This window comes from Callithrix jacchus, chromosome 9 (assembly GCF_049354715.1).
Source record: "Callithrix jacchus isolate 240 chromosome 9, calJac240_pri, whole genome shotgun sequence".
Lineage (NCBI taxonomy): Eukaryota > Metazoa > Chordata > Mammalia > Primates > Cebidae > Callithrix > Callithrix jacchus.
Window position 1 is genome coordinate 66,420,794 of NC_133510.1, and position 280,388 is coordinate 66,701,181.

Consider the following 280,388-nt stretch of genomic DNA (forward strand, 5'->3'; position numbering starts at 1 on the left):
CTGGTTCCAGCCAAAGGAGATCAGACACAGCAGTAAGGACAACCCCAAACGCATAAGGAATAAATTTGTCTTCCTTTATACACTGTACTCTTGTGGCCAGATAGCTATCAAGAGTTCCCTTCCTGCAGTCCAGGAAGTAAAGATCTCATTGCCAAAAGATGCTTTGTCTCAGGGCTGATTTTTCTTTGTGCCACCGAGCATCTATTTCCAACAGTACAATTATCAAATACAGGAAGTTTAACGTGACATGATACAATTCATATTCCACAGTTGTCAATTGTCCCAGTAACACACTTGATGGCATTTCCCCCTCCAGTACAAGGCCCTTCAGGAGTATGGACTGCATTTTGTTGTCCTGCTCCTTGTCTCCTTTAATCTAAAATGATTCCTCAGCCTTTCTTTGTCATTAATGACACTGACATTAAAAAAATCCAGGCCAGCTCTTTTATAGAAAGTTCATCAGTACGTGTTCCCTGGTGTTTCCTCATGACTGGGTTCAGTTTATGCTTCTGACCTGAAATACCACATAAATCGTGTTATGTTCTTTGAAGGGGAAGCCCAACCCAAGCCCTGCAATGTCCACCTGCTCCTTCCTGACGATGTCAGTTTAATCAAGGGCAAACTTGCTCATGATGTTGTCTGGTTTCTCCATGATATACAGTTACTATTTTGAAACGTGTGAACTTGTAACAATTTGTAAACAATCTGTGGTGAGATACTTTGAGATCACGACAACCCTGCCGCCCGCTTCCTACTTTCTCCACCTAGACTTAGTATCCAGGTAAGAGGCGGGACTTGATTCCAGAGGCAGGGCTTGGACACTGGACCAAATTGAAGACTAGCTTAAACAGGGATGGGGCGGAAGCAGCTTTCCATAAGACACACCTCAGGTGTGCCATGTCAGTTGACTGTTACCATGGCAACACCTAGGCTTTACCACCCTTTTCCATGGCAATGACCTGACAACCCAAAAGTTGCTACCAATTTCCTAGAAATTTCTGCATAAACCAATTCTTAATCTACATGGAATTAAAAGTAGGTGTCAATATGACTGCAAAGCTGCGCTGAGCCGCTACTCTCAGCATGGGGTAGCCCTGCTGATGGGGCAGCCACAGAGGTGAAACACTGCCCCTTCAAGAAGGCTGCTTTTCTTCTATCCTACCACCAGCTTGCCCTCTTTGCTGGGTGAAGCCATGAACCCTCATGGGCTAAGCCTCACTGTGGGGCTTGCCTGCCCTGCATTATATCCATTCAGGATTTTGCCCTAGCCAATTATTTATTTTTTTGTTTATTTGTTTATTCATACAGAGTCTCTGTCACCCAGGCTGGAGTGCAGTGGCACAGTCTCAGCTCCCTGCAACCTCTGCGTCCCAGGTGTGAATGATTTTCCTTCTTCAGCCTCCCAAGTAGCTGGGACTACAGGCATCTACCACCATGCCCGGCTATTATTATTATTATTATTTTTGTATTTTTAGTAGAGATAAAGTTTTACCATATTGGCCAGGTTGGTCTCGAACTCTTGACCTCAAGTCATCCGCCCACCTCAGCCTTTCAAAGTGCTGGGATTACTGGTGTGAGCCACTGCACCCGGCCCCTAGCCAATTTTTATCATAAAGTCTGCACAATGGTGATTTTCCAACTCCAGCATTCCTTGCATTTTTATCATTTGTCATTAGACTCTAAAAAAAAAAGCCCTCTCCTCTCCTTATTCATTCACATGTATTATCAATTTGGACCCTGGTTTTATTCAATAGAACATAATTAATTTCTGTTCTTACTTATTTTAATGCTCAAATTATTCCAGTTTTGACCAGAGGGAGCCCCTTTAATCTGGCTTCCATGTCCTTTAAAAAAAATTTTGTGTGTGAAGACAGGATCTCATAATGTTGCCCAGGTCAGTCTCCAATCCTGGCCTTAAGTGATCCTCCCACCTTGGCCTCCCAAAGTGCTGGGACTACAGGCATGAGCCATCCAGCACTTCCATGTCTTTCTTTATAATTTTTTTTTTTTTTTTGAGATGGAGTCTCGCTCTGTCACCTAGGCTGGAGTGCAGTGGGATGATCTTGGCTCACTGCAACCTCTGCCTCCTGGGTTCAAGCGATTCTTCTGCCTCAGCCTCCCAAGTAGCTGGGATTACAGGCACCCACCACCACGCCTGGCTAATTTTTGTACTTTTAGTAGAGACGGGGTTTCCCCATGTTAGCCAGGCTGGTCTTGAACTCCTGACCTCAAGTGATCCACCCGCCTTGGCCTCCCAAAGTGCAGGCATTACAGGAGTGAGCCACCTCACCTGGCCAACATTGCTTCTTTTTTTTTTTTTTCCCAGCACTGCCTTATTTCCTGGCACAACAAGAATGTTTCAGGCTAATCTTTCTCCTTGTCCACCCCAGTCTTGAGTTCAACCCCAGGTCTTCAGAAAGCTCTGGTTCCTTTTAGTGAAGAACAGTATTTCAAAAACACAATCTAGGCACCAGATGTGTACATTGCTATTGGTTATGTTCAGTACCTTTACATTTTAAACTAACATCCTTCTGGAGCTCCCAACCCTTCTTAGCTACGCTCAGGGAAATGCTGGGCCAGAGTCTAAAGAGGAGGAAGTGATGTTCCCCTGGGACTGGAAGAGGAGCAGCAGGGAGCTTGGCTGGTAACAGAGGGGGTGGGGGAAATGAGGCACAGAGTTGTAGTGCCTGATGAACCCACCCTCCTTTCTGGAGAGTTTTTAAACGTTAAGTGGAGGAACATGGAGATTGGGTTTTGTATAAAGATGGCAGAGTTTTCACAACCCCTGATTTAGCGTTAGCATTACAAGTTTCATAGAATGATGGCCCGTGGAGCTGCTCAGCCAGCACAAGTACTCCCTCTGGTACGCTATTGGCCTTTAAGCAAGTTTTCAACCCGTAGTTTACAAGCAAGGCAGCTGAGACTAGACAAAGCTATGGTTCTTGACAAGGTCACAGAAGTGTCCGCTTCTTAAGCAAAAGATATATTTTATTCCAAAGAGGAAAATGATTTGTTTGTATAAGCCACCATACCCTGGCCGGACGCATTGGCTCATGTCTGTAATCCCAGCACTTTGGGAGGCTAAGTGGATCACTTGAAGCCAGGAGTTCGAAACCAGCCTGGCCCACATGGTGAAACTCTGTCTCTACTAAAAATACAAAAATTAGCCTAGATCACGCCACTGTGCTCCATCCTGGATGGCAAAACAAAACAAACCAAGACAAAACACTCAAACACCACCTTTTTTTTTTTTTTTTTTTTTTTTAAGAGAAAAGGTCTTGTTTTGTTACCTGGCTGGAATGCAGTGACATGATCATAGCCCACTGCTGCCTCCAACTCCTGGGCTCAAGCAATTCTCCTGCCTCAGCCTCACAAGTAGCCAGGACTACAGCTGAATGCTACCAGGTGCAGCTAACATTTCTTTATTTCATCCCCACATATACAATAATTGTGTACTTTCTTTTCTAGGCGATTTTGTCAGCTCTTCAGATTCCGTTTCTACATGTTACAGGGGGCCAGTCAGTCTGATGACCCACTTTTGAAAATATTCCTGGAATTTACTTTTAGCAAATTCTCCGGTGCCAACATAATTAGCCTGCGTACTTCCTTAATTTGTAGCATGTTATTTTTAGCTTTTCTTGTAACAACGTACATTTTAAAGTTAGCTCAGGAGTTGAAGTGTTTTTTAATGTCAAATGGAGGTGGTTTGGGTGCTGTTCCTGTCTGCCCATGTAGATAGACGTGAGGGTTATATACACCAGGTAGCAACACTGGGATTTTCTCTGGAGGAAGATTTTAAACTGTAAATTCACATTCTTTAATAAATAATGGCTATTCAGGACTGTTTCTTCTTGAGTAAACTTTGGTAGTTTTTATCTGTTAAGAAATTTGTTTTGGCAGCCAGGCAAGGTGGCTCACGCCTGTAATCTCAGCACTTTGGGAGGCTAAGGTGAGTGGATTTATTTGAGCTCAGGCGTTTGAGATCAGCCTGGGCAACACGGTGAAACAGCATCTCTACAATAAAAAAAAAAAAAAAATTAGCCGGGCTTTGGTGGCTTATGCCTGTAATCCCAGCTACATGAGAGGCCGAGGCTAGAGAATCACTTGAGCCCAGGAAACAGAGGTTGCAGTGAGCTGAAATCATGCCACTGCACTCCAGCCTAGGTGACAGATTGAGAACCTGTTTAAAAAAAAAAAAAAAGAGCCAGGCGCGGTGGCTCACGCCTGTAATCCCAGCACTTTGGGAGGCCGAGGCGGGTGGATCACGAGGTCATCAGATCGAGACCATCCTGGTCAACATGGTGAAACCCCGTCTCTACTAAAAAATACAAAAATTAGCTGGGCATGGTGGTGCGTGCCTGTAATCCCAGCTACTCAGGAGGCTGAGACAGGAGAATTGGCTGAACCCAGGAAGCGGAGGTTGCGGTGAGCCGAGATCGCGCCATTGCACTCCAGCCTGGGTAACAAGAGCGAAACTCCGTCTTAAAAAAAAAAAAAGAAAGAAATTTGTCTTGGGCACACTGCCTATGAAGTAGCCCTGTTCCACAAAAAGCAGTTAAAAAAAAAAAAAGTCTGTTTCTTTTTTTTGAGATAGGGTCTCACTCTGTCTCCCAGGCTGATCTCGAACTCCTGGGCTCAGGCGATCCTTCCACTTCACTTCAGCTTCCTGAGAGTAGCTGAGATTACAAAAGCATGCTGTCATGTCTGGCTAATTTTTTTTTGCTGTTGTTTTTTTTTTGTAGAAATGGGGTCTCACTTTGTTGCCCAGGCTGGTCTCGAACTTCTGGCCCTAAGCAATTCTCCTGCTTCACTGTCCCAAGAGCTAAGATTTTAGGCATGAGCACCAAACCTGGCCAGAAATTTGTCTATTTCATCTACTTTTCAGGATTTATTGACATAAACTTGCTTCCTTAGTATCCTTGTCGTTCTAAAGAATTGGGATTGTCAGTTTTTTCATTCCTGATATTATTTGTGTTTTCTCCCTTGTTTTTCTGTTCATTTTAGTGCAAGGTTTATTGCTGTGATGGTTTTGTTTGTTTGTTTGTTTGTTTTTGAGGGAGTCTTGCTCTGTTGCCCAGGCTGGAATGCAATGGTATGATCTTATCTCACTGCAACCTCTGCCTCCTGGGTTCAAGCAGTTCCCCTGCCTCAGCCTCCCAAGTAGCTGGGACTACAGACATGTGCGACCACACCAGGCTAATTTTTGTATTTTGTTTTAGTAGAGATGGGATTTCACTGTGTTGGCCAAGTCAGTCTCGAACTTCTGACCTCAAGTGATCTGCCCGCCTCAGACTTCCAAAGAGCTGTGATTACAGACATGAGCCAGTGACCCTGGCCTGGAGTGGTGTTTTGCTATGTTGGCCAGGCTGGGCTCAAATGAACCTCCTACCTCAGCTTCGCAAAGTGCTGGAATTAGGGACGTGAGCCCCCATGCCTGGCCTGTGACAGTTGATGTTATATGTCAGCTGGTCTAGGTTAGGGAGCTGGTAGACATTATTTCTGGGTGTTTCTGTGAGGCTGTCTCTGGAAGAGCTTGCATTTGAATTGGTGGACTGAGGAAAGAAGATCCGTCCTCATCAATGGGGACAGGTATTATCCGATCACTGAGGGCTCAATAGAACCGAAAGGTGAAAAAAGGGCACATTCTTTCTCTTCTTTAGCTGGGACATCAATCTTTTGCCTGTGGCACTCACCTGTGGACACTGGATGTCCTGGTTCTCAGGCCTTTGGACTCTGGGATTACACCATTCCCTGCCCTGGTTCTCTTTGGCCTCGGACTGGGAGCTTTGCCACTGCTGCCCTAGTTCTCATGCTCTTGGACTCTGAGTGAATAACACCCCTAGCTTTCCGGATTCTCCAGTTTACAGATGGCGTATCATGGGAATTCTTGACCTCCATAATGTGCAAGCCAATTCCCATGATAATCTCTTACATCTTTACACATATCCTAATGGGCTCTGTTTCTCTGGAGAATCCTGACTAATACAATTGCAACTGATCTCAAAGAACCAGCCTTGGTTGCACTGAGTGTTTTTATTGTTGTCTACGTAATTGATTTCTGCTTTAATCTACTATTTCCTTTATTCTGCTTGAGTGTGATTTCCTCTTCTTTTCTAGTTTGTTAAGGTGGAAGCTGAGCACATTGGTTTTAGATTTTTCTTCTCTTCTTCTATGGGCATTCAGTGCTTTAAATTTCTAAGTATTGCTTCATTTTCTTTCTTCTTCTTTAAACAATTAAAAAAAATTTTGGTAGAAATGGGGTTTCACCATGTTGGCAAGGCTGGTCTTGAACCCCTGGCTTCAAGTGATCCACCTGCCTAGGCCTCCCAAAGTGCTGGAATTACAGATGTGAGCCACCACTCCTGATCCAACTTCAGTCTTTGCCTTTTTTTTTGAGATGGAGTTTCACTCTTGTTGCCCAGGCTGGAGTTTAATGGCTAGATCTTGGTTCACTGCAACCTCTGCCCCCTGGGTTCAAGCAATTCTCCTGCCTCAGCCTCCCAAGTAGCTGGGATTACAGGCATGCGCCACTATGCCCAGCTAATTTTTTAGTAGAGACAGGGTTTCTTCATGTTGGTCAGACTGGTCTCAAACTGCCGACCTCAGGTGATCCACCAGCTTTGGCCTCCTGAAGTGCTGGGATTACATGCGTGGGCACCGCACCTGGCCTTCCAACTTCAGTTTCATCCCATAAATGTTATCCCATACATTTTGATATGTTGTTTTTATTTTCATTTGGTTCAAAATACCTTTTATTTTCCCTTCTAATTTATTTGATTTATGGATTATTTAGAAGTGTGTTCTTCAGATTCCAAATATTTGGGAACTCTCCAGATATCTTTCTGTTATTGTTTGCTTGTTTGTTTTGAGACAGGGTCTCACTCTGTTGCCCAGGCTGGAGTACAGCAGTGTGATTTCAGCTCACTGCGACCTCAACCTCCCGGGCTCAAGCAATCTTCCCACCTCAGCCTCCCAAATAGTTGAGAGTACAGGTGTGGACTACCATTCCCAGCTAATTTTTAAAGAACTCAGCCCTGCCTCTACAAAAAATGCAAACATTAGCCAAGCATGGTGGTGCATACCTGTCAAACTCCTGGGCTCAAGCAATCTGCCTTGGCCTCCCAACATGCTGGAATCACAGGTGCGAGCCACCGTGCCCAACCTCTGTTGTTGATTTATTTTATTTTATTTTTTGAAATGGAGTCTCCCTCTGGCTGGAGTGCAGTGGTGAGATCTCTGCTCACTGCAACCTCCACCTCCCAGGTTCAAGCGATTCTCCTGGCTCAGCCTCCTGAGTAGCTGGGACTACAGGCCTGTGCCACCATGCCCAGCTAATATATTTGTATTTTTTTTGTAGAGACGGGGTTTCACCACGTTGGCCAGGATGGTCTCGATCTCCTGACCTCGAGATCCGCCCACCTCAGCCTCCCAAAGTGCTGGGATTATAGGTGTGAACCACCATGCCCAACTGTTGATTTATAATTTAAACTATTTTGGTCAGAAAACATAATTTGTATCATTTGCATCCTTTTACATTTATTGAGATGTGTCTTATTGCCCAGAATGTGTTACCAAATAGGAATATGACATGAAAATTAGATAAAGACATTTCAAGAAAACTACAGACCAATATCTGCCATGATACAGATACAAAAATCCTTAAAAACAACTGTAGCAAATCGGATCTAACAGTATAGAGAAACATACCTTATAACTAAGTGGAGTTTATCTAGGAATTCAATGTTGGTTTAATTTTCTCTATTTTTTCAAAAATTAATTAATGTAATTCAACATATTGTAAGTCAAAGAAAGTGACCAAGGTGAGTCTCAATTATTTTAAGAGGTTTATTTGTCAAGGTTAAGGACACACCCTGAAAAAAGAATACAGAACCACAGGAAAAATCTGTGGTCTGTCCTTTTTTCTGAAGACAGTCTGGGGAATCTCAGTTTTTTTTTTTTTTGAGATGGAGTCTTGCTCTGTCACCCAGGCTGGAGTGCAGTGGTGTGATCTCTACTCACTGCAACCTCTATCTTCCAGGTTCAAGTGATTCTCCTGCCTCAACCTCCCAACACTCTGGGAGGCAGAAGTGGGTGGATCACTTGACCCCAGGAGTTTAAGACCAGCCTGGGCAGCATAATGAGAGGCTCCCAAGTAGCTGGGGTTACAGGTACGCAGCACCATATCTGGCTAACTTTTTTGTATTTTTAGTAAAGACGGGGTTTCACCATGTTGGCCAGGGTGGTTTCGAATTCCTGACCTCAAGTAATCCACCCGCCTAGGCCTCCCAAAGTGCTAGGATTACAGGCATGAGCCACCCTGCCTGGCCAAGGATCTCAATATTTATTTATTTATTATTATTATTATTTTGAGACAGAGTCTTGCTCTGTCACCCAGGCTGGAGTGCCGTGGCATGATCTCAGCTCACTACAACATCTGCCTTCTGGGTTCAAGCTATTCTCCTACCTCAGCCCCCTGAGTAGCTGGGACGACAGGCGCACACCACCATGCCAGGCTAATTTTTGTCTTACTAGTAGATGAAATAGACAAATTCCTAGAAAACCACAAACTACTGAAATTGATTCAAGAAGAAATATAAATTCTGAATAGACCTATAATAGAAAGAGGAAGAGAAATTGGATTAGTAAATTAAAAGCATTTTACAAAGAAAAGTGAAGGCTTTAATGGTGAATTCTACAAAACATTAAAGACTTAACACCAATTCTTCACAAACTCTTCCAAAAAACAGAAGAGAGAATACTTCTAAATTCATTCTATGAGGGCAATATTAATCCTAATACTAAAACCAGACAAAAACATCAGAAGAAAACTATATACCAATATGTCCTATGAATTTAGATGCAAAAATCCTGAACTAGCAAACCATTTCAGCAACATATAGAAAGGGTTATATACCATGACAAAGTAGGTTTCGTCTCAGAAATGCAAGGTTGGTTTGACATCCAAAATCGATTAATGTATTATGCCATATCAATAGAATAGAGGACAAAACCCACATTTCATTGTGGTCTATTGATGATCTCAATACATATAGAAAAATCATTTGACAAAATCCAACACTCCTTGATTAAAGAAAAGACTCAACAAATTAGTTATTGAAGGGGATTTTTCTCAACCTTATAAAGGGTAGCTGCAAAAACCCCCTGCTAATGTCACACCTAATTGTAAAAGTCTAAATGTTTTCCCTCTGAGATCAGGAACAAGACAAGAATGTCCACTCTTCCTACTTTTATTCAACACTGTACTGCAGGTTCTGTCCAGGGCAATTAGGTAAGAAAATGAAATTTATTTCACATATAGCTGAGCACATGGGCTCCCATCGAGAATTCCAGCACTTTGGGAGGTGGAAGCGGATGAATCACTTGAGCCCAGGAGTTTAAGAACAGCCTGAGCAACATAGTGAGACTTTGTCTCTATTTTTTTTTTTCTCCCAAGATGGAGTCTCACGCTGTCACCTGGGCTGGAGTGCAGTGGCGTGATCTCTGCTCACTGCAACCTCTGCCTCCCAGGTTCAAGCAATTCTTCTGCCTCAGCCTCCTGAGTAGCTGGGATTACAGGTGCCTGCCACTGTACCTGGCTAATTTTTTGTACTTTTAGTAGAGATGGGGTTTCACTATGTTGGCCAGGCTGGTTTTGAACGCCTGACCTCATGATCCACTTGCCTCAGCTTCCCAAAGTGCTGGGATTACAGACCGTTCCTGGCCTGTCTCTATTTTTTAATAAATAAGTAAATAAATAGGCCGGGCCCAGTGGCTCACGCCTGTAATCCTAGCACTTTGGGAGGCCGAGATGAGTGGATCACCTGAGGTCAGGAGTTCAAGACCAGCCTGACCATCATGGTAAAACCCCATCTTTTTAAAAAATAATAATAAATAAATAAATAACAGATCAACAAACAAATCAGCTGTGTTTCTATACATCAAAATGAACAATCTAAGAATGAAATTTATAAAATAATTTTATTTATAAGAACATCAAAAAGAATACAATACTTAGGAACCAGTTTAACAAAACAAGTGTGGAATGTATACTCTGAAAGCTACAACACATTGTGGAAAGAAAGTAAAGAAGATCTAAGTAAATGGAAAGGCATTTCGGGTTAGTGGATCTACAGATTGAAAACTGTCTCTATTCACCCCAGCTGGCTTCTTTGCAAAAATTGACAAGCTAATTCAAAATTCATATGGAAATGCAAGAAACCCATAATAGTCAGAATAATCTTGAAAGAAAATAACAAACTTGAAGAACTCATACTTCCCGATTTCAAAACTTAGTACAAAACTACAGAAGTTTCAAGACAGTATAGTCTACAGGATACACATGTATATCAATGGAATAAAACTGAGAATCTAGAAATAAACCCTCATATTGAGTCAGTTGACTTTCAACAAGAATGTCAGGACAGTCAGGCATGGTGGCTCATGCCTGTAATCCCAACACTTTGGGAGTCCAGACAGGAGGATAGCTTGAGTTCAGGAGTTTGAGACCAGCTTGAGCAACACAGTAAGACCTTGTCTCTACAAAAAAATAAAAAAAATTAGCCAGGCACGGTGGCACATGCCTGTAGTTCTATCTACTTAGGAAGCTGAAGTGGGAGGATCACCTGAGCCCAGGAAGTTCAGGCTGCAGTGAGCCGTGATTGCGCCACTGCGGCCTGGGTGACATAATGAGAGCCCGTCTCTAAAAAAAAAAAATAATAATAAATAAGTAAAATAAAATAAATTTTAAAAAAAGACTCCAAGACAATTCACTGGAGAAAGAATAGTCCTTTTAACAAAAATTGCTGGGACAACTAGATATTTACACGTAAAATAATGTAATTTTTTCTCATATCATACCCCAAAATTAACTCATAATGGATCATAGATGTATACTTAAGAGCTAAAACCATAAAACTCTTAGAAGAAAATATAGGGAAAGATCTTTGTGAGCCTGGGTTAGGTTAGATATGACACCGAAAGCAGAAGCAACGAAAGAAAAAAATAGGTAAACTGGAGATCATCAAAATTAAAAACTTTTACACTTCAAAGGATACCATCAAGAAAGTGAAACAACAATCTATAGAATGAGAAAGAATATTTGTAATTCATGTATCTGATAAGGGACTTACATAAAGAATATATAAATAACTCTTATAACTCAATAATATAAAGATAAATAATCCAATTTAAAAGTTGGCTAAGGATTTGAATAGACATTTCTCCAGAGAAGATATACAAATGGTCGGTCAGCACATGACAAATGCTCAATACCATTAGTCATCAGGGAAATGCAAATCAAAACCACAGGAGACCCCTCTTCACACGGAGACAGCTATAACCAGAAAGAGAGAAGAACCAAGTGTCGGTGAGTGTGTGGGAAGCTGGAACCCTGAAATACTGCGGGCAGGATGATCAACTGCCGCAGCCACTTTGGAAAACAGTCTAGCCGTTCCTCATATGGTTAAATGTAGAGTTATCATATGACCCAGTAATTCTACTTCCAGGTATATAACCAAGAGAAGTAAAAAAAAATTTGTTTTTTGTTTTTCGGTTTTTTTTGAGATGGAGTTTCGCTGGTTACCCAGGCTGGAGTGCAATGGCGCGATCTCGGCTCACCGCAACCTCCGCCTCCTGGGAACAGGCAATTCTCCTGCCTCAGCCTCCTGAGTAGCTGGGATTACAGGCACGCGCCACCATGCCCAGCTAATTTTTTGTATTTTTAGTACAGACGGGGTTTCACCATGTTGACCAGGATGGTCTCGATCTCTTGACCTCGTGATTCATCCGCCTTGGGCTCCCAAAGTGCTGGGATTACAGGCGTGAGCCACTGTGCCTGGCCCTTAAAAAAATTTGTTGATTCAGAGTTGTACACAAACATTCATAGCAGCTTTATTGAGAATAGCCAAAAACGTGGAAAAAACTCAATTCTGTCACTGGGAATGGATATATAAAATGTGGTATATCCATACAATGGAATATAATTTGACAATAAGAAGGAACATTCAAGCACCTGGGAGTTGATTAAAAAAAAGAAATAAAGGACCAGGTGCGGTGGCTCACGCCTGCAGTCCCAACGCTCTGGAAGGTGGAGGCAGCAGATTGCTTGGCTGGGACTACAGGTATGGCCACAACAACTGGCTAATTTTTTTTTCACTTTTAGTAGAGATGAGGTCTTGCTATGTTGGCCAGGGTTATTTATTTTTAAAGAAGTCATAAACGGCTTTATTACCTTGGTATATCATATTGGTCTTGTTGTTGTCGCTTCTCATTTAAGTGGCTGTCCATCTGCCCTCCTTTCTCCCACGGTCTGGCCACATGGTGCATCCTTGAACGGTTAGCCCACAGCGGCAACCTGCTCATTCCATCCACATCCCTAACACCGTGCATACCCAAGGTCAAAGCTCTGGTCCACAACCCTTTCCTATTGCAAGTCCCATGCTTGCAAAAGAATGCAAAGTAAACCCGGCCTCCCAGGATGGCCAGCTCCAGTGGGATGTCGATGGAAAGCAGAAGCTTGTTGGTTGTCATTTTTCTGGACCTCGAAGGGAGAATCTTTTGATTTTTCACACGTTTTCACTTGTGTTTCCCGGTGTACTCTTGGTATGTTCTCACTGGTCCTGTTGTTTCCCCAGCTCTCCTGTGATTTCTGAGCCAATCTGGTCAGTCTTTCTGGTGGCCCGGCTCAGGCTTTTGGTGCCTTGGAGAAGCATTGCCCTTTGAGACCGTAGCCGATTCATATGCTCATTCTCTACAGCATACGTGCCATTTTTCGTGTCTCCTCAGCCCCCAGGCGTGACTGTTAAAGGTGTACTTCTTACCTCCAGATGGAGTTGGGCAAGGTCCTTCTGGTAATCTTGAAGCTTAGACATCACGGGGTTATAGAAACATAGGGGTCCATAACATAGTTCCTCCTCCATCTGGTCCAGCATTTCATTTGCTTCCTGTTGCTTTTCATCAAAATCTCTGATCAACTTCCACACCCAGCAGCCACTAGTGCACTATTTGTAGGTCCTCACGGAGGTGGGATGGTCAAAGTGCTCTGAGGAGGTGGTGGAGAGAGCCTGGCACAGGCCGTGCTTGGGCAGCACCCACCGAGATTCTGGGCACTGGGCCTCCTCCTAGCTTGGCAGTCAGCAACCCCGGCTGACAGCCATCCCCACCACTGACGCCTGATTTCATTTATGCGAAATATCCAGAATGGGCCTCACGCCTGTAATCCCAGCACTTTGGGAGGCTGAGGTGGGCAGATCACTTAAGCCCAGGAGTTCGAGACCAGCCTGGCAACATGGCAAAACCCAATCCTTACAAAAGCATTAAAAAAATCTTTTTTTAATATAAAAACTAACTGGGCGTGGTGGTGCACACCTGTGGTCTCATCTACTCAGGAGGCTGAGGTAGAAAGGTTGCTTGTGTGGGGAGTTCGATGTTGCAGTGAGCTATGATGGTACCACTGCCCCCAGACACCACTGTCTGGGTGGTAGAGTAAGACCCTGTCTCAAAAAAAGGAAAAAAAACAGAAGAAAGAAAAAGAAAAAGAAAAGAAAGTAAGGTAAATCAGTGGTTGCCCAAAACTGGGAGGTTTTCGGGACATGGAGAATGAGCACTAGTGGGTATGAGATTTTGGGGGCCAGTGATGAAAATGTACTAACTGCCGGGTGTGGTGGCTCACACCTGTAATCCCAGCACTTTGGGAGGCTGAGGTGGGTGGATCATGAGGTCAGCATTTCAAGACCAGCCTGACCAACATAGTAAAACTCCGTATCTACTAAAAATACAAAAATTAGCTGGGCGTGATGGCATGTACCTGCAATCCCAGCTACTCGGGAGGCTGAGGCAGGAGAATCGCTTGAACCTGGGAGGCAGAGGTTGTAGTGAGCTGGGATTGCTCCACTGCCCACTGCACTCCATCCTGGGCGACAGAGTGAGGCTCCGTCTCAAAAAAAAAAAAAAGGTCCTCGGCAAAGCATGAGTCCTGTCCTCTCGCTCTCCTCCCCAGGCAGCATGAGCTCACCACTCAATCCATCTTCTCCACCAACTACCGGTCCGTGGGCTCCGTCCAGGTGCCCAGCTATGGCGCCTGGCCAATCAGCAGCATGGCCAGCGTCTATGCAGGTGCTGGGGGCTCTGGTTCCCGTGTCTCCGTGTCCTGCTCCACCAGCTTCCGGGGTGGCATGGGGGATGGGGGCCTGGCTGTGGAGATGGCCGGGGGTCTGGCAGGAATGGGAGGCATCCAGAACAAGGAGACCATGCAAAGCCTGAACAACCTGACCAGGTAGTGGCCTCCTACCTGGACAGAGTGAGGAGCCTGGAGACCGAGAACCAGAAGCTGGAGAGCAAAATCTGGGAGCACCTGGAGAAGAAGGGACCCCAGGTCAGAGACTGGAGCCATTACTTCAAGACCATTGAGGACCTCCTGAGGGCTCAGATCTTCACAAATGCTGTGGACAATGCCTGCATCGTTCTGCAGATCCACAATGCCCATCTTGCTGCTGATGACTTTAGAATCAAGTATGAGACAGAGCTGGCCATGCACCAGTCTGTGGAGAGCGACATTCATGGGCTCCATAAGGTCACTGATGACACCAATATCACTCTGCTCCAGCTGGAGACAGAGATCGAGGCTCTCAAGGAGGAACTGCTCTTCATGAAGAAGAACCACGAAGGGAAGTAAAAGGCCTACAAGCTCGGATTGCTAGCTTAGGGTTGACCATGGAGGTAGATGCCCCAAATCTCAGGACCTCACCAAGATCATGGGAGACATCTGGGCCCAATAGGACGAGCTGGCTCGGAAGAACAGAATAACTGGACAAGTGCTGGTCTCAGCAGATTGAGGAGAGCACCACAGTGATCACCATGCAGTCTGCCAAGCTTGGAGCTGCTGAGATGTTGTTCGCGGAGCTGAGATATACAGTCCATTCCTTGGAGATTGACCTAGACTCCATGAGAAATACGAATATAGCTTGGAGAACAGCCTGAGGGAGGTGGAGGCCTGCTACACCCTGCAGATGGAGCAGCTCAACGGGATCCTGCTGCCAGTCAGAACTGGCACAGACCTGGGCAGGGGGACAGCGCCAGGCCCAGGAGGATGAGGCCCTGCTGAACATCAAGGTCAAGCTGGAGGCTGAGATCACCCCCTACCGCTGCCTGCTGGAGGATGGCGAGGACTTCAGTGTTGGTGTTGCCCTGGACAGCAGCAACTCCATGCAAACCACCCAAAAGACAACCACCCGCAGGAGAGTGGATGGCAAAGTGGTGTACGAGACAAATGACACCAAAGTTCTGAGGCGTTAAGCCAGCAGAAGCAGGGGACCCTCTGGGGAGCAGGAGGCCAATAAAAAATTAAAAAAAACAAAACACCTAACTGTGGCGATGTTTGCACAAATCTGAATACACTAACATTCACTTGCACACTTTAAGTGGACAAATTGTATGATATGTGAATTATATTTGAATAAAGCTGATCCAACCCTTTGTATAAATTTAAAAGGTAGAGTAAAGCACTCTATTTTTGAGAATCCATACAGATTTGTCATGTGCTAGAGTGGGTTCCTCTGATGAGAAGGGAAATGACAGGAAGGCTTATCATTAAAATATGAGAGGCCCCTTTGCAGATCCATGATGAACACTCGAGTGAGTGAGGTGGGAAACCTCAACAGAGGGGACTGGCAGCTGTTTGGAGAGGTGTGGCGGTGATAGGGAGCTGAGAAGTGGGACAGCAGCCTGATACGGCTGTGGGTGAGGGGACAGTTAGACCTGGGGAGAGTGGAGGAGCATAGCTGGCTGCTGTTGGGAGAATGGGGGGTGCAGAGCTGCTGATACGACTGAGCTGCGCGACTGAGCGAGAGGGCTCGAGGAGAGGGAGGGAGGAGGGCGAACTTCTTCAGTTAACAGGAAGGAATTGGGGCAGAGTATAGCTGCTGGGGAGTTCTGTGGACTTGGAGAGGGATGGTGGAAGAAGGGAACAAATGAAATAGTTCCTTTGAAAAATGGAAAGGAAATCCTGGCCAGGTGCGGTGGCTCACGCCTATAATCCCAGCACTTTGGGAGGCCGAGGTGGGTGGATCACCCAAGGTCAGCAGTTCAGGACCAGACTGGCCAACATGGTGAAACCCTGTCTCTACTAAAAATACAAAAATTAGTCAGGCGTGGTGACGCATGCCTGTAGTCCCAGCTACTCGGGAGGCTGAAGCAGGAGAATCGTTTGAATCTGGGAGGCAGAGGTGGCAGTGAGCCAAGATAACACCACTGCATTCTGGCCTGGGCAACAGAGCAAGACTCCATCTGAAAAAAAAAAAAAGAAAATCCTGCATGCAGATAAAGATTAGGGTCATTGGACTTTGCTGAATGCCCATTTGAGGCCTGTTTTGTAGAACGGTGGAGCGTGTGTTATGAAAGAGAGGTTCAGCATGGTAGAGCATGGGAGGAGCATCAATAGTGAGGAGTGGGGTGTCACAGAGGTCACAGACCACCGGCCAGCACAGATTCGGAAGGGGACCATAGGACAGTGGAGTGAGTGCTATAAGGGTCCCAGCACAGGCTAGGCGATTTAGAGAAGGGAAAACACTGGGCAAAATCAAAGTGGTGAAGGTGGCTGGAACAAGCAGTTGGGTGCAGCCTGGGGACACACAGGGGACAACACTCGCAGACTCTAGACAGGAAGAAAGGTGGCTCCCAGAAGGAGAGGACTGGGCAGCAGCCTCATCACCCACTGTCATCCTAGGAACTTTCTGTCCCACAGTCCTCTGACCCCTGAGGATCCTGCAGGGAGGGCCGTGTGGGCACAAAGATAATAATAAAAGGGCATCCAGGCCGGGCGCAGTGGCTCACACCTGTAATCCCAGCACTTTGGGAGGCCAGGGCAGGTGGATCACAAGGTCAGCAGTTCGAGACCAGCCTGGCCAACATGGTGAAATCCTGTCTCTACTAAAAATACAAAGAAAAAAAAATTAGCTGGGCGTGATGGTGCATGCCTCTAGTTCTAGCTACTTGGGAGGCTGAGGCAGAAGAATAACTTGAACCCGAGAGGCAGAAGTTGCAGTGAGCTGAGATTGAGCCACTGCACTCCAGTCTTGGCGACAAAGTGAGACTCCATCTCAAAACAAAACAAAACAAAACAAGAAATGCACATTCTCAGGCTTGACCCTCAACTTACTCAGAAACTCTGTATTAAACCCTGAGGATGGTTCTAATGCACGCTGGAGTTTGAGAACTACAGTTCTAAGGCAATTTCCACTCTTTTCCACCCTCATCTCCAGACACCTGCCTCTACTTAGCCATGTTGCTACTGGGAACCAAATAAAGGTTTGAACACTTAGAGTTAGAGGCGGGAGTCCTGGTGTGGAGACCTGGTGAGGGGCTTCCCTCACTCTAACTGCATGGAGACCAGCTTTGAAGCACCCAGAGCAGAGAGACCAGGACCATGGGAACACTGGAAGAATATGATGAAGACAGCCTTTGCTCCGCAGGGATGTGGTTATCGTAGCTGGGTTCCCTGCCCACCAGAAAGCACAGTAGCCACTGAAAGAGGTATATAACAACTTAAACTATTAGGAGCACTTAAAGAGATTCAGGTAGTGAAAAAAAAAAGAGGAAGAAGAAAAGAGAGAAAAGATAAAGAAAAAACAACTCTCTGAAACTAAAAAACACTATTTTCAACAACAAAAAATTATAGGTATGAAAGAGAGAATAGTCACTGCTGAGACTCAAATTAGTGGCTTGGAAGAATAAGTGGAAATAATATTTCAAAGCATGGAGCAAATAATATGAAGAAATGGAAATAATGAGAAAAATATGATTCTTGGAGAATAGATTCAGTAGTCCTAAAATGCAACCATATTAGTTCCAAAAGGGGGAAAATGATTAGATGGAGAGGCAATCATTAAAGAACAGAAGAATGTTTTGCTAACCTGAAGAAATATCTGAGCTTGAAGATTAAAAGGAAGCAGGAAATACAACAAGAAAGACATACACGCAGGCATGAAACGCCCAAATTTCAAGGTTAAAGAAAAACATTTTTAAGTTTTTAGACTTTAGAGCAAGTTATCTGCAAAAGGAACCAAATCGAATTGGTATAGGACTTTTCGTCTGCGATACTGGAAGTTCAAAGTGAGAAAACTGAGAAAAATAGATGACTACACAAGAATCTTTTATTTATTTTTATTTTTGTGTTTTTGAGACTGAGTCTTGCTCTTTCACCCAGGCTGGAGTGCAGTGGCACAATCTCGGCTCACTGCAAGAGGTTTAAGCGATTCTCCTGCCTCAGCCTCCTGAGTAGCTGGGACTCCAGGTGCCTGCCATGAAGGAAAGAAGAGAGAGAGAGAGAGAGAGAGAGAGAGAGAGAGAGAGAGAGAGAGAGAGAGAGAAACCCATTTTAAATATAAAGACATAAACAGTTTAAACATAAAATGAAATGATGGATGGCTGGTCAGGTGTGGTGGCTCATGCTTATAATCCCAGAATTTTGAGAGGCTGAGGCAGGCAGATCATGAGGTCAGGAGTTTGAGACCAATCTGACCAACATGGTGAAACCCTGTCTCTACTAAAAATACAAAAATTAGCCAGGTGTGGTGGCACATGCCTGTAATCCCAGCTACTCTGGAGGCCGAGGCAGGAGAATCACTTGAACTCAGGAGGCGGTGGTTGCAGTGAGCCAAGATTGCGCCACTGCACTCCAGCCTGGTTGACAGAGCGAGACTCCATATAAAAAAAAAAAAATTTTTTTTTAGACAAAGTAGATTTCAAAGCAAAGTGTCATGCAAGGATAAAGCTGGCTCTTTCAAGCTGGGTGTGATGTTGAGTTCAAGCCTGTAATCCCAGGACTTTGGGAGGACAAGGTGGGAGGATCACCTGAGCACAGGTGTTTGAGACTAACCTGGGCAACATAGTCAGACCTCATCTCTAAAAAAAAATTTTTTTAGGCCAGGCGCGGTGGCTCAAGTCTGTAATCCCAGCACTTTGGGAGGCCGAGGCGGGTGGATCACAAGGTCAACAGATCGAGACCATCCTGGTCAACATGGTGAAACCCCGTCTCTACTAAAAAGTACAAAAAAAAATTAGCTGGGCACGGTGGCGCGTGCCTGTAATCCCAGCTACTCAGGAGGCTGCGGCAGGAGAATTGCCTGAACCCAGGGGGCGGAGGTTGCGGTGGGCCGAGATTGCGCCATTGCACTCCAGCCTGGGTAACAAGAGCGAAACTCCGTCTCAAAAAAAAAAAAAAAAAAAATTTTTTTTAATTAGCTAGGTGTGGTAGTGTATGCCTGTAGTCCCAGCTACCAGGGAGGCTGAGGTGGGAGGATCACTTGAGCCCGGGAGGTGGAGTTTGCAGTGAGCTGTGATTATGCCATTGTACTCCAGCCTGGGGTGAAAGAGTGAGACCCTACCTCAAAAAAAAAAAAAAAAAGTTGGCTGCTTCATAAAGAGGTAAATTCATCAAGAGGACATAACAATCCTAAACAGATGTTTATGGACCTAAAAACAGAGGTTCAAGAATATGTGAAATCAAATCGAATCGAGAAATCCACAATTGTTTCATCATCTCTCAGTAACTGATAGAACACGTAGACAGTAAATCAGTAAAGACAGAAGATTAAACAATTTTATCAAACGACTTGACCTAATTCATATTTAAGAACACTTTGCCCAACAGCAACAGAGTTCACATTCTTCTCGAGTATTCACCTGAATCTTTATTGCAGCCTTATTCATAAGAACTCCAAACTAGAAACAGCCCAAACGCCCATCAAAGGTGAAAAACAGATTGTGATATGTTCATAAATGGAATAGTGCTGAGCAATAAGAAGGTACAAACAATTGACATATGCAAGACTTGGATTGATCTTTAAAATGTTACAGTGAAACGAGGCGTTCATAAAGGAGTAAATGCTGTAGATTTCTATTTATACAAAGTTGTAAAACAGGTAAAGCTAATAGATGAGGGTAGATTAGAAAGTGGTTGTCTTTGATTGGGTAGTTGACTAGAAAAGGGCATGAGAGAACTTCCTGGGGATGTGGTAATGTTCTGTCATGTTTTGATGAGATGATTACATGGGTATGTACGAACCTAATCGACTTAAACAGTTAAGATCTTTACGTTTTATCGTATATAAAAAGAAAGTTAAAATAGGAGATGAGATAGGAATCCATAGATGAAAAGAAATGAAACCACTTCCAAGGGATAGAGTTTATTTGGATCCTGATACAAACCAGCAAATAAAAAATATGCGACAAGGCGGGGAGCAGTAGCTGACGCCTGTAATCCCAGCGTTTTGGGAGGCCAAGGTGAGCCGATCACTTGAGGGCAGGAATTTGAGACCAGTCTGGCCAACATGGTGAAGTCCCACCTCTACTAAAAATACAAAAATTATCTGGGCATGGTGGCAGTTTCCTGAACACCCAGCTACATGGAGGGCTGAGGCAGGAGAACCTGGGAGGCAGAGGTTACAGTGAGCCGAGACCATGCTACTACACTCCATACTGGGTAACAGAGTGAGACTTTGTCTCAAAAATAAATAGATAGTTAGATATAAAATTAGCCAGGTGTGGGCCACCTGCCTGTAGTCCCAGCTACTTGGGAGGCTGAGGTGGGAGGATTGCTCGAGCCCAGGAGGTAGAGGCTGCAGTGAGTCAAAATTGCACTACTGTACTCCAGCCTGGGTGACAGAGCAAGACCCTATCTTAAACAGATAAATAAATAGATAGATATAAATAAATAAACCTTTTAAAAATAATAAAATATTAAATTAAAATGGTAAATGCACACAGGAAAATATATTTAACTTTTTAAAGTAATGATAATGCAATGAAAAATAAAAACAATAGATATAATTTTCTGCTTATCCGATTGCCAAAAATTAAAAATTAGACAAAACCCAGCATTGGCAGGGAGGTGGGGAAATGGGCAATTATCATATAATACAAATTCATGTAAGAGGGAAGTTTGGCCATGTGTACATTTGAAGTAAGCCCATCTAATGTCCCAGTAATTCTGTATTTAGAAAATTCCCTTAGAAAAGTGTACAAAGATGTATATATACATTAGGATGTCCTTCTTGTCATTGAAGGCACCCTGAGTTGTTTATAAGAGCAAAATATTGGAAACAATTGAAATATATGTAATTAAATTATAGTACACACACACACACACACACACACACAATGTGATACTATTAAAAATGACAAGGCCAGGTACAGTGGCTGACAACTGTAATCCCAACACTTTGAGAGGCCGAGATGGGAGGATTGCTTGGCACCAGGAGTTTGAGACCAGTCTGGTCTACATAGAAACACCCCATCACTATTTAATTTAATTTAATTTAAAAAATGAAAATAAATAAAAGTGACAAAATAGATCTATATTTATTGACATAAAAAGACGTCTTACATATACTGTTGAAATGTTAAAAAAAGAAAAGCAATACCCCATCTCTTTTTCTTAGGACCCTGGGTTTTTTGGTTCTTCTCCTGGGTCTGCTAAAGGAAAGGGCACGTTTTGTTCTCTCAAAATGTGCTAGGTGTTGCCAGGAGCAGAAGGATTAAAGGGGCTAGAAAATTCAGTGTGAGCTGGAGAAGAGGTGGAAGAGGGGTTGAGGTCAGGTTTCTGGGAGATGGGGGTGGCATAGAGAAGGTAAGACAGGGGGCCTCCAAGAGTCTCACCCATCCTACCACAAAGTCTTGCCTCTGCAGACACAACTCTACAAAAATCCAAGTGAGCCTTCAACAAATGATGAATGAATGAATGGATAAAAAGGCAGACGAAGTTTATTGCTGTATTGGAAGATATACAAAGTCAAGAACCAAACCCTTTTCAAGCCTTGGTGGCCCTAGTTCCTCTGAGTTCTTTCACATTCATCAAATCCGTACAGTCCCCCAAGTCTCCTCAAGACAGTCATGGGGTGGGAGGGTCTGCTGTACCCAGTCCATGGGGATAGGGCCTGAAGAGTCGCCCCTATTACCCATATGCTGAGGTCTGTGCTCAGCTACCTACAGGTCTGCAGATCTCAGCCCTTGCAGTTCCCTGGTGGGGTCTTGTGTGCCGGTCGCCTTGACTTAGAGCCAAGTTTGGGAATTCAGAGAGGAGTCCTGGTCCCAGGCTTTGCAGGCAGAGAACTTGGTGGTGTCATCTGGGCAAGAAGGGTGCCCTGACTTCTAGATATGGCAGGACCAAGATCGAGGTGTCACCAGCCCCCAGAAGGTTGTCTGAGCCAGAGAAGAATAAGTTATAAATGAGATCATTGCTGGTGACCCACCCTGTACATCCAAGACGTGAGAGTCCATCACCCCCAAGCCAGGCCCTGGTGCCTGACCGTGGCTGGTGAATTGGGGAACAAGGAGGGACTGGCTGTTGGGCTGTGTGTTCTCATGGATGGAGAGCTAGGTGAGCATTGTGGTCTCTTACCTGGGTTAAGGGGCAGTGCCGACGTGCATACCACTCCTGGCAGTACAGGCTGACCTGGATTCCCTGGCCCAGAAACAGCATGGTCCACATCAGCACGTTCCACGCTGGGCCGGTGCACTGGTCGTGCATCATGAAGTTCAACATTCCTGGTACAGGAGGAAAGGTTTTCACTCCAGCTCCAGATATCTGTGCCTTGTCTTTCTGGCTTCCCTCCTATCCCAGGGTATTGAGAAGAGATGGAACAGGAAGGCCCCACTGGAGAAGATCTTGAACCCAGGTGCAGAAATTCGTGGAGGTCTCAAGTAGCCCATGTAAAACCAGGATTCTTCAGTTTGCATTTCAATATCGTGAATCTCATACTGAGCCAGTGTCCTCCTCTTTTTCCTCCATGAGTGCCCTGTTCAAATGTTCTCCAACCAGAAGCCTCTTCCCGCTTGCCCCAGGATACGCCTTGGCTCCTCCCAATGCTGCCTCCCTCCCTGCTTTCCAAGTCCCTCCCCACTCCACCTCTCAGGCCCAGCAGCCTCGTCTTCCCACCATCAGACTGGGATCTCCAGGAGCAGGACCCAGGCCTCCCTCTGGATGGCTCCCCTCCAGTGGCACAGAGGCCAGCTCACCTCCAAAGACAAGGAATAGTATCAGCATGACGGGGTAGAAGAACCCCAGGACGAAGCAGAAGATATACTCATGGGCCACTGCGGAGACCAGGAACACACCCAGCATGGCTGCCCGTCGGGCCCGGCCACCGAGGAGCTGGCAGGGTGAGGGAAGGAGTGAGGGGTGGGTCTCCCTGAGCTTCTCCACAAAGAGCCCCCACTTTAAGGAAGCCAGGGGGAGTGTGGTGTGCTGGAAAGCATATGGGATCTGAGGTCAGAAGGGGTGACGTCCATCTTATTTAAGAGCATGCTACTATCCCATTGGACCTTTGCTGCCATTTTAAAATGAGGTCGGTATACACGGTTCGGTACAGCCTTGACCTGCTGGGCTAGAGCGACCCGCCCATCTCGGCCCCCTGAGTAACTGGGACTGCAGCTGTAGACCACCTTGCCTGCTTATTAAAAAAATTTTTTTTTGAGACGGGATCTTCCTATGTTGCTTAGGCTGGTCTTGAAATCCTGGGCTCGGGTGGTCCTCCTGCCTTGTCCTTCCGGGGTGCTGGGATTATAGGCGTGAGCCACTGCACTCAGCCTGTCATGTATATTTTATCACAATAAAAAAATAAGTGAGAGGAAAAAAAATAAAATGAGGATATAATAATACTGGCTTCTCAGGGTTACTGTGCTGGTTAAGCATACCTACACAGCCTTGGTAGCTGGGAAATTGCCATGTTCCTTAGAAGGCTAAGGTGGGGAGCAACGCCCCGTGGGGAGGGTGGAATTAAGGATAAAGATGGAAGAAAATTAAGATTGCAAGGACTTTCTACCCAATGGGTTGGGTAAAATGAAGGCAGATGAAATCAAAAGGGCTCTTAGGCCTGGAAAAGGTGAGTGGTGTAGACTCCACATTGTAGCTGGAGGGACAGAGAGCCTCCATTAACTGGGAGCTGAAGGGGGGTCTGCAGGGCCGTACCCGCAGCCCATCCTGATACACGTAGCTGTACAGCCAGTCGTGGACCACCACGTTCCAAGTGCGGTAGTAGTTGGAGAAGGACGTTGAGTTCCACCAGTCCTGGAGAAGGGGTCAGAGTGGTGAAAAGGAGGTAAGCCAGCATCTGGGTTCCTGCTCCTCCCCACTGCTCCCTCTGCCTGCGACCGACCCCAGTGTTCCAGAAGGGCTGGTTCCTGGCAGAACAGGTACAGCAGACACCCTCTCAGCTCCCTCCTCAGGACCTGGAGGCCCCGTCCTCCCTCCTACTCCCTCTCTTAGGAGGAGAAGATTCCGTAGTACCATGCACACAAAAGCAGTTAGCTCTGGCTTGCCAGGAGGTGGAGGGGTGGCATTATAACCGCATCTAGAGGACTGCTTATTATGGGAGGTGAACAGTGTGGCTGAAGTGACACCCATTCCTGACCACCATCTTCCCCAGATCCCTCCCCAGCCCTCCCTGCCTCCAGCTTCCAGCTGGCCTAGATCCAGGCCCCACCCGGTAGAACATCCTGTCTCCAAATCGTAGCATCTCGGCAAAGGCGTTGAGCCAGCAATGGAGGAAGGCAAAGAAGATGAGTAGCAGCATGAAGATGCCTGGTGGATGGGGACAAGGGGCTGCAGGTCAGACTGGCCCACCTGGACCTGCAGGCAGCCCTCATCCGGGCTCTGAGGAGCCCCTGCCCAGAAACCAGGGCCCCAACATTCATCTATTGGTAATTCACGAATTTATGCATTCCTTTTTTTTTTTTTGAGACAGGCTAGAGTGCAGTGGGGTGATGCACTCACTGCAGCCTCAAACTCCTGGACTCAAGCGATCCTCCCACCTCAACCTCCCAAGTAGCTGTAACTACAGACATGAGCCACCACTCCCAGCTAATTTTTACTTTTAAATATTTTTGTAGAGATGAGATCTCACTATATTGTCCAGTCTAGTCTCGACTTCCTGGCCTCAAGCAGTCCTCCTCCTTCGGCCTCCCAAAGTGTTGGGATTACAGGATCAAGCCACTGTGCCTGTCTTCATACATTCATTTATTCATCCATTTCCTCATGTACGTTTACTTGGTGTCTACTTCGTGCCAGATGTTGGGGATAAATATAAATCTCAAAGTCCCTGGCCATCGGGAGGTCACAGAGTGATTGAAGTGAGACACACACAGACAGAGACAGAAAGACATGCCCAACCACATTTCCAGGGCAAATGTAATAGGAGCTAAGTATGGTGGCACTGATGTGTCTAGGAGTGCAGAGAAATGGGTAGTCTCTCAATTAGCCATCATGGTAATTGATGGCTATAAAAGGAAGGCTTCCCAGAGGAGGGGGCATCTTAGCCATGGGCCTCCAAGAAGAAACTAGATTCCGTTGCTGAAAATGGGGAAAGGGCATTCAAGCTGAGGGGCCAGTATGAGCAAAGGCCTGGAGGCACGTAAATACATGTCTTTCAGGGGCGTGGCAGGATGAGAAGATAGGCTGGGGCTGCATGCAAAGGGGCCTCGGACGGACGCCACACCAAGGGTTCAAATCTGATCTGAAAGTGCCAGCACTGGCTTATCATCAGAGTTTTTGAAGGTGGGTAGGGAATGATTAGTTGTAGTAGGAAAGTTCACCTGTGCAGCAGTGTCAGGGATAGATGGGTGAGGAAAGATCTGGGTGTCAGGGATATGGGTTAGGAGGCTGGTGCAGAGCTGGAGTGGATGGTCTGAACTGAGACCATGGCAATGTGCCCTGATAGGAGGGGACAGACATGAGGGGAGACTCAGAAGGAGAACGTGTTGAAATGGAGGGAAGGTAACTACAAGTTCTTCCCTGATGAGCCTTCCCCGGGGCACAGCCTGCTCCAGCCCCACCTTAGTTGGCTCACCTGGCAACGTGGCATGCAGAATAGAGAGCACCAGGGCACGGGTGCTGAAGGGCTCTCGGCTCATGTTGGCAAAGACAGGAACACAGAGGCGGCCCAGGATGAAGCAGGCATAGAGCACACAGCCCAGGGCCTGGAGGAGGTGTGGGGACACGTAATTGGAGAGGGATGCTGGCAGCTGCTGGTGGCATTGGACCTCTGGCGCAGCACTGGCCTTCTCTTCCCTTGGTACCACCCTTCTATTGCCTCTCCAGGCCTCCCAGAAATGTCCCCTCTCCGCCACCATGAGTCACAGGTCCACCCTTCTACCCTATCTCCTCACCTGGGCAAAGTTCTTGGCCACATAATTCCACCTGACGTAGGGCGTCCTGCAGCGGCAGTGGAGACAATAGCTTGCTCATTTTTTCATGTTGTTCTCTGCTCAGCCTGGGTGCAGACTGGGGACAGTTTGCACTCCTCTCTCCACAGTTCCCTGAATTTTGCTCAGGCCTGGGAGGATTATCTAGGGTGGTGGGGTCTAGGATACTTTGAACTTTCCATAACAGAGATGACAAGTGGATTTTAAACATGGACGTCAACAAAGGTGTGTAGGATGGGTAGAATTTTCAGTACTCAAATCAGGACAGTCCTGGGTAAATCAGGAAAGTGGGTCACCCTAGCATCATCACAGCCTGGGCAAGGAGACAGGGTAGTCTGCCAGCCACGTATTTCCCATCTTTATTACGAGATGCTTCCCGAGAAAGTGGCCAGTGCCTGAGGCAATACTGAGGACGTCAGGGAGGGGAGGGTAGAAGGGTAGGGTTCCTGATGGGCCTGGGCATTTGGGGAAGGGGTGCAGGGTCTTACCTGGGGTAAGTCTCCCTATAGATGAGAGTTGGGCAGAAGAGGAAGTAGAGGTAGCTGGAGAAACTGGGGGCCTGGATCCCCTCACCTGGGAGGGATGAGAGGGGTAGATTAGTAAGGGGAAGGGCAGAGGGCAGAGGTGAGGGGGCTGCTGGGGAAGGGTGGTGGGATTGATGAATGGAGAAATGGATAGGGTAGGGGTGGGGGACAGGCAAGGAGCTGGACGTAGAACCTGGATTCGGGCTGGGGGAGCTAAACTGGGCAGGAGCGGAACTGGTTCTTGAACACCGTCTCTTCTGTTTTCATTTCAGGCACCCTATTTTCCAGTGCAGGGCCTGCTGTGGCCAGAGCTGCATTTGGTACCCACACGTTCCACAACCCATTCTCCTTCCCCTGCTGTCTGGACCTCTTAATACAGGCACATCTTGTTTCACTGCACTTCCCAGGTATTGCATTTTTCACAAATTGGAAGTTCGTGGCGACCCTGCCTGGGACAAGTCTATCATCACCACTTTTTCCAATGGCAAGAGCTCGCTTCATGTCTCTGTGTCACATTTTGGCAATTCTTGAAATATTTCAAACTTCCTTCTTCTTCTTATATGTGGTTTGGTGATCTAGGATCAGTGATTTTTAATGTTACTATTGTAACTGTCTTAGGGCATCATCAAACACACCCAAATGCAAGAGCAAACTTAACTGATAAATTCTGTGTGTTCTGACTACTCCACTGACCAGCCATTCTCCCCTCTCTCCTGCTCTCCTTCAGCCTTCTATGCTCTGAGACATAACGATATTGGAATTCGGGGCCAGGCTCACTCCTGTAATGTCAACACTTTGGGACGCCAAGGCAGGAGGATTGCTTAAGCCTAGAAGTTCAAGACCAGCCTGGGCAACATAGCAAGACCCTGTCTCTAAAAAAAAAAAACAAAATTGGCCCAGCATGGTGGCTCATGCCTGTAATCCCAACGCTTTGGGAGGCCAAGGTGGGTGGATCACTGGAGGTCAGGAGTTGGAGACCAGCCTGGCCAACATGGTGAAACCCCGTCTCTACTAAACATGCAAAAAAATTAGCCCGGCATGGTGATGCACACCTTGCAATCCCAGCTACTTGGGAGGCTGAGGCAGGAGAATCGCTTGAACCCAAGAGGTAGAGGTTGCAGTGAGCCAAGATCATGTCACAGCACTCTAGCCTGGGAGACAGAGCAAGACTCTGTCTCAAAAAAAAAAAAAAATTGAAATTAGGCCAATTAATAACCTCGAAATGGTCTTCAAGTGTTCAAGTGAAAGCAAAAGTTGCACGTCTCTCATTCTTTTTGTTTCGTTTTGAGATGGGATCTCACTCCATTGCCCAGGCTGGAGTGCAGTGACGCAGTCATGGCTCACTGCAGCCTCAACGTCTCGGACTTGAGTAATCTTTCTACCTCAGCCTTCCACACAGCTGGGACCACAGGCATGAGCCACCACACCTGGCTAATTTAAAAATGTTTTCTGAAGTGAGACCCCATCTCACTATGTTGCTCAGGCTGGTCTTGAACTCCTGTGCTTAAACGAGCCTCCTGTCTCGGTGTCCCAAAGTGCTGGGATTACAGGTGTGAGCCACTGCCCAGCCTGACTCTCTTGTTAAGGTCTAATGCAGCTGGTGACTGTAATTTGGACCCAGTGCCAACTTGTCATTCTAAAAAGTCTAGGGCCTTAACAATGATACTAAATGTACTCCGCCTGTGCTCTACAAATGAAACAACAAAGCCTAGATGAGAGGCTGGGGCTGGAATAGGAAACAGGAAAGCGCCAGAAGTCCTGGGTAACAGAGGTGCTGCCTGTCAGAGGCAGGAGCTGAGAATGCCAGCTGGAGGCCAGTGTTGTGCCTGGTGGGCAACCCGGGCTTAGGAAGGCAGGGCTTTTTATCAGGATCCTGCACCTGTTGGCTTCATTCAATCAGCCAAGAGGACTGAGTTCACAACTGAGCAAGATGAAGGCCTCACCTCCTCTGGAACGAAGGGTCCCAGGCACAGCTTCTCTCAGGAAGGAGTAGCTTTTCATCAGGAACCTAACCTGTGGCAGAGTGGAAGGGAGGCCAAGTTGCTGTGTGGCTTTAAGCAAATCGCTTAACTTCTTTGTGCTCTGGGTTACCTCTGAGAGGCAGGCAGAGTGTAAGATCTGTCTGGTCAGAGCCCATACTCTTTCTCTGTTGAATGGCCGTACAGCCGAACATATGCTGGGATGAGTAAAGGCTGCTGGGATGAGAGGCCCGAGCAGAGTCTTCCTCCTGCCAAACCTCCTATGATGGCGGTGTCACATTGTTTGCCTTCCAGCTTTCAGGTTCCCCAAATCTTTCTTAACGGACTCCGCCCCTGGTAACTAGCTCCGCCCCTGCCAGTACCCTCTCCAACGCCCTCCCTCTCGTGGGCCCCGCTCCCTCTTTGGGGCTCTCCCCCTCTGCTGAGAGGGCCCCCCCCCCCCCCGCCCATTACCTCCGGTTCCCCAGCGTGGCTCAGCCCTCACCTGCTCAAAGACCAGGACACAGCGGGAGGCCGGCGGGAGCTGATGCTCCACAGCCACGTGGACCGGCAGCGCGCAGAGGACCACGGCGTGGACAGCCAGCAGCGCGCAGCCCAGGCCCGCCCCCAGCACCCAGGTGCCCCCAGCCCCCGGCCTGGCCCACAGCCGCAGCGCCTGGTACGGCACCAGCAGGGTGGACAGAAACATGGGCACCCAGGTCACCAGCGCCACCGGCAGCTGTCCGAAGCTGAAGATCAGTAGGTCAAACTCCAGCAGCAGCCTTGGAGTGGGGAAGGAGAGACAAAGTAGACAAGTGAAGCCCGTTCTTGTCCCCTTCCTCTTCAGCCCGAGCCCCTGGAAGATAAACTGAGGTATGTTGATCAGGTTGTGAGCTCCCCATCTCTGGAGGTGTTCCAGATGGCACCTCTGTGGTACAGGGCGTTGCTCCAGGAGACTAAGTCGGGGCATGAGTTTGATTCTAAATGACCTTGAGAGCCCTCTCTGATTTCATGGTGTTGCTAAGGGCTCATTACTCTATATGCAATGCGTGTTAGGGTATGAGGTAACTATTCTGACTTTCCTTAGTTTTGTTCCTTTGGAGCTAATAGGATGCAGGTTGTTTGGTGTTTTGTTAGCCTCGGTTAAGAGCGTATGGTTTGTTGAGGGGAAAAGCTGAAAATGACCTACATGTCCATTAGTAAAGGACTAAGTGAACAAATCTGCACCTCCATCCTCTGCAGTCCTTCAAACCAATGGACTGACATGAAATGATCCCTAAAATAGGTTGTTAGGGAGTAAAAGCAAATTGCAAAATAATAGGTACAGTTTCTTCTTTATGTAAAATCTCCACAACGTGCATATCTTTGGTACTGAATATCAATGCATTAAAAAAATGCTCTGAAGGGAAACTCAGAAAAAAATTGTTTTTTGAGATGAAGTCTTGCTCTGTCACCCAGGCTGGAGTGCAGTGGGTCATCTCTTCTCACTGCAACCTCAGCCTCCCAGGTTCAAGCAATTCTCCTGCCTCACCCTCCTGTATAGCTGGGACCACAGGTGTGCACCACCACACCTGGCTACTTTTGTATTTTTATTTTTTAGTAGAGACAGGGTTTCACCATATTGGCCAGGCTGGTCTCAAATTCTGACCTCAAGTGACCCACCTGCCGTGGCCTTCCAAAGTGCTGGGATTACAGGCATGAGCCACCGCGCCTGGCCAGAAACTCTTTAAACAAAGCTTCTGAAAGCAGTGTGGGATTGAGGCGGGTGGTCAAGAAGGACTCCGTTTACAGGAAAACATGTATTTGAGCTTTCTACTGAAATTTTATCATTTTTTAATTTTTGAAAATGTTTTTCTTACACACACCTGATGGTATTTTTATCCTTTTAATGCTTGTCTAACTAACAACAAAATGTTTACCAAAAGCGGTGCAGTTGCTGAACCTGTGGATCCTTGGTCCTGTTCTTTTTGCTACTTCTCAAGCCTGATTTAGGGTGAGGGGTGTGGCAGTTCAGGTCTCACTAACACAGGCCTCCGTAACAACTGTTTCAGTACTGACTGGGAAGTTAAGTTAACTATTAAAAGTCAGTGCTCTTATACAAAGGCTGGGATGTAGCAAAAGCCCACCAAGGGTTTTGCCTAGGCCTTTCCTGAACCTCAAAGCATCATTAAACAGGTTTTATTGGGGGTCTGAAGAAACTCCCCAGACCTCCATGATTTAGCAGGAGACAAGACAAGGGTAATCACCCCAGCACCTGGACCCATTTAGATTAAGTAAACTTACTGAGGCTCCAGAGGCAGGTCTTCAGGACTCAGCCCTTAGTTATAGACTTGCATTTTTAGATGAATGCACACTTACATGTAGACACTTACACTTAGAAGGTAAATAAGCTCTGGAAAATGTTGTAATTTGGCGTTGGTCTGGTGATAATTTCCAGTCCTTCTCCCTGTAACTGGTTATAGAAATAACTCTCTTTCTCCCCTGTTCATCTGCATCTCATTATTGGGCCACAAGAAATAGCAGCCCCAACCCTCAGTTTTATCCAGGGACAAAATTTGGCAAGCCAGCCAGGAGAGACCGGGATGATGCCACACTTTGCATTTTCATTGAGATCAGGTTTTGAGTTGGTTTTGAGTCTGTTTTGCCTGAGTGCACTTCCCCTTGTGTTGTTCAGAATTTGTCTCCACTTATTTGTGTGTCTTTTTCCCTTTGATAGCATGTAAACTTGAAAAGGAGAGGTATTTGGTGGGCATGGTGGCTCACGCCTATAATCCTAGCATTTTGGGAGCCTAAGGCACGTGGATCACGAGGTCAGGAGTTTGAGATCAGCCTGGCTGACATGGTGAAACCTCATCTCTACTAAAAATACAAAAATTAGCAGGGCATGGTGGCACACACCTGTAGTCCCAGCTACTCAGGAGGCTGAGGCAGGAGTATCGCTTGAACCCAGGAGGCAGAAGGTGCAATGAGCTGAGATCGTGCCACTGCACTCCAGCCTGGTCAACAGAGCAAGACTCCATCTCAAAAACAAAAGAAAAAGAAAATGGGAGGTATTGGGTCCACTCCTGCTAAGAGGCCACCAGGAAAGAAAAATAGTTTTTAGAAGCTCAGTGGATAAGAATCAGCTTAATTAAAAGCTGACATCCAAGATGTGTATATGTATGTGTGCATGTTTGTATTTAAAAGGGCTTCATGTTTTTGTTTTTATTTCTCTCCTAGGACCTTGTCTTTTTGAGTGAAGGTTTTTTTCTTCTCAAATGACCAAATTCTGTTTTCTTGATTAATCACTATTGCAACAGAAGCTACTCTTGGGTTTTTAAGAAAAAGTGTAATTTAGACACTTAGAAATGTCTTCGTTTCAGAAAAAAAATTCTGTTTTTCGAGACAGAGTCTCACTCTGTCATCTAGGCTGGAGTGCAATGGCATGGTCTTCGCTCACTGCAACCTCTGCCACCTGGGTTCAAGCAATTCTGCTGCCTCAGCCTCCCGAGTAGCTGGGACTACAGGTGTGCGCCACCACACCCTGCTAATTTTTGTATTTTTAGTGGAGACAGGGTTTCATCATGTTGGCCAGGCTGGTCTCGAACTCCTGACCTTGTGATCCACTTGCCTTGGCCTCCCAAAGTGCTGGGATTACAGGCATGAGCCACCGTGCCTGGCCAGGGAAAAAAGAATTTTTAAATGCACTGTAAAAGCCTCACATGGTCTACCTTCGTAATAATTCTTCCTTTTTGAAAACCCAGGATTCAGTGTGAGCTCTGCCCAGAGCACAAAGATCCAGTTAAAAGAAAGGGAAAAGGAGGTCTTATGAATCTATAAAGTGTTCTTCTATTGGCATGCCTAATACATCTGTGTATTTATGTCTTGTGTACACCATGTTTTGATACTGAAAATATATAGAAGAGTTCTAATTAATTGGCTCAAAGAAAAATAAAAGTGCTTAAATACTTTAACAGAAAAAAGGAAAGACTAGTCAAATGCTTTTTCAAGTTTATGTGACTTAAATAAAATCTTTAACACATTAAGCTAGCTTTAAAAGTTATTGGTAAAGTAATATTAGAAATGTCTTAAGAGTTGCCAGCATACATTTTTGTTTGGATTTATTGAGTGAGCAATTTCATACTTATCTCTGCCAAATACTATAAGGTGTCAAAATTTGGCAAAGAGGCTACAAAACTGTAACTCAGCCCCAAACAGAATAATCTTTGCTTGTGTAATTTTTAATAAGTAAAACATTAATATTGATTTAATGAAGGTAGCTACATCTTGAATTATTTAGTAAAATACCCAACTTCCACTCTTGTGGCTTTAGGCAGTCTAGTCCGCAGACATGAAGGAAGTTTGTTCTGGGAAAGAACTGTTATCATCTCTGTTTTAAAGCTATACTATAAATTAAGTTAATGAACAAGAACAGCTTGGAGGTTAGAAGGAAGATGGTGGGGAATGATCCAAGATGGCCGATCACTAACATCCCGGGATTGCAGCTCTCAGGGAAGGCGCGGAGAACTAGAGGACGCCACACTTTCAGACAAATTCTGGTCGCTCACGGAGCAGAAGATCCCCCAGTGGAGGAAACACACCGGTGGCCAGCGCGACTCTCGTGGCCGGTGCAGCGGTTCCACGGGCACCTCGGCGCGGCAGCTCTCGGAGCAGAGTAAACAGGTTCGGAGGACCCACAAGGGCCCCCAGCACGACACCAGAGCCCAGCTCAGCGGCTGTGATGGCACGTCGGTGCGGCAGCACTCGGCTCAGAGTAAATGGGACCGGTTCCCCTTCTGACCGAGGTTTGGAGCCTGGGGAAGGCAGAGTCGCCTACTACCGACACAAGAAGGAAGCCAGACAGGAGAATCCTGGGCAGAAAAGCACCATCAGTTTTAACGCTGCTGCTCTGGCCCTGGGAACTAACAACCTGGACGCCCGCTCAAGAGACCTAATCTGAAAGTTGGTAAATTCAAAGACGGCAGGAGGATAAATTTACAATGACGGGAAGAAACCAGCGTAAAAAAGCTGAGAACACTCAAAATCAGAACGCCTCTCCCTCTAAAGATGATCATAGTTCCACATCAACAATGGAACAAGGCTTGATGGAGAACGAGTGCATCCTGATGACAGAATCACTCTTCAAGGAATGGATAATAAGAAACTTCGGTGAGTTAAAAGAACACGTTGTAGCCCAACATAAAGAAACTAGGAACTTTGAAAAAAGGTTTGATGAAATCCTATTGAGAATAGATAACTTAGAGAGGAGTATGAGTGAATTAATGGAACTGAAGAATACAATACAGGAACTCCGAGAAGTATGCACACGTTTAAACACTCGAATTGTTCAAGCAGAAGAAAGGATATCAGAGGTCAAAGTCCAACTCAATGAAATAAAACGTGAAGAAAAGATTAGAGAAAAAAGGATAAAAAGGAATGAGCAAAGTCTCCAAGAAATGTGGGACTATGTGAAAAGACCAAATTTACGTTTGATAGGTGTACCTGAATGCGACGGAGAGAATGAATCCAAGCTGGAAAATACCCTTCAGGATATTATTCAGGAAACTTTTCCTAAACTAGCAAAGCAGGTCAACATTCAACCCCAGGTAATAGAGAGAACACCACAAAGATATTCCTCAAGAAGAGCAACCCCAAGGCACATAATCGTTAGATTCACCAGGGTTGAAACGAAGGAGAGGATACTAAGGGCAGCCAGAGAGAAAGGTCATGTTACCCATCAGACTTACAGCAGATCTCTCAGCAGAAACTCTACAAGCCAGAAGAGAGTGGGGGCCAATATTCAACATCCTCAAAGAACAGAACCTTCAGCCCAGAATTTCATATCCAGCCAAACTAAGCTTCACAACTGAAGGAAAATAAAATCTTTTATGAACAAGCAAGAACTCAGAGATTTTATTACCACCAGGCCTGCTTTACAAGAGCTTCTGAAAGAAGCATTACACACAGAAAGAAACAACCAGTATTAGCCTTTCCAAAAATACACCAAAAAGTAAAGAGCACCAATATAAAGAAGAATTTACACCAACGAATGGATAAAACAGCCAGTCAACATCAAATGGCAGTAACCCTAAATTTAAATTGACTAAATCCCCCAATCAAAAGACACAGCCAAAACCCAATGGCATGTTACATCCAGACCTGTTTCATATGCAAGGATACACAAAGACTCAAAACAAAGGGATGGAGAAAGATTTACCAACCAAATAGAGAGCAAAAATAAATAATAAATAAATAAAAAGCAGGAGTTGCAAATCTCGTAGCGGATAAAATAGATTTTAAAGCAACAAAGATACAGTGGTAAAAGGATCAATGCAACAACAAGAGCTAACGATCCTAACACCCAGATACATAGAGACTTAGACTCAATGAGACAGAAAATTAATAAGGATATCAAGGACTCGAACTCAGATCCGAAACAAGTAAACTTAATAAATATTTATAGAGCTCTCCACTTCAAATACACAAATATACATTCTTGTCAATACCACATCACACCTACCCATAAGTTTAAATGAAACATTGATTGGCCATTAATAATACCCAATTTTTTTCAAAATAAAGCAATATTTCCATTTACTCTCCCTCTTTCTCTTCCTCTTTCTTCCTCTCCTTTACTTATTTTTTTTTTTCTTTCCTTCTCTCAAAAAAAAAAGAAATCAACTTGTAAACCTCTAGATCCTGGTCGGCAATGTCTCTCTCATTGCTTGATTTTCTTCCTTCCCTTCCCTCCCTCCTTCGCCGCTTCCTCCCTTCCTTCCTTCCTTCATCCCTTCCTTCCTCCCTACCGTCCTTCTTCCCTCCCTTCCTGCCTTCCTCCCCCAACCCAAGGAAAAAAAAAAAAAAAAAGAAGGAAGATGGTAAATGATTAAAATAAATAATTAGATAAATGTAATGGGATAAATACTCATAAACAAATGTCATAATTTAGAATCTAAAGTTAAATTAAACAACAGATATTTCATTATTTGGGTATTTTCCAATAAAAATATATTGTAGAAAAACATGCTTTCTAAAAATTGTGTCCTTTGTAAAGGGTAACTAATTTTTGTCTAATTCAAACCTTATAAAACAAGGTAAAAAAAAAAAAACAGGAAATAAGAGAGACATAAAGAAAGTTAAAAAAATAAGGAGAGTTTTAAAGATTAGTGGTAAAATAAAAATATCTTCAAAAATATAAATATTTGGTCTAAAATATGCAGGTCAAGTATTAGGTTTGCTAAATGCTCTAGGTCATAAAAACTGCTTCTTTGACTTAAAAATTGTTCAATTCAGGCCAGACATGGTGGCTCACACCTGTAATCCCAGCACTTTGGGAGGCTGAGGCAGGTGGATCACGAGATCAAGAGATGGAGACCATCCTGGTCAACATGGTGAAACCCCGTCTGTACTAAAAATACAAAAAATTAGCTGGGCATGGTGGCACGTGCCTGTAATCCCAGCTACTCAGGAGGCTGAGGCAGAAGAATTGGCTGAACCCAGGAGGCGGAGGTTGTGGTGAGCCGAGATTGCACTCCAGCCTGGGTAACAAGAGCGAAATTCCGTCTCAAAAAAAAAAAAAAAATTGTTCAATTTATTTTGGAGCATTAGATTCTAGTCAAGGTATGTCAGCGATTGTCTGTGTAAGTCATGAATGAATTTATGAAAGGGAATTTATACAAGAAATGTTGTGCAACTTAAAGGTGATTAGGCCTCCTAAATGCTTTATGACTCTTGGCTGTACAGGTTGCCTGCTTTACAGCTAGGTCAGTCCTAGGACACATGGAGTTAGACGCTTGAATAAGTCAGACCTTATCTGCACTTCTCTCTAGGTCCTAGGCTCCACACCTAGTACATAATTAAAATTCCAAACTTACCAAAGTTTTCACCAAAAGTAAAGTTTGCTAGGAGTTAACAGTGTAATATGTATTTAACACTATTGAAGAAAGAATTTACATGCAAGGCATATAAGGAAAGTAAAATATACTTTTGGTAAAAAGATTGTTAGGAGGCATGAGAATGTGGATTTTGCCTAGATTAAAAGATTTAAGGATTGTTTTAAGTTGGATAAGATAAAGATGAATGTTTAAGCAAGCTGTGGAAGGTTGATTGTAAAGGAAATACTGTGTGTAAACATATTGGCTAAAGTTAAAGGGGCATCATCCAGTTTTTTCTGTAAATTGAGCATTAAAATAAAAGCACAATGGGTTTCCCTTAGAGCACTAATCTGCACTTTAGCAAAAATTGTAAAGGGTTATAAAAAGTCTATAAAAATCTTACCTTATAATCAAAGATTAAAATTGGGTAAGCATGCCCAAAAGGTTTTATTAAGAATTAGGTTTAAGGCCGGGCACAGTGGCTCATGCCTGTACTCCCAGCACTTCTAATGCCAAGGTGGGTGGATTGCTTGTGGTCAGGAGTCTGAGACCAGCCTGGCCAACATGGTGAAACCCCATCTCTACTAAGAATACACACAAAAAAATTAGCTGAGTGTGGTGGCACATGCCTTTAATTCCAGCTATTTGGGAGGCTGAGGCAAAAGAATCACTTGAATTCAGGATGCAGAGGTTGCAGTGAGCCAAGATTGCACCACTGCACTCCAGCCTGGGTGACAGAGTGAGACTCTGTCTCAAAACATAAAATAAAATAATAAATAAATAATTGGGTTTAACATTAATAGTACACTAATGTAAAGGTGAAATTTGGCTCATTTTGGTACCAAAAATCATGCAGGAAGCATTGCCAAATATAAAATGGAGTTTGGCTTTCTTTGGGCTATATTTGTATAAATATGTTATTGGTATGTGTTACAAAGTTATGGGAGACTACTATAATTCTGGTATATCTTGGTGTATGTTATCAATAATAATTATATATATATATTTTTTGAGACAGAGTCTTGCTCTGTCCCCCAGGCTGAAGTGCAGTGATGAGATCTCAGCTCACTGCAACCTCTGCCTCCTGGGTTCCAGCAATTCTTCTGCCTCAGCCTCCCAAGTAGTTGGGACTACAGGCATGTGACCACACCTGGCTAATTTTTCTACTTTTAGTAGAGATGGCATTTCATCATATTGGCCAGGCTGGTCTCAAACTACTGACCTCGTGATCCACCTGCCTCAACCTCCCAAAGTGTTGGGATTACAGGCATGAGCCACTGCACCTGGCCATTGTTATGTTAAATTGTTGTGTGCCACAGAGGTAACAGATTTCTTTGTCAATTGGGTCTTTATGACTACCCTAAAACTTTTTGTTGTCCATAAACAATTGTTGTCTTGTTTTGGTACTCTTTAGAAGGTGGTTTTATAATTAGCTATAAAGCTCTAACAGGTGCTCTTGAATGCAGGTTTCTGACAACTTTAGAAATTATCAGAATAGAGGAATAGAGGAAAAATGTTCAAGACCCTTTAAGAGCTAAAATATTCATTAATATCAATCAGGACAGGAATTAACTGCTTGAACTGAACTAATAGGAGACTGAAGTGATCTTTTTGACTTTTTGCTTAAAATGTTGCTAATCCTTTGTTTTGCTTTTCAGAGTGAAGAAAACTTTTCTTTTGAGCTATTAACAGCTTGTAACAATTAAGTAAAATATACTCCTATGAACAAAATTTGGAGCATATTTGTTTCTCTCTACCTGATTTCTCCAGAATTTGGAAACTATTTGTAATACAGTTATTTGCCTAAGTGCAATAAGAATCTGTTTTCTTTTGTAACAGGATGCAATTGGAAAAGCTGGCTATTTTGCCAAGGCTTTGACTGGAATGGTGTGTTCTCCTTTAAGGAATCAAACTTTACTTATGAGGCCAATAAAGCCCTTGGAAACTGGCCTCATATTTTGTATACACAGTCCCTGCACAGGGTTTCTGCTCTGTGGTAGGTAAAGAATGTCATTTTCTGACAGGCCAGGAACCCCAAATTATCTTGGAACCTCAAGAGGAGAGGAATTCACCCAACTCATAAGTATTTATTGGTACAAATCCATGGCTGGGCTTGGCTTTAAAAAGTCTTATCTCAGATTCCTTCTATGGAACAAAGTTGCATTAAAGCCAATTTAAAAGCCCTATATGAAAACTAATTATTCTTGCTGCACCTTATACAAATAATTAAGCCAAGTATAATAAAGCAAACCAGTCCTACCATGATCAGTCTTTTAATAAAAATAGGAAACTGCAGAAAGAAAAATTATGTTTCAAAAACTATGGCTGGGTGCAGTGGCTTGCACCTGTAATGCCAGCACTTTGGGAGGCCTAGGCAGGCTGATCATCTGAGGTCAGGAGTTCGAGACCAGCTTGGCCGACGTTGTGAAACCCTGACTCTACTAAAAATACAAAAATTAGCCAAATGTGGTGGCACATGCCTATAATCCCGGCTACTCAGGAGGTTGAGGCTGGTGAATTGCTTTAACGTAGAAGGCAGTGGTTGCAGTGAGCCAAAATCATGCCCATTGCACTTCAGCCTGTGCAACGGAGTAAGACTCTATCTCAAAAAAAAAAAAAAAAAAAAAAAAAGCACACCTTTTGGTTTTTTTTTGTTTTTCAGTTTTTATTATTTTCTACAGTTTGGATTAAATTCTAACTTTTCTGGGTACAGATCTCCAAAATAATGTTTTCAGTTTTTTCCTCCTTCTTTTCCTTTTTCCCCATTCTTTCTAATTGGTAATCACTGAAACCTAAGCCATGGTTTCTTAAAGCCCTGCAAACTGAAGACTAGACGACTTAAACTTCAGAAGAAAAGAGCAGTAGCCTATTTATATGTGTTGTTGTGTGCTATTATGTTTCAGCAGGCGCTGCCTCTAAGGCCCCAAAACAGAGAGTGCTACTGGGAACAAATCGACCTCTTCCACTCCAGTGCTGCCTTTGGCGCCCCATAATGATGACCCCCTCTCAGCAGGAAGCAGCCAGAAAGATTATGACTCCTCATCTCCCTGTGATTCTCGTGATACATGAATATACAAGCGGCCGGGCACGGTGGCTCATGCCTGTAATCCTAGCATTTTGGGAGGTCCAGGTGGGTGGATCACCTGAGGTCAGGAGTTCAAGACCAGCCTGGCCATCGTGGTGAAATCCTATCTTTTTTTAAAAAAGAAAAAAAATTAATATATAAGCATGATAGGAATCATGTGCAAATTGACAGTGGAAATGGCAGGCAGGTATCCCTAATTCAGACCTCCCTAACGACTGTTTCAGAACTGACTGAGTGGTTAAGTTAAATATCAAAAACCAGTGCCCTTGCTGGGCACAGTTGCTCATACCTGTAATCCCAGCACTTTGGGAAGCTGAGGCATGTGGATCACGAGGTCAGGAGAGCGAGACCATCTTGACCAACATGGTGCGACCCCATCTCTACTAAAAATACAAAAATTAGCTAAGCATGGCAGCATGTGCCTGTAATCCCAGCTATTTAGGAGCCTGAGGCAGGAGAATTGCTTAACAAGGGAGTTGGAGGTTGCAGTGAGCCAAGGTTGCGCCACTGCACTCCAGCCTGGTGACAGAACGAGACTCCGTCTCAAAAACAAAACAAAACAAAACAAAACAAAACCCCAGTGCCCTTGTAAAAAGGCTGGGATGTGACAAAAGCCCACCAAGGGTTTTGCTAGGCCTTTCCTGAACCTCAAAGCATCATTAAACAAGTTTTATCGGGGTCTGAAAACCCAACTCCCCAAACCTCCACAATTTAGGAGACAAGATAAGGGTAATCACCCCAGCACCTGGACCCATTTAGATTAAGTAAAGTTACTGAGGCTCCAGAAGAAGGTCTTCAAGGCTCAGACCTTAGTTATAGATTAAAAGAAGTTAATCGCTCATGTCTTTAGATGAATGCACACTTACGTATAGACATAGAGCTTAGAAGGTATATAAGCTCTGGAAAACTTTGTGATTTTGAGTTGGCCTGGTGATAATTTCCAGGCCTTCTCCCTGTAACTGGTCACAGAAATAAAAAACTTCCTCCTCAGTTCAACTGCATCTCATTATCAGGCCTTGAAAAATAGCAGCCCTAACCCTCAGTTTGATCCAGGAACAGTGGGAAGCATGAAAATACAGACCCCCAGGGGTATGCAGCTCTCTGAGGCTCATCCTCACAGTTGGGTTGGGTGCTCTGTGGGGGAAATGACCCACCCGGGCATGTGGGTGCATGTCTGTCTCCCCGACAAGATTGGGAGTGCCTCACAGACAGGGGTGGAGCCTGCCCTCCCTCATTTCTCCAGCCTCTAGGACTGGTACTCAGGAGGTGTTCAATGGAGGTTACTTGACTAGAAGTGACTTGGGAAGGAGTGTGTGTAGGTGTGCATGTGTGCACACACACATCTGCTTCAGGGCAAGGTGTCATTGAGAAGCATTTGAGGCTGGCCCTGGGAGAACAGACCAAGGGCCAACCAAGGCTGGGGAAGGAAGGGGTCCCAGAGAGAGTTTCAGGTGAGAAGGTTGTTGGCAGCAATGTTGGTGCATGTCCACTAATCAAAGGGGGGACCTGCGTCCTCTTGTGCCAAGGGCAGGTGGGAGGCACTGAGGACCCAGAGGGTCTGATCAGATAGGTGTACTTATCCCAGGTGGGAGGGGGACCTACCTGCCCTCATCAATGAGGTCGATGGCCAGGGTGCTGATGATGAAGACACACAGGCCAGCGATGAACATGTGGTAGATGGTGCGGAAATGCTGCACCTCCATCAGCTCACTGGAGGGACAGGGGCCTGAAGGTCAGTGTGGGATGGTCCTCAGGGTCGTGTGAACTAGCTGACACTGTACACACGAGGCATGGGGACTAGCGATCCAGAACCTCCAGCTAAAGGCCTTTCTTCTACAGCCATGCCCAGGGCGAATGGGGGACCCGCAGCTTAGAAACCCCTTCCAAGTCCTCCCCACAAACCACCTAGAGCCTAGGGATGAGAAATGAGGTGATCTTGACCCCCAGCCCAAGCCCTTTCTTTTCCTCCCATTACCTGTCTTCACCCCGACTTACTCAAGCAGGGACTTGCGGATGATGAAAACTTTCTGTTTTCCCAGGGATGGCTCCTGGGTCCTGAATTGAGACGTTTGTTCAGGGTCAGGAAGAAGTCAGTGGGCAGAGGGCAGGGCCATGCAGAAGGTCAATACTTGGGAGCCAAGGGGAGTGGTAGGGGAAGGTCAGAGCCAGGGCTAGTAGGCAGGACCTGGTGGAAGGTCACAGCCAGGGCAGAGTGCAGCCCAGTAGGTGGAGGCCAGTGTTAGGAAGACAAGATAAAGGGGAAAGAGGGAAGGCTGGAGTCCTAGTCCTGCCAAGGCTTGTGAGGGTGCATAATGTGATGTTTATAGCTCATGATCCTTGCTACAGAGGAGCCCACGAAGCTGTTCGCCAGACTCACCTGCTCAAGGAGTCTGGGGGAGCAGGGGGCAGAGGTTTGTGCTGTGATGGGTAGGATTGTATGGCCTCCCACATGGCCTGATCCAGCAGCTCCTTCAGCTGTCCCTGCACTTGCTCCAGCAATTGTGCCTTCACAGCCTACGGGACAAAGCCAGGGCAGAGCCCACTGTCCCTCCAGTCAGCCATCCTTTCATTCACCAGACATCCACTGCGTTTCTACCTATGCCAGGCACAGTGCTTTTTAAAAGAAAAAACTAGGGATGGAGGGTCAGCAGGGATGGAGGATCAGCAGGGGTGGGCCTGTGGGGAGAAGGGCAGGCATCCGTGGGGAGATCCATGATGATGGGTCTGCCGGTGGGGAAGGAGCCCACAGTACTAAGTGCTGCGAAAGATGAAGCCGTGATTCCTGCCCAGATCTGATCTCCTTCTGGCTTCCCAGGGCAGCAGTGAGGATCAGGGAGTGACAGCAGGAGCAAGGCTTCCACTCCCTGGGTCTGACTTCCAGCCTGGTCACCTCTGATCTTCACTCCTCACCCCGACCTCCAGCCGCACTAACAGGAAGACTCTATCTGCTGGCTTTTGTTCCCTGCCCTCAGGACTTGTGCTTCAAACCCCTCCATCTTAACCCTAATTCTCTTTTTTTTTTTTTTTGAGACAGAGTCTTGCTCTGTTGCTCAGGCTGGAGTGCAATGGAGTGATCTTAGCTCACTGAAACCTCCACCTCCCAGGTTCAAGCAATTCCCCTGCCTCAGCCTCCCAAGTAGCTGGGACCACAGGCGCCCACCACAATGCCCAGCTAATTTTTGTATTTTTAGTGGGGACAGGGTTTCACCATGTTGGCCAGGATGGTCTCGATCTCTTGATTTTGTGATCCGCCCATCTTGGCCTCCCAAAGTGCTGGGATTACAGATGTGGGCCATGGCACCAGGCCTTAACACTTAATTCTAACCTGATGTTTGCACTCAGGAACAAGTCATCAGCTGGGCACGGTGGCTCATGCCTGTAATCTCAGCACTTTGGGAGGCCGAGGCGGGCAGATCACGAGGTCAGGAGATTGGGACCATCCTGGCCAACATGGTGAAACTCTGTCTCTACTAAAATTACAAAAAATTAGCTGGGCGTGGTGGGATGCACCTGTAGTCCCAGGTACTTGGGAGGCTGAGGCAGGAGAATCATTTGAACCTGGGAGGTGGAGATTGCAGTGATCATGCCACTGCACTCCAGCCTGGCAACAGAGGGATACTCCCTTAAAAAAAAAAAAAAAAAAGAACGAGAACAAATCTTCAGGCTGGGTGCCGTGGGTCACACTTGTAATCCCAACACTTTGGGAGGCCAAGGTGAGAGGATCACTTGAGGTCAGGAGTTCAAGACCAGCCTGGCCAACATGTTAAAACCTCCATCTCTACTAAAAATAAAAAATTAGCCACACCTGGTGGCGCTCACAAGCTACTTGCTTGAACCTGGGAGGCAGAGGTTGCAGTGAGCTGAGATTGTGCCAATGCACTCCAGCCTAGGAGACAGAGCAAGCCTCTGTCTTAAAAAAAAAAAAGAAATCATCTTTATCACCAAGCCTCACTCCTGCTTCCTGCTGCTGTGGATTTGTCCACTTGACCTCTGACCTCTGACGTCCCTCACCTCCACGTGTCGGGTCCATTGCACCAAGTCCGGGGCTTTGTGCGTCTCAGTGTTTCCTGGGAGGAGGGATCAAAGGCACAGTCAATGGTAGGGGTTGGGGTTCTGCAGACCCAGAGGCATCTGGTTTTCAGGAAACACTTTCTGTGTGCTCAGCAGTCGCCCTGCACCCAAACCAGCCAATATCTACTATCATGGGTGGGGCTACCAGAAGGGGAAGTTGCTGTTGCCAGTGGTGAGGAGGCCATAGGCAAGCAGGGGGCCTGGGGACATTACTGGAAACAGGGCACTCAGGGAACGGGAAGCTACTCTATTCACCCTCTGGGGTTAAAGTGTCAGAAAGATAAGGCCAGGCCGCAGCTCTGAATAGCTCCTTCTGTTCCATCTCCCAGCTGGGTGGCACAGCGTGGGGGCCAGGGTCTGGCTTCCTTGGCCTTTCAGGACAGCAGGAAGGATTGACATTAGGCTGTCAGGCAGTTGGAGCCTCCTCTCCACAGCGCTGTCTCCCCCCCACTACGTCCCACCCCGCCCTGCCCCGCCCCGCTGGTGCCTTCTGCACCCCCCAAGGGCGGCTCACCATCTCTGTCTCCACAGGGTCGCCACTCCCCATCGCTGTTTCCACAGGGTCGCTGCTCCTGCTCCCCTCCCAGCCCTTCTGTCCTCTGCAGACGCTGACGGGTCGCGCCTGGCTCCATGGTGGGGTCTCCGGCGGGCAGCAGGCAGCCCTGGCCTGGGTTTCCTCCTTCCTTCACTTCGTGGCCCGGCAGAGCTCTTGTCCTGCTCAGCTCAGGTGACAGCTCCAAAGACTAAAGTCCTTTCAGGAGGAGGGGGCCTCTGGGAGTGCGATATGTTATCTGATCCGGAGGGCAGAGCTTCTCAGATTCGGGCCGCTCTGCTGCCTGTTGCAGGGATGGCCATATCCCTAACACCTCCACCATCATCCAGATACTCAGCTCCCAGGGTGCTACCCCCCCAACAGGAATGGTGGCTGGGTATGTCACTGTCACAGGGAGGGGAACTTCACCTCTCAGAAGCTTGTCACCTAGCATGGCTGGCCTTCCAGTCTCTCCCCTAGCAGGCTGAAGGTCAGGGAGGAGTCAGAAATTTATCAGTGCATTCAGCTCCCTTTCACCACAAGGTGTGTGATTGATGCATGTGGTAATATTCTGATGGGGTTGGCACGTGATACTCAGGGCTGAGTGCCAGGGCCCCTGAACATCTGCGCTTCCTGACACCTGCGTGGGTGAGCCTGTAGGCAGAAAGGAGGCTCAACATTTTTTCAGCACCTAAGGAAGAAGTCACATACAGAAGAAGCAGATGCAAACCTCCCTTTGTCATTTACCAGCTGTATAATTTCAGGCAAGTAACCCAAAATGTTAAGCCACAGTTTCCTCCTCTAAAAATGTGGGCAAAAATCCTTGTATCACAAGGTTATCATAAGCTCAGAATGAGTTAGTCCAGGTAAAATCACACAGTTCAGGGCCATGCGATGAGCTCATATCTTAGCAATAATGTGCTGCTTTTTTTAGTAGGAAGTGACAGAAGGCTACGTGCTTTGAGAGTTCCTCTCTGCTGGGTTCCTGCTGGGATTAACTATTAATCCTTCCCCTCCCCTTGGGTCCAAAGATCAGTGTTAGAAACAAGGTCACAATTTCCGACTAAGGCCATGATCTCAGTGTCTCCCCTTCCCACTCCCACCTCCCGGCGGGCAGCTCTGTGAGGCTTGATGGCTCGAAGCCTCTGCCAGTGGCTGCTGCAGGAAGGACTGGAGGTATCCATGGGAAAGGAGGAATGTGTGGGTGAGCCTTAGGGCAGAGAAAGGGTCAGGGGCTCCAGAACTGTGAAAGGCAGACACAGAGACACAAGCCAGCAACCCCAAACACAGCTTTATTGACACCAACACTTTCCAACCACATGTGTACAGGCCCAGTGTGAGGGGTCCAGGGGCAGGGCCCGCAGGGGGCCATGGGGCTCGGGTTATTTGTCGAGTGATGAAAGCTCCATGTTCCTGCCAGTAGCCCTGCAGTCCCCCACTCCTCAGCTTTATCGCCTACTCCCAATGGGGCAGGAGGAGCTTCCGTTGCCATCTGGAGACCCTGGCAGGGGCTGGCCCATCCGATCCACACACCAGCAGGGACCTCGGCGCTGGCCCTGGGAGGAGCGGCACTGAAAAGAGAGGCACACAGGTCAGGGGTGAGGCCAGAGGCTTCCAGAAGGAGAATGGGAGGGGACGCCCGAGTCTGAGGATGCAGAAACAACTGAGGGTCCCCTTGGGACAGCGAGGCCCACTGGGTTCTGTCTCCTTAGTTCCCTCTCTTCAACCTATAAATTGTGTGCATCCTGCTAGCCTGGAACAGTAGTTTTCAAAGTGGCATTCTCAAATCTGCATCACCTGGGAGCATGTTAGAAATGCATATTCTCAGGCCCCACCCCACACCTCCCGAATCGGGAATGCTGCGGGTGGCGCTCAGCTATCCGCTGTGCATAAGTCTTCCAGAGGACTCTGATGCCTCAAGCCTGAGAGCCACAACTTTAGACCAGTCCTTAAGTAGTTTCAGTTCAGTTCTCTACGTCAGTGCGTGCTTGATTACTCTGTATGTTTATATAACAAATTACATTATTCTCTATGCTCTCCTAAAGTTGGAAGATCCTTAAAGATGGGGCAGTGTCTTAGTTATGCAGCTATGGAAGCCCCACTGCCCCCACTCCCTGGCAGGAGCCTTCTACTGGAGCAGGGGGAGGGGAGGAATAGTCTCACCTGCCGCTTCCGATAGAAGCCGCGATGGTCACAATTGGGCACGTAGAGGGTTTGAGTCCCCCGGTAGACCGCAGTATGGAGCTGCTGCAGCACTGAGTCCAGGTGTCTGCGGCATGGGCCCTGGCGGAGGGGGAGCAGGCAGCTTAGAACCGCTCCAGCCCAGCTTTCAGCTCCAACCCACTGGCCCACCAGGGAAGCACCCAGGACCGACAATGGAGACATCTCCAAGCCCAAGGGACCAGCCTCAGATGGAAGTCTCCAGGGCTCCCCACCCCTCCTGCTCCCTACCAGCCCCAAACACACCATCTCAGTGTCTTGGACACCTGCAGAACTGGGCTGGGAGGGCGTGGTAGAGGTGCCTGGATTCCTCTGTCGGTCTCTGCGGTTCACATCCTGAGGGCGGGCAGTATCTGCTTGGGATTTACTCTCCTTAGGATTCTTCTCTGCAACTACAGAAGGAAAGGAGGAGAGGCCAGAAATCAGCCAGAGCCATGAGGAAGAAGGGCCTTGCCCACATCACCTACTGAAATAAGGAAGAGTGGGCCTTATGCCCCGTTGTTGCATGATGCTGGCCCTAGCTTCTTTCTCTGACAAATAGTTACATTACTTTTCCTGACAATATTTCCCAGAGTGCTTTTAAGGCTTATAAGGGAGATGTATTTTGAAAAAAAAAAAAAAAAAGGAGAACAAGGATGGGTGCAATGGTTTATGCCTGTAATTCCAGTACTTTGAGAGGCGGAGGTGGGAGGATCACTCGAGCCCAGACGTTTGAGACCAGTCTGGGCAACATAATGTGACCCTCATCTCTACAAGAAATTTAAAAAATTACCAAGGTGTGGTGGTGTGCAGCTGTAGCCCCAGCTACTTGGAAGGCTGAGGCAGGAGGATCTCTTGAGCCCCAGAAGCCAAGACTGCAGTGAGCCATGATTATGCCACTGCACTCCAGCCTGGACAACTGAGAACCTGTCTCAAAAATAAATAAATTATTGGCCAGGCGCAGTGGCTCATGCCTGTCATCTCAGCACTTTGGGAGGCCGAGGCGGGCAGATCACCTGAGGTCAGGGGTTCAAGACCAGCCTGGTCAATATGATGAAACTCTTTCTCTACTAAAAATACAAAAATTAGTCAGGCGAGGTGGTGGTGCCTGTAATCCCAGCGACTCCAGAGGCTGAGACAGGAGAATCACTTGAACCCAGGAGGTGGAAGTTGCAGTGAGCCAAGATTGTGCCACTGCACTCCAGCCGGGTGACAGAGTGAGACTCCGTCTCTAAATAAATAAATAAATAAATATTATATAAATGAATATAATTTTAAAATAAATAATAAATGAAAAATGGAGAACAAATTCACAGGACTATTTGGGGCTTTGAGCTTTGAATGAAAAGACCTGGCTGTTCCATCAGAGGCCAGAAGGGGGCGCACGAAGTCCGGGAGATGGGGCAGAAGAGCAACGGATGTAGGGTGGGGCCAACATGGCCCCAAATGGAATGTGTGTCCCTGTTGTGACCTTGCTGTGACTCAACCCACCCCTCCCAGGCTTGAGATGTGGCTACTTCTTGAGTACTGCAGTGGGAACCTCTCCCTTCTGGTACCCTGTGGCTCAGGCCAGCTCAACCCTACTGGTCCCAGGAGTATATGGATTCAACTCTTAAACAAGACAGGCTGAGGACAGGTTAAGATGGTGCAGAAAAAGAGGGGCTTCCAACCTGCAGGTCGTTCCTGGCTCTGGAGAAAGTTTCCAGAGGGTTTGGGGAGAGCTCAGGACTGGGAAGTGGTGAGGAAATAAGTCAGGGCTAGGAAAAGGCAGGAAGGGGAGCATGTACTGCTTGGAATTTGCCTAATATCAAATCAGATATCAGAACCCCTAAAGGGATCCTCTCTCTCCCTCTGTGGCTAAAGACAAGCTCCCAGCTAACTACCACTCATAACCCAGAAGACATTTCCCCTGCCATCCTGAGTCTGACCCTTCTTCCTCAGGATGCCCACCCTCCCCAAAACTTGTCCTTCATTCCCTACATTTAGCACCCAACCATTTAGCTTCAAACTGCCTCCCCTCATCCACCCAGCCCACTTCTAGGAGGACGCCCGGAAGCCTGCAGTCACGCATTTGGGACGGAAAGAACCTCCGCATTCTTCCATCTCTTCCCGTGGAAGGCACTCAGAGCCTCTGGGATGCGCAGTTCGAATTCCCTGCCCTCCCTGTCTCCCCGCTGCCCCCCATGTTTTCAGTGCTGATTCACTTCTGTCCCACCCACCCAGTGACTCAGCTTCTGCTCTCCTCCCTGAAGCAGGGTGGGGTAGGATGGGTGAACGGTTCTGAGCAGGTTTAAATCATAACCCCGATTTGGCAGATTCCCTCTCCCCGCCCCCCACTCTTTCTCCCCTCTCCCCCACCCTACGCCCTAGCCTGTCCTTAGTCGAGTTTAATACAACTCTGGACTGGAGACCTCTTCGGTTCTAGACCCCTCCTGTTCAGGTACTTCGAACACCGGTATTAGGAGAAAAGGAGTCATTTCTCAGCGTGTGCAGAAATTCGAAGTCTCAGGTTCCCTTCCCTCTTTCTCCAAGTGTAAGCTGAGAACAACATTTGGGTCCTTTCCCCAGCTAGGTCGTCTAGGGTTGTAGGAGGTGGGCCTACTGGGGCGCATGGGATGGCCCTAAAACCCTCCATTTCTCCCTCGGTTGCCCCCAAGTTCCCACCTGCAAGGGTACTCCCTCAGGGTAAATCCAGGGAGCAAAAAAGAAGGCCGGATGCGGACACCTTCTGCTGTATCCCCAGGTCCCCTGGCCGCACCCCAGCTTCCTGAACGGACCCCTTCTCCCCCACACAAATGTGCCCCCCCAAGACAGGAAGCGTCAAGGCCCAGGGTGCAGAGGCTTGCAGGGTCGTCCACTCCCGTCTCCCCAGGACCCTGCCTGGAGGACGCGGGTCTCACGTGGGCGGGGCAGGGGCGGGGCGCGGACTCACCCGCAGGAGCGCGGGCCGGGAGGCAGCGGCCTCGGCCTAGCAGCAGCGCCCGCAGAGGCGCCTCGTCGTTCTCCGGCGGGTGGCATCGCAGTCCTGGGGCGCAGTTAGGGGTATAGACCCCGCACTTCTGCCCCTCCCTCCTGAGACAGCCCTCAGCGTCCGAGCAGATCTCCGCTGGCGGCCCCCCATCCTCCTCCTCCACGCAGCCCCCTGGACAACCTGCCTGCACCCCCTGCCCGCAGCCTGGGCACCTCGCCAAGGTGCCTCCTGGGTTGGCAGCGAGCAGCAGAGCTAGCAGCAGCAGCGGCGGCAGCAGCCTGTGGGGGGTCATGGTCAGGGTTTGTGCCCGGTCCTCTCCTGTCAGAGCAGTCGCAGCTCTGCTGCTGCCCGCCGCCGCCCCTCTGTCTTAAGTAGCCACCGGCCAGGGGCCGGGCCCTTTAAGAGCCAGGTGAAGGGGGGTGGGGGAGAGGGCCGGGGCATTCCCTAAACTGGATGGGACTGGGGAGGCCCCCCCAACCTGGGTCCTCCCACTCTTCTTTCCCCCTCCCTTTCCAGTTTCTGTTTACTTCCCAAATTGCTCTGATTTTTCTTGCTTTGTTCCCGGGAATCTCGCCCGGAATTTGGGAGCTGTTCAGCTGGCTGGAGGGACTGGAGGGTGGAGAGGAGGGGAAGAGGGGGAGGACGGGAGTGAATCCACTTAGTGTGTGTGTAGGAAGACTCGGGGCGTGCAGGGACGTGGGGAGGGAGAAGATGGGGGCTGAGAGCGAACTGAGAAGAGATGGTGTGTGGATCACGAGAGGAGTGGGTCAATGTGTAGGGACAGAGAAAAGATGGAGAGGGTGGATAACGGGGTCTTGGGAAATTCCACTGCTGATGGGAGAAGTAGACCAGGGCAGAGGAGGAGAGGAAGGGCAAAACTGGGAAAAGGGCAGGAGACGGCACCCCTGATATGTGACTATGGAGAAAAAGGGCCTGAGGGGAGCCAGAATGGGGGGAATACACCTTGAATGAACCGTGGGAGACCCTAGCATTGTGGGTGCCTGTGGAGTCTGGAAGGATTGGAGAGGGCTGTGTGCAGGGTGAGAACTGGCTGGGAGACAGGAAAAGGGGGAAATTGGCCGGTTGAAACTAGAGAGGGACAGAGTGAGAAGAACTCATATTCGGGATGCTCTTGGGGACAATGGCCAGAGAGCAGACTCCATCCCCCTTCCCATCTCCCTTCTTCAGGTAAGCTCACTTCTCCATTCCTCTCCTCTCCCAGAATCTGTACCTTCCCTCCCAGTCGTCCATTGACTTCTCTAGATACATCAGGCTGTTTTGTGCCCAAGGGGCTTTGGCTTTGGAGAAGGACTGGTCTCTGAGCGTCTTTGCCTGCCTGCTTGTCCGCCTGAACTCCAAGGGTCAGCTTCCACTGCTCCCCACCCACCTCTCCCAGGCAGTGTCCCGCCCACCCAAACACCTCTAGCCCAGCCTCACAAGAGAGAGGAAGCGGGACTGTTTCATCCAGAAACCCACACCCACCCAGCTCTGGGTTATGCAACAGGGGCCATCTCATTCTTTCCTAAAACAAGGGCTCTGGGCAGTGACTTAAGTTTAAATTCTGGGCCCCAAGCAAGAATGTCAGCAAGGGCTTCTTAGGTAAATACCAAATAAAATGAACCTCATTATCAGCACTGCGCCTTCCCTACGGACCTGTGTTTGGGGAATGGTGTTTTCCTCTGGCCCTGAGACACTGATGCAGACTGGAGAGGCCGGGAGGAGAGGGGCGTGGGGCAGCTTTCTTCGACCAAGCCTCTTCCACTCCTGGCCCCAAGCTCTGACCGAGCTCCCTGACACCAAGGCTGGTCAGAGATGGGTTCTGGGGTATTGGAGCCCTGCCCCACACCCTTTATCACGATTTCTTTTGTCCTGCACATGGTTCTGGCTAGGGTCTTAGGGTCTTTCTCCTGGACTTTGCCTTGATGCTCTTGAATAAGAGGGAAAGCTGGTGGAAAGCTGGGAAGGCGGAGGAGATGGCTGTGCTTCGCAGGATCCCAGTGTGGATTTTTTTTTTTTTTTTTAGATGGAATCTCGCTCTTTTGCCCAGGCTGGAGTGCAGATGGCAAATGGAGAGCTCACCACAACCTCCGCCTCCCAGGTTCAAGTGATTCTCCTGCCTCAGCCTCCTGAATAGCTGGGATTACAGGCCTCCACCACCATGCCCAGGTAATTTTTGTATTTTTTGTAGAGACAGGGTTTCTCCATGTTTGTCAGGCCGGTCTCAAACTCCTGACCTCATGATTTGCCCTCCTCAGCCTCCCAAAATGCTGGGATTACAGGTGTGAGCCACGCCCAGCTGGCTCTTTTTTTTAATTGAAATTTTATTTTATTTTTATTTTAAGTTCCAGGATACAGGTGCAGAATGTGCAGGTTTGTTGCATACGTAGACGCTTGCTATGGTGGTTTGCTCCCTGTCAACCCAACACGTAGGTATTAAAGACTGCATGCCTTAGCTATCCTACCTGATGCTCTCCCTCACCTCACCACCCCCGACAACAGGCCCCAGTGTGTTGTTCCCCTCCCTGTGTCCATGTGTTCTCATTGTTTTCAGCTCCCACTTATGAGTGAGAACACATAGTGTTTGGTTTTCTGTTCCTGTGTTAGTTTGTGAGAATGATGGCTTCCAGCTTCACCCACATCCCTGGAGAGGAGATGATCTCATTCCTTTTTATGGCTGCATAGTATTCCATGCATTTAGGTTGGTTCCATGTCTTTGGCATTGTGAATAGTGCTGTAATAAACATACATGTGCATGTATTTTTATAATAAAATGATTTGTAATCCTTTGGATATATACCCAGCAATGGGATTGCTGGGTCGAATGGTATTTCTGGTTCTAGATTTTTTTTTTTTTTTTTTAGGCAGGGTCTCATTCTATTGCCCAGGCTGGAGTGCAGTGGCTCAATCACAACTCACTGTAACCTTGACCTCCCGGGCTCAGTGAATCCTCCCACCTTTACCTCCCAGGTAGCTGGGACTATCAGCACACACCACCACGCCCGGCTAATTGTATTTTTAGTAGAGCGGGAGTTTTGACATGTTGCCCAGGATGTTCTGGAACTCCTAGGCTCAAGTGATCCTCCCACTTTGGCCTCCCAGCATGTTGGGATTATAGGTGTGAGCCGCTACACCCAGCTCGATGTGACTCTTTAAAGATGTTTGTCAGGCTGGGCATGGTGGCTCATGCCTGTAATCCCAGTATTCTGGGAGGCCAAAGTGGGTTGAGCCCAGGAGTTTGAGACCAGCATGGGCAACATGACCAAACCCCATCTCTACCAAAAATACAAAATATCAGCTGGTGATATTTTGTCCCAGCTACTAGGAGGAGGCTAAGGTGGGAGAGGCGAGCTGCAATGGCAGCACTGCACTCCAGCCTGGAACAACCAGAGTGAGACTCTGCCTCAAAAAAAAAGTTTGTGCTCGTCCTTTGTAGGTTATCTTGCAGAGAAAGCCCAACACTTTGCCAGCTTCTAACATCCACTGCTCCCTCCCCAACCCTCCTCAATTCGCCCCATCCCCATTCCCACACTGCTACCGCTCCCTGCCTGCCGCTCCCACCTGCCCAGCTCCATTGCCAGAGTGCACAGTCCAGTTCCACCCACCACCCCAGCATTACACTTCCCTGTTTCCCCCGCCCAGCATGATCCCCAATTGTATGGCCATCAGTGCTGAGGGTCTAACCAGTCTCCTTGCAGGCTGAGACCCTTGAACTCTGCCTTCCTCCCACTGGGATGCCTGCTGCCTCAGTACCCAGGGCAGAAATCTGAAGCACATGCTTAACACTCAGACCAAGAGTGAGGGCCAAGGTGCAAAACCCTGGGATTCTGTCTGGCCTTTGTGTGAGAAGGGTTTGCTGAGAAGTTTCGTCCAGGTTGAGGAAAGGCTAAATAGCTTGGAGTATCACTTAGCTTTTCCATAAATAAACTCTGCTGGAAATTCCTCCTCATCATCGATATTATACCCTGGTCTTCTGGTCCCTCATGCTGTGTCTGTCATACTCAGTTTGTCCGTCTAAAATTGGTTCCCCAAGTGCTGACTTCCTTCTGAGAACAAGGAGTATTCAGCTTTAAGTTTGAGACGAGAAGTAGTGGCACAGTCCACAGACGAAAAGTCCCAGAGAGGAGGGTCAATGGCCACATTGTGACATGGCCTAAGGCTAACATGGGCTGATGGGAACTGCTGTGTAAACCTCAGCTGACCTGCAGCCTCTGTTTTCTGCCATCTCTCCCACATGTACCATCCAAACTGGTCCTGCTGAAATGTGCTCCTGATCCCATGATTCTCTTATCCTCAAGCCTTCGGGGGCCCTTTACTTATTTATTTCTTTCTTAAATTTAACTTAAGTTCCAGGATGTATATGCAGAACCTGCAGGCTTGTTTCATAGGTAAACATGTGCCATGGTGGTTTGCTGCACCTATCAACCTGTCAGTTATGTATTTATGTTTTTTCTTTTTGTTTTTTTTTTTGAGACAAAGTCTCACTCTGTTGCCCAGGCTGGAGTGCAATGACGTGATCTCGGCTCACTGCAACCTCTGCCTCCCAGGTTCAAGCTACTGTCCTGCTTCAGCCTCCTGAGTAGCTGGGATTACAGGCATGCACCACCATGCCCGGCCAATTTTGTACTTTTAGTAGTATGGGGTTTCACCATGTTGATCAGAGGAATGAGAGTTGGGAAGGGAACAAGGGAACAGGACTTTTCTTTTCTTTTCTTTTTTTTTTTTTTTGAGACAGAGTTTCGCTCTTGTTGCCCAGGCTGGTCTCGAACTCCTGACCTCGTGATCCACCCACCTTGGCCTCCCAGAGTGCTAGCATTATAAGCGTGAGCCACCATGCCTGGCCCACGTATTTACTTACGACTTAAGCCCCACATGCTTTAGCTATTTGACCGGCTTCTCTCCCTCCCCTCGCTTCCCGACCCCACAGCCGCCCTCCCCATCCTGACACGGAGCCTGTGCTCCATCTGACATTCACAGCCCCATGGACAAGTCTCTGAAACACATCCTGCTTTGGCCAGCTGACTGAATTTCCTTCCCCAAAAACCCCTGATGGTTTCTCATCTTGGGGATGGAAATGGGATAAGGGGAAGTGAGGATAAGGCATCATTGTGCTCAGAATCATTTATTCCCCTGAACTCCAAGCTTTCAGCTTACAAGGATCCTCCCTTCACTCCCCTCATCACTAGCCACATTCTTGTTTTTTTTTTTTTTTTGAAACAGAGTCTTGCTCTGTCACCTAGGCTGGAGTGTGGTGGCTCAGTCATACCTCACTGCAGCCTCAACCTCGTGGGCTCAAGTGATCCTTCCACCTTAGCCTCCAGAGTAGTTGGGACCACAGTCACGTACCACCACATCTGGCCAATTTTTAAATTCCTTAGGCTGAGCTTGGTGGCTCAGAATCCCAGAACTTTGGGAGGCCGAGGTGAGGTCAGGAGTTCAAAACCAGCCTTGCCAAAATGGTGAAACCTCATCTCTACTAAAAATACAAAAAAATTAGCTGGGTGTGGTGACATATGCCTGTAATCCCAGATACTTGGGAGGCTGAGGCAGGAGAATTGATTAAACCTGGGAGGTAGAGGCTGCAGTGAGCCGAGATTGTGACATTGCTCTCCAGCCTGGGCAACAAGAGTGAAACTCTGCCTCAAAAAAACACTTTTTTTTTGGTTTTTATATAGAGACAGGATCTTATTATATTGTCCAGGCTGGTCTTGAACTCATAGACTCAAGTGATCTTCCCACCTCAGCCTCCCAAAATATTGGGATTACAGGCGCAAGACACCACACTAGCCTATCACTAACCAAATTCTGGCACCTCTTCCTCACCTTCTTGGCCAGTTGTGACCTTGCCTTCCTTTGAATTCATCCACATTATTTTGTTGCTATTTTATATTTTTGCTACTCTTTTCCTATGTCATGTTTCCAGTTAGATTGTGGGTGTTTTGAGAATGGGGCCCCCATCTTTATCTCTGGACCTCCACCGAAATATCAGTGTTTTTGGTGGGAGCAAAGGCAGTCCTGGGGGAGGAACGGAGAGGTGACAGAGATGCTGTAACTCTTCTGGAGGCTCCACCATCCTCCTGGACCTTGGCCCTAGCCCAGCCTACTCCAGGGGCTCTCTTGGCTCTCCCACCCCTTCAGTGCCTCCCTTCTCTTCTTCATCCTCTCCCTGCTCTCAGGTAAAGGCCAAATAGTCTGAGAGGCCCGGAGTGCTGTCAGGGGTCAATAGCAGAGGGAAAGCTGCCCCCGGGGTAAATCAAACAGGGCTTCCCAGGGAATAGGGCTTTACAAGAGACTCTGGGAGAAGAGATGAATGGGGCTGAAGAGAGGAGATGGCAAAGGCATCCCAAAGAGGAAAACACATCTTTGTGTTACGGTTGTAAAGGTAAAGGGGCAGGGGAGGAACACAGCATATGTGTGTGCATGCATGTGTGTGCCACCTGGGCCTCAGTGTCTCAGTATATCAGAGGAACGAGAGTTGGGAAGGGAACAAGGGAACAGGACTTTTCTTTTCTTTTGAGACAGAGTTTCGCTCTTGTTGCCCAGACTGGGTGCAATGGCGCTATCTCGGCTCACCGAAACCTCCACCTCCTGGGGACAAGTGATTCTCCTGCCTCAGCCTCCCAAGTAGTTGGGATTACAAACATGTGCCACCACACCTGGCTAATTTTGTATTTTTAGTAAAGACAGGGTTTCTCCATGTTGGTCAAGCTGGTCTCGAACTCCTGATCTCAGGTGATCCACCTGCCTCAGCCTCCCAAAGTGCTGGGATTACAGGAGTGAGCCACTGTGCCCGGCCAGAACAGAACTTTTCTAGACTGGGCTGGAGCCAGCCTGATGGCTGGGAGTTCGGAATCACTAGTGAACAAAAAGGAGCAACTGAGGATCTGCTTCTTGCTTTTTTGTAATTAAATGAATAAAAGTATATTTAATCATTCAGTGGATTTGCAGGGCAGGGCACCTATTTATGTAGATGTAACTGGGACATATGAAGATATACAGGACTTGTGCTCCCTGGGAGCTTAGTGCTAATATCTGTTTATTCAACATATGATAAACAACTGAGAAAATCAGCCAGGATGCCAGGGTATTCTGGGATAGAATACAGACTGTGACAAATGAATCTAATTATATTACACATTGATGATACACACACACTGCGGAGGGTAAGAAGAAAAGGAGCTGACCTAAGTACCTTTAGAAACAGTGCTTTCACTGGAAACTCTCAAAGGCTAAAGACAAAAGACGGATGCACGCTACGGAACACTACTGTAACTGGTACATCTGTTTTTCACTGGGGCATGGGTTAACATTTCAAAACTGTTTTACATATATATTGGGGTTGAGCAAATCAGTGATGGATGTTGGGAGCCAGGTTTCTCGCTGGCAGAGGGAGAAGTCACAGAGCCACTGGGGAAAGGCTATGAGGAACTCTGTGGTACTATGTTTGAATGGGAGACAGCAGTGTGAACTTGTATTTAGCTTAATATATAGCCAGATGAATAGATACAGAAATGATGATAGATACCTATATCCACATGGTTAGTATACATACATGTATTACCTAGCTCCGTTGCTCCAGAGGGCCTAGGAGCAATGACACTACAATAACAGTAGCATACCTTGAAGCTAGATCCAGGTTTCTAAATACCATTCTCTAACAAAAGGAAGAACGTTTCTCCATTTCTTGGATAAATAGTTGATTCTGGGGCCAGGACAGGAAAAATGGAAGATCTAGAGCATCGTGCAGTACTAGAAATTATGGCTGGGCACAATGGCTCATGCCTGTAATCCCAGCACTTAAGGAGTCTGAGGAGGGCAGATCACAAGGTCAGGAGATTGAGACCATCCTGGCCAACATGGTAAAACTCTGTCTCTACTAAAAATACAAAAAATTAGCTGGGCGTGGTGGCACACATCTGTAGTCCCAGGTACTTGGGAGGCGGAGGCAGGAGAATCGCTTGAACCCAGGAGTCTGAGATTGCAGCGAGCCAAGCCGAGATCTTCCAAGGTACAGATTTCCAACTGTAAACGAAACAGTTTTGAAACAGGATATCCTCATTCATTCAACAAATACTGACTACCTTTGTATGAGCCAGAAACTGAGCTAGACACTTCATTCATTTATTACAGAAAAAAAATCACTGAGTGTCTGACATGTATGTTACATAAATTATCTATAACACTCCTAACAATCCTGTTAAGTAAATGCTGCTACCCGCATTTAACAGAGGGTAGATACAGGACATGGCCCCTGTCCTAAAGGAGTTGATAGGCCGGTTAAAAGCTGCTGGAAATACAAGACAAACTACAAGAGATGTTAAGAAGGGACACGTGATTGTTAGAGACAGATGTGCCCCCTCTGCCTGGAAGCCTTTCCCTCAATTCCTTCCCTCACAAATTCCTGTTCCTCCAAGATTCAACCAAAGTGTTATCTCCTCTGTGAAGCCTTCTGTGATTCTTCTAGGCGAGCTTAAGTCTCTCTCCTCGTGATCCTTTTTATCTTTATGTGGTGTCATCATTGATTCACCAGTCTGTTTTCTTGATAGACTATCAGCTCCTTGGGATTAGGATAGATTTACTCAATTTCACCACACCTTGATAATAAAAATCAAAGGACCCATGGTTAGAGAAGAAGCAAAAGGTTAGAAGTGTGATCATGAGTAAAAGTTTGCAGGTGTGAATTCAAAAGTTTGCAGGTGAGTATATTTGGTCAAGATGGAATGGTTTTTGTAAGGTAGTAATAGGGCTATAGAACTAGTGGCTTTAAACCCAAGAATTTGGACTTGACACTGGAGTAAATAGGGAGTCATTGAAGGTTTCTGAGCAGAGGAGTTATTTGCTGTATTTTCATTTCAGAAAGAATAGTTTGTGTATAGAGTAGATAGTGTCTGAAAACTGAGCAGTCCATAGGAAATGATTGCCATGGCCCAGGTGAAAGACGATGAGAACCAAACCTTCATGATGGCTTTGAAATGAAAAAACTGGCCGGTGCGGTGGCTCACACCTGTAATCCCAGCACTTTGGGAGGCCGAGGCAGGCAGGTTGCCTGAGGTCAGGAGTTTGAGACCAGCCTGGCCAACATGGCAAAACCTCATCTCTTCTAAAAAATACAAAAAATTAGCCATGCATGGTGGCGTGTGCCTGTAATCCCAGCTACTCGGGAGGCTGAGGCAGGGAGACTGAATTGACACGGTTGCAAGTCAAGAAATGCCAGCTACCACTAGCAGCTGGAAGAAACAAGAATTCTGCCCTGAGTCTCAGTGAGAGCAGGGCCCTGCTGACACCTTGATTTTGGACCTCTAGCCCCCAGTACGCTGAGGCAATGTATACCTGTCTTTGCCACCCAATTTATGGCTGTTTGTTACGGTAGCCCTAGCAAACTAATACAATCAGTGTGCATTCATGTATCTTTATTTTATACCTTGAGTTATAATCCAATACTATATAATCTATTTCGTTGCTCAAATTGTTTCAGCCTCCGTCATTGAGAGCTCTTTCATGTGCGTTCCCTCAATCCCTTATGAAATGTGCCGATCCTTTTGTTTTTGTGGGCACTTTTTTAGTTTCTTTCTTTCTTTTTCTTTTTTTAAACAGTCTTGCTCAGTCCCCGAGGCTGGAGTGCAGTGGTACGATCTATTCGTTCAACCTGAATTTCTAGAAAAACAAAACTCTATGTGTCCATGCCCCCAAACTGAGGATTTAGAAGTAAAAAAAGGCATGCCCACTGTCTTCTTTCTTTCTTTTTTTTTTTTGAGACAGAGCCTCACTCTGTGGCTACCTGGGCTGGAGTGCAATGGTGAGATCTCGGCTCACTGCAACCTCTGCCTCCTGGGTTCAAGCAATTCTCCTGCCTCAGCCTCCCAAGTAGCTGGGATTACAGGTGCCCACCACCATTCCCGGGTAATTTTTGTATTTTTTGTAGCTTTTTCACAATTCCTGAAATATTTCAAACTTTCTTCTTCTTCTTATATGTGGTTTGGTGATCTAGGATCAGTGATTTTTAATGTTACTATTGTAACTGTCTTAGGGCATCATGAAACACACCCAAATGCGAGAGCAAACTTAACTGATAAATTCTGTGTGTTCTGACTACTCCACTGACCAGCCATTCTCCCCTCTCTCCTGCTCTCCTCTGGCCTTCCTATACTCTGAGACATAATGATATTGGAATTAGGGGCCAGGCTCAATGGTTCACTCCTGTAACCCGAACACTTTGGGAGGCCAAGGCGGGAGGATTGCTTAAGCCTAGACGTTCAAGACCAGCCCGGGCAACATAGCAAGACCCTGTCTCTAAAAAAAAAAAAAAAAATTGGCCGCTGTGTCCATGTTGGCAAGGCTGGTCTTGAGCTCCTGACCTCAAGTGATCTGCCCATCTCAGCATTCCAAAGTGTTCTGGTTACAGGCATCAAGCACCTTGCTCATCTTCTCCCTGCTTGCAAGATCACAGTTCAGTAGGGGATATAACAATAGCTTACTTTTTTTTTTTTTGAGACAGAGTCAAAAAAGACAGCCACCATGCCTGGCTGCTTACATTTAAAAATATAAATCTATATGCCAAGTGCAATATATGTTACCTTTTTTTGAAGTCCAGGACAGTGTCAATGTGTGTGTGTGTTTTGTTTTTAAGTCCAGGTGATATGGTTTGGCTCTGTGTTCCCACCCAAATCTCATCTTGTAGCTCCCATAATTTCCATGTGTTGTGGGAAGGACCTAATGGGAGGTAATTGAATCATGGGGGCAGGTCTTTCCCCGGGCTGTTCCTGTGACGGTGAATAAGTCTCATCAGATCTGATGGTTTTAAAAATGGGAGTTTAGCTGCACAAGCTCTCTCTTCTCTTGTCTGCCACCCTGTGAGATGTGCCTTTCACCTTCTGCCATGATTGTGAGGCCTCCCCAAGCCATGTGGAACTGTAAGCCCAGTAAAACTCTTTTGTAAGTTGCCCAGACCCGGGTATGTCTTTGTCAGTAGCATGAAAATGGACTAATACACCAGGACAGCGCCACATTTTACATTTAATCTTCACTGTAAGTTTATAAGGTGGGTGCTGTTATTATTTCTATTATTCTTCCCATAGGAGTACACGGAGGCTTCAAAGAGATAACTGATGGAATAGGGATTTGAACCCAGAACTTGAGCTTTCTGTGACCCTCTCTCCTGTCCCAATATTATCTTCTCTACCTCAGTGGCCTCTGACTCATCTTTGGAAATGTTGCTGGAGATCTTTGTAAGAAGCATCTGCTGGGCAGGCCCAACTCCAGAGGCCTCTTCATGGGTTGTGAGTTGCCACTCTCAAAGGTTTAAACATGATCACCTGGACTATGAGAAGGGCCGTTCCATAGGCCATCTACAGTTAAATTCTGGGGCCTTAATGTGTCGTCACGGCCAACAGGGCTATCAGAATGTTAGGCATTCAAAGGAAGAAAATGGGAAATAAACCAGAATACATTTGCTAAGGTCCTATTGGAACTTTCTGCCTGTTATTATTTCAAACTCAACACATCTAAAACCTTACTTATCCTCTCCCACAAACCATTCCTTAGCTTTCCCATTTTTATCAGTGGTTTCATCATTCTCTCAGTCTCCCCAGTCTTCCACCACTCTTTCCTCTTTTCTCATGAAATTACCTATTCTTTTTCATCAGTCCTTCTAATGATTCCCTTATCTGGCCTTAAAGTTTTTTCATTCATTTTTTACTAGGTTTTTTTTTTTTTGAGATGGAGTCTCTCTCTGTTGCCCAGACTGGAGTGTAGTGGTGCCATCTCAGCTCACTGCAACCTCTGTCTCCCGAGTAGATGAGTTCAAGAGATTCTCCTGCCTCAGCCTCCTGAGTAGATGGGATTACAGGTGCAGGCCACAATGCCTGGCTAACTTTTTGTGTTTTTTAGTAGAGATGGGGTTTTGCCATGTTGGCCATGCTGGTCTTCAATTTCAAACCTCAGATGATCTGCCTGTCTCGGCCTCCTAAAGTGCTGGGATTATAGTAATGAGCCATTCTGCCCTGCCAGTTTTTTCTTTTTCTTTTTTTTTTTTAGATGGAGTCCTGCTTTGTTGGCCAGTCTGGAGTACAGTGACACAATCTCAGCTCACTGCAACCTCTGCTTCCCTGGTTCAAGTGATTCTCATTCCCCAGCCTTCGAGTAGCTGGGATTACAGGCGCCCGCCACCATGCATGGCTAATTTTTTGTATTTTTTAAAAGAGATGAGGTTTTGCCATGTTGGCCAGGCTGGTCTCAAACTCCTGACCTCAGGCAACCTGCCTGCCTCGGCCTCCCAAAGTGCTGGGATTACAGGTGTGAGCCACCGCACCGGCCAGTTTTTTCATTTCAAAGCCATCATGAAGGTTTGGTTCTCATCGTCTTTCACCTGGGCCATGGCAATCATTTCCTATGGACTGCTCAGTTTTCAGACACTATCTACTCTATACACAAACTATTCTTTCTGAAATGAAAATACAGCAAATAACTCCTCTGCTCAGAAACCTTCAATGACTCCCTATTTACTCCAGTGTCAAGTCCAAATTCTTGGGTTTAAAGCCACTAGTTCTATAGCCCTATTACTACCTTACAAAAACCATTTCATCTTGACCAAATATACTCACCTGCAAACTTTTGAATTCACACCTGCAAACTTTTACTCATGATCACACTTCTAACCTTTTGCTTCTTCTCTAACCATGGGTCCTTTGATTTTTATTATCAAGGTGTGGTGAAATTGAGTAAGTCTATTTATCGTAATCCCAAGGAGCTCATAGTCTATCAGGAAAACAGGTAAATCAAGAGGAGAGAGACTTAAGCTCACCTAGAAGAATCACAGAAGGCTTCACAGAGGAGATAACACTTTGGTTGAATCTTGGAGGAACAGGAATTTGTGAGGGAAGGAATTGAGGGAAAGGCTTCCAGGCAGAGGGGGCACATCTGTCTCTAACAATCACGTGTCCCTTCTTAACATCTCTTGTAGTTTGTCTTGTATTTCCAGCAGCTTTTAACCGGCCTATCAACCCCTTTAGGACAGGGGCCATGTCCTGTATCTACCCTCTGTTAAATGCGGGTAGCAGCATTTACTTAACAGGATTGTTAGGAGTGTTAGCGATAATTCATGTAACATACGTGTCCCACACTCTGATTTTTTGCTGTAATAAATGAAGTGTCTAGCTCAGTTTCTGGCTCATATGAAAGTAGTCAGTATTTGTTGAATGAATGAGGATACCCTGTTTCAAAACTGTTTTGTTTACAGCTGGAAATCTGTGCCTTGGAAGACCTCACTGGACTGGAAAAGATCCTGAGAAAGGCAATGTTTCAGCAGGCTGGGAAAACAGCCTGTGAGAGCCAACCAAACACAAGGCTTTTCCATCTCAAGAGGGGGAAGATCTATTCAGATTCAACTCAAATTCACTAAATGCTTATCTATCTTTTGTACAAGTCTCATGATGTTCCATTACCATCTCCACTTTGTAGATAAGAAGACATATCCAAAGGAGTTAAATATCTTGCCAGAAGCCAAAAGCTAAATGGTGGAATCCACTAGATTCCAAGTTCAAAATGCTTTTCACTAAAACACAAAAACCTTCCTTTTTCTTTTTTTTTCTTCCAACTTTTAAGTTCAGGGGTAGATGTGCAAGATGTGCAGGTTTGTTACATAGGTAGATGTGTGCCATGGTGGTTTGCTGCCCAGATCATCCCATCATCGAAGTATTAAGGCCAGCATCCATTAGCTATTCTTCCTGATACTCTCCCTCCCTCCAACCCTACAAAAAATTTCATAATGTAGAGAAACATCAAGGGTGTGGATAACTTAAATACAGACTTGTTTGCTAAATTCTCCAAATCTCAATCCGTGTGCAATTTCCAGAGCAAGAGAAAGATTGCTTTCAGGCAAATAAAAAGAATGATTGCCTTATGCTGGGGATGGGGTAGGGAATAAAAACAAGAAATATATTATTATAATAAACAGCATAAACTGGGGAAAAAAAGTTAGAAACAAATCAATAAAATAATAGGTAAAAGATTTCTGGTGGCCAGGCATGGTGGCTCATGCCTGTAATCCCAGCACTTTGGGAGGCCGAGGCAGGTAGATCACAAGGTCAGGAGTTCGAGACCAGCCTGGCCAACATAGTGAAACCCTGTCTCTACTAAAAATACAAAAATTAGCTGGGCATGGTGGTGGGTACCTGTAATCCCAGCTACTCAGGAGGCTGAGGTAAAAGGATCACTTCTACCGGGAGGTGGAAGTTGCAGTGAACCGAGATCACACCACTGCACTCCAGCCTTGGTAACAGAGCTAGACTCTGTCTCAAAAAAAAAAGAAGATGAAATATGTCCATACAAAGACTTGTACATGAATATTCACTGTAGCTTTATTTGTAATACAAAACTGGAAAACTCCAAATATCCATCAACAAGTGAAGAAATACATTGTAATATATTCAAACAATAGCATATTACTCAGCAATAAAAAGGAAGGATCGAGAGGCCAAGGTGGGAGGATCACTTGAGGCCAGGAGTTTGAGGTTGCAGTAAGCTTGATAACCACCGCTCTCCAGCCTGGGCAACAGAGCAAGACCCTGCCCCTAAATAAATAAACAAATAAACTATTAATACAAAGAACAACATGGATGAATCCCTCAAGGTAATTATGCTGAACAAAAGAAGCCAGATACACCCCACCCCAAAGAGCATTTACTGTATGATTTCTTATATAAAATTCTAGAAAATGCCAACTAAGCTAGTAACCAAAAAGCAGATTAGTGGGTTGGGTGTGGTGGCTCATGCCTGTAATTCTAGCACATTGGGAAGGTGAGGTAGGCAGATCACCTGAGGTCAGGAGTTCGAGACCAGCCTGGCCAACATGGTGAAACCCCATCTCTACTAAAAATATAAAAATTAGCCAGGAGTTGTGGCATGAGCCTGTAATCCCAGCTACTCAGGAGGCTGAGGCAGGAGAATCCCTTCAATCCAGGAGGTGGATTGAGTGAGCCAAGATTGTCCCATTGCATTCCAGCCTGGACAACAGAGAGAAACTCTGTCTCAAAAAAAAAAAAAAGTTTTAAAAAGCAGATTAGTGGTTCCTAGGGATAAAAGAGTGGGAGGAAGGGATTATAAAGGAGCATGAGGAAATTTTTAGGGATGATAATGATACGGTCACAATCTTGGATGTGGTGACATTTTCAGGGATGTTTATGTAGCTTCTCAAATTGTATACCTTGGCCGGGTGCAGTGGCTCATATCTGTAATTCTTGCACTTTGTGGGGCTGAGGTGGGAGGATTGCTTGAGGTCAGGAGTTTGAGACTAGCCTGGGTAACACAGTGAGACTTTGTCTCTAATTGAAAAAAGAAAGGAATAAATTGTACACCTTAAATATATATGGTTTATTGTATGTCAGTTATATGGCAATAAAGTTGTTTATTCAAATACATGTAGACACCAAGCACAAATTACCAACTGGGTCCTGGGCCTGCCAATGGATGCAGCATTTGCCAAAAAGGCCAGCCCCATACCTGGAACTTAAAGATGAGGAAATTCCGAGTGGAATCATCAACCATCAGTAACAGTTTGGAGACACTTTCTTCTGCCATTTCTCTCCATGTCTGACCCTAGCCAGCTAGCTAGTTTCTGGAAGGAGCCCTAGTCTGGGATGAACATGATTCTGGCAGCCTCCTGAGAGAGTCTCTCTCTGCTGGCTTTGGGAAGAGCTGAGCTCAGGGTTGAGGTATTTTCATAACACAAGAAGAAGAGCAGAGGAGAAGCAATGGAGGAATCAGAAGGAGGCAGAGAGGAGTTGGAAGAGTAGCTATTCAGAACTGAGTCATCCAGGGCCTGGAAGGGAGCAAAGAGAATACAGACTTCAGCAATTCTTGTTTAGGGATGAGAACAACAAGACCTTGACCTTTTAGTCACATAGAATTGGGGCTCTAATCCAGGTTTCCCTGTTTCCCATCTACATCTATTCCCATCACCCATTTCCATTATGCTGAGTGGACACTATTTACTGTATGCGAGATTATGGCTTTGCTTGAACTCAACACTTTAGAGTACCTAGTGTGCTAAGACTCGGGGGTCTGAAGGAGCTCAGAGTCTAGCAGAGACGGGTCTACACACACAAGTGACTCCAATAATAAAAGCAAGAGGTAATAATGTGTTATAAATGAGGTGCTTCCAAACCACAGTGCTTAAAAAACAAATAAATAAAGAAAATAAATAAATGGGGTGCTACAGAGGAGGGGAATCTTTCTTTCTTTCTTTTGTTTAAAGACAGGGTTTCACCATGTTGGTCAGGCTGGTCTTGAACTCCCTACCTCAGGTGATCCGCCCGCCTTAGCCTCCAAAGTGCTTGGATTACAGGCATGAGCCACCACGCCCAGCCGGAGGGGAATCTTTCTGTCCTGAAAAGAGAGATATGGCGATGAGAGGGGAGCAAGGAAGTCCTTATCTAGGAGCCCAATCTCCCGGAACGGCAGTAGACACCCCTTAGTAGAGGTGAGAATGGGAATCCCGTCCATTTTGTTCCCAGCTTAGTAGGTGTTCAATAATGTTAGTGTCTTCGTCCCTTTACATTCTGACCCCAGTCTAACTTTCCTTCAGTCTACCAAACCCCTGTGTTCCTCCACAGCACGCCGCTTGGTGCCACTGTGCCTTCTGCATCCCAAGTTTTCTCCTGTAATGGAACGTTCTTGCCTTAATGAGAGAGCGGTGCCATGAAACGGAGCTCGGGAGGGTATACAGCACACGGTAACAGTTAAGCGCACAAGCTATCGAGGCCAGCCTCCGGCTCATCTGTAAAAGGGAGATAATGAGATTTATTTCATAAGACTGCAGAGTGGATTAAATGGACATTCTGGTAGAGCTTTTAGCACCAAGTCTGGCGCGGAACGAGGGCACAAGTAATACACGCAAGGTTTGTGCGAGCGTGGCCACCTCCTCCGCATGTCCAGTCCCGCCTGGCGCCGCTCAGGAGCCGCCCCCAGTCCGCCTCAGTGGCGCCCAGTCACCCAGCAGCGTCCGCGCCGCCACGTCGCATCTGCTCACCCCATCGACAGCCAGGCTTACTAGACCCGGCCCCGCACTAGGTACCCGGGGCACCGGGCAGCGCCCCACACCCTGCCTCCGCCCTCCGACTGGCTCCTGCAGCTGCCCGTCGTCAGAGGCCGTTGCTGATTGGTTTAGGTGGGAGGGCGGGGCGGGCCTCGAGGGGCGAAGGAAAGGCGGGGACCCGGATGTGTGTGGTGGCGGCGGCCGAAGAGCTTGTGTGCGGAGCTGAGAGGCCTATGGATGAGGAGGACGCGGCGGCCCCGGTAGGCGGGGATCGGGGCGGGGTCCCAGAGGCCTCGGATCTCCCCGGAGCCCGAAGTGGGAGGTGGGGGTCCTGGGCGGGGGCTCTGGGGCCAGGGGCGGGGCCCTGCGCTCTTGGTCAGTAGGCTTCCTCCGTCGGCGCACCCTCGGCCCAGTGCAGGGCCTGGGGAGACTGGGCATAGGCACATGGATAGGCTGGGGCCCCGCTGCTCCCGGGTCTCATCTCAGTGATCAGGCTGTGCCCAGGGAGGAGACAGGGCCCAGTAGGGCCGCCACTCGCCGGTGCCAAGACTGTGGGGTCTGGGCAACCAGCATGTACCTGGGATCGAACCCTGGCTGAGTGCCCTGGAGTAGAATCTTAGGGTTGTCTTTCGCACAGGTGCCCACTCTTCTGGGCCACGTGGTGGGTTGTAGCTACTGCATTAGAGTCTTATGTTGCGCACCGGGATCAAATTAAGCCGAGCCAAGGCTTCCTAAGCACCTGCGGTGTTCAAGGCACTGTGAGGCCTTGAGAAAACCCCTCTCCCAGGGTTTGGGGAATGGGAAGATAAGAGTGTTTCACCTGTTTCTCACTTTTGGCTCCCAGGAAAAATAATCCGTTCATTTATGTGTTGGCACTGATGGTTATTTAAATACCTGCATCCTCCCACTTCCATCTATCTGCGCTGCTACCTAATCTCAGTGGATGTCATTTCTCATCCGAACTGCTGCAACAACCTCTGAATTGTTTGCCCACATCTGTTCTTGATCCTCTTGTGATCAGTTCTCCAGACAGCAGCTGGAATGATCTTTAGGAACTGATTAAGCTCATGGCATTTTTTTTTGAGATAGGGTCTTGATCTGTCAGCCAGGCTGGCGTGCAATGGCGCAATCAGAGCTCACTGCAGCCTTAACCTGCCAGACTCAAGCCATCCTCAGCCTCCTTAGTAGCTGGGACTACAGATGTACACCACCACTCCTGGCTCATTGTTTTGATTTTTAGTAGGGATAAGGTCTCACCATGTTGCCCAGGCTGGTCTCGAAGTCCTGACCTCAAGTGATCCTCCTGCCTCAGCCTCCCAATTTGCTGGGATTGCAGGTATAAGCCATCATATCTGGCCAGTCATGGCATTTCCTTGCTTGCAACCCTCCAGAGGTTTCCATCTTGGAATAAAATCCAAACTCCTTACCACTGTCAATATAGCCTTGATCTGACTCCTGCCTTATTCTCATCTTGTACATTCTCCTTCACATTCCCTATACACCAGCTTTCCAGGCATTTTTTTTTCTGTTTCTCTACCATGCCAGCTCTCTTCCACCCAAGGACCTGCAGTTGTCCTTAGTGCCTGGAATATGCCTGTCTTGTCATATGCCTAGTTCCTTTACAACTGAAATGTCACTTTCTCAGAGACTGCCTCTGTCCACTCTGTCCACTGCCTCCAGATTTTTTTTTTTCTTTTTTTTGAGACGGAGTCTTGCTCTGTCTCCCAGGCTGGAGTACAGTGATGAGATCTCGGTTCACTGCAATCTGCACCTCCTGGGTTCAAGTGATTCTCCTGCCTCAGCCTCCGAAGTATCTGGGACTAAAGGCATGTGCCACCATGCCCAGCTAAGATTTTTATTTTTTACTGATAGAGATGGGGTTTCACCATGTTGGCCAGGATGGTCTCAATCTCTTAACCTCGTGATCCACCCACCTCAGCCTCCCAAAGTACTGGGATTATAGGCATGAGCCACTGTACCCAGCCCTCCAGATTCTTTGTCATATCACCCTGTTCTTTTCTCCGATGCCTGAAGTTATGTCTGTTTATTGCCTGTCATGTCTACCTCCCAGCCTGTGCAAATGGGAATCCTGTCTATTTTGTTCACAGCTCTATACCTAGCACTGAAAAGAGTGTGCATAGTAGGAGCTCAGTAAATGTTTGTTGAATGGAAGGATGAAGATGGGGATTGTTAAGGTTAATCTGGGCAGCTGGCCTCCAGGACAGTGCCTTCTCTACATTCTGGGTCACATAGGCTGAGACGTTTTACTTAGGGCCCTGCTTCCTCCTCAATCCCCTTCTCCCCTTGGCAGATTTGTTCTCATGAACAAGATGGATGACCTCAACCTGCACTACCGGTTTCTGAATTGGCGCCGTAGGATTCGGGAGATTCGAGAGGTCCGGGCTTTCCGATATCAGGAGAGGTTCAAACATATCCTTGTAGATGGAGATACTTTAAGGTGAGTTCAGGGGAATGCTTCCACATTTTCTTTTCTGTTCCAGATCTTAGAGATGAAAGGGATTTTGTTCAGAAGAAGGGGACTGTGTACACTGCACTGGGAAGGGGGGATGCTCTTGACTCCACAGGCCTTTCTTTTTTCTTTTCAAGACAGAGTCTTGCTCTGTCACCCAGGCTGGAGTTCAGTGGCATGATCTCAGCTCACTGCAACCTCCGCCTCCTGGGTTCAAGCGATTCTCCTGCGTCAGCCTCCCAAGTAGCTGGGATTACAGGTATGCACCACCACATACAGCTAATTTTTTAGATTTTTGGTAGAGACAGGGTTTCACCATGTTGGCCAGGCAGATCTCGAACTCCTGACCTCAAGTGATCTGCCCACCCAGAGGCCTTTCTGAGTGGAGCAGTGCATGTTGCCCATCCCTGCACTCACCTCTGCCTCTGTCACTGGATGGCTCTGTCCTCATCCAGCAAGGGTCTGTCCTAGCTGGGTCAGACACAGGAGGCTGCTGGGGTCTCAGGAGCTTCCCAGGTGCTTTGTTGAGAAGACTCTAGTGGGGTACCTGAGTCTCCTGCCTCTATCTCAGGCATTGGGTCCAGTGAAGAGTGGCTGTTTCAAAGGCAGTGGATTTTCTGTTTGGGAAGGGCTGTTCAGTCATGTACCCTGTCTACCACCTCCTGTGTCTTTCCAGTCCCTTGGTTTGTGTGTGTGTTTCCTCCCCCTTTTCTGGCTTGAACCCCTTCCCTGACTCCTTCTGAGCCCATGCTTTCACAAAGTTCCACTGAAGGAGGAAGGAAGTAACTGTTTAGCTGGAGGCAAGAAAGCTGAGGAGTGGGAACTGAATCACTGTCTTCCAATCTATGAAGGGCTTTGGTACAGAGGATAGAGACCAGCATTCTCCAGCTCCACTGAGGACAGAGCCAGAGGAAAAGGGCCGAAGCTGCAGCATGAGAGATTGTGGTTAGACAGGGTTGTGAGACCTTTCTCATAGGCAAGTAAGGGAGACTCTACATTCTTTTCCTCTTGGAAATGAAGAAACCAGGTTTGCACTGGTCTGGTATGGGTTGGCTTCCAGCTGGAGGCTGCAACAGGAGTAGGGTGAGGTGACCTTACCTTGCAGGGTAAGGGTGGGAGATGCTGGGTCTCTCCCCCTACTCTTAGGCTAGGCTGCTAACAGAACTCCCCCCTCATTCCTCCTTCAGTTACCATGGAAACTCTGGTGAAGTTGGCTGCTACGTGGCTTCTCGACCCCTGACCAAGGACAGCAATTATTTTGAGGTGATGAAGGCAGTGGGTGGGCAGAGCAGGGAGTGAGCTTGGGGGTGAGGTAATTAAGCCCCAAAGAGCTCCTTTACTAGGTGCATGACCTGGGCCTTTTAATTTTCCATTAGGCTGTCCTGTTGCTGGGAAAAAGGTGCAGGATAGCATGACCCCTCATCTGAGAGATAGGTGCCCTGGAGACCTGTCACCCTGTCCCTTCTGCTCTCCTGCCCCTTACCTAGGTAGACTTTGACCCATATCCCAGACCTTGACTTACATCCCCTAACCCAAAGCCACCATATACTACGATCTCCTATCTTTCTCCAAAGCTTGGAAGTAATTTTCTAAGTGAAATAGGCATGCACTCTCCCCAGTTCCCCTGCTGAGTATCCTTTTTTTTCTGATTCCCTGTCCTTTGTCTCTTTGAGCCTCAGCCCCCTTTAATCTCTTAAGTCCCCTTCCCCCATCCCCAGCAATTCATCCCATTTCCTAGCCCTGCTGACTGTGCCCTGCTCTCTTTTCTCCAGGTGTCTATTGTGGACAGTGGAGTTCGGGGCACCATTGCTGTGGGGCTGGTCCCTCAGTACTACAGCTTGGATCACCAGCCTGGCTGGTTGCCTGACTCTGTAGCCTACCATGCTGATGATGGCAAGTGAGTTGCCTCCTGTGCAACCTGGCCCTTTTCCTATGGATTTGGGAACCTCAGATCTGAAGAACTACCCCAGGGTGGCTTTTCCCATTGGGTGTTTGATAGACTTTTCTGGTCAGGACAGGGAGGTGGCCTGGCAGCCACCCTTACAGATTGGAGCGGAGGGTGATGCTTATACCAGGACATAAGTGGGTACCATCACAGAGTGACCAGGAGCAGCAAGATGAGGACAAGGCCTCTGCTGTCAGTACTGGGGGGAGTTTGGGAGGCTAGGCTCGGGTCCTGTGTCTCTACTACTCTGTCTGCAGGCTGTACAATGGTCGAGCCAAGGGCCGCCAGTTTGGGTCAAAGTGCAACTCTGGGGACCGGATTGGTTGTGGCATTGAGCCTGTGTCCTTTGATGTGCAGACTGCCCAGATCTTCTTCACCAAAAATGGGAAGCGGGTGAGTGGGAAATCCTGGGTCGGATTTACGTGGCTAAAATCTGCCCAAGGATTTGTGGGCAGTGATTAGGAAGAGTCTGCTGGCTGGCGCTTGCCCAGGGACCCTTGCACTGAGTTCCCATCTCCTCCAGTCCAGCCTCAGATTCTCCTGAAGTCTCCTGGGTGTAGGAGAAGACACTTCCCATGGCCAGAGGAAGCTGGGACATTGCCCAGATGACAGGCAGAGAGAGGCAAGTTAGTGGAGCAGAGAATGAGCAGGAATTGTGGGGAACAGAACTGGGTGATTTGGGGGAAGGTTTTGAGTAGATAAAAGAGAGGGGAAGAAAATGACCTGGCTGTGTAAGCTGGAGGTCCTCTTTGGGTTTTGACTTGAGTACTCTTGGGGCTATGTCCTTTCTGTGTCCTGTTTTCCTTGTTTCACATCTTTCCCTATCCTCTTCAGAGAGAGACTAGGCATGGTGAGGAGATGGGACAGGAGCCAATAGAAGAGGGAGACAGGCGGCTCTCTTCCTTCTATCCCACTCCATCTCCCCGCTTGGAAACTCATTCTCAGGCCTTGGCCGGGGGTCCTGCTGCCTTAGTATCTGCGTCTCAGCACTCTCCTGTCCAGCACACATACTGAATGTATTTGGCAGCAAGTCAGGAGATGTGCTTGTCTTCTAGCTCCGTAGATACCTTGCTTGGCCAGGAGTATTTAGCACATTTGTGAACTTTTCTGCACCTCTGGGTTGTTTTGCTTTTAAATCTGTCAGTGCGTGTGTGATCATCTTAAAAGTACCCTTGTGAGAATTAGATGGGCTATGGAAAAGCGAGCCAGGTGGCAGCTCCCTCTCTCCCTCTGCTGCAGGTGGGCTCTACCATCATGCCCATGTCTCCAGATGGGCTGTTCCCAGCAGTGGGCATGCACTCCCTGGGTGAGGAGGTGCGGCTGCACCTCAACGCTGAGCTGGGCCGCGAGGATGACAGTATCATGATGGTGGACAGTTACGAGGATGAATGGGGCCGGCTACATGATGTCAGAGTCTGTGGGACTGTAAGTAGCGAGTGGGAGGGTGGGAGGGGCTGGGACAGAGGAGGCTGGGCAGAACACCTGTGGGTACATGGTCATGTCTGAATTGCTGGGAATGGGGAGTCGGGACAGTGTCCATGTGGGGTTCAGTAGGATAGCCTGAGCTCTTGATGTGAGTCCTGGAGTCCAGATCTAGGTTTTCTTTAGCATGGGTTCCCTTTTCTTCACTTCCCCCTTATTAGGGAACTCAGGTTAGTGGTTTGACCTTGGGAATGAGTAGTTCTGCTTCACCTTATTTTGGTTCCTTCAGCTTTTGGTGTCTTCTGTGGCCTTGCATACCTGCCTTTGAGGGGCTGGGGGCTGATCTGCAGGCAAAATGCCTGAATTGCCCTTTTAGCTTGATCCCAGCTCAGCTGGCCCAGGCTTTTCATTCAAAGTGCTGTGGGGCAGGTGTGGTCAGAAGCCCCACACATGTGGTAGAAGGTTCTCAGCCATCTTTTTTGAGGAAGCGTCAATGTCAGTCTCTGTTGTCTTATCCCTGCATTTTATAGAGGATGAGAATGGAGGCAGATGAAGATTCAGTGAGCATCCTTGCACCTCCAAAGCTTGCTTCATTTATCTTTTCCTCATATCTGCTTTAGTATGGATTTTAAACTTCTTTGGGAAGTATATGGACCTTGAGAAAGGGAAATTCTTCTGGGATTTTAAGTTTTGTTGGGAAACAGGTGAACCTTGAGAAAGGGAAATTCTTCTTATCTGCCCCAATACACTGTGCTGCATTGCTAGTGAATGGATGCCAAGTCCAGGATCTGGCCCTGACCTCCAGTGGCTGCTCAGCCCTCCCACCTCGAATTGTCCCTCTGCTACCCCCTTGACCCTGGGCTGGCCTTTTTCTCTACTCTCTGGCCTTTCCACCCCAACCCAGGCTGTTTTCAACTCAGTTTTTGATAACAAAACAGAAGCAGTAGGGGGTAGGAGTGGATTAGGAGCCAGGCCTCCTTGGGTAGAGTGGAGTTCAGGGAAAATGGCAGAAAGTGTGCTGTCCTGCTGCCTCTGATACTCTGCACTCTTTCTGGCATTGGGGTCCCAGGCTGCAGCAGCCGAGGGCCAGGAGGCCTCAGATGCCCACTCCGTGACTTTCACATCTTTCCTTTTATTCCCTCCGTCTACCATCATTCTGATGGTATCTACAGAGTTAAACTTGGGGCTGAGGTTCCAGCTCTCATCTCTGACCTCTCCTCAAGAGTTTTTTCCTGGCATCCTTTCTCTGCCTGGACCTGTCCCCAGTCTGCTCCCAGCTCCTCCCAGGCAATCTTTTCTAATTGATGCAGAATCCTGTAGACATTTATAAATAGCCTTCCTTCCTCTCCACCCTCCCCCACAACACCTTCAGGCCACTTATTTAAGAGTATTTTTCTTTTTTAGACATTAGCTGTTGAATTGGGCCCTTCTCTCTGACCCTCACCCCAGCTCGGGCCGAGTGGCTGGGTGGGAGTACTCTTCCTGGGTCACTCATTCCTCTGGGGCCAACTTGGGAATGAGTCTCCTGAGGGACATGTGCCTTCTTCCACTCATGCCAACTTTTCATTTTTGTTTTTGGGGTGTTTTTTTTGAGGCAGGCTCTCACTCTGCCACCCAGACTGGAGTGCTGGCTCACTTCAGCCAATTGCTGGGATTAGAGGCATGAGCCACTGCACCAGATCGCAACACTTGTTAGATTTGAGTCTCTGGATATAGACAGACCTGGCTCTTTCTTGAATGGAATTCTTCCCCTGCCTTCTGTGGCCTGTTTCCCCTCCTTAAAGAGTCCACCTCCCCAGAGTTTTGAGGAGGTTGAGGAATTGCTTGGGCACTTGCTCAGGGATGGGAGTGTTGCCTTTGGCCTCGTCCCTGCCCTGAGGCCTCGCAAAGTGAGGTAATATGGGAGGGGGACTGGGGGGTGGTAGGTCCAGCTAGGGGATTCGACTCATTCTGTGTTTGTGCCCTGTTCACAGCTCCTCTGATAACTCCTTAGTGACAGGGACAACAGCTTTGGCACACACAGGGTGGTGAATGAGGCCCCACTCTACCAGGGGTCCTCCCCAGACCCAGCCCAGAAGGAGGCCGTGTTGGGGCCTGAGCTGGACAGAGGAGAGTGTGTACTTGGTTCCTGTTTCAGTTGCTTCTGGGCTCTCAGGGCACTGAGACCTTCCTTGTTCCTGTCAAGAGAGATTAGGGTCTCTGCTGGCAAGGGGAGGCGGGGGGGATACCAGTAGGGGAGAAGAGGCTGGGAAGGCGCTGGTAGAGGGATGGTGTGGAGTACAGGAAGCTGTCCACACTCTGATCTCCAGCCTCCACTCTGTGGCACTGAGTCACCTCTTTGGTGTCTTGGGGCTTTGGTGGTGTGTTTGTGTTGGGGGAGAGACCCAAAGAAAGGGCTCCCTCTTCCCCCACCAAAATGCAGAGGCACATTTCTGTTGATTGGACATTGTTTGAGAGGCAGACACCTAGGGTAGAGTCATCTGGGCAGTGGTCATCATCCTGGTTGGCCTAAGGGACTATTGTAGTTGGAAGTAAGAGCTAAGATGAAAGATCATTTCCTTGTTTGTGACTGGCAGCTCCTGTATAACCCCATTTCTGGATTTAGGGAGAGGCAGCAATGTGTATTGGTCACTTCATTGAGTCTCTCCACCATGTTTTTGGAAATGCAGGTAAATTTATCCTGATTGTACTGTTGAAGAAACCAAGACTTAAAGAGGTGAATGCCATTTGCCTGAGGTTAGTGGCTATTAAGTAATAGGAGTTAGAATTTGAACCCAGGTCTGTTGGATTCTGAGGCACAGATTGAGGGACCAGCATCAGAATCCTAACAGCTCAGACTCTAGGGGTTAACCTTCATTCCTCCTCCAGGTTTCTAACAGCTGTAGGCCAAGGAGGCAGAGAAATGTATTCAAGAAAGAATCTGTCAGGGAGGCCAAATACTCCCTCCACTCCCACCCCTCTGAGTTCTTTGGGAAGGCTCAGGAGGCATTGGGGAATCTTTGTCCAGAAGCAGGAGAATGGATGGCTTTTACTGTGAGGACTGGGTGGTCCCCTCTGAAGAGGGCACACTGTGCAAGGCTCACCTGTACACTGTACAGGTACCTAGTTGTCCAGGATATCAGCATTCTATCTGAAGTGTTCTACAGATGGCAGGTGGAGAGTGGGTTTCAGAGACCCAGCTTGGGGCAGTCTGTTCTGGCTTTTAGTATGGGAAAGCACCCCCATCCCATCTGGAGACAGAAGTGCAACAGCTCTCATCTTCTGGGCTGAGGCAAAGGAAAGGGCTGGGCGGGTATTTCCCAAGGATCAGATCTGGATCGGCTGTCTTTTGGCTGTGGAAATGAACACAGTGTTTCCTATACTGAGGCCAGTTGGATAGAATGGGTCAAGGGCAGCTGTGGGGTCCCCCACCCAGTTCTGCAGTGCTGGGTGGAGAGGGTGGGCTGGGGGCTGCTCTGCCTGGGTGGAGTCTAAACTAGTTAATGTGCATCCAGACACACCCCTCCTAGCTTGCTGAGGAGAGATGCAGGGAAGGAACCCAGACTGGGCAGAGAATACACCATGAACAGAATTCAAACAGTGTGGCCTTGGGGATGGATGGGCTTAGGTGGTCTCCCATGCATGCTGGCTTTCCCCTCATCCATCCCCAGTTATCTTTGGAGAGGAGGGATGGATGGACTTGAGGTGGCAGGGCTTTGGGAATCCAGGGCGAGAAGGGCACCAAGCCCCTCTGGTCCTACTCTCAGAAGGGGTTAGTGGCACCCCGCTCTAAGCACCTGAGCCAAGCGGCTGGCCATTTGAAGTGGGGAGTGGGGGTGTGGGAGCAGCCTCTGCTGGAGACACGCACAGGCTTCTGTGCTAGTGCAGGCGGGCCTCATTCCTTTCCTGTTCAGGCAGGAGTCTGTGAGAGGTGAGAGGCTGCTGTCCCAAAGCTTGTCAGGGAGACATGGAGGAGGTCCCCAGGCAGCATGTTTTCTTCAGGGCCGCAGGGGTGGGAGGGTAGAAGAAAGTCTTGAGGGGCAGTTGGGCTAATTAAAAGGGGATTAAGGAATCCCAGGTGATGCTGAGGGTGGGAAAAAGAGGGGATGGGGTTGATTCATCATTATTACCATGACAACTGATAAATAAATCCTCCCAGATTGGGGGTTGCCACCCCATCGTGCCCAGGCAGGACCACTATGGGACTGAAGAGCCCTAAGAACCCATCAGTCATCTCCTGTCTTCTACCTCCATGCCCTTACTCCAGCCTGAATGAGCAATGAGGGGCGAGAACAGCTAAGCCTGCCTGTCTTCATTTTGACCTCTTCCCTCCTCACATGAAGTGAGGGAGTACAGCTGGGCGTTCTGGGTCCCTGGGCTCCCCTCAGCACCTCCCTGACCCAGCTAAGAACTGCTGTGTTCACAGCCAAATAAAACAAGGACCTTGAGGAATTATGAGAGGCCCATCCCAGGCAGAACTGGCTTCTGAGCTCACCCCCTTGCCCTCAATGTCTGGGCTTGGCACCTAACTTCTGCATCTTCCCTGTCCCCATTAGGCCCCCAAGAAAGTCGTCAAGTTTCCTCTCAGCCTGGTCTTGCTTCTTCTTTCCCCTGTTTCAGGACTGCGGGCGGACCTTTCCCAGCAGGAAAGGCTGCAGGGTTCTTCAGCAGGGCAAGGATGCAGCTAGAACCCTCTGGTGCGCCACTCCCCTTGCTGTGCCACTTTCCCTGGCCTCCCAGAAAGTGTTGGGGGTGGTGCATTCAGCAAGGGGCTCCCCCTGCTTATGCGCTCCCCTTTGCCTCCCCCCACATCCTGCTCTTTCATGCTGGCCTAGAACTTTGGGGCCACATCGTGCCTCTTGGATTCTTTCTCTTTCAGCCAGGAGTTTTTGTCAGACCTGGGAAAGTGGGACCCAGACTGCCTTGGGCCCAGGTTTCCAGGGTGGTGTCAGCCTGTCTCCTGACCCCCATCTGGCTCTTCCCCCACAGCTGCTGGAGTACTTAGGGAAGGGCAAAAGCATCGTGGATGTGGGGCTGGCCCAGGCGCGGCACCCACTCAGTACCCGCAGCCATTACTTCGAGGTGGAGATCGTGGACCCTGGAGAGAAATGCTACATCGCCCTGGGGCTGGCACGGAAGGTGGGCACAAGGGCTGAGCTTTTTTGCCCATGGAGCTGCTCAGGTCTGGGGCTGTTGGGGCAGTGCCTGGAAGCTCCTGGGGGAAGCCAGGCTTTGGAGGGAGGGTGCTAAGCTGAGACAGAACACAGTTGTATGTATCTGCTGTGTAAGAGTACAGACCCCGTGTGACTGAGGACCTGAGACAGGTTGTGACTGCACCACACACTGAGGCCTAGGGGGTGAGGGTGGGGCATGCGGTGGTTCTGGCCTTAAATGCTTAACTAATAATTTCCTCACTCTCCCTGGTTTCCCTGAAGCCGCAGTGCCTGCAGGGCACTGTCTGGGTTGTGACCTGTGCCAGAGATTCAGATGCCGCTCGCCACTCTCCTGTCCTCTTGTTTTTGCATGGGACTCTAGATTTTCTTTTTACTTCTTGGTGCAGGACTATCCCAAGAACAGGCACCCTGGCTGGAGCAGAGGGTCTGTGGCTTATCATGCAGGTGAATATTGGACTGCCTGGGAAAGGTGGGATGGTGGGAGAATGGAGGCATAGGGACATCCACTTTCCCCTCTCTTGGCCCCTCACAAATGGCCTCGCTCCTTGCCCTGCTGCTGGCTGACTGGCCCCCCGCCCCATTCCCAAATCGCTAGTGCTTCCTCATCTGTGTTTTCCTCCCAGCTCTGGAAACCAGGGGAGCAGGACAGGCGAGGAGATCTGGGCACAGATGGGACATTCCAGGCCTCTGCGCTGGCCCCCTCTGTGCCTTTCCTGCAGATCCTGCAGATTCCTCATTCTCTTTTTTTTTTCCACTGCTCGGTTTCATTTAGGGCTTTCTTTTTTTTCCCCACTATTGTTGCCCAGGCTGGAGTGCAATGGTGTGATCTCGGCTCACCAAAACCTCTGCCTCCCATGTTCAAGCTATTCTCCCGCCTTGGTCTCCCAAGTAGCTGGGACTTCCAGACATGAGCTACCACACGCCAGGCTTATTTTGTATTTTTAGTAGAGACGGGGTTTCTCCCTGTTGGTCAGGCTGGCCTCAAACTCCTGACCTTGAGTGATCTGCCCACCTTGGCCTCCTGAAGTTCTGGGATTATAGGCGTGAGCCTAGGGCTTTCTTTAGAAGAAAATGAGCCCAGAGTTTCCCAGCCCACCTCCCCCAGGCTGCCCTCCCCGTGTGCTCATTCCTTCCTTAGGGCCCTCTCCTCTGACTCCTTTCCTGAGGGAGTTTCGCCCTTACCCCCTTGAGCACATGGACTTTACATCTCTTTATTTTATCTGATGCCCCCTTCCCACATCTCTCTCCGTCTTTTTTTTTTTGAGACCAAGTCTCGCTTTGTTACCTAGACTGGAGTGCAGTGGCGCAATGTCGGCTCACTGCAACCTCTGCCTCCCAGGTTCAAGTGATTCTCCTGTCTCAGCCTCCCCGATATCTTAGATTACAGGCGTGTACCACCATGCCCAGCTAGTTTTTGTATTTTTAGTGGAGATGTTTCACCTGTTGGCCAGGGTGGTCTCGAACTCCTGACTTCAGGTGATCTACTCACCTCGGCCTCCAAAGTCCTGGGATTCCAGGCATGAGCCACCGCCCCAGCCTCTCTCTCCATCTTTGTTCCATCCTGACCGTTTCCTTCCTCTGAGGGCCGCTCTAGGGATATAGCGTCAGCCCTCCTTCCTCAAGTGTGTGTCCTCTCCCCCCCTCCAACAGATGATGGGAAGATCTTCCATGGCAGCGGTGTGGGAGACCCCTTTGGGCCACGCTGTTACAAAGGGGACATCATGGGCTGTGGAATCATGTTCCCCCGGGACTACATTTTGGACAGTGAGGGTGAGTGGGGTGGGGGTGGCCAGCCAGGATGCTTGGGGCAGAGGGTGGAAGGGCACCACAGGAACTCAGGTTTCCCGGTCTCCTAGGGGACAGTGATGACAGTTGTGACACAGTGATCCTGTCTCCAACTGCCCGGGCCGTCCGGAACGTCCGGAATGTCATGTACCTGCACCAGGAAGGAGAAGAGGAGGAGGAGGAAGAGGAAGAGGATGGAGAAGAGATAGAGCCAGAGCATGAGGGCAGGAAGGTGGTGGTGAGTAGGCAGAGTTTGCGGTGGGTTCAGGGTTCTGAGTCTGGGCAAAGGCTGGGTATTAGTGGGGAATAGAACGCAGAGCCAGGGTGGGAAAGATGGGAAGCTCTGACGCTGCCCAGGAGGTGTTCTGAGCACCAGCTTAGGGAGTCGGTCTTGGGACGCTGTTTTCCAGCCTCAGCACGCCCTCTGGTGGTCACTTCCCATATCCCCCTAACTGCCCCTCTCCAGCCCCTCTGGAAGTTGGGGTGATTGGGTTCAGACCTGTGGAGCTCCAGCATCCTCAGAGAAGAGGCCAGAGCCTGTTCCATTCTTCTCCTCCCCACCTCCTCCCCAGGTTTTCTTCACTCGAAATGGCAAGATCATTGGGAAGAAGGATGCTGTTGTTCCTTCTGGAGGCTTCTTCCCCACCATTGGAATGCTAAGCTGCGGGGAGAAAGTCAAAGTAGATCTGCACCCCTTGAGTGGCTAGGGCTTCCCCTCCAGACCTGCCCCTTCTCCCTACTTTCCTCTGCTGGAGCAGGCACCCACTTCCTGACTCCCAGAGGATTGGTTTACCCAGCAGGCACCTGGAGGTGTATGGTCACTCTGCCCCTACTGGCTCAGGCCCCGTCATGCTTCTCTGTGCCCACGTTTCTGACCTGGTGTTGCCACTGTTGTCAGTCCCTGGGCCTGAGTCCCTGGTTGGACAGGAATGGACCCAAAGAATGATGTTGGTATGTGGGTGGTCCCACTCGCTTTAGTCAGTGGGCTTCTGGGTCTGCCTTTCCCTTACTGGCCCCATGTGGGTGGAGAGGTGTAAGCACCTTCTCTCAGCTGCTATTTGGGCATGATGCTTTGTAGAGGGTGGAGTAGACAGCCCCCTCCCCTACTCACTGCGGTATTTCTCCTTGAATTCCTCTTTTTTGTTTTCTGTTCTGGTTGTGTGAACCAGTTGCTGCTGTCATACCCCTGGCAGGGCTAGGGGCCGCTCTTTGCTCCTCTCTGTCCTTTCACTAGCTGCTGCCCCAAGAAGACTCCTCCAGGTTCTCCATTCTTTCCCTCGAGAGCTGGCTCCCCACCCCAGCCTGCTCAGGCACCCACAGAGAATCTGCGTCTCTGGCTCCCCATACCTGAACCCACATGGGTGGGTGGCTGTTGCATGTTTAAGAGAGAGGGGCTGCGAGGTGACAGGGCCCTGGGGCCTTCGCTCCTTTCTCCCCTTTCATCCTTTCCTTACCTATGCCACCCATGTCCCCAGCTCCTGGGAATTGGGGCTGAGGCTCTGGGGCCTGTCTCCCCCGCCAGGGTGAGGACAAGACTCCAGAGCCTTAGCCGGGGCAGCGTGGCTACTCCCTCCCCTTTTCCTGCCCTGTCCCATGCCCCAGCTTGCTGCTTGTGCCAGTTGCCTGTTTTGCTTCAGTGGTTGATTCTAGCACTTACATGTGTCCTCTCCACCAAGCCCTCTATCTCCTTCTAACCCCTCGACCCTTGACCCCCTCCCCATAACAGTGACTTCTCCAGGGAGGAAGAGGGAGTAGGAGCTGTTGGCCTTGGTTTGCACAGAGTGGATAGGGCTGTGGGGAAAGCAGGTGAGCTGTTTGCTGCTGGGCCTCCCTTTGGCCCTCGCTTCAGGCCCCACCCTATGATGTATGAAATGTATGTACAGACCAGAGATGTTTATACAGCCAATAAAGATGGAGTTTCCATATTTATCAGTATGGCTGGAACCACGAGCCTTTCCGATCCACAGGGCTAGGAACAGGACTGCCAGATGGGGGCAGCCGAGGGCAGCTTGCTTGTGGGGAGATGGGAATCATATGTTCCATGGACCTGGCTAGAGGCCTGGGCCCTGGGATGCCCCAGGAAGTACAGATATGTCCCCTGGGAGATGAGGGTTTGACCCTCCTGTAAATAAGGGCTGACTCCAATTTCAGTTAAAGTTTATAGAAATTCTTTATTATTAGACAAAAATAGACTCTCTTTTTTCCCCCTATTCATGTGATCCTACTCTGAATCTCTGCTTAGAGGGGGAGGCAGTGACTTGCTCCCCACCCCTCTCCCCTCTCCCTGCCGTGCTGGGGCCTGCAGCCTGGTGGAACTGGCAGGGCCTGATCCCCCTGGAAGGCTGATGTTCTCCTGCAGGTGGGGCTGTCCTGATCTCCTTCTGGGCTCAACTGCTAATGCCTCCTCACCCCTCACACACCCGTCTCTGCCATCTGTGCACATGCAACGTCATCTTGTGGGCCCATCTACTTCACTTAGCAGGCTGGGGGTGGGGAAGGAGAACAAGTCCCAGGCCTGATGCTCACTCCTCATTCCTAAGGGAGGGTGCTGGCTCCTGGGGCTCCTGGGGCTCCTGGGTCCAGGCCAGGGGAAGTGAGGGCTGTGGGGTGCTGGGAGTGGTGCAGTGTTGATGTGGGCTCTGAGCTTGTGGCCTTCCTTCATTTTCTCTGGCCCAGTAGAACTTTGGTGATGAAAGTGACAATGGCACCAGCAGGCTGATCTGGGTCAAGCTCTGCAAAGAGGTGACACACATTCTCCCAGGGACTTCCCGGCTTCTTGGCCACGAAACCAAAGATCCTAGGGTGACAAAGGGTGGGGAGGGGGCTTAACATTCCTTTCACATGGGAGTGTAACTGGCCTTGGTGAGATGAATCAAATGCCAGCGTTGAAGGACGGAGGTGCCTTGGGCCCTTGGAGGGAAGAGGCTGAATTCGCGGGGAGGCTTACTTGGAGGTGGTCCCATCTGTGTTGGTCCATCTGCAGAAGGAGAAGAACTGTGAAGATGCACATCCCAGGGGACAGCTGTTGAAGGGGGGCTGAGGCTGGGACCTGGTGGGACCAGGGGGCTTTGGGGCAAAGGGTTTAGAGGGAGGGTCACCTCCGGTCCTGAGGGTCAGTGCTGGAGAAGGTGATGCTGTTCACTGGATAATGGCGGCGAAAGAATAGCCTGCAAGGAGGAGGGTGGGGAAGGTCACACTCAGCAACGGGGGCCCCCAGGGGCCTTCAGCATGGGCTTCCACAGGGGCTGAGTACACATACTTCCTTTGGTTGTCCGTCAGTGTAATGCCCTGGGCTGACACCTTGAAGTGGACAACAGCTGGTGTTGGGCGGGGGCTGCAGCTCAGAGCTGCAGAGCTGGCCCGGGCCACGGCTTGGGGGCCCGTCAGTGACTCTGTCTCCACTGAGGTCAGGTAGAGCACGCTGCAGGCTATAGGGGCAGGGAGTGGGTCGGGAGGGAGTGCCCATCCCCTAGCCACCCCCACCAACTCTTGCACATTCCCCAGCTACTGCTGTCACATGCTTTACAGTCACATAGGTGACTTGTTAAAAAGGCAGATTCCACAACTCTACCAGATCTACAGTCAGAAGCAAGGCAGCAAAGCCTGAGAATCTGCATTCTAACAAGTTTCTTCCTTCCACTACCCATGATCCTCTTGTTCATGAGACTTTCAAAACCTAGGCTGAGGACCCAATTCCTCGTCCCTACCAGTATGGGGCTTCCCTGCCTTCCTGGGTTGGCCAGGGCCTACCCACCTCAAGGCCTTTCAGTGCCCCAATGGTGCCCAGGGAGAGGGAGGGGAGCGGAGGGGAAGTCTCTACCAGCACCCTGACGAAGGAGGTCTGCCGCTGTGCTCATGTTGGTGGGCACTGGAGCCTCTGGGGTCTCTTCCAGAGGATCTGAGGGCAGTGAGAACCAACAGAGAGGCTCAGAAGGCAGAGCATTCCCCAGGCTGGAACACTCCCTCTGCCACCCCAAGGGTAGGTGAGGAGCCAGGACCTCTGGATTCTGCTTTGGCTGCAGGGGTTGGGGAGAGGTGGAGAGGACAGATGACCAGACACCCACCTTTGCTGGGGATGCGCAGGCAGCAGGGCAGGGAGATGGGGGAGATGGAGTGCTGGGAGACCAAGGCGGACAGGCTGCCTGTGGGGGAGGAGGCGGGAAAGTCCTGAGGTGCCCAGGGTGCCCCAGCTTTCCCTTCCATCCTCCTGAGATCCCTTGGTGTCGCCCTAAACCAACCCAGTGTAGCTTTCCCCAGGCTCCTGCTTCTCACCAAAGTAGGGCTCACTGGGACAGCCCTTGATCTTCACCCCTTTGGGCCCAGTCTCAATGAGGAAATGGCGGACCAGCTGTTCCAAGGGGTCCCCTGAGGGGAGGGGAGGGGAGGGGAGGGGAGGGAAAGATTGTGGCATCAGGATTCCAGGTTCCAACTTCTTCCCTAATGGGATTCTTTCCCAAGCAACTGAGGTCTTTTCCACCTCTCCCCTCTCCCCTCCACAGCAGCAAGACCGGCACACCACCCCACAGTTACCTTGCCTCTGGCACCTCCCCCATACTTCTCCACCCCACTCAGGTTTCGGCATTCTGTACCTTTCCAGGGCTGGGCGCTGGGGGGCGGTGTGGCCACCTTGAGGGCCAGCCCATAAGCTCCTTGGAATGAATGACTGTCCCTTATCAGGAAGGCCCCAGGGTCCTTGTCCTTCAGCAGGGCAATGGCTGTAGGGTGAGGAGTATTGGGGAGAAGTTTTCACAGGGGTGGGCTGAGCCCCATGCAGCTCTGCTCCTCTGCTGACAAGCTCCATGGGTCTCTTTTGCCCGACAGCTGTGGTAGTGGTAGGAGTCTGGGGACAGGGCTTTAGAGTTCACAGGGGCTTTGACACTGTTGGGTCTCACTGCCTTGACCCAAAGCCCAGAGTCACCTGCTGGTAAAGTCTCAGCCAAGAGTAAACACAGCTGAGACAGGAGGAGCCAAGGGCTTCAACAGGATGGGACTTAAAGCCAAGACAGATGCCCTGGAGGGTGGGATGAAGGGTAGTGGGGCTGGGGGAGTTGGCTTCTCACCTTGGTCACGGGACAGGTGTGGCTTGTACCAGAACTTGGATGTATCCTGGACAAACTTGACATTGCTTTGGCTCTCTTGCGTAGGAGGCTCTAGGACAGGGAGGGAGTGAGTTCAGACCCCAGGGTGGCCAGGTCCCCATCCATGCTCCATCTGGAAGAAGGGATTCTCTCAAGGTAACCCCAACCCCCTCAAAGCCTTTATACCTGGGGGTTGGGGGACATTATCCGGGAGCAGAGGTGCAAAGGTGACATGGTGACTAGTGCCTCTGGCTGGTGATGATGCCTGCTCTGGGCCCCAGTGTCCTGGCTGTTGCCCTGGCCCAGGCAGGTGGCGTTTCTCAGGAAGTGGGGGCTGGTTAAGGCCATTGGTCTCATAGGAGGCAGCCAGGGGGAAAGCAGGTGTGGGTGAGCTCTGAGGTGGCTCTGGGCTGGCCACAAGCCAGGGCATCTGGGAAGGCACAGGAGTGAGGGGGGACCCATCTGGGCTGTCTGGGGGGCCTCGAGGGCCCTGCCAGGGGGTGTGGCGGAGGCCAGGCAGTGTGGTGGGCACAGGACTCCGAGGACTGGCACTGTCTGAGTGGCCCCCTGAGCTCCTTTCCTGAGGCCAGTCACTGGGCGAGCTGGGAGGGGAGGTCGGAGAGAAGGGGCTAGGGGCTGGAGGCTCAGGCCCACTTCTTGATGGCAGCTCAGGGGCCTTTCCAGTACCCCCCTGGGAAACAGGGGGCAAGACCTCGCCAGGACTGAGTCTCTGAGTGGGCGCTGAGGTGGGGGACCTAGTGTCCTGTCGCCGGGTGCTGTAGGGTGGAAGGGCAGATGGTCAGCAGAGCCCCCGCTGTGGCTGCTCCTACCCCACCCGCCTTTATCAACTGCTTGGACAAGGAAGTGCCCGAGCACCCCGCCCCTCTGCATACCTTTCCTTGCCCTGGACTGGGCTGCTGGTGTGCAGAGGCGTAGAGGGACCAGACAACTCTGATGAGGCACTGCATGGGGCATCTCGGGGAGACCGAGGCAGTGTGCTGTGCCCACTGGGGCCCTCCCTCCAGGACACCAGCTCTGGCGACTCTGCAGTGAAGGGGAGGTGGGCTGTGAGCAGGATGGGGCTCTTCTGTCTGGCTTAGTTGTTTCTCACCGTTTTCCCTTGTCTTCCCCACCATCTTCCAGAACCCTCCTCTGCCCTGGGCACTTCACACTCTGGTGCCCCTCACCTGCAGATGCCAAGGGTCCTGCTGAGGCCAGGTGCCCAGGCAGTGGGTACCTGTCCCCTCCCTCCTCCGTAGGGATCTCGTAGCTCAGCTTCCTAGATTGTGGATAGGGCGGGCTGCCCGGGGAAATGGAGCCAGCCCGTGGGGAGTGGGCACCAGGGCTGGGATACCCTCTGCCCTCTCCTGGAGAGCCACAGCTATGAGGCACGCGGCCATATGCTGGGCAGTAACTGGGAACTGCTCCTCCATAGCTGTATGTCACCAAGGCAGGGTACCCTGGATGCCCATACCTGCCTTCGGGGAACATGGCGTAGGAGCAGCCCTCGTGCCCTTCCTCGCCTGCCTTGGGTGGCTTCAGGCAGCTGTAGTCAGGCATTGGGGCATGGTGATGCCCACAGGCAGGCAAGAGCAGAGGCAGCGGGTGCCCAGGCCGCACTGGGTGCAGAAGGGACTTTCCAGACTCACTCGCCCACCCTTCTCCAGCCTCCCTCTCTAGCCGCAGTCCATACAAGGCTGCTGTAGGAAGCGCCAGCTTTTCCTCACAGGCTGGGCATGGGTATAGGGTGGGCAATGCAGGGTCCTCCAGGATGACCACCTCCCGGTAGCCTGGGGCACGGTAGCCAAAGTCCCCCGTGGCTGGTTTTCCCAGCTCAGGTGAGTAGGGGTATGGCCCCTCTGACAGCGATCGGCAGAGGCGCCTCTTCTCCATCGAGGCCTCGGCGTAGCCCTGGGGGGATCCCTCGTAGCCTCCATAGGCCAGCCGCCTCCTCTCCAGGGTTCCCTCTGGCCGGTAATAGCCCCCATTGGGGACCCCGCAGGGCTCCCGGTAGCCCTGGCGGCAGGAGCAGTGGCGGCTGAGGCCAGGCCTGGGGGCTGGATACACTCCGAGGTGGGGACCTCCGCCCATGGGGGGCTGCTCTTCATCATCTAGGATAGCCGTCTCACGCCCAGCCCCTCGGCCCCCACTGGCCACTCCGCAACCTCCTAGGAGGCGATCCAGCTCCTGCTGTTCAGCAGCTGTAGGGGGTGGCCGGCCAGGGGACTCAGCAGCTGGCTCTGTGGTCAGCGTGGAGGAATGGCCCGAGTCGCTGCTGACAGAGAGCATGGGGGGTGGGGGAGGCTCTGGAGAGGGTGCCAGTGGGGTCTGACGGGGGGGCCGCTGCACCTGGGCATAAGGACTGCCATCCAAGGGACCCCGGGTATGGGTCAGGGAGCCTGAGTGGGGAAGAGGATCAGGGAGGGAGGGCAAGTGGGGAAAAGGGAAGGAGAGAGAGAGTTCATGAAGGGGGATGGCGCTGGAGATACCTCCCCACATCCTCCTCCTCCCACCCCCTCCCAAGGGTGTCTCTCAGGAGTAGGCTATGCCTGGGGAGGAGGGAGTGTGCTTCTCCCTGGCACTGGCCCCCAGGCTCCCGCCACAATCCTGGACCTCCCACCCTGCAGGCTGCCCCACATACTGTCCACACTGTCCTCGTGGTGCTGGTTGAAGTTCTCATAGGAGTCCCAGCGCACAGCCGGCTCAGTGGTGTTGTAGTCGACAGAGACCGAGGGGTCATTCCGTGGAGTGCTGCCTGTGGAGGGCCACACGAGTGTTAGGGGGCAGGGGGGAGGGAGCCCTCAGTCCCCAGCCCATGCCCCTGCTCTTACCTTTGGTCTTCTCGGGGCTGGAGGAGAAGACAAACTCCACAGAGGCTTGGAAGGGGAACCTCTCATCTATGGGGAGTGGACAGTGAAGAGCTGGCCTCTGGCCCATACCACACTCTGCTGCCTGCCTGCCACCTGCCCACCTGCCACCTGGGCTCCAGCCCCAGGCCACTTGTTTCGGACTCACCAGTCCAGGCCTCATCCAGCTGGTCCTTGGGGAAAGTGAGCTGTGGTCCGTGGATGGTGCAGGTGTGGAACTGGACTCGGAACACAAGGGTCCGGTCTGTGCCCCGGCCACCCTTGTGATAGCATGTTACCTGGGGAAAGGCGGGAGGCTGGGGGTCAGGCCTCATGTCTTCTTCTGTGCTTCCACCCTGGGGACTGCCTGGTCAGAGCTTCTGCCCTGCCTCGATCTCAAGGTGATCTCCCCAATCGCTCTCCAATCTGTCTTGAATTGGTGACTGCGCAGCTGCACCACCACCACCTGCCCCCTCTCCAGGACTCTCCTTGTTGCCAGGACTCTCTCACCATGACATCGCCTTTGAGGAGGAGGGCTGGCTCCAGGCTGATGCAAAGCTGCTGGGGACCAGGGCCTGCAATGTGACTGTGGGGAGAGAGGAGAAGGCAGAGATGCAGAGGCTCCTGTGTGCAGAGGCGGCTATGCACACTCAGGAGGAGCCAGGAGACCAGAGACTGAGCCCTGCCCAGGTGTCTGGGGAGGCTGGAGAAGCAGGAATCCAGGGAGCAAGAGGTGCCCTGGCCATGAGATGTCAGGGGCCTGGGAAGAGAGCACTCACTAGACTCCAGATGTGTAGACAAGCTGCATGGACTGGTAGATTTTCAGGAAGGGCTGGAAGCCTGGAGGGGCAGAGGAGAAGGCCCATGAGGGGTGCTGAGTGCAAAGGCAGGGAAGGTGGCTTTCCCTAGGGAGTACATCTCAGGTGGACTCACCTGTGCCTGGTTCAAAGGCTGGCAGCATGGGGATGAGCACATAGTGCAGGAAGAGAGGGCTGCTGTTCATTCTGATGGAGCCGGATAGCAGCCCACTGAAGTAGCTGATGTATCTGGTGGAGGGTGTGTTGAGGAGAACATAAGCCCCTCACTCTGGGGGGTCACCTCGTATCATTTCAGCCATCCACCCTTAGAAGGCTGGCCCTTCTCCTTAGCACTGCCTTCCCATCTTCCAGTTCGGTGGAAAGTTCTTCTTTGCATCTAACCTCAATCCCTTTTGCTCCTCTGCCTCTAAACCTCTTCCCCCAGATCTCTGCTTCACTCTCTAATGGCAGGACCTGACTGTCCTTCAGGTTCTTTATGACGGAGCTCCTCGTCTATTTATTCCCAGGTTTATGGCCTTCCACCCTACTAGCTTGTAAGCTCCATGAGAGCAGGGGCTTTATCCACTTTCAACTCTCAGCACCTGGCACAGCACCTGGCACACTCAGTTAAGGTGTGCTGCATGAATAGGAGAGTCTTGGCCTTGGTAGCCATGGAGGGAGCTGCTTCTGTGGCTCATCCCCACCCACTGCTCACCGACGCTGGGAGGGCTGCAGTTCTGTGGCCACCTTGTCCTCGCAGAACTTCCGCATGGTAAGAGTAGCCAGTGCCTGGTCCGCCCTGAGGACAGCAAGGCCGGGGTAGGGTATTAGGGACTAGTCTTCATCCTGGCCTCCCATCCCTATGCCCCAGGGGAGGGAAGAGAGATATGATCCCATAAGTCTAGAGGAAGCCCAGAGTGGTGGTAAAGAGAACTCGAAGCACCATATACAGTCACTTTACTAATTGTTGGGCCTCAGGCAATTGTTCCCTGAACTTTAGTTTTCTCATCTATAAAGTGGGGCGATAAGACCATCTTATCGGTTGAATTATATCCCTCCAAAAGACATGTACCTCAGAATGTGACCTTATTTGCAAATAGGGCCGCTGCAGACATAATTAGTTAAGATGAGATCATACTGAAGGAAGGTGGACCCTCAATCCAATATGATTGGTGTCCTTATAAGAAGAGAGGAAGAGACACAGACAGAGACGCACAGGGAGAACAGTGATAATGGAGGCAGAGATGAGAGTGATGTGTCTGCAAGCCAAGGAATGCTAAGGCTTGCTGGCCACCACCAGAAGCTGGAAAGAGAGAAGGAGGGATTCTATCCTGAGTCTCAGAGGGAGCAAGGCCCTGCTGACGGCTTGGTTTGGGGCTTCTGGCCTCCAGAACTGTGAGACAATACATTTCCACTGTTTTACACCACCCTGTTTGTGGCACTTTGTTATGGCTACCCCAGGAAACTTTACAGACCATCTGCTGCAGACTGTGTTGCAGGACAAGTGATCAAAGGGAGGTGGAAATGCTAAGTTGACAGCAAAGAGCTCTCTCAATGAAGAGGTGGGCTCCAGGGGAGGGGGTTCCTAAGGGGTCAGCTGGAGAAAGGGCCATTAGGGAAGGGGCTACTCGGGCACCGGGAGCCTCACCCCGCAGAGATCTTGCTGTAGTGCATGTAGGCAGAAACGATGACCCCAAGCTTGCCCTTGCTTCCCTGAGAGAGAGAGAGACAGGGATGAGGGTCTGCTGGGGCTCCATGCTGACAGACCCTGGAGACTCGGGCACCTGGGAACCTGAGGTCCTGGCCCACCTTGCAGTGGGGTTGGCCCATCCCCAACCCCAACCCTAACCCTAACCCCACCTTGCAGTATAGCACGACCACGTGCTGTGGGTCAGCACTGAGCCATGTCTCCATGGCTTTGCAGATGGAGCATAGCTTGTCCAGGGGTGGAGCATGCAGCTCAGGCCAGCCAAAGTCTTGAACCTGGGGAGAGTGCAGGGGTGCAACTGCGGCTGGGAGCCACCAACAGAGAGAGATGGGTGGGGTGGAAAGGGGGCAGGGCATAGGTGTCCCAGGGCAAGGTTGGGGGTCTGCTGGTTGTCCATGATAGCCTCAGCACTTTCCTTATCCATACAATGGGCTGATACCTGCTGCACCACGTTTTGGGGTGTCTCCAGTAATATGTCATGGGAGAGTGGGAAAGTGCTTAAGAGTGAAGGAGAAGCCAATTGCTACTATTAATAACTAGGGAGCTGGGGGCTTCTGGGGTGGGGATGGCTTGTTTTAATGGCTGGGCAGACCGTTTCCTTCATACCTTGGGGTTTAAGCGGGTCAGGTCATGCCTTTTCTCTGAAAGGTTGAAGAGCTGAAATAAAGGGGGAGGGCTTTAGACAGAGTCACCTGAGGGAAACGAGGCAGAAGGTGGAGGTGGATCCTAAGTAAAAATCTTCCTCTAAAATAAGGTGCAGCCTGGGCGCAGTGGCTCACGCCTTTAATCCCAGCACTTTGGGAGACCAAGGCGGGCAGATCACCTGAGGTCAGGAGTTCAATACTAGCCTGGCCAAGATGGTGAAACCTCATCGCTACTAAAAATACAAAAATTAGCCAGATGTGGATCCCTTGAGCCCTGGAGTCCAAGACCAGTCTGGCCAACATGGTAAAACCCCGTCTTTACAAAAGATACCAAAAAAAAAAAAAAAAAAATAGGTGGGCGTGGTGGCGTGCGCCTGAAGTCCTAGCTACTGAGGCTGAGGTGGAATAAATGCTTGAACCGGGGAGGCGGAGGTTGCAGTGAGGTGAGATCGTGCCACTGGACTCCACCCTGGGCGACAAAGTGAGACCCCGTAAAAAAAAAAAAAAAAAAAAAAGGTAAATAAATAAATAAAATAAGAAGGTGGCTAAGGCCGGTCTAGCCAGTCACAGCCAAGCCGTCAGCGTTCCAGGATTCTCTGTCCCGGCCCCGCCCCCACCACTTTGGCCCCTCCCCCTCGAGGCCGCGCCTCCTCTGGTGACGTCAGTGTGTAGCCTCGCCCATCTGGACCTCACAGCCCTCTCATTGGCTGACTCCCTGTGGCCCCGCCCCTCACCAGGTACTTGTCGCGGTGCTTGGATTGCAGCACGTGGGCCAGCTCGCGCAGGTGGCCCCGGTGCCGCTGTTCATCCGGCCGCGCGGGGAAGGCAGCGGCCAAGATGCGTTCCGTCACGTAGGTGAGGTCTAAGTCCCAGCGCCGCTCCATGAGCGGGTCCAGGCTGAAGCTCCTGGGGAGGGGGAGCCTACGCATGAACTCAGGGGCGGGGCACCCGGAGGTGGCTAGTGTGATGGGAAGGCTGTCTCTTGGGCAGCAGGTGAGGCCTGCTGGGTCCTGAGGGTGGGTGGGTCCGGAGGGAGAATACTGTTTTGGGGGTGGGGGGGACTGTCCTGGGGAGCTTTGTTGGGGGACAGTGCCCTGGGCTGAGGTGTGGGGCCGACGGAAAGGGGTCACATGGGACCACCCCAGCACCCTCACTTACCTGGGCAGAGTGCTGCGCTGCTTTGAGTGGTTCAGAGATTTGGTGGATCCCTGGTGGATAACAGAGAGTGTTTGGACATCTCTTTGGGTGCCCCCCTACTCTAGACCGCCCACTCCAAAGCCGTGCACTTTTGTCTTCAGGAAATCTAGATCTTTACTCCCAAAGCTACGTGCTTCCTCCCCCTCCTCCACCTTCACCTTACCAGGTGCTCTATGCGCCTGACTGGGGCCGTGTTCCGCCGCTAGAGGGAGTTGGGGGAGGAAAAGGGAGTGGTTAGGGCAGGGGCAAGGACCAGTGTGGGCCTGGGGACAGTGGAAGGGAATGTCAGTGTCCTCATGAAGGCTGTATTGGGCAAGGGGAGAGGAGTCCTACCCCCAGCAGGCCCAAGGGCACAAGATCGGAAGAGGACTGTTTTTTCCTTCCGTGTAGGATGAGCAGTACCCACAGTACTCAGTTCAAGGTCATCTCCTGGGGGCCCTCTCTGGAGCCACTAGACCTCTGGACACCATGGCCAGTTTCCTTGCCCTCCCCATCCCATCCTGGAGTGCACTCACCAGCTCCGCGGGAGGCAAGGCCTGACAGGCTGAAGTCACCTGGAAGGGGACCGAGTAAGGAACTGAGCTCTTGGTGAAGGGCTCTCCTGGGCTTGAGGGGCGGCCCCTCAGCTTCAGGGGGAAGGTGGAGGGGCCTTCAGCGGATGGGCACAGGCTCCAGCTGAGGTTGCGCTATTTAAGGGCACCTCCCCTATGGCCTCTCAGTCCCCCACCCCCCAGGCCCCCCACTTGTTGCTCTTGGCGCTCAGCCCCCTGCCCACACAGACCCCCATTCATCCAGCTGCAGGGCAGGAGTTATATATAGAGCCACACAGGCAGGCCATGGCCAGGGACGGACACTGGCCTCTTTCACCGGGAGACCCCGCCCCTGGGCACACAGATCCCCCAAGCCAGCTCCAGGGCCCTGGGACCCTCCTCCCTCTGCCCTGCAGGAAGAGGACCAGGGAACCTCCTCAGAGATAGGGTTGTCTCGGGTCCCCAGTGGACAGTGGGTGCTATCTACAGCTTATACCTGGAAAGGCCCAGTTTTTCCAGGGCCCAGGGCAAGACCCGCCCAGGCATTTTGAGGACCCTTCCCCAGAGGGAAGACACAGCCCATCCGGCTGCCCAGTCTCTGAAATCCTGCTCCCCCCGACAACCCACCCCACCCTTCCTCCTCCTCATTCTCCTCTTCTTCCCCACCCCCATTCTCTCGCCAGCTGCAGCCTGGGCACAGCACCAAGACAAACGCTGTCTTGCTGTCCACCCTCCTGGGCTGGCCAGCCCTCCAGAAGGCGGAGTAGGGTGGTTCTTAAAGGGCCCAGTACAATACCCCCTCCCACCCAGGAGGGGTTCCCCAGTGGTGAGAGGAGTGGAGGTGGAGGGTTGATGCCAGTGTGGTTGGAGAAGCCTGTTTGGGAGAAGGCAGGGACTCCAGACCCCTCTTCCCCTATCAGATAGAATCAGATACCCACCTTTGCTTCACATTTTCTGTGCGTCGCCACCTTGCAGACTGGGGGAGGCACAGGGGGAGAGGGGTTAGCAGGGGCCTGTGGGACAGTGGAAGGAATGGCCTTCCCACATCTCCCAGACTCTGGTACCAGACCCTGTGGCCTTCCCACATCTCCCAGACCCTGGAACCAGACCCTGGGACTGGGCTGGCTGGGGCAGAGGAGCAGGGCTAGGGTTTGAGGGAAGAGTGTGGCAGTGGGATACACTGCCCAGGCCAGGGGTAATGTTCCGTGGTGGGGGTGGAGGCGAGGAGGAAGAGAGGGAAGGAAGACACCGTCACAAGCCAGGATCGGAAGGTGGTAGAGAGGACAGGTTGTGGTGGGTATCTATCATGGGGATGCAGGGCCATCTGAAGCAGGAGATAGCTGCCTCTTAGCTGCCATTGTGCGTAATCCATCAAGCAGCATATTACTTTTGAGATTGTGTGAGTTGGCCTGCTGGAGTTGTGCAACACAGTGGCACTGAGTGGAGGGTCAGAGTCACAGGACAGTGCCTCACCTCTGCACGAAACGCCTGTCCCATCGATGGTCACCTTACATACTGCACAGACTGGAGGTTTCTTCCGGAAAAGCTTCTCCCGAAAGCTGTGAGGCTCAGATTTCCTAGGCTGAGGGAGGAGGGACAAACAGAGGTGTTAGTTCCCAGTGGGCCCATCCCCATCTCCAGAACTGGCAGGAGCCTCGCCTTAGCACTGCACTGCTTTCCTCCATCCAGATCAAGCTCTCAAACTTGCAGGACGCACTTGACCACAGCTGCTGCAGGGTGGCCATGGGGCCTGTCCTCAACTGTGCATGGAATCTGACCCCTTGCGTCACCTTTGCTGGGTCAGATCCTCCCCAGGGGATCACTTGGGCCCCTCACGTGGCCCTGGTGTGTGATGCCCCTGCAGAAGGCCCACGTGCTCAGGCTTTCCCCCGGTGCGGTAGGGGTACTCCCTTACTCTTCCTGTCTTGTCCTCCCCGCATGGAGACCTGTGTGCAGAGTGAGCAGGGGGGTTCCAGACATACGTGTTATATATCAGTCCTGCAGCACCAGACTGAGCCAGCAGGAGTGGCCTGAGCCAGTCCTGCTCCCCTAGCTCCTGCTGTCCCCACGCTGCAGGCAGCTGACATACCCTCCTCCCCCACGGTCAGAACAACATGTTTACTCATTGTGCATTGAGGCAGCAGACAGCAATTGTGTAAGGCGGGTTATAATGCTGGAGGGAGAGACAGATAGAGGCCTGTCACTGGGGAGAGATGTTTAGCTGCCTTTAGATGCTGTGAGCTTCCCCCCAACCCCCTGCTCCCTGGCACTTGGGATTCAAGGCATTGAATGAGAAAAGAATGGACCAGATTCCCTTTTCAGCCCCTCCTGACCCAGAGGTGCAGTGAGGCAGGAGCCTGGGATGCCCCTTATGGCCCAGGCCTATGTCAGTGCCTTCCCCTCCCCCTGTGGGTTCACTCCTCCCAACCTCTGTCTGGGGACAGCTTGTCTCCTTGCCACCTCTGTGTTTTACCCATATTCCCCTCCACTGGAGTTCAGACTCCTGCTGTCCTCCTCCCCGGGACCCATCACAGTAGTATCTCAGGTTGTCCTGAGCTGCTGCTTCTGGGGCAAGGCTGGGAAGTTGGGAAAGAGAGTGATCAGGATGTGGGCAGCACCTATGGTTTCTTGACTGTCCCTGCAACTCTTCTGGACTGGACCAACTTTGTGAGACCCACTAGGACACTTAGGAGCATGTTGGCATAAGCAGCATATATGGCTGTTCTCAGTGGAAAGCAAACCTCCAGTTCCAGAGCACTTTGGACTCCCTCTTCTCTCTTTCGCCACCCTTCCACCCCATTTCCATCAAACTTCCCCGGGCCGGCCAGGGAAGGTGCCTGAAGATCCCTTAGCCTGCTCTAGGACTCCAGGATAGTGCATGAAGTCCTACAGTGAGGCACCTGAAGCTTAGGTTTGGGGGGCCAGGACCCCCAGGGTTGGCCCAAGCTAGAGTAGGGAAGGTGAGAGAAGAGTCAAAACAGACAGGGGGACCCACTCTAACCCAAACACTCACACTACAGCCCTGGCCACTCCGGAGGGGCTGCTGGGCCGGGGAGATGGCTGCGGAAGCTGAAATTGGGAAGAGGGCCTGGCCTGATTCCTGGTCCCCTCCCCCACTGCCCGCACCTCCACCCCTGCCCATCTTTTGCCCAGCTGGTGGGCACTCCTACCCTGCTTGTGGCCCGGCTGCTGTCCCTTCTCCCCAGGGCTCTGAGCAGCCTCTCCACGGGGCCGCTGGACTTCATGGTGTTCGGCTGGCCAGGGTGCTGGCCCCAGGGCCTGAACAATGTTGGGGCCTGGCCCGGGGCTTCCTGGAAGCGGCCTGGCGGAGGCAGCCGCTTCCCCTGGGCGGAGGGTAGGCTGTCTGGCTGGTGTGAGGAGAAGCCCGGCCCTGGAAGTGGAGGGAAGTGCAGGCGGGAAGGGGGCAGGTCGCTGCTCCAGGAAGTGGAGGGGGAGGATGTGGGGGAGGCCAGGAGATCAGATTCCCAGGATCTACCCTGCTGGGAGTGTCAGCCTATGATCTTTTACTCCCCCCACCCCCCAACTCTGGAGTTGTCCCACACCTGGGACACTATACTCTCCAGAGATCTGCAGGGATCCATGGTCTTGAGATCCAGCCCCTGGTGGGGCCGGGTGAGAATTTTGGTCTCAGGGCAGGGCTAAAGGACAAGTGGGGAACACTGTGTCCCAGCCAGGCTCCAGCCTGAACTCTCAAGCTCTCGAGGGACTTCCGCTGGGGAGGGAGTGCAGCTGGGAACTACTATAGGCAGGCCAGCCCAGGCTCCTGAGTGCATCCTGAGGGTCAGGTAAAAACAGATCTGGGGGCCAGCTTCCTGCCTCAGCTTCACTGGTTATGAAGTACAAAAAGGAAAGCAGGTGCCGCCGCCTTTGCTCTCAATACACCTTGCAAGGCCAAGTTCCAGCCACAAGACTGTTTTGCTCAGGTTTGGGGAGTAATCCATTCTTCTGCTGCAGCTGAAGGCATCTGAGGCCTTTCTCCTGAGAGCTCCCAGGTCTCTGCTCCTGACACAGTGCCCCCCACTCATCCATTCCCTGGCTTTGTTTCAGACATGACCTCGCAGGCCCCTAGCCCTCTTTCCAGCCCTGAAACTCGGGCTCTCCACCCAAGGGCTGCACCCTGTCCCCACCGCAACCCTGAAGCCTGGGTACTACCTTCATGGCTCTCCCAGGTCTGCCCTCCTTCCTCAGCAGCTGTCCCAGGGCCTGAGGACTGGACAGGAGGCTCTCCTCCCAATACACACTCCACCCCCATCCATGGGCCTCCTGCCTCCCTCCTGGGAACAACGCCAACTTCCTGTCCTGGGAGTCAAGGGAGGGAGGTGGATGCGGCCTTGGAAAAAGGGGAATAATCTTCCTAAAAGTTAAGGGGTTAATGGCCTGGGAGTCTTCAGCCCCAAGCCCTGGACAGCAGCTCCTGGGACTGGCTGTAGCTGTCACTTGAAAGAATGTGCAAATATGCCCCTCTCATTTGCCTGGTATTTACTGAATGTCCCAGTACTCAGGCAACTCCCGCAGCCCTGGCATCTCCCATGGGGTCCCTTCAACTTGCCTCCCGCTCCTTCATACCTGTCAGGATGAGTTATCTAGGATGGAGAATCCTGCATTCTCTGGGGTGAAGCCTGCTGTGCATCCCCATTTGAAACCCTTTTGAGGACCTGACCGGGCTGGGCCTAGCCTGAGACCTTTCCCTTGAAGCTCAAACTCTCCAGGCCAAGAAGTCTGTCCCCAGGATACCTTGGCCAGAAGGTGGCATTTGTGTGGCAGGCCTGGGCCCCCAGCCTGTAACTGGAGAGGAGCACAGGCTCTGCACCCCACCCCTATCCTGCCAGCCTGGCTGTGGCCCAGGACATTCCAGGCCCTTGGCCAGTGTGGGCAACCGGGCCTGGCCTGGTCCAGCCCCCAGCCCTGCTTGGGGGAGATGGGGCAGTGTGACAAGGTGATCCGTGGGGTGGTTTATTTCTGTCCAGTCCCTGATTCTGCTCCTATGGCACATGGCCCTGACTAGGATTCCTCCAGCAGGCTTCTCTCACCTGCTGCCTCCAGAGGGGCTGAAAGTCCCCTCACCTGGAACAGGTCCCCAGGCATCCTCAGACCTTCACTGGTCTCACACTCCCCACCCAAACCCAGCAAGGAGGTGCAGAAGCAGTGAGTGCGGTGAGGGGTGGGGTGGTCCAGCTCCACTGTGCCTGTGAGTCCTCCCATCCTGTGGCACACGCACCTCGGAAGGGAGGCAGGGATGGCGTCCCTATGAGCCAGTCCGCAGGGAAGAAGTAGCTCACTCTGGGAGGGTTGGGAAGGCATCACCAGACCCTCTTAGACCTCCTCCCGCCTGGAACATTTCAGAGCCTGTCAACCTCTCCCCCAGGCGGGCCCCCTCTTTCTCCGAAGTCGTGGGTTTGTTTGGAGAAACCCCTCCACCCACACCCCTCTTCCTGGAAATAGCTGTGGTTGGAAGGGAGGCTGGGCCTCATCCCTCCTCTGGCTGCCGCGGAGGAGGGGTGAGGCCCGGGAAGGAGCGAGGGAGGGCGGTGGCTCTGGGGGTGCGCCCACAGGGGTCTGGAGGATGGCGGCCGCAGAACGGGGCTGGCGAGTCGAATTAGCCTCCTCTGTGCCCGCTTACGGCCTCAGTGTCCCACATGTGAAGTAGGAAAGGAAAATGCTCGCCCGCACCCAGCCAGGCCGGGGCCCGAGCGCCGCTGCCAGCTACTGCCGGGTCCCGGGCCTGTGTGTGTGGCTCGGCGTGCGGCCCCGTGCGCCCGGGGCGCTGGCAGGCGTGGCGGCACGACCGAGTAGGTCCGAGGCGGCGCCCCGCCCCCTGATCACTGCCCCGACCTCCCGCCGCTCCCAGCTTGCCGCGGCCTGCCAGAGCCCCCAGCCCCAGCCCTGAATCGCGCCCCGCGCCCCCTCGACCTCCGGCGCCCCCTGGCGCCCGCCCCTCGCACTGCCAGCGCGGCCGTGACGCAGAGGCCGCCGTCCGCCCAGCGCGGCGCGGCCACTCACCTGCGGGGGGCGCCCGGCGGGGCGGGGGCGCGGCGGGGCGGGGCAGCAGCAGGGGGAGCCCCCGGGCCAGCCCATCCCGTCCGGGCCCGCGCGGAGCAGATGCGAAGGAGGCAGCGGCGGGAGCCGGCGGCCGCGCTCGGCTGCGCTCCCTACCGCCCCCACCGCGCCCCGCGCCCGCCGCCGCCGCCCGCTCCTCCTCCTCCTCCTCCTCCTCCTCCTCCTCCCCCCTCCCGGCTCCAATCCCCACGTTCCGCCGGCTCCCCGCCCCTCGGCTTCCTTTTCTCCCCACCTTCTCCCGCGAACCCTCACTCACAAAGAGCCGAGGGGAGAGAGGGTGCACAGACTGCCAGCGGGGCAGCGCCGGGGACACACTGGAGACAGGAGGAGGCTAAGAGAGGGGGAGAGAATTGGAGAGAAACGGCCGCGGAGGACACGGGGACGGGAAAGTCTCAGAGACGGGGAGAGCCTGACCCGGCGGGACACAGGCAAAAAGAAACACGCGAGCCAGACAGACGCACAAGAAACGGTGTGCATAGGTCCAGAAGGGACTAGGAAACAGGGGACAGGGGACTGCCAGCCTCTCACCCTCCCCACAGGAGTGTGTCTGGGCTTGGGCCTGACCTGAGAGGACCACCCGCGGCCTGGCCTGGTGGTGCTAGCGTCCCCTACCCAGGCGGGCACGTGAATCAGGTGAAGCCACCTGGTGTTACTTTTGGCTTAAGTCGCTGGACACCCTTCCCTCTTCCCAAAGGATTCACAGCTGAGGACCTCTCCATCAGGCTCAAGCCCCCATCTCCACCTGCAAGCAGCTTCAGCCATCCCATCCACTGCCCTGCTTTATTCATTCATTGAGACAAGAGTCTCTCTCTGTCTCCCAGGCCGGAGTGCAGTGACGTGCGATCTCCGCTCACTGCCTCCAAGGCTCAAGCGATCCTCCCACCTCAGTCTCCCTAGTAGTTGGGACTACAAACGGGCGCCATCATGCACAACTAGTTTTTGTAGAGCCGGGGTTTCGCCATGCCCAGGCTGGTCTCCAACTCTTGAACTCAAGCAATTACCCCGCCTTGGCCTCCCAAAGTGCTGGGATTACAGACGTGAGCCACCGTGCCCAGCCCTTGCCCTGTTTTGAAAGAGCTGGACCATCATTTTTACTCCATAGACCTCTGAGAAGGTCTTCCTTACATTTAACTTGAATCCAGTCTTTCCAAGTGGATATGGAAGTTCTTTCTGTGGTCTAACCTCATTCCCTGCTTTTGCAGTGCCTGGTACTTGATAGGAACTTCATGTAATGGAGTGAATGGGCTCTAGGGCAGGTTTGAGTGGTGCCACCCTGGAAGGGAAGGTAGGGACAGAGTAGGGGACATCTTCCTAGAAGCTCTGAACCTATTGCCATTCCTGCATTCTCCTACATCCTTTAGCAGTGAGCACTTCCTGAAACTTTCTCCCTCCTTCACCCTCCCCGCTGGATTTTCCATGATGAAAAGGGGCGGGGGAAAGGATGTTGGGATTCTGAGAACCTAGTGCCCAGGGCTCAATGCCCAGTGCCTGCTCAAAGCAGCCAGTACCACTGGCTCTAAGACCTCCTTTCCCTCCTTGTCTCATCTCAACTGGGTCCTTTCTGTGCTCATCTTGTCTTTGGCAAAGGCTGGGAAGTCTGGTTCTCATTTCCGGGGGGTGGGGCACCTGACAGGGAAGAAGAGTCTGTGAAACAGTGCATGATGACAGTATGTGTCCCCCGATATCCAGAGATTGGCATTTGGGCGGGTGGATATGGTTGGGACTGGGGAGCGTTGATCTTACTGATCTTGGTTGAGTTGGTGTCCAGTAGGCAGTTTCAGAGGTTAGGGCAGTGGGAGTCACTGGGGACTGGGGACAGGAGAGGTGGGGGTGGGGGAATACCGAGGAGAGTGGCAGGGATTGGAGGCTCCCGGAGAAAGGGCAGGGCTGGAGGTTGTCCTATGTATTTTGGCAAGATATGTAATTGAGATACGTAAGATAATGAAATGTGTTCATGTCTTTGGAGCTGTCAACCAGCTCTTTTAACATCTTGCTCTTCCCAGCATTCCTTAGGCTCTTTGGCTGGGTGGGCCCTGGGATGGGTGCCGTGGGGTACCTTTACCTAAGCTCTAAAGTTACCAGTAGAGAGACTGGGACTCAGAGGAATTTGATGGGACCCCAGAGAGGTGAGGGGTAAGGGCTAGAACCTCACACTCATGCTGGTTTTGCTGCCTTCCTGGGAGGAACTTTTGAGGTTCCAAGGAACTGGAAAAGGGTCACAAGATGGGTGGCTGAACTCCCAGCTCAGGCTGGATTCCTACTCCCAGCATGGGGATACAGGGGAAGGGGACTGCAGGAAGGAGGCTGATGAGAAAGGCTGAGAATGAGAAGTTATGCAGGAGGTAGCTCTGTGGGCGTGAAACAAAAATGAGTGGTTCGCAGAACCAGCCACGCATCCTGATTTCCAGCTCACAGCAGCAGGAGCTTCAGGGAGGAAGAAGAAGGGATGGAGGAAGCCAGGTTGGTGTTAATAAAGGTCAAACAATTTCAGGAACACCCCTGACCTCCCTCCACACAGGTTTTCTTACCTTGACTATGCAGAGGGTGGTCCATCTTGGCATTGAAGGTGGAACCCCCTCTTCCACGGTCTGGGGTGACCCCATGCCTGCAACCAAGTGTGCTCAGATCCTTGGGGTGCAGGGGATTATATAGGGCGTGGATTTAAAGGTGTGGGGCTGTCCTGGCTGGAGACCACTGGGTCAGGAGAACTCTAGTAGAGGGTTTGGGTGCTGGGAACCAGGAAGAGCAGGGGAAGGGGCAGAGCCAACTCCAGAGGCGGATCTCCTGGCTGAGGACAGAGGCTTTATTGTCCAAGCTGGAGGTTGCTGCAGCTGGGCGGGGAGCAGCAGAGCTCCGTCTCTTCCAAATTTCTTTTGGGGGAGGGTAAGGGAAGGCAAGCCGCCCCCCCTTCGCTTGTGGCCCTTGGGGCTACCATGGTTGCTGAGAAACGAGGCTTATTTGACAAATAATGCTTCCCAGGAGCAGATGTGTAGCTCTCTCACTTCCTGAGAAACCAGATGCTGTGAGCTTGCTTAGCACTTGAGGTGACGCCCTCAGCACAAACTGGGACCCTCAGTGCCTTGGGATCCAGCGTATAGTGCTTGATTCTGTTTAGAAGAAACTAGGCTAATGTGGACTCAGATACAAACGGGACCTAACCAGCCTAAAGTTGGGCCTTGTGAAGTAGGATACTGCATCTGCACTTTCCTACTTGTCCAGTAGTTCAGGATTTACAAGATTGGCAATGAGTCCTGAGTCCATTTCTGCAGCTGCGCTTCTGGGTGGATCCATACTTTTTTTTTTTTCTTTTTTGACAGAGTCCTACTCTGTTGCCCAGGCTGGAGTGCAGTGGTGCGATAACAGCTCACTGCAGCCTTGACCTTCTAGGTTCAAGCGATCCTTCCTCCCAAGAGGCTGGGACTATAACACCGTGCCTGGCTAATTTTTCTATTTTTTGTAGAGACAGGGTTTCACCGTATTGCCTTGACTGGTCTCAAACGACCCTCCTGCCTCATCCTCCCGAAGTGCCGGGATTACAGACATGAGCAACCATGCACACGGGACACACATTTTTTTTTTGAGATGGAGTCTCGCTCTGTCACCTAGGCCGGAGTGCAGTGATCTCGGCTCACTGCAACCTCTGCCTCCAGGGTTCAAGCGATTCTTCAGCCTCAGCCTCCCAAGTAACTGGGTCTCTAGGTGCGCACCACCACACCTGGCTAATTTTTCTATGTTGTACACACTGAGTTTCACCATATTGGCCAGGCTGGTCTTGAACTCCTGACCTCATAATCTGCCTGCTTCAGCCTCCTAAAGTGCTGGGATTACAGGTGTGAGCCACTGTGCCTGGCCATACTCATCTTTTTAAATGAGGATGTGGTCATATTAGAGGCCAGGTTTTCTCTGATTTTAAAGTACCTTTTGGGACACAGGGCCTTCCTCTACCCTTTCTGTACACAACCATCATAAATCTCTTTCAACAAGTCTTTCCTATTTTTATGTTCCTTCTTTCCCATCATTTACCTAGACCTCAGTACTGCACAGCTAAGAAACGAAGACTTGGAGAATGTGAGTGAAACTGATTCCTGTGGAGATGCAGTGAACAAGCATTACCTTGTAGGTTCCCCAGGCACCCTGGGCAACAGGGGCATCTAAAGCCACATTGAAAAGCCTTTACATTATCACAGCTCACTGAGTCTCATATCCCTCAACTTTGCCAATTTTGGAGAACAGAGATAAATTCACTGGCCAGAAAATAGAAAAGCAGCTGCTCCAATTGGCTGGGAAATGCCATTTGTGTTAACTCCTTCCTCCTCTTGGCTCTTAAATCCCCAAATTGTTGACTGAGGTTTCCCAGCCTCCTTTCTAAGTTCCACCTCCTTGTGACCTTAGTAGGGATTCTCTCACTGTCCTAACCCCTTTCCTGCCTTGCAACAATGACCAGTCTGTCCCTAGCTGTTTGGAAAATTCCCACTGAATCTAAAGTATGACTAAGAGAAAGTGGCCTCTGTTCTGGTAACCTAGACCAGCCTGTCACCAGAATCTCTGGTCCACCAGTGCCGTGTGACTCAAGGGAGCAGCACCTCTCCAGACTGCTGAAGGGAGGATTATGAGGGAACCACCCTAAGGACATGAAGATTGAGTTCCCACATCTTAATTAAACAGTATAGGAAATAGACTGCAGGCATATCCAGCTATTAAAAAATTAACACCAGGACAAAGAGGGGGAAAAAAAGCCAGAGGGGAGCTAGGATGCAAACTGTTATTGGGCCTTGATAAAACACTGAAGTAGATTCCCTTGTACCCCCACCCTCTGATGTTGGACAATATGGTATCCAATGCTGAATGAAAACTTCAGAGATGGTGGAAGGAGGAGCAAGTGGACTCCAGTAAAAACCACGGGGAGTGCAGAGTATGTAAATCAACTTCAGCATTACAATGAACTTTAAAGATCAGATTTATTTGGAGAAAACAAAAAACCCACAACCCAAAGGATGGGATTTTACATCTCAAGACATCTCCCAGGTAATAAGTCTACAGATTACAAATCATTTTCATAGAAGATATTTTTGTACAAATTTTACATGTATTCAGGAGAGGGACATTAACCAATCCCTGTTTATATTTTAATGGGGCAAGGTAGGCGAGAGGGAAAAAGCATTTTGGATACAACTATTTGGAAGGTGAGTAGACCTGAAGAGGGCAAACCCTAGCTTTTCATTATCTACAATCAATGGTTTTTCTTTAAAAAAAAAAAAAAAAAACCTTTCAATCTTCAGTATCTCTTTAAAAGCCCACTTCTTAGCCACTGGCAAATCCACACCAATTATTTAAATTCACTTGGTACACATCTTTGTCCACCGGATAAATGATATTCATTATGCCCACTGCTGCAGCACGTAAAAACCAACATCCCCGAATGGCTGAACAGGACCTAATCTAGGGCTGATGGGAGAAGGGCTTGCAAACCAAGATCAAGGTGTCATTTCTCCGCTAATACTGTTTACCAAGCTGATCCCTACAAAACTGCACATAAAAGCAGGCAAGTTTAGCTACTGTGTTGCAAGAGAAACCAGGACCTTGTTAAATAGTTCTCTCCATTACCATTTATTCTCTCAAGGGAAGCTTTAAAAAAAAAAAAAAAGAAAGAAAGAAAAAGAAACACACATTGGTCTGGCCACCTCATAAATCCAACAAGCACTGGTGTGGCATTTCAGTGGAGAAGGAAACTTGGGGCAGGGAAAAAACTCAAGGTTGTAAGAAATGCTCCCGATTTAACTGTCCCTGTTCCTATTTATCCACCTTTATTTACCACCCAAGATCATCCATTATTCTAGAGCACTCTGATCTATAAAAGGGGTCAAAGCATCAGGAGCAGACAAGGAGTGAGAACCAAAAGACATCAAGATTTGCTTGAGAAAAGCAGCGATTCTTCCTTTCACAGCTCTCCATGGCTGAGAGAAAATGCCCAAGAAGTTTTCTATGTGACTTACAGCTTTTTGGGAGGCTGAGAGCAGCATGAAGAACTTTGTGACAAGAGTCTAAATTTTTAGTTTCAAGGTTTCAACAGAATGTGGATATAGTCAAACTTTCAAAAAGGACAGTGCTTAGAAAGGGTAAAACCAGGACACAAAGAATACTGGGAATTACGACCCCTAAGTGCTTCCGGCTCCAGGAAATAACCATGTTTGCTAGAGGTCACAATTTTCCCCTATTACCTGGTGCAAAATGACTCATCACCTCCCCAAAGCTTTTCAAACCATGATTTTCCCATCTATTTTGGTCCAATGCAGTCCTATGCTTTATGATCTATAGACTCACTCCCAACTACCTCCTTGGGGGTTTAAAAAAAAAAAAAAAAAGGAATTTCCCCTAGGCTGGCCCCCAAAACTCAGAATTAAGTATGAGGAGGGGCTGGCAGCCTCCTGGAGACTGTAACAACTTGAGGCTAAATCTACCTTTCCTAGAGTGGAAAATTTATTCAGATAATGTTTGAGAATTCATATATGCCACAACAGAATAAAAACAGAAAGGTAGAAATCTCACTCTTTTCCTTATACCTCCCTCCCCTACTGCCCAACCAGATTCCAGACATTTTGTCACTGTCATTACCATTTCTGCTCAATGGAGGCCCTTAGGCACTAATCACACTGGCAAGTGCATGGTGACATAATGCACCACAACTTGTCCACAAAAAGCTGTAGTCTCTTTCTCTCTGGCTATATTGGCGATTCTCCAGTTACTTCAATACTTTTAACGGCTGCAGCAGCATGCAAAAGAATTCCATTTTAAAAAAAAAGGGGAAGAAAGGTCTCCAGGAGATGGTGAGTTTTATTTTGTCTTGTCTGGATAGAGGCTTGATTTGCTCTCGAATGTTCCAGGGTGGAGAGAAATTAGGAGAAAGCACAGGATGTTGAGGTCTATTCGGCATAATCTTCTCCCTCGTTTTCATCTTCACCATCAACGGAGAGAGCAGCATACTTGCTCGCAGAACTGAACATCTGTAAAATGAGAATCGCAGGATAATGAAGGCCTTGAATTAACACATCAAAACCCAAGACAAAAGATGCTGATCCTTTGGCCATGGGGGATGACAGATGACACCCACTTGCTTACTCATCAGCACTGTCCACTGGAGAGGAGCTAGGGAAAGAGGATCAGAGGCAAATGTGATCTCACTGTAGTCTCACACCACCTCTATACCTTGCAGAAGGATGAGAACAGAGGAAGGCAGAAACCAGAAAAAGGCTAAACTTTTTTCACTATTTCCGATAAAGACCAATGCCTTATTTCCAACCACTTTGTATTTCCAAATGTAAATAAGTCCAATGGCAAAAAGTATTCTAAGAAATTGGGAGCAGCCTTTAATACTTACGGAAGCTGGATTTTCCTCAGGTTTCTTTGGCTCAGGTGCAGATCTGGAGTCTTGATCCTTTTTGCCATCTTTCCTGCAGAGACATAAGCATAAAACCACGTCTTTAGGAGAAGACTCGCCTAATACAAACATGTATTACAAGCATGCAGTTTCAAGGCACTCAACAGGCATCTCTAGTCAATAGTCCTCGTTATCTAGATGATGTATTACTTCTAGATTCTCAGAAGCTTAACTGTCTAGGCTGGCTGACTCCAGTTTGCTCACAATGAGAGATCTGGCAGTGCTTTGAGAACCAAGAACTTAACTTCTTAATTACAAAAGCATGTGGGTCAGAGGAAGGATGATAATGAGAACGAGAACACACATACCGATCTGACTCCTTCCAGTGGTCTTTGTTCACTCCGTCTCCTGGACCACGGCTGGAGTTCCCAGTTTGGCCTTTCGGGACATTCATCCCATCTATTTTATTTTCATCTGCTAGAGCAGTAATGCAAAAAATAAAAGGCAAGTAAAATGATCAACGTCCCTCTCCTAAGATTTCTCTTAAGCTGAAGAAAACTGCCTGCAAGTACTGAGGGAAACTACCTTGGCCCCATTCCAGACTTCCTTCCTGAAGCCCTTCTTCCCACGTCCTCTATAGCACATAAAACTACAAAAACCAAACAAAATCAACTAAAAAGTTCCATGCAGGGATATGCCATCCTGAAAAGCAGGCTGGAAATAAAGACTGTGACGCTCGGCAGTGACCTTGGCTCTGCTGATGGTGACATTTCTAATCTGGACTGAATGTCTTAGTTTCCGATTTTTTTCTCCTCCTTTCAAGGAAATGTTCTACCAGGAAAGGGCACTTTCTCCAAAGAGGCCACTACTCCCTCTACCACTGCAACCTCCGCCTCCCAGATTCAAGCAATTCTCCTGCCTCAGCCTCCCGAGTAGCTGGGAGTGTGCCACCATATTCGGCTAAATTTTTGTATTTTTAGTAGAGATGGGGTATTTGCCATGTTGGCCAAGCTGGTCTCGAATTGCTGACCTCAGGTGATCCTCCCACCTCGGCCTCCCAAAGTGCTGGAATTACAGGTGTGAGCCACCACACCCAGCCAACCCCAGAACTTTTAACACAGTATCAGGTGCAAGACACATGCTCTTCAAAATCTAATTTTAGAGGCCTTTTTATTAGGCCTCTAGGTGAAAAACCCATTTCCCACACTATGAGCTCACCTTTCCTGGCTGGTCCTTCCTCAGATGGTTGAGCTGGAGCCACTTTGCCCCCACCACTAGAAGGAAAACACAAAATCACATTCATCAGTTGTTTCAGGAAGAAGGAAGTCAAGAAACTTATAATCATCCTCCAAATGCAGTAAGCTTTACAGAAAACAAAATCATACTCAATGTTATGAACATTAAAATATGGGAAAGAAAACAATGAAAGCAGTAATTTAAACACTAAATGCCATATGCGTTCTAGTCATCACATCATGCAGGATTAGTATTGCTATTTTCTTTTTTTGAGACGGAGACTCACTCTTGTTGCCCAGGCTGGAGTGCAATGGCGCATCTCGGCTCTCTGCAACCTCTGCCTCCGAGGTTGAAGCGATTCTCCCTGCCTCAGCCTTCCAAGCAGCTGGGATTACAGGTGCCTGCCACCATACCCGGCTAATAGTATTGCTATTTTCTTTACAAATGAGACTTAGAGAAATTAAGGCAAGTTACCCCCTACCACACTGCCAAGATGTGGCAAAAGGGAAGCCTCTGACTTGATCTGGGTGGCATTAGTACTCCCATCATAGCTGAATTCAAGCTACCAAAGTGATGTCAACTGCCTATCAAAACTCCAGAAAATGGAACATGTGGGTCTTAAGACATGCCAGTTCCGGCACACTAAGAGAACAAATCCAGCATAACTTATACGATGCTATATAATGCTGGTATCCTGTTAAGGCATCTTCCATCATTACATCACATTATTTAAGAATGTGCACAGCTAACCAACTACTGCTTCCAAGCTGACTCACCTTGTAGGGGATTGCTGCTCTGTGTCTGAGCTCTGAGATCGAGCAGGAGGGTTAGAACTTCGCTTCACCCAAGCATTCTCCTTTGGTGGAGGGGCTGGCATTACCTTTAGGGGCTGATCAGGTTTGGGAGGTTTAGAAGTTGGAGAGTGACAATCTTCCTCCTTACTGAGTGTTTCATTTTCTAGAGACTTCTCACTCTCTCTCCTTCGTGCATCTGTGAAGCCAGAGTGAAAAGAACAAATTATCAGGATGCAGATGCTCATGCATCTACCAGAATCTCAACAGTGTGGAAAACGGTGCACATCAGTTTTGGCTCGCAAAGACGGATTTATCCCTAAACCAGTGGTTTCCAAATATTTCCGAGAACAAGGTTTACTGATGCACAGAGAAATAGGAAAAATAATAACCATGTATACATCTTAAGGGATACCCAGCCATTTGACCTTTTGAGGAATGAGTATCTTTTACAGCCTGTCTGCATTCTCAATGTTAAAAGTGTCTTGATGTGGAGAATATACATATACAAAGAGGACCTATGATGAAACCCCAAATTCTAGTAACCATCGCTCAACTTCAACTTAAAACTCATCACAATAGACAATGATACAATTGCATTTATGAAAAACCACCTACTGGCTGGGTGCAGTGGCTCACACCTGTAATCTTAGGACACTGGGAGGCCAACTTGGGGTGGATTGTTTGAGCCTAGGAGTTTCAGACCAGCCTGGACAACATGGTGAAACCCCAGATTCAAAATAAATAGAAAAATTAGCTGGGTAGTCCCAGCTACTAGGGAAGATGAGGTGAGCTGTGATCATGTCGCTGCACTCCAACCTGGTTGATAGTGTGAGACCCCATTTCAAAAAAACAAAACAAAACAAAAAACAACCTACACTTTTTTTTTTTTTAAGGCAATAAGTATCTTCTTAAAACGAGAAGCCTCCTTTTAGAGTCTGAAGCGGGACTGCTTGAGGCCAGGAGTTTGAGACCAGCCTGGGCAATGTAGCAAGACCCCATCTCTACAAAAATTAAAAAAATTTAGCCAGGCATGGTGGCATACACCTGTCATAACAGCTACTTAGGATGCTGGGGCAAGGGAACTGCTTTAGGCCAGGAGTTCAAGGCTGCAGTGAGCTATGATGATACCACTGCACTCCAGCCTGGGTGTAAGATCCTGTTTTAAAAATAAAAAACTAGAAGGTTGTTTCATCAGATTCTATCTTTTTTTTTTTTTTTTTTGAGATGGAGTCTTGCTCTGTTGCCCAGGCTGGACTGCCGTGGCACAATCTTGGCAGGTTCAAGCGATTTTCCTGCCTCAGCCTCTTGAGTAGCAGGATTACAGGCGGCTGCCACCACACCCAGCTAATTTTTGTATTTTTAGTAGAGATGGGGTTTCCCCACGTTGGTCAAGCCGGTCTCGAACTCCTGACCTTGTGATCCATCCGCCTTGACCTCCCAAAGTGCTGGGATTATAGGCATAAGCCATCCCACCCAACCTTCTTTCTACATTTTACACGTAAGTTCTACAGAAATAGGTATATATCAACTCAAAAAAAGTATATATTATACTTTTACTTTGCCACAAAAAGGGGCATAAAAACATGTTAGTAATTTCCAGAAAACTCCTACAACACCTGAGTGAATTTCCAAATCACTTCAGTCTTGAGCTATGTTTTGAAATGCTCAAGTACATGGCTGGGTGTGGTGGCTCATTCCTATTATCCTACCACTTTGGGAGGCTGAGGCGGATCACTTGAGCCCAGGAGTTCGAGACCGGTCTGGATAACAGTCAGACCTCATCTTTATTTAAACAAACAAACAAACAAACAAACAAAAAACCACGCAAGTACAAATCAGTTTAGAGGAGGAAAGACCTTAAAAAAACATCACAGTGACCAGCCTGGGCAACATGGGGAAACTACCTTTACAAAAATTAGAAAAATGCAGCTGGGTGTGGTGGTTTATGCCTACAGTCCTAGGCACTAGGGAGGCTGAAGTGGGAGGATCACTTGAGAGTCCAAGAGTGAGGGTACAGTGAGCCATCAACATGCCACTGCACTCCAGCCTGTGTGACAGAGTAAGACCATGTCTCAAAACAAAACACACAGCATGGAAAGAGAAGGGAGGTATTACAATTGAACCAGTTAGCTTTCCAAACACTAAAAAGCTTGATCAACCAGTAACTAGTGAGGAAGAATAAAGACCCAGAACAACACAGCTTGAGAACGTGACGTTATCTGGTGATATCGTCAAAAAAGGCTGGTCCTGGAGACAGCTCACCCAGAACCCCCAGCCTATGACTGTTCTGAATAAACAAAACTCTATGATATCAAGACATAAAATAAAAATATATGAAATTAAAAAAGACATAAAATGAAGAGACAAACCTAACAGTTAAGTATTCGCTTCAGTGGTAGATTATTAAGCACATCATCTAGGTCTATTCTGGTACCTATTCCTCAGATTCTTTGGAGCACCAGATATGAAACTCCAATCAGCTCATGCAACCCAAATTAAGAATTTATGACTGAATTTAAACACTGCAAAGTCTCTGCATAATTTGGTTAAGGACAGTTTATGGAAAACAGCAATAACACGATACCCACCCTGGTCTGACTTACTTCTGCCAGATGTGGCGGAAGTCCCAGTCTGCGACGACTCACTTCCTGTCCTTGACCGTTCCCGTTCCTGAGTTTCTTCACTCCGCCAGCTTGGGTGTCTGTACAAAAAGTTTCACAAAATACACATTATGCCTGGCTCGATGAAGGCCATCTTAGATCCATGCTGTCCCCTTAAGAACCATCACTTTTTTTTTTTAGACGGAGTTTCACTGTTGTTACCCAAACTGGACTGCAATGGCACGATCTCGGCTCACTGCAACCTCCGCCTTCTGGGTTCAAGCAATTCTCCTGCCTCAGCCTCCCGAGTAGCCGGGACTACAGGCGCGCACCACCATGCCCAGCTAATTTTTGTATTTTTAGTAGAGATGGGGTTTCACCTTGTTGACCAGGATGATCTTGATCTCTTGACCTTGTGATCCACCCACCTCGGCCTCCCAAAGTGCTGGGATTATAGGCGTAAGCCACCGTGCCCGGCCAAACCATCACTTATTAATATTTTACCACAATTGCTTCATCTATAGGTGTATATGCATATAAATTTATTTTTTCCTCAAACTATTTGAAAGCTACAGACAATAAGACACACTTTGGCTCTAAATACTTCAGCAAGAATCAATACAGTTAATAACATTCTCCTACATAATCTTCAATACTGTCCTTTTTAAATATTAACACAGTTCTACAAGCCATTCATTACCAGGCTTAGTTTTTCAGGACAATTACTTATAGGAGTTCTCTAAGTCTTTTAGATACAATACCAGCTTTGAATAGTAAACACTTTTGTAATGGATAGGAAACAACTCTTCATTATGTAAAACTGTCCCCAACACTGCATACTGCCTAACAGCTCTGGCCCCAGCCCACTAAAAATGCTCATCAGTGACAACCACTGATGTAATAATGACAAAAATTTCCCAAGTGCTCCTGGGGATGTAATGCCCCATTAAGATCCATTGGATTGGGATATCCATCATGAAGACAACCTACCTCTCCCGAGGCCGTCTTTCTAGTTTTGGCTCGTCCAGCTGACGCTGCAACTTCTCTTGTTCCTTCTGTAGTCGTTCTTCTACTTCTCTTTCTCTAGCAGCTGTGTCAACGGGTTTTGCCCCTCCAAAGATAGAAGCAGCTCGACTGGACTGGGAGGTACTAGCAGAGGAATCATCTTCCTTAGGAGTACTCCGAGGCTTTAGATTCAGTTTGGGTCTTTGGGGCGGACCTAAGTTAAATGAAACTCTAAGTAGTAGTTTTCCAAATTACCAGAAGCCAATGGCTGAAAGCCACATTCACAGATACAACTCTTATGAAATGCTATATGAGATTCAAGTTAGTGGCCTAACCAATCCACAGAAGGCAAATGGGAGATCATTAGAAAATAGGTAGCTTAGGCTAGGTGCTATTGCTCGTGCCTATAATATCCCAGCACTTTGGGAGGCTGAGGCAGGTGGATCACCTGAGGTTGGGAGTTCAAGACCTGCCTGACCAATATTGAGAAACCCTGTCTCTATAAAAATACAAACTTAGCTGGGCGTGGTGGCATATGCCTGTAATCCCAGCTACTCGGGAGGCTGAGGCAGGATAATCGCTTGAACCCGGGAGGCGGAGGTTGCACTGAGCCAAGATCACGCCATTGCACAATCCAGCCTGGGGAACAAGAGCGAAACTCTGCCAAAAAGAAAAAAAAAAAAGAAAGAAAGAATATAGGTAGCTTGAATAATCAAGTTCAATTACTTTTCTATCACATCCATAATGTAGTACCAGACCACAGGAAAGACTAAAACTTGTTAATATTTAAATGATAAATTAATAATCTATTAAGATTTCTTTTATATGGGAACAAATTTTTGACCACGATTAAACTACTGGACGAAAGTATCTTGCTCCAAAATCTGGGTGTTAAGAACTTAGACAATGATAGCAAGACTCTAGTTCTTTATGTTTTTTTGAGACAGAGTCTGGCTCTGTCACCCAGGCTGGAGTGCAGTGGTGTAGTTTCGTCTCACTGCAACCTCTGCCTCCCTGATTCTGCTGCCTCAGCCTCCTGAGTAGCTGGGAGTACAAGCACATGGCACCACATCCAGCTAATTTTTATATTTTCAGTAGAGACAGGGTTTCACCCCGTTGGCCAGGCTGGTCTTGAACTCCCAAACTCAAGTGATCCACCCACCTTGGCCAAGAAGACTCTAGATCTTATACCCTTGTCTCTGTGTATAATATAAATTTGGCAGGTGGTTCATGGGGCAAAGCATGTAACACTGAACAAATAAACTCTTAAGGCAGTCTGATTTTTTTCCATGATTCAAGTTGTGGGAATTATTTCAAGAGAAACCTAAGTGTTTCAAGTAAGTTAAAATTTCTAAAAATCATTGTTTATCCTCAATATTTTAGATATACAAAAGATACAGAGATTATAAAGAAAGCCTATGTATATAATCACATGGCTTAAGTAATGATACCTTAACAAAAAGCTAAAACCTCCTCATGACATGACCAGCTGCACCCTGTCCTCTAAATAACCACTAGAAGGTGACTTTATCATGCCCACACTTGACTTTATACTTTTACTATAAATGCATATAGTACCTACAGACAGAGGGTATTGTTTAACAAGATCTAAATTTTCTATGAGGGCTTTAAGCTGACAGTTTATATGGGCTCCTAGACATATTTTACATCTGTATTATGGCCCCTCCATTTTACTAAGATAAAACTGGGGCTCAGACAAAGTGGCTCACTTAAGATATTAATAAAAGAAAACAAGGCCAGGCATGGTGTCTCATGCCTGTAATCCCAACACTTTGGGAGGCCAAGGTGGGTGGATCACCTGAGGTCAGGAGTTCGAGACCAGCCTGGCCAACATTGGTGAAACCCAGCCTCTACTAAAAATACAAAAATTAGCTGGGCATGTTGGCACACGCCTGTAATCCCAGCCACTCGGGAGGCTGAGGCAGAAGAATCTCTTGAACCTGGAAGGTGGAAGTCACAGTGAGCTGAGATCGCCCCACTGCACTTCAGCCTGGGTGACAGAGCAAGAGTCTCAAAAAACAACAACAACAAAAAACAACACAGAAAAACAAAGAACAAAAAAAGGAATACAACTGGACACGAAGGTTCATGCTATAATTCCAGCAATTTGGGAGGCCAAGGGAAGTGGATAACTTGAACTTGGGAGTTCAAGACCAGCCTGGGCAATGTGGAGAAACCCAATCTCTATAAAAAACATCAAAATTAGCCAGGCATATGGCATGCACCTGTAGTCCCAGCTACTGGGGAGGATGAGGTAGAAGGATCACTTGAGCTCAGAAGGCTTAGGCTGCAGTTAGCCATGATTATGCCACTGCACTTCTAGCCTGGGTGACAGGGTGAGATCCTGTCTCAAGAAGGAAAAAAAGAAAATGTAAATGGTGGGCAAACAGTGAAGACCCATGTATGTCAGAGAAATGGAGAGAGGACTATCTTCCAGGCCATGGGAAATGAGAAAGGTCTAAAAGGAGGAGAATAAGGTTATTAAAGCTTACGCCGGAAAGACAACTGACAACGGGGCCAATATGAAGAATGGAGCAAGGCAGGGAACTCTGTTAGGAGGCAATGGCCAGTAATGAGGGTGCAGCAATAGGTCTCAACAAAGGTAGCAGCAGTGACTTGAGACAAGAGGGCAGATCTTAAGAGAGAATGGGGGTAAGAGCAAGAAAAGAGCAAGAGAAAAAATCAGCTGTGCAGCTACTGGTGGAGAGGTAAGGAACAGTGTGAGAAGAAAAGGTCAAGGATAGGGGCTGGGCATGGTTGCTCACGCCTGTAATCCCAGCACTTTGGGAGGCTGAGGCGGGTGGATCACCAGGTCAAGAGTTAGAGACCAGCCTGGCCAACATGGTGAAACCTCATCTCTACTAAAAATACAAAAATTAGCCGGGCGTGGTGGCTCACACCTTTACTCCCAGCTACTCAGGAGGCTGAGGCAGGAAAATCACTTGAACCTGGAAGGTGGAGGTTGCAGTGAGCCAGGACTGTGCCACTGAACTCCAGCCTGGGTAAAAGAGCAAAAAAAAAAAAAAACTCTGTCTCAAAATAAATAAATAAATAGGGCCAAGGAGAACACAAGGCCCACATCTGAGCCTCCATTTGTCTAACTTGTAATTTTACCTATACCACATAGAAATCTAAGAATTAAACGATACTTGTACGAGCACTAAGCTCACTACTGGAATAGAGTAAATGCTTACTAAATGTTAGCTATTATTTTTAGGCTTCTTGCTTGAGGAAATAGCTTTTAAGAATGCAGTTTTTTAAAAACTTATTTTATTATTTTTTAGATGAGGTCTCACTATGTTGCCCTGGCTGAAGTGCAGTGGTATGACCTTGACTCACTGCAGCCTTGTCCTCCTAGGCGCAAGCATTCCTCAGCCTCCTAAGACGCTGGGCCTACAGGTAAATGCTATCACCATGCTCAGTTGAACTTTTATATTTCTTGTAGACATGGGGTCTCACTATATTTCCAAGGCTGGTCTCGAACTCCTGGGCTCAAGTGATCCTCCTGCCTTGGCCTCCCAAAGTGCTGGGATTACAAATGTGAGTCACCATGCTGGGACTAAGTTTTTTATTTATTTAAAAATAAACATTGAATTATTTTTTGAGGGAATAAAGACTTCACCACAATAGAACTGTCATATGGCTCTCATGAATTTTGTCATCTCACTGTGTTTTATTAGTTGTCTAGATGGATTTTCTTTTCTTGGGGAACCACAGAAGATGATGAATATAAAGCCATTGGCACAAAGTTTAGGACTAACACAAAGATGTTAAAGATAGAAAAAAATAGGCCAGCTGCAGTGGCTCATGCCTGTAATCCCTGCACTTTGGGAGGTCAAGGCAGGCTGATCATGGGGACAAGAGATCAAGACCATCCTGGGCAACATGGGGAAACCCCCATCTCTACTAAAAATACAAAAATTAGCTCAGTGTGGTCGTGGCTACCTATAATCCCAGCTACTCGGGAAGCAGAGGCTGGAGAATCGCTTAAACCTGAGAGGCAGAGGCTGCAATGAGCCAAGATCCACCACTGCAATCAGCCTGGCGATGGAGCCAGACTCTGTCTCAGAAAAAAAAAAAAAAAATTCTAGGCCAGATACCATAACCTTTCATATAACATCAGTAAAGTTAGAACAGAAATGGTGGCCATTTATGAGTATTTTCTAACAGTTTAGGTTTATAGCAGTTAACGTTGTTTATGTTACAGTATTAGGGGATAATTTTAGAATAGGTGTACCAAAATCCCACCTTTATAATTAACGAACATCACTTATTGTGGTATAAAGGTATTGAAATCAGCAATGCTTTTCTGTTTGTTTTGTGAGACAGTTTTACTCTGTTGCCCAGGCTGGAGTGCAGTGGCGCGATCTCAGCTCACGTTGTGCAACCTCTGCCTCTGGGCTCAAGCAATTCTCCTGACTTAGCCTTCCCAGTAGCTGGGACGACATGTGTACGCCACTACGGCCACCTAATTTTTGTATTTTTAGTAGAGATGGGGTTTCACCATGTTGGCCAGGCTGGTCTCAAACTCTTGACCTCAAATGATCTGCCCACCTCAGCCTCCCTAAGTGCTGAGATTATAGGTGTGAGCTATTACACCTGGCCTTAATATGTGGTTTTTAACCACATAGGAACAATTAAGCAGTCCTCCAGCCTTGGGCTCCCAAAGTGGTGGGATAGTAACAATTATGGGCTATAGGACTATGTTTAGTCCCAGTTTCATTTCTGTCACTTGAAAAATGGAGCTAAAATCAGTTTTAAGTATAATTTATTGAGATCACAACGTAACAGTATCTGGCAATTTTTTTTTCCATTTCTACTGTTTATTCAGTAAATTTTAACTGAAAAATCTATAACATAACAGTATCTGGCAATTTTTTTTTCCATTTCTACTGTTTACTCAGTAAATTTTAACTGAAAAATCTATCTGTGAAGGCATAAGATGAAAAGAATTCGACTTCTTTACTTCTACTGATGTCATCCTTAGCCAAAGCTCTTTCTACTATGCTTTGCTGCTTCCTGTACAATGTGCAAATTATATTTGTGCCTGACTCAGTTAACACAATCCGAAAATTTCCAGTTTTCTGAGTTTCTGCTCCATGAAGTAAGCAAAATAAAACTATTACCTCTATCATCACGCCTATAATCATCCCGAGAGTAATCATCTCTGGAGCTCCATGACCGATCATCCCGTCTGTCATATCGGTCTTCATAGCGGTCCCCGCCTCCTCTGTAGTCATCATCCCTGCGGTATCCACTGCCAAATGCTCTTCTGCCGCTGCCTATCCGGGAGTCATAGCCTGAAAATATATTCCAAATTATAATCATCACAGCAAAGACCAAAAAAAAAAAAAAAAAAAAAAAAGGCAAAAAGTTGCTGAAAGAGAGCAATTACCTCTATCATAGTCTCTGCTCCCTCGGTCATCATAGCGATCCCGGCCGCCATATCGATCCATATCCCGGCGAGGGCCATCCCGGTACCCATCCCGATACCCATCGCGATACCGGTCTGAATCATAACGATCTCGATACTCTAGAGAAAAGAGAAGAGTAACACCATCCCCTTTCTCTGACACCATTAATAAAAACATGGTAAGCTATCAGATCAGTTTGGAAGAATTTGTATTTCAATTTTCTGTTTCCCTGGTGAAATAAATGTTGCTTAGTTAATCATGTGGGAAGGGTGGGCTGGAAATAAAAATCTCTAAATATTCCATAATGAATTTCCAGAAGGAGAAAAGATGTATATGCACATAAAAAGAAAGTAAGCACAAGACACTAAAAGAACACAGCTGGAATCTTCCATGTGTGGCACCAAAGACCACTTATTTTTTAATTAAAAAAATTGTTCTTGTGAGACAGTCTCTCTATGTTGCCCAGGCTGGTCTTAGACTCCAGGTCTTAAGCAGTCCTCCAGCCTTGGGCTCCCAAAGTGCTGGGATTACAGGCATGAGCCATAGCACCCAGCCTCAAAGACCACTTTACAAGGCAAACAAAATGAGCAACAATGATGTATGCAACATATGACTAATAGGACATCATTTTCTACCATGAAAATGTCAAAGATTAAAATAAATAACATCTAGTGTTGGCGAAGTTTAGGAGCTTAAATCAATTTCTGCCCTGCTGATCATAATTTAAAACAGTAAAAATACACTTTGGGAAGCTGAGTATGGTGGATCATCTGAGCTCAGGAATTCGAAACCAGCCTGGGCAACATGGTGAAACCATGATTCTATCAAAAATACAAAAAATTAGCCAGGTATGGTGGCGCACGTGTGGTCCCAGCTGCTTGGAAGGCTGAGGTGGGAGGATTACTTGAGCCAGGGAGGCCGAGGTTGCAGTGAGCCAAGCCAAGTCATCTGGGTGATAGAGACTTCCTTTCTAAATAAATAAGTACAAATGCTGAAAGTAGTATTAGAACTATGCACCAAAAAATCTGAAGTAATGTATACCCTTCTTGGCCAACAATTTCTATGAATTTATCCTGAGGAAATAACTGGATGTGTGATAAAGATACACGTACAAAGACATTCACTGCAATGTTGTTTATATCATAAAGTATATTTTGCTGGGCGCAGTGGCTCAAGCCTGTAATCCCAGCACTTTGGGAGGCCGAGGCAGGTGGATCATGAGGTCAAGAGATCGAGACCATCTTGGTCAACATGGTGAAACCCCATCTCTACTAAAAATACAAAAAAAATTAGCTGGGCATGGTGGCGCGTGCCTGTAATCCCAGCTACTCAGGAGGCTGAGGCAAGAGAATTGCCTGAACCCGGGAGGCGGAGGTTGCGGTGAGCAGAGATGGCGCCATTGCACTCCAGCCTGGGTAACAAGAGCGAAACTCCGTCTCAAAAAAAAAAAAAATAATAAAATTAAATATATTTTACATACACATGTGCATTTCAGTATCAGAGGACCCTAAATACTAGAAATTGTATAAAGAAATGTAGTAGCTCAAGCCAGCAAACTGTGGGTAGCGTTAAGTTGTTTATGAAAGGGATAGCTGCTATTTAGCTCCAGCTGACTGTTGCTAGGATCTTCTAGTTTTCTGAGAGAAGCTGGCAACACAGATTTTTATGTTTTTTTAGATCTGAATTTCTAAATATAAATCAACTAAAAAAAAAAAAAAAAAACCTCACAAATGGTTTCAGGGCTGATAATTTATGTGTGGGGGCCAAACAGGGATCTTTTTCTTGTGGCTGCTGTCTTTTAAATGATTCCATTTTGGAAACCACATAATTTTTACTGACCAGATACAACATATCCCACTATTATAAACTTTATATATTGAAGAACATGCTGATATTAGTAAAATCATCATAGAAATGATCTAAAACAGGACAAACACAAGAAAATCAGCCCAGTGTTTATTTTGAAATGGGTTTTTAATTTCTGGAGATGCAAATTTACACTTTATTTGGATAATACTGAAATTATGATAAGCTTGTATTTCCTGAGAAAGCACAGATCCATATTGAAGAAAAGCGGCATATGCTATTACTGACATTTCATAGGAATACCTGGTATAATACACCCCCAACACCCCTTGGGGTTCTGTTTTTTGCCTTAATGCTTGGGATAGGAGTCTCTGGATCTTTAACTCAGGTTCACTACTTTGGGGCAGCTTTGGATAACAACGGCACACTCACTCGTTATCCATCCTGCTTGCTCTAAATTCAAGGTTTCAGGTGAGAAAAGTCATGCCTGGACTCAAAACAGGACTCTTGGTCTGAATGTCTTTTTCTTTCAAGAGCCATTTCTTCCTGTTAACAATAGAATCTCTTGCATAAATGCTGAAGAGTTAATCACCTCAGGCAGTTCTTCCCAAGGCTTTGTTGTGTCACAAAGACACGTAAAAAGTCAGATATAAACTTGCTGATTTATTTTTCAAGCCTATGCCCCGTTCTTCTTCCTTCTACATCTTACAAGGTTAAGAACTCTCCTCTAATAGGAATTACATCCTTTACTGCTTCCCAATTATATTTGGTACAAACCTCAAAAGGCACTTCACAAAATTAAAATGCTTGTGGCGGGAGTGCTGGCTTACATCTGTAATCCCAGCATTTTGGGAGGCCGAGGTGGGCAGATCACCTGAGCTCAGTTCAAGATCAGTCTGACCAACATGGTGAAAACCCATCTCTACTAAAAGTACAAAACTAGCTGGGCACAGTGGCTCATGCCTGTAATCCCAGCTACTCGGGAGGCTGAGGAAGAAGAATCGGTCGAACCTGGGAGGCGGAGGCTGTGATGAGCCGAGATAGTGCCATTGCACTCCAGCCTAAGCAATAAGAGTGAAACTCCGTCTCAAAAAAAAAAAAAAAAAAGCCAGATGTGGTGGCGCACATCAGAATTCCCAGCTACTCAGGAGGCTGAGGAACAAGGAACACCAAACTTGGGAGCAGTGGTTGCAGTGAGCCAATATTGCCACTGCACTCTAATCTGGGCAACAGAGTGAGACTATATCTCAAAAAAAAAAAGAAAAAACAAAAACCAACAAAGAGCTTGTAAATTTAACTTTTTCTATCTGTTTTTACTTAAGCTATTTCAAACATATAGACAAGAAAAGAAGCCATAAAAAAAAAAAGTACATAGTTAAAAACTTACATTTGTATTAAAAAAAAGTAAAGAAGCCATTATAACAAACTTATGAACCTATTACTTAGGTTTAGTGAGTGTCATATTTTGTCCTGTTTGTTTTTTGTTTAAAAGAAATATGTTAACAGATGTAATAACAGAATTCTCCCTACTCCTACCAGCAATCACAAGGGTGGTTAAATTACCATGCATAGCTTTATAGTTTTACAACTTACACATCAATACTACATGGTATTGTTTTCAAATTTACACAGGTTTTTTCCCCCTTAATGTGACAGGTTTTGAATTTTATCCCTATTGTTATGCCACAAAGTATTTCATTACAGACAAACCACTACTTATTTTTATTGGGTAGTAGCTTCTTTCCATTTTAAAAATAATTAGTGTTGTCTATTTTTGCATATTTTAATACAGTTGCATAATTTTTCCCATAAAGGTTTTTGTTAGATTTAAGTGGTGGATGTAATTAATCTCTACTCCTACCCCACAATATTTCCCATTCCTCTTTCTGTCCCTGAACCATTTAATTATTCACACACTGTCTCTTCCCTCCACTATAACGTATGCCCAATAAAGATAGGATTTTGTTTTTGTTCACTGCTATATGTTTGTTCACTGCTGTATCTTGAGTATTTTAAAGTGAATCAATATTTTTATTAAAAAAAATTACATTTTAATTATTTGCTATAAGGATATAATAATGCAACTGATCTTTGTATGCTGCTCACCCAGCAACCATGGTGAACTCTTCTGAGATGGAGTTTGCTCTTGTTGCCCAGGCTGGAGTGCAATGGTACAATCTTGGCTCACTGCAACCTCTGCCTCCTGAGTTTAAGCAATACTGTCTCAGCCTCCCAGGTAGCTGGGATTACAGGAATGAGCCACCATGCTCAGTTAATTTTGTATTTTTAGTAGAGATGGGGTTTCTCCATGTTGGTCAGGCTTGTCTCGAACTCGTGACCTCAGGTGATTCACCTGCTTCTGTCTCCCAAAGTGCTGGAATTACAGGCGTGAGCCACTGTGCCCAGCATGATCTCTTTATTTCAAATAGCTCGCTTTGTGTAATCTGTTGGTTTTTTGGGTTTTTTTTTTGAGATAGGGTCTCGATCTGTCACCCAGTGTAGACCTCCTGGCTCAAGCAGTCCTCTTTGCTCAGGTGCACACCACCACATCTTTTTTTTTTGGTAGATAGGATCTTGTTTTGTTGGTCAGGCTGGTCTGACTCCTGGCCTCAAGCAATCTGCCTGCCTTGGCCTCCCAAAGTGTTGGGAGTATAGGTGTGAGCCACCACACCCAGCTAGGTTTCTTTATAAACAATTGTTTACAAAAAAAGAGAAATGTCTGTCCCTTTGTTTACATTTCTTAAACTATTAATTTATCAAATTTGTTTTCTGCATCTATCAATTCTTTTGGATATTATCAAAAATTTTCCTTCACCTGCTTTCCCCCTTCTGTTAATGTGATAATCTGTAATACATCTGTCCTACTACTAAATAGCCTCCCAGGGTACAGAACAAACTAACTTCATAAACACAAACTTACTGTCTCCAAAGCTATCATCACCTCTTCTAGGCGGGTAGTCATCAAAGCTATCTGTGGCAGGACGAGCCCTCCAGTCTGTATCTGTTTTGTCAGAATCCCGATTTCTATCACGGCCAAAAGAACGATCGTCCCTGTCTAGATACATTAAAACAAAAACCGTAAGTTAGCTCATAAAAACTTGGCCCAATATTTCTCACACACAGAAAACCCCATTTTTACCCTATTTTGCACTTTTATATCACACTGTCATCCCAGTTACCTCAGGCCCCATAAGTACATGCTCCAATTCAACAGGAGTAATTCTTTTCCTCCCATTCTTTCCTACTGGTTTAATGCTTAGCTATATCAAATTCTGTGTAGGACAGGAGTTCCTGAAACATATACAAATTAGGTCCCTTTAGTGCCCAATGTGCTGTTAGACAGCTAACCTACTTATCATATATTTAATGTTCATCTAGTTCAATCAGGGCTTCTCAATCTTGACACGCATTTTGGGCTGTATAATTCTTTATTGATGGGGGTTGTCCTATCCACTACAGAATTAACCCCTGGACTTTATTGTGACAACCTATAATGTCTTCAGACATTGGCAAAAGTCCCCTTTGGGGCAAAACTGGTTGAAAACTGTTACTATAGACTCAGGCAGGCCCACCACTACCCCTATTCAAATTTTCTGGGAAAGGATGCCTTGGTGTCATCCTACCATTACCAAACAGAAATCTCTACCACTTTCCTTACCTTTATCCTGTGCTTGATCAGCAACGTCCACTCGAATTCTCCTGTTACCTAGAGACTGAGAGCATAGGACCATATTAACCAACCTTTTGCCCCATTATGCACAAATCCCTTGAGTGACCTTGAACGTCTGGGCATAGCAGAAGCACTAGGGGAAGGAAGATAAAGGAAAACACTGTAATCTAGCTAACACTCCAATTTGCGGGCTAAAGAGTCCTTTATAAAGACTTAAAAATTCAACAAATTTAAGTTGGCCTTAAATATCAGGTCAACAAACATGCTATTTTTACAAATCTGAATTTTACAGAACAGAATCAACTTTTTAACTATCCAAGGTAATTTGTCAAGTATAGTAAATTAAAAATAATTCTCACATAACTAGCTAAATAAAAGGCATATTTGGTGTCACAGCAATTTTTTTTAATCCAAAATTTATAGAAGCCAGATGTAGTGGCATGTACCTGCAGTCTCAGCTATTTGGGAGACTGAGGCAAGAGGATCACTTGAGCCTAGGAGTTCAAGTCTAGCCTGGGCAATACAGCAAGACCCTGTCTCTTAAAAACAAAAACACCCAACACATTTATAGAGCCCCTCCTAATACTATATTCTAGCAAAATTGCATAAAGCATGCTTTGTCTACAATCTTAGGTTCTTTCACTCAGTATTACCTTTGGATAAGTAAGTTCTTCCAGAGCTACCCTCTGACTGCCCTTTCCCACATCACTTTGAACCCTATTAATTCTATTGCTGATTTTTCCTCATTTCATAGTAGAATCTACAGTTGAAGAAGGATAACAATGATTTTTAGTTAAAAATACCCAAAACTATATTAAACACCACCATAATGAAATCTCTAGTAAAAAAGTAACTCCTAAATATGAACCACAACAATATATTAAGTAATAGTTAATCTAGTAAACTTCAAATAGTAACAATTGCATGGTATTCTTTTTCTTAACCAGACTGAGTAAAGACCGATAATGTTTATAAAATCTAAAAATAATCGAATAAGAGTAACTCTGGAACAAGCTTAGACCTTCATATGCGTTTAAATTTAACTAAGTACATTAATTTTTCGTCTCCATTTCACGCTGACTACAGACTGTCATGACGATACTCAATTATCAGGCAACAAAACTATTCCTAAGAGGTGTTCATTTTAATCATGTCACGTGGCAAATTTGGACTACAGAATTATGGCACAAATGGCACTAGAAATTGCCTTATCGAAAAGCAGTAAGGGGTTCTCAGAATTAAAGGAGGAAGTGTTTTCTCTTCCCAGATATAAGCCTCTCAAGTCCTGGGATGGGAAAACATTTGTGGGCAGTGTTAACAAGCAGAAGGACATGTTTACTGTCACTCTCTATAAAATATTCCTTTGTAGGAAATGTTTCCAAATCCTCTTACACGAACAAAAATACCATGACAACACTTCCTGAAAATGAGACATGCCTTTCAATACTAAACAAACTTTGATTTTTCTGTTTGCCTTTATTAGGTCAGATTACTGTGAAAAAGCAAAGCCATAATTGTTGAGGCAACACTGAGCAAATCAATGTGAGACTTAGAGACCTGGTGTGTGGTGGGTTTCTCCAATTTTCCACCTGAGCACCTCTTTAAATTACTGGGGCCTACTGAATTTGCTTCAGTGTGACTTGCTAGATGTTGAATGTTAAGTGATATAATGTTAAATAATGCAGGCCTTTATTTGCAGAGATGGGAATCTGTGAAGTGAGCCACTCACTCAACCTAAAAAAAATCAGTTGGATAAACATGAGATTTGTGAACTTACACCCCTCATATGCCCACTCTTGTTTTCTTTACCTCTTCATTGAGACTCAGGGCACTAAGCAGGGAATCCAGGTCCTCAAATTCAGCATAACCAAAACCTTTCAACCTCTCTGGATTGCTGGGTTCACGTGGTAAACGCACCGCACTGATCTGAAGGAACAAGAAACAACAACAAAGTTTCCAACATTCTTCTTCATTTGCCATTTTTTGAGGGTACTAAAAAGCATTACGGTATGGGCATGAATTTTTCTGAATACACAAGAACATGGTTGTCTCAGAAGAAAAACTGATGCAGACGTATGGTAGAGACTTTACTAAACGCCCTACTATACCTTCTATATTTTGAATGATACGAATTTAACCCTTAAAAAAAGATATTCGGGCTGGGTGTGGTGGCCCATGCTTGTAATCCCAGCACTCTGGGTGGTTGAAGAGGGTGAATCGTCTGAGGTAAGGAGTTCAAGACCAACCTGACCAACATGATGAAACCCTGTCTCTACTAAATACAAAAACTTAGCCAGACATGGTGGCACATGCCTATAATCCCAGCTACTCAGGAGGCTAAGGGAGAATTGCTTGAACCTGGAAGACAGGGGTTGCAGTGGGCCGAGATTGCACCATTGCACTCCAGCCTGGGCAACTAGAGTGAAACTCCATCTCAAAAAAGAAAAAAAATCCTAAATTCTATTTCCTTTTTTATTTTTGGAAACAGAGTTTCATTCTGTCATCCAGGCTAGAGTACAGTGGTACAATCTCACCTCACTACAACCTCAGCCTCCTAAATAGCTGGAATGATAGGCATGTACCACAACACCCAGCTAATTTTTGTATTTTCAGTAGAGATGGGGTTTCACCATATTAGCCAGGCTGGTCTCAAACTCCTGACTTCAAATGACCAACCCGCCTCGGCCTCCCGAAGTGCTGGATTACAGGTGTGAGCCACTGAGCCTAGCCTTAAATTATATTTCTAATTGTTTTTTTGATGAAGAGGAACTGCCCATTCCACAACTAGTCTTTTTCAGACAATATCCAGTTAAATATTATAACTTTACACTTACATTTAATCCTCTGAAGAATTCCTTAATTGACTCTTCTGTCACATCATAGGGTAGGTTCCCTAGAAAAGCAGTGTAGGGTGGTGATTTGGGAAGACGGCTCCGGTCGATATTGGGTTCCCGAGCAGCCCGTGGAGCAGTGGGAAGGATGGAACGGTCAATTGGAGGCGCCCTATACACATCGTCGTCATTACTGTGCCAAGTTGTTGAAACTAGGATAGAGGAATGAATGTAAGAAATTAGAAGAAACTTCTCTCATTGCTGTCATAGAACAAGAGGACGCATGTTAACTGCAAAGTATTAAACATGCTATATTGGGAAACAGACAAAAAAAGAGTGAGAGTTCAATAATAAGGGCATTTTTAAAAAGATGCTTCTGAGATGAATTATGACACTTTAATCCTTATGTAGCAAAGAAATACTATTCCGTAAATACAACTCTTTATGGAATATTACTGTGTGCCAGGTACTTTATATTCATTATAGCCCATCTTACCTTTTTTTTTCTTTTTGAGACGGAGTTTTGCTGTTGCCCAGACTGGAGTACAGTGGTGAGATCTCTGCTGACTGCAACCTCCACCTACTGGGTAAGCAATTCTCCTGCCTCAGCCTCCCGAATAGCTAGACTATAGGTACACGCCACCACACCCAGCTAATTTTTTGTATTTTTAGTAGAGACAGAATTTCACCATGTTAGCCAGGATGGTCTCCATCTCCTGACCTTGTGATCCACCCACTTTGGCCTCCCAAAGTGCTGGGATTAATTACAGGTGTGAGACACTATGCCTGGCCTGAAACATCACTTTATGAGGACCCCACAGAATTTTAGACCTAGAAGAACTTTTAAAAGATAATCTAGTTCCTACTTTCAAAATGAAGAAAATGAGGCCAAAAAGAATAGTAACTGAAGAAATCTGTTAATTCAAGAACAAGAACTAGCAAAGCTCTCTTAAAATGACCACTTCAGTCTTCACTGCAAAGTCTGATAGCCCAAACCTCTGACCTTAGATTCTATAAACTATGTAAGATTTCAGGTGGTACAGAATGAGTAAGCTCTTTGCAGATTACAAATGGTGTGAATTGTTATGAAACAGGTTTTGTGTAGAAAATAATAAATATTCCAAACATGAGGACAAAAGAAAAATTACCATCTCCTTCCAGGTCATCTGTTTCATCAGCCCAGCTGACTGGTTTGGAAACATAGGTGCTTCCTCCACCAGTTCCCCCATCCTCAGCCAGAAAGTCTGTAAGGGAGATAGTCTTCCCCTTCTTATTCTTCTTTTTTGCTGTTTTAAAAGGCAAGAGAAAGATTATTCACCAACACTCAGGTATTTACAGAATTGTACAATGCAATGTTGTAAAACATATTGAGAAAAAAAGCAACACAGACACTCCCCATAATTTCTTCATAGAAATTATGGCATTTCTATGAAGGGGTACTATGCAGACATAAATAAGGAGAAAGCACAGTATAGTGGCACAAAAAGAAAAAGCAAGCAATAAGTAATTTAAAAGTTATAGAATACTTATGCATAAACACACATTTACATATGGAAAGGGTCCAGTGTCTGAGATACCTCCTAGAAAGTATGACTGGCCTGTGGGGGCAACCTTTTATCTTCTACTATATTCACTCATTTACGATCTTTTAATTTTATAACTACTTCTATTCAGTTACTACCTTCCCTGTTTCTTGGATAAAAAAGATCAATATAAATCCATCTCACATAACACATTCTGTACAGTACTTTTGAGGATTGACACCTGTAAAAAAAAAAAAACCACGTGAGGAAGAAATCACAACCATCGTTTTTTTTTTTTTTTTTGGAGACGGAATCTTGCTCTTGTCGCTCAGGCTGGAGTGCAGTGGCACGATCTCAGCTCACTGCCACCTCTGCCTCATGGGTTCAAGCAGTTCTCCTGCCTTAGCCTCCCAAGTAGCTGGGATCACAGGTACCCACCACCACCCCTGCTTTCTTTTTTAGTAGTGACGGGGTTTCACCATGTCGGCCAGACTGGTCTTGGACTCCTGACCTCAGGTGATCTGCCTGCCTTGGCCCTCCCAAAGTGCTGGGATTACAGGTGTGAGCTGCCATACCTGGCCCGTTTTTTTTCTTTTTGGAGACAGGGTCTTGCTCTGTTGTTCAGGCTGTAGTGTAGTGGTGTGGCCATGGCTATCTGCAGCCTCAACCCTCCCAGGCTCATGTGATCCTCCCACCTCAACCTCCTGAGCAGCTGGGACCACAGGTGTACACCACCATGCTCAGCTAATTAAAAAAATTTTTTTGTATTCCCTATGTTGCCCAGGCTGGTCTCCTAGGCTCAAGTGATCTTCTGCCTCAGTCTCCCAAAATGCTGGGCTGAGACATGGTACATGGCCACAACTATCAATTTACAGGGAAGGAAACCAAGTCTCAGAGAGGTTAAGTGAAACATTAGATGTTTGTAAAGTTACAGAGACATTAGCTGGCTAAGCTGGAGATAAAACCCAAGTGTTTTTCATACAAAGTCCAGGGCTCTTTCTATATACCAAGGGATCCCTGCCTCTCAGCAGCTTATTATTAGTTCCATGGCAGGTTATCAAAACCATGGTAAAATGTACTGTTACTTGAAAGTGTTCAAATGGTAAGACTCATATACCCCAGATGTCTCTGCCTTCTAGAAAAAATTTCCTTCTCTACCTTAACACGGAATATGAGGATATAATACTAAAAGGAAAATACGACCAGATGTGGTGGCTCACGCCTGTAATCCCAGCACTTTGGGAGGCTGAGGCAGGTGGATCATGAGGTCAGATGTTCGAGATCAATCTGGCCAACACAGTGAAACCCTGTCTCTATTAAAAATACAAAAAATTAGGCCGGGTTCGGTGGCTCACGTCTATAATCCCAGCACTTTGGGAGGCCAAGGCGGGTGGATCACAAGGTCAAGAGATCGAGACCATCCTGGTCAACAAGGTGAAACCCTGTCTCTACTAAAAATACAAAAATTAGCTGGGCATGGTGGTACACACCTGTAGTCCCAGCTACTTGGGAGGCTGAGGCAGGAGAATTGCTTGAACCCAGAAGGCGGAGGTTGTGGTGAGCTGAGATCGTGCCATTGCACTCCAGCCTGGGTAACAACAGCGAAACTCCGTCTCAAAAAAAAAAAAAAAAAAATACAAAAAATTAGCCGGGTGTGGTGGTGTGTGCCTGTAATTCCAGCTACACAGGAGACTGAAGCAGGAGAATCCTGTCAACTGGGAGGCGGAAGTTGCAGCGATCTGAGAACCTGCCATTGCATTCCAGCCCGGGGCCACAGAGAGAAATTCCATCTCAAAAAAAAAAAAAAAAGGCCCAACTTAGTGAACTGACACTGCTTTCTTTGTGGTCCTCAGAACTTCTGAGATGTCACCACCAATCAAGAACTAATTCAGAAGAGCAGAAGGGACTAAGGAAAGTTCCAGAACTGGCCTGAGAGCAGTCACTAGATGATTAAGAAAAAGCAAGCAGCTTTGTTGTAAAAAAAGATCGGTTTCATGGTTTTTATAATCATAAATTTCTCCAACATGTTCTGACTGTCACCTGATTTTTAATTGTTTAACTCAAGGTTGTGTTCTCACTTGGTATCTGATTTTCTTTTAAAATTCAACTCTCAGAAAATAAAGGTAACCAAGTTTGCTATCAATGTTAACACACAGCCTTGTGGACACAATTAGAACCTGATGTATTAAGGTCTGAATATGCAAACTAGATGAATCTGATTAAATAAAAAAAGTTGACCATGAACATGGTAATTTCCATCTCTCTCAAGTGACCTAATTAATCCAGCTCCGAAAGTGTCATTTATAATCAACAAGAACACATTTTGAATCCATCCTACATGCCTCTCCCCCTTTTTTTGCAGTGTTGCAAACGTGGCTCACTGCAGCTTTGACCTTTTGGGCTCAGGCAATCCTCCCACCTTAACCTCCTCTGAGTTGCTGGGTCTATAGGCATTTACCACCACGCCCAGCTAATTTGAAAATTTTTTGTAGAGGCGGGTGTCTTGCTAAAATGCCTAGGCTGGTCTTGAACTCCTTGGCCTCAAGCGGTTCTACTGTCTCGGCCTCCCAAAGTGCTGGGATTATAAATGTGAGCCACTGCACCTGGCATTCTATAGCTTTCAAAGAATATAGTTATGGAGATGTTGGGTCTCATAGCATTTATACTGCTGCAGCTCATATGCAAAATTTTTTTTTGAGACAGAGTCTCACTCTGTTGCCCAGGCTGGAGTGCAGTGGTATGATCTTGGCTCACTGCCACCTCCGCCTCCCAGGTTCAAGTGATTCTCCTGACTCAACCTCCGGAGTAGCTGGGATTACAGGCATGTGCCATCACACCTGGCTAATTTTTATATTTTTAGTAGAGATGGGGTTTCACCATGTTGGCCAGGCTGGTCTTGAATTCCTGACCTCAAATCATTCGCCCACCTCGGCCTCCCAAGGTGTTGGCGTTACAGGTATGAGCCACCATGCCCAGTCTCATATGCAAAGATCTATGGGAGGTTTTAATAAGCTAACATGATTAAGACATGAGGCAAACCACTTACAGTGCATGGACTTAGACTTTTTCATATCCTTTAATTCAAAAATAGTATCTGGAATTTATATGATGCTAGCTAGAGATCCTTACCCTCATGGGGCTTAATCTAGTATCATCATCTAATATCCAATTATTAACCTGTCCTTCCACTAGAAGGATAAAAATAGACCTGGTGGTCAGTACAAACAATGAGGTCAAGTTCAACATAAGAACAGAAGAACCTGAATAAGATAACCTTTTCCTACTTGTTCTATATATGTATCTTATACCCAAACAGCAGAATCTGGAATTAATCTGCCCTTTAGTCTGATCTGGCTTAAATCAACTTTGTAGATCAGCTTCTCAACTCTTACCCCTTGACTCCTTGGACAAACAAGTCTCTTCTTTAATGTTATTTGAAATTTCCAAACAAATTAATTATCATGACTAAAAAATATTAAAACATTGTTAAATCTTAGAATGTCTTTTCAAATCATACATCTCCCCCTCCAGTGACTGCCACCCCTCCCAAGCCCTCTGGTTAAGAAATTACTGTTGGATGAGTCTTAAAAAAAACAGGCTAAAATTCCTTTACAAGATGTTTAGCTTCTTTAACTCTAGCAGCAGCATTGCCTCAGTCATAATATAAGCAGCAGGTTTAAAGGAATTAGCCCTTGAAAAGCAAAATCAATAAATCTAAAGTGGGTGCCTGTGTTTGGTTCCACTCGATTTAATTCCAATAACTGAGAAAAGAAGTTATCTAAATCCTCCATGCCCTTTGCTCCCTCAATACCTAGGCTCATTACATGTTTAGATTTCAACAGTGTTCCCTCTGCTTTATAAGTAAAGCACTGTTTAATGCTCTAGGTTTATCAATCCTTTGCAATTCAATAATGAACAGGTCTAATTCTTTAATTTTCTCTAAATCTTATGTGAACTGGTTAAAACGTTAACAAATCAATCACCTCACGAAACAAAACGCGTCCCAACTATTTATATATGGACTACAGTGGAGAAAACAGACCTCCAGCTCTTTATATACCCCAACAGGTTTAATAAAAGATCTTAAAAACAGAAATATTGGTAAGTCCAGAAGTCCTTAAACAAGAGACAACACATTTGTGATTTTGTTAATAAATAAACAGGATTTGTTATAATAGATACTAAAATAAATGCAGCCTGTTTCTTAAATCAGAGTTTCTCTATTTAGCACTACTGACATTTAAGCTTAGGTAATTTCCTGTCATGGGGGGATCTTTAGCGGTATCTCTCACTCTCCTCATTAGATCCCAACAGCAACTCCCAACCACCATCCCACTGTAACAACCAAAAGTGTCTCTGGACACTGCCAAATACTCTGGAGTGGGTTGGGGGTTTAGGATGAAAAGATTTTCCCTCAGGGGCCAGGTGAGGTGGCTCATGCACTTTGGGAGGCGGGTGGATCACGAGGTCAAGAGCTCAAGACCATCCTGGCCAACATGGTGAAACCCTGTCTCTACTAAAAATACAAAAAATTAGCTGGGCGTAGTGGCGGGTGCCTGTAGTCCCAGCTGCTTGGGAGGCTGAGGTGGAAGAATCACTTGAACCCGGGAGATGGAGGTTGCAATGAGCGGAGATTGTACCACTGCACTTCAGCCTGGTGACAGAGTGAGACTCCATCAAAAAAAAAGAAAGAAAAGACTGTCCCTCAGTTCAGAACCATGTTCTAAGTGATGTTTTCACTTCAATAAATAAAAAGATAAATGAAAAGGAAATGTTTGTCCTATATAAAAGACTTTTCTTTGGGGGTGATGAAAAGGTTCTGAAATTAGATAATGATGACGGATGAACATCTCTGAATATACAAAACCCCACCAAATCCTATAGGGTCTTGCTGTCGCCCAGGCTGGAGTGCAGTAGTGACATCATGGCTCACTGCAGCCTTGACCTCCAGGGTTAAGCAATACTCCCACCACAGCCTCCCAAGTAGCTGGGACCACAGGTGCATGCCACCATCCCTGGATAATTTTTAAAAATTTTTTTGTAGAGACGTGCTCTCGCCATGTTGCTTAGGCTGGTCTTGAACTCCTGGGCTCAAGTGATCCTCCTGTCTTGGTGTCCCAAAGTGCTGGGATTACAGGCATGAGCCACTGGCCATGGTCCAAACTGTATACTTTAAAAGGGTAAATTTTATGGTATATGAATTACATTAAATAAAGCTGTAATTAAAGTAGTTCTAGTTGGGCAAGGTGGCTCACGCCTGTAATCCCAACACTTTGGGAGGTCACGGCAGGTGGATCATCTGAGGTCAGGAGCTCAAGACCAGCCTAACCAATATGGAGAAACCCTGTCTCTACTAAAAATACAAAAAATTAGCCGGGTGTGGTGGCGCATGCCTGTAATCCCAGCTACACAAGAAGCTGAGGCAGAATAGCTTGAACCTAAGAGGCAGAGGTTGCAGTGACCTGAGATTGTGCGATTGCACTCCAGGCTGGGCAACAAGAGTGAAATTCCATCTCAAAAAAAAAAAAAAAAAAAAAAAAAAAGTTTGAGTTCTTCCAAGTTCTCCATAATTAAAAGCTACTTTAGCCCTGGTGAGGTGGCTCATGCCTATAATCCCAGCACTTTGGAAGGCCAAGGTGGGAGGATTACCTGAGGTTGGGAGTTCGAGACCAGCCTGGCCAACATGGTGAAACCCTGTCTCTACAAGCATTGCTTGAACCCAGGAGGGGGAGACTGCAATAGCCCAGACCGTGCCACTGCACTCCAACCTGGGCTACAGAGTGAGACGCTGTCTCAAAAAAAAAAAAAAACCAAAAAAAACACAAAAAGCCACTTTAAATAATGAATTAATGATTAACAAATGTTTCCCTAAACTGCAATCAACCCACCCAAATAACAGAGTGCCTAGAATTAAATTAATTAGTGTTTAGAGCCCAGCCATGAAAAGACATTTCATGCAATGTAATATCAACATCTTTCAGCTTCACCTTTACTGCACTATATAGACGCTTCTTGACTTATGATGAGATTGTCAGGATAAACCCATCTTAAGTAAAAAAAAAAAAAAAAATACATTTACCATCTGGATAAACCCATTGTAAAGTCGAAAAGATCCCAATGCAAACCACCCTTTGATTTAGTTGGGACTGTCTGTGTAAGTTTAGCATAGCAGAGACAGACTAAGTTAGAACTCATAAGCTCCATCATCTTGACCCCTGTGTTCAGTTGACCCCTGTGTTCAGTTAGATGGCCTCTCTGTGCCCAATTACTTCCTTTTGACACTAGAAGATAGATGCCATACTACCTAGGGATACTCAATTTGATCATTTACATAATCAAACAAAATAAGTGCCCCTCGTACACCATGCTAACCATTACACAAAATAGGAGACAGGAGCTACACAAATTCAAGTTAAACTTCTTGATTTGGGTACTTTCCCACCAATAGCACCATAGCAATATCTACTATAAATCTAAGAAACTGACTTCAGTGTGGTACTTATACATGTACAGAATGCAAACCTAATTACAAATAAAGCACTTAAAACAAAATACTGTACTCAATTCTTTCCACTATCATCATGAAAAGAGAATTCCAGAATGTTTTGACATGAAAACATACCTCTTTTTTCAATGACGTTACTTAGAAACACTACTTTATCTTAATTGACACTATTCTGTATTTGTATTTAGACTTTCTTTTTTTCTTTTTGAGACAGAGTTTCACTCTTGTTGCCCAGGCTAGAGTGCAATGGCACGATCTCGACTCACCACAACCTCCACCTCCCAGGTTCAAGCGATTCTCCTGCCTCAGCCTCCTGAATACCTAAGATTACAGGCATGCGTCACCACACCCGGCTAGTTTTTTGTATTTTTAGTAGAGATGGGGTTTCTCCATGTTGGTTAGGCTGGTCTCGAACTCCTGACCTGAGGTGACCTGCCCATCTTGACCTCCCAAAGTGCCTGGATTGCAAGCATGAACCACTGCGCCCACAAGAGCAAAACTTGGGTCTCAAAGACAAAACAAAATGAAAAACAAAAAAACATCAAATGAGATGTCACACGACGGCATTTTGAAGCGTTATGCAAACGAAAGGCCTATGCATGCACGTATATATGTTATTTCCAATTTTAAAGATTTTTTTTTTGAGACACAGTCTTGCTCTGTGGCCAGGCAGGAGTGCAATGGTGCAATCTCGGCTCACTGTAACTTCCACCTCTCAGGTTCAAGCGATTCTCCTGCCTCAGCCTTCTGAGTTGCTGGGATTACAGGTGTGCACCACGAAGCCCAGCTGATTTTTCTATTTTTAGTAGAGACGGGGCTTCACCATGTTGGTCAGGCTGGTCTCGAACTCCTGACCTCATGATCTGCCTCTCAAAGTGCTATCTTGGCCTCTCAAAGTGCTAGGATTATAGGAATGAGCCACCGTACCTGGCCATTATGTTTTCCTTTTTTGAGACGGAGTCTTGCTCTGTGACCTAGGTTGGAGTGCAGTGGCGCGATCTTGGCTCACTGCAACTTCCAACTCCCAGGTTCAAGTGATTCTCCTGCCTCAGCCTCCTGAGTAGCTGAGACTACAGGCACCCAGCACCACGCCCAGCTAATTTTTGTATTTTTAGTAGAGACAGGGTTTCACCACTGGTTGGCCAGCTGATCTCGGAACTCCTGACCTCAGCCTCCTGGGATTACAGGTGTAAGCCACAGCACCCAGCCTTTAATAATTCTTTTTAAGAAGGAAAAACAAGGAATTAAGTGTACTGGCTCAATGCAACAAGTTTCTATGAATTCAAACTATCCTCATTCTGTAGTCAGTTCTGACACCTACCTTAGTTCCTGAAGGTCAATGGGTCACAGTGGAAACTGGTATTGCTGCAAAGAATTTTTTGGTCTCATTTAACAGTTAAAGAGGGATATGAAGTTGTTTTATGTATTTTCACAGAGAATACACAAGATCCACTTCCCACATCAGGGAATACCGGTTACTTCACAAAGCTAATGTGATTGGAGAAGAGGAGAGGGGAAACAAATCTGATAAACCCCAGATTCCTCAAGAGCAGACTGAAAGATGTGACTTGTGCTTAGATACCAGTAATACCAGTACCAGCTAAAAAGATTCACTAAAATGAATTAAAGCAGATGAGGGTTTTCAAATACAAAAAGCAGACGTCTGTAATCCCATCTAGTCAGGAGGCAGGAGAATCCCTTGAACCCGGGAGGTAGAAGTGGCAGTGAACCGAGATCGAGTCACTGCAGTCCAGCCTGGGCGACAGAGTGAGACTGTCTAAAAAAAATTAAGAAAGAAAGAAAGAACACGAGGGTTTTCAAGGGGGTAAATATGGAAGAACAAGAGAATGGGACGTCACTGAGTAAATCCCTGTAATCAGTCTGAATTTCATTCAACTCAGTAAAAAGAAGGGCATGAATTGCTGTCATGTCGTCTTCTGCCTCTAAAGGCTCCACAAAAGTTAAGAAAACACAGATTTTCTTCACTAAATTACGATACTAAACTGTTAAGGTGGCAAATCCAGACCAAATAGGTACTTTATGCAAAGGTTAGTTTAAAATATATTTAGGACTTTACTAGCTCACTGGAGAAAAAATATGAACTTTTGTAAACTTCAGACACTTTCGGGCAGCGCCCAAAACTGAAGATGACACCTTGGTACTTCTAAGTTGCTAAGGAGTCTCAAAGGTTTTGACCTTGCTCTGCCAGCTGAGAGCAGTGTGGCCTTAAATAATGTTCCTCAGCTGGGAACCACCACCATCTCTCTACATTACCTCAAGATCAAAGGAGACAACATGCACAAAAGTGCTTGGTTAACTGTCAAGTGTTACACCAATGAAAGATGTTCAAATGCACCTCAATTTTCTCAACGTTTTCCAAAGCCAGCCATAACCCTTATCTCCTTTGTAATAGAGAAAATGAATTACTGGGTAAGAAATGAGCACCCAAAGATAGGTTCAAATAATGTTTTGAAGAATGCAAGGTCATGCCAGAGAAAACAAACTATATTCCCCAAACTAAAATCAATGCTACAAGATGTTAGGTCATCAATGCTCTTATAAGCCCATTAGAAATGTAACTAGGCTTGCATGGCACTGATATTCCCCTCCAAAGATGTCTAAAGAAGTAAGCAACTCCAGCCACTAGTAAGCATTATTTTAAAAGTACCTGCTGGTGGTTGTACAGTTATCAAAAAAAAAAAAAAAAAAAAAGGCTGAAATCTTGAAACCTACCACTGGAACTATCCAAATTCAACCAATATGGAAGCGCCAGAAGAAAACCTCATCTTGGCATATAGCTGCGCTGAGTAAAAATGCGTCCAACTGAGTAAGAGAAAAAAACCTAGAAAGAAATCTAGGTGCACACCCGTGCTTCTCCAACACGTGGGCGCACCATACTGGGTTCCCCACCCCCATCTAACTCCAATAGCACCAACCTCCAAGCCTAACAGACGTACCCTCGGAAAAGTACAGGCACGGGGCCACACCCTAGAAAGGGAAGAGCACAACCTAAAAGGACATAAGAAGAGCTCAACACCAGGGCGTAAAAGCTTCCTATCTGGGTTCTAGCGCACGCATAGAAGGCGCGCCCGTCTCCACTACCCTCGCATCTCCTACGGCGCACGCGCACCGCTGCCTTCCCCCGCCCCTCCACCGACTCGCACTGGCGTTCTAACTGCTGCCCCCCCCTTTTCCCCTGCCCCCGACTCCGGTCCGCTACGCCTCGCGCATCGTAGACGTAGTCTAATGTGCACTCGTCCGCGCACCAACCGCCTCCTTCCTTTCTCCACGCCTTCACGCGAGCACGGTGCTTCACGTCTATGAAAACGCCTCGCACCACCCGCACACCTTTCTGCGCCTTCTTCTTCAATTCAAGCCTGAGTCCACCATTACTGCCTATTCCAATCTCGCGCAGAAAGTGTGAAAAGAGTGTGAGGGGGAGGGGAAAGTGTCCTTCCCCTCCCCCCAAACATCCCGAAGCAGCAACCTAACATGGCCACGCCGCCAGCCTGCCGCAGCCCTCAAGTCGGGAAGGAACCGGTGCTGGCAGTTCCCCGACTCCAGGAAATAAGTGGATCAGGCTCGGAGGAGGGTTTCAGAGCCCAGTCCTTGGCCGCGCTCGGCTGCTCGCTCACCTGAGGCCGCCATGTTGGGAGAGGGAAAGAGAACGCAAAGGACCCGGATGAGGCAATCACGTGATTCTAGTGGGCGCGTCGGGCTAGGAGACTCTAAGCTGGGAGGGGGCGGGGAGGTGAGGACGGAGACAGGAGGCGGGGCGGCGCTGCTCTAGGTTCGTAAAGTTGCGCGGCGAGGTGGCACAGTGTCCAACGGGGAGACATGCGCGACATGTGGCCAAAGGGGTGGGTCCTGGGCTGTCGCGAAACCCCTCACGCTTTACGTAGGGCTACACGCGGACGCGGGCCCGGAGCTAAGCCCCTGCCGGCCTCGTGACGCGCAGACTTCCTGCCAGAGCAGGGGGTGGCAAGGGCGGGGCTTCGCTGCTGGTTCCGCTTACTCTGCTCTGAGACGCGTCTTGATGGATTCGGAATGGGTGTCCATAAGTGGATGTTAAGAAAGGGAAGATTCTGAGTTTAATGGTGTTTTTTTTTTTTTGAGACGGAGTTTCGCTTTTGTTGCCCAGGCTGCTGGAGTGCAATGGCGCGACCTCGGCTCACTGCAACCCCCGCCTCTCGGGTTCAAGAGATTCTCCTGCTTCAGCCTCCGGATCAGCTGGGATTACAGGCGCCCGCCACCATTACCCGCTAGTTTTTTGTATTTTTAGTAGAAGCGGTGTTTCACCATGTTGGCCAGGCTTGTCTCGACTCCTGACCTCAGACGATCCACCCGCCTCGCCCTCTCGAAGTGCTGGGATTACAGGCGTGAGCCACCACGCCCGGTCTAGTTTTTAAAGGCCACATCAGAAATTACTGAGTTGGTTTTATTTATTTTTATTTCTTGAGACGGGGTCTCGCCTTGTCGCCCAGGCTGGAGTGCAGTGGCGCAGTCTCCGCTCACCGCATCCTCAACCTCTGGCACTCAAGCAGTCCTTCTACCTCAGTCTCTTGAGTAGCTGCAATCAAGTATTTGTGTGGACACGGAGTGGGGCGGGGTGGGGGTCTCCCTATGTCGCCCAGACTGGTCTCGAACTCCTGGGCTCAAGTATTACCTCCCTCTGTGGCCTCCCACAGTGCCGGGATTACAGGCGGGAGCCCCCGGCCTGAGTTTGTTTTCAAATTACTTTTTGTAAAGGCAAAACAAATCTAACATCTGTAAGAATGGTTTTAATGAGACATGTTTAGACAGAATGACAAGGTAACAAATGGTGAACACTTAATTGCCATGGCTTTTACCTCCCTTAATTCTCCAGTTTACTGACTAGGTTTGGTAAAACTCAGGCCTTTAGGATTTCAGAGCCCAGGGCTATCCGTGCTTCACCTAGCTAATGTTCCATTTCATTCGTTCAATGAAATTTTGTGTTGTCCACCATGTGCCAGGCACTGCCATAGACATTGTGGGTACAACACGAAATAGAACTGTCCCAAAAGAGGTTATATTCTAGTGGGGGAAGGACAGATAATAAGGAGGTAATAAATAAAATATTACCAACAACGATCATTCTGTGAGTAATTAAAGTGGTGTCATAAAAAGTGATTGGGTGCAGGTCGAGGTGGCTCACGCTTGTAATCCCAGCACTTTGGGAGGCCGAGGCTGGTGGATCACCTGAGGTCGGGGGTTGGAGACCAGCCTGACCAACATGGAGAAACCCTGTCTCTACTAAAAATACAAAATTAGCCGGGCATGGTGATGCATGCCTGTAATCCCAACTACTCGGGAGGCTAGGGCTGGAGAATTACTTTAACCCGGGTGGCGGAGGTTGCAGGTTGCAGTGAGCCAAGATGGATTGCACTCCAGCCTGGGCAAAAAGACCAAACTCTATCTCAAAAAAAAAAAAAAAGCGGGTGTAACTTTAGATTGTTTGTCAAAGAAGGTCTCCGAGGGAAGTGACATTCAGATGGAGATCTAAATTACAAGCAGCCAGACCTGGGAATGTCTTCTGAAGAGGTTTAGGAGAAGACAGGATGTACAGATGGGATTGCTGCAATGTGATGAGGGCAAGGGAAGTAGTGGTACAAGATGAAGCTTGACAGATAGGGCTGGATCTTGTGAGGCTGTATAACCAGGTTTAGGACATGTTTGGATTTTATCTCCAGGGGATTGGGAAAGTATGGAATGATTTAAAACAGAGAAATGTCATGACTTGAAATAAAATGTTAAAAAGGATTCCGTAGTATCCAGATGTGAGTGCTAGTTACATGGGTGCATATCTAGTAAGAATTAATCAGATTGTATAGAATTAATCAGATTGTATACTTAAGATTTGTGTACTTTATGTAAGTCATTCGTTAATTAGCAAAAAAAAAGAGGTTACTCAGGCTACTGAATGGAGAGTGCAATTGTCAGAGGCGTTTGAACCAGAGCAATCCTTGAATAGGGCTTGGTAAAATAACTCTGAGACCTACTGGGCTGCATTCCCAGAAGGTTAGGCATTCTTACTCACAGGATGAGATAGGAGGTCAGTACAAGTTGTAGGTCGAAAAGACCTTGCTGATAAAATAACATGCAGGCCGGGCGCTGTGGCTCACGCTTGTAATCCCAGCACTTCAGGAGGCTTCGGAGGGGGATCACCTGAGGTCAAGAGTTCGAGACCAGCCTGGCCAATATGGAGAAACCCGTCTCTACTAAAAATACAGAACTTAGCCTGCCATGCTGGTGGGTGCCTGTAGTCCCGGCTACTCAGGAGGCTGAGGCAGGAGAATCACTTGAACACCAAAGGTGGAGATTTCAGTGAGCCAAGATCGAGCCTCTGCACTCCAGCCTGGGTGACAGCGAGACTGGTAGGGCCACATCACTTTTCATGGGCTGTAAGCACTTTTGCCTAAATAACTATAACAGTTATCAAAGATAACTCCCCAGATTTTGGCATGAGCTGCCTGGCAGTGCCTTTTACTTAGATGGCAAAACCTGTGTGGAACAGGTTTGGAGAGCGTGTGTGGGCTCTGTTTTGGCCCTGCTGTGTTTGAGATATGTACTAGTCCAGCGCTTCTCAGACTTTAATGTTTACCAATCACCTGCGGAGTTGAACTTCAGATTCCAATTTAGTAGGACTGAGGTAAAGCTTGAGATTTTGTATTTCTTCTGGTTTGGATCATTAAAATGGAATGAAATCTGATAATTAAGACCATTAATTTAAGAAGTAAATTGACCGCTGGGCAAGGTGGCTCATGCCTGTAATCCCAGCACTTTGGGAGGCAGGCAGATCACCTGACATTGGGAGTTTGAGACGGACCTGACGAACATGGAGAAACCCTGTCTCTACTAAAAATACAAAATCAGCCAGGTGTGGTGACACGTGCCTGTAATCCCAGCTACTCGGGAGGCTGAGGCAGGAGAATCGCTTGAACCCAGGAGGCGGAGTTTGCGGTGAGCCAAGATCACACGGTTGTACTTCAGCCTGGGCAACAGAGCAAGACTCCATCTTGAAAAAAAAAAAAAAAGAATTAAGTTGACCATTGGAGGCAATAGATTTCAGAAGGTTCAGAGAAAAGCCAAATAAAATAGGGATGCATGGGATAGGGAGAGACTTCTATTTGCTGATCACCTACAATATCCCAATGTTATGGCAAACACTTAATGAACTAGCTTATTTTGTCTTTACAGTGGCCCTACAAGGTTGATGAGATTAATCTCATTTTTAAGTAATGACAGCAAGGTTCAGAAACAAGTACCAGCCAGGCCCAGTGGCTCGTACCTGTAATCCCAGCACTTTGGGAGGCCGAGACAGGCGGATCACTTGAGGTCGAAGTTCAAGACCAGCCTGGCCAACATGGTGAAACCCTGTCTCTACTAAAAACAAAACAAAACAAAAATACCCCCAAAATTAGCCAGGTGTGGTGGCGGGCACCTGTAATCCCAACTTCTTGGGAGGGTAAGGCAGGAGAATTGCTTAAACCCAGTTGGGAGAGGTTGCAGTGAACTGAGATCAAGCCACTGTACTCCAGCCTGGGCGACAGTGTGAGACTCTGTCTCAAAAAAAGAAAAAAAGAATCCTGCCATTTTTGTCAGCATGGATGAACCTGGAGGTCATTATGCTGGGTGAAATCCAATAAACACAAAAATAACAAAACTAGGCCAGGTGCGATGGCTCACACCTGTAATCCCAGCACTTTGGGAGGCTGAGATGGGTGGATCATGAGGTCAGGAGATTGAGACCATCCTGGCCAACATGGTGAAATCCAGTCTCTACTAAAATACAAAAAAATTTAGGTGGGCGTGGTGGTGCGTGCCTGTAATCCCAGCTACTTGGGAGGCTGAGGCAGGGGGGTCCCTTGAACCTGGGAGGCGGAGGTGGCAGTGAGCTGAGATTGTGCCACTGTACTCCAGCTGGTGATAGAGCAAAACTCCGTCTCAAAAAAATAATAAAATAAAATAAAATGCCACTCACTTCTATTTTGTTAAGTTAGGTAGCTAAAATGATTTATTATTGTTTCCTGTGTCTCTCCTCACAATGCAGGCAAAATGTATCACTGCTTTAAAGATGTGTATTTCTCCAGAATAAAATATTTTTATTGCTGAGTTTCAAATGTGTATGGTTAATTTTAAATATATATGAAGATTGTATATGGGTTCTGTTTCTGGTTTGGTAAATAAGTTCCCAGCAGATCAATCCTCGCATAGATAATGATAATCTCTGGACAAAACTAAAAAACTGCACAATTATCTGAAAGCTGTAGAGAATGCACAAAGGCAAGCAGTTTTGGAGGGGAGTTGAAACTTGCAAGCAGGTACTGAAGTGGAGTGGAATAGCAGGGTGTCGGGGGCTGAAGTCTGTGTCACATTTGTGTCATTAGGAAGGCATTACCCAGGATATCCTCAATTACCAGAAAGTGAGTGTGGAATCTTGTACAGAAGAGAGCCAGAGTTCCGTGTGCAGACTCTGTCCAAATCTCCAGCTGGTCCTTGAACCATGCATGCAGGGAGCAGGCTGCAAACAGTTCAGCTAAGGAAAACAATAATAAAGACAAACTGAGATCCAAGCTGCTGTCTACTGCAGTGGGTGAGTTTATACTTTGAGTCTAGTTAATTTAATAGCCTGCTAAAATAAAATAACATCTTCAGAAGGCATATTAGTTTCCTGTTCTTGAGGTAATAAATTAACGGATATTTGGCTGGGCTCGGTGTCTCATGCCTGTAATCCCAGTACTTTGGGAGCCAAGGCGGGTGGATCACAAGGTCAGGAGTTTGAGACCACCCTGACCATCATGGTGAAACCCTGTCTCTACTAAAAATACAAAAATTAGCCAGGAGTGGTGGCGTGCGTCTATAATCCCAGCTACTAAGGAGGCTGAGGCAGAAGAACTTCAATCAGGGAGACAGAGGTTGCAATGAGCCAAGATTGCACCACTGCATTCCTGCCTGGGTGACAGAGAGAGACTCTGTCTCAAAAAAATACAAATACAAATAAAAAAATAAGCTGAGCATAGTGGTGCACACCCGTAGTCCCAGCTACTTAAGAGGCTGAGGCACGAGAATCACTTCAACCTGGGAGGTTGAGCTGAGATCATGCCACTACACTCCAGCCTGGGGGACAGAATGAGACTCTGTCTCAAAAATTTAAAAAAATTAAAAAAGAAAAAAGAAAGGACTGTATTACAGCCACACTAAGGGAAGTTCTTCAAACTGAGGGTAAAAGATACCAGAGGGAAACACATATCTATGGGAAGGAATAAAGAGTACTTACGTAGTGGGGTTACTGGGTAAGTGTGAAAGGCATGTTTTTGTCTCAATTTCTTTTTTGAAATTATTTTTATTTATTATTGATTTATTAAAAATACTATAATATGGCAGGCGCAGTGGCTCACGCCTGTAATCCCAGCACTTTGGGAGGCCAAGGTAGGTGGATCCGAGGTCAGGAGATCGAGACCATCCTGGCCAACATGGTGAAACCCCATCTCTATTAAAAATACAAAAATTAGCCGATATGGTGGCATGCTCCTGTAGTCTCAGCTACTCGGGAGGCTGAGGCAGGAGAATCGCTTGAACCAGGGATGTGGAGGTTGCAGTGAGCCAAGATCGCCTCACTGTACTCCAGCCTAGCAACAGAGATTCTGCATCAAAAACAAAACAAAACAACTGGGTGCGGTGGCTCACATCTATAATCCCAGCACTTTGGGAGGCCGAGGCTAGTGGATCACGAGGTCAAGAGATCGAGACCATCCTGGTCAACATGGTGAAACCCTGTTTCTACTAAAAATACAAAAAATTAGCTGGGCATGGTGGCATGCTCCTGTAGTCCCAGCTACTCGGGAGGCTGAGGCAGGAGAACTGCTTGAACCCAGGAGGCAGAAGTTGCAGTGAGCCGAGATCATGCCATTGCACTCCAGCCTGGGTAACAAGAGCGAAACTCCGTCTCAAAACAAAAAACAACAGCATGTTTGCTTGTGGGTCTCTCTTTTATTTATTTATTTATTTTGAGGCAGAATCTCACTCTGTTGCTAGGCTGGAGTACAGTGGTATGATCTCAGCTCAATGCAACTTTTGCCTCCCAGGTTCAAGCAATTCTCCTGCCTCAGGCCCCTGAGTAGCTGGGACTATAGGTGCACCACCACGCCCAACTAATTTTTGTGTTTTTAGTAGAAATGGGGTTTCACCCTGTTGGCCAGGCTGGTCACGAACTCCTGACCTCAAGTGATCTGCCACCTTAGCCTCCCAAACTGCTGGAATTATAGGTGTGAGCTATTGCACCTGGCCCTGTGTGTCTTTTTTTAAGAAACAAGGTCTCTCTCTGTGATCCAGGCTGGAATGTAGTGGCCTTCAATCCCTGTGGTCAAGCAATCCTCCCACCTCAGCCTCCCAAGCAGCTGAGACTACAGGTGTGTGCCACTACACTCAGCTTATTTTTATTTTTTATATTTTTTGGTAGAGACCAGGGTCTTACTATGTTGCCTAGGCTGGTCTTGAACTCCTGGCCTCAAGCAGTCCTCCTGTCTCAGCCTCCCAAAGTGCTGGGGTTACAGAGGCCTGAGCCACTGTGCCCTGTTCCTCTTAATTTATTGAAAATCCACCTGACTGCCAAAAGCAAATATTAGAACATGATACTGTGGAATTATAATGTATTTAGATGTAAAACATAAAACTGTAGCATAAAACATGGGAATTGGGCCAGGCATGGTGGCTCATGCTTGTAATCCCAGCACTTTGGGAGGCCTAAGTGGGCTGATTCCTTGAGCCCAGGAGCTGGAGACCAGCCATGGGCAACATGGTGAAACCCCATCTCTACCAAAAAAAAAAAAAAAAAAATACAAAGGCAGGCAGGTTGCTCTTGCCTGTAATCCCAGCACTTTGGGAGGCTGAGGCAGGCAGATCAAAGGTCAATAGGTGGAGACCATCCTGGCCAACATGGTGAAACCTCATCTCTACTACAAAAATACAAAAAATTAGCTGGGCGTGGTGGTACGCACCTGTAGTCCCAGCTACTCGGGAGGCTGAGTCAGGAGAATTGCTTGAACCCGGGAGGCAGAGGTTGCAGTGAGCCAAGATCATGCCATTGCACTCCAAATTGGGAGACAGAGCGAGATTCTGTTTCAAAAACAAAAAAAGAAATAGTGTGAGTTGGTGATAAATGGACCTAAAATAGTTGTAAGGTTTTCATATTCCACATGAAGAAGTAGAATATTAACCCTAGGCTGTGAAAAGTAAAAGATGTGTTTTCTTTTTTTTTTTGAGACGGAGTTTCGCTCTTGTTACCCAGACTGGAGTGCAATGGCGCAATCTCGGCTCACCGCAACCTCTGCCTCCTGGGTTCAAGCGATTCTCCTGCCTCAGCCTCCCGAGTAGCTGGGACTACAGGCGTGCACCACCATGCCCAGCTAATTTTTGTATGGGGTTTCACCTTGTTGACCAGGATGGTCTCAATCTCTTGACCTCGTGATGCACTAGCCTCGGCCTCCCAAAGTGCTGGGATTATAGGCATGAGCCACCGCGCCCGGCTAAGGATGTGTTTTCTAAGCCCTAGAGCAAGAATTTAAAAAGTAACGTATGTCAGGCACAGTGGCTCATGCCTGAAATCCCAGCACTTTGGGAGGCATAAGTGGGCAAATCACCTGAGGTCAGGAGTTTGAGAACAGCCTGAACGACATGGAGAAACCTTGTCTCTACTAAAAGTACAAAAGCAGATGGATGTGGGGGCACATGCCTGTAATCCCAGCTACTAGGGAGGCTGAGACAGGAGAATTGCTTGAACCTGGGAGGTGGAGGTTGCGGTTAGCTGAGATTGCATTATTGCACTCCAGCATGGGAAACGAGCAAAACTCTGTCTCAAAAAAATAAAAAAAATTTAAAATTAAAAAAAAAAAAGGCCTGGTGTGGTGGCTTACGTCTATAATCCCAGGACTTTGGGAGGCCAAAGCAGGCAAATCACGAGGTCAGGAGTTCAAGATCAGCTGACCAACATGGTGAAACCCCATCTCTACTAAAAATACAAAAATTAGCCAGGTGTGGTGGCGCACGCCTGTAATCCTAGCTCCTCAGGAGGTTGACGCACAAGAATTGCTTGAACCTGAAAGGTGGAGGTTTCAGTGAGCTGAGATTGTGCCACTGCACTCCAGCCTGGGTGACAGAGTGAGACTCTGTCTTAAAAAAATAATAATAATAAATGATAAATAAAATAAAAATAAGGCCAGGTGCAGTGGCTCATGCCTGTAATCCCAGCACTTTGGGAGGCTGAGGCAGGTAGATCACGAGGTGAGGAGTTGGAGACCAGCCTGAGCAACATAGAGAAACCCTGTCTACTAAAAATACAAAAAATTAGCCAGGCGTTGTGGCATGTGCCTATAATCCTAGCTACTCAGGGAGGCTGAGGCAGGAGAACCGTTTGAACCCTGGAGGCGGAGGTTGAGGTGAGCTGAGATTGTGCCATTGTACTCCAGCCTAGGCAACAAGAGCAAAACTCCATCTCAAAAAAAAAAAAAAAAAAAAAAGAAAAGAAAAAACAGTAAACAGTGGGACAAAGAAAATTATGTGAAACAAGCACTATTCAGGAAAAACACATAAATTCGTCTTCCTGAACATTTTACATGGGAACCGGTACTATCCAGAGCAGGTTCTTGCTCAGTTCAGTCTTTAGGCAACACTGCAGAACAAGAGCAAAGAGGAGAAATGCAATGTAGGGGGAAGGAAAGTAGGTAGAATTCAGGAGAGTCTGCTTAACTATAAGGAATTTGAAATATGCAAAGGTTGTAACACAAGAACATTTTGAATCTTCATCTATGGAGAAGAAGCAGGCACCCCCTCAGCAGTGTGACCAGGAGATATGAAAGATATGGCCAGGTCACCTCCCAGGGGTAGGTTGTGTTTTCTGGCAGGAAACGCCCGGCTAGTGTAGGGGCCTATTGTGACGGCTGCTTCCTGGTAGCATTCCACAAGGTTCTCTCCTCAGCACTCCCCACTTTTTGTACCAAAGGCTGCAAATGCCAGTGTCTCCAGGAGCCAGGCAGATCATGTGAATGATTTAAGCAGCCTGGCAGGCATGTGGCAAACTGCAGAGCACATGTTCCATATGGCAGAGACATTTACTGCTCATTCAATATCCATGAGCTGCCCCACATTTCTCAGGCCCCTGATGAGTGCCCTGGGACTAGTTTTGGCAAATAAATGGTTAGTTCAAGTACCATTTTGCTTCGTGTTGGAAGCATATAAGCACCACAAAGCAGCCTTCCAGCTCTGGCTCCCCGATGGGATCATCTAGAGTATAAGTTGGAAAAGCAGAGTCATACAGCATACACAGCCTGGATCCCTGAGTCATTGCAAGGAAGAAAACTACCCTGGAGAGTTGCCTGATTCACCCTGGACTTTGCTTGGACAATAAACAAATCTTCATTGTGTTAAGTCCCTGACATTTTCTTACAATGGGCTAGCCTACCTATGTGCTTTCTTTAAAGGTGACAGGCCTGGCATGGTAGCTCGCACCTGTAATCCCAGCACTTTGGGAGGCAGAGGTGGGCAGATCACCTGAGGTCAGGAGTTTGAGATCAGTCTGGCCAACATGGTGAAACCATGTCTCTACTAAAAATACAAAAATTAGCTGGGCAAAGTGGAAGGTGCCTGTAATCCCAGCTACTTGGGAGGCTGAGGCAGGAGAATCGTTTGAACCCGGGAGGCGGAGGTTGCTGTGAGCCAAGATTGCACCATTGTACTCCAGCCTGAGCAACAGAGCAGTCTCAAAAAAAAAAAAGGTGACAGTCACTTTTCAACCCTGACTCTCACTGTCAAGTGAAATCGGCCCCAGCATTACCAGATCTTCCAGTTTTAAAGATAAACTAGATATACAGATTTTTTTGTGTGTGAAATATTCCAACATTTAAAAGTGGATGGTTAATTCAAAAAATTACAACTCTGTGTAGCCCAAATAAAGTGCAGCTGGGGCCCCTTTAGCCCATGGGCCACCAGTTGCAACTTGTGCTCTGCATTTTTTTCCTTAGTGACTCATCAGTTCCCAAAGATTCTGTTGTCACTTCTGTTCAGATGGGCGCAAAGACCATATCTTTGTGTCACAGCTCCTGATGAGCTCCTGGTGAGCTCAGTGGATGCCTTCAACCCTGTATTTCTAGCTTTAGCTTAAATGCTGGAGGGGAGCCCCAGCATTTTTTTCTTTTCTTTTTTTTTGAGATAGAGTCTTGCTCTGTCATACAGGCTGGAGTGCAGTGGTGAGATCTCATTGCAACCTCCGCCTCCTGGGTTCAAGTGATTCTCCTGCCTCAGCCTCACCCAAGCAGCTGGCATTACAGGCTCGTGCCACCGCGCCCAGCTAATTTTTATATTTTTAGTAGAAACAGGGTTTTGCCATGTTGACCAGGCTGCTCTCGAACTCATGACCTCAGGTAATCTACCCTCCTCTGCCTCCCAAAGTACTGGGATTACAGGCATGAGCCACCTTGCCTGGCTTCAGAATGTTCTTTAGGTTCTCAGTCCTACCGGCCCCCAACAGCCAGCATAAGTGCACACTGTTAGGGGCCTAATGGTTCTTTCTTTTTTTTTTTTTTTTTTTAAAGAGATGGGTTTTGCTATGTTGCCCGGGCTGGAGCTTTTGGGCTCAAGTAATCTTCTAGCCTCAGCCCTCCAAGTAGCTGGAACCATAGGCATGTGCCACCATGCTCTGCCCTAGTGATTCTTTCTCATGGCTTGACTCTTACCTCCTTTTCTTCATACATTTCTTATTCAACATTGACATTTCTTTTTTTTTTTTTTTTGGGGGGGGAGGAAGGCAGGAAGGAAGGGAAGAAGGATGGGAGGGAGGAAGGAAGGAAGGGAGGAAGCGGGGAGGGAGGGAGGGAGGGAGGGAGGGAGGGAAGGGAAGAAAGGAAATCAAGAAATGAAAGAGACATTGCCGACCTGGATCTAGAGGTTTACAAGTTGATTTCTTTTTTTTGAGAGAAGGAAAGAAAAAAAAAAATAAGTAAAGGAGAGGAAGAAAGAGGAAGAGAAAGAGGGAGAGTAAATGGAAATATTGCTTTATTTTGAAACAAATTGGGTATTAATAACGGCCAATCAATGTTTCATTTAAACTAATGGGTAGGTGTGATGTGGTATTGACAAGAATGTATATTTTGTATATTTGAAGTGGAGAGCTCTATAAATATTTATTAAGTTTACTTGTTCTGGATCTGAGTTCGAGTCCATGATATCCTTATTAATTTTCTGTCTCATTGAATCTAAGTCTCCTATCTGGGTGTTAGGATCCTTAGCTCTTGTTGTTGCATTGATCCTTTTACCACTATATCTTTGTTGCTTTAAAATCTATTTTATCCGATACAAGAATTGCAACTCCTGCTTTTTATTTATTTATTATTTATTTTTGCTCTCCATTTGGTTGGTAAATCTTTCTCCATCCCTTTGTTTTGAGTCTTTGTGTATCCTTGCATGTGAAACAGGTCTGGATGTAACATGCCGTTGGGTTTTGGCTGTGTCTTTTGATTGGGAATTTAGTCAATTTAAATTTAGGGTTACTGCCATTTGATGTTGACTGGCTGTTTTATCCATTTGTTGGTGTAAATTCTTCTTTATGTTGGTGCTCTTTACTTTTTGGTGTATTTTTAGAAAGGCTAATACTGGTTGTTTCTTTCTGTGTGTAATGCTTCTTTCAGAAGCTCTTGTAAAGCAGGCCTGGTGGTAATAAAATCTCTGAGTTCTTGCTTGTTCATAAAAGATTTTATTTTTCCTTCAGTTGTGAAGCTTAGTTTGGCTGGATATGAAATTCTGGGCCGAAGGTTCTGTTCTTTGAGGATGTTGAATATTGGCCCCCACTCTCTTCTGGCCTGTAGAGTTTCTGCCGAGAGATCTGCTGTAAGTCTGATAGGCTTGCCTTTGTGGGTAATCTGACCTTTCTCTCTGGCTGTCCTTAGTATCCTCTCCTTCGTTTCAACCCTGGTGAATCTAACGATTATGTGCCTTGGGGTTGCTCTTCTTGAGGAATATCTTTGTGGTGTTCTCTGTATTACCTGGGGTTGAATGTTGACCTGCTTTGCTAGTTTAGGAAAATTTTTCTGAATAATATCCTGAAGGGTATTTTCCAGCTTGGATTCATTCTCTCCATCGCATTCAGGTAAACCTATCCAACGTAAATTTGGTCTTTTCACATAGTCCCACATTTCTTGGAGACTTTGCTCATTCCTTTTTATCCTTTTTTCTCTAATCTTTTCTTCACGTTTTATTTCATTAAGTTGGACTTTGACCTCTGATATCCCTTCTTCTGCTTGAACAATTCGAGTGTTTAAACCTGTGCATACTTCTCGGAGTTCCTGTATTGTATTCTTCAGTTCCATTAATTCACTCATACTCCTCTCTAAGTTGTCTATTCTCAATAGGATTTCATCAAACCTTTTTTCAAAGTTCCTAGTTTCTTTACGTTGGGCTACAACATGTTCTTTTAACTCACCGAAGTTTGTTATTATCCATTCCTTGAAGAGTGATTCTGTCATCAGGATGCGCTCGTTGTCCATCAAGCCTTGTTCCATTGTTGATGTGGAACTATGATCATCTTTAGAGGGAGAGGCGTTCTGACTTTGAGTATTCTCAGCTTTTTTACGCTGGTTTCTTCCCGTCATTGTAAATTTATCCTCCTGTCGTCTTTGAAATTACCAACTTTCAGATTAGGTCTCTTGAGTGGACGTCCAGGTTGTTAGTTCCCAGGACCAGAGCAGCGGCGTTAAAACTGATGGTGCTTTTCTGCCCAGGATTCTCCTGTCGGGCTTCCTTCTTGTTTCCATAGTAGGCGACTCTGCCTTCCCGGGGCTCCAAACGTCCGTCAGAAGGGGAACCGGTCCCGTTTACTCTGCGCCGAGCGCTGCGGCGCCGAGGTGCCGGCGGAACCGCTGCGCTGACCATGAGAGTCGCGCTGGCGACTCGTGTGTTTCCACCACTGGGGGATCTTCTGCTCCGTGAGCGACCAGACTTTGTCTGAAAGTGTGGTGTCCTCTAGTTCTCCGTGCCTTCCCTGAGAGCTGCAATCCCGGGATGTTAGCGATCGGCCATCTTGGATCGTTCTCCGACATTTCTTTATTAGCTTCTGACCCAGTGATTTGCTTTCCCAATTATGGCCTAACATTTCTCTTTGGACCTCACGCTCAGTCTTGCTCTTCTGATTAAAATTTTGTTTTCCTCAGTTTTTTACTCTTTGGAGATTTGGATTCTGCCTTCCACTGCCCTGTGAGTTTGTCCTGGACTAGTCCTGAATTTTTCAGTTCGTCTCTTAGAGACATCTAAGATAACTAAGCCTCCCTACTTGGGAGGCTGAGGCAGGAGAATAGCTTGAACCCGGGAGGCAGAAGTTGCAGTGAGCCGAGATCGCACCACCGCACTCCAGCCAGGTGACAGAGTGAGACTCCGTCCAAAAAAAACCCAAAAAAACAAAAAGTAGAGTCTATGTAACCTACTTTTTGAATTTGGCATTGCCTTGTGACTTGCTTTGGCTAACAAATGTGTCAGAAGTGACAATATGTGACTTCTGGAGCCTAGACTGTGGAAAATCTTGTGGCTTCCACTTTCACTCTCTTGGGACCTGCTGATGCCAGGCCAGGAGCCAAGGCTATTCTGCTGGAGAGCCACACGCAGGAGAACTGAGGTCCTTTGGCTGTCAATCCCAGGTAACTGCCAGATATGTGATGAGGCCATCATAGACCATCCTGTCCATATGAATGCAGCCATTCAAGCAACTCTAAGTGAGATGAACAGAACTGCTCAGCTGAGTCCAGCTAAAATTGCAGAGTTGTGAGCTAATTATTGCTTTAAGTCTCTAACTCTTGGGGTGGTTTGTTATGTAGTAATTGCTAAACTGACACAGTGCTGTCTGTGCAGTCACAGAATGTCAGCTAGAGGCAGAAGACAAGGGTTTCTTCTTTGGAGAGATAGGCTGTCTACTATGATTGAATTTTCTGGCTCAGCTGTCCTGCATCCCAACAGGGTTGGGAGCTCTGTGCTGCTCCCTGAAGGAAGTGTCACTAGTTGGATATGTGACTTAGCCCCAAACCTTCTAGGTGCCTGTGCAGCCAATTTGATGGGCTTGTTATCTGTACTGGGCTTGGAGCTTATAGAGAAATGGAAGCCAACTGTCTTCCAAAGAAGAGAGGCAGAATGGCCGGGTGCAGTGGCTCACGCCTGTAATCCCAGTACTTTGGAAGCCGAGGCAGGTGGATCACCTGAGGTCAGGAGTTTGAGACCAGTCTAGCCAACATGGTGAAATCCTGTCTCTACTTTTTTTTTTTTTTTTTAGACGGAGTTTCGCTCTTGTTACCCAGGCTGGAGTGCAATGGCGCAATCTCGGCTCACTGCAACCTCCGCCTCCTGGGTTCAGGCAATTCTCCCGCCTCAGCCTCCTGAGTAGCTGGGATTACAGGCACGCGCCACCATGCCCAGCTAAGTTTTTGTATTTTTAGTAGAGACAGCGTTTCACCATGTTGACCAGGATGGTCTCGATCTCTTGACCTCGTGATCCACCCGCCTCGGCCTCCCAAAGTGCTGGGATTACAGGCTTGAGCCACCGTGCCCGGCCTACTTTTTTTTTTTGAGACGGAGTTTCGCTCTTGTTACCCAGGCTGGAGTGCAATAGTGCAATCTCGGCTCATCGCAACCTCCGCCTCCTGGGTTCAGGCAATTCTCCTGCCTCAGCCTCCTGAGTAGCCAGGATTACAGGCACACGCCACCATGCCCAGCTAATTTTTTGTATTTTTAGTAGAGATGGGGTTTCACCATGTTGACCAGGATGGTCTTGATCTCTTGACTTCGTGATCCACCCGCCTCGGCCTCCCAAAGTGCTGGGATTACAGGAGTGAGCCACCGAGCCCAGCCTTCTACTTTTTAAAAAATTTATATTTTTAAATTATTATTTCACCTTTAATTGTTTTTTATTTTTTAAAGACAGGTATTTTTTAAAAACAAGATGTTTCACCATCTTGGCCAGGCTGGTCTTGAACTCCTGACCTGAGGTGATCTGCCAGCCTCGGCCTCCCAAAGTGCTGAGATTACAGGTTTGAGCCACTGCGCCTGGCCCTGTCTCTACTTAAAATACAAAATTAGCCGAGCGTGGTGGCATATGCCTGTAATCACAGCCACTTGGAAGACTGAGGCAGGAGAATTGCTTGAACCTGGGAGGCGAGGTTGCAGTAAGCTGAGATCATACCATTGCACTCTGGCCTCGGCAACAAGAGCAAAACTCTGTCTCAAAAAAAAAAGAGAGAGAGAGGCAGAAGGCTGGGCATAGTGGTTCATGCCTGTAGCCCCAGTGCTTTGGGGAGGGGGGGTGCCAAAGCAGGAAGATGGTTTGAACTCAGAAATTTGAGACCAGCTTGGGCAACATAGTGAGACCCCAATCTCTACAGAAACCAGCGAACAAACAAAAACAAATTAGCTCGGCATGGTGGCATGTGCCTGCGGTCCCGGTGCTTTGGGAGGCCCGGCGGCGAGGATCCCTTGAGCCCAGGAGTTTGAGACCAGCCTGGGAAATATGGTGAGACCCCATGTCTACAAAAAATAAAAAATTAGTTTGGTGTGGTGGTGCATGCATGTAGTCCCAACTACTCAGGAGGCTGAGGTGGGAGGATCACTTGAGCCTGGGATGTCAAGGCTGCAGTGAGTGGTGATTGTGTCACTGCCCTCCAGCCTGGGTGACAGAGCAAGACTTTACCTCAAAAAATAAAATAAAATAGTGCTCGCCTCTATAGCACATATACTAAAACTGGAACAATACAGAGAAGATTAGTATGGCCCCTGCGCAATGATGACACACAAATCTGTGAAGCGTTCCATATTTGAAATAATAAAATAACATAAAATAAATTATAAAATAACTAATTATGGACTAAACATCCCGTTCTTGCCTAACTCAGGGTGGAATTCTCCTACTCTCCTACCTTTGTTATGCTGCTGCCCTCCTTACAAAGCCCTTGATAAAGATCAAATGGAATAATATTTTCAAATTTACGTACTGTCAGGGTTCAGGTAGGCAAGTGTGCAAAGTGGTGTAAGTCACTGGGAGTGGTGCAAACTGTGGAAGACTGAGGAGTGCACGCCCTGGCTAGAGGTGTTCACATCCGATTTTTATCCATGGAGTGAACTGACAATTTGTGATACTCACAGCAAATAAATAATTCAAGCTTGGGTCTGGTCCGACTTCAGAGCTTTTTCTACTACGTCATTTGGTCTTGTCCTAAACCCCAGTTTCCTTTTTCTTTTTCTTTTTTTGAGATGGAGTCTCACTCTGTCACCCAGGCTAAAGTGCAATGGTGCAATCACGGCTCACTACAACCTCCGGTTCCCGGGTTCAAACAATTCTCCTGCCTCAGGCTCTGGAGAAGCTGGGATTACAGGTGTCTGCCACCATGCCTGACTAAGTTTTGTATTTTTTTTTTTGAGACTGAGTTTCGCTCTTGTTACCCAGGCTGGAGTGCAATGGCACAATCTCAGCTCACCGCAACCTCCGCCCCCTGGGTTCAGGCAATTCTCCTGCCTCAGCCTCCAGAGTAGCTGGGATTACAGGCACGCGCCACCGTGCCCAGCTAATTTTTTGTATTTTGAGTAGAGACGGGGTTTCACCATGTTGACCAGGATGGTCTTGATCTCTTGACCTCGTGATCCACCCGCCTCGGCCTCCCAAAGTGCTGGGATTACAGGCTTGAGCCACCGCGCCCGGCCAAGTTTTGTATTTTTTTTAGTAGGGCCATGTTGCCCAGGCTGGTCTCAAACTCCTGATCTCAGGTGATCTGCCCACCTCAGCCTCCTAAAGTGGTGGGATTACAGGTGTGAGCCACCGCACCCAGCAGTTTCCTTTTTCATGACACGGGACCGCTTATACTTACCTATCTTGGAAAGCTTAGGGATCATTTATTTCAAATTCTTAGCACAGTACCTGGCACACAGTAAGCACTCAAAGAGTGGTAGCTCTGTATAAAATAGTTAATAAACTTCAAAGCATTGTACAATATTAGGTATTATTATAAAGATGTAAACACCAGGGTAAAAATATCATTCATTTCTGAACAAATACATTGATGGATACTAACTTAGATGCTAGGTAAGAAGAGAGTAAGGGGCTGGGCACTGTGGCTCAAGTCTATAATCCCAGCACTGTGTGAGGCAGAGGCAGGACAATTGCCCGATGCCAAGAGTTTGAGACTAGTCTGGGCAACATAGCTAGACGCTGTCTCAAAAAAAAAAAAAAAAAAAAGTCAGTGAGACCTTGTCTCTATAAAAAAGTAAAACATAAAATTAAAGGAGAGAAAAGAGTAAGGACCTTGGGAGTCCCGGAGAAGTTGAGAGCTGAGGTGGGTGGGATTTAGATAAATATCCACTGTGCTGATCAGGGGGAGGGGGCAGGACTGCTGACTGGAGTCTGCAAGTGTGCCTCTGCATGAGGGGAGGGGGCACTGGGCAGTTACTACCAAGTCCTCACAGTTTAATGAACGAAGCATGCCATTTATGGGAACATTCACAATACAAAATTACTTTTCAAATGACCAGAGGGATGCTTGTTGCAGTTCAGTTTATGATAGCAGAAAACTAAAAACAAAGCAGAAATCCTAAACTAGGGGAATGGATAAAGAAATTTTTTTTGAGACAGAGTTTTGCTCATGTCACCCAGACTGGAGTGCAGTGGCATGATCTTAGTTCACTGCAACTTCTGCCTCCCGAGTTCAAGCGATTCTCCTGCCTCAGCCTCTCGAGTAACAAGGATTACAGGCACCCACCACCACATCCAGCTAATTTTTTGCATTTTTAGTAGAGATGGGGTTTCACTGTGTAGACCAGGCTGGTCTTGAACTCTTGATGTCAAGTGATTCCCCTGCCTCAGCCTCCCAAAGTGCTGGTATTACAGGCCTGAGCCACTGTACCTGGCATGGTTAAAGAAATTATGCTATATCCAGGCTGCGCACAGTGGCTCACGCCTGTAATCCCAGCACTTTGACAGGCAGAAGGATCAAAAGGTCAAGAGATCAAGACCATCCCGGCCAATATGGTAAAACTCCGTCTCTACTAAAAATGCAAAAATTAGTTGGGCGTGGTGTTGCGCGCCTATAGTACCAGCTACTCAGAAGGCCGAGGCAGGAGAATCCATTGAACCCAGGAGGTGGAGGTTGCAGTGAGTTGAGATCATATCACTGCATTCCAGCCTGGTGACAGAGCGAGACTACCTAAAAAAAAAAAAAAGAAAGAAATTATGTTATATCCATTCATTGAGGGGACACTATTCAATCCTTGAAAATAGTATTATTAGAATCTGTGTAAGATGAGTACCTATTTATTTCGAGATGGAGTTTCGCTCTTATTGCCCAGATTGGAGTGCAATGGTATGATCTTGGCTCACTGCAGCCTCTGCCTCCTGGGTTCAAGTGATTCTCCTGCCTCAGCCTCCCAAGTAGCTGGGACTATAGGCATGCGCCACCATGCCTGGCTAATTTTGCATTTTTAGTAGAGTTGGAAGTTCTCCATGTTAGTCAGGCTGGTCTTGAACTCCTGGCCTCAGGTGATCCACCTGCCTCGACCTTCCAAAGTGCTGGGATTACAGGTTTGAGCCATGCACCTGGCTGTAAGATGAGTATTTACTGACAGGAAAAGATGTTCCCGTTATATATGCTATGTGTGAAGAGGAGATTGCAAAACAGTGAACACAAGTTAATTCACTTTTGTGAAATGAAAGAAAAACCCACTACCCTGATGGGCGAGTCTCAGGCCAGGCCAAAAAAAAAAAAAAGTCATATGTTAAAAGATATTGAAGGATGCATATCAAGATATTAACAATAGTTTTCCCTAGGTGGTAGTATTCTTATGGTTTTAAAATTTTCTTATTTTTGCCAATCTATGTTTTCTAATTTTTTTTTAGATGGAGTCTTGCTCTGTCACCCAGTCTGGAGTGCAGTGGCATGATATCAGCTCAGTGCCCACCTCCCAGTTCAAGCAATTCTCGTGTCTCAGGTTCCTTAGTAGCTGGGACTTCAAGTGCACGCCACCAGGCCCAACTAATTTTTGTATTTTTAGTAGAGATGAGGTTTTACGATATTGGTCAGGCTAGTCTCAAACTCCTGACCTCAGGTGATCCACCTGCCTCAGCCTCCCAAAGTGTTGGGATTAGAGGTGTGAGCCACTGAGCCTGGTCCGTTTTCTAATTTCCTTTCTTTCTTTCTTTTTTGAGAGAGTCTCGCTCTGTTGCCCAGGCTGGAGTGCAGTGGTATGATCTCAGCTCACTACAACCTCTGCCTCCTAGGTTCAAGTGATTCTCTGTCTCAGCATCCCAAGTAGCGGGGATTATAGGCACCCACCACCATGCCAGGCTAATTTTTTGTATTTTTAGTAGAGATGTGGTTTCATCATATTGGCTAGGATGATCTTGAATTCCTGACCCCGTGATCCACCTGCTTCAGCCTCCCAAAGTGCTGGAATTACAGGCCTGAGCCACTGTGCCTGGCCTCTAATTTTCTACTATAAATAAGGAAAAATGAAAACATTTATTTTTTAAAGTGTGGTGAGAATCAGAAAGGCAGAGATCAAAGACTGTAAATAGGACTGAGCCAATCTAGAGAAACGTTGTGTAGGAAGCAGCGTGAAGGAGGATGAGGGTGTCAGGGCAGGGGAACACATGCCTGACATTCACAGGGCCAGTTCCTTGACTCCTGCACCATGGTCACTGCCATTCTGTCTACACCTCTAGCATGGCCCTCCAGAATGAACTGCAAGCTTGGATGAGGCTCTGGAGAGCACTTACATCCATTGTTTAAGCTCCAAGAGGCTCGGATTCCATGAACTTTGCCAATGAGAAGGTTGAAAAATTGGAGGTGAGTGTGGATGGAGCAGCTGCCTATTAGCAAATTTGGCCAAATGGTGGTGCTATAAGCCAGAAAATCAAAGCACATTCTAGTAGCCAGGGTTAGACTGGAACAATGGTCTCTGCACCTACAAGGCCACCAGGGGGCAGAGGGAGGTAATACTGCTTTTCTCAGGGGCCAGCTGGAGTCACCAGTCAACAATGTGCTCGATGCCGTGGCTTTGAGAGGCTGAGGTTTGAGGTCACGAGTTCAAGACCAGCCTGGGCAACATGGTGAAACCCTGTCTCTACTAAAAATACAAGAAATTAGCTGGGCGTGGTGGTGTGAACCTCAGGAGGCTGAGGCAGGAAAATCTCTTGAACCCGAGAGGCAATGGTTGCAGTGAGCTGAGATCATGCCATTGCATTACAGCCTGGGTGACAGAGTGAGACTCTATCTCAGAAAAACAAAACGAAAAAGGCATCAGCGTCATTCGATAAAACCGATGGCTATAATGATGCAGTGCCAGAAATAAAACAGAATAACTCAAACAGGTGCAGGTCTTGCTATAAAACACTTAAAGGGATAGGATTCATTACAGAATGCTTCAAGGAATAGTTCAAGGGAGCTCTGAAGCCTCATCCCTCAACCTGCCCCTGCCCTCACCATACAACTCCTTGCTGTAAGCATCACCCTCTCACCATGGCTTTTCCTTCCCTTCCTCTGTCCTGGTCCCTTCCTCATACTCATCAAGCTCCTTCTGTATACCAGAGCATTTAGACAGAGTCTGGGAAGGTAAGGGAGAAATGGCTGAAGAGGAGGTGGGAGGGAGCTAAGGCAAGAGTGTGTGTGTGTGGAGTGGATGGTGTGGCTGGAGGCTGGTGAGCAGGGGAGACTGCAAAAGGGGGAGCTGGAGGGAGACAGGGTGCTGACCATGGAGTCTGGATGCTTCCTAGGTCACTGAAGGGTTTTAAGTATGTGAGAGATATGATGAGATCTAGTTTTATTTATTTACTTATTTATTATATCGTTATGTATTTTTTAGATGTGGTCTTGCTATGTTGCCCAGGGGGCTCTCAAACTTCTGGGCTCAAGTGATTCTTCCACCTCAGCTGCCCAAGTAGCTGGGACTACAAGTCTGCACCACTGGCAGAGATTTTTATTCATTTATTTGTTTTATTTATTTAATTTTGAGAGAGAGTCTTGCACTGTCACCCAGGCTGGAGTGCAATGGCATGATCAGCTCACTGCAACCTCCACCTCCTGGGTTCAAGTGACTCTCCTGCTTCAGCTTCCTGAGTAGCTGGGATTACAGGCACCTTCCACCATGCCTGGCTAATTTTTTATATTTTTAGTAGAGATAGGGTTTTTCACTATGTTGGCCAAGCTGGTCTTGAACTCCTGATCTCATGATCTGCCTGCCTCGGCCCCTCAAAGTGCTGGGATTACAGGCATGAGTCACCATGCCTGGCCTTTTATTTATTTATTTTTTCTTTTTTCGGAGTCTTGCTCTGTCACCAGGCTGGAGTGCAGTAGCACCAATTCGGCTCACTATGACCTCTGCCTCTTGGGTTCAAGTGATTCTCTTGCCTCAGCCTCCTGTGTAGCTGGGATGATAGGCACCTGCCACACGCCCAGCTAATTTTTTTTTTTTTTTTTTTTTGGTAGAGATGAGGTTTTGCCATGTTGGCCAGGCTGGTTTTGAACTCCTGACTTCAGGTGATCTGCCCACTTTGGCCTCCCAAAATGCTGGGATCACAGGCGTGAGTCACTGTGCCCACCCGAGATTTATTTTTAAAGAAGACCATGTTGGCTGGTGTGTGGAGGAAGGCTGGGTGGTTACTGGTGGCTGTGAGACCAGCTGTTAGGAAGGTGTTGCAGTGGTATTACAGAGGGCAGATGCCTACAGGCTGGATACTGGGTGCAAATGGAGGGAAAGGAATAGATTTGGACATATTTTGGAAGTAGGGTTATTAATTATTTTTTTGAGACAGAGTCTTGCTCTGTCACCCAGGCTAGAGTGCAATGGTGCAATCTCAGCTCACTGAACCCTCCGCCTCTGGAGTTCAAGTGATTCTCCTGCCTGCCTCAGCCTCCCAAGTAGCTGGGATTACAGGTGTGCTCCACCACGCCCGGCTAATTTTTGCATTTTTAGTAGAGTCAGGGTTTCACTATGTTGGTCAGGTTGTTCTCAAACTCCTGACCTGTGATCTGCTTGCCTCAGCTTCCCAAAGTGCTGGGATTACAGGCGTGAGCCACCAAGCCTGGCTGGGTTATTAATTTATTAGATCCATAGGGTGGAGTAAGAAAGAAGGAAGTGTCAAATGTAATTCCCAGGTTTCTGGAACAAGCAATTGGATGGTGTTTCATTTACTACGATGAACAAGAATTATGAAACAGCTGTTAGGAGCTAAGATCTACAATCCAGTTTTGAACATGTTAAATTTGAGATGCCTAACAGATATCCAAAAGGAGGCATTGAGTAGAACATCCATAGGCTGCTCTGGAGCTCACAAAAAGGTCTGGTTGGACATTGCCATCTGGAAGCCTTTGATGTATAGAAGATGCCATTAAAACCAGGGGGAAGGTATGAGATGACCCAAGAAAATAGTCCCCAGTAATCAGAGAGGAGGGGCACGACACAGCCCTGAGGAACATCAACTTTATATCAGGTCAATTTATAGATCAGAAACATCAAGTTACAGACCAGGTCAAGGAGGATGAGTTGGGAAAAGGAGCTGGGAAGTTATAACTAGAGAAAAGCTGGACAAGGTGTCTGGGAGACCAGGAAGGAGAGTGCTTCAAGAAGGGGGAGCGTGCAGCTGCTACAAGCTAAGTGGTCAAGGAACAAAAGGAATGTCAAGTGTCCACTGATTTCAACAACGGGGAGGTCTCTGGGAACCTTGGCTAGTGCCGCTTCTGAGGAGCCACAGGAGCTGGGCCAGCCTCGAGGGGCTGAAGAGTGAACTGGGTGAGGAAGGGGAGAGCTTGTGTATAGACCTATTTTGAGAATAATATAAGGCCAGACACAGTGGCTCACACCTGTAATCCCAGCACTTTGGGAGGCTGAGGCTGGTGGATCACCTGTCAGGAATTTGAGACCAGCCTTACCAACATGATAAAACCCTGTCTCTACTAAAAACACAAAATTAGCTGGCCATGGTGGTGCATGCCTGTAATCCCAACTACTTGGGATGCTGAGGCAGGTAAATCGCTGGAACCCAGGAGGTGGAGGTTGCAGTGAGCCAAAATCACACCATTGTACTCCAGCCCAGGCAACAAGAGCAAAAATCCTCTCAAAAAAAAAAAAAAAAGAGAAAGAGAGAGAATAATTTAAGATATTTAAGATGCCTAGCTGTGAGAAGGAACAGAGAGATGCAGGGAAATGTTGTCCAGGGAGCTTGTTTTCAGGTGGGCAAGACTGGAATTGTTGAGGGAGAGAAGAGACAGGAGAGGGAGAGAAATCTGATGTGGGGGAGAGGGGAAAGGGTCAGCAGGTAGTGTGAAGCGGGGCTGGGTTCCAGGCCTCTGCCCGTGCTTTTTCTTCTGCCTGTGAAGCCCTTCCTGACCTCACTGCCTGCTCACCTTACAAGACTTTGTCACTATCCACTCACAGCGTGTTTATAGGTGGATCCTAGCTCTTGGCATATACTACTGAGGACAGAGACTATCACAGAAGTGTCAGTCCCCCAGCATAGGTGGAGGACGGGGGTGGGTGCTGAATGGTGCTGTGTCAGCGCCCTGACTGGACGATATGGTGGTGGGGTGAGGGCGATGGTGTGTGTGGGGCGGGGAGTGGGGGGGCGGAGGATGGCAGACTGACTGGGAGAATTGGCTGTTTCTCTAAGTGGCTCTTTCTGATACTTTTATTTTTTCCTGCAGTAGCGGAGCCCTGACAGTTCCCAGACCCTCTCACATAATCTCTCAAGGAATCCAGCTTAATGCATCAGCCCACTGCAGACAAAATAACATAAAACAGAAAAGGGATCCAGAACCAGGCTCCCAAGAGTCTGACCACACAGCCAGCAGGAGGTCAGAGGTGAGGGGCAGCCTGGGTGGGGGAAGGGAAGGGCCTGCATTCCTTTCTCCCTGCAGGGTGCAGGGCTTCTCAGGTATTCTCTAATTAAGATGGGAAGCAGAAGCAGGGGCCCTCTGGAATGTAAAGAGCAGATAAGACCAGGCACCCTCCTCCCCCAGGAAAGCTTCCATTTTCCTTCTTTTAGGATGGACACTGCATTCTTTCCCTGCTGGCTCCCCAGCAGGGGTTTGGCTCCCCAGTTCCTTCCATCCCCCCTCCCTCAGCCCTTGTTTCTGCCGTTGGGTGTCTCTGCATCCCTTATGGCTTCCTCATCTGGTACCAGGCCTGTGCATCAGAACCCGGAGGAGGATCTCTCATTTCATCAGTATATGGACGTCTCCCAGGTTCAGGCTGGGACTTTTTGACCCTTGCTCTGGGCTTCTCTCTCCTGTCTCTTCTAGGAGTAAGAGCAGGCTCCGTCATCTTACCAAGGCAATGTTCATTCAAATAAACAATACCAGCCAACATGTGGGGTCAGGCACACCAAGTACTAAAGGGACAGTCTTGATGAGTGGTGCTCATAAGAGGTGTCAGAGGAGGAGACAGCATTGGCAGGCAGCTAGAGGGTGGCCGCCAAGTTACAGGGAAGGCTTCAGGGAGGAGGTGTGATTTGCATTGAGCCTTGAGGAAGGCATGGGATGCAGGACATGGAGGGGTGGGGAGAACTCCTGGCAGGAGGCAGTTTGGGAAACGTTTGAGATCAGTGCAGGTGGAACAGTAGGTTTAGCGAGGGGGAGGCGGGGCATTAGAGCAGGGAGGCTGATATAAGAAATGGAATGCAGAGGGAGATCAGATTTTATGCTTTCAACAATGAGAGGCCCTCACAGGTGTTTCAGGGGGAGTAGTGATAGAGGAATAATGTAGATTTAAAGATAATTCTGGAAGCAAATTAGTGAGGTTCAGGGTAGAGAGATGAAGGGCTCATGATCTCTTACCACCTGACTCCTCACCCTTAGCTGTTGCCACTGTCGCAAGGGGCCCAGAAGTACCTTGATGAGGATTCAGGACAAGTGGGATAGGGGGAGCCATGAGACACCCTCCCTCATCTCCCAGGCCTGGGATGCTTGGGGCCCTGTGTCTATGCTTGGCCAGGGGCTCTGTCCCACAGTGGTGCTTGGACCTCAGTCCCTCCCTGCCTCCCAAGTAGCACAGGACAAGATGAACAACTCTGGGCCAGAGGGCCTGGCAGAGTCCGGGGGAGGATTCCGTATACGAGTGCCATGTGGCTTCTCCATGCCCTTACCTCAGCCCAACCCAGGACAGTGGGTGTGGGGAATGGAGAAGCAGGTGGGTGGAAATTCAAAAGCAAGGGGGCTGGTCTGAAGCTTATGGGCCCTGGGGACATCCCAGAGGTTCAGTCTACCCACAGCGGTTCCCCAGAGTGTCCTTTCTCTCCTGTGACCCCCAGTCCCAAGCCTCAGTGACTCGGCCCCTCTTCTCCACAGAAGTCATGTCCTGAGAAAATAAAAGCACCAGAGTGAAGCCCTGAACTGATTCCTGGGGCTCTCAGAGAATGTAGAGACAGAAGGATGGAGGCCATGGCCTCTCTGGGGTTGTTCCGTTGTGGCTGTTTGATCTCTGCCCAGGGATACCTGTCTGTGCAGCTGGGATGGGGCCATTGGAGCGGCCATTACAGGAGGGGAGATCCAATTCAGCAGGAGTGTTAGGATCCCAGCCCCTGGATCGTTCTTCACCCCTCTCTGCCCCCAGGCAGGCTATGTGCCTTTCTTCGTGTCCCCCAGGCAGGCTACGTGCCTTTCTTTGCGTCCTGGCTCCCCACCCGCTCCATTTCTTCTGGACAGGACTGGGAGGGTGGAGGATGCTGGATGTGTCTCTGAGCCTGCTGCGGGAGCACTACCTGAAGCCCTTCAGTCTGGAGGGGGCCACCTGGCCCCTCTTCCAAAGGAACATTCCATTCATTCTTGTCTGCTGTCAGTGTGAAGCCCACCCCTCCAGGAAGCCCCTCTCCCTGCTCCTCCTCCTCCCAGCCAGCCAGCCTGGCTCCTTCTCTCTAATCCCTGGAACAATCCTTTGTCTCTGGTGCCAAAACAGAGGACTCGCCTGGGCCTTGGCCCCCAGGGGTTTCCTGTGGCTGGGTCGACCTGGTGTTTGCCCAGCTATACCTTACACCTTTCAAGGACACCTCCATGTCCTGTGGTTAAGGAGGGTGGGAGCCAGTGTGAGGTGTGAGGAGTGAGGAAGAGGGAGAGAGAGAGAGAGAGAGAGAGAGAGAGAGAGAAACACACACACAGAGAGAGAGAGAGAAACACACACACACACAGAGAAACACACACACACAGAGAAACACACACACACACACACACACAGAAACAGAAAGACAGGGAACAGGGACAGAGGCAGAAATGCCCAGTTGGAGAGGGAAGGGCAGAGTGAGACACAAACTCCTCCCACAGACCCTGCCAGACCTTGTTGCCACTAACCCCATACTGATTATATTCTGCTATTTGGTGTATAATTTGTATTTTGTGTATTATATACATAGATGACTATGAGCTTCCTGCCCCCCTTTTTTTTGAGATAGAGTCTTCCTCTGTCACCCAGGCTGGAGTGCAGTGGTGCAATCTTGGCTCACTGCAACCTCTGCCTCTCGGGTTCCAACAATTCTCCTGCCTCAGCCTCCTGAGAAGCTGGGATTACAGGCACCCACCACCACATCCAGAAATTTTTTGTGTGTTTTTAGTAGAGATGGGGTTTTACCATGTTGGCCAGGATAGTCTTAAACTCCTGACTTCAGGTGATCCCGCCACCTTGGCCTCCCAAAATGCTGGAATTACAGGCATGAGCCACTGCACCCAGCCTAGAGATGGGGTTTCACCATGTTGGCCAGGCTGAACCCCTGACCTCAGGTGATCTGCCCACCTAGGCCTCCCAAAGTGCTGGGATTGCAGGCATGAGCCACTGTGCCTGGCCAATTTTTAAAATGTTGTATTTTGTGGAGATGGGAGTCTCACTACATTGCCAAGGCTGGTCTCTAATTCCTGATCTCAAGTGATCCTCCTGCCTCAGCCTCCCAAAGTGCTGGGATTACAGGTGTGAGCCAACATCTCCTTTAAAGTGTAACTCACATCATATCCAGGTGCTCTTCCCTCGCCCATCCCCAGGGTCCTCATCCCACGTGCCTCCTTGAAGACTGGGACCTGAGTCCCTGCCCTGCTGTCTTTTAGATCTGCTGCCAGGATGAAATTAGACTTGCTTGGTAATTGGCAGATGCTCTGCAAACCCAAAGCTGTTTGTGAGATTGAGTTTATGGACTTGTGGAGGGAGCGGACCATGTGGCCCCCCCATTCTGACTCTCTACCTAATTTACAAACCCCAGGCTGCTGCACTGGGATGAGGAGGAGGTGACCTCCTGAGAGCAGGAGAGCACCTCAGAAAGTCCTTCACTCGAGCAAGCCTGCCTCTTTTGGCTTCCACACTTCAGTCTGGTTGTACCCCTGGGAATCATGGAGAGCAGGTGTAATTTTTCTCCTAAATGAGAGACCTTCTGATATTTAGCATCATGGAAAGTGGAAGGGAGGCTGTGTGTAGTGGCTCATGCCTGTAATTCCAGCACTTTGAGAACCCAAGACAGGAGGATCGCTTGAGCTCAGGAGTTTGAGACCAGCCTAGGCAACACGGTGAAACCTAGTCTCTACTGAAAAACAAAAAACAAAAAAATTAGCCAGGTGTGGTGGTGCATTTCTGTAGTTCCAGCTACTTGGGAGGTTGAGGCAGGAGACTGCTTGAGCCTGGGACGTCAAGGTTGTAGTGAGCCATGATCAAGCCACTGCACTCCAGCCTGGGCAGCAGAACAAGACTCTGTCTCAAAAAAAAAAAGAAAGGAAGAAAGTGAGAGAGAGAGAAAGAAGGGAGGGAGGGAGGAGGGGAGGGAGGAAGGAAGGGAGGAAGGGAAAGGAAGAAAGTGAGAGAGAGAGAGAAAGAAGGAAGGGAGGGAGGAGGGGAGGGAGGAAGGAAGGGAGGGAGGGAAAGGAAGAAAGTGAGAGAGAGAGAGAAAGAAGGAAGGGAGGGAGGAGGGGAGGGAGGAAGGAAGGGAGGGAGGGAAAGGAAGAAAGTGAGAGAGAGAGAAAGAAGGGAGGGAGGAAGGAAGGGAGGGAGGGAAAGGAAGAAAGTGAGAGAGAGAGAGAGAAAGAAGGAAGGGAGGGAGGAGGGGAGGGAGGAAGGAAGGGAGGGAGGGAAAGAAAGAAAGAAAGAGAGAAAGCAAGCAAGCAAGCAAGCTAGGCGCAGTGGCTCACGCCAGTAATCAGCACTTTGGGAGGCTGAGGCGGGCGGATCGGCTGAGATCAGGAGTTCAAGACCAGCCTGACCAACATGGTGAAACCCCATCTCTACTAAAAATACAAAAATCGTGGGGGCCAATATTCAATATACTTAATCAACAGAACTTTCAGCCCAGAATTTCATATCCTGCCAATTTAAGCTTTACATTTGAAGGAAAAATAAAATCTTTTAGGAACAAGCAAACACTCAGAGATTTTATTACCACCAGGCCTGCTTTACAAGAACTTCTAAAAGAAGCATCATACACAGAAAGGAACAACCAGTATGACCCTTTCTAAAAATACACCAAAAAGTAAAGAGCATTAACATAAAGAAGAATTTTTATCAACGAAAGGACAAAATAGCCAGTTAATATCAAATGGCAGCAACCCTAAATTTAAATTGACCAAATCTCCCAATCAAAAGATACAGACAAAATGTAACGGTATATCCAAAGATATACATAGACTCAAAATAAAGGGTTGGAAAAAAAAAAACGTACCAACCAAATGGAGAGCAAAAATAAATAAATAAAAAGCAGGAGTTGCAATTTTCACATTTGACAAAATAGATTTCAAAGCTACAAGGATGCAAGGGTAAAAGGATTAATGTAATAATAAGAGATCTTAACACCCAGATACATAAGACCCATAATGAGATTTAGATTCAACGAGACAGAAAATTGATAAGGATATCCGGGACTGGAACTAAGATCCAGAACAAATAAACTCAATAGAGCTCTCCATTTTAAACACACAAAATATACATTATCCACAAAATCTAACGATATATCTAAGATATACAAAGACTCAAAACAAGGGGATCGAAAAAAACTCACCAACCAAATGGAGAGCAAAAATAAATAAATAAAAAGCAGGAGTTGCAATTCTCACACTTAATAAAATAGATTTCAGAGCTACAAGGATGCAAGGGTAAAAGGATTAATGCAACAATAAGAGATCTTAACACCCAGATACATAAGACACATAATGAGATTTAGATTCAACGAGACAACAAATTGATAATGATATCCAGGACTTGAACTCAGAGCCAGAACAAATACACAATAGAGGTCTCCATTTTAAACACATAAAATATGCATTAACCACTTTAAACACTCAAAATATTGATCGGCCATTATTGAAACCCATTTTAGGAATGAAGTAATATTCCTTTTTCCCTCTTTTTCTTTCTTTCCCCTTCATTTTCTCTTTTTCCCTCAAAAAAAAAAAAAAAATACAAAAATTAGCCAGACATGGTAGTGCATGCCTGTAATCCCAGTTACTCAAGAGGCTGAGGCAGGAGAATTGCTCAAACCCAGGAGGCGGAGGTTGCAGTGAGCCGAGATCATATCATTGTACTCCAGCCTAGGCAACAAGAGCGAAACTCCATCTCAAAAAAAAAGAAAGGAAATGGAAGGAATCTTAGAGGGGATCTAAGGCTACATCTATATTTGGCTGATGAGGAAAACAGCCCAGAGAAGAAAGACATTGTGAAAGTCACCTAATGAGTCAGCCTGACTTGACCCAGGGCTCCTGACGCCCTGGGCAGAATTCTTACCTCCCAAGCATCTTTTCTCCAGGCCCAACTCTCTTCTGAAATCTCTTCAATGTTGCTTTTAATTATTTGTGTACTTTGTCTGTCCCTGAGTTCACAGGGTAATTTATATGCTGTCTAGCCCACAGGGCCTATCATGGTGCAGGGTGGTCAAGAAACACTGAATAAAGGAACGATCAAAGTAGCTGGCCCACTGAGCTCCTTAAGCTGCATGCCTCAGTTCCTTCCTTTGGTCCCCATCCAAAGCAGCTGACCCCACTGAGTTCCTTAAGCTGCATGCCTCAGTTCCTTCCTTTCGTCCCCATCCAAAGCAGCTGGCCCACTGAGTTCCTTAAGCTGCATGCCTCAGTTCCTTTCGTCCCCATCCAAAGCAGCTGGCCCACTGAGTTCCTTAAGCTGCATGCCTCAGTTCCTTTCGTCCCCATCCAAAGCAGCTGACCCCACTGAGTTCCTTAAGCTGCATGCCTCAGTTCCTTTCGTCCCCATCCAAAGCAGCTGGCCCACTGAGTTCCTTAAGCTGCATGCCTCAGTTCCTTTCGTCCCCATCCAAAGCAGCTGACCCACTGAGTTCCTTAAGCGTGCTGCATGCCTCAGTTCCTTTCGTCCCCATCCAGGGCTCCCAGGTGGGTTCCTTGCAATGATGAAGAAACCCAGGTGGGGAGATAAGTTGTTGCTCAAGCTCTAGCTGCAGGGAAGAGGTGGAGTCACCCCTGTGAGCACTAGGCTCATCCTGGGCTGCTGTGTGTCTATGAATGCCTAGAAAGGCTGCAGTTGTCCCCCAGCTGGTGAAGAGACACTGCCCTGAGCCATCCAATCCCCTACCCTGCCTTGTCTTTCTGGAGCCCTCCCACCATCAGCTCTGAGGCCCTGTCTGTCTGTCCTGCCTGTCAGGAGCCTGCATCTCTCGGGGAGTAGACATGTAAGCTTGGAATCCTTTCACTCTGAACTTGGACTTATGCTGCAGGTCCACAATCACTGAACCTAACCGGTAGGTCCAGATGACTCTCAGGATTCAGAATCTGTCAGATTTCACAAAGGAAATATGGTGCATAAAATGTATAATAAGGAAAACCACAGTGGGGGGTATGGTCTGTGGCACCTGTCATCATGCACTCAAGTCATATTAGTATTGCTGCAGTGAAACGTCTGAATATTCACACTAAACGAAACATATAAAAAGTATAAATAACTTCATGTTAGGTTTTGCATGTAAGTGAACTATGAAGAACTTTTGGTTTCCAGAGCTTTCTGGGATTTGAATTTATTAGATAAGGAATTGAACAGTACTATAGAGCCTTTTAAGGGTGATTTTGTATTACTTGACAGGAGCTTGGAGAAGCCAGAGAACTTGTGTGTAAGGGCTGGGTTAGAGTGACAGAGGCCTGAAAGTGGTGGCAGATGAGCGACAGCTCCAGGGAGCCCCAAGAAGGCTTTGATTTGAGCACAGCTGTGACCATGCGGCCAACAGAAGGATGCCGTAGTCCTGAGGAGCTCCTTGTGGCTGGGCCTGGTGCTAGACGGGGCCCAAGGTAGCACCAAAGTGGGCAGTAGGCCTTTGAGACCCTGGCTGGACAGAGCCATGCTCTTCAGGCAGGATGCCACCTCCTTATCGAGGCTTGGGGTCTTGGGGCAGCTGGAGGGTTGGCATCCCTGATAATAGCTACAGGGACAAGACCTTTTTATTTTGTGCTTTGACTCAGCTCAGCCCCACTGCACGCCTGGCTGCTCCTGCCAGCTCAAGGTTATCTCCCTGGGGACATGCTGCCTGGGGCTTGGCATGTACCCACTCCTGCAATCTTGCCCCTGCTGCAGCCACCAGCAACGGTTCAGAGTCTCTGGGACCCCAGCCACTCAACTCAAGGAAAGCCAATGAACTTGTATTTATAAAGTACCCATTATCTGCTGGGCATGCAGCTGAGCCTTGGGGACTTTGTTCTCACTATTTTCTCACTTCTCCCCCTGCACAAGTCTTAGCATCCCTCACGTTTCACTTCTGCCACAAATCATAGTCATTGTCCTCCCTGTGAACACCTGCAGCATTTACTGCCCTGACATTCCTTGGCTCTGAATTACTTACTCGTGACCTTTCTTGTATCTTTATGTTTTGTTGCTTCAATTGCTATTTGAATGCTCTGTGTTTTGAACCAGTTAGGGCTGAAATTGAGGGTCTGGATCTGGGTCCAAGCTGTCCCACAGGTGGGCACCTGCCCTTCTTTCCTGAACATTTTTGGAATGTAGGAGTGACCCCAGAGGAGGACTACAAGGCCCTTCTTCAAAGGAGAGGTTGAAAGTGGTACCTGGGATCTCTAAACATTTGCACTGAGCATTCCTAAATGACAGGGAAATTTACAGTTTGAGTGTTTCCCATTACAAAGACTGTTAAAGTGACTTGGGAAAGTTTCTCTCTCTTCTCTTTCTTTCTTTCTTTCTTTCTTTCTTTCTTTCTTTCTTTCTTTCTTTCTTTCTTTCTTTTCCTTCCTTTCTCTTTCATCTCTCTCTTTCTTTCTCCCTTCCCTTCCCTCCCTCCCTCCCTTCCTTCCTTCCTTCCATCTTTCTTTCTTTTGATGGAGTCTCACTCTGTCGCCCAGGCTGGAGTGCACTGACACGATCTCAGCTCACTGCAACCTCCACCTCCCACCTTCAAGCAATTCTCTGCCTTAGCCTCCTGAGTAGTTGGGATTACAGGTGCCAGCCACTGTGCCTGGCTAATTTTTGTGTTTTTAGTAGAGACAGAGTTTTACCATCTTGGCCAGGCTGGTTTTGAACTCATGACCTTGTGATCCACCCACCTCAGCCTCCCAAAGTGCTGGGATTGCAGTTGTGAGCCACTGCACCTGGCTGGGAGTTTCTTTAAAAAGAAAAAAATTAAGCTGAGATTTTTTTCTTGTTTTCCTTAAAAAGAAAAAAAAAAAGGCTAGGTGAGGTGGCTCACACCTATAATCCAAGCACGTTGGGAAACCGAGGCAGGTGGATCGTTTGAGGTCAGGCAGTCCAGACCAGCCTGGCCAACGTGGTGAAATTCTACTAAAAATATGAAAATTAGCTGGACCAGGTGGTGCCTGCCAGCAATCCCAGATGCCTGAGTGGCTGAGGCAGGAGAATAGCTTGAATCTGGAAGGTGGAGTTGCAGTGAGCTGAGACGCCAAGATCACACCACTGCACTCCAGCCTGGGTGACAGAGCGAGACACTGCTGTCTCAAAAAACAAAAAAAAATTCTGGGCTTTCTCAAAGCTAGAGGTGTGTATGAAGCAAGGTTGAGGAGGTTCAATCATTCATTCTCCCATTAGGTTCTGTTTCCTGGGACAAGGAGGACCTGCAAAAGGAGTGAAAGGACTGCTGACATCTTGAAATATTCTTCTACTGTCCTTAGTCCTCTTTTCCTTGGGTGGGGCATGCAGAGGCTCATCTTGGTCAGTTATTTGCTCATTTATTTGTTCATTCATTTGCTCATCCATTCAAAAGCTAGTAAGAGAAGACTGTTTTCATTATTTTTATTTTATTTATTTATTTTAGAGACAGAGTTTTACCATGTTGGCCAGGCTCATCTCGAACTCCCGACCTCAGGTGATCTGCCCATCTCGGCTTCCCAAAGTGCTGGGATTACAGCATGAGCCACCATGCCTGGCTGAGAAGATTGTTAAATTTGAAAATTCTGCTTGCCAGAATTAAACCATTTTAAATCAACCATGGTGGCAGTATTTACACCTCGGATATTGACAAACACTATAGGTCATTAAATAAAATGTTATTTTACTTAATAAAAATTACATTAAAAAATTTTTGTCTTTAAAAAATAACAACCTGCTGTTTATGTGTTGGAATTGTGTTATGTACCAGGGAACAAGAGTGAACAAGATAGTCCAGTCTCTGCCCAAAGGAAGTGTACAGTCTAGTGCTGCTCTGTCCTGTCCAATCTGGTAGCCATTAACTACTAGCTACTACTGTGGTTATTTATTTATTATGTTTTTTGAGACAGAGTCTCCCTCTGTCGCCCAGGCTGGAGTGTAGTGGCTTGATGTTGGCTCACTGCAACCTCCACCTCCCAGGTTCAAGCAGTTCTCCTGCCTCAGCCTCCTGAGTAGCTGGGATTACAGGTGTGTGCCTCCATGCCCAGCTACTTTTTGTATTTTTAGTAAAGACAGGGTTTTACCATGTTGGTCAGGCTGGTCTCGAACTTCTGAATTCGTGACCTGCCACCTCAGCCTCCCAAAGTGCTGGGATTACAGGTGTGAGCCACTGCATTTGGCTCTATTATTTTTAAAAGTTTTTAATTTTTGTGGGTACATAATGTGTGCGTATATTTTAGGGTACATGAGATATTTTGATATAGGCATTCCATGCTTAATGATCTCATCAGGACATCTATCACCTCAAGCATTTATCGTTGATATTACAAACAATCCAATTTTTGTATTTTTAGTAGAGATGGGGTTTCACCGTGTTAGCCAATCTGGTCTTGAACTCCTGACCTCGTGATCCACCCACCTTGGTCTCTGAAGTGCTGGGATTACAGGCATGAGCCACAGAGCCCAGCCTGATTTCCTTTCTTTGGTTATATACCTAGGAGTGGGATTGCTGGATCATATCGTAGCTCTGTTTTTAGTTTTTTGAGGACCCTCCAAACTGTTCTCCATAGTGGTTGTACTAATTTACATTCCCACCAACAGTGTACAAGGGTTCCCTGTTCTCCACATCCTCACCAGCATTTGTTACTGCCTGTGTTTTGGATAAAAGCCATTTTAACTGGGGTAAGATGATATCTCATTGTAGATTTGATTTGCATTTCTCTGATGATCAGTGATGTTGAACCCCTTTTCATATGCCTGTTTGTCATTTGTATGTCTTCTTTTGAGAAATGCCTTTTCAGATCTTTTGCCAGTTTTAAAATCAGATTGTTGGATTTTTTTCCTGTAGAGTTGTTTAAGCTCCTTGTATATACTGAAGTTATTTAAATTAAAATTGAAATTAAATCTGTTTATTACTTCAAAACATATTTATTGACCATCTGTTATGTGCCAGGTACTGCACTAGGTGCTGGGGTCACATCTGAGGACAAAACAAAGTCCCTAATCTCCTGGACATGAGCAGTGGGTGGCAGGGGTGGGAAGACAGGCATCTGGCAGCCTGAGGGCCTCCTAGAATTCCAGGATTGCAAAATATGGGGAACTTTATAGGGCTCCATGACTTACTTCTACCTGCAAAATTTCAGGTAATCTTCACACCGTCTCTTAAAATAGGTAGGGCAGACCAGCCCAGTGTCTTACATACTAATAAATGCTTTGGGAAAGAATATCTTGGCCTGGTAGGGTGGCTCACGCCTGTAATCCCAACACTTTGGGAGGCTGAGGGGATAGATACCTTGAGCCCAGAAGTTCCAGACAGCCTGAGCAACATGGTGAAACCCTGCCTCTAGCAAAAATACAAAATTTAGCTATAGTCCCAGCTACTTGGGAGGCTGAAGTGGGAGAACTGCTTGAGCTCAGGATGTTGAGGCTGCAGTGAGCCATGATCATGCCACTGCACTTCAGCCTAGGTGACAGAGCAAGAGTCCATCTCAAAAAAAAAAAAAAAGTATCTTTAATGTACAACTATTATGTACCCATAAAAATATCTTTAGGCTGGGCCCAGTGGCTCATGCCTGTAATCCTAGCACTTTGGAAGGCCGAGGCGGGTGGATCAAAAGGTCAGGAGTTCAAGACCAGCCTGGCCAAGATGGTGAAACCCTGTCCCTACTAAACATACAAAACTTAACCAGTCATGGTGGTGCGTGCCTGTTGTTCCAGCTACTCAGGAGGCTGAGGGAGGAGAATCGCTTGAATCTGGAAGGTGGAGGTTGCAGTGAACCGAGATCACACCACTGCAGTCCAGCTTGGGTGACAGTGAGACTCTGTCTCAAAATATATATAATGTTTATATATAAATAAATTTATATATAATATATTTATTTATTTATTTTACTCATGCAAAAACCAGGCCCAGAGGGTAACTGACCCAGGGTCACAGAGAGTGATGTGCTGGGACAAGGATTCAGACTAGAGCTTCTTAGCTTTCCTTACTCTGGTGGGTGACCCAGACCAGGTATGGCAGAAATGTTCTGACTTCACCTTCCTTCACCAAGGGTTACTGGGGCTTCCCCAAAGGCAGGGAGTGGAGAGAGGCCGCAGGCCAGGGGGCCAGAGACTGGCTGGGTGGGGCTGGGAGTGGGTGTCTGTGCCCCACCCTTCTCATCTCTGATGACTGGTGGGCATAACCCGATTGGGACAGGCCTTCAGAGAAGGAAGGGGCAGAGGTACTCGTGGCACATGGGAAGAGAACACTGGAATTCTGTGCTCAACTTACAATAATATAGCACTTATCGTGGGCCAGATATGGTCCTAAAAGCTAGACATATATTAATTCATTTACTCTTCCCGTCAATCCCAAGAATGCACTCTCTTTAGTCCTAGTGTAGGAGCGAGGAAGTGAAAGCGGTTAAGGGACTTGCCCAGGAACTCCAGTTCGCCAGTGGCTGGCCAGGGATTTGAGCCTCGACTCGAATCCAGCAGACCCTCCCAGGCCTGACTCCTGGCTGGGCGGGGCTGAGGGGTGAGGAGAGCTCGGAGAGAAATCCCCTTTATGTCGCGGTGGGATTCCCCTTAAAGCCACTGCCAAGGTGGAACAGGATGGTGGGCAAAGAGGGACGGGGGGAAGGCGCCAAAGCCCGGGCCGAGGGGGAGCCGGGAGGAGCTAGACTCTACTCCAGGGAGGAACCGAGAACCGACAGGCGGGACCCTCCTCCTTAAAGAACTCGCAGTGCGGTTGGGGAGCTGCTCCCCGGCTCCAGGAAGCCGCGTACGATCCTTTCTCTCCTCTGCTGCCCCCGCCCCGCTTCCGCGCTTTCCCAATGGGTGGCGCCTGGGTGTTCCCGGCTCTGCAGCTGCGGCTGCTCCCCAGGCCCAGAGTCTCAGGGCCGTCCCGCCAGTCCCAGGGCACTGCACCTGTGCCCCCCGCCGCCGCTTCACAGGAAGCCCGCTGGCCGCAGGAGTCTCCTGGTTGCCGGCTTGTCCTGGGACTCCTGGGAGAGCAGAGCGTGAGGGCTGGGGCACCTGCAACCTCCCTGGTCTCCTAAGAGGATGGGGGAGGCCGGGCGCAGTGGCTCACGCCTGTAATCCCAGCACTTTGGGAGGCCGAGGCTGGTGATCACGGGGTCAGGAGTTCGTGACTAGCCTGACCGACATGGTGAAACCCAGTCCCTGCTAAAAATACAAAAATTAGCCGGGCTTGGTGCCGCGCACCTGTAATCTCGGCTACTCGGGAGACTGAGGCAGGAGAATTGCTTGAACCCGGGAGGCTGAGGTTGCGGTGAGCCAAGAGTTAGCCATTGCACTCCAGCCTGGGTGACAGAACGAGGCGCAGTCTCAAAAAAAGAAAAAAGAGAGTGGAGAGTTCTTTTCTAAACATCATAACCCTCAAGGGGAAAAACCAAGGGGTGTATGTATGGACGTTTGAGGTAAGATTTGAGTATTAAAAAACAACCTTCCTACCAAAAAAAAAAAAAAATAGCCTGGCTTGGGGTGCCCACCTGTTATCCCAGCAACTTGGGAAGCTGAGATGGGAGGATTGCTTGAGACCAGGAGTTGAAGAACAGGTGGGGCAACAAAGTGAGACTCCATCTCTGCAAAAAAAATTTTAAATTAACCTGACATGGTGGCACATGGCTGTGGTCCCAGCCTCACAGGAGGCTCAGACTGGAGGATTGCCCAGACTGGAGGATTGCCTGAGCCCAGGAGGTTGAAGCTGCAGTGAGCCATGTTTGCACCATTGTACTCCAGCCTGGATGACAGAGTGAGACCCTGTCACAAACTTAAATAAATAAGTAGAATGCAGAGCATTGAAATATTCATATGTTGCTTGTGGGAATGCAAAATGTGCACAACTACTTTGGTAAGCAAGAAAACAGTTGGGCCATTTTTTCTAATTTTAAAAATACACTTAACTGGCTGGGTGCGGTAGTTCACTCTTGTAATCCCAGCACTTTGGGAAGCTGAGGAGAGAGGATCACCTGAAGTCAGGAGTTTGAGACCAGCTTGGCCAACATAGTGACACCCTGTCTCTACTGAAAATACAAAAATTAGCCAGTTGTGGTGGCACATGCCTGTAATCCCAGCTACTTGGGAAGCTGAGGCAGGAGAATTGCTTGAACCTGGAGGCGGAGGTTGCAGTGAGCTGAGATCATGCCACTGTACTCCAGCCTGGGTGACAGAGCAAGACTCCATCTCAAAAGAAAAAAAAACTTACCACATGACCTAGTAATCTCACTCCTAGGTACCCAAGAGAAATAAAAACAACTCAAGAAAAATGAAATGAAAACACAAAAATCCACACATCGAGTGTTTATGGCAACTTTATTAATAAATGCCCCAAATGGAAACAGTATAAACATTTTTCAGCTGGTGAGTAGATAAATGGTGGTATTGCACAGGATGGAATATAACTCAACAAAAAGGAAGGAACTATTGCTACATGCAACAATACAGATGAATCTTTGTTCACTTATTAATGTACTTTTGGAGATAGGATCTCACTCTGTCACCCAGGCTGGAGTGCAATGGCACCATCTCTGCTCACTGTAACCTCTGCCTCCCAAGTTCAACCAATTTTCCTGCCTCAGCCTCGTAAGTAGCTGGACTTACAGGGGTGTGCCACCTCTCCCAGCTCATTTATTGTATTCTTAGGAGTGATGGTGTTTTGCCATGTTGGCCAGGCTGGTCTTGAACTTCTGGCCTCAAGTGATCTGCCTGCCTCAGCCACCCAAAGTCTTGGGACTGTGGGTGTGAGCCACTGTGCCCAGTCTTTTTTTTTCTTTTCATATGGAGTCTTACTCTGTCGCCAGGCTGGAGTGCTATGGCACAATCTTGGCTTACGGCAACCTCTGCCTCCCGGGTTCAAGCGATTCTCATGCCTCAGCCTTCCAAGTAGCTGGGACTACAGGTACACACCACCACGCCCAGCTAAATTTTCTGATTTTTAGTAAAGATGGGGTTTCACCACGTTGGTCAGGATGATCTCAATCTCCTGATCTAGTGATCCACCCGCTTTAGCCTCTTAAGGTGCTGGGATTATAGTCGTGAGCCACGGTGCCCAACCAAAAGGCTACATTTTCTAGGATTCTGTTTATTTGACATTCTGACAAAAGTAAAACTATAGAGACAGAGAACAGATCAGTGGTTGCCATGAGGTAGGAGTAGGAGGAGGATTTGACTACCCGGGGTCAGGGCGAGGAAATTGTTCTGTGGATCTGGATTGTGGTGGTAGTTACATGACTATATGCATTCATCAAAACTCAGAACTCTACACCAAAAAGAGTGAATTTACTGTATGTAAATTTAAAACATTTCTAGAAGTCACATTTATAAGAGAAAAAAAACAGATGACTTTAACAGACTACTTATTTATTTCAGATCAGGAGGTCATTACTGACAAAGATTCCTGTGGGTCAGAGCATTCTGACTGTGCAGACCCAGTTGCCTTTCAGAGTAATCATACCCACCCTCACTGGCCTTCACACACTGGGATCCTATCATTGCTACTGAAACCAGGAAGCCCATTTATTTCTATGGTGGTCCTCCCATCTTCATTCCTAAGCAAGCAGAGAAAAATTAGCCAATTATTTATTTATTTATTTATTTATTTATTTTTGAGATAGGGTCTCACTTTGTCACCCAGGCTGGAGTGCACTGGTGCGATCTCAGCTCACTGCAATCTCTGCTTCCCAGGGTCAAATGATTCTCCTGCCTCAGCTTCCCAAGTAGCTGGGACTACAGGTGTGTGCCATCACACCCAGCTAATTTTTATATTTTTAGTAGAGACAGGGTTTCACCATGTTGAACTCCTGATCTCAAGTGATTCGCCCACATCAGCCTCCCAAAGTGCTGGAATTACAGGCGTAAGCCAGCACACCTGGTCTAGCTGAACATTTTTTTTTTTACTTTTTAAAAATCTTTTTATTATACTTTTTAAGAAATGCAACAAGTGCCTTAGAAACTGTCCATCTGAAGAGCAAGCACAAAGACGACTAGCTGAGCATTTTTAAAGAATGCTATGCTTCTCTCACCAGGATATTTCTCTGCTTCAGAGAAGGGAATATCCTCGAGGCTCTCTTGGGGGAATTATTTAGGGGTGAGAGAGTGGATTGTACATGATAGATCCACTCCAACATTCTTCTCTCCCTAAGTCTTTGGATTCCTTCCTCTGCCTTATACAGTAGAATTAATTCCTAGTGTCTCAGCTTCATTCATTGTAAGCCATGACTGAGTCCAGGTTTTAGTCAATCACCTAAAGAAAGAGATAAAGTCCTTCCCAGCTTCCCGAGCCAGCACACTGAGTTTGGAATCTCTGAACCTATATCAAGTAAATAAACTCAGTTCAATTTTAAACTGTATTCCTTCCTCTCTAATTCAGCACCCTTAGGGATCCAACTCCACACCTATTCCCCAAGCTTATGTCTATATAAACTAGTAAAATCTCTGCAAATTTTTTCATTTGTAAATCTTTTTCCTTAGGATTAGATTTTGTTCTTGTCACCCTAGTTATACCTCTGAGTCATCCATTGCACATTAGTGATCTCAAGTGAGGCCAGTACAGAGTCTCATGAAGCAAGACAGGACCAGCCTCATTAGAGAAGAGGCTGTCTCTGCTAGCGAGTGAGACTTAGTGGGGTCTGGTTATTCAGCATCCTCAAATATGTCCTAAAGCCTCTGTTGCCATTCTTAGGACATCTCTCCTCCATCAGTGCCTTGGGATTTCACATGAGATCTGGCAAGCTTGTAATTTCAACTAATGATGTAATTCAACAACCTGTATGGGCCAGGCTTCAGCTACATCAGCCCTGTGGCTACAGGAGTTAAGAGGTTCATTTAGGAAGTTGTAGAGGCACCTCGGTCCTCTTGAGACAAGAATGTAAAATTTCAAGCTTGCCACTTTTTTTTCTTCTTCCTCTTCTGCCTCCTCCTCCTCCACTGCTGCTGCTGCTACTGCTTCCTCTTCCGCCGCCTCCTCCTCCTTCTTATCCTTATCCTTCTCCTTCTTCTTTCTTCTTTCTTCTTCTTCGACGGAGTCTTGCTCTTATCAGCCAGGCTGGAGTGCAGTGCTACAATCTCAGCTCACTGCAACTCTGCCTCCTGGGTTCAAGCGATTCTCCTGCCTTAGTCTCCTGAGTAGCTGGGATTATAGACACCCACTACCATGCCCGGCTATTTTTTATATTTTTAGTAGAGATAGGGTTTCACCATGTTGGCCAGGTTGGTCTCAAACTCCTGCCTTCGAAAGTGCTAGGATTACAGGTGTGGGCTACCACCTGGCCACAATTTAATCTCAACAGCATGTAGCCTGCCAAAGCCTTCCCTTCAATAGGCCAGTCATCCTGGTGGCCCCAGGTGGTAAATTAAGTTACTCATTTTGTCATTATATGTGATAACTGGGACTTCAGATAACCACTCTCAGATCCTTCCTTGAAGGTGTCATACTGAGTTCTAGCTGTAGGAAACAAACCACTCTAGCTGGTGGTGATCCTGAAGCCGACTGACCCCATAAACACACAATTGCAGCTGAGATCCATGGATCAAGAAAACACTACTGCTCCTCGTGGTTCAACTGCCTCCTAGTACTCAATACCTGCAAAGCGAATGACTGGACACAGGACACTGCTCCAGAAAAATCTCACAGCCCCATGGCCAGATGTGCCAGCAGGAACAATCAAAGCAACAGAGGAGGGTCTTCACCTCACTTCCACTTTCCAATTCGTGTTCATCTGCATCTAATGAGTGCAACATAATTCACTTCCTCCAGGGGATCTGGGAAATACACCTTTGAGTTCCTTGGTTTCTAGAGCAGAAAGGTACCAATTTGGAATGGAGCTGAATGCCAGTCCATTCCAACTACTGCCTTTTGGATTTTGCAGCCAGACTGCCTGGGTTTGAATTCTGGCTTTACCATTTAGCTGTGAGACCTTAAGGAAGTTAGTTTACCTTTGTGAGTCTCTGTTTCTTCACCTGTAAAATGAGGATTGTAATACTATCCATCTCACAGGGTTCTTGTCAGGATTAAGTAAATGAATGTCTGTAATGTGCCTGACACATAGAAAGTGCTCAGTAAATACTGGTTTTTATGATGATAATTGCCATTGTTATATGACCAATCCAGGATGACACCAGGATGAATAAAACAGGGGTTGCCTGGACACGGTGGCTCATGCCTATAATCCTAACACTTTCTGAGGCTGAAGTGGGCAGCTCACCTGAGGTCAGGAGTTCAAGACCAGCCTGGCCAACATGGTGAAACCCCATCTCTACTAAAAATACAAAACTAGCTGGGCGTGGTGGTGCATGCTTGTAATCCCAGCTACTCGGGAGGCTGAGACAGGAGAATCACTTGAACCTGGGAGGTGGAGGTTGCAGTGTGCCGAGATTGCTCCACTGCACTCCAGTCTGGATGACAGAGCAAGACTCTGTCTCAAAAATGACTTACTAACTAACTAAATAAATAAAACAGGCACAACCGTGACCTAAATCAGGAAGGCATGCTGTGTTGCAAACCCCAGGTAGAGCTTGGGTCTGGCCTCCAAACTTGACTGCCTGTTAGCGTCACCTAGGGAGCTTTTCAAACAGTTGCCCTGAGTCCTGCCCTCCAAATACCTGAGTCGGAATCTCTGGCACTGAGACCTGGGCCTCAGTATTGCTTGTAAAGCTCCCCAGGGATTCTAATGTGCAGCCGGCTCAGTTATAGCACACAGAGGAGAGACCTTCAGACTGGGAACCTGGAGATATGGTTCCTGCTTTAAGCTTCTGTGACCTCAGACAAGTCACATGATGCCTATGGACCTCAGTGTTCAACCCTCAGAGCCAGAGCCAATAATAACCACGGCCTTGCATACCTCACAGGATTGTAATGAGGATCAAATGCATAAGCGCCCTGGGAACTGTGAGACATTGTCTAATGGGAGGGCTAATCGTATCAGGTGCATCGTCTTGGATTACACCGATCAGCTTGACTCAGCTGCAAGTACTGCTCAGGCTCCCCAGGGACATCCTGTTTTACCTTCAGTCAGCTGTGCATCCTATAATGTTGGCTGGGGTCTGTTTTTTTGCAAAAACGAAACTACTAAAGATCAAGACATCATCACTTGAAGACCTAGGTTAGGCTAATTAACTTGTACTCCACACAATAGAGTACTAAGTGGCTACTCAAATGAATGAGGCAGGTCTGTACATACTGATTCAGAAAGATGTGCAAGACAAATAGTTTTTTTTTTTTTTGAGACGGAGTTTCGCTCTTGTTACCCAGGCTGGAGTGCAATGGTGCGATCTCCGCTCACCACAACCTCCCCCTCCTGGGTTCAAGGAATTCTCCTGCCTCAGCCTCCCGACTAGCTGGGACTACAGGCGCGCACCACCATGCCCAGCTAATTTTTGTATTTTTAGTAGAGACAGGGTTTCACCTTGTTGACCAGGATGGTCTCGATCTCTTGACCTTGTGATCCACCCGCCTCAGCCTCCCACAGTGCTGGGATTATAGGCGTGAGCCACCGCGCCCGGCCGACAAATTGTTAAATGAAGAAAGAGTTTACAAAATCAAGGCTGGGGCTGGGCATGGTGGCTGACGCCTGTAATCCCAGCACTTTGGGAGGCCGAGGTGAGTGGATCACTTGAGGTCAGGAGTTTGAGACCATCCTGGACAACATGGTGAAAAAAAGAAATGAAATATGGTTGTATATGTCTAATTTTCTTTTTTTGAGGCAGAGTCTTGCTCTGTCACCCAGGCTGGAGTGCAAAGGCATGGTCTCAGTTCACTGCAAGCCCCGCCTCCTGGGTTCAAGTGATTCTCTTGCCTCAGCCTCCCAAGTGGCTGGGATTACAGGTATGCGCCACCATGCCCGGCTAATTTTTGTATTTTTAGTAGAGATGGGCTTTCCCCATGTTGGCCAGGCTGGTCTCAAACTCCTGACCTTGTGATCTGCTTGCCTCATCCTCCCAAAGTGCTGGGATTACAGGCGTGAGCACCATGCCAAGCCATATATGTCTAATTTTAAAAAGTATTTAACGGTGGTTACCTCTGGGGAGTGGAGAGTGGAGATTTTAAATTTTATTTCATTTTTACCTTTTTTTTTTTTGAGATGGAGTTTTGTTTTTGTTGCCCAGGCTGGAGTGCAATGATGCGATCTCAGCTCACTGCAACCTCTTCCTCCTGGGTTCAAGCAATTCTGCCTCAGTCTCCCAAGTAGCTGGGATTACAGGCATGTGCCACTATGCTTGGCTAATTTTGTATTTTTAGTAGAAATGGGATTTCACCAGGTTGGTCAGGCTGGTCTCAAACTCCTGACCTCAAGTGATCCAACCACCTTGGCCTCCCAAAGTGCTGGGATTACAGGTTTGAGCCACTGCGCCCGGCTGATACAGATAGATGTTTCTGTAAAAGAAGATACGTTATCCCTGCAGTCAAAGCATGTCACCAGTTTTAGACGCCCATTGTTTTCACCACTACATGACACAATTCCAATGGAAAACACAGAACGATAACATTTTAGTTAGCTTTTTTTTTGAGACAGGGTCTCACTCTGTTACCTAGGTTGAAATGCAGTGGCACAGTCACAGCTCACTGCAGCCTTGACTTCCTGGAATCAAGCAATCCTTCGAACTTAGCCTCCTGAGTAAGTGGGGCTACAGGTACATGCCACCACACCTGGCTAATTTTTAAATTTAAAAATATTTTTTCTGCCTTAACCCAACATTTAAAATATTGACCTAACTTAGGTCTTCGAGTGATGGATGTCTTGATCTTTAGTAGTTTTATTTTGGCAGAAATGCTGCATCTACATGTAATCATGTTGGGTTAGGGCATTTGCACATGAGTATGAAAACAGCCAAAGACACAAAGTGACATCCAATCACCCCCAAAGAATACAAGCGGGAAGATCACTTGAGGCCAGGAGTTCCAGACCACCCTGGGAAACATAGTGAGATCTTAACTCTATGAAAAATTAAAAAATTAGCCGGGTGTGGTGGCACCGTTGAGATTATAGGCTTGAGCCACCGTGCTGTGCTCAGCCTCAGGTAGCTTTAAGATGCCTATCCTAAGGCCAGGCGCAGTGGCTCATGCCTGTAATCCCATTACTTTGGGAGGCCGAAGCAGGCAGATCATGACATTAGGAGTTAGACCAGCCTGACCAACATGATGAAAACTCATCTCTACTAAAAATACAAAAATTAGCTGGGTGTGGTGGTGTGCACCTGTAATCCCAGCTACTCAGGAGGCTGAGACAGGAGAATCACTTGAATCTGGGAGGCAGAGGTTATGGTGAGCCTAGATTGTGTCGCTGCACTCCAGCCTGGGTGACAGAGTAAGATTCCATCTCAAAAAAACAAAAAAAAGATGCCCATTTGGCTGATCATGGTGGCTCACGCCTGTAATCCCAGCACTTTGGGAGGCTGAAGCGGGCAGGTCACCTGAGGTCGGAAATTTGAGTCCAACCTGACCAACATGGAGAAACCCAGTTTCTACTAAAAATACAAGATTAGCTGGGCGTGGTGGTGCATTTGCACATTTGCACGAGTATGAAAACAGCCAAAAGAACACACAAAGTAACACTGAATGACCTCTGAACTTTTTATTGGCCTCCTGCTCCCCCAAGGGTCCCCTGCTTCTGCTGGCCTAATGTCTCAGAACTTTGGTGGTGTTGGTCTCAGACACCACTTTGCCATCCAGAGTAGTCCCAGCTACTCTGGAGGCTGAGGCAGAAGAATGGCTTGAACCTGGGAGTCAGAGATTGCAGTGAGCCAAGATCACTCCATTGCACTCCAGCCTGGGTAACGAGCGAAATTGCATCTCACAGAAAAAAAAAAAAGGTGCTCATCCTTACCTATATGAGTGCTTACTCAGGGGCACCTCTTTCCTGGATGGGAACTTCAATGATCACTTACTCAACTTCTAGCCAGACCTCTAGCACCCTAAAAATCATATCTCCATTGAGTGAATGAACACAGCTTAGAGCACCGTAGGTTCGGGGGATGAGTTATGGGCTGGGGTTGTAGGAAAAAGCTGTGGGTGGAAGGCCCTGGGCCGTGGGCCAAGAGCGCAGAGCGGCAGGGTTGGGGAGGGCCAGGCGTGCCTCCCTCTCTCCTCTGTCCTCTGTCTTTGGCCTAATTTCCTCCTCTGGTTCAGGTTTCTGCTAAAGATCAGTCAGGGATTTTATGATCACAAGATGACTTCAAGGCAAAGATTCTACTTGTAGGGGGGCACTGCCTGTGACCCATCACATCTACTGCTCCTTCCTCTGTCTCTTGGAAGTGTTTCTAAGAATACAGGCCCCTCTTCCTTCTACACTTCAATCTATATGAAACCCTCAGGGGTCAGAGGTAGTTTCTGTTGGATCAGCGTTGGGACTGTCGGGTTAGGGCATTTGCATATTTGCACGAGTATGAAAACAGCCAAAAGAACACACAAAGTAACACTGAATGACCTCTGAACTTTTTATTGGCCTCCTGCTCCCCCAAGGGTCCCCTGCTTCTGCTGGCCTAATGTCTCAGAACTTTGGTGTCGTTGGTCTCAGACACCACTTTGCCATCCACTATCCGGCGGGTGGTCGTCTTTTGGATGGTTTGCATGGAGTTGCTGCTGCTGTTCAAGGCATCACTGAGACTGTAACAGAAGACCAAGTCCCAGTTATAAACAGCCCCGCAGAGCAGAAGGGAAACAAGAAAGGTAGAGGGAAAAAGCCTTTTGACCTCTACCTTTATCTCCAAATCCCCTTCAGCCCCTTAGAAAACGGAAACCCAAGGCCAGACTTCATTTGCACACTAAGTATAGCTACAGACAATAGTTTGTTTTCTTCAAGGATGAAACCTCTGTAATTGTTACTCTCTTGAAGACACAGGTGGGCCCACAGAGCAATGGTCCAGGGCTCAGTGACTACCAATGAACAGACACATCGGGTGCTTCTCAAAGTTCAGGCTTTGGGGAGAAGTGATCCCAGCATGTGTGGGTAGGAGAGCCCCACTCACCTGAAGTCCTCCCCATCTTCCAGCAGGCGACGGTAGGTGGCGATCTCAGCCTCCAGCTTGACCTTGATGTTCAACAGAGCCTCGTACTCCTGGGCCTGGCGCTGTCCCTCTGCCCGGGTCTGTGCCAGCTCTGACTCCAGGTGCAGCAGGATCCCGTTGAGCTGCTCCATCTGCAGGGCATAGCGGGCCTCCACCTCCCTCAGGCTGTTCTCCAAGCTGATCTTCTGCAGGGGCACAGGGAGGAGGGGCAGGGTGAGCCCAGAGTCCCAGGACTGCTCATCCCTTCACTTTTGGAAACTTTTTTGGGTACCTGCTGTGTGCCAAGTACTGGGGTAAGGGACAGGAGTAGTGGGAAATGCAAAGAGGAAACAACTCTCTGAGATAAAGGAACTCATGATGAGAGGGGTAGGATTTGGGTTGAGACAGGGTTGGGCCTGAAGCCAGGTGAAGGAGATCAGGGGTCCAGAGGAGCTGAGCAGGTGATGCAAAGGCACTCACTGTATTTCTCATGGAGTCCAGGTCAATCTCCAAGGACTGGACTGTACGTCTCAGCTCTGTGAGTGTCATCCCAGCAGTTTCAACCTCAGTGGACTGTGTGGTGACTATTGTGGTACTCTCCTCAATCTGCAGGGTGGGGACAGTCCATCAGGCCCCTCCTTCCCTGTCTGCCTCCCTCCCACACCCTGGCAGCCATCCCTTCTTCCCCTCACGTACCAGCTGAGTCCAGTACTTGTCCAGCTCCTCTCGGTTCTTCCGAGCCAGCTCGTCATACTGAGCCCGGATTTCTGCCATGATCTTAGCAAGGTCCTGAGATTTGGGGGTATCTACCTCCACGGTCAATCCAGAGCTGGCAATCTGGGCTTGTAGGCCATTTACTTCCTAAAGGTGACAGGGGCAAAAGTGCAGAGGTCTCAGGGTCAGGGCTCCAATAAGGCCTTTCCTCTGTGACTGCCTCTTCTAGAAGGCCCATAGGATCAGCTGGAGAAGAGACCGGGAGAAGCCCTGGGCTTGTACTCAGAGCAATACTAGTTCTGGCCTTTCTGCTCCAGTGCATAGAAATGCCACTGGGTAGAAATGGTTTCTCCAGTGGGTAGAAATGATGGTTTCTCACTGTCCCTTCATCCACCCTCCCCTTCACAAACCTGCTCCTTCTACCATCTTTTAGGAAGCCCTGCCAAGTCCACCTGCTCTCATTCCTCCATCACCCCCAGCTCCTGGTGATGAGTAGCTGCTTCTATGTTTGTTCTCATCTCCTCTCATCCATATTATTTTGACCTGTAATTCAGGTAAGCCACAGAGTTTATTTGACCCCCTGAGAATGCTCTTTATCAGAACAGTCTTGTTAAGAAGAGCCCAGGCTGCTATTTCTAAGCTTCTTGGCAAGGCCACTTGGAAGTGGCTTGTCCTGTCTATTCTCCCACCTAGACTGACTTGTCTTGGCCCCTCGGTTCCTGGCTTGGCCAGTGGCCCCCGCTTGCCTCTTCATGGTTCTTCTTCATGAAGAGCAGCTCCTCCTTGAGAGCCTCGATCTCTGTCTCCAGCTGCAGCCGAGTGACATTGGTGTCATCGATGACCTTTCGGAGACCATGGATGTCGCTCTCCACAGACTGGCGCATGGCCAGCTCTGTCTCATACCTGTAGGAGTACAGGTGATCAGAGGGGCCCCTATCTCTGACCTTCTTAACACACACCACCTATTAAGAGCAGTTCTGTGCCCACTGCAAACCAGCAACTTGAGTCAGCAATCAGGTGGTAGTGCCTTGAGCACCATTCTTGGCACTTGGAGGACAATGTTCTTAAACAGGGTTATACAAATGATTAGTTAGGCTGGGCATGGTGGCTCTTCCCTGTAATTCCAGCACTTTGGGAGGCTGAGGCGGGTGGATCACCTGAGGTCAGGAGTTTGAGACCAGCCTAGCCAACATAGTGAAACCGTCTCTACTAAAAATATAAAAATTACCTCGGTGTAGTAGCACGTGCCTGTAGCCCCAGCTACTCAGGAGGTTGAGGCAGGAGAATCACTTAAACTTGGGAGGCAGAGGTTGCCATGAGCCAAGTTAACACCACTGCACTCCAGCCTGGGAGACAGAGTAAGACTCTGTCTTGAAAAACAAAAACAAAAACAAAGAAACTACACACACACACACACACACAATTCAATAGTTAAATGAATACACTGATTGACTCTCATCCACCCACATCTGAACAGGATCCCACTGTGAGCCCCTACCTGACCTAGCCAGGGGAGCATACCCTTCTTAGCTCCATCCCCAGACCCCCAGCTCCCTAGCCCCTCAACTTACTTGACTCTAAAGTCATCAGCAGCAAGACGAGCATTGTCAATCTGCAGAACGATGCGGGCATTGTCCACAGTATTTGAGAAGATCTGGGGGAATTGTTGAGAGAGATTGCTCCATGAATGCAAAGTCAGTGATGGGTGGGCTGAGTGTGTGAAAAGTGTTATGTGTCCTAGTGAAAACTTCCTAGTGCCAGGAATCGCCAGAGGCTCTCTTTGAACACCTGTCCATTTTCATCTTAGCCCCACCCCATTCCCTCCTTTCCTGGACTCCTTTCCTAGATCCCAACACTCTGCCCCTCTTGGGAAGACTCAGCAGTCTGGCTAGATGGCTGGCCCGCCTGCCCGGAAGTGAGCCACTACTAAAAAGTCCTATCCCTGGCCCTCTCCTGGCATTTTTTCCCTAGTGCACCTGCTCACTCTGGGCCCCCTACACCCTGGATCGGCCCCACCCAAAGAAAGGCCCCATGTTTACTCTTAGATGATTCAGCCATAGCCACATCCGCTTAACCCTCCAATAGTCCCCACGCGGCCAGAAGCCAGTGTCTCCTCCTGTTTACAGGCCTTTCCTCACCTCCCTCCATGCTGTCCACTTCTCCGTAAAGCTCAGCCCTGTCCCCTTCCCCCGCTCTCCTGGGGAAGAGCCCTCCCATGCCTAGCTTCTGCTCCTGGGGAGCCTGTGGCTAGGAGCCTGGTTGGAAATCCTGGAATTTCCCGGTGGAGTAGGGGCTGGGGTGGACATGGAATGAGGGAAAGAGGCAGAGGAGTGTATAACTGGAGGATCAGACATGGCTGGGAGTTGAGGTCTCTCCCACCACTCCCCTTACCTGAGCCCTCAGGTCCTCGATGGTCTTGAAGTAATGGCCCCAGTCTCTGACTTGGGGTCCCTTCTTCTCCAGGTGCTCCCGGATTTTGATCTCCAGCTTCCGGTTCTCGGTCTCCAGGCTCCTGACTCTGTCCAGGTAGGAGGCCAGGCGGTCGTTCAGGATTTGCATGGTCTCCTTCTCGTTCTGGATGCCTCCCATTCCTGCCAGACCCCTGGCCATCCCCGCGGCCAGGCCCCCGACCCCCATGCCGCTCCGGACGCTGGTGGAGCGCGTCACGGAGACGCGGGAACCAGAGCCCCCGGCGCCTGCATAGACGCTGGCCGCGCTGCTGACCGGCCGGGCGCCATAGCTGGGCACCCGGACGGAGCCCACGGACCGGTAGTTGGTGGAAAAGGAGGAGCGGGTGGTGAAGCTCATGCTGCCCGGGGAAGAGAGCGAGAGGACAGGACTCAGGCTTCGCAGACGAAGGTGGCGGCCGGCGCGACCCGAGTTATATCCAGAGTGAGGCCCCGCCCCCGCCCCGCCGCTTGGGAGCCCGAGCCACAGGTGGACGGTGCAGGAGCCGTGCTCTCCGCCCCGGGCCACTCCCCCGCGCTGCCCTGCCAAGCCCCCCCCTCCACCCCCCAGAGACGGGGTGGCCAACCGGGTGCTGACTGGGACAGCAGGTGTTGTTGGCCCTCGAGGCTGCTTTCGGGGCAGGAAATGACGCTATTATGCCCTTCTCCCCCACGTGGAGGAGGTGCTGGCGGGTTTGAAATTTGGGGGTCTGGTGGTGTGCGGGTGGAATGGCCTGTGAGTCCCTCTAGCTGTCCTCAGCCTGCAGCCCAAGTTATCCACCTGTGGAGGGGATCTTAGGGGGCATCCTGGAGCCCCAGGAGTCGCGGGAAAGAAAGGCTGGGAGGAGGAGAAGAGGAGGAGAAGCAGTGCGGAGCCTCACAGCTGCTGGTTAACGCACACCCCAGCGGCACCTGGCTCCCAAACACTCCCGCCTGCCCATGTTTCGTCGCACACACTCACACCCGAATCATACAGAGGTGTGCTCTCAAATGCGCGCGCGCACACGTTCACTCACCAGATAGGTGCAGACTGCCTGAAACAACCCCAGTCTCTGAGCCCCCTCCGCCGACCTCACTCCCTTGCCTCGCCTCAGTGGAACGGGTCCTCACTTCTGCACACCTGTATATCACCTTTCCTGCATCCTTGGTCAAACAAATCCTGAGCATTTACAATTTGACAAGTATGTATTCAGAACCTACTGTACACCAGGCCCAGTTCTAGGAGCTGGGAGAGGAAAGGGTGGTGACAGAAGAGATGAAAATCTCTCATGGAGGTGGTAATGTGTCCCATCTTGCATGGGACCTGAGAGGCACTCCTAGGACGTTCTTAGCAGCAACCCAGCCCTGGGGGCCAGTGCCCCTCACCTCTTTACTAGGACTTTTCTGCAGGCTGGTCCTTGCCCTGTCCCCGCTTGTAAGGCTATCTGGATTCCAAGCCTGTCCCCAGGGGACTGCATCCTCCAGGAAGCTCTCCCTAGAATCTGCATGAGAAGGACAGAGGTAGGGAGGCTCTCATGCTGCCTGCTCCATGAAGTGGAATGACGTCCCTATTGAATGAAGTTGGAGGGGAACCCCTAGGTGTTGGGCCTTCAAGTCTGTCAGCACCAGCAGCTCGTTTTTTCAGACAGGGACTGGTGTGACACGTTTGGCTGTGATCTTTGCTCTGGAGTGGAACTATCGATTCTTATAGAGTGGCTGAGGGGGAAGGGGAGGACAAACAGAAGGGTAGGCCTGGGAGAGAAGGGACTCTGGCAGAGCCTGGCCAGTGGATCTGCCAGATGGGAACAGCACAGATGCAGAGCCTCACCCTGGATTGTTCGTGATCTGTCACCTAATGGTGGGGAGAGCCCCACAGTGCTGAGTGGGAGCCAGCTTGGGGATGGTCAGGGTGGAAGCTGACCAGGGGAGGAGGGTCAGGGCCTGCTGAAGCCTGGGAGGCAAACAGGATGCAAAATATCTTACAAATGAATGCCCACTGGTTTTACATACAAGGCCTCTGGGAGGTAAGAGGTGCCAGTCCAGGGGTCTCCCCTCCTTTCACCTTCACATTCCCCCACTGGATTCCAGAATCATCACACTGTGCAGATTTTTATAATAAAGTATGTGGATTCAACAAGCAGCATATTGCTTTTTGCTGTGATTGCTAAGCTTTAAGTCAGCCAGCCTGGGTACTTTGCTAGCTGTGTAACCTTGGGGAAGTCACCTCACTCTGAGCTTCAGTTTCTTCATTTGTGCAGGGAAAATCATAAGACCCATCCAGTCCATCTCCTCTGGCGGCAGTGGATATGAATGTGAATTATCACTCACTCATTCATCAAACAAATACTCATTATTTGTATTGGAGCCTTCCTTAGAAGTAAGGAAGTCTTCAGTACATCCAGGAGGGCAGTTATAGGGGTCAATTTAATTTGAAAGACGGGCTTGAGGGGTTTGAAGTCTGTCTCTCTGAGTCACTTAAAACCCCTGGGGCATTTTGAAATCTACCAGCAATCAAACCTAGATGCTGGAATTTTCCTCCAAGCTCATTCTCAGGTTCTTGTCTAATCCCTGCCCCACCCCAACTGCTAGGAACCTTCTGGGACCTGGGGAAGTGCAGCGTGGGGGCTGGAGAGGGAGAGCTGCCAGCTAGACCTTATCTCTCCTAGCCAATGTCGATGGCTGCATTCCTGACTTCTTGCAGCATGGGGCAAATACCAACCTCGGGCTTCCAGCACCAGCCTGACCCTTCCCACCACTTTCAGATTCCTCTGTGGCTCAGGGCTTTTTCACTTTGTCAGAGAGCCTCTCGGAGAAGGCTCAGCCCCCAGATTCCCAGCACTAGGGTTCTGGGGTGGGGGTGGGGAGCAAGGTGGAAAGGGGAATGGCTTGATTGTGAGGACAGTCCCGGGAGAGGGTGGAGCTTAGGGCCCTTGGTGAGAAGATCCCAGAACAAAGCCTCGGCAGAGGGGGAGTCCGGAAGGAGGGGAAATGTTTCTCCACCCACCATCGGCCCTGCATTCCAGAGTCCAGCAGAAGGGGAGTGGGAACCTGCGAGGCAGGTTTAACTTCAGAGTAGACTGATGACCCGATAGGATGGGTCAGCTCTTCCTGCACCCTTCACATTCTCCCATAAAGGGCTAGAGCTGATGGCTTTGGGGAAACTAGGTGGTGGGGAGATGAGAGGATTGGAAGTTGGGGGGTTGGAAGGTCTGCAGTCCTTCCGCCTTTGCTTTATCGTTTAGGCTGGAAATTCCTTGCTCAGTGTGGAAGAGGGAGTTGTTTGGAACTGTAACTGAGGTGTTTGGATGGCTCTATACACAAAACAGGAAGACACTGATTTCCATCCTCTTCTTCAAAGGGTGACTCCTGTGTGTTGGAGACAGTGAGAAGGCCCTGCAGTGGGGCTGGCTGGAGGGAGGAGGGGATCGCCTGGGAGGCTCCCCTGGGCTCCCTTCAGCTACTCTCAGTGGAGGGTGCACCCATGCAGCGGGGCCTCCCGAAGGAGAAATCCCAGGGCTACTGAGTTAAGGGCAGAGCTGTTGAGACAGATGGACAGCTGGGGTGGAACTCAAAGGAAAAGGAATCTGGGGCAGAATGGGAATCCTCGTGCCCAGCCCTGCATTTGGCACCTAGGGGGAGCTCCATAAATAATTTGGGTTTAAGTAATTAATGAACACGGGGTGCTAGGAGAGGTCGATGGGGGTGGTCAGAAAGTGCAGTCAGGTAGACTGCAGAGAGCCAGGAGGTGGGGGCAAGGGTACAGTCTTCAGAGGCAGCTGTGGAGCAGGAGGAGGATGCAGGTGGCAGCTGGGCTGGGTGGACCCAGTCTGATCTCAAGACTTCTGGAATTTCAGCACCTTATTTTCAGTCCCTGGCACTGCCTGTGGAGGTGGGGAGGGGTACTCAGGGCTTGGGCCAGGCCCTCTCACTCTGGGGTAGGAGAGTCGAAGAATGATCTGACATTTAGTATAATTGCTTCAGTTGGGTTTGTGCCCAACAGGTTATTCTCCAAGGATAAAGAAAGAGGCTAAGGGTCAGAGCTGAGCAGTGTGTGGCTGCCCAGGAACCTCCAGGTGCTGAAGCTCAGAAGAGTTGGGGAACCTGCCCCTTCTAGGGGCCCCTCAGCTTCCTGGCCCAGCTCCCACCAGGGATGGCCTTGCCCGTGCTCATGTCCTCTACCCCTTCTGATCCTGGTGCTGTTGGCTTCTCTTCGGGTGCAACCCCAGTATCCAAATGCTATACCCCCCAGCCTATCACCTCACTCAAATCTGCCCAGAGATTAGGGGAGGGCAAAGGGATGAACAGGGAACTTGATGTCAAAAGACCCGGATTTGGCCAGGTGGCTCATGCCTGTAATCGCAGCACTTTGGGAGGTGGAGGTGGGAGAATCGCTTAAGGCCAGGAATTTGAGACCAGCCTGGGCAGTATAACAAGACCCTGTCTCTATGAAATAATCAGATACTTTGCTGGTATTTCACAGTATTTACCTCCACTGCTGGCTTAGTGATCTTGAGCAGGCTTCACTTGCTTGGTCTTTCCTCAGCTGTAGAATGCGGGTAATAGTAACATCCACTTAGAGAATTTTCATGAGGACCAAATGAGAAAACATGCCTCATGCAGGTGAGAAGCCAGCTGAACCCCCTCCTGTCTGCTTTGCCCCATTTGCTCCTTTTCTTCCCAGCCCCCTTGTTCTTTTGCCCTCACTACTCTCCAGCCTGCTTACTGCTCTCCACTATTTTTTTTCCTTCTAACCTGTGCTCAGGGCAGGGTGCTAAGACTGAGTCTTTGGTTTTCTTGGTTTGTTTATTTGTTTAATTTTTTAATTATTGTTATTTTTTTTGAGATGGAGTATCCCTCTGTTGCCCAGGCTGGAGTGCAGTGACACGATCCTGGCTCACTGCACCCTCCACCTTCTGGGTTCAAGCCATTCTCCTGCCTCAGCTTCCTGAGTAACTGGGATTACAGGCACATACCACTGTGCCCAGCTAACTTTTGTATTTTTAGTAGACACAGGGTTTCACCATGTTGGCCATACTGATCTCAAACTCCTGACCTTGTGATCCACCCACCTCAGCCTCCCAAAGTGCTGGGTTTACAGGCATGGGCCACGGTCCCTGGCCAAGACTGAGTCTTTGAAAAGGGGGCTGGAATGGAAGAGCAGAATGGCCAAGAATCTGTCTCCAGATCATTCAGTCAACCGGCCCTGTCTCTGTCAGCCTCTTGCCTCGTCTAGGCTGGGCAGGTCTGCCAGCATTGTTTAGGGAACTATCCTGTGAGCAGCTAGGGCTGCAGGGCTGGAGCCTGGGAGAGGTATGGGGCAGGAGGTACGGATTGCAGGGCCACAGCTAACCTGTGGGGCCTCTACACAAATTGCAGAGAGGCAGCCTCCTCTTTGTCTCCTGGCAGGGTGTGCCTGTGTACTGAACACCCTGCAGGCCACAAGCAGCAGACCCACGTGGAGCATCCCCTTCGAGGGTTTGGGTGGAACCCAGTTGCAGGTGAGGTGGCCTAAGGAAAAGGATAGGGAAAAAGAAGGGGCAGAGTCGGCACAGAGGGACTTGAGGCAAGAAGAGGAAGAGACAGAGGGAGAAGAGGAGAAAGAAGAGAATGCCTAGATCTCTAAGTTCCCAGGAAGAGACCAACAGAGAGGGGGTCATGAAAGCCAAGGAGAATGAGGTTCAAGGAAGAGTGGTCCACAGGGCCAGGTGCACAAAGAGATCAAGCAGGCTGAGGACAACAAGAGCCCCTTCCTTCCTTCCTTCCTTCCTTCCTTCCTTCCTTCCTTCCTTCCTTCCTTCCTTCCTTCCTTCCTTCCCTCTTTACTCTCTTTCTCTTTCTTTCTTTCTTTCTTTCTTTCTTTCTTTCTTTCTTTCTTTCTTTCTTTCTTTCTTTCATTCTTTCTTTCTCTCTCTCTCATTCTTTCTTTTCTCTCTCTTTCTCTCTCTTTCTTTCTGATGGAGTTTTGCTCTGTCACCCAGGCTGGAGTGCAGTGGCATGATCTCTGCTCACTGCAACCTCCACCTCCCGGGTTCAAGCAATTGTCCTGCCTCAGCCTCCTGAGTAGCTGGGATTACAGATGCCCACCACCATGCCCGGCTAATTTTTTGTATTTTTAGTAGAGATGAGTTTAGTAGACCATGTTGGTCAGGCTGGTCTTGAACTTCTGACCTGATGATCTGCCGGCCTTGGCCTCCCAAAGTGCTGGGATTACAGGCCTGAGCCGCTATGCCCAGCCAAGAAGAGCACTTTCAGTAGAGCAATGGAGCCCAGCGCTAAGGGTGTGAAGGATGAGAGGGAGGAGTGGTCAGTGACCAAGTGGAGGCAGAATGTAGACTTTTCTTTTAAGCGGTTTATCAGAGAAGCACAGGAGAAATCGGGAGACCATCCTTTGTTTAAAGGTTGCCTTAGGATAAAACATTTTTTGTTTGTTTTGTTGAGATGGAGTCTTGCTTCGTTGCCCAGGCTGGAGTGCAATGGCGTGATCTCTGCTCACCACAATCTCCACCTCCTGGGTCCAAGCGATCCTCCTGCCTCAGCCTCCAGAGCAGCTGGGATTATAGGCACATGCCACCAAGCCCAGCTAACTTTTTGCGTTTTTAGTAGAGATGGGGTTTCACCATGTTGGCCAGGTTGGTCTCGAACTCCTGACCTTGTGATCCGCCCGTGTCGGCCTCCCAAAGTGCTGGGATTACAGGTGTGAGCCATCTTGCCCAGCCAGGATAGGACAGTTTGTAAGGCTGATCAACAATTAAACATGCAGTAGCAGTGAAGTGTGGTTGGTGCTATGCCAGGGTGAGTTTGGGGAGCAATGGAAGCTCAAAGCAGTAAACATTAATCCTGCTTGAGATTCTGGGGTAGTGGAGTGAATTTAAGTTGCAAGCTGAAAAGTGATATCCTAGTAGGTGACAGAGCTGGGATGTGTTGAGTGTAACCTACCTAGGCTCTTGCCTCTCCAATCAAAAATGTGGGGCAGAGGCAGGAGGAGACCGTGGCACATGAGGTGAGCTCTGTGGTCTAACCATGAGGCATAAGAGGTGAGTCAATGGTCTTGAGATCCCAGCAGAGGTTACACAGCATAGCTTCATAATGTGACCAGCCACACAAGAAACACTGTGTATCCTGGAGGGGGAGAGAAAAAATGGTGGGCTTCACTAAGGGATGAGAAGAGGAGGAGTGGGGAAGGTCAGGGGCAAAGAAGTCTAGGTTTAAAACAAGACTGAGGCCGGGTGCGGTGGCTCAATCCTGTAATTTCAGCACTTTGGGAGGCAAAGGCTGGTGGATCACGAGGTCAAGAGATTGAGACCATCCTGGTCAACATGGTGAAACCACGTCTCTACTAAAAATACAAAAAATTAGCTGGGCATTGTGGCCGGTGCCTGTAATCCCAGCTACTCAGGAGGCTGAGGCAGGAGAATTGCCTGAACCCAGGAGGCAGAGGTTGCGGTGAGCCGAGATCGCACCATTGCACTCCAGCCTGGGTAACAAGAGCGAAACTGTGCCTCAAAAACAAACAAACAAACAAAAAACATGGCTGAAAGGGCCGGGCCCTGGGTGGGGAAGCAAAGGCAAACAGAAGAGTTAACTGAAAAAGGAGGAGCCCTGGGACTGAGGTGACATGGAGGTTAGCAGCTGCAGAGAGAGCACAGGAGCATGCGATGGGGAAGGTGAGAGGGGGTGTCAGAATCTGGGGTCAGAGCAGCAGGTGATGTCATTTCAGGGTAAATTTGTGGGGTTAAGAATCTTTGGGAAAAGTGAGGATGGATAAACAAGATTTTGGAGTTGGACAGATCTCAGTTTGAATCCCAGCTCTGCTTGTTTCCTTGCTAGGTGACCTTGGCCAAGTTGGGTGCCGGTCGGCGACCTTCTCTGATCTCCAGCTTCCTTATTGGTTTGTGGAAGGGATTACGAGTGAAAGATAGGGGCTGGGGCAGAGCATGTGCTTGTCATGCATGCTCCCTGCCTCCTCCTTCTGGGATAATCATCAACACAGAGGTTTAAATCTCTCTGTTCAGTTCATTTCCACCAACAGGGACCTGGGAACACAAAAATTAATACAACTAGACAACAATAATCAAGGAGATTATTATTAAAGAGGACAGATCATCGGGCAAACAAAATACAGTGTGATTGGTGTTGTGAAAAGCTCCAGAGGACGGTCAGAGAAAGGAATAATTCATTATTCATTCATCAGCTCTTTGTAAGGCACCTAATGCCAGCCATGGTCTAGGATCTGAGAATATAGCACAGAAAAGCCACACGGTTGCTGCTTTTGTGGAGCTCACATTCTAGGTGCTGAAGGATTGGGGTCATGGAGAACCTCATGGAGGCTGAATGAATGCTCAGGCAGTGCTTCAAAAAATGAGTCAAAACTTGCTAGGGGACCCTGGGGGCCAAGGGTAAGCCTTTTCCAAATAGAATGCTTGGCACTGTGGCTCTTTTTTTTTTTTTCCAGACAGAGTTTGGCTCTTGTTGCTCAGGCTGGAGTGCAATGGCGTGATCTCAGCTCACCGCAACCTTCACTTCCCAGGTTCAGGTGATTCTCCTGCCTCAGCCTCCCGAGTAGCTGGAATTACAGTCATGTGCCACCACACCCAGCTAATTTTTGTATTTTTAGTAGAGACGGAGTTTTACCATGTTGATCAGGCTGGATGGTCTTGAACTCCTGACCTTGGCTGATCCATCCACCTGGGTCTTCCAAAGTGCTGGGATTACAGGTGTGAGCCACCACACCTGGCTGGCACTTGGCTTATGATAGCATCCAACAGAATTCCCTCCTCTGAGATTCAGAACCATATCTTCTGCTGGTCACTGGATGTTATCCCTAATTGGAGGTTTCAAAGAAACCTTAAGCTTTTCACAAATAAGGCTGAGCCTATGATGTTCCTGCATCTGTGGGGTTTTTTTATTGTTTAAAAAAATTTAGATTTATGAAGCACAATTTGCCTACAGTAACATTCACCCTTCTTAGGTATACAGTTTTTTGTTTTTTCTTTTTGAGACCAACTCTCATTCTGTTTCCCAGGCTGCAGTGCAGTGGTGTGATCTCAGTTCACTGCAACCTCCACTTCCTGGGTTCAAGTGATTCTCCTGCCTCAGCCTCTTGAGTAGTGAGGATTACAGGCACTTGCCACCATGCCCAGCTAATTTTTATATTTTTAGTAGAGATACCGTTTTGGGCTGGTTTCCAACTCCTGACCTCAGGTGATCTGCCTGCCTCAGCCTCCCAAAGTGCTGGGATTACAGGTGTGAGCCACTGCGCCCAGCAGGTAAACAGTTTGATGGGTTCTGACAAATGGATGCAGCTGTGGAACTGCCACCATAATCAAAATAATTTTTATCTCCTCAAAAACTTCCACTGTGTTCTTTTATAGTCAAGCTCATTGCTCATCCTCACCTCCCCCCACACACCCCCAGCTATAGTTATCACTGATCTTTTCTCTGTCCTTACAGCTTTTTCTTTCCCAGGATGTTGTATAAACTAAACCATACAGTGTATAGCTTTTTTCTTTCTTTCCATTTTTTTTTTTTTTTGAGACAGTCTTGCTCTGTCACCCAGCCTGGAGAGCAGTGGTATAGTCTCGGTTCACTGCAACCTCCACCTCCCAGGTTCAAGCAATTCTTCCTCCTCGGCCTCCCGAGTAGCTGGGACTACAGGCGCAAGCTACCATGTCTGGCTAAGTTTTTGTATTTTTAGTAGAGATGGAGTTTCACCATGTTGGTCAGGCTGGTCTCGAACTCTGAACTTGGTAATTCTTCCACCTACACCTCCCAAAGTGCTGGAATTACAGGCATGAACCACCATGCCCCTGCCAGTGTGTAGCTTTTTGTTTCTGGCTTCTTTCACTTAACATGATACTTTTGTGATTCATCTATGTTGTTGCAGGTATCAGGATTTTTTCCTTCCTTCTAATTGTAGCATACTATTCCATTGCATAGAGTTACCATAGTTTGTTCATCCATTCACCAGTTGATGAATATTTATGTTGTTCCTAGTGTCTGTCTCTCTCTTTATTTCTTCCCCTCCTTCCTTCCTTCTTTTTTCTTTCTCCGCTTCCTTCCTTCCTTCCTTCCTTCCTATCTTCCTTCCTTCCTTCCTTCCTTTCTTCCTTCCTTTCCTTCCTCCCTCCCCCCTTTCTTTCTTTCTTTCTTTTCTTTTCCTTCTTTCCGATGAAGTTCTCAATATGTTTCCCAGGCTGGTCTTGAATTCCTGGCCTGAGCTCCTGACCTGTAGTCATCCTCCCACCTAGGCCTTCCAAAGTGCAGGAACTACAGGCGTGAGTCACAGTGCTCAGCTCATTTTTAGCAATTATGAATAAAGCTGATTGTCTTTGTTTTGATATGTTTACTTCCTTTATTGATTGATTGATTGTGAGATGGAGGCTTGCTCTTTCACCCAGGCTGGAGTGCAATGGCACGATCTCTGCTCACCTCAACCTCTGCCTCCTGGGTTCAAGCAATTCTCCTGCCTCAGCCTCCTGAGTAGCTGGGATTACAAGTGGTGCCACCATGCCTGGCTAATTTTTTGTATTTTTAGTAGAGACAGGGTTTCATCATGTTGGCCAGGCTTGAACTCCTAACCTTGTGATCCGCCTGCTTCTGCCTTCCAAAGTTCTAGGATTACACGTGTGAGCCACTGTGCCCGGCCCTTTTCTTTTTTTTTGAGATGTAGTCTCCCTCTGTGGCTCAGGCTGGAGTTCCATGGCCTGATCTTGGCTCACTGCAACCTCTGCCTCCAGGGTTCAAGCTATTCTTGTGTATCAGCCTCCCAAGTAGCTGGAATTGCAGGTGTACGCCACCATACCTGGCTAATTTTTATATTTTTTAGTAGAGTCAGGGTTTTACCATGTTGGCCACGCTGGCCTCAAACTCCTGGGTTCAAGCGATCCGCCTGCCTTAGCCTCCCAAAGTGTGGGATTATAGGCGTGAGCCATGGCACCTGGCTGGATATATGTTTTCATTTGGGTAAAATACCCAAGAATGGGATGCTGGGCTGTATGATACGTATAAGTTTATCTGTTTTTTTTGAGATGGAGTCTCACTCTGTTGCCCAGGCTAGAGTGCAGTGGCGTTATCTCGGCTCACTGCAACCTCCACCTCCCAGATTCAAGTGATTCTCCTGCCTCAGCCTCCCAAGTATCTGGGATAACAGGCACGAGCCACCACACCTGGCTAATTTTTGTATTTTTAGTAGAGCAGGGTTTTACCATGTTGGCCAGGCTGGTCTCCAACTCCCGACCTCAAGTGATCTGCCCGCCTCAGCCTCCCAAAGTGCTGGAATTACAGGTCTGAGCCACCATGCCTGGCCAAGTTTATCCTTCTAAGAAACTGCTAAATTGTTCTCCAAAGCAGCCGGGCCATGTTGCACCTCCTCCTGAGTAACATGGTGCTCTGCATCCTCATCAGCACTCTGTTGTCTGTCCTTTTTTTTAACTTTTTTTTAGAGATAGGGTCTTGCTCTGTCACCCAGGTTGGAGTGTAGTGGTTCCGTCATAGCTTACTATAGCCTGGAACTCCTGCACTCAAGTGATACTCCTACCTCAGCCTCCTCAGGAGCTAGGACTACAGGCCCCTACTACTACACCTGGCTAATTTTTTGTTATTTTGTAGAGAGGGGAGTCTTCCTTTGTTGCCTAGGCTTGTCTAGAACTACTGGGCTCAAGTGATCCTTCTGCTTCAGCCCCCCAAAATGCTGGGTTACAGGCATAAGCCACTGTGCTTGGCCTGTAATTAAAAAAAAAAAAAAATTAGGCTTGGTGCAGTGGCTCATGACTGTAATCCTAGCACTTTGGTTGTGTACTGGTATCTTGTGGTTTTAGTTTGTATTATCCTAATGACTAATGATATTGGGCATCTTTTCATGTGCTTATTTGCCATCTGTATCTCTTTATTTTTTGCAACTTTCTTTTTCTTTCTTTTTTTTGAGATGGAGTTTTGCTCTTTTTGCTCAGTCTGGAGTGCAATGGTGTGATCTCAGTTCACTGCAACCTCCGCCTCCTGGACTTAAGCAGTTCTCATGCCTCAGCCTCCCAAGTAGCGGGGATTACAGGCCGGCGACAACCACACTCAGCTAATTTTTTTGTGTGTTTTTAATAGAGACAGGGTTTCACCATCTTGGCCAGGCTGGTCTCGAACTTCTGACCTCAGGTGATCTGCCCACCTTGGCCTCCCAAAGTGCTGGGATTACAGGCATGAGACACTGTGCTCTGCCTTTTTTCTTCTGAGACAGAGTTTCACTCCTTCACCCAGCCTGGAGTACAGTGGTGCGATCTTGGCTCACTGTAACCTCTGCTTCCCAGGTTCAAGTGACTCTCATGCCTCAGTCTCCAGAGTAGCTGGAATTATAGGCACATGCCACCATGCCTGGCTAATTTTCAGATATTTTGTAGAGACAGGGTTTGCCATGTTGCCCAGGCTGTTCTTGAACCCCGAAGCTCAAGCAATACTCCTGCCTCAGCCTCCTGAAGTGCTGGAATTACAGGCGTGAGTCACCACACCTGGCCCCATCTGTATCACTTTTTTGATGAAGTATCTGTTCAGATCTTTTGTCCATTTAAAAAATTGGGTTGTTTTCTTTTTATTATTGAATGTTGAGAGTTTTGAAAATATATTTGGATTCAAGTTCTTACTCATGTAATTTGCAACAGTTTTCTCCCAGTCTATGGCTATCTTTTCATTCTCTTAATGTCTTTTGAAGAGAAGTTCTTAATTGTGACAAAGCTGTTTTATCAAGTTTTTATTTTATGGATTATGCTTTGATGCTGTATTTAAAAAATCTAGCTCTGCAACATAGTGAGACTCCCACTTCTACAAAACACAAAATGATAGCTTGGTGTGATGGTGTGTACATGTACTCTCAGCTTCAAAGGTGCTAGGATTACAGGCATGGGAGACTGAGGCAGGGGGATTCCTTGAGCCCAGAAGAGCAAGGCTGCAATGATCAAGAGAAGTCTTTGCCTATCTCAAGTTTACAAAGATTTTCTGTTTTTATCTAGAATTCTTATGGTTTTCGGTTTCACATTTTGGCCTATGGTTCATTTGAATTCATGTGTTTTGCAAATATTTTTGCCCAATCTGTGGCTTATCTTTGTATTTTCTTAACAATGTTGTTAGAAGCGATGAAGCTTTTAATTTTGCTAAAATTCCATTATGGGGTGGGGGTGGTGACTCACACCTGTAATTCCAGCTGTTGGGAGGCACAGGCAGAAGGATTGCTTGAGGCCAGGAATTGAAGGTTACATGGAGCTGTGATCACACCACTGTACTCCAGCCTGGGTGACAGAACAAGAATGTGTCTCTAAAAGAAAAAAGAAAAAAAAAAAAAGGCTGGGCGTGGTGACTCATGCCTGAAATCCCAGCACTTTGGGAGGCCAAGGTGGGCTGATCACGAGGTCAGCGGTTCAAGACCAGCCTGACCAACATAGTGGAAGCCTGTCTCTATTAAAAATACAAAAATGAGCCAGGTGTGGTGACAGGTGCCTGTAATTCCAGCTACTTGGGAGGCTGAGGCAGGAAAATCGCTTGAACCTGGGAGATGAAGGTTGTGGTGGGCTGAGATTGAGTCACCGCACTCCAGCCTGGGAGACAAAGCAAGTCTCTGTCTCAAAAAAAAAAAACCAACAAATTAATTATGAAAGTTTTTGTATGGTTTGCATTTTTTGTGTTCTATTTCAGAAATCTCAAGGTCACTAAGGGTTTTCCTTTTTGTTTGTTTTTGAGATGGAGTCTTGCTCTGTCGCCCAGACTGGAGTACAGTGGCACGATCTCCACTCACTGCAACCTATGCCTCCCAGGTTCAAACAATTCTTCTGCCTCAGCCTTCCAAGTAGCTGGGACTTCAGGGTGCCCGCCACCATGCCTGGCTAATTTTTGTATTTTTAGTAGAGATGGGGCTTCACCACATTGGCCAGGCTGGTCTCCAACTCTTGACCTTGTGATGACCTTGCGATCCACCTGTCTTGGCCTCCCCAAGTGTTGGGATTACAGGTGTGAGACACTGTGTCCGGCCTTTTGTTGTTGTTGGGACAGAATCTTGCTCTCTCGCCCAGGCTGGAGTGCAATGGCACGAACTCAGCTCACTGCAATCTCTGCCTCTCAGGTTCAAGCAATTCTCCTGCCTCAGCCTCTTGAGTAGCTGGTATTACAGGCACCTGCCCTGCCCAGCTAATTTTTTTGTATTTTTAGTAGAAACAGGGTTTTACCATGTTGGGCAGGCTGGTCTTGAACTCCTAACCTCAGGTGATTCACCTGCCTCGGCCTCCCAAAATGTTGGGATTACAAGCGTGAGCCACCAGGCCTGGCAAGGGTTTTTGTTTCTTATGTTTTCTTCTAGAAGTTATATAGTTTTAGGTTTTACATTTGGCTTGATTCTAATCTCTGATGTGAGAAGTTGAGGTTATTTGTTTATTTTGCTTATGGATGTCCAATTGTTCTAGCACTATTTGTTGAAAAGTCTATCCTTTCTTCAGTGATTTGCTTTTGCACCACTGTGTGATTCTATTTCTGGACTCTTTTTTTTTTTAGATGGAGTTTTGCTCTTGTTGCCTAGGCAGAAGTGCAATGGCACAATCTTGGCTCACTGCAACCTCCGCCTCCTAGGTTCTAGTGATTCTCCTGCCTCAGCCTTTCAAGTAGCTGGGATTACAGGTATACGCCACCACACCTGGCTAATTTTTGTGTATTTAGTAAAGATGGGGTTTCTCCATGTTTGCCAGGCTAGTCTCGAACTCCTGACCTCAGGTGATCTTCCTGTCTCGGCCTCCCAAAGTGCTGGGATTACAGGCATGAGCCACCGTGCCCGGTCTTCTGGATTCTATTATGTTCCATAGATGTATCTATCTACCTTTATACTGATACTTCACTGTCTTGATTACTGCAGCTTTATGGCAAGTTTTGAAACCAGATAATGGCAGTTCTCTAACTTTATTCTTTTTGTTTTTCTTTTAATTTATTATTATTTTTGAGACTGATGCTGTGTCACCAGATTGGAGTGCGATGGTGTGATCTCAGTTCACTGCAAACTCTGCCTCCTGGGTTCAAGTGATTTTCCTGCCTCAGCCTTCCGAGTAGCTGGGACTGCAGGTGTGTGCCACCATCCTGGCTAATTTTTGTATTTTTAGTAGAGACGGGGTTTCACCATGTTAAACAGGATGGTCTCCATCTCTTGACCTGGTGATCCACCTGCCTCAGTCTCCCAAACTGTTGGGATTACAGGCGTGAGCCACTGAGCCCGGCCCTATTTTTTTTTTGAGACAGAGTCTTGCTCTGTCACTAGGCTGGAGTGCAGTGGCACGATCTCAGCTCGCTGCAATCTCCACCACCCCGGGTCAAGCAATTCTCCTGCCTCAGTCTCCCAGATAGCTGGAACTACAGGCGCATGCCACCACACCCAGCTAATTTTTGTATTTTTAGTAGAGATGAGGTTTCACCATGTTGGCCAGGATTGTCTTGATCTCCTGACCTCGTGATCTGCCTGCCTCAGGTTCCCAAAGTGCTGGGATTACAGGCATGAGTCTCTGCATCCAGCCTGATATTTTATGTTTTAAATTTGATTGTAAATAATATTGCTTTTTCAGTTTCAATTTTCAATTGTTCATTGCTAGTATATAGAAATGTAATTTTGTGAGGCTGGGTGCTCTGAAAAAAAAAAAGAAATGTAATTTTGTAAATATTTATGATCATTTATCATTTATCCTGCAATCCTGCTAAATTCTCTTATTAGTTCTATTGGCTTTTTGCCTGTAGTCCCAGCTACTCGGGAGGCTGAGGCAGGAGAATTGCCTGAACCCAGGAGGCGGAGGTTGCGGTGAGCCGAGATCGCGCCATTGCACTCCAGCCTGGGTAACAAGAGCGAAACTCCGTCTCACAAAAAAAAAAAAAAAAGATAGAATTGCTAGTTCTTAGTGTCTAATCAGATATAAGGGGAAAGAAGCAGCAATAACAGTAATAACAATAACTAACACTTAGCGTCTATGAGGTATCAGTAAGCCATTCTATGTGCTTTACACATAACACATTATTTAACATAGCAACCCTGTGAGAGAGGTTCTAGTACCATCCTTAGCACTTTAGCTGATTCCAGGCTTCTTGCTTTGGAGGCAGTGATGTCCACCAGGCAGGAATTAAGAGAGGAAGTGAGGCCTGGAGGATGGCATTGGATGATGACTTGAGTTTGGAAACTGTGAGTTTGAGGCTTGGGCGGGACATCCAGGCAGCAATTGGAAACGTGGGTCTGTAGCTCTGAAGAGTCTGGAGATGCTGATCTGGGAGTCTTCATCCCTAAGCGTGGATGGGAATTGGTCAGAAGAGGTGGAGGCAGGGAGGTGGGATCCTAACACTCAAGGCCAAGGCTCTTAATCTGGTTTCTGTGGGTGGTTTTCATGAGCCCATGTGCCGCTTGAGCTGTAGGGGAGATGCCAGCAATCTGTGATTCTGCATTAGAGTCTCAAAGGGTTGCACAGCCCACGAAGAAGATTAAGGACTACAGGTATAACTGGTGAGTACATAAAAGGATTCAAGAAACAAGACTGGAAAGGAGTGGCCAGAGAGATAGCAAGACATGCAGAAGGCAAAGTCAGGAGGCCAAGGGAATGGCCTTTTAAGAAAGGAGGAGGCGCCGGGTGTGGTGGCTCACACCTGTAATCTCAGCACTTTGGGAGGCTGGGGTCGGCAGATCATGAGGTCAGGAGATCGAGACCATCCTGGCTAACACTGTGAAACCTTGTCTCTACTAAAAACACATTAAAAATTTTGCCTGGTATGGAGGCATGTGCCTGTAGTCCCAGCTACTTGGGAGGCTGAGGCAGGAGAATCTGCTTGAACCTGGGAGGTGGAGGTTTCAGTAAGCCAAGATTGCATCACTGTACTCCAGCCTGGGTGACAGAATGAGACTCCATCTCGAAAAAGAAAAAAAAAAGAGAGAGGAAAAAAAAAAAAAAGAAAGGGGGAGTAGTCAATGGTATCCACTATCACAGGGAGGTAGGGAAGAAAAGGTTTGGAAAGGGTCCATCAGATTTGGCTAGGAGTTGATCATTGGTCTAGTCATTTCTGTGGATGGTGGCTGGGGCTGGGGTGTAGGAGGAGGGGAAAATTTCGAATGAGTATGGCTTCCCCTCTTGGGAAACTTGGCTGTAGAGGCAAAGAGAGAGGGCTGTAGTGGGTGCATGACATGGGTCAAGGATGGTTCTCTTTCTTTTTTTGTTTTTGCTTTATTTTTGAGATGAAGTTTCGCTCTTGTTGCCCAGGCTGGAGTGCAATGGCGTGACCTCAGCTCACTGGAATCTCTGTCTCGAGGGTTCAAGTGATTCTCTTGCCTCAGCCTTCCAAGTAGCTGGGATTACAGGCACCTGCCACCAAGCCCAGCTAATTTTTTGTGTTTTTAGTAGAGATGGGGTTTCACCATGTTGGCCAGGCTGGTCTCGAACTCCTGACCTCAGGTGATTGCCCACCTTGGCTTCCCAAAGTGCTGGGATGACAGGTGTGAGCCACCGTGCTGGTTGAGCACAGCCTGTTCTAGAATCTGCCTGTCTCTTGTCACAGTTGAGAAGACACGGGGAGGGAGGCGGGGAAGACGAGAACATGTGTATCTGTAAAGTGGGTGGCTTCTCCCTCAGGACTACCCTTCCCCAGATTTCAGGTTCAGCTCTGCCCACAAGGGGGTGCTCCGTCAGAGAAGGCCTGAGTGGCATGGTGTGGCCAGTGACCCAGTTGGGAGGAGGGCAGCAGGGCCCTCCGGTCGGGCACTCACGACTCCGCCCCTGGCCAGGACCTTTGCTCCCAGCCCCGATGGCTCTGGCCTTGTTGCCATGGCCACCCCTTCGTTTGGGACAAACAGAGCTTGTCCTCCTCCTGTTCAGCCTCCTAACACCTAAGTGTCTCCCTAGGGACAGGCAGAAATTCCAAATGTCCAGTCTCCCCACCCCTTCCCTGGGGAGGCCCGAGGGTGGTGAGTCACTGAATCTGGGCCCCTCTTCACTCTGTCACTGTTCTCTGGCTTGTCCTGCTCTTCCCTCAGGCCCACCTACGTCCTTTTGGAGTTGGGGAGGGGTGGAGATAAGGGTTGGGACTCTCCTGGGTCTATCTAACTGAGTGGTGGCGAAGGGGAAGGGACTTTCCTGTCCTGAATAGCCTCCCTGGGCTGTGCCCAGGATGTGGATGCCCTCCTGAGACTTAGCACCCTTCCCTGGTATCCATGAAACAATCACAGCTCCTTTCCTCCCTTGGGGGAATCCTTAGGGTCCAGGGTAAGGGACAGAAGATAGGCAAAAGGCAATGTGGGAGAGAGGAGAAAGGGTGACAGTAGAGAAGAGGACTCGTGGAATATAATTGAATAATTCATTCATTCACTCATTCATTCAGTGAATCAAACAAGTTCCTGTGCTGGGTGTAGAGGAAAGCAGAAACATGTGTAAGACATGCCCCCACTGTTTTTTTCTTTTTCTTTTTCTTTTTCTTTTTTTTTTTTCTCTCCTCTTGCCAGGCTGGAGGGCAATGGCATGGTCTTGGCTCACCGAAACCTCCATCTCCCAGATTCAAGTGATTCTCCCGCCTCAGTCTCCTACGTAACTGGGATTACAGGTGCCCACCACTACGCCTGGCTAATTTTTGTGTTTTTAGTAGAAACAGGGTTTCTCCGTGTTGGTCAGGCTGGTCTTGAACTCCCGACCTCAGGTGATCCGCCCTTCTCAGCCTCTCAAAGTGCTGGCATTACAGGCGTGAGCCACCATGACTTGCTGACATGCCCCTACTGTTGAGGAAGATGCCTTGGGGCTGATGTCTGGGCCCTGAACTTAGGGTCCAGGACCCTGGTTTGAGCCCTGACTACAACTTGCTGGGCATATTTCTTCTCAGAGCCTTGGATTCCTCATCTGTAAATAAGGATGAGAATACTGAATTCCCAAAGTCCTTGTGAGGGTCAAATGAGACAAATATGGAGAATGCCTCATTAATCGTGAATGTTCAATGCCTGCTAAATGACCGTGGATCCGGTTTACAATCAGGGAGGGGCGCTCAGACGTGCCCACAGCAAGTGTAACCCAGCCCAGGGGCGTAACAAAGCCCTGTTCTTGGGGTCTCTATAGGAGTGGCCACTTCTGGCAGAGGTGATTGGGGCAGGCTTTGTGGGGAGGTGCCTGATGCATGATTTTCATTCAGCAAATGTTTGGAGAATGAATGGGGTGAGCTGGAGCCAGGGCTTGCAGGAAGGGTAAGGTTTCAGCAGGTGCAGATGACAAGGAGGTGCTTCAGGAGAGGAGGGCACAGCCCTGGGGGTGGGGTGGGGAGGGAAGCTAGTTCCAGGTGGGGAAGGGTAAGCCTCAGCCACCAGGTGAGGAATTTGACCTTTATTCTGAAGGCAACGGGAAACACAGGATCAAAGCAGTGTTTGTAAAAGATCAATCTGGCTGGGCAGTGGAGAGGATACCTGAACTAGCAGGAGAGGCAGTGGGGGGCAGGGGCACACCAGGCAGAGGGAGAGTGTGTACGTGTCTAGGAGGCTCAGGGCAGGCAATGATGTCACCCCCTTCCACTCTGCAGAGGGGGCCTCTCACACCAGCCTGTCTCCAGGGCAGCTCTCACTGGCCTGCTCGGAGGGAGCTTGCCAGGGAGGTGGGGAATTTCTCAGGGACACAGAGAACAAGAGAACACTGCCTTCTTTCTCCTCCTTCCTCCCCTACCTGGGGCCCAGCTCAGAGTCCTGGGCCAGGAGTGGGAGAGGAAGGCAGCCCTGGAACTGGAACCTGGGTCCCTTTCTGGTTTGGTTCCACCTCCTGTGCTCTAAGATAGAGGGCTGGAAGACAGAAAGAAACTGTTGGACCCCATTAAGAACTGTGCATAGACCCTAGAGCTCGGGAACAGAGGGATGACTGAGGTAATAGCATTGCCAGCCCTGGGGCCCAACTTTCCTGGAAGGGGAAGTTTCTGGCCTGGGGCTGGCTGGTAGGAATCTGAGGCCCTTAGTTTTTGTAAAGATAAATCATCCTGATCTATCTCTTTGAACCCACCTCCCCCAAAGAGATCCCCTTTGCTCCAACGTCATTCCTGGATGTGCCACACTTCAGGCCTCAATGCAGTAAGGCCAGGATGATGGAGGGGGATACCTCACCTTTGGGGGAGGTGTCGAGCCAGTTTCTGAGAACGGTGCGCCATTTCTGACCCTAAATGGCGCCATTCATTCCTAAATGCTGAATGGCCCCACGGGCTTAGGTATGCTTCCCCGCCCACAATCTCTCCCAACCTGCAGCCCTGACTCAGGCTGAGCCCCTGGGAGCCAGAGATAACTATCCCGGCTCTGCAGAGGAGGGAGATAAGGTTTATGGCTCTGGATAGGCTCTCTCAGGGGAGATTGTTGCATATACGCCTCCTCCAGCTGCATTCCTGCTGGGCCTGACCTTGTCTTGCTCAGTCTTTTCCAGGAATTACTACAGGAAATAGTGAGCTGTCTGAGTGCATCATTTTCAGAAACCTGCTCAGCACCTCCTTCCCTGAAGGTATCCCCTCCATCATCCTGGCCTTGCCCCAGTGAGGTCTACATGCCATCTTTTTCTTGGCTTCTGGGCAGGCCTGATCAGGTCTAGGACCAGTGAGAAGGGGGCCTAGCTCCGTTCCTTTTCCGCAGAAGCATCCTCCCCATCCCTAGTCACTCATTTCTGCTCCAGCGTCTCCTTGAATTAGTAAGTCCTTCCTTCAGTCTACCCTTTCCCTTCCTTTCAGTGCTTAGTTAAGGAGCGGATGCTCCTCTGTTTGGTGGCTGTTGCCGCAGACTACGGAGTCCAGCTGAGGGTACTTCACTCAGGAGCCCTTTAGCCGAGGGGAGGGAGATAAAAGTGAGAAGAAAGGTAAATTCTTGGAGAAGAGCACATGGTCTTTTCCTATCACAGTAGACATAATATAAGCAAATATCTTTACAAACATTATTATCATATAATTTATTTTATTTTAAAATTTTTATCTATTTTTTTGAGACAGGGTCTGGGTCTGTTACCCAGGCTGGAATGCAGTGACCTGTCACAGTTCACTGCAGCCTTGATCTAATTTATTTTACATATGAGAAACAAAAGCTGAGAGCCCAAATCAAGTATGATTTTAAGTATAATACTTTTGGCTGGGTGTGGTGGCTCAGCCTGAGACAAGGCGTGAGCCACCCACCACACCCAGCCCCCATTTGCTTCTTTCTTTTTTAGAGACAGGGTCTCACTCTGTCACCCAGTGCTATTGTTATTCACGGGTGCAATCATGGTACACTACAGCCTCAAACTCTTGGGCTCCAGTTATCCTCCTGCCTCAGCCTCCCAAGTAGCCGGAACTACAGGTGTGCACCACTCTGCTGGATAATTAGAATAATTTTTCTTTTTTTGGTAGAGACAGGATCTTGCTATGTTGTCCAGGCTGGTCTTAAACTCCTGGCCTCAAGCCAGCCATTCTCCCACTTTGACCTTCCAAAGTGCTGCGATTGCAGGTGTGAGCCACAGTGCCCAGGAGTGCACATTGCTTTTAACCCTGAGGCTCAGTTTCCTCCACTCTAAAATGCAGATAATGCTTATCGTATAGTTTCTGTATGAATTAAAAGCTTTAATTACCACCTTAAGGAAACTCTTAGGCCATTGGGGATAGCTGAACTCATGCCCACCTCTCAGAGATCAGGCCAGAGCTGGGGACGTACAATCAGAGGCTCCAGGCTGGAGGGAGAAGCCTGGGAGGAATAGTCCATCTAGGAGGGCTTCCCGAAGGAAGTCCTTGTGGGTAGAGCCAGGCTGGAGGGACACACAGAGAGAGGGAGGAGGGGCCCTGGGCCTGCCCACTGCATAGCCGGAGAGGGAGTTTGTGCAGCCAAGCAGGATAGGGTCAGGCCACGAGGGCCTGTGGGTGGAGGGTTGGTGTGGCGGCATGTGGGAGCCAAGGAAGCCATGGGTGTGTGGGTCTAGGGAGTTTGCCTTTTGCAGCTGGACAATTGTGAGCAAGAAATACTGGTCCTCTCCCTCGGGGAGGCTTTCCTACTTCTGCCTTCCATGTTCTGGAGGCTACTTTTGCTACTCAAGCTTCTGTTAATGCTGTCTGGATGGTCACCCAGGAAACCTGGGGAGGCAAGGAAGGAGAGAGAAGGTAGAGTGTGGCCTTGGGGAATAGAGGCCTCTGCCTGGAGTTCTGTAGGGAATGCATAAACACACAATAAGTTGTGTTGCCATGGGAGCTTGACAAACAGGTCCTTGAGGCTAAACTGGCCCGGGCTGGCCCAGGCTTAGCCTATTCCCACCATCCAGGTCAGCAGATTTTCCCTGAAGCCTATGAATGGGTCATTGTATCGGATTGGGGTTATCTTAGTCCTTAGAGACCAGGGAATGGGGTGCAGGCAGGTTGGGTATGGAGTGGTGGGTGGCAGATCTTTCAGCTGAGCTGCGTGCTCTCTAGTCTCTGTCTCACTTTCTCTGTTACAGATATATATGCACACATGACAGGGTCTTGCTATGTTGCTGTGTTGTCCAGGTTGGTCTTGAACTCCTGGCCTCAAGTGATCCTCCCTTGGCCTTCTAAAATACTGGGATTACAGGTGTGAGCGACTGTGCCTATGTGACATGGTAAAAGCCCCATAAAACTGCATACCTCAACCATACCTCAGCTTTCCATTGAAACTGCTTTCTGTAACCCTAATGTGACAGGCAAGCAGCCCAAACCCACGCCATCTTGGCCCCTGCGACTTGTAATAAGTAACTAAGGTCTGTAGTTTCCACCCTACCTATGTGTAAACTAACACTTATCTTGACTTCTGTGAACTGCTTAAGTAACAATTGGAATGTCCGCAGCCCCTTATCCTCGTCTCCGACCAGGAGGTGATTTACAGAATGTCCAAAGTCCACTGGCCCTCGGAATATCTGAAGCCCCTCACTCTCATCCCCGAGGTGGTTCACAGGCATAAAAGGTCTTGACACCCTCCTTTTGGGGCCACGGGTTGGTGAGATGGGAGTCCTCCGTGGCCACCGGCAATAAAGACCCCGCAACTTGGCATACTTTTATCTTGCTGTTGACTTTCTATGCTCGCTCCAGTACAACACCTAGATGGGCACAGGCTGACCTGGCAGGCTGGGTCTGCCATTTGTGAATTCATTCATCCTATTTTGGTGGAGTGCCTGTGAGATGCCTTTCTAATTCTGTGGATGAGACAATCAACAGCGTAGTCAAGGTCTCTGCCCTCATGGGGCTGTCCATTTTGATGCGGAGAGGTCCCCCAAGTCTGTCAGAATCCTTACTGTAGGAGAGGTAGTATAGATGCTCAGCAAATAAATAAAATATAGCTCTTTTGGATTGCTGAATAAAATAATAAACATATTTTGAATCTTTCCTTTTGAGTTATTGACATTATTGCATCTCTTAGTGGAGATAATTGGATCCTGACTATAGCACAGCATAATTGAAAAAGAATGGTCAGGCTTCGAAATGACCCCATGCTTGAGTTCAGTTCCTGACTCTTCACACTAACTGAAGGATCTTGGGCTTTAGTTTCCATGTCTGTAAGATGGGAACAATGTTACCTTCCTCATGGATTAGTTTAGGATTATAAATAATATATGTAGCCGGGCACAGTAGCTCACACCTGTAATCTCAGCACTTTGGGAGGCCAAGGTGGGCAGATCACCTGAGGTCAGGAGTTCACAACCAGCCTGGCCAACATGATGAAATCCCGTCTCTACTAAAAATCCTAAAATTAGCTGGGCATGGTTGTGTGTGTCTGTAGTCCCAGCTACTTGGGAAGCTGAGGCAGGAGAATTGCTTGAGAACCTGGGAGGCGAAGGTTGCAGTGAGCCAAGATCATGCCACTGCATTGCAGCTTAGGGGACAGATCAAGATCCCGTCTTAAAATAAAATAAAATAGGCCGGGGTGGTGGCTAATCCCAGAACTTTGGGAGGCTAGGTGGGCAGATCATTTGAGGTCAGGAGTTCGAGACCAACTTGACCTCCATAGTGAAACCCTGTCTCTACTAAAATACAAAAATTAGCCCCGCATGATGGCAGGCACCTGTAATCCCAGCTACTTAGGAGGCTGAGGCAGGAGAATCACTTGAACCCAGGAGGCAGAGGTTGTAGTGAGCAGAGATCACACCACTGCACTCCAGCCTGGGCAACAGAGCAAGACTCCCTCTCCAAAATAATAATAATGATAAAATTTAAAAAATAACATATGTGGCCAGGAACAATGGTTCATGCCTATAACCCCAGCATTTTGGGAGGCTGAGGCAGGCGAATCACCTGAGGTCAGGAGATCAAGATAATCCTGGCCAACATGGTGAAACCCTGTCTCTACTAAAAATAAAACATTAGATGGGTGTGGTGGTGTGTGCCTGTAATCCCAGCTACTCAGGAGGCTGAGACAGGAGAATCACTTGAACTCAGGAAGCAGATGTTGCAGTGAGCTGAGATTGTGCCACTGCATTCAACACTGGGTGACAAAACAAGACTCCATCTCAAAGAAAAAAAAAAGGCTTGGCACGGTGGCTCATGTCTGTAATCTCAGCACTTTGGGAGGCTGAGACGGGCAGATCACAAGGTCAGGAGCTCGAGACCAGCCTGGCCAATATGGCGACACCCCATCTCTACTAAAAATACAAAAATTTGCCAGGCGTGGTAGCTCATGCCTGTAATCCCAGCACATTGGGAGGCTGAGGTAGGTGGATCACCTGAGGGAGTTCCAGACCAGCCTGATCAACATGGCAAAACCCTGTCTCTACAAAAAATACAAAAATTAGTCAAGCATGTTAGCAGGCACCTGTAATCCCAGCTACTCAGGAGGCTGAGGCAGGAGAATTGCTTGAACCTGGGAGGCAGAGGTTGCAGTGAGCCAAGATTGTGCCATTGCACTCCAGCCTGGTGGACAAGAGTGAGACTTTGTCTCAAACCCCCGCTCCCCCCCAAAAAACAAAAACATTATTTGGGCATGATGGCTAATGCCTGTAGTCCCAGCTACTTGGGAGGCTGAGGCAGAAGAATAGCTTGAACCTGAGAAGCGGAGGTTGCAGTGAGCCGAGATTGTGCCACTGCACTCCAGCCTGGGTAACAGAGCAAGACTCAGTGAGACTCTGTCTAAAATATATATATATGTGTTGTGTGTGTTGTGTGTGTGTGTGTGTGTGTGTGTGTGTAGGTGATCTGACACTTTGACACGTGGTAGGAACCCAGTAAATGAAAGCCATCATGATCACCATTGTTCCCAACCCCAATCACTATTACTGCTCTGGGTTGAGAATTGGGGAAAGCAAGTGGGCCTCAGCAGGCAGGGCTCCGTTTGCATGGCTAGCTCTCTAGGAGTAGGATTTGCAAACTTCTGTTTTGCATAATGGCAGATGTTTACATGCCATTTCTTTATTACTATCCTATAAGCTCCTCCTTATAGGCCCAATTGCCACCTCCCTCTAGTTACCCTCGACCCTGCTGAGCTAGCACTTTCTCCCACCTGACCACTTAGCCTGGGCAGAGACATGAGACACTGCTCCGTTCTGCAAGGAGGTTCTTTCATGCAGGGAAACACAAGCTTAAACTCTCACAAGGCAAATGTATCAAAGTGAAGTGAACACAAGTTCCATGGGGGATGGTGGTCTGAGGTGGGGAGGGGATGGGGAAAGTGTGGAGAAAGGCTTTGGGAAAGGCTGGGGGACAAGCAGGGAAGGTTGGTGAGTGTCAAACTAACATGTCTTGGAAACCTGCTGTTCTAGGCCCTGTTCTCTTACCTGATGATCATATCAGTCTTCTGAGGTAGTTGTTACTATCTGCATTTTCAGCTGGTGAAGTAACTCTTTACACCATTAGAAAGTGGCTGCGAAATTCTTTTGGTTGCACCCACTGTCCTTTGGGTTTTGGTCACACATGGCTGTGGAGCAGCAGAAAGTGCATGGGCAGGCTCGGCGCAGTCCCACCTGCGTGGCATCTGGCAGGGCTCAGATGTCAGTTCTTCCCTTCACAGCTGTGTGAACGAGGAAGACACATCTCTGCCCCGCAGGATCTTTATGAATTTAAATAAGGTGACGCAAGCAGTGCATACACTAGGCCCATATGTTTCCGAGTTGATAGAGTAGAGCCCCCTTGACCTTCTGCCTGAACCCTCCTTGTGAACTTCCCAGTTGACACAGACTCTATTTTCTTTTTCTTTTCTTTTCTTTTTTTGAGACTGAGTCTCCCTCTGTTGCCCAGGCTGGAGTGCAGTGATATGATCTTGGCTCACTGAAACCTCTGCCTCCCAGGTTCAAGTGATTCTCCTGCTTCAGCCTCCCAAGTAGCTGGGATTACAGGCATGTGCCACCTCACCCAGCTAATTTTTTTTTTTTTGAGATGGAGTCTCACTCTGTTGCCCAGGCTGGTGTGCAGTGGCACAATCTTGGCTCACTGCAACCTCCGCCTCCCAGGTTCAAGTGATTCTCCTGCCTCAGCCTTCTGAGTAGCTAGGGTTACAGGCATTGCACCACCACGCCTGGCTAGTTTATTATATTTTTAGTAGAGACATGGTCTCACCAGGTTGGCCAGCTTGGTCTCGAATTCCTAACCTCAGGTGATCTGCCTGCCTCAGCCTCCTAAAGTGTTGGGTTTATAGGTGTGAGCCACTGCGCCCAGCTAATTTTTTATATTTTTAGTAGAGATGGGGTTTCACCATGTTGGCCAAGCTGGTCTTGAACTCCTGAGCTCAGGCAATCTACCCGCCTTGGCCTCCCAAAGTGCTGGAATTGCAGGCATGAGCCACTGTGCCTGGCCTTTTCTTTTTTTTTTTGAGTGGAGTTTTGCTCTTGTTGCCCAGGCTGGAGTGACATGGCACAAGCTCACCTCACTGCCACCTTTACCTCCTGGGTTCAAGCAATTCTTCTGCCTCAGCATCCCAAGTAGTTGGGATTACAGGCATGTACCACCATGCCTGGCTAATTTTTTTTTTTTTTTTTACTAGAAATGGGGTTTCACCATGTTGGTCAGGCTGGTCTTGAACTAACCTCAAGTGATTCACCAGCCTCAGCCTCTCAAAGTGCTGGGATTATAAGTGTGAGCCACCGTGCCTGGCCGCAGACTCTTATTTTCAGAGTTTTGGCTGCAGACTTTCAGGCCACAGACTTTTGGGAAGTCCTTGCTTACAAGAGCAGAAGTCTCTCTCTAGGGGAATCCTTCCTACCGGTGCTGTTTGTATCCCTTGGGCAACACAGATGAATGTGCCCTCTTCCTCCGGGCAGTCCTCAGCTTCCACACACATTGGGAACCTCTTCTCCAGGGCTCGAATTGCCAGCTCCTGCACTGTGTCTCGCTGGAATGTGGTGCCCATTCTCCTCTCTATCCCAGGCACCTCCTTGCATAGGTCAGTCCTAAGAGTCAGGCAAGAGCCAGACCCTGCTCCAGCATGGTCTGCATGTGAGAAGCCAGGCTTGCCCACACTTGCTTCTGCTGCCGAGGACGGTGATGGGTTTTGAGACAGCCTCATTGTGCTGTTACTGGAGTGTAGGGATGTGTGTGTGATGAACCAAGCTAAGGAGGCAAGAGTAAACCACATGTTCAGGGGAGGGTCTACACATTTACGCCGCAGCATCTACTTTAGGCTAGTGCCCTGCCAGGCAGAGGTTGGCGCTGAGATAAGAACCAGACACAGACACCGGAGGAACCTGATCTGTCTCCAAGAAGCTGTGTCTGAAACTGATTGGATGAAACGATGCTAAGCCCAGTGGCTCATGGCAAGTGCATGGGCCAGTCTAGCTGGAACAGAAGATGTTAGGGTCCAGCAGGGAGCTGCTGGAAGTGCACTGAGTCATCTTAGACTCAAGCCCATGCAGTCAACTGCCACATCCTGGTGATTCCAGCTTGTGTTCATTCCTATCTTCCAGCCTACTGCTCCTGCCACACTGCAGGCCTCCCAACCCGCTTTCTACAGTAGCCCCCCTTCTAATCCCCTGCTCCCAGTTTCTACAGTAGCCCCCCTTCTAATCCCCTGCTCCCAGTTTCTGCCCCTGCCGTCTACCCTAACACCCCAGCCAACTTAATTTTCCTGAAGCACTGCTTTCAGCCCATCCTCCTGCCCCTCCCTTCCTGCAGCCTACAGAAGGAGCTCTGTCTGGCCTCTGAAACCCCCAGTCCCACCCTCCTCCCCACCACCTAGCCTTTATACTCTTCCGTAGAAATCCTGTTCTTGTCCGATGACTCATCGAATTTCCAGATCTTTCCATCTAGGTCTTACTTTTCTAAGCTCAGCTTGCTAAGGGCCCTCTCCTTCCTCTGAAGTCCTGTAGCATACGTCTGAATCCTTTATTGGTCTGAAATCAATATTCTGTTGAGAAGGCACAGAAGGTAGACTTTGGCCACGTAGTATTTGTATTTATACAAGGGCTTGGTGTGTACACTGATATCTTTATACCCAGCCTCCCTGGTTCCAAGTCTTTATTAGTGTACATTTTGGTTAGTGCATGTAGGTGAACACCTGTTGTTTCTGCCTGTCCAGCATTTCTTTTTTATTTTATTTTTTGAGACGGAGTCTTGCTCTGTTGCCTAGGCTGGGCTGGAGTGCAGTGGTGTGATCTCGGCTCACTGTAGCCTCTGCCTGCCAGGTTCAAGCGATTCTCCTGCCTCAGCCTCCCAAGTAGCTGGGACTACAGGCATGCACCACCATGTCCAGCTGATTTTTTGTGTTTTTAGTAGATATGGGGTTTCACCATGTTGGCCAGGCTGGTCTCGACCTCCTGACTTCAGGTGAACCGCCTGCCTTGGCCTCCCTAAATGCTGGGATTACAGGCGTGAGCCACTGTGGCCAGTGCGGGCCAGCATTTCTTCCTGGACTTTTGGTGAATTGTGTTTTTTTTTTGCCCCCTTTCTAAATAGGTTGGGTGAGGCTGAGCACCCCTCTGCAGGGGCTTGGTGCATGATCTAGTCAACATGATAGTATTCTATTCCCCTGGCCATGGGGGTTGGTTCAGAGATGAGCATGTGACCTACATCAGCCTAGTGAGAGTCAGCCCTGGAACTTCAGCAGAATTATCGGGAAAGAGGTGCTCCCTTAGTGGTCGCCCTTCCTGCAGCAGGGAGCTGGCCTGCTGGAGGACGAAGGTGACATGGAGGAAAACACCCAAGAGATGGGGAGAAAGACTTTTGGTCCCAATGATATCTCTGAGCCCCTTATCTGGCTAGGCTGAGAGCCAAATGCACCCTTGAACTTCTCAATTATGAGCGCAAATAAATGATCTTTTCATGTTTAAGTCTGTTTGAATTGGGTTTCAGTCACTTGCAATCAAGAATGTGTACATGGGCTGGGAGACAAGGCTCACACCTGTAACTTTGGGAGTTATAGCACTTAGGGAGGCCAACGAAGGAGGATCACTTGAGGCAAGGATTTTTTTTTTTTTTTTTTTTTTTGAGACAGTCTTTCTCTCTCACCCAGGCTGGAGTCAAATGGTGTGATCTCAGCCCACTGCAACCTCTGCCTCCCAAGTTCAAGTGATTCTCCTGCCTCAGCCTCCCAAGTAGCTGGATTACAGGTGCCCACTACCATGCCCAGCTAAGTTTTGTATTTTTTGTAGAGATGGGGTTTCACCATGTTGACCAGGCTGGTCTTGAACTCCTGACTTCAGGCGATTAGCTTGTCTCAGACTCCTAAAGTGCTGGGATTACAGGCGTGAGCCACTGCACCCAGCTTGAGGGCAAGATTTTGAGACCAGCCTGGACAACATAGTGAGACCTCTGTCTGTATAAAAGAAAAAACAAACGTGTAACTGTGTGTTTGGGTTTGGATGTGTGTTTATATGGCTGTGTGTGCATAGGTATGTGTGTGATGGGCATAGGAAGGTGGTGTGCACATGGCTCTGATGGGTGGTGGTACACACATGCTTGTGCCTGAGACGGGATGTGAGGTGGTAGTGCACATTGGTGTGTGGCAGGCCATGCAAGTCAGAGGGCAGGTGGGGCCTGCATGAACCTGAGAGAGTGTCAGGAACCATAGGGCAAGAGGGTGTGTGTGCTAGAGGCTGAGGTTGTATGCCCACAGGGTGAGGCTGGGACTATGAGGGTCAGTTTGTGCTGGGAGATAACCCGTCTCACACGTATGCCTTGTGTTTATACGGATACATGCCTACAAAGACACCAGTTCAAAAACACCTGCTTATCATCATGCACCTCTGCCCTCCTGAAAATTCCCTCCTGCCAAATTCCTCAGAATCCTTGAAAGTTACATAGAATCATAAAATGTTTGTCGATGGTGGTGGTGAATGAAGATCGGATTAGGGCCGCCCTGCAGTATCAGAGGAGGAAACTGACAGGTGTGTTGGGGCACGGCCAGATTTCACCAAGGTTGGAGTCATTGCAGGTGGGGATGGGGTGGGCAGGGCTGGCCTTGGGGCGACTCACTTTTGAGGAGACCTGCCCTCTGAGGTTGCTCTCCAGGGGCTGTGGCTCCTTTTATGGTGGGTGATTAACCTCAGGTGAGCCTCCTTTGATAGCTGGGTATTTGCGGCTTCCAGCTCTGATGGGTGCCCTTGATCCTGAGCCTTATTGCCAGGCAGGCAGGCCATTAGCTGTCTTCTGGGTTCCTATTCCTTCTTGCTCCTCCCTTAGCTCCTCATTTCACAAAACCAGGTTGCTTTCTGCAAGTGAGTGCTTCCCAACCAGGCTGCCTAATCATGCTGGCTGGGCTAAATGGCTATGACTGTGAAACACATTGGGCCATCTGCTGAGTGTCCACAGTGCCTGGCCTGACCACATGTGTTCTCCAGCAGACCCTTCCATTTGCGCCAGCCTGCCATACACAAATTATTATTTTATGGAGTCCATGACCATGGAGAAGGCTGGGAATGGCCTGAACTGTGGCTGCATCTCTGTGTGAGGTGGGATGAGACATGGAGGCCAGGGGACCGCAGAGGATCACCCCCTGCCCACATCTTTTCACCGATGCTATGTGCTTCTTTCTTTACTGTACCAGGCATGGAAGTGTCACTACTTTCTCTTCTGTACCATGGGATCCATGGTCCTGGGGATCAGGAAAACAAGAAAGGGGTCAGGGCTGGGGTGTGTACCTATGCTAGGGCATGCCAGTGTGGCTTCTACCTGGGATGTTTTGGCAAGTTCTGGGTTATCAGGATATTGAACAGTTCTGTCCAACCCCAAGAGTTATGGGTTTTTAAAGGGATGACTGAGGGAGGTTTTCTAGACCACAAAGGGCTCCCTTTGTAAAGGGGATTTTTCTGAGAGGCTGAGGCTGGGGCTGGGAGGAGTGGGCTGCAAAATGGAGACTCAGAAATTTTCATCAGAGACAAGACTGATTTCAAGCAATGTTGCAGTCAGGAAGCTCCCCTCCGCTGCCTTCCCCACCGCAGGGGTCCTCCTGCCTACCTGGAGGACCCTTGGGACCAATGCTGTGACTCTGCTCCTGTTTCCCTCAAAACGTGCCCATCCTCAGTCCCTTTTCCTTGTAACCTGCCCCCTACTCAGTGCTTGGTTGCTGTTCTGAGGACAGTCTCTTGGCTGTTAAACTGCCAGACCACTTTTTAAAAAACAAATATTTTTCTTTTTTTGCCTTTTGTTTTTTTTTTGAGATAGTGTCTCATTCTATCACCCAGATTGGAGTGCGGTGGCATGATCCAGCTCACTGCAACCTCTCCCTCCTGGGTTCAAGCAATTCTCCCACCTCAGCCTCCTGAGTTGCTGGGACTACAGGCATGTGCCAGCATACTTGGCTAATTTTTTTGTATTTTTTTTGGTAGCGATGGGGTTGCACCATGTTGGCCAGGCTGGTCTCAAACTCCTGATCTCAAGTGATCCACCCTCCTCAGCCTCCCAAAGTTCTGGAATTACAGGCATCAGCCACTGCATTCAGCCCATACTGCCTTTCTTGTTCTCCATCTTACACTGGAAGTGTGGGATGGTGGTTAGGAGCATGGAAAAAGATCACTGCTGTGTGATCTTCGGTATGTTTCTTAACCTCTCTGTGCCTCATTTGGTAAAAATAGAGATTATGGCACCTACTTTATAGTGTTCTTATGAAGATTAAATAAATTAATATTTGTAAGGCTTTTTTATTTTGCACCATAAGTGTTATTGTTAGAGTATTGGAATAAGTGACTGTATGTCTGTCTGTCTCCTCCTGATGTACAGCAGAGGCCATTAGGGACCCGATTCCCTCAGTGTCTTCTCAGCATGTGCCCACGTATATAGTCAGCCATCAGTATGCTGATTTAATGATGGATTACTGATGGCCACTTTTCTTTTTTTTTTGAGATGGATCTCGCTCTGTCACCCAGGCTGGAGTGCAAAGGTGCAATCTCGGCTCACTGCAACCTCTACCTCCTTTGGGTGGCCAAGGCAGGTGGATCACCTGAGGCAGGGAGTTCAAGACCAGCCTGTCCAACATGGAGAAACCCTGTCTATACTAAAAATACAAAAAATTACCAGGCATGCTATCGCATGCCTGTAATCCCAGCTACTTGGGAGGCTGAGGTAGAAGAATCGCTTGAACCTGGGAGGTGGAGGTTGCAGTGGGCCAAGATCGTGCCGTTGCACTCCAGCCTGGGCAATAAGAGCAAAACTCTGTCTCAAAAGAAACAAAAGAACAAACAAACAAACAAAAACCAAAAACCAAGAAATAAAACAAAAAAACCAGGGACTTTCAAGAAATACCTTGCCTTGGCCAAACGAGGCTCCTACCTCCTTTGGTTTGAGAGGACCCAAACAGCTCACCTCCCGAAATTTTTTAGGCTAGTGTCTGATAAGCAAATATGTGGATAAATAAATGGGGGAGTAAAACAGGAGTGAATAAAGGCCTCTAGTTCCTGCCCGCCACTCCCACCTTGGTCCTCCGGTTGCCCAGCAGGAAAATCAGAACAGCAGGCCTCTGGATAGCAGGCAGCTCCAGTGTACGAAGCTCAGGCCAAGAAGAAACCTCAGAGCTGGGGTGGGGTGGGCAGGAAGCCTATAGCTGAGCCCCAGTCCCTCCTGTTCATTTCTCTCCTGCACTCCTGTTTGGTTTCCTGAACACCATGAGGGCTTCCCCCATCTCAGTGTCAGCTTCTGAAGTTTCCTTGAAATCTTCTCAATAGCTTCCCATTTCCCAGCAGTCAGGTCCCCGGCACTGCTGTCCTCACTGTCAGGAGTGGGACCCATTTGTGCCCATCCTCTCTCAGTCTCTGTCTCTGTGGCCCTGGCCAGCGGTGGTGCAGTGTCAGGTTCTGGGGACCGAACCACTCTATTTTCCTTCCCGAGGGACAGAGTATATCACCCTTTCTAAGTAGGAATGCTGCAATGCTCTGGATTTGAGCTCTGGCCTGTTTCCTCTGGGGAGAGGAGTGGAGTGTGTTCATAAGTCTTGGTGGTGGGAGCAGAGCTAAAGCATGGTGCTGACTTTGGCTGCACTGAGGAAGCTTTGAGATGCAGACGGGGTGCAGCCTGAGCATGTGTACTTTTACAGTCTCCCATGGGTGATCTTGATGTGATGGAGAACCAGAGTTAAGGGGAAGGACTCTGTGGACTGAGCCATGGCTGGGACCTTCTGCCTAGGCTTCACGCTCACCCAGTGGGATGATCTTCTTGGTTTGGTGTCAGTGGAGAGGAGGTTGAGAGGATGCTGAAAGTGTGAGAGACAGGCTGGGTGCAGTGGCTCATGCCTGTAACCCCAGAACTTTGGCAGACTGAGGCAGAAGGATTGCTTGCATCCAGGAGTTCAAGACAGGCTGGGCAACATAGTGAGATTCTGTTTCAAAAAAAAAAAAACAAAAAAACAGAAGGCCCGGTGGTTCATGCCTGTAATCCAGCAGCACTTTGGGAGGCCAAGGCAGGTGGATCACATGGTCAGGAGTTCGAGAGCAACCTGACCAATATGATGAAACCCCGTCTCTGTTAAAAATAAAAATAAATTAGCTGGGCATGGTGGCAGGTGCCTGTAGTCCCAGCTACTTGGGAGGCTGAAGCAGGAGAATCACTCGAACCCGGGAAGTGGAGGGTGCAGTGAGCCAAGACTGCACAACTGCACTCCAGCCTGGGCAACGGAGCCAGATTCTGTCTTAAAAAAACAAAAAGTGTGGGAGACCTCATCATCTCCAGGCTGTTGGGCTGTGTCTCCTTCCTCCAAAACAAGGCTTACCTTGTTGTCCTCCCTTACTCTTGCTGTAATGATTTCTAATCACATCTCTCTCTCTCTTTTTTTTTTTTTTGAGACAGAGTCTCCCTCTGTTCACCAGGCTGGAGTGCAGGCGCGATCTCGGCTCACTGCAACCTCTGCCTCCTGGGTTCAAGTGATTCTCCTGACTCAGCCTCCTGAGTAGCTGGGACTACAGGCACCTGCCACCACCCTCAGCTAATTTTTGTATTTTTAGTAGAGGTGGGGTTTCACCATGTTGGCCAGGATGATCTCGATCTCTAGACCTTGTGATCCACCTGCCTCAGCCTCACAAAGTGCTGAAATTGCAGGCGTGAGCCACTGTGCCTGCCTCCCCAATTTTTCATTTTTTTTGAGACAGAGTTTCACTCTTGTTGCCTAGACTGGAGTGTAATGGTGTAATGTTGGTTCACGTCAACCTCTGCCTCCCAGGTTCAAGCAATTCACCTGCCTCAGCCTCCCGAATAGCTGGGATTACAGGCATGCACCACCACCCCAGCTAATTTTGTATTTTTAGTAGCGATGGGGTTTCTCCATGTTGGTCAGGATGGTCTTGAACTCCTGACCTCAAGTGATCCGCCCACCTCAGCCTCCCAAAGTGCTGGGATTACAGGCATGAGCCACCATGCCTGGCTCTAATTATATCTCTTACCACAACCAAAATTTCAAGCCAGAGAACAGTCACAGATTCTCATCTTCAGTGTGCAAAGCTCTATGGTGGTGGATGTGGATCAAAGACTTTCAGAGTTGGCATGACTAATTCATTGGTTGGACATTCTAATTCAAACCCTAGCAGATGTGAAAGCCCCGCCCACCGAGCCATGGTGAGCAAGCCTCTCTCTAAATATCTTCAGGGACAGGAGCTTGCTCCCTCTCTAGGCAGTCCATTTCTATCCTAGCTGGCTTTGATCATCAGACCCACCACTGATCAAGAGCAAAAAGGTCACCACTTGCTAAGCTTTGACTATAAACAATTTTGGCCCTGAGGCACACAACAAAAAATTAGTAATCGAATTGACTCTATTATTCATGATGTTGCTTCCTGATGAGTGTACCCACCACCTGTGGCTTCCTATTTAAACAAATTGTTCTGCTGTATCAAAGCTAAATGTAGCTATTTCTAGGCCAACAATACCACTTGGTTTTGTTTTGAGATGGAGTATGGCTCTTGCTGCCCAGGCTGGAGTGCAGTGGTGCGATCTTGGCTCACCACAGCTTCCATCTCCCAGGTTCAAGCATTTCTGTCTCAGCCTCCCGAGTAGCTGGGACTACAGGTGTGTGCCACCATGCCCAGCTAATTTTTGTATTTTTAGTAGAGACAGGGTTTCACCATGTTGAACAGGATGGTCTTAATCTCTTGACCTCATGATCCACCCACCTCAGCCTCCCAAAATGCTAGGATTACAGGCTTGAGACACCGCGCTTGGCCCCAACAATAACATTTTTAAATGCCCCATCCTTTAAAGGGATTCCAGATACTTTTGGAGCACTGCCCTAACCCAGAGGTAGGAAACCTCTTTACCTGGGGCATCTAAACAAACTCTTTCCTTTTTCCCCCAACTCCTTATGCTGGGCACAAAGCCCCTGTTTTTTTATATGCAGCTCATTTATGCTTTTGTGTTTTCCTTTTGATACAGCTTTGTTGAGCTATAATTCACATACAGTATAATTCAGCAACCTGAAGCTTGCAGTTCCAGTTGTCTGAACACCATGAGGGCTTCCTCCACTTCAATGTCAGCTTCTGAAGTTTCCTCGAAATCCTTGAAATCCTCTCCGTAATCTCCACTTCCCATCATTCAGGTCCCTGGCACTGCTGTCCTATGTTTTTAGTGTGTTCACAGACTTGTGCAGCTTCACTGCCATTGAATTTGTTTGTTTGTTTGTTTATTAATTTTTGAGACAGTCTCACTCTGTCTCCCAGGCAGGCTAGAGTGCAGTGATGTGATCTTGGCTCACAGTAGCCTCAACTTTCCTGGCTCAGGTGATCCTCACAACTCTGCCTCCAGAGCAGCTGGGATTATAGGCATGCACCACTACGCCCAGCTAATTTTTGTATTTTTTGTAGAGACAAGGGTCTCATTATATTGCCCAGGCTCATCTCAAACTCCTGGACTCAAGTAATCCTCCTGCCTCGGCCTCCCAAAGTGCTGGAATTATAGGTAGAGCCACTGTGCCTGGCCACCACCATCAAATTTAGAGCCTTCTCATCACCCCAAAAAGAAACCCTTGCTCTTTAGCATTCACCTTCGTTCCTCCCCACCCTAGGCAACCACGAATCTACTTCCTGTCTCTATGCTTTGCCTATTGTGCACATGTCATACAAATGGAATCATAGTGTAGCTGGTTTTCTATGACTATCTCCCTTCACTGAGCATACTTTTTCTTTTTTGAGACAGAGTCTCACTCTGCCACCAGGCTGGAGTGCAATGGCACGGGGCTCACTGCAACCTACGACTCCCTGGTTCAAGCAATTCTCCTGCCTCAGCCTCCCGAGTAGCTGGGACTACAGGCATCCGTCACCACGCCCAGCCAATTTTTGTATTTTTAGTAGAGACAGGGTTTCACTAAGTTGGCCACGATGGTCTCAATTTCCTGACCTCGTGATCCACCTGCCTTGGCCTCCCAATGTGCTGGAATTACAGGCATGAGCCACCGTGCCCAGCCGAGCATACGGTTTTCAAGGCTCATCTGCATCTGACGTACATAGGTAGTTCATTCCTTTTAATTATAACATTAGATTGCTTGGATATGCCACATTAAAACAATCCATGGATCATTTGATGGACGTTTGTTTTGTTCCCACTCTGGCTGTTATGAACAATGCTGCTGTGAATGAGATCATTAGTCCTGATCACTAAGCAAAGCTTATTTGGACCATCTCTTCCCATAATTATGAGTGATGATAACAGCGACCTGCCCACCCCACTGGCCCCCAGACTTAAGCCACTGCTCAGGGTCTCAGGGCCTCCTGTGAATTATCCTGCGGCATCAGGAGTAGGGGGCCTGGACCCCACTCCTGGTCCACAGGGAGAGAGTGTCTCCTCCTTCCCTGGTTCACTCTCCAGGAAAGGCGGTTTGAGGCAGAGTCGTCTGGGTAGGGCAGTCACCACAAACACGTTGTTCCCTTTTGTTGGGCAGGCAGCTGTGTGTAGACCACATTGCCGTATAAGGAGCTGTACCTTTGGGCGCGCCCCAGTCTGGTTTTCTCTTCCCTCATCCCTTGGCCCTAGTCCCAGGCAGGGGCCTTCCCCTTCTGCCTTTACCCCCGAAGTCCCAGGCAGGGGCCATCAGAGAGGCTAACTCTGGCCTCTTCTCTTGCACTGAGGGTGGGCCTGGGGCATCCGGGGGTGGGTTTGGCTGGGGTTTCTGGGCAATAGAGAGATGACAAATAAGACACAGACACTTCTGGCCCTGGACTGTTCTGGGCTGCCCCAAAAAAAAGGGGCTTCCCCTGGCTGGGTAAGGTCTGGGTCAGCCCTCCGGTCTGGATACTGCAGGGTCCCTGGCAACCCGCTTTGTCCTCACCTTAAACAAGAGACAGTCCTAGAACTAGGGAACCGCAAAGATGGGGTGGAGGGGACTGAAATTTCAGGAAGGGCTTTGGGGTACTGTTTTTCACTCCTTGTGCTGCCTAAATCAGGACCTGAGTGCTCCCTCCTCCCTCTAACAGCAGCATGGGGAAGGGAATATAGGGAGAGCGCCTGTCCTCCCTTTCCAGGGCTGCCATACCCGTCTGACCAGCCCCTCCCTCCCTCCTTCTGCCTTCCCTGTCCCAGGTTTGGCACTGTGCCCAGTGCTCCTCCCTCTGGTCTTCTGGAAAAGGTTTCTCAGCTCTTCTGGATGCAGGTGTTTGTTCCGGAGGGGGTAGCATGTATTCAAATCACTCTTGAGAAAATTAGTCATTGTTTAAAGGAGCTGGGAGAAGGCCTGGTGTAAATAGGTGCTAACTGGATTTCCCTTGCTCCATTCAGCACAGCAGGAGGCCAGGGCCAGGGGTGGAGGGAAGTGGGGGAGGAAATTGAAGAGGGGAGGAGATGGGGGAGGGGGGGAAGGGGGAGGGAATAGAGGGGTGAGGAGGGGAGGGGAGGGGAGGGAGAAAACAGTGGAAGGAGGAAGGAGCCACTCACTGTGCCTACTCTGGGGATCTCTGCATTTGTCTTCTGGAAGGGACTTCAATGTGATTTGCGTGCGCAGGCGTGTGTGTGTGTGTGTGTGTGTGTGTGTGTGTGTGTGTGTGCATGCATGCATTGTGAAGGGAGCTTTTTTAGCTCCTTTGTGTTTTTAGGTTTATGTCTGTCCTCCGAAGAGGGGGCTTCTGGGTTTCTCTGTACTTCTGAGTATGGGTCCTATGTGCCTGTCTGTCTGTGAGCCCAGGTGTCTCTCCCAGAGAAGTATGGGGAGGAATCTGTACATCTGTCCTCCCAGCAGGTGGTCACCCCCTTCCCTGGGTCAGGGCTGTGTGTCACCTGTCCCTCTCCCCAAGGGGATCTGGGTGTCATTTGTTGGTCCTTCCAGTTCATTTTCATCCAGTCCCCACATCACACCCTGCAGTATCTTCCAGAGAACCCAGCCCAGCCATCAGGTAATTGCAGGTGGAATCTCTGCCTTGGGGACCTAAACCTCCTGCCTTCCACCCACGCCCGCCCCACCCAGGCCTGGGGTGCCTTGCTCAGCTCCCCATTCTTCAACCTCCCACAGGTGCATGCTGTGTCTCAACCTGCCTTCCTGACTCACTTTGCTAACAGGATTGGGAAGACAGGTGCAGAGACTTCCTCCATTTCCTCTGGCCCGTCGGGAGCTGGGAAAGCAGGAGGGTCCAGGTAGCACCACTACCTGGTTTCAGTTTGAGGCCACTTGTCTTCAATGTGACATTTCTTGCCAAGCCCTGTGACACTCACCATTGATGACTTCCACAGGTACAGAGAAAGTTAAGAACAGAAAACAGAACGGTAGGATGCACAGGGACGGACAGAAGCTAGAGACCTGCTGAAGACTTTTTTTTTTCTTTTTGAAGCATGGAAAACACATGTTATATGCCACTCAGGCCATAAATAAAATTTTAACTTAAAAAAAAAAGGGGGAGGAATCTGTGCATCTGTCCGCCCAGTAGGTGGTCACCCCCTTACCTGAGGTGACCAGTGCCACCCCACTCCACTGTACCCCCTGCCGTCCTATCTCACTTCCCATGATTCACTCACTGGGATCAATGGGAATGACTCCAACAAAGAGCCATAAGAACTATGAAGTCCCGGCCCCTGCCTTCCCTACCTTCTAGCCCTGTTCGTCATTCTCCAGGCCCTTCAGTGAGGCTTACAGTGTTAACCTGGCACAGGGGATCCTAGGACCTTGGGATGAAAGAAGGGCTCTGGGTTATGTTCAGGAAAAATGCTGTGTTGGATTGCTCTTTTTTTTCATTGAGACAGAGTTTCACTCTGCCCTCCAGGCTAGAGTGCAGTGGTGAAATCTCAGCTCACTGCAATCCCTGCCTCTCAGGTTTAAGCGATTTTCCTGCCTCAGCCTCTTGAGTAGGTGGGATTACAGGCGTGTGCCACCACGCCGGCTAATTTTTTTTTTTTTTTTTTTGAGACGGTGTCTCACTCTGTCGTCCAGGCTGGAATGCAATGCCTGGATCTCTGCTCACTGCAATCTCTGCCTTCCAGGTTCAAACAATTCTGCTGCCTCAGCCTCCAGAGTAGCTGGGACTACAGGTGCATGTAGCCACCAAACCTGGTTAATTTTTTTAGTATTTTTAGTAGAAACAAGGTTTCACCGTTAGCCAGGATGGTCTTGATCTTCTGATCTCATTATCTGGCCACGTGGGCCTCCCAAAGTACTGGGATTGCAAGCATGAGCCACTGCACCCTGCCTCTCAAAGTGCTGGGATTACAGGCATGAGCCACTGTGTCTGGCCTGGGATCTCTTTTTGTCTTGCACCTTCAGATGCAGAGGGACGACAGCCGCTCTGTGTGTGTGTGTGCGTGTGTGATGTTTATTCATACATTAATTCCACAAATATCTACCCAGCCCCTCTTGGCACTGCACCAGGTACTAGGGGTAGAACAGTAACCTGGAGAGATGAGGCAAAAGGTTGACTTCGGATTTAAGGCTTTGGACTCCAGGGGTTCTGTCATCCAGCCTGGGCAGGCCCTCATAATGGCTTCAATCAGGGAGAACACAGGAGAGTGTCTTCGGGGTGTCAGCAGCTCAGAGGAGGCCCTTTTTTGCCATGCTTCCCAGTCCTCCAGTCCTCCACTTTATTTCCCCCAGGAGGGAGGGAGACAAGACCCAGAGTCAGGGTTGTAGTGGCTGGATGACCCAGGCAAGTCTCCTTGTTACAGGAGCTTGTGCCAGGACAGGATTTCTTCCAGTTTAATGTTCACTGAATTGCCCTTCCCTGGGTTTCTGGGGTGGTGCTGGAGTGGGCTCCAGGGTTGCTGCGGGCCCTTGGGTGGCAGCAGCTCTCTGCTGCCCCCACCCGAGTCCTGCCCAGAGGTGGCAGGTGTTGGGTTAGGCCCAGCCCCCTCTGGTGCTAGCCATTCAGGTACGACGCCTCCTCCCCACCCTGGGGCTGGGCTCTCTTCTATAAAAGGCCATTCCTGAGTGCTTTCGTCCAAGAAGCAGCTTCTCCGCTCCTTCTGGAATCTCTCCCTAGTTCAGCTCGCCTGCTTCCACTCCTGCCTCCACCATGTCCACCAGGGTGACCCATAAGTCCTACAAGGTGTCCACCTCTGGCCCCGGGGCCTTCAGCAGCCGCTCCTTAACGAGTGGGCCTAGTGCCCGCTTGAGCTTCTCCCGAGTGAGCAGTAGTGGCTTCCGGGGTGGCCTGGGTGCAGGCTATTTTGGGGCCAGCGGCATAGGCATGGGAGGCATCACCGCCGTCACCATCAACCAGAGCCTGCTGAACCCCATTAAGGTGGATGTGGACCCCAACATCCAGGCCGTGCGTACCCAGGAGAAGGAGCAGATCAAGACCCTCAACAACAAGTTTGCTTCCTTCATCGACAAGGTGAGGGTCCCCCTGCGTGGCTGACTGTGCCCGCAGGCCCTTTCTTTCTCCTGGCAGTCCCGGTTCCTGTGCACATCTCCAGCCCACCACTGGCGTACTGATGGGACTCGCCAGCCCTGGCGACATAACCTTCCAACCTCCGACTCATCTCTCCTGTGCACCTTGGTTTGGGCTGGGTGAGGGTGGGGAGAGGGTCTGGACGGCCGGGATGAATCCTGGGGCTTCCTCCTTGCCTTTTAAACTGGAGGGTCTTGGAAGCGAGAGACATCTTAAGGGTACAGCCTAGTTCCCCCCACCCCTCTCTGCAAATCTCTTTCTTCCCCAGGTCATTCTGTCCTCAAACTATAAAAAATAGTAGTGATTATTGTTCTCACCCCAACCCGAGTTCTGATCGTCTTTTAAACTATCACTCTGCGGCAGTCCCAGCTGTTGTGGGGCTACCCTCCTCCAGGTTCCCCTCTCCCAGGGGCTCCCCAACGGTGCCTTTGTGATTTTTGTTCTTTTGTTTTTAAAATAGGTGTTTGGTGGGATTCTAGCATTCTAGGAGAAGGAAGTAGGTGACTCGGTTCAAACGCGCAAATATTGATTCAGGCCTTTGGCTCCCGGAGGCCTGAGTGCGGGGGTCACTGAATGAGTCATACCCTGGCCCCTGGGCCGGCCGCGTGGGCGGGGCGGGGCGGGGCGGGGTGGGGTGAGGGGCAACAGAGTCCTCCGGACGCGCTCCTCACCTGGTGGAGCTCGTTGTCAGGGGTGGGAGGGGTTGGGGTGGGGTGGAGGAGGCGCCAGAATCTGGCCTCGGAAAGCCCATCCGGGATTCAAAGTCTGCGGGTGTGGGACGCCCCGCCCGGGGTTCACGTCCTGTTAAGTTTATGGCTTCAGATAACGCTGCCGCCCGCCTACACCCCTCGCCCATTCAGCCCTTGTCTCTTTCTCGCGTTCTGCCCCGGGTCCGCCCCAGCGGCCTGGCTCCACGTTCACACAGCAGGAGCCAAGCCGGGTTTTGTAGCCCTGGGACTCTGCTGCCTTAGGGGCCTCGGGCCCTTCACGCTGACTGGCTCCTGGGAGGCATTGTGGGAACGGGAGGAGGAAAATCCTGGGGCAGAGTCATCCGGGAGGAACCCCGAGCACCAGGAAGCCTGTGCTCCGGTGCCCTTGGCGCTCCAAGCGCCTGGACTTGGCTTGTTGACTGCGTTTTGCTAGCGCTGGGGTCCTGATAGAGGGCAGCTAAGCATAGGCTTCGGAGTATGAATTCTTGGTTCGCACTGCTCCGCGGGTTCATGTGATGGACTCCCTTGCCAAGTGTATTTCCTCAACTATAAAATGATTAAGAGCGCCCCTAAATCCGAGTTTTTGCCTATTCAAATTTACATATTAAACACTTCAGCAGTGCTTGGCCCACACTCCATTAGGATAAAATGTTATAATACGGTGGCTCAAGCCTGTAATCCCAGCACTTTGGGAGGCCGAGACGGGTGGATCATGAGGTCGAGGGATCGAGACCATCATGGTGAAACCCCGTGTCTACTAAAAATACAAAAAATTAGCTGGGCATGGTGGCGCGTGCCTGTAATCCCAGCTACTCGGGAGGCTGAGGCAGGAGAATTGCCTGAACCCAGGAGGCGGAGGTTGCGGTGAGCCGAGATCGCACCATTGCACTCCAGCCTGGGTAACAAGAGCGAAACTCCGTCTCAAAAAAAAAAAAAAAAAGGTTATAATAATCATTTTTTTTTTTTTTTTTGGTGATTTTGGGACAGAATGACCTAAGGAAGAAAGAGATTTGCAGAGAGTGGTGGTGGGAATTAGACTGTACCCTCAAGATTTCTCTGTCTTCCAAAACCCTCCAGTTTAGAAAGAGTTACAAGTTTTTTTTTTTTGTTTTTTTTTTTTTGAGATGGAGTCACTCTGTTGCCCAGGCAGGAGTGCAGTGGCGTGATCTCAGCTCACTGCAACCTCTGCTTCCAGGTTCAAGTGATTCTGATTCTCCTGCCTCAGTCTCTTGAGTAGCTAGGATTTACAGGTGGGTGCCACCACGCCCGGTTAATGTTCATGTTATTAGTAGAAATGGGATTTTACCATGTTGGCCAGGCTGGTCTCGAACTCCTGACTTCAAGAAATCCACCTGCCTTGGCCACCCAAAATGCTGGGATTACAAGTGTGAACCACCATGCCCGGCCTCTTTTTCAATGTTAGCATCTTTAGAAAGCTTGGCTATTTTTATTGATCTGTAATGTACAATCTAGGTAAATTAAATTAGACCTGTTGGTTTGCAAATACAGCTTTAACATAACTCCCTTACCTGTCTCCTTCTAACTCCTTCCCTCACCCAATGCTCGAGGGACATTACTCCCCACCCAACTCACCATCTCGCCTGCTTTCTCCCCCTGGTCCTAGGTGATCCTTCCAGAACAGCTAACCAGGTGCCTGCTGTTTGGAGTCCTCACTGCTTGGGGAGTGGTTTAAGGGAATGACAGTGCTTGCTTCCCTCCAGACTCTGAGCCTGGCCTGATGTGGACGTTTTTGCTTTTTCCTCCCTCATATAGGTGCGGTTCCTGGAGCAGCAGAACAAGATGCTGGAGACCAAGTGGAGCCTCCTGCAGCAGCAGAAAACGGCTAGGAGCAACATGGATAACATGTTTGAGAACTACATCAACAACCTGAGGCGGCAGCTGGAGACTCTGGGCCAGGAGAAGCTGAAGCTGGAGGCGGAGCTTGGCAACATGCAGGGGCTGGTGGAGGACTTCAAGAACAAGTGAGCACCTCCCACCCTCTACCCAACTGGAGAGAGAAGTCACCCTGCTCTCCTCCACCCCTTGGGACCAGGGGTGGGAGGCCTAAGTCCCCATGGCCCTCTGTTGTGGGCAGTGCAGTCCTATCTAGTTAGGGTGACCACATGATGAGGTTTGGTCGGGACAGTCTGTGTTTATGCCCAGGCTCCTAGCATAATTGTTGATAGTACCCACCCCCTTTCAATCTCAACTGTCTGGATTTGGAGAACAAATTATGTGTCAGTGTTTATGTTGTAAACTGAAGATGGGAGCTGTAGGTAGCCAACAGGCTTCACTTTTGTACTTAACTTTCTGGCCCTTCTTTAGTCTTGACCCTTGACCTCTAGCAAACTCCAGGAAGTTCTGTTTGAGGTCTCATGTCAGGCCCTGCCATTAACACTCAAGGTGCCCAATCTGATGTGTATTCATGGATTTGGAGAGAGATTTCCTGCTCCCAGCCTTCCCAATGGGGAGGGTGGGGCAGGGGTGGGAGAGAGCAGCTGAGAAAGGCAAAGAACCAGGTTTCTCATATCCTGCATCTTTGCGAACTGAATTTTCCTGCTCTTCACAATGCCCCTGTCTCCCAAAAGACCAAGAGCAACCTCCTTTTTGCCTTCATCTTCTGATTCTAAGTCTTTTCCTCATAGGTATGAGGAAGAGATCAATAAGCGTACAGAGATGGAGAATGAATTTGTCCTCATCAAGAAGGTGAGTGAGCCTCTCTACCCCCATCTGGACACTGGAGGCTGGGGCTTGGAGGCTCAGACTGAGAGGCTTTCAGGGTTCTGTCCCTAAATATTCCTAAGTAGTGGGACAAACTCATTTATATCAGTATTTGGGTACATGGAAAGGTAGACAAGGATAGAGTTAGGTGCATTTGGACAGACTCTTGACATCGATGTTGGGACATGTTTGTAAAACAGGAGTAGAACTGAAGACCTGGCCCTAGAAGCCTCCCTAGAGGAGGAGGTAGAAGAGGGCATGTTGCAGGGAGCAGAGGTGAAGCTGTGTGGGCTGGGAACGCACGTGTGATGGGCAGAGGCTGGGCTGGAAGATCAGGCCACAAAGTGGGCAATTAGGAGGTCCTCTGACCAGGCCATTGGGTGGACATTGGGAGCCCCTTGATTGGGGATTGAGGAGCTCAGGCTCCTCCCTCTTTATCCCCCAGGATGTGGATGAAGCTTACATGAACAAGGTAGAGCTGGAGTCTCGCCTGGAAGGACTGACTGACGAGATCAACTTCCTCAGGCAGCTGTATGAAGAGGTATGTTGTTGGTTGCAGGAAAGTGAGGGTCCCCCAGCCTAGTCAGCGCCCCCACCCTGAGACTCAGCCAGAGGCTCCTTCCAGCCCCCAGAACACTAAGAAGACAAGGGCCCACTGCTGACTAATCACAGCCACCAATATTAGCTCAGCTCGTCTTCTACAAGTTCTGTGCCCCGCATGAAGAAGGATTCATTACTCCATTTCACAGATGAGAAAGTGGGCTCAGAAGTGAAATACCGTGTCCAAGGTCATCATGCAGAGTGTGGTGACTCAGCTGCAACTCTCTCCCCAAAGCCCTTCTTCCTAATCCTTCAGCTTCACTGGATCCCACTATGCACCTAGTGTTCATGCACCTACCTTTTTCAGGAACTTTGCCCTCCCCCAACCCTGACTCCCACCTGCTCCTCTCCTTTGCTGCCCCTGTCTTGTTCCCTAAGGAAGTCTGCTGTAGAAGAGGGGGTTCTGTGTGTGTAGAGACCAGGCCTCACCGCCCGCCATCTTCCCCGACAGGAGATCCGGGAGCTGCAGTCCCAGATCTCCGACACGTCTGTGGTGCTGTCCATGGACAACAGCCGCTCTCTGGACATGGATGGCATCATTGCCGAGGTCAAGGCGCAGTACGAGGAGATCGCCAACCGCAGCCGGGCTGAGGCGGAGAGCATATACCAGATCAAGTATGAGGAGTTGCAGATGCTGGCTGGGAAGCACGGGGATGACCTGCGGCGTACGAAGACTGAGATCTCTGAGATGAACCGGAACATCAGCCGGCTCCAGGCTGAGATCGAGGGCCTCAAAGGCCAGGTATGGGCTGGGCTGGGGGTGGGAGGGGATCCTTGGACACATCCTGGTGAGAGGAGATAGTGCAGGAACACTGAGGGCTCTGGGAGTCCGGGAAGGAATCCTAGACCAGGCTTTAGGAGTTGGAGGAGCAGCCACAGTTCAGCTTCTCAGTCTGCTTCTGGGAAACAGGAATGTAGGGAAGGTCCCTTGGGCCAGGAGAGAGGTGAAAGGGGAATGAGGGAGGTATGTGCATGCTCCCAAGGCTGATTTATGTACTCAGTCACATATATCAGGGTAAGGTTGAGCTCTGCTGCTTTAAGGGAACTCTAGAACCCAGGGATCTAGTCCAGTTAGAGTGGGGGGACGTTACAGTATCACAGGTGACCTCCTTACCTGTCCCCTACCCCCACAGAGGGCTTCCCTGGAGGCTGCCATTAGAGATGCTGAGGATCGCGGGGAGCGGGCACTCAAGGATGCTCATGACAAGCAGAAGGAGCTGGAGGCTGCCCTGCAGCGGGCCAAGCAGGACATGGCAAAGCAGCTGCGTGAGTACCAGGAGCTGATGAATGTCAAACTGGCCCTGGACATCGAGATCGCCACCTACCGCAAGCTACTGGAGGGCGAGGAGAGCCGGTGGGTGTGGGAACCTCTGACGGGACCCTCTTCCCTATCCCTGGGACCTGTGGTGGTGAGGGTGGGAGCCTTCCATAGCCCCTTGGGACTTGGGTCCTGTTGTTCTGGGCCAAGAAGGGCTAGGAGTTGGTCCTGACACCCCATGTGTCTGGGTACAGGCTGGAGTCCGGGATGCAGAACATGAGTATCCACACGAAGACCACCAGCGGCTATGCAGGTGGGTGTTCAGGGCTCTGGGATGCCTCAGCTCCGGGGAGGAGGCTGTGCTCAGTCGCTCACAGTGACCTCAGCCTGAGCATTCCTGTTCTTGAGAGAATCCCAGGGTGGTGGGGGATATACTCAGGACCCCAGTAATAGAGTTGCTATTAGAAAACACCCAAATAAACTACAGCTGTGTGCCAGGTGCTGTGCTAAGTGTACTATGTGCTTTATGTAATTTATTTTTTACATGACTCCTGTAAACGTCCTCAGCTGAGGGAGCTGAGGCCCAGTTAAATGACGTGGCCAATGTCACACAGCTATATATATGGCAGCTCTTTCCCACCCTGCTCCTGGTTTTCCCTGACAGTTCTGGAGTAGTGGACCATGCAATCACTGGTCAGGCAGAGCTGGGCTAACCTCCCGTCCCTGGGGCTGTGTTGGGAGTGGGCAGGGGGAAGGTGGCCTCCTGTACTGATGTGGCTACTTCTGCCCCTCACAGGTGGTCTGAGCTCTGCCTATGGGGGCCTCACAAGCCCCGGCCTCAGCTATGGCCTGGGCTCCAGCTTTGGCTCTGTCGCGGGCTCCAGCTCCATCAGCCGCACCAGCTCCACCAAGGCTGTGGTTGTGAAGAAGATTGAGACCCGCGATGGGAGGCTGGTGTCTGAGTCCTCTGACATCCTGCCCAAGTGAACAGCTGCAACAGCCCCTCCCAGCCTGCCCTTCCCAGCCTGCCCCTCCCAGCCTGCCCCTCCTGAGGCTGCCCCAGAGCCCAGGAGGGAGGTTGCTGTGCAGGGGAGCGCAGGGAACAGGAGACCCACCTGACGCTCAGCCCTAGCCCTCAGCCCACCGGCGCTCAGCCCTCAGCCCACCGGCGCTCAGCCCTAGCCCTCAGCCCACCGGCGGGGAGTTTACTGCCTGGGGACCCCCCTTGCCCATGCCTCCAGTTGCAAAACAATTCAATTGCTTTTTTTTTTTTGGTCCAAAATAAAATCTCAGCTAGCTCGGACAATTGTCTTTGCTGTGTGTGCATCCAGTGTCCACCGGGGTGAGAGGGAGGTGGTCAGGAGGCCTCTTCCTGGGAGTCAGAAGCTGGGAGGGGTCCAGGAAGCAGCACTGCACAGTGGGCAGGTCTGACCTCAGCTGTTCCCAAAGAGGCTCCTTTGTTGAAACCTAGTTGACACCTTGGTTGTTGCCATAGGTCTCTACCCCTGTATCATAATCACTGACCTGTGCACAGTGCTTTCTGGTTTACAACGTGCTTTCAAATACCAAGGTTCATTTGATCTATGCAGCAAGGCCCAAGAGGCAGGCAGAGCAAGTTTTTGAGGGCATTATAGGCAGAGAGCTCAGTATGCTTCCTGTACACCTTGGCATCAGGACGATTTGCATATTAGGAAAGCCAGGCTCAATGAAGCCAAGTAATTGGCTCACCTAGAAACTGGCAGATCTGGCATTGGAACCCAGAGCTTTCCAGCTCTCAGGCGTGTATCCTCCTTGGCCAGGCACATGGCTTTTCCTTGTGGCCAGACATGTCCTTTTATCACCTTCAATCTTTGCAGTCAGGGACTAAGACGTCCTGCCTTTTCCACCCCCTCAGAGGTCCAGAGTCTATTCTCAGCGATTGGGTGTGTAATGCCCACAATTTCTAGAAGCCAAGATTGTATGGGACTTGGCTTTGGTATGTGGGCTCTTCCCCACCCCAATCAGTCATAGCCATCACCCCCTTCCTATCCTTTTTGCATGCTGTGTGTATAGTAGAAAGTGTGCGTGTGTATTCTGTGTTTGCACATGGAGGGTGTATTGTGTGTGCATGGGTGTGCACAGTGTGTGAAGGGGTTTGCCTGACTTTTTTTTTTTTTTTTTTTTGAGATGGAGTTTCACTCTTGTTACCCAGGCTGGAGTGCAATGGCGTGATCTTGGCTCACTGCAACCTCCACCTCCTGGGTTCAGGCAATTCTCCTGCCTCAGCCTCCTGAGTAGCTGGGATTACAGGCACACGCCACCATGCCCAGCTAATTTTTTGTATTTTTAGTAGAGACGGGGTTTCACCATGTTGACCAGGATGGTCTTGATCTCTTGACCTCGTGATCCACCCGCCTCAGCCTCCCAAAGTGCTGGGATTACAGGCTTGAGCCACCGCGCCTGGCTGCCTGACTGTTGAGACAACCTCCATGGTTCAGGGCAGGAAGGGTTAGGACACAGGTGGGTGGAGCGGTGCATCTCACTGCCACAAGCACAGAGTTCTGGGCAGCCACCCTGTCCATTTGTTATTGGGCCGAGTGCACAAGCCCTTAGTGGGACTGAGATGGGGCATTTCCAGACTTTCTGAAACACCAACAGAGATTAGACAGAGACAGGCAGAGGGTACCATGAGTAGGGACAGTCTGGTGCAGGAAGCTCCTGTTGGGTTTTGCTGTGGGCTCTCTCTCCAGGGCTCCTGTCCCTGGGCCCTCAGCTTCTCAGCCCCTGGTCTCCCCTCTGAGGACCCCATCTCTTCATTCCCTTGCTACCCACCTCAGTGGAGCTGGAACCCATACTGAGCCCAGGAACTCCCTACCGACAACCCCTCCCACCCAGTCCCAGGGCCAGGCTCAGGGATCTGCACACTGTCATCTTAGAGGACCTCACTTTTTGGTAGTAACATCAGCAGTGCCCTTACCCAGAGCACTGTCTCTATTGTCTCTATTTTGGCAGTGGCCCACAGTAAGAAATTCATTTTATCACGATCTGCAAACACACACACACACACACACACACACACACAAAACTGAAACAAAAATTTCACGAAACAATACCAACCTTCTGCCTTCTGCTTACATTAATCCGGCCCTCAGCAGGGACTAGGAATCAGGTGGGTGTTGTTAGGGCAGTCACAGCCCCAGTGAGAAGGATCTCCTACCATGGGTGCCCTAAGTAAACATTTTCAATTGTGTCCCACCCAATCCTCCCTGAAGTCAGTCACCTGTATTATCAGGCCCTGTTCCTAGCAGCAGGCATGCTGGGGGCAGCCAGGGGCCCCACCAGATAGTCTCCACGCCCTGAGTGTTTGCTCAGGGAAAGGCAGGATGGCTCCAGGGAGAGAATTATATTTCCCTCTCTCCCTGCTTGCTTCTTCCAAGTTCTGGTGCATCTACCATGGGATCAAGGTCACCCAGCATTAAGGGGACACACCTCCCATTTATCTTTCAGAAACTGCACAGACAGAAGAGCTGGAAATCCAACTCTCACTTAGATGAGGAAACTCAGGAAAAATGGGAGCTGATCCCTTTTTTTTTTTTTTTTGAGATGGAGTTTCGCTCTTGTTGCCCAGGCTTGAGTGCAATGGCTCTATCTTGGCTCACTGCAACCTCCGCCTCCCCAGTTCAAGCCATTCTCCTGCCTCAGCCTCCTGAGTAGCTGGGATTACAGGCATGTGTCACCACGCCTGGCTAATTTTTGTGTTTTTTAGTTGAGACAGGGTTTCTCCATGTTGGTCAGTCTGGTCTTGAACTCCCAACCTCAGGTGATCCACCTGCCTTGGCCTCCCAAAGCGCTGGGATTACAGGCGTGAGCCACTGCGCCCAGCCTGACATTTCTTAAATATCCACTTCACCTGCTTGTGCTTCATCTCATTTCGACTCTCCAGTGATCCTGTAAGGCAGGGCTTAAAACCCCATTCATGGAGGTAGAACTGATCTAAGCTTATATAAGTGATGTCCTGACGCTTGACAATATTAAATTTATTTATTTATTTTTGAGACAGTGTCTTGCTCTGTCTCCCAGGCTGGAGTGCAGTTGCACGATCTTGGCTCACTGCAACCTCTGCCTCCCAGGTTCAAGCTATTCCTCTGCCTCAGCCTCCTGAGTAGCTGGGACTACAGGTACATGCCACCATGCCCAGCTAATTTTGTGTTTTAGTAGACAGGGTTTCACCATGTTGGCCAGGATGGTCTCGACATCCTGACCTTGTGATCCACCTGCCTTGGCTTCTCAAAGTGTTGGGATTACAGGCTTGAGCCACCGCGCCCAGCCTTTTTTTTTGTTTTTTGTTTTTTTTTTTTTAGAGACAGAATCTCACTCTGTCACTCAGGATGGAGTGCAGTGACACAATCTCTGGTCACTGCAATCTTTGCCTCCTGGGTTGAAAGGATTGAAGGTGCTTGCCATCACACCTAGCTAATTTTTTTGTGTTTTTAGTAGACATGGAGTTTCACTATGTTGGCCAGCCTGGTCTCAAACTCCTGATCCACCCACCTTGGCCTTGCAAAGGGCTGGGATTACAGGTGTGAACTACCATGCTTGGCATTTTTATTTTTTGAAGTATTTATATATATATTTTTGAGACAGAATTTTGCTCTGTTGTCCAGGCTGGAGTGCAGTGGTGCGATCTCAGCACACTGCAACCTCCACCTCCTGGATTCAAGTGATTCTCCTGCCTCAGCCTCCCAAGTAGCTGGGATTACAGGTGTGTACCACCATGCCTGGCTAATTTTTGTATTTTTGGTAGAGACAGGGTTTTGCCATGTTGGCCGGGCTGGTCTCAAACTCCTGGTCTCAAGTGATCTATCTGCCTCAACCTTTCTAAGTGCTTGGATTACAGGCGTGGGCCACTGTGTTGAGCCAACAATTTTTTTTTGAGTAAGTAACAAAGACATTTTATATGCAATTCAAAAGTACAAGAGGACCCTTCGCCAGTCACCCAGTTTCTCTTCCAGAGGGCAACTAATGCCACCAGTTTCTTGTGATTCATTCCAGGTAGAATTTATTATATACAGTCACATATGACATACATGCATACATTTCTATCTATTCTTCATGAAGTGTATTGTACTATATGTGTTGCCACATGTCTTAACATTCACTCAATGTTCCTTCCATATCAGTATGTGAGGTTGCTTCCCCACTTTTCTTTACAGCTTCATCATATTCCACTTCAGGATGTGCCACAATTTATGTCACCAGTCCTCTATTGGTGAGTCTTTTGCTATGACAATGCCTGAATAATTCCTACAAGTGGAATTGCTGAAGCAAAATGTACGCACATTTAAATTTTAATAGACATTTAAAAAAAAGCTTGATTTCTTATGGGACTGAATTTTAGTGTTTTGGAAAATTTACGTATATAGGAGAAGATTCCTGTCTGACTACTCCAGATGAACCAGGCATTAGAACCCACTTCCCTTTCCAACTTAACACCCAGGAATAAAATGGTGTGTCTTCTAAGCATTTGTGGACTCTTCTGCAGATGTTATCTTTCCAAGGTTTTGCTCTGCCTGCCTGGTGAGTTGGGCTAAGGTGATCTAGGAGCTCCCGTGTAGTAGGGGGATCTGAAAGTGGGCTAAGGACGGAGGGCCAGGCAGACTCGAGTGTGAGGTGGTGGGAATGGAGGCGTGAATGTTAAAGCAAGGGGGACAATGCATACAGCACATACCCTTTGTGAAGGATAGACAGAAATGTGTGCATGGGTGTCCCTAGGTAATTACATCTCATAGAATCTACCTAGTGGGAATGGAGGAGGAAGCATCACTGCAGGGAAGGGGAGGCAGGGAAGGAGACCAGCACGGTGGGCAGCCCCCTAGTTCAGTCTCGGTGCTGCCCTTTTACATGTCGTGGTGGACACAGTTACTTTGTCTAGCCAGCTCCCCTCACCCCTTCTAGTAACACAGCACTGCCCCACATCCACTCCTGCCACGCCCCAGTTCTTTTCAGGAACTGCTCCTCCCTAGCTCACAGGACATCTGCCTGGATCCACTGGGTCCACAATGGGCCAGCCTTGGCCAATCACGGGACCTTTGTTTCTTTCTTGCCGAGGCATATTGTATGTACATATAATAAAATGCAAAAAGTGCTTTAATGGGGTATGTACAGCCTCCTGAGTTTTAATGTAGAACATTTCCTATATCACAGGAGGTTCACTTGGGAGCCTTGCCAGAGTACACTTTTTTTTTAGCAGACTTATTTTTTAAGAGCAGTTTTAGGTTCATAGCAAAATTGAGCAGGAGGTGGAGGGTTCTCATATACTTTCTATCCCTGTACCTTCATCTCACACCAGAGGGTTACATTGTTACAACATCAACATCCACCTCAGAGGGTTACATTTGTTACAATTGATGAACCTACATTGATACATTATCACCCACAGTCCATAGTTACATTAGGGTTAACTCTTCCTGTTGGACATTCTATGGGGAGCAAGTAGCCACCATTACAGTACCATACAGAACAGTTCACTGCCCCCCAAATCAGAGTGCATTCTCAAAAATATGAATCAACCAGGCTCAGTGGCTTATGCCTGTAAACTCAGCACTTTGGGAGGCCAAGGTGGGCAGATCACAAGGTAAGGAGTTGGAGACCAGCCTGACCAACATGGTGAAACCCTGTTTCTACTAAAAATACAAAAATTAGCCAGGTGTGGTGGTGTGTGCCTGTAGTCTTATCTACTCAGGAGGCTGAGGCAGGGGAATTCTTTCCAAGCAAGTGGTGCAGGCTTTTCAGGGCATAGCCCACATGGAGTTTTCTTTTGCTCAGTGCGTTGCATGGCTAGTCTCCTGCTTGGGACACACTGCCCTTTCCACACACAGAGGAGCTTCCTTGTCACTCCCAATCTTCCCACTCAAATGCAGCTTCCCCAGGAAAGTCTTCTAGACACCACAAACTGAGTGGCGTCTTTCTACGGTAAGTTCCCAAGGCACCCTGTATTTTCTCCTTGTAAATTATAGTCACTCATTCATCTGTAGAGGTATCTTGTTAATATCAGCCTTACTCCGTACACTGTAAGATCTTTGGGGGGCAGGGACCACACCATGTCTGTCTGGTTCTCCACTGATTCTTCAGTGCTTAGCAGAGTGCCAGACACATAGTAGTTAGTCAATAAAAATTATCAAATAAAAAGGAACGGACCATTTCCATATTGATGGCCATCTGTTCCTTTTCTGCAATTTTAAACCTTTTAAACCTTTCCATTTGGGGAGATAGATTAATTTGCTCAGACCTAGTCCAGAAATAGCTGATGGATTGATCTTTTAAAATATTTCCCCACAAAGTCGCCTTGAAGAAATTCTGGACCACACCCGGCCAGCAACTGACATCCTTTAAGTGCCTGAGGAAGCAGTGAGCAGAGCACAGTTAGGGCAGAACTTGACTTGCAACATGTCTAGAGTGTGTGCCGTGTGCCTGGGAGCTGGGGAGGATGGTGGCGGAGGTGATTACAAAGACACATAACACAGGGTCCTTGTACTCAAACTCTTTCCAGCTGACCTGGAAAAACAATACATATTCCAGAAAAATCAATTTCATTTGTTCAGAGCAAACACTGGACATCTAGGGTGAACCAGGCCTTGTCTCAGGCACAGGATGGAGGAGGAGGAAGGCCGGGTGTCTGGAACAGGGCAAGGTGAGGAACAGTGTGCTCGGTGGACCCTGGGGATTTAGTGAGGCATTGAACCCCGGTGGTGCCCCAATACCTGTTCTTTCCTTTTTCTCAGTAATTAGAACCCTATTTTTTAGTTGGGTATATGGCTACCTGGAATATAGACATTTTCCTGCATTGTTTATAGTTAAGCCGGGTCCATGTGTCAGAGGGATAGAAGTGGAAATGGAGGGTATGGGCTCTAAGAAGTGTCCTTAAAGGGAGAGGAAGTGTGAACTGCTTCTTTCACCCCTCCTTTCTGCTGGCAGGAATGCATGCATAACGGCCGCAGTTTAGCAGACATGTTGGACCATGAGGTGACCTGGTGAATGGAAGCCACCCTTGGCCAAGCAAAGGAGAGGTGGGATCTGGGCCCCTGCCATAAAGCAGTGCCATACTAGCCTTGCACAGGTTATCTCTATAGGTCTGGGAATTGAGAGAGAAACATCTGTCTGGATTGAGCCACTGTGGTTTTTTTCTTTGTTACTCCCAGCTGAAGCAAATCCTAAGACTGAGCAAAGCGCCTCTCAGAGGTGTGGCTGCCGGGGCGGCTGGGCAATGAGTGGAGAGAGCACTGGCGGGGAAGGAAACTGAGCTCCACATTCTCGGCTTGCTCTGGGACGTCTGGGAAGGCCTTCCCCTCTCTGGGCCTTGGTCTCCTTTTCTTGAACAAAGAGGAAGGGCTGGACTTTGTGTTTTTTATAATACCTTTGGGCCCATCACTTAACTCTCTGGGCATTTTGGTGGGTCACTGAGGCCTGGGATCAGGGCTGAGAAATTTGTAGTTGATCTCAGTAGCAGTGGAGATTGCTGGAGATTGTTTTTCTTTCCTTATTTTTTGGATGGAGAGGGGATGGAGTCTCAGTCTGTTGGCCAGGCTGGAGTGCAGTGGCGTGATCTCAGCTCACTGCAAACTCTGCCTCTCGGGTTCAAGTGACTCTCGTGCCTCAGCCTCCCCAATAGCTGGAATTACAGATATGTGCCATAACACCTGGCTAAATTTTGTATTTTTGGTGGAGATGGGGTTTCACCATGTTGGCCAGGCTGGCCTGGAACTCCTGGTGATCTGCCTGCCTCAGCCTCCCAAAGTGCTGGGATTATAGGTGTGAGCCACTGCTCCTGGCCTATTTTTCTTTTTCTTTTTTTTTTCCACAGTGGGTGGTGGGGAGCAAGGAAGTGGGTTGGAGGAAGCAGTTTCAGTAAGAGGGGGCCTGGCATCCTCTGCAAGGGACACATGATTGAAGTCAGCACAGTGGAATAAGCCCTGGAGGAGGAGGCAGAAGACCTAGGTGGGCCCTGGCTCTAGCACTCACGAGGGATCTATGACCCTGAATGTGTTGCCTCCCTGCTCTGAACTTGTTTGCCAGTGAAATGGGGACAACCAGACTGTAGTATGGTTGTGAGGATTAGATGCAGTAATGTTTATTAAGATGATGCACGTGAAGGTATTTTGCAAACTGTAAATGAAGACACATGCTCTTTCCTTTAGGATCCCCTTCAAGACAAATCCTCTCTCTGCCTGCTTCTGTGTCCCTCACCCACCCCAGGGCACCACATTCACTTCCCACAACCTCCATTCAGATTTTCTTTTTCTTTCTTTTCATTTTGAAAGCAGGTACTGTTTATTAATTGACCACATTAGAAAAAGAATCATGGGGCCAGGAGTGGTGGCTCATGCCTGTAATCCCAGCACTTTGGGAAGCCAAGGGAGGAGGATCACCTGAAGTCAAGAGTTCAAGACCAGCCTGGGCAACATGGTGAGACCCTGTCTCTACTAAAAATACAAAATATTAGCTGGGTGTAGTGGCAGGTTCCTGTAATCCCAGCTACTCAAGAGGATGAGGCAGGAGAATCACTTGAACCCAGAAGGCAGAGGTTGCAGTGAGCCGAGACCATGCCATTGCACTCCAGCCTGGGTAACAGAGGGAGACTCCAAATGAAAAGGGAGACTCTTCAAAAGAAAAAAAAGCAAAAAGAGGGGCGAGGTGGCTCATACCTGTAATTCCAGCAATTTGGGAGGTCGTGGTGGGCAGATCAGCTGAGGTCGGAAGTTTGAGACCAGCCTGGCCAACATGGAGAAACCCTTTCTCTCCTAAAAATACAAAATTAGTCAGGCATGGTGGCACATGCCCATAATACCAGCTACTAGGGAGGCGGAGGCAGGAGAATCACTTGAACCTGGGGAGGCAGAAGTTGTGGTGAGCTGAGATTGCGCCATTGCACTTCAGCCTGGGCAACAAGAGTGAAACTCCATCTCAAAAAATAAAATAAAATAAAAAAGGAAAATAATTATGGTAGACACCTGGTTCATCCTTCTAATACGCCTATTGATGCAGTCTTCCCTGCTGCCAGCATTCACTTTCTACAAAACGGATGGTCTTTTTCTTTATTCCATCTCATGGAGAGGATAATTTGAAGGGCGACAGGAAGTTTTTGCTTTTTTGAAGAGTTTTCCAACAGTATAGATCTCATGAATCAGAGCCTCCATGCATCCTCCTCCTTTTCTTATTTACCAAGAGATCGAGCAATCAAAGTGTTCTCTGTCAAGGCAGCTCACTTCTTATTGATTTTGTCATAACCACACTTGTGGATTAGTTCATTTGCTGACTTCAGATTTGAGTACCCCCATGCAATATACGGCTTTACAGTCCTCAGCATGTTAATGGAAGCCCTGCTGAGCGTCACAAAGCTTCCATTGAAGATCTGATGAAGGTGAAGAAGCGGCCACACCTTTTGGTCTTGTGGGCTCACACTATGGATACCTCTGATTCTGATGACAAATGCCATCTTGGTTGGGTTCTGCAGGTACACAGAGGCTGCCAGCTTTGCTTGCCATCCCAGCCATTCGAATTGCAGTTCTACCCATTTGCCTATATTCCTTGAGATCGTGCTTCACTTTTCCATAGATAAGCTTCCTCCTTGCCTTTTTTTTTGAGATGAAGTTTCACTTTTGTTTCCCAGGTTGGAGTACAATGGTGCAAGCTTGGCTCACTGCAACTTCTGCCTCCAGGGTTCAGGCGATTCTCATGCCTCAGCCTCCTGAGTAGCTGGGATCACAGGCACCCTCGCCACTATGCCCAGCTAATTTTTGTATTTTTGGTAGAGACAGGGTTTCATCTTGTTGGCCAGGCTGGTCTTAAACTCCTGACCTCAGGTGATCCACCCGCCTTGGCCTCCTAAAGTGCTGCGATTACAGGGGTGAGCCACCGTGCCTGGCCCTCCTGGCCCTCTTTGTCTTTTGAAGCATAGTTTGAGTAAACGTCTTTCTCAGGTAGGCAAAATAATATGGAAAAAATCTCAGGTTATTCCAGGACACCTCCATGGTTCCAGCCGGAAAACAGCTCCATTCGTTTTCCTTCTCACGTCTGTATTAGGTTTCGTTTCCAAAACGTTCAGAAAGGCTCTGCCTTGTCTGATCCTCACATGTGCTCTGTGAGGCAGATTCAAAGCCCATTTTATAGCTCTGGGCTGGCAGGTCACTTGCTCAGGGTCACCTAGCTATTTGGAGGCCGCATGGATCAGAACAAGGGCTCTAAATTTGAGCTGTTTACAGATTTTTCCTGCCCAGACTCTTCTAACCTAGCAGAAGCTTTCAGGCTTGGAGGAGAGGACCCGAGTGGACCACTCTGGATGGGCGTGCCGTAGGGTAGGGAGAGGGAGGCAGAGTCATCACCACCTTTGCGCCCACGGGTCTCTTTACCCAGGCTCCAGGCGCCCCCTGGAGGGCATTGTGAGGAGTGTTCAGCCAAACACAACGCAGTGCAGCTCCTGGCTTCCAGATGGCCCGGGAAACTACCGTTCCTTCCAGCTACGTCTACTTTTGTGTGTTTCCTGGAACAGTAAGACTTGTGAAATTAAATAATCCAAACTTAAAGCTATTGGAACTTTAAATTATTTTGAGCCTCGAGAGGAAGATAACTATGTGGCCTGAGCCACACACATGAAGCTGTGACTTCCTCCTTTTCCTGTAAATGATTAGAAATAACCAAATAATGTCAGAGATAAGATTCCCTCAGATCATTACCTCTCCTCATGGAATGTTAAAGCAATCTTCTCTGGAACGTAGCAAGCTGTAATCAGTCAAAGCGCCGTGACCTGTGCACTGGCTTTGTGCGGAAAATGTGGAAGCCTGTTAGACTTCTCTGTTTCTGCTTGTAGGAGTAAAACCGTGGGAACACTGATTCTGCTCCTTTGAAGTCTGTCTTTTCTGGGAGGCCATCTGGGAGCCTCAAACTTTTTTTTTTTTTTAAACAAGGTCTCAATCTGTCATCCAGGCTGGAATGCAGTGGCTCAGTCTCAGCTTACTGAAGCCTCTACCTCCTGGGCTCAAGCAATCCTCCCACCTCAGCCCCCCAAGTACCTGGCATTACAGGTGCATGCCACCACACCAAACTAATTTTTTGTAGTCCTGGTAGAGATGGGGTTTTGCCATGTTGCCCAGGCTGGTCTCGAACTCCTGAGCTCAGTAATGTGCCTGTCTTGGCCTCCTAAAGTGCTAGGATTACAGGCATGAGTCAACATGCCTGGCCTACCCTCAAACTCAAATAAATTCAGTATTTAGGCATATTTTTTGACTCTCATTGTTAAAAGTTGACAATATAGGTCAGGCATGGTGGCTCATGCCTGTAATCCCAGCATTTTAGGAGGCTGAGGCGGGCGGATCACAAGGTCAGGAGTTCAAGACCAGATCACAAGGTCAGGAGTTCAAGACCAGCCTGACCAACATGGTGATGCCCCATCTCTACTAAAAAAACAAAAATTAGCCTGGCATGGTGGTGTGTGCCTGTAATCCCAGCTGCTCAGGAAGCTGAGGCAGGAGAATTGCTTGAACCTGGGAGGCAGAGGTTGCAGTGAACCGAGATCACGCCACTGCACTCCAGCCTGGGCAACAGAGTGAGACTTCATCTCAAAACAAAACAAAACACCTTGAAAGAATATAGGACCTTGTTTTTTTTTCGCTAAGGGGATCAAAATTTTAAATGCCAGCAGGGGCAGGCAGCTGAGGTAAAAAGGAAAGTGTAGACAGACCCATGCTGTTTGCACATTAGAAACTTCGGCATATTCCTTGTGTTCACAAAGACTTCTGCTTTGCCTTACTTTTTTTTAAGCATATGGGGCTCTCATTCTTTCACACAGATTGAAATGTGGACACGAGTGTGGTTTAGTTTTCTGTTTCTCCTCTGGCTTTGCTTCTCCAAGCGGGTGGGAAATCTGAGGGGCCTGGGAGTGCACATACCTAGAAAGGGCCTGTGTCCTGAAGTCCTGTCCAGATGGTCTAAGCATTCTTCCCGAGCTGCTCAGCCTTCTTCCCCAGGCCCCACTTCCTGTGTGCTATTAGTCTTGGGGCAGCTGGGGTGGGAATTAGGGGTGTCTAGATCTGTACTGTCCAGTAAGTTCGCCACTAGTCACATATGGCTATTCCATACTTGAAATGCAGCTAATCTGAATTGAGATGTTTTGAGAATATTTGTTATACACACAATCTTGTAGGCTTAGTATAAGAGAAAGAATGTAAAATATCATATTAATAATTTTTATATTAATTACACATTGGAATAATATTTGGAGTACATTGGGTTAAATAAAATATATAATTAAAATTAATTTCACCTATTCTTTTTAGTTTTTAAATGTGTTTACTACAAGTTTCATAAGCGGCTTACATTTGTATTTAATTTACGTATATATATTTTTTGAGATGGAGTCTCGCTTTGTCACCCACGCTGGAGTGTAGTGCCGGCATCTCGGCTCACTGTAACTTCTGCTTACCGGGCTCAAGCGTGGGCAGCCCCAGATTCTCCTCTTTCCCTGCAGTCTGCTGTCAGCCTGCCTGAACCCCTGAAGAACAGGCGCCAAGAGTGGGCTAGGGTTGATGGACGCGGGATGGGTTTGTGCAAACGGGAGACACATCGGACTTCCACTAGGCGGAAGCAGAGGAGCAGGGAAAGAAACTGCTCTCCAGGCTTCTGCGAGCCGAGCCTGCACAAGTTGCCACCCCCTCACTGCATCCTCCCTCTCCCAGGAGACCGACCTGGGAGGCTGCTGGGTTGCAGGCCACCACTAACTCACAGGGTAGCTTTGTGCCAATCAGAAGCAGCTCCCATCCTCATGGGGAATGTAGGCTAGGGCACGACTTGGTGAGCGGAGCTTGGGGTGGATTTTAGTCCACATCCCCCTGTGCCCTGTGCCCCTGGCGACCTGGGGGTCATGTGGCAGGTGGGTTGGGGGAGCTGAGGGCGGAAGGCACGGAGGAGCAGGGTGGGGTAGGCGTGCTGCTGCCGGTGCGCCCTCCGCTACACTGTGCCCTGGAGGTTTCAGTGCCACCCGAGGCCCCAGAAGCTCCCCGCAGAGGGCGCCACGTCGCCCCGCGCTAGCTCTGCGCCCGCTCCGGACTTTCCAGCAGGTGGCGGGCTCCACCTTCCGTCCTGGAGACTAATGAGGTCCTCGCGGGAGGTCCGCCCCTGCACTGGGCTGGGGACAGGAGGGCGTGGGCAGGACCTAGGAGAACAGGCCGGCCGGCAGCAGATCGGCCCCAGGCGAACGCAGCGGCCCTTGAGCCAGCAGCTCCGTGGGGCAGCACGCTGTCGTTTTGGAGGCTCAGAGAGGGGAGTCGGGCAGCATCGGGCAGAGCCAGGGTGACAACTTCCGAGTCCTCACTCCCAGCCCAGTGTGCCTTCCGCCACAGCACTCCTTCCAGGTGATCCCAGTCATGCCCCAGGCTGGCCCAGACCCTTCCCTGGAGACACCCAAGCCCCTAAGCTTGGCACTCCAGGCCGCCTGACCCTGCTGAAGACGCCTCTGCCGTGCCTCTGCACTCCAGTAGCTGAGCTCCCGGGCTTCCCCGAGGAAGTCGCACCCCTCACACCCTTAGCCCCTGTGTGTGCTCCCCCACCCTGCCTGGAATGCACCTCCAATGGCTGACCCATGCTTGTGAGCCTTTCATCTTCCCAATCTAGTTAGGATTTCCTCCTCTGGAAGTCCCCTGCCCCTCCCAGGCTGGGCGCCCTCCCCAGTGCTACCCCACACGGCTCTTGTCCCCACACCACAGCCTCTCCCGCGGAGCGTGAGCGTGGCAAGGGCACAGTCTGCCTGGAATGCACTGCGTATCTCCGGGCCTGGCCCAGAGCAGATGGTTGTGAATATCTGCTGTTACATAAAAGAAAGGCCTAATTACATTCCCTCCCCACCCTCTGCAGTGGCAGCCTTGCCATCATGGAGGGACGACAGGCAGGCAGGGGGCTGTGAGTGTGTGCGCGTGCGCGTGCATGTGCGCGTGCGTGTGTATGGTTGGTGCACATATGGAGGGCCTCGGGCACTAGAGACAAGGAATAATTCCTATGGGAGGTTGTATGTGCATAGGTACAGACAGGCACAGACACGCACAGACAGACATGTGCACACCAACCCAGAAAGACTTGGAGCTTTATACACATGGGAGATTTATTTAGAACAACAATTTTCATTGACGTGTAACACAGACAGAGAGAAATACTCAAGTCATAAGTCTACAGCATGATGAAGTTTCACAAACTGCGCTCCCATCAGGAAGCAGAGCAGGGCCAGCCCCCAGGAGCCCCAGTGAGAGCTGCCTGGTTTTTTTTTTTTCCCCAAGACAGGGTTTTGTTCTGTTGTCCATGCTGGAATGCAGTGGTGTGACCAAGGTTCACTGCAGCTGCAGCTTCGACCTCCTGGGCTCAAGTGATCCTCCTGCCTCAGCCTCCTGAATAACTGGGACCACAGGTGTGTGCCACCACACCTGGCTAATTTTTATTCATTTTATTTTTTGTGCAGACAAGTTCTGACCACGTCGTCCAGGCTAGTGGGAGCGTTTGGAAAACCTGCTACCTGACTCCTAAGCTGAAAGGCAGTGGGAGAAGGGCACAGGGAGGAGAATCTGGGGCCCTCCAAGGGCTTGGCCTGCCCTGAGTTGCTCGAGGGGTGTTACTGCTTTTTGACCCCAGGCCCTATCCCTGATGTGATACTTCTCCTGCCACTGTCATTGCCCCTCCTACTCCAGCACCTGGATCTGCTGGGCCCTTGCACAGCTCCCTCCTGGGGCAGCAGGCTGGAGGGTTTATCTCTCCTCTTCCCAGGTCCACCTCGGGTGCCATAAGGCCCCTACGGTTTTGAGCTCAAACCAGCGATTGGCTTATTTCTGCTTTTCTGCCCATGGCTGAGGGACTGGTCAGTGAGAGGGTGTGGCTTTGGCAGTGACATTTCGCAGCTTCTTGCCCCAGCCAGGCTCTTGGATAGGGGCAGAGCAGGGATAAAATGAAGGTTACTCCAATGTCCTGGAACTGCAAAACCAATGGGTGGGCAGTGTGCAAATACCTGCCCCCCAGAAGCAGCTATCCCAGTGCAGAGCTGCAATGCCTGTGTCTGGACAATGATAAGAGCCTCCTGACACTGCGAGTCTGTGGGATGGGACATGCACAGAGACGCTGTGTCCAGCTGTGCATATTTTATGGAGGCTGTGCATGAAACTCTGTGTGAGATGGGGGTTTGGGGCACTGTGTGGCGTGCTGGGAGTATATATGACTGAGTTGCATGTGCAGGGCTGTGTGCTGTGGACCTGTGACAGGGAGTGGTGGTTAGGTATCTGTTCCGGTGGTGGTGTGTGTGCTTGAATGTGTGTGTGTGTGTGTGTACAGATGTCTGTTGGTTAGGGGCTGTGTGGACAGAATGCCTTGCATGCAGTAGAATTGTAGTTCTAGGGTGTGTTTGCTTACTGCAGCCAGGAAGTTACCTATGGGGACCCAACGTTGGTGAGGAGGGGTCCATCTAAAAAGGAGAAGGGCTGGGTGCAGTGGCTCTTGCCTATAATCCCAGTACTTTGGGATATGGAAGAATTGCTTGAGGCCAGGGGTTTGAGACCAGCTTGGGCAACATAGTGAGACCCTGTCTCTATGAAAAATTAAAAATTAAAAAATTAGCTGGACATGATTGCATGTGCCTACAGTCCGAGCTTACTTGAGAGGCTAAGGCAGGAGGATCGCTGGAGCCAAGGAGTTCAGGGGTGCAGGCAGCTATGGTCGCACAACTGCACTCCAACCTGGTCAACAGAGTGAGACTCTGTCTCAGAATAGATAAATAAATAAATAAATAAAATAAAAATGAAAAAGAAGGCACAGGGATGGAGGTAGGAGGCTCTAAGCCAGGCTGCCTTTCCCCATGGGGTCTTGATTGCCTGGCCCCTTTCCTGGCCCCCAGCTGTGGGGATCAGGCACCCTGCCTACCCACCCACTTGCAGAAATGGGCTAGGTGCGGCCTAGGCTGAGGCCCAGATGCTGAGATGGCAGGCCTAGGAGGAGGGGGTGGGGTATCGACATGCCCGAGCAGTGGGCAGCTTGCCCGGTGCTGAGCTTGGCTGGCAGATGGTGCTGGGAGCAGGCGGGGCCCCACTCAAGCAGGCTGGGGCAGGTTGGGCAGGGCCTGTCTCAGGCAGGGAGGGGATGGAGCTGATGGAGCAAGCCCAGGCTTTGCTTGTGCCAAGTTGGAAGGTTGAGGGGCAGTGGTGTGTGCTGTGGGGTGGACATGTGTCATGCTCATGGTCTTTGCACACATATTCCCATCGTGAGTGCATTTAGCTCATGTGTGCATTTGATTTGTGTGTGCATTTGTATTCTTCCTTCCTACATTATGTACATGGATCCATGGGGTCTGTGTGAGTGCATGGGTGGTTGTGTGACTGGCACCGGGCATGCTTGTGTGACAGTCTTGCATGTATATGTGTTTGTGGGACGATTGTTTGCCTGAGTGACTGTTGTGTGTACATGCTTGTTGGAAAGGCCTATTGTGTTTGGGGAACACATCTGTGTGAGTTAGTGTTCATACAGGTGTTTTCTCAAAGGCTCGTGTGTGTGTGTGTGTGTGTGTGTGTGTGAGCATGTTCCTCCGTGTGTATATCGGTAGTCCGGGTCTTAGGCCTAGCGGGCAGAGGGGCAATGGTGGGCTGTCCAGTGTGAGTGCCTGTGGGGAGCAGAGGAAGGGTTCTAGGTTTTCTGGGCTGGGGCCCGAGTGGGTTTGGCCAGGCCACTGAGCTCATTTGTTCCTGCAACAACTTCATACGTTCTCCCAACTCCCCCATCATCCCCTTTCGGTGGTTCTCTCTCTCTCTCTGTGTGTGTGTGTATGTGTGTAATGACTTATGTTGTGAAGCTGTGTGTAATGACTCTGCTGATTCCTTCATGTCTGTTGGTAATAGTTCTATATATCAGGTGTGCACAACAGGAAACATACACGTGTATGTGTCTGGGAATCTTTCCAATGACCCCCACAGCTGGCTCTGTGCGCTGGGTGTGTCCAGCAGCCATTGTGCACGTGTGTGTGTGTCCTACAAAGTGTGCACGGGTTGGGTGGAGCTGCCGTGTTCTTCCCCAGCCCTGGGATCTGGCATATCCTGTTGCCTCTTCCAAACCCCACATGTACTGACTCTCGGCTTCTTTCTCCTTCCACTCCAGCCTCTCACAGTCCTCTGGATCCTCCCTTGGGATGGGAAAGCCTTCGTGAAGTTGAAGGCTGGCCTCCCTGTGGAGGTGGCAGAGTTTCCCCTAGGTTTGCTGTGGGGCCAGGTGGAGGCCACTCCTGGTTAGGGAGCTCAGGGAGCAGCCACAGCCATGGAAAGAGCTTACTCTTTAGAGCCAGACAGTCCTGGGTTCAAATCCAAATTTGCTCACATACTATGCCACTGGGACCTTAAGCTACCACCCAGGCCTCAGTTTCTCCCTGGTAAAATGGGATTATTCTTCTTTCTTTTTTTTTGAGACGAAGTCTCGCTTTGTCACCCAGTCTGGAGTGCAATGGCTGGCTCAGTACAACCTCTTCCTTCTGGGTTCAGGTGATTCTCCTGTCTCAGCCTCCTGAGTGGCTGGGATTATAGGTGCATGCCACCACACCCGGCTAATTTATATATATATTTTTTAGTAGAGATGGGGTTTCACCATGTTGGTCAGGCTGGTCATCTGCCCTTCTTAGCCTCCCAAAGTGCTGGGATTACAGGTGTGAGCCACAGCGCCCCTTCAGGATTACGTTTATTGTTGGAGTTGCTGTGAGAAGCAGTGGATAAGGTGAACACGAAGCTCCTAGCATGGCACAAGTGGCACACTGTAGTCTCTGGACAGTTGTGGGTCCTTTCTCCTTTTTGGGGCATCACTTTGCGGTCTTGCAGGCACTGCTGTAGGGATTGAGCCGGGCCTGCAGGGTAGAATCTGGCCTCTGACCTTCAGGGGCCCTGGCCCTGTGGAGGGAGCAGAGCCAGAGCTGGAGAATTCCCAGAGCTAACCCCTGATGGGCCTGTCCTGGCCTCTGTGAGACAGAGGCACAGAGCTGCTAAGCATGTGGGGAAGCGGGGTGTAGGGGGCGCAGAGATGATTTTGAGTAGTGGTGGTGAGTAACACGCCAAAGGGACCAACACGCAGACTCCAAAAGGCCACGTCCTTCGGCCAGACCATAAAGATCTTAATACACAGAGACACCCCCAGAAGAACAGGCACGCAGCCTCCCGTTTCAGAGGAACAGAAGACCCCACCGCTCCATGGACAGACACAGTCGCCCAGAAGAACAGATACCATATTTCCTCCCTAAGCCGGACAAATTCTCCCATAGGGAAGGAAACGCATTCTCCCCCCACACCCTTCTCCGCCCCCGGGGAGGACGCGAAGGGGGCGGCAGGCAGGCCAGGCTCTCCCTGCTGAGTCAGGCTGTCCCGGCTTAGCGGGAGGGTCTGGGGTGGGAAGTTAGGCCGGGCGCCCGTCCAGCTCCAGAGGTGGGGTGCAGGATGAGTCACCGCGGAGCGGCCGCGGCCGGCGCCGCCCTGGGCTCCTGGCTGCCGTGGGAGCGCTCGGGCCCAGCCAATCCGCGGCCGCCACCCGGCCCTAGCGCTCTGCCCCGCCCCGCCGCGCCCCGCGCGCTTCCGGGTTCCCAGGGCTCCTCGCTGCCCCGAGAGACCCCTGACAAGGGCACCCAGCCAGTCGCCATGGTCTCTGCTTTTAGAGAGAGGTTGTCGGAGACGGAGCACAGGGCTCTCAGGGCAACCGAGCGTCTCAGCCCCTCTCCCCGGGGCCCCTCCCTGCCACTCCCGCCTGCGGGTTAGGGGCACGTGTGGCTCTGCGGGGAGTGGGGGTAGCCTTGCTCTGGTTCCTTCTTGCCCCCCTCTGAGCTCTTCCCGGATTGTCTCTGCGGGGCACTCAGCTCCTCCTCAAAGGAGACAGGCTGCCTTGTTTGCCAGGCTCAGGGGGACAGGGGCATTTCCTGGCACAGTCTTGACGGCAGAAGTTCTCTGTCCAGAGTCAGCAACACCACGCGCTGTTTTCTGCTTCAGAAAATGCAGTCGGGATATGTACTCGGGAAAATACTGTCAGAAAATATGCTCGGAGGGTCACTGTCCCTAAAACTCTGGTGATGCCAGGTGCTTGCTGGCTGACTTGCTCCTGGGTCACACACACGCACGCACGCACGCACGCACGCACAGGTTTAGATGGTGCAGGCAGACAGATGTGCAGGTGTTACATGATTCTCGATTACAGCTCTCTATTTTTGGACACACAGAGACACTTTCAGCAGTAGAGGGATGTCTCCTGTTTCTGGCTCTTACAGGTTATCTGACTTTGAGTCAATTATCGGATCTCTCCAACTCTAGGTCCCTTTCTGTAAAATGGAGATAGCTAAAATACCTTCCTTAAAGGACTGTCATGAGGATTCAAGGAAACAACCCCTGGAAAGTACATTGAAATAACTCAATAAATGGTAGCGATGATGACCCCCACACGGATATATCCACACACACACAGTCATGGACACATGCAGATTTACACACACGCAAAACCTCAGACATTAATACACATATAGGACCAGGTACCTATCAACACGGTGTATTTGCAATGCATGAAGATAAAAGACACAAACAGACCCCCCTGCCCCCACCACCAAGGAAAACAGCAACCCCTGAAACAACCATAAAAGCAAGTTTTACTGCCCAGGGTGTGATGGGAGCAGGCAGCCCAGCTGGGTGGGGGTGGAGGCCTCCGCGTCAGGTGGTGCCCGCCCTGCTCAGGCTCCCACTCAGCCCCAGGGACAGGACGCCTTCATTCTTCCAACACGCCACTATCTAGCCCCAAGAGCAGTCACCCCATCCTTTCTCCACTGTCACCTGAAATCAGGCCCTACCTTCTCCCAACAGCATGAGTTCCAGGATGGGGGCACAGTGGTCTGGCTCTCTAGGGATGATTTGGGGGTTGGCAGGGGCAGTGGTCCTCTGGGTTGGTGGATTCCGGTTTTGGGGATTTGGCTGCTTGGCCTAGAAAGTATCCAGATGGGGACCACCAGTCCCTGGGAATGCCCCTCTGGGCCCTGGACAGTTTCAGGCAGCTCTGCTCTACTTTGCCTTGTGCTCCTGGTCCCCAGCTCTTGCCTGATCTCCTCCCTGGAGCTGGGGACACTTGGAAGTGGTGCTCTAGAGCCAGGGAGAGCTAGAAGGTATCCCTGCTCCTGACCCTGGCAGAAATGATCCTTTCCTGTTCAATCATGGCCATAGCAGCCTGGTCTTCCAAGTAGTGTTTTCCCATTGCCCTGGTGTTTCCACCCCAGTGAACCCACAGATACTGGATAATTCTAGTATCAGAGACTGCAAGGGATCCCCGAGGCTGCTGAGTCTAGATTCATGGTGGAAAACCCCACGTCTGAGGTCACACAGTGTTTCTGTAGTGGCAGCAGTGGGATTGAACCTGGGGCTCCTGGGTCCCCATCCAGAGTAGCCCTGAGTGTCAGTGCTCCCACCACCTGCCCCCACTGCCCATGTTCACAGGGAACAGGTTTGTGCACCTCTCGTGGGCTATGTAGTCAGTCCTAAGGGCTGCTGTTGGAGACCAGAGCAAAGAGATGCTTGGGTCTTGTCCTCTGAGACCCCCAGGCTGGTAGGGAAAAAGAGTGTCAGATCCAGGCAACAGTGGAGCACCTGAGCACACCAGGCCAGGAGGCTGGCACAGATTTTGGGAGGTTTATCAGGCAGTTGCCTGCAGAAAGGTTTTGAGGGAGAGGAGGGGCATGGACAGGCCTCTGGACTGTGGGTCGAGGGGTCTTGAGGGAAGGTGCCTGAGGCTTGCTATGTCCCCTTCATGGAGTCAACTTGCTGCTTCCAGTCCTAGGGACTAGATTCTGGGGGTTGGCCGCAAGAGACCAGAATGTTGCTTTGCTTAGAATGTTGAGTACAACTGAAATGACCGGAGGGAGGCCCAAATGCTTCATCCAGGCCTGGACCCGATGTAATGTCCTATAGTATAACCTTCAGGGCTGACCCTGGCCAAGCTCAGGGGCTGGTCTCCTTGGAGGAACTGGGGAAAACAGCGATTTCTCTGATGCCTTGCCAACCTCCATTCTCTTCCTGCTCTGAAGCAACTCAGTCCAAGCTTCCCGGGGGCCAACTGCCTCTCAAGTGTGATCAAGTCCTTCCTGAGGGTCCTCCAGAAGACTGAGAAGCCTCTCAAATGCCCAGGCTTTCAACAACCCCCTTCCTGACTCTCAGATTTCCTGGTCCCACTCATGCCCCCAGGGCCTGGATGAGCCAGAAGGGTGGAGCTCCCAGTTGGCAAGGCTTAATTTTGCTGGCTGGGAGTTTTTTCAGGGTGCTAATTAAAAGGAGCCACCCAGAGAGAATGACTTCACTTGTTCACACACACACCCTTCTGCCCTGCCCTCCCTTCTGCCCCCATTCACACGCTGAGCCAAGGCAGGGGCGGTGGGTGGAGGGAGCCCAGTGGCCCAAGCGTGAGCATGTGTGTATGTCAACAAGCAAAGTGCAGGCTCAGAGCATTTTTCGCATTTTTCCCCCCTTAGTCAAATGTTGCAGTTGCTGCATTTCCCCTGCTGTTTCCTTCCTGGCTGAACTGAACAGGCAGAGCTGCCTCTGGATGGGAAGGGAGCTAGGTGTCTGCCAGTGGGCCCTAAATAACCCCACTATTGTGGGGAGGCCTTCTCCGGCCTGACCTCGGACCCACCAGCTGCAGCCTATTCCCACCGGCTTCATCTTCTGTGGGTGGAACCCCAACTGGAGAAGGCTTAGTGGGATCACCTGCAGTACAGGCTATGTGAGGTTCTCTCCAGTTCTTCATAATCCTCTCTATTCCCTAAATTATTCCTGAAGTAAAATCACAATCCCTTCCAGGGGTTGCTGGCAGGATGGGGCTGTGGCACCCAGGGTGGGCACCGGTGCAGGTCCAGTGGTATCTGGATGGTGTTGCTGATGGCCTAGAGCCGCCCCCAGATATATTCCTGCTTTGGTGGTTGGTACAACCCACGTTGACCCCCTTTGTCTTAGCAAATTGAGGCGGCTGTGCGTTGCTGGATTCTATCTGGCCCGGGTAGGGGACTGCCTCCAGACTCCAGGGTGCCAGGGAATACTAGGGCGTGTTGGAGGCAAAGGGGCCAGACTGCTGCCACCCTGGGAGCTGCTGGGAGCCAGAGCTCGCCTCTTTGTCTCCTCCCTCCATTCTGGGATTGCCCTGCAGGGGTCACCCTAAGCCAGGCTTCCAGGCAGCCAAAGCACCCTCTCTCTTCAGACTCTGGTCCTCCCTCAGGCTCCTTGCCCCCCCAGCTTGGGGTTCTCATCTCTCTCTGGGGTCCCCTCAGCCCTCGGGAGCCCAGGAAGGGACATGAGGAAGGGACAGAGACAATGTGTGACCCATAGACTCTGCAGCAACACGAATGACAAGTGTCGGAGCACATGCAAATGACATGCAAATGAGCCTGGCCAGTACCAGAGGGTGTCTGGGCCCAGGCAGTGTCTCCAGCAGCCCTGCAATTGTCTGCCTCTTCTCTACCTGTCTGTGTGCGTTAGGGTCTGTTTCACTGCCCTTCCCCACAAGTAACCAACTGCACCAGGCATGTGCTAAGTACTTGGAAACCTCAATTGTTACCATAACCCATGGCAGGGACCATTATCTTCTTTTTTTTTTTTGAGATGAAGTTTCACTCTTGTTGCCCAGGCTGGAGTGCAATGGTGCGATCTTGGCTTGCTGCAACCTCTGCCTCCCGAGTTCAAGCCATTCTCCTGCCTCAGCCTCCCGAGTAGCTGGGACTACAGGCATGCCTCACCCAGCTAATTTTGTATTTTCAGTAGAGATGGGGTTTCTCCATGTTGGCCAGGCTGATCTCAAATTCCTGACCTCAAGTGATCCACCCCCTCCGGCCTCCCAAAGTGCTGGGATTACAGGCGCGAGCCACGGCACCCGGCTCCATTATCCTCATTTTACATATGGTTCCTGTATGGCTCCCATGCGATCGGATTAGTGTTTCCCGGTCTTCCTTCCCCTCCAAATTAACAGGTGTTCAGTGAGTCTGAAAATAGGTAATGGGGCCCACCCCTCACCTGCTCTCAGAGTGCAGAGTCCCTCTGAGAGGTTCCTGAGAATGGGGCCTCTGGGCTGTGGGTGGGCACAAAAGTCTGGGGTGGAGGGTCAAATGTGGGGGTCCCTATAGAAGTCATTTTGACTATTTCCCAGTTTCCATGTGGCCACCTCTCCCTACCTGACCAGGGGCCCTGGACCTACTTCCTGGGCATATTTACTTTGTCCTTTCAGAGATGGCTTTAGCCGTCTAACTTCAGTCCCCTCAGGCAGCACCAGCCTATTATTCAGTGGTGGGCCAGGCCTGCCAAGAAGCGTTTAAAGGGGGCTTGATGTGGTTTCTGTGCCTTCCTCTTGCAAAAGGCCTTCATGAAGCCTAGGGGCTTTGAGTGATACTTGTCCCCTCTCCTTTCCTGGAATAGAGTTCCAGAGACCTGGAAAGGGCTGTGGGGAACTGACACCCTGCTCCTCCTTGTATTTGACACCGGTTCTTCCTGGCACTTAGCTGGGCCTGGTGAAGCTAGGATGGGGCTAGGGTGGTGGCCCTAGGTGAGGTTTGCTCTGTCTCCTCCTCAAAGTGTTCTGCCCCAGCCCCAACTGGCACTTTCATTCCAGTTTCCTCCCCGCATGTTCTTCATTTCCCCTCCCCTGCCATCTCTCCTGCCTTCCATACCTTCCTGGTCCCTGCCCATCTCCTGTCTCCCGAATCTCCAGCCCGTTGCCCCTCTTCTCTGTGTCTGCCCCTCGGGGACCTTGGCTGGTTGCTCTGGAGTCCCACTGAGTTCTCCCTGGAGAGCCGTGGGGCTTGAGCACTCCCCTCTGTTGCTGGGAATGAGGTGGCATCAGGAATAAAGCCCTGGCACATTCCAGGTTTGGAGGTTCTTGGTTGCCCAGGAAGCTGCCCGGCACGTAGATTCCCTGGGCTCTGACACCCCTGGCCTACCATTGGCTTTGAGGCAAATGGCCCAGGCCTCCCTGGGCAATGACAGCATGGGGGTAGTTACTCAGGCTCAGCCACAGGCCTCCTTTCTACCATCTCTGTGCCCTACTCCCTCCCACAGTGCACGCAACCATCATGCGCCTGCCCTCTCAGGTGGCACAGAGGCCTGGCTCCCCCTCCTCATCCCTTCTTTCCATTAACAATCTCTCTCCCTTTCTTCCCGAGGCCCCTTGAACTCCCCTTCACTGGAGCCTTCACCAGCTGCCCAGCCCATGGCTCTGCTAGTTGTCCCATCTGGCCTGAGTGCAGTTTCTCTTTGGATTCCCCCATCCTCTCTGGGCTGGAGGGGTGATCCCACCTGGAGAACAGACAGATGCAGGCACAGACCTGAGAAATGCTTTACAGATAGACCTGGGTTCAAATTCTGACTCTGTCACTATGGGTTGTGTAATCTAAGACAACCAAGCCTTAGTTTCCCCATCTGTAACATGGGATTAATCAGAGGTATGCTGTGCAAAGCACTTGGCATTTAGAAGTTACACATTAAGTGAGAATTCTGGCTCTTGTTGGCCAGGCTGGAGTGCAATGGCGTGATCTCGGCTCACTACAACCTCTTCCTCCCAGGCTCAAACAATTCTTCTGACTCAGCCTCCTGAGTAGCTGGGATTACAGCTAATTTTTTATGTTTTTGGTAGAGACGGGGTTTCACCATGTTGACCATGGCTGGTCTCGAACTCCTGACCTCAGTTGATCTGCTCGCCTTGGCCTTCCAAAGTGCTGGGATTACAGGCATGAGCCACTGCTCCTAGCCTTTTTTTTTTTTGAGACAGGATCTTCCTCAGTCACCCAGGCTGGAGTGCAGTGGTGTGATCATGGCTTACTGCAGCCTCAAACTCTTGGGTTCAAGTGATCCTCCTGCCTCAGCAAATTTTCATTAATTTTTTAGAGACAGTGAGGTCTCACTTTGTTGCCCAGGCTGGTCTTGAACTCTTGGGCTCAAGTAGATTCACCTGCCCCCACCTCCCAAAGTGCTGGGATTACCGGCATAAACCACTGCACCTGGCCTAATTATTCTTGATATATGTAATACTACTGACAACTGAGACAACTTCCTGGAGGAATGGTCTTCATTGGAACCCTTGAATGAAAGAAAGGGACATTCTTGATATTCAAACCCTGTCTCTACATGGCCCTTTCCTCCTGATTAGCCCTCCCCACCCAGCCCTCTTTCCTGATTTTGCCTTCTTGAAGAGATGCAGCGTGGGGCGGAGTGCCTGCCTCCTGGTAAGGGGATTGGTTGCGTGATCTGAAGCTGCCACCCCCTAACCCCCACCTCTCAGTTCCCCCTGGCAGGGCGTGGCCTGCTTGCCCCGAGGTAGTGCCTGCCTGGGCAGGTAGCTCTCAAAGCCTGAAGAGGGGCTTAAACTTCTGTTGGTGGTTGGGAGCTGCCTTGGGTACCCTCAGAGTGGCTGGGGAGAGCCAGTGGACTCAAGCAGGGCAGGAGAATGGGGGGCGTGGCATGCATTCTGCTGGCAAAGAACATTCCCGGGCAGGGGTTGGGGTGCAGGGCCAGGGCAGCTGCTGCTGGTTTCCTTGCTGAGTTTCGATCAGAGGGGCAGGTTTAAGGCTGGGCTTGGTTGAGCTAGCAGCTCTTCTTCAGGAAACCTGAAATCTTTGAAAAACATCGTTTGTTCCAGAGTCAGGGACACTGTCCCCTCAGCTTGGGGTAGGGCACTTTTGTTTCTGATGAAGCCCCCTCACCAAGAGGCATGAGTTTGGGGTGGGGGTGGGGAAGGTGAACATTCCACACAACCTTCACACAGCCACACCTGCACATTTATAATACACCCCCATACACACATGCCTAGCTTCTGTCTTTCTCACACACACCCTTACACACTGATACATGTAAGTGTCCATTATACCCATACACAGAAGGTACACATTCCCACCCCACCCTGGCGCACTGACACTAAACTGTCCTTCCATAGCCCCTCTGCTTTTACTGGTCCGCGCACAGTGCTGCATGATCATAGATGACTTCTGCACATTCGCATTCATGCTCCCATTTATTTACACACATCCTACAAGCCCCCAGCATGCCCTTGTCCCTACACATTTTCTTTCTTTCTGTCTCTGCCCCTCTCATCTCAGGGGGCCAGAAGGGATGGTTGACCTCAGATGACAGTGAGAGCAAGAGAAGCCCAGGCAAGTCAGCATCTAGTAGGCCAAGCCTGGTGGGGAGTGGGGCTCAGAAGATAGCAATAATATATAATATCATTATATTTTGTTATTATTTGATATAATAATAACAACAAAATTGAATAGTTGGTGGGCACCGCTGTGCTAAGCACTGTTCTGAGCACTCTGCACATGTCATCTTGGTTAACACACACAGCAGCCCTAGAAAATAGGAATGATCATTTCCCCGCCAACATTTTTTTGAGACCAAGTCTATCACTCAGGCTGGAGTGCAGTGCCACGATCTTGGCTCACTGCAACCTGAACATCCTGGGTTCAAGTGATTCTTGTGCCTCAGCCTCCTGAGTAGCTGGGATTACAGGCACCCACCACCATGCCTGGCTAATTTTTGTATTTTTAGTAGAGATGGGGTTTCGCCAATTTGGCCAGGCTGGTCTCCAACTCCTGACCTCAGGTGATCCACCTGCCTCGGCCTCCAAAAGTGCTGGGATTACTGGCATGAGCCACCGTGCTCAGCTGATTTTCCCCTTGTGATAGCTGGAAAATGGAGGGAGGCACAGAGAGGTTAAGTCACTAGCCTGAGGCCACACAGGCCTGAACCTGTGCAATCAGACCCCTGATCTGATCTTGAACATCAGCCCCTAGGGGCCCTCTCTCCCTGATTCTCAGCCTCACTTTCGCGATCTGTCCAACGCAGGGCATCTCCAGGATCCCAAGAGTTAGCTTCCAAGAGTCCATGCACTGCGAATTTTCCCAGGTTGGCCCAGGGCCCACTGGGACTTCTCAAGGTCCAGAAAAAAGCCTGGGAATCACCAATGCTTTGAGTCTCCATTTGGAGGTCTCCGGCCTTATCCCCACATCAGGCACCAGGGAGGTGGTGGCAGAGAAGAGGCTTCAGGGAGATCATGAACTGCCTCGTTTCCCATTCCAGGCATCCAGCCAGTTCCCAGGTGTTTGGGTTGCAAGAACCCGGGCGACCTGCAGGGGGAGTCGAGAGTGGGAAAAACTGGCTCCTGCTCCTGCTCCTGCTCCTGCGGCAAGGGAATACTGGGAATGGGTCTGGGCCCTGAAAAATCCTGGAAAGGTGTCTGGGACCAGGACTGGATTAGACTGCACACCGTCTGGCTCCTATGGACTCCAGCATGTGTATGTGTGATCGTATGCGTGTGCGTGTGTGTGTCTGTGATCAGATGGGGCTTCTAGAGCAAAGCTCAGGTCTCCTCTGGGAAATAAATCAGGCGGTGGACTTGTGAAAAGCCCTGAGAATCTGTGCAAGAGAATATTCTGAGCCATTCACAGTAATCTAAGGGTGTATTTATTGACAAAGATGGGGGAAAGCCTGCTTAAATTCATATGCATAAGTGACATGATCCCACTCATGTAAAATACAGTTTTTTTTTGAGATGGAGTTTCCCTCTGTCACCCAGGCTGGAGTGCAATGACACAATCTTGGCTCACTGCAACCTCTGCCTCCTGGGTTCAACCAATTCTCCTGCCTCCCTTCCTGAGTAGCTGGGACTACAAATGCATGCTGCAACGCCCAGCTAATTTTTTGTATTTTTAGTAGAGATGGGGTTTTACTGGCTTAGCCAGGATGGTCTTGATCTCCTGACCTTGTGATTCACCTGCCTTGAGCTCCTAAACTGCCGGGATTACAGGCATAAGCCACTGCGCCTGGCTTTTTAATTTTTTTCTTGAGAAGGAGTCTCACTCTGTCACCCAGGCTGGAGTGCAATGATTCGATCTTGGGTCACTGCAACCTCCACCTCCCAGATTCAAGCAATTCTTCTGCCTTAGCCTCCTGAGTAGCTGGGATTATAGGCATCTGCCACTATGCCCAGCTAATTTTTGTATTTTTAGTAGAGACAGGGTTTCACCATATTGGCCAGACTGGTCTTGAACTCCTGACCTCAAGTGATCTGCCTGCTTTGGCCTCCCAAAGTGCTGGGATTACTGGAGTGAGCCATGGAGCCCAGCCTCAAACTACATATTAATGTGAATAGATGATGCTTTTATTGCAGTGAAATATACTGCTATATGAGACACACGAGTATGGTCATGCACTGCATAATGATATCTCTGTTGCATATATGGTGCATATATGACAGTGGTTCCATGCATTATAGTGGAACTGAAAAATTCATCTCGCTTAGTGACGTCATAGCTGTCATAATGTATCAAAAGGTGTTACTCACGTGTTTGTGGAGATGCTGGTATAAAAAACCTACTGTGCTGCCAATTGTATAAATATATTGCCCATGAAATTACGTACAGTACATAATACTTGATGGTAAAGAACTATTTTACTGGTTTGCATGTTTACTTTTCATCATTATTTTAGAGGGTATTCCTTCCACTTATTTATTTTTTTTTGATGCAGCGTCTCATTCTGCTGTCCAGGCTGGAGTGCAGTGGTGCAATTATAGCTCAATGCAGCCTTGACCGTCTGGGCTCGAGCAATCCTTCCACTTCAGTCTCCCAAGTAACTGGGACTACAGCTGTGCACCACAAGGCCCAGCTGATTTTTGATTTTTGTAGAGACAGAATCTTGCTGTGTTGCTCAGGCTGGCCTCAAACTCTTGGACTCAAGCCATCCTTCCTGCCTTGGCCTGTGGCGGGGAGACTCCATGGGAGACCCCACAAGTGCCGAGGCAAGGGTCTGAAGCCTCAGCCTGTTCCCATATGAATACAGAACTAGAAAAGAGATAGAATTAGAGATATAGTTACATAGTTATTCCTGTATATATAATCATGAATAATCACATAGTTATTCACATGTAAACACAGAAATATATATACTCAATATAACCTTTTAATTTTACTCACGATTACCACGTTAGGAAGCATGGAACTGAGGTGACACTGTGAACAAAGTGATCCTAAGGCAAGATGCTCTAAGCCCTCTGTCACGCCCGCATAAGGGCTGCTGGAGGGCCCCTCAGCTGTGCGGCAGCGCCAGCGCTAGGAAAGCGCCCGCTGTTTAGCCAGCTAGGGAAGGAGGCGTCCAAAACGTGCGAGACATCTCCTTCCTCGGGAGAGTGAGGAGACAACTCCGCTCCTCCGAGCTCTTGTGGTGGCCTGGCGGCTGTCAGGGAGGCCCGCAGACATCCGGGGGCTTGATTGTCTCTCTGTGGTGCTGTGCTTCGGTGGTCACGTTCCACGTCTACTTTCACGTTCCGCTTCTGCACCTGGTTCCTCTTTTTCTTAAAAGATAAGAATCAGTAATAGTAACATAAATCTTAATGTCTTTGTTCTTTCTTGACCTATGAGAACAGTGCTGACGCATTAGGTTTTCTCCTCGCCTCGGAGACTTGAAAGTCCTGGCCCCCTATCTCCAAGACACGTGACTGACTTGACCCTGTCACTGACCACCAGTGCCTGGCCCTACCTACCCTGCCTGCTGCTTCCTACTCAATACAAGTCAGAGTGTCCAGGCGCTCGGGGCCACTGCCAGACTCCGAGGTTTGATTGGCAGCGGACCCCTGGGCCCAAACTCTTTTTCTCTCTATCTCTGTGTCTTATGTCTTGATTTCCATAGTTTCTCATCTCCACACCAGTAGAGAGGAGCTCACAGGACCCCGTAGGGCTGGACCCTACATTGGCCTCCAAAAGTGCTGGGATTACAGGCATGAGCCACTGCACTCGGCATTTACCTGTTGTGTTTACTGCTGTATGCCCATTGTTAGAATAGTGCCTGGCACACAGTAAGTGTCCAATAAATATGTGCTGCCTGAATAAGTTGAAAGATATTTGTGTATAGAAACAGCTGGAAGGTTAAACACTAAAATGTTAATAGTGGCTACTTCTAGGTGACAATATTTTAGAAAAGTTTTATTTTTTCTGATTTTATTTTATTGTCTGTTGATTTAACATTTTCGGTTCTGAGTTAGTATTATTTGTATAAAGAGAAGGGAGCACTACAAGGCTTAGGATCTTCTCCCTCTACATATTTATTTATTTATTTATGAGAGGGAGTCTCATGCTGTTGCCCAGGATGGACTGCAGTGGTGCGATCTCAGCTAACTGCAACCTCTGTTTTCTGGGTTCAAGAGATTCTTCTGCCTCAGCCTCCCAAGTGGCTGGGACTATGGGTGTGGGCCACCACACCTGGATAATTTTTTCATATGTTTAGTAGAGAATGGGGTTTCACCATATTGGTCAAGCTAGTCTTGAACTCCTGACCTAAGGTGATCCACCCATCTTGGCCTCCAAAGTCCTGGGATTACAGGTGTGAGCCACCAAGCCAGGTTCCCCTCTATGCCTTTAAAACTACAAACTCTTGGCCAGGTGAGGTGGCTTCTGCCTGTAATCCCAGCACTTTGGGAGGCTGAGGCGGGCAGATCACCTGAGGTCGGGGGTTGAATACCAGCCTGACCAACATGGAGAAACCCTGTCTCTACTCAAAATACAAAATTAGCCAGATGTGGTGGTGCATGCCTGTAATCCCAGCTACTGGGGAGGCTGAAGCAGGAGAAATGCTTGAACCCGGGAGGTGAAGGTTGCAGTGAACCGAGATCACGCCATTGTACTCTAGTCTGGGCAAGAAGAGCAAAACTTTGTCTCAAAACAAACAAACACACAAACAACAACAAAACTACAAACTTTGACTTTAAGAAGCCAGGAAGTGGGTGAGACCTGCCTGTTCTACTCCCTCTGCTTTTCCACCCAACCTCAGCCTTCCCCAGTTCTCCGTCTCTCTGCCCTGTCTTCACCCGCAAGCTTCAGCTGGCAGGTGAAGGTTAAACACTTCACCTGGGCTTTCATGCCACCTTAGCAGGCAGAGTCATTAGAACAATGGGCCAGGCTGACTCAGAAGCTGGGAGAGGGCCCTGGGCCATGCGAGTACCCTCACCACCTGCCAGGCCAGGCCAGCAGGCAGTGCCTCTGGGGCCAGGGGGAACTGGGCTGGGGTCGCAGCAAGAAGGAGTGAGGCTAGATCTGAGAGCTTCCTGCTGGTAAAGGAGGCTACAGCAGGTCAGTGAGGCCACAGAGCCTGTCTCCTTTCCTGGAGGGCAGCAGGTGCACTCCACTCTCGCCTCGATGGGATTATTCGTTGCATCTGAAGCACCCAGCACAGTGCTTGGCACTGAAAAGTGCCCAGTGAGTGTTGATGGGTGGATAATAGTATGGATGAACTTGTCTGAAGCAGGGGATGTTGAGGTCTCCCTCCTGGTTTCAGGGTTTGTTCCAGGCTGTCCATATTGAAAGATGAAATGAGTCCTGGCCTACTGGGCTCTAGTCCCATCCTTGTTACGAGTCCTTGGCCTGTTGCTCTTCCTCTCTGGGCTTCAGTTTCTTCTGCAGTGAAACAGCGTGTTGGAGGAGATGATCTGTGCAATCTCACTGCTCTGCCATTCTACGCTGGCCAGTGTTATGCCCCTGTGGGATGCTTTTGCTGCTGGGTTGCTCAAGGTGTGTGTTACCTTGGTCTTCTTAACTAGAGTTGATGTTCCTCAAGGGCAGGCACGAGTCTGATGTGGTTCTGTGCTGCCTCAGCACCCGCAGCGTCGGGCCATCCTGCATGGCTCAACATGCTGCTGTCTGTGCCCCGGAGCCCAGCTCACCCCACCCTCCCGAGCCCCGATCAGCTGTGTCACTGTCATGACCCAGGAAAGGTGGTTACCTAGAAGAGGAAGCTGTGGGTTTTCCTTTTGAGGAGTGAGCGGGATGCAGGGAAGAGCACATCAGTGGGTGTAGGGATTGGATTAGATATTAAGACAATTTCCTCTCCCTTCCAGGATAGATTGGGAGAGGTTCCTTAGTCTCCTGTTTCCCCCTTTTAACTCTGCTTTTTATTATTATTATCCTTTGGAAAAGTTACCCAGGTCAAACCTCTATGTTCTGTCCCCCAGTCCTGACACCTAATGCTGCTCTGTTTCTGGTCTTCTTTTCTTTTTTTTTTTTTTGAGACGGAGTTTCGCTCTTGTTTACCCAGGCTGGAGTGCAATGGCGCAATCTTGGCTCACCGCAACCTCCGCCTCCTGGGTTCAGGCAATTCTCCTGCCTCAGCCTCCTGAGTAGCTGGGATTACAGGCATGCGCCACCATGCCCAGCTAATTTTTTGTGTTTTTAGTAGAGACGGGGTTTCACCATGTTGACCAGGATGGTCTCGATCTCTTGACCTCGTGATCCACCCGCCTCGGCCTCCCAAAGTGCTGGGATTATAGGTGTGAGCCACTGGGCTCAGCTTTCTGGTCTTATTTTCTTGGGTTTGTGTGTGTTTCAGTGTGGGGACCACTTCCCATATCAGGGAGTTTCTGAAATTTTTTTTGAATAATGATCCCTAGTAATAAATTCATTTTATATTACGGTTCTACACACACACACACACACACACACACACACGGAACAAACTTTCATGGTGCAATATTACCCTGCTGCCTATGAGGCACACTCAGGTGCTGGTGAAGACTCACGCAATTGATTTCGCAATCCACTAGTGGGTTGTAGCTTGCAGTTTTGAAAATACAGATCTCCTCTCAGATGGAAGTTCCTTGAAGACAAGGGCAGAGCCTTACTTCCAACACCCAGGGCACAGCTCTCAGATGGCCAGAGGAGGGAGGCTGGTGAGATGGTTGATGGGGAGGGAGCTGGATCATGTAATCTCCCCCACCCCCCACCCCATCTCCCAGTCCAGGAGTTCCTGCTGCAGCTTTGACTGAATGTCCCCAGGGTGTAGGAATCCTGGCAACTTTCCCCTGGAAGTTGCCCTTCACCCTCTGGGGTGCTGGGAGGCTGTCCTTAGCAACAGGCCTCATAATATTTGCCAAATCAGGAGCTGTTGCTAGCAGCAGGGCACCCAACTGGCTAAACCTGACTGGTCAGGGTGGTAGTGGCTGGGTGCTGAGCCCTGGATGGGCGTGTCTGGACTGTCAACTCGAGTTATTGTCTGAACACTTCCCTCTTCCCCTCTCAGCAGCCCCCAGAATGGGAAGTTCCGTCCAATCCCCTTCCTCTCTCAGGCACCAGCATTTTGTTCCTGGATGTGCGTTCCTGACTCCCAGCCTAGGACAGTCTCTCTTTCCTCCCCCTGGCCCATGGTATGTGCTGGGCCTGCTTGAGCAAACTCAGGAGACCTGATGGTGTGTGTCTCTTCCCAACTCTGCATTCAGCAACATCACAGTGGCAGCTTAAAATTAGCATTGGAATATTTGCACCACGGAAAATGGCAAACACTACGGAACAGACTTATCTTCCCTCCTGGACAGAGAGACCCTGTGTAACAACAGCACACCATGGCCCCATCCTTGAGCAGAGCACTGTGTGTTGCAGCAGAATGGGGGGGGTGTCTTCTCCCGTGGGCTCTCCCCATAGCCCCCAGCACCAGGAAAGCTTCTGGTTCTCTGTGTTATATAGGAGACACGTACACATCCATGTCTGAACTGCATGAAGGCGTTTCAGAGGCTGTGCAGTGTTCCCGAGAAGTCTACTGGGGCTGTATAAGTTTAGAAGATCCGAGCTCTCATCCTCACTTGGCCTCTTTTCATCTTTGAGATCTTGGACAATTACTTTGTTTCTGTGTCTGTAGAGAGAGGAAAAATGATACCCACATCTCAGACTGTGGTGAGGATAAAAGAAGGTGACGGATCTGCACAGGCCCACACAGTGATTCCCACTCGGAGAGTTCCCAGTGGCATTTTTATTTTTATTTATTTACTTTTTTGAGACAGAGTCTCACTCTGTCGCCCAGGCTGGAGTTCAGTGGCGTGATCTCAGCTAAATGGAACCTCTGCCTCTAGGGTTCAAGTGATTCTCCTGCCTCAGCCTCCTAAATAGCTGGGATTACAGGCTTGGGCCACAACATTCAGCTAATTTTGTATTTTTAGTCGAGACAAGATTTCACCATGTTGGCCAGTATGGTCTCGAACTTCTGACCTCAAGTGATCTGCCCTCTTTGGCCTCCCAAAGTGTTGGGTTTATAGGCGTGAGCCACCACAGCAGGCCCTAGTAGAACTTCTGAGATGGAGTCTTGTGCTCTTGCCAGGCTGGAGGTGCAGCGGCACGGTCTCGGCTCACTGCATCTGCCTCCCGGGTTCAAGCTATTCTCCTGCCTCAGCCTCCTGAGTAGCTGGGATTATAGGCATGTGCTGCCAGGACCAGCTAATTTGTGTATTTTTAGTAGAGACGAGGTTTCACCATGTTGGCTAGAATGGTCTCAATCTCTTGACCTGTGGTCTGCCCGCCTCAGCCTCCCAAAGTGCTGGGGTTACAGGCATGAGCCACCATGTCCGACTCCCAATAGTATTTTTAAAAGTGTGCTGTAGAACATGATCATGTTAGCCACCATGGGTAAGTGGGGTATTATTATTCCAAAATTTGGCACTGTCCCTCACTGCCACCCTCACCTTGGAACTTGGAGACAAATACTTCACTTCTGGACTCCCAGGCAATGTTTTGCTAATCCTTTCTCTTCAAGGTCTCTGATTTAGGATTGCCCTCCTTGTGGGCATTGCAGCCTCTCTACCTGGGCATGGAGGGGCTGCAGAGACAGCATCTTGGCTTACCTGTGGGGCACACTTTCCCTGTTGCAGTGAGCCCATTGCCTAGGTGGGTGCCACCTTCCTTCACTGCCAGTTCAGTGAGGGAAACGGGGGCTACCTGCCACAGCCCAGCAGGCAGGAGGGTACCGGGGCAGAGAATGTCAGAGTGTGCTCTGCCTGAATATGGGGCAGAGAAGGGGTGCACTCTGTAATCTGTTCCCTCTTTTCTCTCTTGCCTGATGGGCCAAGAGAGGTGCTAGCCGTCAGGAAATAGCCACATTCGTCTTTGTCCTTCCTGGCTTTGGAGGAAGTTGAGGCCCTTCCTCGAGGGTACCGTGTAAGCCACTGAAGGGACACAGATGGACTCAGATGGCACAAAGACAAATGTCTTATATTTTAATAGTTGTGTTTTTTGTTTGAGACAGGGTCTCGCTCTGTCGCCGAGGCTGGAGTGAAGTGGCATGATCTCAGCTCATTGCAACCTCCGCTTCCCGGCTTCAAGCAATTCTCCTGCCTCAGCCTCCTGAATAGCTAGGATTACAGGCATCTGCCACCACACCTGGCTAATTTTTGTATTTTTGGTAGAGACAGGGTTTCACCATGTTGGTCAGACTGGTCTGGAACTCCTGACCTTATGATCCACCCACCTCGGCCTCTCAGAGTGCTGGGATTATAGGTGTGAGCCACCTTGCCTGGCCTAATAGTTATGTTTTATTTGAAGATGAATTAGAGCATTAGCACACAGAAGCCAAGATTTCAAGGCTGTTATTGCTTAGGGTCAAGATAAGATTTAAAGAAAAATGTTCAGTACCTCATAATACCTATGGAATGTCGATGCGGCCTGATGGTAAAGGTTGGATGCGAATGACTGATGTTCAGGGTAGTCACGATATCCTGGGTTAGAATTCGGCATGCGCTTCTCAGCTGCAAAAGCCAAAGACTGAGAGACGCTTCCATGGCTCCTGGATGAGGGAAGTCACTGGGTGTCCGTGGTAAGGGAGGGGAGGCTGACCAGAGATGGGGGCAGGACACGGCAGCCTTTCCTGCGCAGTCTCTCTCAAACAACACGACAGTCGCCAAGCCCTTCCCTGGCCTGTGAAAGCCAGGGGACCTGAATGTGTGTGGGTGGAGCAGCGTCCTCTTGGCCCTGGGGTAGCTTTGTGCCCACCTCCCAGCTTACACTCTGCAACCTTTGTGATGGAAGGCTCTAGACCCCAGGAGTTGACTTTTGTTTTTTTTTTCTGGAGCATGCCAAGAATAAGAATGCCTGCTGCTCCTGCTTTAAGAAAACCCCCAGCCCTCCACCATCTCTGTATTGGTGCCCGCAACATTCTTTTGCCCTTTCTGGTTTTCAGGTAGGTTCCCCAGTTCCCAAACCCTGCCTCTCTCCCTTACCAGACTGCAAGTTCCTTCAGTGCAGAGACTTGGATTCCTCTTCATTGAACCTGGGCTCCCGTGGTGCCTGGCACCTGGTGATGCTTACTAAACATTGAGTGAATGATTGCTGAGGGGTGAGTTTCAGTTTAGGATCTGCTGTGTGACCTGAGGTACATCACTCCACTTCTCTGGGCTTCGGTTGGCTAAGGTGTCCTTTAACACTGACATTCCTGGGTCTCTGAGAGGAGCACAGTGTGGTGGTAAAGTGCAGACTCTGGAGCCCACAGCATGTGTCCAAATCTTGGCTCTGCCGCTTACCATATTGTTCTCTCTGTGCCGCTTTCTGTAAGTTTCCCCTTCCGTAAGATGGTGATAATGACGCACCTACTCCATAGGGTTGTCAGCGTTAAACACTTTAAAGTTGGAGTGTAAATGTAAGCACTAAACGCTTACTATACAGAACTTCTGAGAACCAGGCCTATTATGTAGGCCCCATTTATTGTTTTATCTTTGGATTAAATAGCTCACTGACAATGTTTTCTTTTCTTTTTTTTTTTTGAGATGAGTCTCACTCTGTTGCCCAGATTGGAGTACAGTAGTGTGATCTCGGCTCACTGCAACCTCTGCCTCCCGGGTTCAAGTGATTCTCCTGTTTCAGCCTCCCAAGTAGCTGAGGCTCCAGGTGTGTACCACCATGCCCGGCTAAATTTTTGTATTTTTAGTAGAGACAGGGTATCACTGTGTTAACCAGTATGGTCTTAATCTCCTGATTTCGTGATCCGCCCACCTTGGCTTCCCAAAGTGCTGGGATTACAGGTGTGAGCCACCGTGCCTGGCTGTTATCTTTTTTTTTTTTGACAGGGCCTGGCTCTGTGGCCCAGACTGGCATGCAGTGGTGCCGTCTTGGCTCACTGCAACCACCGCCTCCTGGGCTCAAGACATCCTTCCACCTCTGTCTCCTTAGTAGCGGGGACCACAGATGTGCAGCCACACTTGGCTAATTTTTGTATTTTTCATAGGGGTTTTGCTATGTTGCCTGGGCTGGTCTTGAGCTCCTGAGCTCAAGCAATCCATCTGCCTGGCCTCCCAAAGTGCTGGGGTTACAGTCATGAGCCGTGGCGCTCGGTGAAAATGTTATCTTGATAGTTATTGTAGGTCAGACAGAGGCTCTCTGGGATTGAATGAGACATTTGACAAATTTTCTGATGTTCTTGAAGGCAAGATGGAAAAGTGGGGTGTGGGGAAAAGTATAGCTGGGTCGATTCCCAAACAGAGGAAGGGTTTCTAAGAAGAGCACACCACGGGGCCCTGTCCTTGTTTTTCTTCAAGACCAGGCCCCTGGAGCAATAGGACCCCCCCACTCCGCCACACCAACATGCCAACTGGCAATCAGGACAGACCCTCTCAGCTCCTTCCCCCTCCTGGTTTCTGTGCTCATGTGTGTGTCTTCCATGGGACTGGACACCCCTTCAGGCTGGGAGGCGGCTGATGCACTGTGTATCTCTTGTATCACTTCAGCCAAAGTAGATGTTCAATAACACACATTCATGTGCTCATAGAGTAATGAAACCATGTTTCCCAAATGAATGGGATGCTCCCAGCTTGGGTGAGCAGGTTGCAGGCGATGACTATTGTTTCAGAGAAGAGAATTGATAATCAGAAGGATCTCCAGAGATTGGCAGGAAATCACTAAGATGAAACTGAATGAGGATTCATTCATTCAACTAACATGTACCAAGCTATGTACCTATTGGCTGCCAGGCACCGTTCTTAAGTACAGAGGATACAGAGGGAAGCCAAAGACCATATCCCTGTCCCCATGGAACTCAATTCTAGTGCAGGAAAGCTAGCAAACAGAAGGAGTGAGTATAATACACGGTGCGTGAGGAAGTGATAGATGCCAAGTAGAAAGAAAGCAGGGAAGGGGAGAAGAGTGGCAAAGGAGGGATGGTCTCGGGGTTGCAGTTTTGGTCTGGGGCAGCCAGGGAAGGTGGATGACAGCCAGAAGGAGACGGGGAGCAAGCTAGGAGGATATCTGGGGAGGAGCATTTCAGGGAGAGGACACAGGGAGCGCCAAAGCCCTGAGGCTGGAGTGTTCCTGGAGTGTTTGAGAATAAATTAGGGGATAAACTAGGTTAGTCCTTTTTTGTGCCTTATACCTTTCTCTCCCTATCATAAGTACAATTAAAGATTTGTTTCATATCTGTTTCCCTAACAGACTCTAAGGCCTGTCTTACTTCAGTGGCTAGGGCTTGGTCTCAGGTAAATTTCTAACTCTCAGCACAGAGCTTGAAATATGGTGTGTGCTCAACCAGATGTTGTTGAATAAATAAATAAATGGCTTTTGGGTGAAAAGATTGACGGCGCAAGCAAGAACAGGCTTGAGAGCAATTATTTAGAGAGGAAGGCTGGAGAGTTGTGGCTGTGGCCAAGGGTGAACTTAGGGTGGGATGGTGAGAGAAGGGGCCACAGGAAAGCTACAAGAAGCTGTGATGAGAGGCTGGGAGCGGCGGCTCATGCCTGTTATCTCAGCACTTAGGGAGGCGGAGGCGGGTGGTTCACTCAAAACCAGGAGTTCAACATGGGCAACAAGACGAAACCACATCTCTACCAAAAATGCAAAAATTAGCCAGGCACAGTGGTGCACACCTGTAGTCCCAGCTACTTGGGAGGCTGAGGTGGGAGGATAGCTTGAGCCTGGGAAGTTGAGGCTGCAGTGAGCAGAGATTGTGCCACTGCACTCCAGCCTGGGCAACAGAGCAAGATCCTGTCTTAAAAAAAAAAGAAAAAGTTTTGCTGGCAGAGGACTTTCCTATTGACTTGGGACCAGGTAGGGAGAGGCTGCCGAGCATGAGGTGTGGTTGAGAATGGCTAACCGGGAGCACGGGAAACTGAGGAAAGATGTAACCCACTAGAGCCACGGCACTGCAGGATTATATATGAAGTCCATGGTGTGAGCCAATTATACTCTTGCTGCTGCATGAATTGGGATCTCTGTGCACTTTTGTGTCCAGGGTCAAGTCACTTGGCTGCTGAGGGGACTGGTTCCAACTCCAGACTGTTTGTCATTCTCTGCATCACTGCATGACTGTCTTTCTAAGCAGCGGAATTATTTCTAAGTAGGGGCAGCATCTGTTACAGCGGCATTGCAAATCTGGGGATTCTGCAAGGTCCCTGGGTATAATGGTGGTGGATAAAAATACATCTCTTTAAACAAATATTTATTGATGCCTGGTGGATGCCAGACCCTGAGCTGGATAGAGGGGTGGACAGGACATACATTACGGAGCTATGATTCAGTGTTTAGTGGTGCTGTCTTAGAAAGTTTGAAGGGTGGGCATGCGGAACAGGAGGAGGTTCACTGTGGGCTGCTCCACAGGGCAGTGGTCTGAGCTGGGTTCAGGTGGTGCCTCCAGCCTGAGGAGCTCTGTGGGTGGCCTTGAGCAAGTCCCCGAGATCACAGAGAGATTGGCCAGAGCAGACTTAGAGGTCACCTAGCACAATCTTTTAGGTTACCCAAGAGCATACAGTCTCTATGCCCCGCCCCATACCTATGGGGCTTCACGGTCCTCGTGTGTAAAACAAAATCATCTACCCAGATTACCTTGAAGTGCCCTTCTGGCTCTATATTCTCTAAAATTACAAATTCGGGGAAATTCCATGGAGGTAGATTTGGCCCCATCCCCAAATGTGACCTCTGTCCTCCACCCTTAATCCTGAGAGGGAGGGATGGTAGAGTTCAGTGTACGGAGGTCTTTCTCAAGCACATTTGTGGGGTCTGGAAAGCAGGCACAAAGCCTCGCTTCTGCACAGTGGTCTGCAGCGGGTGGGGCTTGGAGGTGTGTCGATTTCTCGGTGGAATTCAGTGCATTTCCCAGCACTCTTCTGGACTCCGGGGCTGCTCCAGATTGCCTCCCCTCTCCTTAGTGCCCCTAATTCTCCTCCTGGATCTTTTTTCTCCTCTTCTCTTCCTCACCTCGTCCCTTGCTTCTTGAACTCGTTTGGTCCCCCCACTGAAGGTCCTGCCTCTTCTTCCACTTGAGGTCACCTGCCATTTAGTTTTATTCAGGCGTGCTGCCGGTTGGGGCCAGAGGAAGGAGGAAGGGGCTTTTAATCCTCTGGAGAGAGGAGAGGTACACTCACTGTTATCTGGCCTTGGGTGGAGTATTTGAAGGATTGTTCAAATTGCTGAGAGTGACTTCCTCATAGCACATCCCTTGAGTGTTTGTTATTCTGAGCCTGTTCGTCCTTGCTTTGAGTCGCATAGTCAAAGGCAATGTAACTTGCTTGCGAATGTACCAGGCTCTAGAAAAGGGAAGGGGGATAGGGAGAAATCGCTCCCTTGCCATGTAAATAAGACATTTGAGATACTCTCCCAAATTAGGGTGGTCCAATTCTGCCGGCGAGTGGTGGAAGAGCTTAAGTGGAGTCTACTGGACGCCTTCCTTCCAGGAGTCCTGCCACTGCAGGGAGGTTGTACTGAAATAGCAGATTTCAAGAGTGCTCCTCCACCCACCAGACTTTCAGGCCAGAGGCAGAGACTGTCCTGTGGGGAACCCCAAATGTCCTGTTTCTGCTCCCAGTCCCTTAGGAGTTTCTTCCTTTCCTTTCTTCCTCTCTTCTTCCCTCCCTCCCTCCCTCCCTCCCTCCCTCCCTCCTTCCCTCCTTCCCTCCTTCCCTCCTTCCCTCCTTCCCTCCTTCCCTCCTTCCCTCCTTCCCTCCTTCCCTCCTTCCCTCCTTCCCTCCTTCCTTCCTTCCTTCCTTCCTTCCTTCCTTCCTTCCTTCCTTCCTTCCTTCCTTCCTTCCTTCCTTCCTTCCTCCTTTCTTCCTTGCTCTGTTGGCCAGGCTGGAGTGCAGTGGCACAGTCTTGGCTCACTGCAACCTCTGTCTCCCACGCTCAAGCAGTTCTCCTGCCTCTGCCTCCCAAGTAGCTAGAATTACAGGCGTCCACCACCACACTCGGCTAATTTTTGTATTTTTATTAGAGATGGGGTTTTACCATGTTGGCCACGCTGGTCTCAAACTCCTGACCTCAAATGATCCACCTGCCTTGGCTTTCCAAAGTGCTGGGACTAGAGGCATGAGCCACCATGCCTGTCAGGAGTATTTTTCTAAATGCCCATTGGTTTTTTTTTTTTTTGAGACCAAGTCTTGCTTTGTTCCCCAGGCTAGAGTGCAGTGGCACAATCTTGGCTCACTACAACCTCTGCTTCCTGGGTTCAAGCAATTCTCCTCCCTCAACCTCCTAGGCAGCTGACTAATTTTTGTATTTTTAGTAGAGATGGGGTTTCACCATGTTGGCCAGGCTGGTCTCGAACTCCTGACTTCCAGTGGTCCACCCATCTCAGCCTCCCAAAGTGCTGTGATTATGGCCATGAGATACTGTGCCTGGCCCTAAGTGCACAGTTCATTTTGGAGCCTGGGTGGTGGTTCTGACTTGTAACCCAAGGAAGTGGAGCCTGGTGGCAGGTGGATGGGCCTGACCCCAAGTACTTGTGGAAGGAACAGAACCACAGGCTGGGTCAGAAACGCGCTGTCCCATGTGATCCTGGATGGAGATACCTGGTTTCAGTGGGGTGGTGGCTCATGGATGATTGCTGGGTTGGGCAAGAGGAGGGACTTGGAAACCCTGTTTTTCTGTTTCATTTCCAAATCTGGAGTGTCTTTTAGCCAACGATGGCAATAACACCTCCATTAACCTCCTCCCTTTGTGGCACTGCAAGGGCCTTCCTTCTCCAGCTCCTTGAGGCGGATTCTCTCTGAGAATCCAGGGCACTCTGAGGCTTCCTGTGAACCCCTTCTAGCTTTCTTTCCTTTGCAACCTCCCGCTGCTTCCCTATTTCCTCCAGGAAGCCTTCCCGGAATGGCCTCAGTGGCTTTGCTTGGGCCATCCCTCCCTGTCCCTCAGCACTGAAGTCCCAGTTTCCTTCCTGCTTCCTTGTCTTTGGGGATGCCTATTTCTCCACCAGCCCGGGAGCTCCGAGGGCAGGGTCTGGGTCTCCCTCTCTTTTGGCTCTGCACATGCCGGACACTTGTTCTCCAGGCATGTCAGAGTAAGTCAGCTGGAGCCAAGTGACAGACACAGTCAGGTCAAGAGCATCTTGCTCTCCAAGGCCCAGCCCAGGTACAGGAGCGGATAAAAGTCTCGTGCTGGGGCCCCAGGGCAGAAACGCACACACCTTGACAATCCGTCTGTTGGTCTGCAGCTGTGTGACTGCCTGTCTCTGCCATGCCTCTCTCCCCGTGCCGGGCCCAGAGGGGCTTCAGCACTCGCTCAGCCTGTTCCACTTGTTCAAGGGGCTGCAGCAGTGTTGGCTTCAGCAGCAGGAGCCTTAATTCCTTTGGGGGGTGCCTGAGGGGCTCTCGCTGGAGCACCTGGGGGTCAGGGGGAAGGTTTGGGGAGCAGAGTGGTGGGCCTGGACTTTCCCTGTGCCCTCCGGGGGGCATCCAAAAAGTGACCATCAACCAGAATCTGCTGACCCCACTGAAGATGGAGATTGACCCCCAGTTCCGGGTGGTGCGGACGCAGGAGACCCAGGAGATCAGAACCCTCAACAACCAGTTTGCTTCCTTCATTGACAAGGTGAGGGTCAACTCAGCCCAGCCCCTGTCTCTGTGCCTCCCTTGGAGGAGCTGCTGTGGATGGACTTGGGATGGGAAGTTTGGCCTCCTTCTTCCACTTTCCTAATGACGTCTGCAGCAGGGAAGTCCCTCCTGTGGTCTAACAGGACTCTCTCTGGCTGTGCAGAGACCCTGTTGTTCCATGATTGGGGCTCAGGGATAGAGAATGGCCAGTCAGCAGGGGGAAGAACCCTCCCCATTAGTCTGTCCAGTTATTTTGGTGTGTTCGGAGTGTCATGAAGGTCACAAGGCTCCCCCTGCCCAGGCTGGGCTGGGAGGCAGGGGAAATGTGAGGCTGACGGGAGGGTCCCTCAGGCTTTGCTTTCCGGAGGCTTTGCCTAGGGAGTCCCCGGAGCCTCAGGGATCCTCTGTGCTACAGGTGCAGTTCCTGGAGCAGCAAAACAAGGTCCTGGAAACCAAGTGGTGCCTGCTGCAACAGCAGGGGGTGAGAGGCCGCCCGCAGGGCCTGGAGCCTGTCTTTGAGGCCTGTCTGGCCCAGCTCAGGAAGCAGCTGGAGCAGCTCCAGGGAGAACGAGGGGCTCTGGATGCAGAGCTGAAGGCCTGCCGGGACCAAGAGGAGGAGTATAAGTCCAAGTAGGCACACAGAAATTTCCCCATGCGGTGTGGGTGGGGTCTGGGAGGACTCAGATTGGGTCTGTCAGCCAGGGGGTGTCCCACATGCTGAGCATCCAGAGGCACATGACTGGCCTCCCCTCTACCCTCTATGTCCCCATTCCCCAGCCTCTCAGGTGCCCACCTGCTACAGGTAAAGGAGATTCCGCAGCCCCTACCCAGGTCTGGAGAACCCCAGAGGAAGGGCAGGGAGACCAATGTCTTACACACCCCAGCTACGAGGGCCCGTGTTTCTGGTCAAGGCTGGGAAGGGCTTATTTAAACAATGTGCCCCAGTGGCTTTTTTTCCTTGAGAAATTCCTGTTCAGCAGGCTGTGGGCTAAAGTGATTCAGATGTTCTCTGGTTCCAGAGATGGAAGGAAATCGATTTAGTGGGGCATCCTCAGACCCAAGACACGATTCACAGATGGGCTGTGGTTCTGGGTTCCACGCCTAGGTCGTCTGGTGGAGTGGAGAGAGCCCTGGACTAATAGGGTGATTGGGTTGGGGTGACTGTGAGTGAGGGGTAGCTGTGTGACCTGGTTAAGGCATCTCATCTCTCCCAGCCTTGGTTTCCCTTCTGTAAACTTGGGAAATGTCACTCGCCCTTCTGACCTCCCAGGACGGTTGGGACAATGGAATGTGAGGTGGAGGAAGGAAGGGTCTGGAAGGAGCCCAGGATTGGGGCAGGAGACCTGGGTTGGGTCTGCTTTGTCTTACCTAGTCATCTGTGGGGTCTTCGTCAAATTGTCTAATCTCTCTAATAAAGCCCCAAATGTTTGCCTCCAGTGATGGGTGTGCATAGCAAATGAGAAAAGGTACCTGAATGTGCCTTACAAACTGAACAATGTGGCTGTCGTCATGACAAGGACGAGGGCTGAAAGAGTGGCAGAGAGACACAGCTAGGACATGGCAGGAAAGGAGAAGGGCTGGTTGCTGTCCTGTTTTGGGGCGTTCTAAGGCAAGAAGTCCTTTTCAGGGAGGTCATGCTTGGAGATGGGGTAATTGGCTCTGACCGTGGAGCCTCGAACTGCATCCTTTTCTATTTATTTGGCAGGTACCAGGAGGAGGCCCACAGGCGCACCACACTTGAAAATGACTTTGTGGTCCTCAAGAAGGTGAGGGTGGGGGCCAGTGCTCCACTTATATCCTGAGCATCCACAGTGCATGGAGCCTAGCCCTAAGCTGGGAGGGAAAGTGTGGGAGGTCCTGATTTAGGACAGGCTATCATTCTGCCTGCAGGGGTCCCCTGGGGAAATAGGACATCTGCCTAGACACAGGGACCCCAAGATAAGATCTGACTAACGACTGCTTGACAAGCTCTGATGTCACTGCAGGAGAGGGCAGGGAGGGAGAGGAAGAAGCAGAACTGGCTACAATTAATCAGGGAAGACTTCCTGGAGGCGATGTTGGGTCAATGTGGGACAAAGGAGAGAGCGGGACAGGGTGGGGCTGGAGGAGGAAGGAGAGGGTCTCTGGAGGCAGTGGTGGATGGGTGTTGAGCAGTCCATCAACAGAATTCCTGAGCCCCAAAGGGCCCCAAAGGGGAAGAGGGGGTTACATGGTTTCTTTCCCCCTGTCTCCAGGATGTGGATGGGGTTTTCCTGAGCAAGATGGAGTTGGAGGGCAAGCTGGAAACTCTGAGGGAGTACATCTGCTTCTTGAAGCGTCTGTATGAAGAAGTGAGGCTCTACAAAGGGCAGGCGAGAGCCAAGAGAGGGGACTGGGTGGGCAGGCTCCCTGTGGCCATGGGGAGAGTGGCCAGGAGGGGAAGTCTGTTAGGGTGGCTTAGATTCTGGGTCATTCAGTCACTCTACAATCAATTGCTGAAAACTTGCTATGTGAATTGCTAGGCCCTGGAGATACATCAAGGAATAACCAGACAAAAATCCCAAGTTTGCTTTCTAGTGGGAGACAGGCAATGAGGAACAGACTTAGTTGCTTAGTGAATAAGGAAATTATAAGGTATAAGGAAATAAGGAAATTATATAGTATGTTAGAAGGCGATCAACACCATGGAAAAAGGAAAATGAGAACAGGGAAAGGAGGATTGGGAACATGGAGCGGGTGGCGATTTCAAATTGTGTGGCCAGAATAGACCTTGTTTAGGAGAGAGAATCTGAGCAAAGATTTGGAGATGAGGAAGCGCACCGTGCAGGTGGGTTTCTGGGGTTCTGGGCAGTGGCTGCAGCCCACAACGGGAGCATGTGGTCTGAGGAAATGTAGGAAGGCCACTGTGGCCAGAGCAGTTGGAGCAAGAGAGAGAAGTGTGATAAGAGGTCTGGGGAGGGCTGGGCGAGGTGGCTCACACCTGTAATCCCAGCACTTTGGGAGGCTGAGGCAGGCAGGTCACCTGAGGTCAGGAGTTTGAGACCAGCCTGGTGAAACCCCATCTCTAGAGAAAATACAAAAATTAGCTGGGCGTGATGGCATGCACCTGTAATCCTAGCTTCTAGGGAGGCTGAGGCAGAAGAATTGCTTGAATTGGGGAGGTGGAGGTTACAGTGAGCTGAGATCGCGGCACTGCACTCTAGCCTGGGCAACAGAGCAAGACACCATCTCAGAAAAAAAAAAAAGAAGAACTCTGAGGAGTGATGGAGGCTGGGTGATTTTGGGCCTTGCAGGCCATTTTCCATTAATGTCCAAGTTGCAAGAGACCTCAAAGACCACCTCATATGACCCTCGTTTTTGAATGAGGAGATTGAGTCCCAAGGTGGGCAGGGCATACTCAATGCCACCTGGCATGAATGGGGGCAATGGCGTGTAGGCAGAAATTCATCATCCTGCTCACCTGTGCTAGGCTTCAAGGGGATAGGGAGCTGGGGGTGGGTGGACACTGAGTCTGTCTTCCCGGCAGGAGCTGGCCCAGCTCCAGAACCAGGACAGCGACGCATCTGTGGTGCTGTCCATGGACA

The 280,388-nt window shown here is 48.8% G+C and overlaps 8 protein-coding genes, 2 long non-coding RNA genes, 1 other non-coding gene and 2 pseudogenes across 62 annotated transcripts in view; 6 read left to right on the forward strand and 7 right to left on the reverse strand.

Annotated features, from left to right (window-relative positions):
- Nucleotides 1-12,070: 12,070 nt before the first annotated feature.
- Nucleotides 12,071-13,179, reverse strand: LOC118144495 (vesicle transport through interaction with t-SNAREs homolog 1B pseudogene; annotated as a pseudogene).
- Nucleotides 13,180-13,941: 762 nt separating this feature from the next.
- Nucleotides 13,942-15,291, forward strand: LOC144577817 (keratin, type I cytoskeletal 18 pseudogene; annotated as a pseudogene).
- Nucleotides 15,292-21,734: 6,443 nt separating this feature from the next.
- On the reverse strand, nucleotides 21,735-44,756 carry SOAT2 (sterol O-acyltransferase 2). 15 transcript variants are annotated; one of them, XR_013521868.1, is made up of 15 exons: nucleotides 44,199-44,756; nucleotides 43,625-43,680; nucleotides 41,991-42,127; nucleotides 41,609-41,668; nucleotides 41,216-41,323; nucleotides 29,181-29,457; nucleotides 28,661-28,730; nucleotides 26,682-26,766; nucleotides 26,158-26,203; nucleotides 25,839-25,968; nucleotides 24,477-24,574; nucleotides 23,963-24,061; nucleotides 22,901-23,239; nucleotides 22,394-22,539; nucleotides 21,735-22,194 (listed from the first exon to the last, which is right to left on the reverse strand). XR_013521868.1 is itself a non-coding variant. In XM_009003853.4 (15 exons), exons 1-15 carry the CDS (start codon nucleotides 44,314-44,316, stop codon nucleotides 22,144-22,146), a joined length of 1,617 nt encoding a protein of 538 aa, XP_009002101.1. In that variant the 5' UTR covers nucleotides 44,317-44,756; the 3' UTR covers nucleotides 21,735-22,143. The 15 variants fall into 15 exon arrangements, 4 of the variants coding, with proteins under 4 accessions (XP_009002101.1, XP_017831576.1, XP_035112553.1 ...); XR_013521870.1 differs by having other exon boundaries at nucleotides 23,011-23,146; nucleotides 24,897-25,968; XR_001913524.4 differs by having other exon boundaries at nucleotides 23,011-23,146; nucleotides 26,158-26,261.
- A 736-nt stretch (nucleotides 44,757-45,492) lies between these two features.
- Nucleotides 45,493-49,729, reverse strand: IGFBP6 (insulin like growth factor binding protein 6). Its single transcript, XM_002752462.7, has 4 exons — nucleotides 49,348-49,729; nucleotides 46,683-46,828; nucleotides 46,380-46,499; nucleotides 45,493-45,787 (listed from the first exon to the last, which is right to left on the reverse strand). Exons 1-4 carry the CDS (start codon nucleotides 49,676-49,678, stop codon nucleotides 45,665-45,667), a joined length of 720 nt encoding a protein of 239 aa, XP_002752508.1. The 5' UTR covers nucleotides 49,679-49,729; the 3' UTR covers nucleotides 45,493-45,664.
- A 13,986-nt stretch (nucleotides 49,730-63,715) lies between these two features.
- Nucleotides 63,716-66,445, reverse strand: LOC128928566 (uncharacterized). 3 transcript variants are annotated; one of them, XR_013521880.1, is made up of 5 exons: nucleotides 66,407-66,445; nucleotides 66,056-66,154; nucleotides 65,677-65,763; nucleotides 64,583-64,700; nucleotides 63,716-63,950 (listed from the first exon to the last, which is right to left on the reverse strand). It is a non-coding gene; the product is annotated as an uncharacterized LOC128928566 (long non-coding RNA). The 3 variants fall into 3 exon arrangements; XR_013521882.1 differs by having other exon boundaries at nucleotides 66,296-66,445; XR_013521881.1 differs by lacking the exons at nucleotides 63,716-63,950; nucleotides 64,583-64,700 and adding an exon at nucleotides 64,726-65,197.
- A 147-nt stretch (nucleotides 66,446-66,592) lies between these two features.
- On the forward strand, nucleotides 66,593-81,120 carry SPRYD3 (SPRY domain containing 3). Its single transcript, XM_002752514.6, has 11 exons — nucleotides 66,593-66,672; nucleotides 68,724-68,870; nucleotides 70,070-70,145; nucleotides 70,655-70,779; nucleotides 71,085-71,220; nucleotides 72,067-72,252; nucleotides 77,218-77,367; nucleotides 77,789-77,846; nucleotides 79,053-79,172; nucleotides 79,259-79,425; nucleotides 79,760-81,120. The coding sequence occupies exons 1-11, from the start codon at nucleotides 66,650-66,652 to the stop codon at nucleotides 79,892-79,894; spliced, it is 1,323 nt and encodes a 440-aa protein (XP_002752560.2). The 5' UTR covers nucleotides 66,593-66,649; the 3' UTR covers nucleotides 79,895-81,120.
- A 218-nt stretch (nucleotides 81,121-81,338) lies between these two features.
- Nucleotides 81,339-100,842, reverse strand: TNS2 (tensin 2). Of its 12 annotated transcripts, XM_035256667.3 has the most exons (30): nucleotides 95,158-95,353; nucleotides 95,001-95,056; nucleotides 93,461-93,569; nucleotides 92,926-92,963; nucleotides 91,973-92,011; nucleotides 91,621-91,659; nucleotides 91,419-91,468; nucleotides 90,995-91,166; nucleotides 90,223-90,273; nucleotides 89,769-89,891; nucleotides 89,557-89,621; nucleotides 88,624-88,707; nucleotides 88,045-88,157; nucleotides 87,891-87,951; nucleotides 87,622-87,697; nucleotides 87,281-87,410; nucleotides 87,097-87,162; nucleotides 86,907-87,020; nucleotides 85,453-86,664; nucleotides 85,159-85,309; nucleotides 84,452-85,041; nucleotides 84,248-84,337; nucleotides 83,777-83,902; nucleotides 83,460-83,552; nucleotides 83,252-83,329; nucleotides 83,008-83,085; nucleotides 82,447-82,615; nucleotides 82,286-82,354; nucleotides 82,135-82,164; nucleotides 81,339-81,984 (listed from the first exon to the last, which is right to left on the reverse strand). In XM_035256667.3, the coding sequence occupies exons 8-30, from the start codon at nucleotides 91,142-91,144 to the stop codon at nucleotides 81,846-81,848; spliced, it is 3,858 nt and encodes a 1,285-aa protein (XP_035112558.3). In that variant the 5' UTR covers nucleotides 91,145-91,166; nucleotides 91,419-91,468; nucleotides 91,621-91,659; nucleotides 91,973-92,011; nucleotides 92,926-92,963; nucleotides 93,461-93,569; nucleotides 95,001-95,056; nucleotides 95,158-95,353; the 3' UTR covers nucleotides 81,339-81,845. The 12 variants fall into 12 exon arrangements, 7 of the variants coding, with proteins under 7 accessions (XP_035112558.3, XP_035112556.3, XP_035112557.3 ...); XM_035256665.3 differs by lacking the exons at nucleotides 95,001-95,056; nucleotides 95,158-95,353 and adding an exon at nucleotides 100,594-100,842; XM_035256666.3 differs by lacking the exons at nucleotides 95,001-95,056; nucleotides 95,158-95,353 and adding an exon at nucleotides 98,009-98,180.
- Nucleotides 100,843-103,004: 2,162 nt separating this feature from the next.
- EIF4B (eukaryotic translation initiation factor 4B) lies at nucleotides 103,005-136,516 on the reverse strand. Of its 25 annotated transcripts, XM_078336587.1 has the most exons (17): nucleotides 136,481-136,516; nucleotides 134,167-134,210; nucleotides 126,499-126,581; nucleotides 125,966-126,103; nucleotides 124,821-125,029; nucleotides 123,796-123,912; nucleotides 121,975-122,029; nucleotides 121,237-121,371; nucleotides 116,492-116,629; nucleotides 116,223-116,396; nucleotides 111,061-111,289; nucleotides 110,059-110,171; nucleotides 107,453-107,666; nucleotides 106,659-106,714; nucleotides 105,809-105,923; nucleotides 105,441-105,513; nucleotides 103,005-105,066 (listed from the first exon to the last, which is right to left on the reverse strand). In XM_078336587.1, the coding sequence occupies exons 3-17, from the start codon at nucleotides 126,551-126,553 to the stop codon at nucleotides 104,986-104,988; spliced, it is 1,902 nt and encodes a 633-aa protein (XP_078192713.1). In that variant the 5' UTR covers nucleotides 126,554-126,581; nucleotides 134,167-134,210; nucleotides 136,481-136,516; the 3' UTR covers nucleotides 103,005-104,985. The 25 variants fall into 25 exon arrangements, with proteins under 25 accessions (XP_078192713.1, XP_078192718.1, XP_078192717.1 ...); XM_078336592.1 differs by lacking the exon at nucleotides 134,167-134,210 and having other exon boundaries at nucleotides 105,809-105,914; nucleotides 110,074-110,171; nucleotides 121,258-121,371; XM_078336591.1 differs by lacking the exon at nucleotides 134,167-134,210 and having other exon boundaries at nucleotides 105,809-105,917; nucleotides 110,074-110,171; nucleotides 121,258-121,371.
- LOC118144242 (uncharacterized) lies at nucleotides 114,379-128,330 on the forward strand. Its single transcript, XR_008473843.2, has 3 exons — nucleotides 114,379-114,495; nucleotides 125,333-125,404; nucleotides 128,194-128,330. It is a non-coding gene; the product is annotated as an uncharacterized LOC118144242 (long non-coding RNA).
- A 16,082-nt stretch (nucleotides 136,517-152,598) lies between the features above and the next one.
- LOC118144584 (U6 spliceosomal RNA) lies at nucleotides 152,599-152,705 on the forward strand. Its single transcript, XR_004729352.1, has one exon. It is a non-coding gene; the product is annotated as a U6 spliceosomal RNA (small nuclear RNA).
- A 30,385-nt stretch (nucleotides 152,706-183,090) lies between these two features.
- Nucleotides 183,091-187,222, reverse strand: KRT18 (keratin 18). Its single transcript, XM_017976074.3, has 7 exons — nucleotides 186,759-187,222; nucleotides 185,939-186,021; nucleotides 185,114-185,270; nucleotides 184,350-184,514; nucleotides 184,134-184,259; nucleotides 183,636-183,859; nucleotides 183,091-183,273 (listed from the first exon to the last, which is right to left on the reverse strand). Exons 1-7 carry the CDS (start codon nucleotides 187,173-187,175, stop codon nucleotides 183,150-183,152), a joined length of 1,296 nt encoding a protein of 431 aa, XP_017831563.1. The 5' UTR covers nucleotides 187,176-187,222; the 3' UTR covers nucleotides 183,091-183,149.
- A 40,257-nt stretch (nucleotides 187,223-227,479) lies between these two features.
- Nucleotides 227,480-234,523, forward strand: KRT8 (keratin 8). Its single transcript, XM_035256688.3, has 8 exons — nucleotides 227,480-227,874; nucleotides 230,415-230,623; nucleotides 231,287-231,347; nucleotides 231,808-231,903; nucleotides 232,414-232,704; nucleotides 233,096-233,316; nucleotides 233,475-233,533; nucleotides 234,017-234,523. The coding sequence occupies exons 1-8, from the start codon at nucleotides 227,554-227,556 to the stop codon at nucleotides 234,205-234,207; spliced, it is 1,449 nt and encodes a 482-aa protein (XP_035112579.1). The 5' UTR covers nucleotides 227,480-227,553; the 3' UTR covers nucleotides 234,208-234,523.
- Nucleotides 234,524-276,405: 41,882 nt separating this feature from the next.
- Nucleotides 276,406-280,388, forward strand: part of KRT78 (keratin 78) — a 9,137-nt gene continuing 5,154 nt past the window's right edge. Inside the window, exons 1-5 of the mRNA XM_002752510.7 lie at nucleotides 276,406-276,823; nucleotides 277,241-277,455; nucleotides 278,531-278,591; nucleotides 279,060-279,155; nucleotides 280,331-280,388. The exon at nucleotides 280,331-280,388 is cut by the window's right edge and continues 107 nt beyond it. Coding sequence (XP_002752556.3) covers nucleotides 276,470-276,823; nucleotides 277,241-277,455; nucleotides 278,531-278,591; nucleotides 279,060-279,155; nucleotides 280,331-280,388 — 784 coding nt within the window. The 5' untranslated portion in view covers nucleotides 276,406-276,469. The remainder of the gene's footprint in view (nucleotides 276,824-277,240; nucleotides 277,456-278,530; nucleotides 278,592-279,059; nucleotides 279,156-280,330) is intronic.

Excerpts from the sequence above, each read along its gene's own strand:
- SOAT2 (XM_035256661.3), bottom strand. The coding sequence starts at position 44,316 with ATGGAGCCAGGCGCGACCCGTCAGCGTCTGCAGAGGACAGAAGGGCTG. Across the intron at positions 41,669-41,990 it reads CCCCCAGACTCCTTGAGCAG|GACCCAGGAGCCATCCCTGG; the intron begins GTGAGTCTGGCG and ends GTCTCAATTCAG. Across the intron at positions 23,240-23,962 it reads TGTATCAGGATGGGCTGCGG|CACACCACACTCCCCCTGGC; the intron begins GTACGGCCCTGC and ends TATGCTTTCCAG.
- IGFBP6 (XM_002752462.7), bottom strand. The coding sequence starts at position 49,678 with ATGACCCCCCACAGGCTGCTGCCGCCGCTGCTGCTGCTAGCTCTGCTG. Across the intron at positions 46,500-46,682 it reads GTGTCCAAGACACTGAGATG|GGCCCATGCCGCAGACACCT; the intron begins GTGTGTTTGGGG and ends CCCCTCCGCCAG. Across the intron at positions 45,788-46,379 it reads GCTTCTATCGGAAGCGGCAG|TGCCGCTCCTCCCAGGGCCA; the intron begins GTGAGACTATTC and ends CTCTCTTTTCAG.
- SPRYD3 (XM_002752514.6), top strand. The coding sequence starts at position 66,650 with ATGAGGAGGACGCGGCGGCCCCG. Across the intron at positions 72,253-77,217 it reads ATGTCAGAGTCTGTGGGACT|CTGCTGGAGTACTTAGGGAA; the intron begins GTAAGTAGCGAG and ends CTTCCCCCACAG. Across the intron at positions 77,368-77,788 it reads CCCTGGGGCTGGCACGGAAG|GACTATCCCAAGAACAGGCA; the intron begins GTGGGCACAAGG and ends TTCTTGGTGCAG.
- TNS2 (XM_035256665.3), bottom strand. The coding sequence starts at position 100,668 with ATGGGGTCACCCCAGACCGTGGAAGAGGGGGTTCCACCTTCAATGCCA. Across the intron at positions 87,163-87,280 it reads GCTGGATGAGGCCTGGACTG|ATGAGAGGTTCCCCTTCCAA; the intron begins GTGAGTCCGAAA and ends CACTCCCCATAG. Across the intron at positions 83,553-83,776 it reads CAGCGCCCAGCCCTGGAAAG|GGGACCCCTTGGAACAGCTG; the intron begins GTACAGAATGCC and ends CCCTCCCCTCAG.
- EIF4B (XM_078336587.1), bottom strand. The coding sequence starts at position 126,553 with ATGTGTTATGTGAGATGGATTTATATTGATCTTTTTTATCCAAGAAAC. Across the intron at positions 122,030-123,795 it reads CCCTGAGTCTCAATGAAGAG|TCTCTAGGTAACAGGAGAAT; the intron begins GTAAAGAAAACA and ends CTATGCTCTCAG. Across the intron at positions 105,924-106,658 it reads GGAAGGACCAGCCAGGAAAG|CTCTAGCAGATGAAAATAAA; the intron begins GTGAGCTCATAG and ends TTTGCATTACTG.
- KRT18 (XM_017976074.3), bottom strand. The coding sequence starts at position 187,175 with ATGAGCTTCACCACCCGCTCCTCCTTTTCCACCAACTACCGGTCCGTG. Across the intron at positions 186,022-186,758 it reads TCGAGGACCTGAGGGCTCAG|ATCTTCTCAAATACTGTGGA; the intron begins GTAAGGGGAGTG and ends CAATTCCCCCAG. Across the intron at positions 184,260-184,349 it reads ACAAGTACTGGACTCAGCTG|ATTGAGGAGAGTACCACAAT; the intron begins GTACGTGAGGGG and ends CCCACCCTGCAG.
- KRT8 (XM_035256688.3), top strand. The coding sequence starts at position 227,554 with ATGTCCACCAGGGTGACCCATAAGTCCTACAAGGTGTCCACCTCTGGC. Across the intron at positions 233,317-233,474 it reads CTGGAGGGCGAGGAGAGCCG|GCTGGAGTCCGGGATGCAGA; the intron begins GTGGGTGTGGGA and ends GTCTGGGTACAG. Across the intron at positions 233,534-234,016 it reads GACCACCAGCGGCTATGCAG|GTGGTCTGAGCTCTGCCTAT; the intron begins GTGGGTGTTCAG and ends TGCCCCTCACAG.